The 288358-nt window shown below is 46.2% G+C and overlaps 7 protein-coding genes and 5 non-coding genes across 15 annotated transcripts; 8 read left to right on the forward strand and 4 right to left on the reverse strand.

Annotated features, from left to right (window-relative positions):
• Window positions 1-298: 298 nt before the first annotated feature.
• Window positions 299-24714, reverse strand: me31B (ATP-dependent RNA helicase me31b). 2 transcript variants are annotated; one of them, XM_037423366.2, is made up of 12 exons: window positions 24575-24714; window positions 23247-23357; window positions 22898-22967; window positions 20466-20700; window positions 20149-20292; window positions 19224-19318; window positions 17883-18005; window positions 17005-17133; window positions 16183-16363; window positions 1970-2181; window positions 921-1031; window positions 299-570 (listed from the first exon to the last, which is right to left on the reverse strand). In XM_037423366.2, the coding sequence occupies exons 2-11, from the start codon at window positions 23315-23317 to the stop codon at window positions 963-965; spliced, it is 1329 nt and encodes a 442-aa protein (XP_037279263.1). In that variant the 5' UTR covers window positions 23318-23357; window positions 24575-24714; the 3' UTR covers window positions 299-570; window positions 921-962. The 2 variants fall into 2 exon arrangements, with proteins under 2 accessions (XP_037279263.1, XP_037279264.2); XM_037423367.2 differs by lacking the exons at window positions 299-570; window positions 921-1031; window positions 1970-2181 and adding an exon at window positions 11964-12226.
• A 31704-nt stretch (window positions 24715-56418) lies between these two features.
• On the forward strand, window positions 56419-73668 carry LOC119171449 (all trans-polyprenyl-diphosphate synthase PDSS2). The gene is made up of 5 exons (XM_037422266.2): window positions 56419-57814; window positions 67610-67937; window positions 68784-69014; window positions 69490-69645; window positions 71653-73668. The coding sequence occupies exons 1-5, from the start codon at window positions 57537-57539 to the stop codon at window positions 71806-71808; spliced, it is 1149 nt and encodes a 382-aa protein (XP_037278163.2). The 5' UTR covers window positions 56419-57536; the 3' UTR covers window positions 71809-73668.
• A 13060-nt stretch (window positions 73669-86728) lies between these two features.
• On the reverse strand, window positions 86729-149906 carry LOC119172314 (uncharacterized). Of its 3 annotated transcripts, XR_012894951.1 has the most exons (21): window positions 149363-149906; window positions 145860-145939; window positions 143885-143955; window positions 138882-139139; window positions 135029-135168; window positions 132229-132243; window positions 129414-129531; window positions 126772-126871; window positions 124039-124144; window positions 122187-122504; window positions 119679-121770; window positions 116632-116999; window positions 114420-114616; window positions 112163-112301; window positions 111218-111259; window positions 109486-109678; window positions 108991-109018; window positions 105226-105296; window positions 95905-96272; window positions 92959-93016; window positions 86729-87671 (listed from the first exon to the last, which is right to left on the reverse strand). XR_012894951.1 is itself a non-coding variant. In XM_075893581.1 (20 exons), the coding sequence occupies exons 1-20, from the start codon at window positions 149402-149404 to the stop codon at window positions 87576-87578; spliced, it is 4842 nt and encodes a 1613-aa protein (XP_075749696.1). In that variant the 5' UTR covers window positions 149405-149809; the 3' UTR covers window positions 86729-87575. The 3 variants fall into 3 exon arrangements, 2 of the variants coding, with proteins under 2 accessions (XP_075749696.1, XP_037279266.2); XM_075893581.1 differs by lacking the exon at window positions 92959-93016 and having other exon boundaries at window positions 149363-149809; XM_037423369.2 differs by lacking the exons at window positions 92959-93016; window positions 132229-132243 and having other exon boundaries at window positions 149363-149806.
• A 380-nt stretch (window positions 149907-150286) lies between these two features.
• On the reverse strand, window positions 150287-150912 carry LOC142814584 (complex III assembly factor LYRM7). The gene has a single exon (XM_075893583.1). The coding sequence runs from the start codon at window positions 150707-150709 to the stop codon at window positions 150386-150388; it is 324 nt and encodes a 107-aa protein (XP_075749698.1). The 5' UTR covers window positions 150710-150912; the 3' UTR covers window positions 150287-150385.
• A 267-nt stretch (window positions 150913-151179) lies between these two features.
• On the forward strand, window positions 151180-182731 carry emei (transmembrane protein 161-like emei). Its single transcript, XM_037423370.2, has 11 exons — window positions 151180-151457; window positions 151623-151723; window positions 152618-152716; window positions 154387-154653; window positions 157035-157189; window positions 158594-158654; window positions 159073-159216; window positions 160136-160249; window positions 160803-160977; window positions 174172-174268; window positions 180439-182731. Exons 1-11 carry the CDS (start codon window positions 151455-151457, stop codon window positions 180708-180710), a joined length of 1488 nt encoding a protein of 495 aa, XP_037279267.2. The 5' UTR covers window positions 151180-151454; the 3' UTR covers window positions 180711-182731.
• Window positions 182732-191289: 8558 nt separating this feature from the next.
• Window positions 191290-191431, reverse strand: LOC119173035 (U4 spliceosomal RNA). The gene has a single exon (XR_005109990.2). It is a non-coding gene; the product is annotated as a U4 spliceosomal RNA (small nuclear RNA).
• Window positions 191432-202932: 11501 nt separating this feature from the next.
• On the forward strand, window positions 202933-203074 carry LOC119173032 (U4 spliceosomal RNA). Its single transcript, XR_005109987.2, has one exon. It is a non-coding gene; the product is annotated as a U4 spliceosomal RNA (small nuclear RNA).
• An 8226-nt stretch (window positions 203075-211300) lies between these two features.
• Window positions 211301-211440, forward strand: LOC119173036 (U4 spliceosomal RNA). The gene has a single exon (XR_005109991.2). It is a non-coding gene; the product is annotated as a U4 spliceosomal RNA (small nuclear RNA).
• Window positions 211441-216741: 5301 nt separating this feature from the next.
• Window positions 216742-216883, forward strand: LOC119173033 (U4 spliceosomal RNA). The gene has a single exon (XR_005109988.2). It is a non-coding gene; the product is annotated as a U4 spliceosomal RNA (small nuclear RNA).
• An 8484-nt stretch (window positions 216884-225367) lies between these two features.
• LOC119173037 (U4 spliceosomal RNA) lies at window positions 225368-225509 on the forward strand. Its single transcript, XR_005109992.2, has one exon. It is a non-coding gene; the product is annotated as a U4 spliceosomal RNA (small nuclear RNA).
• Window positions 225510-243554: 18045 nt separating this feature from the next.
• On the forward strand, window positions 243555-262454 carry LOC119172316 (isoamyl acetate-hydrolyzing esterase 1 homolog). The gene is made up of 5 exons (XM_075893584.1): window positions 243555-243665; window positions 251512-251731; window positions 258010-258097; window positions 259531-259649; window positions 261626-262454. Exons 2-5 carry the CDS (start codon window positions 251627-251629, stop codon window positions 261827-261829), a joined length of 516 nt encoding a protein of 171 aa, XP_075749699.1. The 5' UTR covers window positions 243555-243665; window positions 251512-251626; the 3' UTR covers window positions 261830-262454.
• A 9088-nt stretch (window positions 262455-271542) lies between these two features.
• LOC119172837 (serine protease 33) lies at window positions 271543-284774 on the forward strand. The gene is made up of 6 exons (XM_075893585.1): window positions 271543-271582; window positions 271680-271753; window positions 280156-280259; window positions 280780-281036; window positions 282385-282530; window positions 284439-284774. The coding sequence occupies exons 1-6, from the start codon at window positions 271552-271554 to the stop codon at window positions 284601-284603; spliced, it is 777 nt and encodes a 258-aa protein (XP_075749700.1). The 5' UTR covers window positions 271543-271551; the 3' UTR covers window positions 284604-284774.
• Window positions 284775-288358: the final 3584 nt, after the last annotated feature.

The following is a 288358-nucleotide window of genomic DNA, read 5'->3' on the forward strand; positions in this document are numbered from 1 at the left end:
TTCTCAGCACACTGTCCTCGTCTCGGGTCTTGTCTCGCTGGACCAGGCGTAGGAGGGACCGAGGCCTTCACCATTGCATCGTTGGCTCTGGCCAGCATCATGTCGAAACCTGAAGAGGTCTTGACAGTCTCAGGCGTGGCGATCATCGTTGTGCCATTGTAATGCGCTTCAAAGCCACAATATAGTCCTGTACATTGTCACGTGCAAAGCTGCACCACATGGCAGACTGTAGGGGGGGGGGGGGGGGGGGGACTTGTTCTGGCAGACAAATTTACATACTTGAAAAAAAAAAAAAAGCTTTCCTACTAAAATTTCTTGCTGGCTTTCCGTGTAGAATCATCTTCCAGCAAACCACTCGATGGGTGAAAAAAAAAAAAAAAATTATGACTTGACGTTCCACTTCCAGGAGCAATAAATACTTGTTCACTTGCAGGCATTCAATGAACTTCCATTTGCAGTAGTCCACATTTTTTTAGTTTTTTCTTGCAGCACACACAATCATACACACATCCATGCACATTCTTCCTTCTGTACAGCACACAACAGTCTTCTGGAAGTGAAGTACAAAATCTGAAAAGTGGAAAGGAATAGTTTATGGTGAGATGTTCTAGGCACTATACATGCAGCCTAACCAACTAACAATTGAGCAAATGGCAGACAGCTGCTACAGCAGGTGTGTGCAAATAGTAGATCCCTATCTGAAGACCAAGTATGGCAGATCAGGTTAAAATGCAACCTAGCATTTTATCATTTATAACCCACTCTAAAATGCCTGCTACAACTATTCAAATTTGTTTCGAAATATCGCTTCCCACTGTTTTTCCGACTGCTTTGAACCAAAATCAGCAATCGCACAGACTTAAACTTCCAGCCACGACTCCTGCTCCCAACCAAGCTGCTACAATCAACCAGAGACTTACTATGAGTTATGCTGATGACAAAAAATACACAATGATTGGCTCCTATTTGCTGGCATTTGCTTCTGCATCTTCCAGCTGCAGCTCTGCCACGTAGAGGTTCTTGTCGATGACCTACATGTTGAAGAGAAACGAAAACACTTATTACTGGTTGCGCACTTCAGGATTGTCAATGGTATTGAGCAAAGTACAACATCAGAATCAATGCATCTTCAGACTACTTTCAGTAGCAGAACTGACTTATTAGCATTCATCATTCAGCAAGATCGATAAGGCAAATGCGTACACATGAGTGGTGAGCAAGTGAGACATCGAAATCCACAACAGCACCTCAGAAAACAAATGTTACATCCCTGTTACATTTCAACAAAGAGCCATTAAGTTGAAACTGAAAGCCTTGATTGACAAATAGCTTCACTGGCTCTCATTCTTTGTACGTTAATTCTGAGCGATAGTGCAGATATTACCAACAGACTGAAGCGAACTGGGGATCTCAATGCTATTCACTAGCACATCTGGAAACCATGGGCCATTTGCGTGGTGCATTTACAGTCCTGAACAAATTGCAATTGCGCGACACAAAGCACAAGTTTTTTTTTTTCTTTGCACGCAGCTGCAATAGAACAAAATTTTATGAGAGGGGGGTGCACCATTTTGATTTGAAGTGGAGGCCTGGCACACAGGTGTGCTTGAGTGTCATTTGGGCTTTGTATGCCATGGCAAGAAAAAATTGGGAAGGGAGGAGCACAGGCCTGTGTGCCACCCCCTGGACACACCATCGCAGTTATATGAACCGAACGTTTTGCATCTGCCACATTTTCTCTTGCAAAACCCATGCCTGCGATAGGGAATAAAAAAATTGACATATTGCTGTAAAACTGCCCCCCCCCCCCCCCCCAGCAGAGCACAATTTAGCTTGTAACCCGCATCTTAACTCTTAAATTTTTGTACAATTTTGGGTCGGCCATACAGAGGACATACAGCAGCTAACATGAATGTGCAGCTGTTGCTTAGTGCAACAAAGCGACCTTAGGTGGACTGGCACAACCAACCTTGGGAATTGGCTTGATTTCAGTGCCCAGCTCTTGCTCAATGCGGTGCAGCGAGAAGCGGTCATCATAGGTGATCAGGTTGATGGCAATGCCAAGGTGGCCAAAGCGGCCGGATCGGCCAATACGGTGCAGATATGTCTCTGCCATCTTTGGGAAGTCGAAGTTGATCACCACGTTCACAGCCTGGATGTCTATGCCTCGCGTGAAAAGGTCTGCAGGGAAATGCACACAGCAAGGTTTCAGAGCAGAAATATGCACTGAAGAAATCGTTAATGTAAAAATGTGCAAATGAATGAAAATATTTTTTGCAAAATGGCACATAGTGGCTCCACCATGAATTAAACAGGAAATTGCAAGACACCCACTGGATACTAACACACAAACTATGCTTGCTGCAAAATTGCTTACCAATAGACACCGCAAGCCAGCACTACAACTGCCCAAGCAATGGTGGCTCCTGTACCCCAACCACCAACTTTGGCACGTTGCAGAAAGTGGTCTCAACCAGCAGACGACTGGCAGCCACCGACACCATAGACGCGCTGTAGCTCTCCGCCATATGTTCTCAAACATAACTTGTGTCTACGTTTATGAATGTTCCTTTTGTGCTGTGCACTGCTACGTAATGCATAGCTGCCAAGTTCAAGGATTCCGAATCCGGGAGATTGCCGCAATGAGGGAAGGGGGAAAAGCGCGGCACACAAAAAACAATGACATACTAAAAAACAAAAACAGCGAAAAACAAAAGGGGGTGGGAGGGGGGTCTCAATCACAAGCACCAACATCAGCGTTGCTGTCATAGTGGCTAGGAGTGGCAGAACACACGAGTGTAGTTCTTCACTAAGGTGAGAGGCTCAAAGGATCAACACAACTAACAGAATCTGTTTCAGTTAAAACAACTCTCGTATGTCTTCCTGGGACACACGTGAACGAACGGGACAGTGCAGCTGGCTGCCGCAAAAGCAGCAGCTCGGTCAAAGCTAACTCCAAAACGCGTCCGGCCCCTTTTTATAGCGGTAGCAATTATATGGACAGTCCAGGCTGTTTTTTTTCGCCGTCGCCACCACCACCGTCCTTCATCGTGTGTATATACATATACACTCAAAGAAAGAAAGCCGCCCGCACTCGTCGCCGAGCCCACACTCGCCGCCGGTCTCAGACGTACTTTGCCCCATGGATGGATGCCTGTGCGCACACGCTTATCCTTTGGTGGGGGAATCGTGTGCCTTCGGCTTTCAACGAAATGAAAGCGCAAATTGCCGGCCCACAACGGTCACTTAGGTCTCTGCATAGGCCCATTTTGCGAAAACTGCGCGCTTTTCATACACATCGAGGTATAACAACTGGGACACTTATCTATAGTTTGTAAGCATCTGTACCTGTAATTACGTATCGTGCATCGTTTTTGTTTAAACAGCGCATTACGTGTCGAGCAGTAAACGTTCTCACATTACATTCTAAGTTGTTGCCATCACATTTATCGCTTCGCCCTTGCGGTGAAACCGTAACTATTTAAATTTGTTACGTATTTACTGCCCTTAACCTACCGCTTCGTGCCCTCCGAGCTCGTAGAACACTATCGCGTCGCCGCGACTGCAGTTTAGTGCACGGCGGTTGCGGCAAACGGTAGTTCATTTTACAATCTCCAAGTGCTTGGCTGCGCACGCGCCTTCAAAACTAAGTCATCTTATGTCATCTACGATAGCATCTGCCGCAGGTTTGTCCGCAGAGTTTGCGGAAAGCAGCGTTTTTTTGACTGATTGAGTGCACACTTTCGGCGTTCTCAGAGTTGCGTCGTCGCCATATATGATCATGTCAAGAGCGACCGTGGTTTTGTCCTGAGCGGTTGTGGCAACGACAATCACACGCACTGTAGTGCGGCGGTCGCAGGCAAACTTCAAGTACGCTGCTCTCTGCCTTCGTTCAACGGTTTCCGTACTAAAGTTCGTATCACCCGCAGCGATTAGGAAATGTGTTCGAACATTCGAATTGAGGCCCAATGAACCTTTTAAATTGCCCAGCCAAATTTTATTAATTCGTATCTACCATGGTTTCGCATCATTGAGATTGTACTGTATGTTTACATGAACGCCTCTTGAACTCTTAATAAAATGGGGTAGGTTCGAAAAGCCTGGAGCGGATTGAGCTGCTTTTTGTCAATGTGGCCAGATCACTCTCAGAAATTTCGATTTCCGGGAGATTTTCAGGACAACCGTACACCGGAAAAAAACTATCGAAATCCGGGAGTCTCCCAGCCATGATTGATTGATGTCCCAAAACCCAAAACCACCATGATTATGAGAGATGCCGTAGTGGAGGGAGTCTCCCAGCCAATCCGGGAGACTTGGCAGGTGTGGTAATGTGAACGATGAAGCACCTCGCAGAACGCAGAATGCCCCCAACGCTGCTCTGCGCTAGGGTGTGCGAAAAGTGCCGCCGGGAGAAACAAGCCCCATCACGCCATTCAGACAGAGCTGAAGATTCGAAAGATATGGATTTACGTTGCACCCCCATGGCAGCTGAAGTGGGTGCCTTCAAAGTGTGACTTTTCGTGCTCTGAACACTCCGAGGTTAACGACTGAGACACGCTACGAGACGTTAAAGCTCTGCATGTAAGCGAAACTGCAGCACCTGAAGTCCTGTGCTGTACCCTCCATTTTCTTGTCACTCGCAGAACTGTGGTGAAAGCCAAGACACCACAATTTCCTACATGATGCAACATGCGACGCCTGATGGTCCGGCATGTGGCGCATTACAATCCGGCACACATGGGGCGAAAGAGCAATCAGCGGCAGGCTCCACCTACATACACACAGCGCCTTGGCATGCACATACTGATGACTTCATATCCTCTCAATGAAGCACAAAACTTTGCACAGCCACATTTTAATCTATACATGAATAAAGAATGAACCTATGCTTTCGTGAACGACAAGCCTGTTGCAGCACTAGCAACAAGGTCTGTCACTCGCCAGACCTATTGGTGTAGGCCTAGCAGGGCAGGCGCTGTAGTCTCGCACCGTCCGCAATCACATGCGAACTCTTTCGACAACACTATTAAGGGGGGGAAGAGGCACTTAGCTACCAGGCACCTTATTTAAGCGAGGGTAATGAAAACTCGGGAGATGGCGTATTTGCATGAGCAGATGTCAAATATGAACTGTTTCTATGAACTTCTTACCATATTGTTTTTAATTAGTCATTAATTAAAAAAAATATTGATCAACATTTCATTAATTTGGCTGTACAGATCTTGCTGACTGAAATTTCATTGCATTCTACAATTAGCAAAGAGTGCAAAAAGCAAGTTTCATGGCTCTAGCTTTCCTACAGCAAAAGTTATGAAGCTTAGAAGTTTATCCTGCGATTATCAAGGAACGATGATTGTTTATTTTTCTAAACATTTATGGTGTCCAATAGTTGCATATGTCACTTTTGTGCACTTACTAAGCATCCAGCTTCTCAGCAAGACAAAAATTATCAAATTCTAGTGTACCAAAGGTGAGAAACGCTTGTCAGAAGAATGAGAGGTGGCTAAAAAACAAACCGAGAAAATGGCAAAAACAAAGCTCTGTATATTTAAGGAATTCTACACAAAAATGCTTCTCTTTGCATATAAATACCCCAGAAAGCACCAGGGCAGTAGTGTTGGTCACACGTTTGTCGTTGCCGCCACTTAAAGGATTGTTGCAGGAACCTGGAAGACGCTGAACGCTTTCGCTTCGCACTCATGATCCGACGAGAATCCTTTTCTGCCGGTCGCTCGCTCATGGAGTTTTACTCTAGCTGAAAGTCTTGGAGGATACGTGTGGAGGCTTCTTTCATTCCTGAATTGAATCTCATCACGGCCTCAGCGACTGCAGTCTCAACAGCTACGAGTGAAGCATGCTTCTCTTTAGGCATTAGAGACCATATGACAGAATGGAGCGCCTCGTTTGCATTTTGTGTCTAGCCTCTTTGGCAGTGTTTTAGCAGCTCTTGACATGAAGCCGCTTGTACACTGGAAGTAGCGCATCATGGACATATTGTGGGAAATTGTAGGCTTGTCTTGGCAGCGGTTCTCTCCTAGCAGCAGCATTCTGCTTGCACCATGGGTCATTGCCACTTGGACACAAGGTGTGGTTGGACCTTTCAGTCGATGTCGCATGATATGTGGCCATGGCTGCCCAGTGCATTGCATCTGCGTCACAAACATTGGACTTCAGAGCCCAGCTATAGCATCTTTACAATTTCTCTGACATCACCTGTCAAGTGGCCTCTTCCACTTCGTGTTTCGCCAGAACCTTTATGCTTTTGAACATGGTTTATACAGTCCTTTGCAACAGGTATGAAACCATAAACTGTCCAGTCTTCAACAGCACGAAAGGATCTACTGTCCCCATCACACAGCATCACTGTGTACCGCAAGCTGTTACTAAATTGAGCGCTCAAAGAGAGTGACTGCTGCCTCCACTTTCACGTGCCTCGATTTGTACTGTATTTTTCTGGCAGATGTATTGACTCTTAAACCAAGTAATTTGGGTGTTCTTTTGGTGGTGCGCACTTGCAGCCGGCACAAAAATTTGACAAGACAACATACCGTATTTACTCTCATAATCCTCGCACTTTTTTTTTTTTGCCAGAAAACCGATGAAAAGTTGGGGGGGGGGGGGGGGGGGTGCAAGAATTACGCGGGAAAAACTTTCTACGAAAACGTACAGAGCGAAAAAGAAAAAGTGTCCACAAATCGGGATTCTCACACACACAACAGCAAGCTTTAAGAAGTACTAATTAAAACTAACCTCAACAATAAAAGCAGAGGTTCAACAGAAGACAAGATTTAATTGAGACAAAAGTGGAAGCAAATAGTCGAGAAGTAGAATACCATACGCAAAGCTTGCGGACGTAGCGTTCGTCGCTCAACAGGAGCCCTCAAAAGGTAAGCGTGGGACGTCAGTATTGGGCTGATGGCTATTTAACAGAATTGTCCACAGTTTCCTTCTTAAGGGGGGACGCGGCCTTTTGAACACCGAAAAATCGTGAAAAAGTCGATTTTTGGCAAACCACATATTCGGGCAGTATGTGTCATAAACTACCTTTTCTGTAAATATCAACGTCTAATTCGTCGCGAAACCATTTGAAATAAAGTTTAGAACATGCCGCGGCGGCCCTCGAGCGGCGCGCGAGCGCTCAAAATACCCCAACTTGGCGTGATCGCAGTTTCTCGACCGCTCGACGGAGCGCCGCCATTTTGGCGTTGTTTTGTTTGTGAATTCTTGCTCTTTCTTTCCCCGCCACCTGCGTCGCCGGCGGCAGCGCAGGAGAGGAGCAAGCCACTCATGATTGGAGGGCTCGCGAGAGCTTTCAAGTTTCCCGCGGCTGAGGCGCGCAGCTGGGAATGGGCGAAGCGCTCGCTCCCCAAAGACGCGGGGGAGCCCGCGACTGCCATTGGCTGCTGCGCGCGATGACGTAGCGCTCTTGCGCATAATGCGGCAGATGCGGCCGCTCGTCTGCTGCTCCTCCGTCCGGCGTCTGTGTTCCGCTCGCTTCCGTGTATCGTTGCAGCCGTTCGCATACTCTCCACGTTTCAACAGTCTTCGAAACGATTTTCAACCGTCTATACGAGACCGTTGTGTTCGCTCACGATGCGCCCAACGAAAAAGAAGACTACAATCGTTCGGTGCAAGGAAGCGAGCTATGAAGCTTGTCCGCGCGGCGAGGCTCTCCGCTCGCACGTGCGCCGACGGTGATCGCGCCTGACGGTAAACTACGCAAGAGAGTGGTCGCATCGACGCGCCTAGCAACGGGACTCCTGCTCCGCCGGTGCAAGAATTTTGTCGTTAGAAGTGCGCCTGGTGTCTCGTGCTCATTGACAGTGGCTTCCGCATCTTCTCTTTCATCGGCCTCGAGTGCGATCGCGTCGTCAACTGTGCATTTGCGAACAAGTTTCCTGACGTGCGAGGAGAAAGAGGCGGCGGATCAACAACGCCAGTTACGCTGCAGGTTCATTTTAGAACTGCCTATGTGCTCAAAACTTTCAAACGTCGTTTTCTCAAAATTACTTTTTTGGCTAGTGAGGCTGCTTATTCCAGCCATATCTCTGGAACCACTCATTGGATTTCCATAAGTCTTTTTTTATTATGTACATGAATAAATTTCCGAGGGGGTGACAAGCCCATTTTTTCAATATATTGTGTGTGTTATTTATTATATTTAATCAAAATTTGATAATATCCTAATCACGAACACAAAGTTTGATGGTCTGCTAAAACTTTTCAGCAAGGAAATTCAAAAAAAGGGCTCTGTTACCCCCTGGAGTATCAATCTGGGAATCATAGTTAATTTCACAGTTCCAGCACCTTCTGAAAGTTCTCCAGGCCTGGAATAAGAGAACCATGTGCACTACCCTGATATTCTGCTGTAACTTGAAAACCAGTGAACATAACTTGATGAAATTTTGTAGTTCTAATGCTTTTGCTATAAGTCTATCCTGAAAATTTCATTAAGATATCTCAATAAACAAAAAAGTTGGTATCCGATGGTAGCCTCCCCCCTTAAGAAATAAAGTTTACCATCAACCCCAAGGGCCAACCGGCGGCCCTGTTGCCGTTGTTTAGTGCATTATCTATCACTTGCAACTTGAAAGCAGCCGTGCAGCTTCAGTATCGCCTCATAACTTGACAAGGTTACCGACGCAACATACAAAACACGCCGCAACGCGCACTGGCCACTTTGGCCTGGCCCGAGTAGGATTTAATCTGTGCAATAGTACGCTTGATGCTTAAGAGATGGCGCCAGATGACGTGCACAATCAGTGGCTGGAAAGAGCAGACGACATTATTGCAGCAGTTTTCGGGGGTGCGATAATTACTTGAGGAAAAAAAAAAGTCGTATTTTTGTTGGGCGATGTGTGGGGAGCAGGAATTGTGCGAGGATAACGCGAGTAAATACGGTAGTCTAAAACAGCCAGAAAACCCACACCAATGTGCTACAGGTGGCCTCTCGTCATCCATGTGCCATCATTACAGATGGCCACATTACTTGGGTTGTCAAAGCACAGATCTTGGTATAATGTTTTCACTGACATGGCACAATCAGAGAGGACCTTGTCTGCAGCTTTTGTTGCCGCAGAATTCAATTCATTTTCCACAGTTTGCAGCACTGCAATCTGCTTCATCGATTGATTGATATGTGGGGTTTAACATCCCAAAACCACCACATGATTATGAGAGACTTGGTGGAGGGCTCCGCAAATTTCGACCACCTGGGGTTCTTTAACGTGCACCCAAATCTGATCACCCGGGCCTACATTTCCGCCTCCATCGGAAATGCAGCCGCCAAAGCGGGGATCAAAATCGGCTTCATCGCAAGTCCATATTTACGCTCACCTTTTTCAATAGAAAAGATCCCACTGCATGTCCGGCATTTAGCAGTTCTTTCAAGGAGCTTGATTATCCCAGATAAGTTCTTAGCCGCCGTTGGTAGCCGCCGTTGGTAGCCGCCGTTGGTAGCCGCCGTTGGTAGCCGCCGTTGGTAGCCGCCGACAAGTCCGAGTCCTCGCCTGCTATCGCGAGCGTTCGCAGCATGCGCTCGCTCGCCGAAGTTGCCGATAAGCTGGCAATCTTTCGGCACTCACTTTGTGCTGTTGCGCACGATCGGCGCTGGTCAAAAAGGTTGTGTTTTTCCTTATGTGCTGCCTATCACCGACATCATCGGAGGCGACCGGGGTAACAGGCGGAGATGGCGTTGCATCCGATGGATCGCGTTCCGTCGCCGCGCGGTCCTGTACTAGGTGCGCGCGGATATACCTGCGCCATTACCTCTTTTTGCTGTAGATTTCTTGCGCTTTTTTCCAAACTTGTGAGCAGTGCAAAACTTGCGATACGGCTTCGGCATGATGAAAGGTTCAAGCCAGCTTCAAAACATGGCCGAGAGCGTAGGCCTAATGCACTGGCCCGGTGGCTGCGGCGCGCTTTGTTGGGGCGGTTCAGCGGCGTGCCTGAATGTTCAGACTTGAGAAACGCTTGCTCTATTTTTCACTAGCTCGCGCGGGTTCAGGAGCCGACGAGAACAATGACGTGTAAGAGATACACTCGCCGCTTCGCGTGCGCTCCGCTGCCGCACGCAGCAGACAGCTCAGGAGTCTCGGCGAATCTGAAGGCGCAGTTTAGTCACGTGTGCTCACCGCATCAGTAGGCTCACGCAAGGGGGCTTTTTTACGCGGATTCGCAGCATGCATACCGAGTGGACGAAAACAAGCGCGGCAGGATATGAAAGAAAAGGGCAGCTCTTTCGAATGCGACCAAGACAAGCAAGCTTAGAACGGCAACACTGCAACACTGAAAAAGCCCATTTCTCACGCGTCTATCGCCAAAAATTCAGCTCGCCGACTATTCTCATGAATAAATGAAACTATTCTCATGGATAAATTACCGATATAGGACTCGTGAAAATTGGCGAGATTATGCAGCGATAGTTGGAGAATCCAAATATAGCATTTTCAAAAAAAAATTGAAAATTTTTAGCATGGTATTTTTTAGCAATTTTCGGTCTCAAAGACCTGCTTCTCCCCTTTGTAAAATCGTAAGCGCGATCGAAATTCGTACATTTTACGAGAAAATCTGAAGAGTGCACGTATGTAGCAAGCATTATCGAAGAATCAAACAAACCACCGATAACAAGATTAACGACAAAGTACGGCCGCCGCCTCATTGTCCACATGAGAAGCAACTGTAAAGGGGTAGCCTACATCTTTCATTCCATGAAGCATGCACGGATAACATGAAGAGCCAATTGCAACCAAAGCCAGAATCGAGGTGCTATCATGTTGCGTAAATAGTCACTATTTTCTGGGCAACAAGCGATTTTCTCTGGTTTTCCAAGAACCTGCGACGAGATGGCGACAAATAGCCCTTCGCAACAGCAAATCTAGTCTTCACTCCAATATCGCATGTGGTTGGGCCTTGAAAGTTCCCTGAAATGTTTCACATTCTGTTTTTGATTAGACCACTACTGGAGCAAATCATTGGCACCAGAGTCCTATCGAAACACTTATTAATGGAGCTACGAGTACTAAAAAAAAAGTACCTTCCTCATCTGCTCTACCTCTCCCCCGTGACTGCCCACAACTGTTCCTTTGAGAGTTCAGGGGCTACGCTCCGCCTTCACGGCGCTGGCGTCATGATGCGGCATCAGACTACATACATGTAAATCCCGCCGCCGATCGATACCGGCAGTGTGCTGTGCGTTCCACAGTCAACAAGATTAGCTGGAAACTATGATGTCAGTGGGGCAGGGAATGTCGCTTGTTGTACGGGAGGTTGAAAATGCGTTTGGCAGAGTCTCTGCGATCTGGAGCGATTCGCAGCTTTAGAGCTTTGTAATAAATTGCACAGTTCACACAGATAGTGCAAATCGGTCACTTAATTACTCTTGGGACTTGTCTACAGGCCTAATGTGTTTGTAAAAAATAGCCAAAACCATTTCACTGTCCCTTTAAAGTTTCGTATTTGCAGGAAGTGACTATTGCATTGGAGCAGGCAGTTTCGCGATTTTTGCTCGGTGGGTGCTTGTCCGCTGCAACGTCTAGTCTCGCAGCGGCTTGTGAACACTGCAGTGAAGCACTAATAAAAACAAAACGGCACGCAGGAGCGACCGTAGGAGGAAGCAGGTTGAAGTGGCTGACTGGGTTCGAAGAATAAACGAAAAGATCTAATAGGCAAGGAGGTGCCAGGTGTCCGTTAGCGGATGAATGTAGGGTGTGTGTGGTGCTTTCCTCGGCACCAGTTGTGGTGCTGAGGAAAGCTGTAACTCAAAGACCGCTTATCTGACTTGTGCACCTTTTATTAATTCTGTTTCTAAACAACTGCAACAGTACAACAAGCTTCTGCGTCTTTTTGAAGCTTTGTGTAGTCAATTTATTATAAAAAGTAAGTTGATGAATCTGGTAATTACTTGCTGCATCAAATCACAAGTTGCGTGAACATTTTTTGGAAAAGAAATTTTTGGAAACGGCTTTGCAGTAACCCGAGATATTTATCAAAGGATGACCACAATGACTGCTTTCTACTCTGGAAAAACACAGCCTCATGAAACTTTGCAGTTTCTTTAGTTTTAGTTTTGTGAACATGCCCCGAAAGTATCATCCAGACCTCCTGAATAAAAAATGTCGAGTTTCCAGGGTAGCCTCCCCTGTTAACCAAAAGGTGTCATCAACTTGGTTGCGGCGAGTGTCATCGTTATCACATTCCATCATTTAGTTTTCCAATTCGCAGAGTTCTAAAAACAAGACAATGAAAAAATTATTAACCACAATTGCGCAGGTGTATTTAGGATAGTTCAGACAGCTTTTTCAATTTCCTATTCAATTTTGTCATAATTTGCAGCAAAATTTGTCCTTTTTAAGGGGAGACGTGGGTCCTCAAATGAAGTTTGTTAATTTTGGAGGGAATTAAATGATATTTAACAGTGTTGTTCAGTTTTTTCTGCTGATTTCAAATATGTAACTATATTTTGTATAGCTGCATTAGAACAAAAGATACAAAGATTTTAATACAGAAATTAGGTCGATTTCTTACGAGGCTTTTCAAAAACTTCGCTTGGTGAAAATCAAAAACTAAGTATATGACGAGAATGCCAGAGAGTTCCTCTAACCGGTGATGCTAATTTTATTGTTCTCAGCCCAATTATAATGCAAGAAAAACATATGTATAGTTGATTGCTAAATTTGCACTAATTTTCATTTATAATCGGTGGCAACTAGAATTTAACACACAACTTTAGAAATAAATGAATAGCATCACCGGCTAGATCCATTCAGCATGAACATTTCGATATCAAACTTTTTGCTTGTACTCAGGAAAAACATGCGAAAATGTTCCGTAAGGACGTGTGCGATGGTCAAAAAAACAAAGCCGAGAAAAATGGATCTGAAATTTCGGTTCACCATAACTTTTATTAGCTTAGAAATCTGGCAATATAAATTGCATCACCATGTAGCCCTGTTCTTTAGCATCAAGTTCATGGTAAATATGTGGTCACTGTGCAGAAATAACACTGAGATATTTTATGTAACATCAGGCACAGTCATTGAAAGTGATGCAAGAAAGCCAGCACCACCCACTTCACTTGTGGTTCCTAGTTGAACAGAAGGCACACAAAAGATCTCCCTGTGCAAATAAAGCAGTTCAATGTTCATGGTGACAACAAAATATGCCTTTTGCACAGTTATGGCAGCAAGGAAACAAATCTAGATCAAATCCCAGTGGTGGCATCCACATTTAGATGGGGAGAAAAGCAAAAAAGTTGTGTTGTACTTGTGCTACAGTGCATCCCAGCTGGTCAAAAAGAGTAGAATCATCATGGTTTTGGCACACAAAATTCCAGAATTCAAAATAACAAAAAAAAATTCTTTGCACACCGGGCCCGTCCCCCCCCCCCCCCCCCGGAATTTTTTTTTTGCCATGGCATACACAGCACAAAATGACACTCGACCACATCTGCCTGCCCCCCTTCCCCGCCCTCCCCCCCCGCCCGAAAAAAATTTCTGCCTACGCCCCTGCACAGCACTGGTCACACCTAGACCTATAGTAGCCCAGGGCTGTAGGCAGAGTCTGCTGCTGGCTTGTGCCTTTTTGCAAGCCTGCTTGTGGCAGCATTCCTGCTTGTGTGGTCCTTGTTGGACATGCGAATTCGTCGACGATCCTTTTCGAGGCTTCGGCGCACTGCATGGCTACCAGCACTGTAGCCCAGTTTCTCTGCTATGACAGTGTTACTTTTCGTCACACCTTGATTGAATCGGCTGATGGCTTCGGCCACTGCCCTCTGGACACTGTGAAGCGAGGCATGCTTAGTCTTTGGTGCTTGCTCCCAAATAACAGAATGCAGGCACTCGCTAGCATTCCGAGTCATGCCATCGTTGCACCGCTCCAAGAGGGTTTCTTCACTCAGCCGCTTGAAGATTGGCTCCAAAGCTTCACACACGAAGCTGGGCAAGCTGTTTTTGTGTGGTGGGAGTTCCTCGTTCTTTGCCACAGCACGATTATAAAAGCACCAAGATTCTAGCCCTTCGGGGCAAAGATCGTGCTTCGGGGCGTCGTCAGTCGACGACATGTGGAGCAGGGTTGCCTCAACTGCCCTCTTCATTCCTGGCACGTCATTCTTATGACTCCTCAAAGCCCAGCCGTAGTAATTCATAATTTTCTTGATTCTCTCCTGGGTGAGCCGTCCCTTTCCTCCAAGTGGCTCACCTTGGGCCTTCTTGTCAACCAGCGCACGCAAGGCTGCTCCCATACGCTTGTGTACGTGATTCACACAATCTTTCTTTTCTACCTTGATGAAGCCGTACACAGCCTGCTCGGTCAAGGCATGGAAAGTCCTGCTGTCACCGTCAGAAAGCATCGTGGTGTAACGCAGCTTGTACTTTTCTAGAGATCTCTGGAACATAATGAGTGCAACTTGCACCTCCATTTGCCCGGCTTTACAATCAATGTTTTTCTGGCAGTCTGGCACATGTGTTGTGTGCCAAGCTGTGTAGCCTTGCTCACTGGGTTTTGGACCTAGTGAGCAGCCCAAGCAAAAGTTGGACAAGACAATGTGGTCCACAACAAGCCCGGTGTACATTTCAATGATGCACCCGACCGCAATGTGTGAACTGTGGCCACGCGTCAGCCAAGTTCCATCGAAGATCACGTCGATGTTGCCTGGTGGGTTGCCAAAGTCCCTGTAGAGTTCCTTGATTTGAACCACACTTGCGGCCTCACAGTCTGTTGCAGCCCTGGTGCATGCCTGAACCATCATGTTCATGTGGCCCTGGAAAGTTTTGTGGTGTAAGCCGCGATGAGAAATGTTCATTACAGCAAAGAAATCGGAGAGGGCTGTTGCTCCCTTGCCGATGCTCTGAATGGCCTTCATCGCTCTGACGTTCACTTCGAACGGCGTTATCCTGGCGTCACCGGCGACTCTCGGGGAAGAAAATCGCTCTAAGCGCATCTCACAAGTGGAGCACTCCACCACAAGCTTGACACAAAGCCCATAATCTTTGGTGGGGTCCTTCGAAAGTGCCACAGTTTTCTTGCCGCACCCGGGACACAGCATAAGTCCAAGAATCTCTTGCACCACGGTCAAAGCCATTACTGCAAATTCAGTTCCGCTGTCGTTGACGTCCTCTTTCATTTCGACACCCAGAAGCTCGAACTTTCGCTCTGTTGCAGACTTCGATGCCAGGCGCGTTTTTATGTTACCGGCGGTCGCTGTGCGCTCCCTGCTTTCTTCAGGTGTGAAGAAAGTGGTGTTTATACGATCTGCGGCAACACGCGAAGTTGAGGCAGACGAAGCGTCGACGCCTGATGTGTTGGGTTGCAGCTCGGAACTCGATCCGGCAGAGCCTCCAGGCAGAGCAGCAACCAGCAACTCGGGCAGCATGACAGGCCTCGCCGCCTTCCGTCGCGCATTCCAGGGCCGCTTTCGAGTCTTGCCGAACGCCTCACGCGTCGTAACCTTCAGACGACGATCTCCTTTAGCCATTCGGGCAGGGAAGGTGACACCTCACCACACGCTGTCGAGCGAGCGGCCGAACAAGCGTAAACAGCGGCGCGATAAAACCACAGAGATATACAAACACAGCGAAACGCGAGAGAGGCAACCGGCGACGGCTCCGAGGCAGAGCGCGCGAAAAACAACCCGCTCGCTGCTAGACCAATAGGAGCGAAGCGCGCGGGGGGTGTGCGCGCTTTGGCCAATCAGCGGCGCGAACGCGTCCTCCAGGAATGACACGATAGCGTCAGTTCCAGCCCACCGACGCCATTTTGAAAGGGCGCAAAATGCGCACAAAGAAAACAGCTTTCAAACAAATCTAAGATGGCGGCTCCCGGCCACCGCGTTCGCACGTGGTGACGGCGCGAATTTCGAACATTTTGGGCCGATTTTTTCCAATTTCACGTCCACCTTGGGTCACATAAGCGCACTTTTTTATTATTTCCCAATAAAATTGAACTTTTAGACTTCGCGGAGGGATTCTTGAATGTTTAAACATCGCGAAAATGCACTTTTCCAAAAATCGACTTTTTTGCTATTTTTTGCCGTTTTAAGACCCGCGTCTCCCCTTAAGAACTTAGGGCGGGAAGGGTTAACAATAGACTGACCAGTGACCCACCACAACACACTTGTCTACTGTTTTCACATAGCTTTTAGACGGTTTACTGGAAGTCTTTACAGGACTGCAAAGCGCTACTCACCAGAGCAGACAAGGTTCCTGCAGAGGCCAGCACGAAAGTCGTGGAACACACGATTACGATGTTGCTGGGACATCTTGGCGTGGATGTAGTAGCACGAGTAGCCAAGTTCCGTTATCTTCTTCGCCAAAAGCTCCACCCGCTGAGTGGAGTTGCAGAAGATAATTGACTGATTGATTTGCAGCTGCAATGAAAAATGGAGGTAATGAAGATATGTGGAAAAACCAATGTGTTACTTTACACACTGCAGGATTGACAGCTGCGCAACGAAAGTGCCACACGACTCGAATAGCCCAAAAAGTGGTATAAATGAATCGATCAAGCAACACAACACAAAACCAGTCCGGCAAAATTCCACATTGTACCGTAAGGGTTCATGCAAAAGCCCGTCCCCTTCTTGGATGTTTCCAACATCCACAAAATAAAATAAGCAAGCGCCCTTTCTTAGCGGATTTTCCACAGTTACCTTGAATTTTGCTACATGACAAATCCACGACCAGTGCTAGGCAGAACTAAAGCATTGAAACCTCATTGCCAACACCGTTCAGCAACAGTAGCAACTTGGGTGTAGCTTCTTCAGAAAGTGGAGAAGAGTAATGCAAATTGTCAGCAGCAGAGGTATGCTGTGTTTGCACTTTTCATCATTGAAACAAACCCAAGGTTACCCTTCAATGCGTCCGAACGGAATGTTGAACATTGCTCTGCATAAATGCTAAATCATCTTTCTAGTCGTAATCAGCCTATGCAACATGAAGAAAGGCTTAAACTGAAATTTGAAAAAGTGATCGCAATGGACACTTGGCACTGTGCGAGAGGGAAGCTCACCTTTGAGAAGAGCGTGTTGAGGCAGTGGACCTTTTGCCTTTCTTGCACAAAAGCGTAGTACTGGGTCACACCTTTCAGGGTCAGCTCATCCATCAGGTTAATCTCGTATGGGCTGTGCAAGTGCTTCTTCTGCACAAGAGGGTGAAAGCACTACAGGCTCAGAGGCACCAACATAGCTGCAACACTGTGGCAACCCTAACACAGTCTTCTAGTGCCAAACAGCACCTTAATTCTGCAAAAACTCGGCCAGAAATGCTTAACTATGTGTATAGTTTTATATTAGGCAGGCAAGACTACAAAAACTATGCTAATAGAAGTATGAATCCATGTCCTCAACTTATGGGTAGATGGTATTCGAACAGCTTTGCACTTCTATTGAGAGAGCTTTTTCGTGGCAGCAAATGCAAGCACCAAACCGGAACCACTACAAGAATCTTCATGAGCTTGCGCCTTATTTGTCGATGACAACAGCAGTGTAAAATACTGAAACATACCACTTATGACCAGCTCCAGTTATACACCAGAAATTGTTTCTGCACACCAAATTCTATAAACAGAAATTTGAGACTACACATCTTGAAATGAAAATTGCATGTAATTTACATTTAACTTGGAAGTATAGAGTTTCGCAAATACACAGGCAAGTTCAAGCCTAGAGGCAAATCTCACTTTTAACTTGGGTATTGCTTCTTCAGAAAGTGGAGAAGAGTAATGCAAAAAGTCAGCAGCAGAGGTATGACCCTTTTGCACAATCATCATTGAAACAAACCCAAGGACACTGGACGTATACAAGCAGCTAGTCTAAACTTTTCACCCACATCTTTGTCTGCCACGTTTTAACTTCAACTTTCTTGAGCCTATTGTGAAATGGCACTCACCATGAACTGCTCCACTGTGAGTGGGAAAGTGGCAGAGTAGAGAAGAATCTGCCTGTCCGAGGGCAGGTAACTGATCACTTTGTCCAGCAAGCCCTTGAAGTCCTGGGAGAGCAGCTTGTCGGCCTGCAAAGAGGAAATGACCGCTACAGTCGCAAAGGCGCACACATGCAAACTTTGCCAAAGTGCAGTCTTCTCAATGTCTTCGAGTGCTAGAACAGCAGCACTTTTGGACAAGACGACCCATTAACCACTTAAAGTAGCAATGGTTGATCGTAAAAACTTGGTAGTGCTCTGTGCAGCTCTTGGAAGACCAAAGCGTCTAACCTTAGCAATAAGCGAGGATTAAAAAGCTAGAAAAATGGAGACATTCTCATGAAGTTTTTGCCCTAACCACACTCAAACCTCAATATAACATACCCGGATATAACGAATTACCGGTTATAAAAATAAATGAAAAATAGCTTTGTCGTAGCTAGAGTGCTACAAATATATGTTTATAACGAATTTTCGGATATAACCAAGTATTTTTTGTGGCACGTGGGACTTTGTTATAATGAGGTTTGAGTGTATAGCAGACTCAACTTAAAATTGCTCAAAAAGATTAATTTCTATAGCAACGAATATGCCAAGTACTAATGAGATCACAAACAGCTGCTTTGAAATTTTAATTGGACGAATTTGAGATAAAGGCGCACAAAGTCAAATGAAGTACCCCTTGAGGTGAATGGCAGGCAGGTAATGAAGGCAGTGCAGGAATCTGCTATAGCTTAGCGGCCAACCCTAACGCTAAAATGTACCATGGTGCTAATGATGTGCAAATGCACAGGCTTGATGAACAACGTTCGGAAAGCCGTACAAGCACAACGTCAAACAGTGACAACCCTTTTGATTCGGTAGAAGATCAGACAAATGGCATTTCCAGCTTGAAGGCAGATGCATATGACGCTGCATTTAATAGAGCACACTCTACAACAACGTTGCAAGCCCCGCAAGTTTTGCGATTCAGCCGTTTGAGGACGCCAGTAATTATATCAGCAAAACATGCAGCCGTGGAGTCAATAGGCGGCCACGTTTCAGTTTTAAAATTTTTACCGAAATAGCAAAATATTTTAGCCGTATAGGCACACTGCATTACAGCCTATACTTAGCGTGCTGCTGGAAATTCAGATGCCCTATGGGAACCAGTAGAGGAGCAAGTCCGGCAATTTAACGCGAAACGAAAGAACCTCGCACTTTAAGTGCACTATTTGCAAGCAAGAACTTCCGATGCTGCAAGATTTGCCAACAAGGGCAGTATTGCAAATGAACACCATTGCTCACACCAGATATTGCCAAGCTCACCTCATCCAGAATGAGCATGTTGCACTTGTCCATCTGCGCTACTCTCTTCTCCATGAGATCCAATATGCGGCCAGGTGTTGCGATGATCACGTGAACTGCAAGGAGTTACGGAAGCGTTGTCACTACGCAACACAGGGCCTGAAAAGTACGCATTATGCATGGCATTGAGCACTGACAAGCCTACACAATTGCAGTTTCACAAGTAGACGAAGCGAGTGAAAGCAAAAATCTGCCTCCGGTAGACAATCTTTCTTCCGGAAGAAGAGTTCACTTCTGGAACACGAGTTCACAGTAAGAGCATGCTTCAGTGGCTTACAAGAGTGGCTGCATATCAGTGCTTTGGTATAATGTCGTCACATTGTGTTCTGAAGCAGAACTGAGTGCTCATCATCTACGCAGCCACTAATTGAGTTTTTTTTACATTCTGAAGCCATCACGTAGCAGAAGCGCAGGTCAAGCGCTAAATTCTGGATAGTGCGAATTCGACAGGACAAGTGCTACTCTGAAAGTAGCACTTGTCCAGTGTATAGAATTTCCCCTTTTAAGTACTTAAAAGGGCCCTGAAACACTTGGTTTAATGCTTAGATGTGCATTCACAGGAGCCTTGACTATCGGTCAACAGTGCTTTCCGAATGAGGAGAAAGTGCTGCACCCTCAGCAAGATTACAAAACAACCAGCCTAAAAACTATTTTTAAAGTGCCGAATTTCGGCCCCAAGAAGCCACAAGAACAGCCCCAAGAAGCCACAAGAACAGTCGCACGCAAACTGCACTGAAAGACTCAACGCCCCATGAAAATTCAGTCACCTTAGTCGCACCTAGATCCAACTGCCAGTTATAAACTCCCCCTGCCAAACTGCAGTCAGAGACTTGACTGTTAAAGCATATGCCCCATCATTGCACTAAAATGGGAATCCCAGCCATACCATTCTCGTAGATGCGCATGATGTCATCCTTCAGATTGGTGCCACCAGTTGTAACCATGACTCTGGCCTTTAGGTGCTTCGACAGCTCGATGCAAATTTGACTGGTTTGGAGGGCGAGCTCTCGAGTTGGGACAATGGCCATAGCTGCAACAAGAGAGCAAAGACGGCGTCGCTCAGAACTGCCTTTGTCAGTTTGAAGAAGCCTCAAGACAGCAGGAGCTCAGTAAGTGGTATAGCGTCGTCACACAGGCTCTGTAGCAGAACTGGTGATCATCACAATGAGAGAGTGCATTCCCATTTTTCAAACAAGCACCTACCTTGGATGTGGTCCTTTGTGACGTCTATTCGTTGGAGCATGGGGATGATGTAAGCACCCGTCTTGCCAGTGCCGTTTTTGGCCCGAGCCAGAATGTCGCGCCCCAGCAGCGCTATGGGGATGCTGGCTTCCTGGATAGGAGAGGGCTTCTCCCAACCCTTCTCAAAGATGCCCATGAGAAGCTCTCGCTTTAGACAAAAGTCCTCAAATTCATTGCCCTTCGTATCTGTGACATCCTGGAAAGAGCAAAAACCCGCTTGAATAAGTGAACAGTATATGCACTGCTTGCACCTCGCAGGACATTTCCCAGGTTGCACAGTCAGAGAGTGGTATAATGTCGTCAACTGAACTCTGAAGCAGAACTGGTGATCATCATTTGTGCAACTGGAATGCGCCGAGTACAGTCTGCATCAAAAGCTTATAGACCACTGCGACTACCTTGAATTTTCCAGCAGTTGGTGGCTATTTGGTCAATCTGCACAATAGATGTTTGTGCATTTTAAAACAGGCTGTGATGCAATTCAAAACTCATCCAGAGCAGCAGGAATATTCAGCTTTTTGGGTCTAACGGTCGAAACTTAACGCACTGTACACTTTCTTATACAAGTGCGATGCATGTGAAGGATTTTTAAGGTCAGCCCAGTGGGGACATGAAGAAAAAAGCCACCCAATGACAAAGATCGTTTTATCAAAATAGTTACAGCAGCAGATTGAAGGCCATCTATAACATTCTATTGAGACTTCCATCTAAAGGATTTTCACTCCAATGTTGCAAGAGTACAATACAGTCGCCAACGGATTTTTCGGACTTGTTGGATATTTCGGACTTTAAAAGTGCACCGTCAGGGTTTCCACGGGGAAAATGCATTTCTTTTCGACCGATTTTTCGGACAAATTCGCCCCCTAAGGTTACATTTTTCGGACTAAATTGCTTGTTTTGAGCAGCGCCACGAACCTGTATGGACGCCGCCATGTTGGATTTTCTGCCGGCTTGACTAAGCTTAGTAGCTTAATTTTAAAATGGCTTTCCTGCCTCCAAGATTGGATTGATTGATTTGTGGGGTTTAACGTCCCAAAACCACCATATGATTATGAGAGACGCGTAGTGGAGGGCTCCGGAAATTTCGACCACCTGGGGTTCTTTAACGGCCTCCAAGATTGGAAAACAAATGTCACATTTCAAGTTTCGGAGCCAGTGTCTGCTTTAGAAAATGCAGCACGGGACCATTTTCTCGTCTTCGGTTAGCTTTAGAAGTCAGCACTGTCGTCATCCCATCGTACAGGGGGGAGGCGGATTTGCGCCGTAGCGGAGTGAATGTGCCTGCCACAATGACATTAGGGAGTTCTAAAATAGAGCACCGCGAGCCCTTGCGGTGGAGTCGCTGCTACTGCGAATGCGTCGCTATGCGAATCACCGTTCGCGGCCTGCCGGCAAAGTGTGTGCACCTTCCATGCATTTGAGTCTGCAGTCGGGCTGAATGTCCTTAGACCTTTCCCTAGGGGGAGCAAACGCTATTCTAGAACTCTTAATGTGTCCGCTATACCCGCAAACGTTATTCTAAAGCTCCCTATTTAAAGACTTCGCTCGTGTGGATGACAATTTCGTGCGTGGAGCTCACAGGCAAAAAAATTCGTCGCCAGGTTGTGCCACGGCCACAGTGGTTCGGATGATGATCGCCCCCAGCTGTCAGCAGCGGAGATCACCACTGCGGTGACACTTGTGTCGAGCATTTACGGTGACGATGTCACCTTGGCGCAAATACAGGCGAACCAAATTGCTTCCAAGCGTAGTACGAGGCAAGGCAGAATCATGGGATTTTTTTTTTAGCCTGCCTGATGCAATAAAGTTCATATTTCTGACAAAAATGAATTTTTCAGACTGTTCGATTTTTTCGGACTTTTTTTTCGGTCCCCGCCAGGTCGAAAAATCGGTCAGTGACTGTAGTCCCCCCTTCATAGAACGAAGACTGCTCATACAATACCTAGAGAAGAATCTGGAGCTGTGATCCTATACAGGAACTACAGGCTTCCAATAAATAGTGTTAGCTAGCAAATCGTTAACCTATCTTTTTCTACAGTTTGTTTCGTCCTTCGTGCTACGCAGGTAGTGGGGTGCATTTAAAAGTGCTTCTGCAGTGCCTTTGTTGTTCGAAGCGACTGAAGAACACTAGGTCTCGATTTCCTGCGACAATGGAGCTTTATAAGAGTTGCATTTGGCAGTTTTAAACGAAGAGTCATCCACTCACCGCTGCACATAAATGTAGCATCTCATGCTGGTGCAGGAGACTGTACATCTTGCATAAAATGTTTTTTTCAAGAACACGTCTTGCCTAAACACAAACTACTGCAAAACGACTGCGAAGCTAAGCAGACACACTACATGAACTCTGTAAAAGAGGCTCATTATAGAGGCATGGGCAGGGCATAACTTACCGATGTTCTCTTCCTTAAATCACGTGGAGGTATGACAAGTTTAGATTTCCAACCACCTTCATCAACATCCCTAAAAGAAAGGAATAAAACAGGTCACTCAAAAGAAGGCACAGTTTTAAGTAGTACTGTTACACAGGGCCGCTCAAGGTCAACCAATTACTGCACAACTGTCATGACAAGAGTTTAAAAGCACACAGCAAGCATAGCTGATATAACAATTACGATATGGAAAAGTTTACATTATTCGCACAATACCAGCTAAGCTGTGACATACCTTGCTGCCAGTTCAGATAATTCAGATAACTCTCAGACACACAGGCCTGCCAAGAAATGGAACAAATGCACAAACCTAATGTTGTTGGTGTGGATTACAGATTTCTCAGGGGAATGGTTCCCCGAGTTTTCCACGATAGTGGTCATTGTGGTAGCCTTCGGTGCGCCGCAACTATGGTAGGAGGCTCTGAAAAAAAAATGCACGAAAAAAAAAAATCAGTCGTTGCAGCGGGCGCTGGCTTCAGGTTGTTCCAACGATGCTTAATGCACTAAACTACAGTTCGACGGAACCTTTAAGGCATTCAAAGCACATATTGGAGCTTGGCAAGGAAGGCATGAAAAGCATTAAACATGTTCGCTTCACAGTGACATATGTAAAGGTTTTTCCTCACGTACCTGCTAGCAGTTACCAGTGTCAAGTTAAAATGCTCAAGTAAGGGAGCTGGAAGCTTACACACTACGCCACTCAACTTTGCAGCCTCGGCGAACTTTGCAGTAAAGCGTTGTGAACAGGAGAGACAACGGGCACTAGAACGTCGAGGTTAGAGAATCTTAACTCGCTATCCAAAGTTCAATGATGCGGAATGATAATGGATAGGCCACACTGTATCGCACCTCGGTGACCAGACTGCATGCAGGTAGGCGCGAGTTAAGGCTTTTGTTGAAAGCCCTCGAGAGCTGAATACGAGGAAATAGACGAGAAAAAAAAAAAAAAAAAGTAGCAGCCACGATGACACCGGCCAAACCGGAGTACCTTACACCCTTTCCACTCGCAGTGTACGGCTCGCACAGACGGCTTCATACGACCCGAACCTTGAAAGAAACCAGAATGAACCTCGGTTTCCCGCCCGGGGCGCACGCCCCGACTCGAGCATCATGAATGCGCGTTTAAAATGAAGTTACAAAAAAAAAAACTAAAAAGCTGGGCGTCCCGAGACATCCCAGAACGGCAACACAACACAATGACCCGCACGGCCCTAGACGAAACGAGCAGAGGGGTGGTGAATGTAACGACTGCATACCTCTTAGTACGTCGCAGCCTTTCAGGAAACCTTAACGCTGAAGTGCTTCGCCAGATACGCCAGCAGTTTAGAGATACATACTAAAAAGCAGCGCCACTACTGAGAACGGGTGCGAGTTGTTTACTCGGTTTAGGCTTACGCGACAACTTTCCGATGCCCGGGCGACGCCGACGGTCGCGCTTCCGCCGTGTGCGTTACACAAAAGCGTGCTAACTAGAATGCGGTTGCTTAACAGGGCAAACCGGAATTGCGCGATAAACAATGGCTCGCTTTAACGATGCGGATACGTATTACGGGGCTGTCCCTTCCCCGACTTCATCCGCCCCGTAAATATGGCGAAAGTTACCCGTCGTTAGAACGCGAAGGAATGAAATGCACTTACGGTATTGAAGTGCATGTACCGTAGACTCAAGTGAGCACCATTCACCGTACTCGCAGCAAGCGCACTTCCCGATGCACAACGATTCAACATCAGCAAACACAGACTGACGTATCTCAAGATGGCTGACCACTTATTTAAAAAAAATGAGCCTGCACAAAGGAATCATGGGTATGAAGGCACGAACATCAGCAGAAAAAAAAAACCCTCTTCATGCAATATTTTTAAACAGCACAAATTTAAAACAAAATAAAAACTATTTCAAAATAAATTTAGTAATTAAATAGAGGTTGAACTTACTTTGCTCAGCCAAAAAAAAGACAAACATAAACTTTGAGAATATGGTAGCGCCATCAACAATCTTTATATAAAAATTTATCAACAAAGAAGCCTAGTGTCACTTTCTTAAACGCGCGGCACATTCGAACTTACGCAAGTCGGCAAGTTTCATCAAGGTAAATCGGAACCATTTCGCGATACGCGTGAAACACAGAACGTCGCACAAGATACAGTTGCTGCATACATGAGGTACTTTCTTTTTATACATTTGTCGTGATACCCAAACGACTAACTCGAGTTCACTATCTCTTTCCCTCTGAAGGGGGCGAAGAGTTGGAGGAAGATTGAAGTGACATTTGTCTACAATCGGTACGTCCACCTCGGTGGAACTGTGGATGCGGGGTTCGCCCGCTGACCTGAAGGTCGCGGGTGCGATCCCAGCCATGGCGGTCGCATTTCGATGGAGTTGAAATGGTGGAGACACGTGTACTGTGTGATGTCAGTGCACGGTAATGAACACCAGAGTTTCCGGAACTCTCCACCACTGCGTCTCATAATCATCCCTTGGTTTTGGGACGTAACACTCTAGATACCATTATCCAAAAGAAAGAGAAGAAGGGGATGATGGAAACTTGAGATGAGAAGTTCGAAAAGCGGGGATAGGGGCTAGAGCCGACATGTCGGCTTGTCGAAATTCCAGGCGTTCGAAACTTCCGGAGCCCTTCGCTACGGCGTCTCTCATAATCATATGGTGATTTCCGGACGCTAAACCCCACATATCGATCAATCAAAAGTTACCAGGCATGCAGATGGGGAAAAAGATATAAACCACCCCGAAACAGTACTGAAGTGCAACTTATGCTTTATTTTGGAAGAGCAAGCATATTGCCCTTTCTCAAGTTTCCTTAATCGCCGTATTACACGGGTATGCGCTGCCTTGCTCAACCACGCCCATTGACTAAAGAACCATCGAGATAATCGTAGAACATTCCGATGCGATTACGCCCACAACAGGACAATACAGATTCTTCTGGAACTTAATTATACGTCACTGCTAGCGATAGCGCTGGAATATTCGACGACGCATGTGTACATTCCGACCAGCGTCACCGCTTGTCAGTTGATCGACGGCCGACGCTCTGTCTTCCGCTATCAATTCCAGTGTCTTGCTGCTATCTGACTTTCCTTCTACGTGGCCACAAGTTCGGCCCGACAAACAGTTTAACCTGAACATTCGGTATGTTGCCTTCGTCCGCGTCGCGACCCCGTGACAACATACAGATATATTACGCTTAATTGATCATTGATTGATATGTGGGGTTTAACGTCCCAAAACCACCATATGATTATGAGAGACGCCGTAGTGGAGGGCTCCGGAAATTTCGACCACCTGGGGTTCTTTAACGTGCACCCAAGATATATACGCTTAACAAGCCACTGAACGCTCGAGCCGATTACTAACAAAAATCAACGAAAATGTTTTGCGCTCTGCCTGTTGTAGGCATGTCAGTGTCCAAATAACCTTTTTTTTTTCTTTTATGGGCAAAGCTCTCTAAGATCGATCGGGGCTTGTCCGTTGACCTTGTGTGCCGTATAGAGACCACTGACGATGATGATGATGGAGAACAAGCGTGTTCCAGGCTACACGCTCTCTTTCTGCCATCACGGCACAGCACATGCAAGGCACCCACTATATGCCATGACGATGACGCTGATGGCAATGAAAATGATGACGATGGTGATCACAAACAACGAAGGGCTTGTGCAGGCGATGTCGTCTCGATATGCTCTACGATGCATTTGTTATGGCTGGAAATAATAAACAACCAGAGGGGAACGTTGAGCAGACCTCGTCTTTGCTAGCTTCAGGCTAGATCCGATAGCACAAACCAGCAATAATAACGACAAAACGAAATTCACGGCTAAGCACAACAGTACCAGTTATATGACCAATAAACATTGTATGCAACCGTATACCGCTTGGTACTCATTTACGTGCGTGAGTTGTCAACGTCACGGGTAATTTACGGTGACACCGAACGATCCCACTACATCGCTCTCTCATCATCATTCATTTCGTGGATATGCCTTTCATTTTTTTTTTTTGAAGATCCATGGTAGGAGCACTCAAGTAATTGTCTTTGCCGCGATCGATTTATGTGGACCTTCTCTTGTGGCTCATGTCCACTGTGGGAGATTGACCAACAATTGAGTGGTCTTATAAAATCTCACTTCTAAAGTCACCTTACTCTTCTCTTTCTTGATCCCGAAAAGCGGCTTCTCTACAATGTAACGACAAGTAGCCTGAAAGGACTGTCTTTCGAGCAAGATTCCTGTGCTCTCCTTTGCATAGGTGAAGTGGGGAAATGACATAAACTGCTCTCTGAGCTTCTTTTTCTTTTCATTTATTTTTGAGCATCCTGCTTTTTTTCTGCGACATTAAAATTCATACGCCAACAGAGTAGTGACTGACATATTCTTAGTTTGTTGGGTGCGTGATAAATACGTATGTATGAAAGCTAAAGTAGTGACCAACTGGAAACGAACGTAGCCACAGCTTTTGGTCTCATTAGGGAGTTTTAGAATACCGTTTGCAAGCGCTGCGGACGCCATATGAGCTTTAGAATAGCGTTTGCCCTGGTCCGATCCGCCACCACGGTGGCTAGTCACCCTACCGCAACGCACGATCGCAGCGACACTAGGGAGTTTTAGTCTAGCCACCCTAGTTTTAGTAGAGTGTACTAGAAGCTTTTGAGTGGCGCGAGCAGCTGCCTGGGAGCGGCCGTTTCGGCGTGGAATGATGCGATGGCGCTGGCGTCGACCAATCTACCCGGGCGGATGGCTGGCAGGCGCTCCGCGTACGTGTTGGTACCTCTCTGTCGCGCCTAGTGTGAAGATGATCGTTCTATTTTTTTTCTTATTCACATACCTCCCCTTTTTCGCGCAAATAAAGGTTATTTGACATTATTGTTATTGAAGTTGCTGCTGCCCGCACTGCAGCCCGAAGCAGCATAGCACATTGTACAATATAACGAGCGCGTTTTTTTTTTAATTTTTAAAGTGTACACATTTTAGACGAGAAACCAGCTGGCCGGTACACACCGGAAGCACCCCCCCCCCCCAAAAAAAAGGAATATGGTGCACACAAAACGAAGAACTCTTGGTCCATTCCACGTAAAACACCAAAGCTGGACTCAAATAAAAGGCTCATTGCTTGTGGCTGCGTGCACACACGACAAAAAAGTAGGCTTTATTGATATTATTTGAAGAACAGCAGAGTTTGTCCAAACCTTTCTTTGGTTTTGAAATATGGAAATAGATTCATTGTTGTAGGACCCAGAGAAATGCAAATACGTAATACTGCAAAAGAATGTCTTAGGTGAAACATAGTAGTGGAAGATTTTGAGAGTTCAAAAAACGGAACAACACTGCAAAGCAGAGTCGTAACTAATGTTAATCATAATTGATAACATAAAATGCAAGGTTTACATATTTATAAAACAATACATTTGCAATTAGGTAAATTGTAAAAAACGTAAAATATAGAGCCAGGATACAAAAGATAACATAAAGCAAAGCAAACAGAACGGCAGAGTTAAAGTTGTCTTTCCGAAATGCATTTTAAAAAAAAGATGTTATGGTCGAAATATCGTTTGAAGGAACACTGAAGTGCAACAATGAATTGGATTAGATCGATGAATTATGCACCGAGATCCCTAATGCTGCTAAATTTACCATCACAGGTTTAATACAAAAAGATTCAAAATCAAAGATTTATTTTGAGATTTCGCGTCATTATTTGCACGTTCTCTCGCTTACAAGCCTCTTCTAGGAAAAATTGTTTTTCTTCTTGGTGTACCGTCAAAAAAATTAAGAGTGTAAGAAAATATGCACGAAAAATGACATCCTTTTTACGCCACTGTAGCAATTTATAGCCTACTCAGTTTTAGGTGCTTCTGTGCGCTTTTGACACTGTAGAAGATTTCTCATCTTGACTTCATTTGCGCGTGTAGACCGTGGGTAAGGTCCGATGGTGACAAAAATGAAGTTTCTGCTGCTCCACAACAGAGTGGGACGCTTGCAACAAGCTGCAGAGCATCTGAGGCTTCTCGAACAGTTACTAAACTGGACTTGTAGAATAGTTTCTCTTGCACGAATGCTTCACATTGCACGATTCCATTGTCTGCACAGGTGAAGTATACGTCTCGTTGAATGCAAAGTTCACGAGTGCTAGGATTCAGTGAGCACGCTACGTACGACACGCCGGCAAATCCAGGAAACTCGTGCAGCGCCCATGACTTTGATGGTAGGACAAGACCACGAAGGTCACCGAGAGTGACAACCGCGTCAGACGAGGGACTTGAGCTTGCCTCGTCAGCTTCGTCGCCATCTGCAGAAGTTGCACCGTTGGTATCCACAAGGAGCTGTGCAGCAGTGCTAATGCGTCGCCGTTTTCTGTTGTCATTCTCAGCCGGCACACACTGATGACGCCGCTTTGTTTGGGTCCGCGGAGCCGGAGTTTTGAGCGTCAAATATGCAGGCAGGTTGGGCAAGATCGTCGAGACTGCATCAGGGGCAAGTGTCGGCGTTCCCCTAGGAATTCGGACTTGAACACCATTGATAACGTGTACGTAGTCTCCAACAATGAAATGCGGTTCGAAATGTAACTCGCACACAGCACAATCGGCGTCAAGCGGCTTGTCAAGCCGATGGATGTTCCGCTCCCAAAGAAGTCGTCGTTCTTCGTCTTTCGGGGCCTTAAAAAGCGATAACTTCCGACTTTGTTGCACACGCGGATATCCAGTTGTGCAACCTGGCGCGTAACAAAGGTTTAGACGCTGCTTCTTCGTCATTTCGCGACTAAAACCGAGATGCCGGCCATGCCGCCGAGCCAGCCGAGTAAACCAAGTGGGAAGATTGGGTGATGGCAGCGCCGCCGCTACTTTCGCCACAAGTTGGGGTCTTGGGGATGGAGAAAGCAAGTGGAAAGCGTTTCGGTCGCGCCACTCAAAAGTTCTAGTATACTCTAGTTTAGTGCTGGGTACCCAAGTGGCTTGCGTACGCAGGACGTTGGGGCGGCGGTATTGCGCATGCGCGAAACCCCAAACAGATGCGTCGCAAGATCGCTGGGGCCATGCGTCCGCGCGGTCCACCTTCGCAAGAATTAGGTAACCGCACTGCGGATACTCTAGCCGTCGAATTAAAATAAGCCAAAGTGCGAGCACTTATAACGATTACACGGTTTCAGCCAGATTTCCAAAGCTAGAATGGCCTGGAACATGGAAACTTTAAAAGCATATGCCAGCACCCGACCAGCTGAATAGGTGGCGCCATCTAGCGCGGTTATAGTGAAACAGACAACCACAACTTTGTTATTGCAGAAACATTGTGCATTGTACATCTGGTGCAAAAACTGCGCAGCGACAATACTACAAATGAGTAACCTTTTTATTCATTTTCACCTCAAAAACATTACGCGTAAGCTAACATGTTCATGACTGCGGTTGCACGAAGGGTCACAAGATGTCGACACTATCATTACAATAACCTTGTATTTCACTTTTTTGTGTATACCAGATTACTGTACACAATAAAAAAAGTGTCCTGATCACTATGTATGTTTAATTTAACATTTTAAATCATAAAAAAGACTTAAATATTAATTATATTAGCTATGGCTCTGCGAGCGCGTGTGAACTTCGTGGGGCTTGCGTTTGCATGCGTGCCACCGTGGCGCCAACTAAAAGGCATTCCGGTTGGGTATGGGTTGGGCACGCAACGCCGCGCGCTTTCAAGCCCGCAAGGCCCCAAAAGAATGCGTACCCAGCACTAAAGCTCCCTACTGTAGCCTCGAAACCAGCGCTTGCGGGCCATATGCGGGCCGCCATTACAGTGGCTAGAATTCTAGCCCTATTCTAGCCACTGTACCGCCATCACCACCCGTAGCCTCGAAACCAGCGCTAGTGGGCCACATGCGGGCTGCCATCAGCGCACGCAATTTCGATTTTTTTTTTTGCGTGCGGTCCGCGATAGCGAACGCCGACTTGCGTACGACGCATGCGCAGTGGCAGCGACCGCACCGCAAGGGCTCGCGGTGTGCTATTCTAAAGCTTCATATTGCCAGTGGTACCATATGCTCAAACGATAACGAAACCACTGCGTCTAAAATTATTCGTTACATCAGTAGAATACAATTCCGAGGCCAAAAAGGCCAAAGCAATGGTCTAGCATATGAAAACAGGTCACTTATCTCAAGAGCAAACAATAGAAATTAACGTCAAGTTTCCATGCATTATAAGTTGATATAAGCCATGGTTTATGTCGGCGTCTAATGCATGCCTACTTAGAGCCGATAATATAGCTCCATGTAGTTATCTCAAGTACAGATATGCCGTTCTTTTTACACGCATCAACAGCAAGTAGTATATTCATGCGCAGCATATGGTACATTTAGTAAAAATTAATCCAAATAAACAGTATATATGAACAGTCAGTTCTAGATCTGGACCAGATCGAGGCATCCGCGTGCTTCCTTCGACGTATTCCTGGGACAATTGAATGCCTCTGCAAAGTCTTGAACGTACTTCAGGGGCACCGTGATTTCCATATCGGTATACACATACGGGTTGTTCAGGCACCGGTAGTGGCTATTGAATATGTAAAAGAATTGCGCGTGAGAGAGGCTCCAAAGGCTCCACGCGCTGTGTACGATGTGCCAGTCGGACCAGTTCAACGCTCTCACAACCGTGGACATGCCGAGCGACGTGATGAACACCTGTTGTTTGTAACTGGCGTTGGCGTTGTCGAGATACCTCTCAAAGAAGCAGTTACTGAAATTGATAATGTTCGTTGCCGTCTTTGGCCTCCAGTTGCCGTGATACAGAGCCATGGCCCAGAGGCTTTCCGCGAGCAGCTGACCGAGGATAGCCATGTTGGGAAGTGTCGAACTGGGTGAAGCCACGCGGATGAAGTCGTACACACCTGGCGACAACAAGATGTAGCGACCTCCCAGAAGAAATATGTCTCGGTACCTGGCCGCTTTTGGGACCACCAGTTTGGACCATCGTGCAGCGTACACAGCAATGTTGAAACGGCGGCCTCTGAGCAAGTTTTGGGCGAAGTCTTGGGTGGCGTTCGGCACTGGCACGGAAGCCCGGCTTTGCACCAATGGCGTGAGAAGCTTCGCGTTCTTGAAGAACCTGTCGCGCTCGTCGAAGTCCTCAGCTTCGACGAGCGGCATCTCCTTGAGCTGTTTGAGTACCGTTTCTGCGATCACCGCGAAAACGTTCTTGGCCACGTCGTCTTTCTCAGGCGTGGTGAAAATCTCGCCCTTGAACAGTTCCCATAGCTCGCGAAGTTTGAAGGCGCTTTGCGAGCACATTTCGTAAGCTTGGGGCGAGAACTGGCCTTCCGTGACGCTGAACTCTTCGGTGCCTTCTGCGACGCAGTGCCAAAGGAGGTAGGCTGCCTTAATGTCTCGATGCGTGCCATTCAAGAAGATGTCGTAAAGTAGGCGAATTTCCCTGACACCTCGTACGAGTAGCAGTGTTGAGTTCTTGAGAAAAAAACCCAGTGCCTTGATCGCGTCCACGACGTCGTTAAGGCTCCAAACCTCTTGACTGAACTCACTGCTGTCGAGGGATAGATCGTAGGCTATCTCTTGCCCCTGTTCATCCTGAAATCGTTCGCACAGCCACCCAGCCAACGAAAGGGTGGCTTCCGTTGTCGCCGTAGAATTCGTGACTCGTTTCAGTGCGTCCACTGTAGCGTTCAAATCGTCCAGATAGTGGGTGTCCGGACCACAATTGGCCCCAATTTCCAAAATGACTGCCCGATTCACACGGTAGCTCACCCTGATAACCGAATGGATAGCATACACCATGGATGCCTCCGCATTGAACGCCATCGCCTTTCGAGGGTCCACATTCTTCAAGAGGTATCCCGCTTCCCCCAAGAACGCTTTCGCAAGTGAGCCAGCGAATGACTCGCGCCCAGAGATGGTTTCCAGGCACGTCTTGTAGAACGAGTTGAGGAAGTGGCCCGCGGCGAACGTTCTCGCGTTGTTCGGGATCGTGCCTGTTACCGCGGCGCTCTGGATTCTGAAGTCCAGGCTGGCGTCAGTTTCGGAGCGTCTCGAGTTCATTGTAGTTGAGCAGACGTAAGCGAAGAAATTAACGCATGGTGCTGCGTTAGTGTTGAGATACCTGGCCATCTCTTCGACGTCTTCGGGGCAGCAAAAAGGACGTCTCTTAGTGTCGGAAGGCTGCTTGTCCCAAGCCTGGGCTGCGTAAACACCGAACAACACGAAAGCCGCGATTAGGGCCACAGACACCGCAGCGGCAAAGCGGGGGAAGAACGCGTGCTTGCAGGTGTCCTGTGGTGCGTTGCCGAGGCGGTTGGCTTCGAGGTTTCTAGAAGCGGGTCGATCAGCACCGGCCGCCATGGTGTCTTTCGTCTTCTTCTGCTCCTCGCGAACCCTTGCACGTGCCCCCACAGTGACGAATGCGAAGTTCTAGCGTTGGAAAACAAATCTGGCAGATAGACATTGCCTGCTTGGGGCCAAGAGTTTATTTATGAGATGAGATTGACGTCTTTATGTAGTTTTAGCAGTTTTGAGCATATCTTGGACTTGCCAGGCACGTTGGCCTGGCAAGCCCAAGGACTGGCCTGTCCTGACGACACAAGCGTCACCATGCACAACTAATCTGGGGCAGCGAGCTGAGTTTGTTCGTCTAAATGAAAGTGGCGGTGTGCATTTCGATAGCATCCGAATTCACAGGTGCGACAGGACCAGCAACTTCCCGAATAGTCCTGGACTTGATGTGAGCAATTTTTCCTTTACGCTGAAGGCTTCAGAGTAAAGTGGGGTCAGAGACGTTTTGGAATGCCCCCTTCATCCAACTTAATGTGCTTCAGTGAATCCATTCCTCCATTGATCAAGCCAACAGACATGTCTGTGTTTAGGGAAAGTATCTGGATGGCTTGTCCGGACGAAGTACATGCTTGGTTCAATAACGTTTCTTTTAAGTTCATTGACAGTAAGCCAGTGGTACACGGTGTATATAGCTTGTCGTCGGTGACAGCGACAGCTATGAGTGGCGTGGCCTACTTAGTTGATCCAGCACGCCGAGGAGTGAGGTGTCGCTGGTTCGAATGCCCGGTGAGTTGTTTGGAATTTTTTTTCGTGATTTATTTATGTCTGCTGTGCCGTATACCCCACGCGCCCGAGCCCCAGCGTCTTTCATGGTCACGACACCCGGCAATGATTGCTAAGCGTGCGGAGAGGCCGTCACTGCTTCTGATGGCCGACACTGGCTGAATCGCAGTGGTCGGTCCCGGCCCCGCAGCGCCTCCACGTGAAGAACTTCGATCCTCTGTGTTTTCCAGAGGTCGGAATTGGCTCGGTCGCTGCGGTTGGTCTTTTTCATAGTGTGACCTCTTCTGAAAACTTGCCAACAATGTCTCTGGCGGGCGTACCCGACTGTTTCCAGATCGCCGCAGGTCTAGTTGATCTCCGTTTCGCCGTTGTTGTACAAACAGGGCAAGGCACTGCACATTCGCAATCGTTGAATGTCGCAATGGGTTCAGTTTGCCGCGCTGTTCGTGAAGGGTCGAGGTGCGGCAGTGGGATCTCCCATCCGTTGCTGAAGAAGTGGCGACGAGCGCCTGTGCTGACGATCGGTGCATTCTATGCCCTTGCGGTAGCTTTGTCACCCTGTGGTGTTGTGGCGCCATCCTTGAGAAGGATGCACACTGTTTGTCGTGTTGTTGTGTGCTTTTTATATACATGTCATTGCAGAGCGGCACAAGTGATTGTCAGCAGCCAATTACGTATGTACGCTTCGCTTCGTGGGGTGGTTTTAATAAACGGCTGCTGGTCAGCCGAGTCATTATTGGGCTTCCGTGGAGTTCGGTTGACATTCACTCGTGTCGGTGGGCCGATTGCCGGCGCGCGCCGAGTTCCACGTCTAGTCGTCGGGCCCGTCGTTCGGACGCCGCCCACCCACCGACACAACAACCGATGACAAACAGTGCGCATCCTTCTCAAGGATGGCGCCACAACACGACATCATTCCCTGATCATGCAAGACAACACGCACTACAATGCCACAGTCAATCTCCATGATGTCCGCGCTTAAGTCACGAAATCTTTAAACCACTCTGGGCGCTTTGTCTCACGGCGCGGACGCAAAGAGGCCACAGAAGAGCTTGGTGGATTGCGACCATTTTTGGTCGGCTTCAAAAACACCGTCACCCCTTCATTTTACCCCTCACCAGGATTGATATGATTTTGAACAGTTATCGAGGGTTGCCCAACAGGGTCCTCTTGACATCCCAACGTTCCCTGAGGAACCACTGATTCAGACCTTTCATTAACCGAGAGCTCTGAAAATTGAGAGTCTGTCTGAAGATTTGAGGGGGGGGGGCGGAGCCAACTAGAGCAGGTCAACTAAACTAGGGGGCTGACTATCACAACTGTCTATGTTAGAATAAGAGTAAATTAATTCTTCAGGTGGCATAGGATGAGCCCCCTTCTCAAAGGAACCCTCAGGAATTACTGTCAGTTTGGAAGCGTCCCACTTCTTGCCATCACTTAGCAGAAAAGTGAAAGGCGCAACCTGAGCCTGCACCCTACGAGGCTTGATATACTTATAATTTCCTTTCCTATGGAACCTTAATTATTTTAACCAAGCCTTCTACCTTTATGCGGTGCCTCTGCGCACCTTTCCTTCTATGAAAATATTCTTACTCTTTCGCTGTTTTTCCGAGGCTCTATTATGGACCTGAGGCAAATCAGCTTGTAACCCTGATACCTGAGGACGGATCCTAAAATTGCTAATGTCAATTTTAGAGCGAGGTTAATGGCCATGCAGCAAAAAAGCTGGCGAAAGACCTGTCATCGCATGTGGAGTGACTCTGTATGAACTCAGGAATTCTGTGATGCTTTTTTGTTGGATCTTTCCCTTCCAGTCTAGCTACCTGTAAATGTTTCTTCAGGGCCCTATTCAGGCGTTCTATTTGACCGTTGGACTGAACATAACAATTTGGCGAGAACACGTGGCGAATGCCTTTTTCCTTAAGATAGTTCTCAAACTGCTGTGAGACAAACTGTGGACCATTATCGGTAACTGATACCTCTGGTAGCCCATCGCGGCTAAATGACCAGTCCAACAGCTTAATGACGTCCTCTGCTGATATTGTATTCGTTCCAAGAACCGCGGGCCACTTAGAATAGTATTCCACCAATGTTACGAGATACCTTGGAAAAGACACATCTAATGGGCCGACAATATCCATACCCAATTTTTTCCATGGCCCGTCTAGCTATTCGACTGGCTGCAGAGGTGCCACACGAGGCTTGGCAGACTTATCTGCCACCTGACAGACATGACAATGCTTTACATATTCCTCTACAGAACGATCCATTTGCGGCCACCAATATCTCTCACGGAAAAGTTTAGTGCGCACTATTCCTTGATTATTTTCATGTGCTAACTGCATGAAAGTAGGTATTAAGACATTCGCAATGACTACACGGTCACCACGCATAAGTAACCCGTCTACAAAGGAGAGATAATTTTTAGGAGCGAAGCTAAGGCGTGGGCTGTGCGTCCCCTGTATGTAGCCACCTCTCGTTCAGTTCTAAGTATAACGCTAGCCACCGCCCGATCTAAAGGGTACAGCCATATCCATCCGTCCATCCGTCCGTCCGTCCATCCATCCATCCATCCATCCATCCATCCATCCATCCATCCATCCATCCATCCATCCATCCATCCATCCATCCATCCATCCATCCATCCATCTGTCCGTCCATCCGTCCGCCCGTCCGTCCGTTCGTCCGTCCGTCCATCCATCCGTCCGTCCGTCCATCCATCCATCCGTCCGTCCGTCCGTCCGTCCGTCCGTCCAAAAGATGCAAGATGTTATAAACTAGACGGCGGTACGTGTAGTTGATTATGAAAGATGCGAGGTGTTATAAAATAGGAATGATGCCACATATGGCGCGTGTCATCGTTCGATATAGTGCGGCGACGTACGCTAGGGGGAGCGTTGCAATAAAATCGAGTGGGCAAAATGTACGGAGGATTCATGGTTTACCAGGTTTACCTCCGGAGCTTCGCCCACTCATCATCATTCACTTCGTGGATATGGCGGCATTTTTAATATGAAAATATGCCGTTAAGTCATCATTTGCTTTCTTTGATGGCCAACCCTTGGATACATACTCACACACTTTCTGTAATGTCTCATCCGTGCTCGTTGCAAGCTGCACAGTTTCTTTATCGACTACTGATGTCACTAATGATACTATTTCTTTCTCCTGACTAAGTTCCGGACTGTTCTGTAAGGGCAGTTTAGACAAGGCATCGGCCACCACGTTTTCCGAGCCCTTATAATACTCTACATCAAAATTTTAGTATAACAGGCCGACCACCTTGAAATTCTTAACGGTCAACGACCGGCATCTCCTGCTGCTAACGAAGCAACTACAGCTTGATGGTCAGTTCTAAGAGTGAAACGCCTACTCCAAAGGTAAATGTGCCACTTTTCACATGCGAACAGGCACGCAAGCGCTTCGTGTTCACCCACAGAGTATTTCCTTTCAGTTTCTGACAGGGTTCTCGACGCGAATGCTATACGCGGTTTCAAGCTTAGGACCATACCGCTGCTGTAACACTGGTACGATACCGACGTCAGATGCATCGGTTGTAACTACCACAGGCAGATACGGATTAAACACTTTAATTAAAGGCGAGCAAGTAAGACGTGTTTTCAATTGCATGAAACTGCGCTGAGCACTCTCCGACCAACAAAATTTTTGGCCCTGTCTGAGCGTGAGACGAAGTGGTTCGACTAGATCTGCATAGTGATCTATGAACTTGGCAAATTATCCTGCCAGCCCCAAAAATGAGCGCAATGACTTAATGTTTGTAGGAGTTGGAGCACTCATGGTTGCATTCACGTTACTGTCTAAAGGTGAAAGGCCCTCAGCTGAAATCTTGTAGCCCCCGTTTTACCTCTGCAGGCTTGCATACCTGTTTTTCCCACTTTATAACTGCCTAGTTACCTTTATAGATATCTTTTAAAAGATTAGTGACTCCATCTTCTACACCTAGTGTGTCCAGTATTCCCCACAAGCCCTCTTGAATCGCGCAATCGTACGCTCCCTTGATCTCCAAAATGCTAGCCACAGGGGCCTGTGTTCCTTTTCTGCTATTTCGATGCACTGCGTCAGTGAGAACAGATTGTCTTCCAACCTCCCGTGTTTTCGAAACCAATTCTGCAGTTCCCCCAGCACCCCCTCATCCTCTATCCATGCCTGCAGTCTTTCCTTTATAATCTGCATCGTCAGCCTGTAGACCACTGATGGCACTGTTATAGGACGGCAGTTGTTTATGTCAGCTTTGTCCCCCTTTCCTTTATAGACCATGCTCATCCTTCTAAGTTTCCATCCATCGGGGACTTCACCATCGATTATTATTTTGCTCACTGCCTCTCTCAAAGCCTGCTGAGACTTGGGACCTAATGTCTTTACCAGCATAACTGGAATGTCATCTGGGCCTGTTGCTGTACTGCTATAGGAACCCTCTTCTCAACTTTTTCCCACTCTCGTTGGGAAAATGGAGCCATTGCGCCACTTGATTCATCCTTGTCTATTGTGGTGCATAAAGCACTTCTTTGTTGAAATTTTTCTGTCACCTAAGTTCTTATATATTCAATAGCTTCGTCTCCTTCTAGCCTAGCACCTTGTATTAGAACTTCAGAAAGACTTATCGCTCATTTATAGCTGGTGTACCAAATGGAAAATGAATTTGAATATAACAAAGTGTGTACATATTTCATTTACCAAAAAGATGAAACCATTTCAGCCACAGTACCATCTGAACAATGTACAGTTGAAACAAGAGAGTACATATAAGTACCTAGGTATAATACTATCATCTGAATGTTCATGGAGGCCTCAGGTTGACACTCTCATAGCCAAAGCTGGTAAGGCTTTAAATTTCATTCAAAGAAACCTGCGATGTTCGCATGTGAATTTAAAACGTATGGCATACACTACTTGTATCAGGCCTATCTTAGAATACGGTTGTCGTGTGGGACCCCGCCGAGGTAACCTTCATTGCTGCTCTGGAACAATTACAAAATCGTGCTGCCAGGTTCGTCTTGGGACGGTACGGAAGGGGGGAGAGCTGCACTGCAATGAAGGCTGAGCTAGGATGGGAGTGTCTTTCTGACCGCCGCCAGAAGCAGAGATTAAAATTTCTTTACTGCATTTACTACAATAAAACTGGAATTAATAGAGAAATATACCTACACAACCCTCATTACACTTCAAAACGTTTTGATCATAGTTGCGAAATTCGGGAATACCCAGCTAAAACGAACATGTATGCCAATTCATTTTTTCTTAGAACGATTAAACAGTGGAACAGGCTAACTGAAATGCAAGTACATAGTGGGAACGAAGATATATTTTATTCACTGCTGTAAACCCATGCTGTAACCTAACGAAGATATATTATGTGTGAACAAAATTCTGCTATGTGTGTGAACGAAAATGTATTTCAGTTATTTATGTGTGAACAAAGTTGTATTGTGTCGGTGAACGGAGATGTACGTCATTTATTGATGTAACCCCCCTGCTATAACGCCTTCGGGTGCTGCGGGGTATCTGATAAATAAAGAATAAAGAATAAAGAATAAAGCTGTAGTTATAAACCTCTGCTCTAGGCTCGTCTCATTTCTTAGGGAGTTTAGATGGTTCCAAAATTTCGCAGCTGCCTTTCTATCGTTTTTATGTACTTCTTCAATCCACTGAGCTCCTTTTATTCTAATATTTTCATTGATCAGAAGGGATGCATCCCTTCTACAGCTTAGAAATATTTCCCATTTTCTTTCAACATCATCTGTCGCTTCACTCCGCTGCTTAGCATGTCTGTGTTCCCTAAAGGCTTCCTGACGTTTTTCTATGGCTTTTTTAACTTCCTAATCCCACCAACTTTTGGGCTTGTGTCTTCTTTTCCGGGGTGACTTGTCACGTGCCCTAGCAAGCTCTAGCCTAAACAGTCTAATTAGATTTGTGTATGTCCACACAGTTTTATTATCCTCAGTGATTACTTTCTCAATTTGTTTAGTAGCAATTTCTATTTGCCTTTCTGAATGAAAATTTTCCTGTAGTTGCTCATCTTGTCTCCTTCCCACTTTCGCTGCTCTTCCAAAACTTTGCTTGATACGTTTGTGATCACTACCCAGACTTCTGGAGCCACATTAATCTATGTGCATTCACCTGAGCCTACCATACATCCTATGTGACATCATTGCACAATCTATCGTCGACTGCAGCCTTCCTACCTCCCATATTATTTGCCCTTCACACTTCTCAGTACTGTTGCAAATGATCAAATCATGCCTTTCACACATATCCATGATCATTTTGCCTGTTGGATCAGTATACCCATCTATATCTTCTATGTGCGCATTCATATCTCCTAGTATAATTATCTCGCACTCTCCTCCTAAATCTTCAATGTCTTTTGATATACACTCCATCATTGCCTGGTTTTCCTCCCTGCCCTTTGCTCCCGTCCACAAGTACACCAAACCAAGGAGTGTCATCTGCCCAGCTACTTTCCCTCTTAACCATAAATGTTCCGTGCATCCCTGCGTGACTCTTTGCCAACCCATACCCATAGACGGACACATGGATGGACGCATGGACGTATATCGTATGACCATATGAAAAAGAACCCACATTAAACGCGCCCTCTAGTGGTAGCCGGACACATGAGGCAAGACTCGCTGGTTTTGCTGGGGAGCACGGTGATTGGGACAGGCCGTAGAAAACAACACAGCGCGCCCGCAATCTCGAAGGACATGGTATCAGTCGTTCGTCAGTGTCACAAACGACTCCAATTTTCAGATCGTCCGCGGGCCCCATCTTCCAAGGAAGGACGTTTTTTAGTTGGGAGGACGACATCCGGCGACTAATGACCCAGCGTGGCGCCGGATCGGAATAGGCAGTTGACGTACAGCCAGCAAGAAGTGCGGTCGTCGGTGTCGTGAGTCGCGCGTAGGCGGCGAGCATGGAGTGACCCGTGCAACGTATTGAGACGGCTGCAATTCCAGGCACCCTCGTCGTCTACCAAGCCGGCGAGATCTTCAGCGGCACCCGTCAACTCCCCTACGTGTACCAAGAGCTGGCCTGGTCCGTATGGAACTTTTTATTGTGATTTTTTAAACTGTTAAATTATTATAACCAGCCTTTTTTATTATTTGTAGTTGTGTGCGCTGTGTCGCACGTCAAAATTGAAAAGCGTGACCGTAATCTTTTTCATGTAATTATTTTCTTGTATCCCTCTTTTATGATTTCCATCTTGTTGTGAATTTACTAACATTCCGCGTGTTTGTCTTTAGTCTGTATCTTTTGTAGTGTTTCTTTTAGCATATCTTGTTATATAGCTGTTCTTTCCGTCGCGCGTATCAGTTTTCCTCCTCTGTTATTTTTGTAATCTCTTGCCTTGGTCACTGTTTTAATTAAATGCTTGTTTGTGTGTAATCAAATCTCTTTGTCTGCTCAATGAGTGCGTCGGTCAGGCCCACACATCACCACACGTGCAAACCCGCACGGGTCGACCAACCTACGAATAAATTTGAAATGCACCACTTCGAGGCCTTTCAGGCGTCGCAGGCCGAAGCGTAAAGTGGAAGCCTGCGAGTCTGCCGCACGTCGATGTTGGATCGGCGGGGCCTCACCTGAAGTGTGTGACAGTCAGGTGCGCGATCAAAGACCGTTGAAAAATCAGTAAAGGTTCCAGAATGAGACAGGTGCACTGAGGTACAAATGTCTGTTACCATCTAATAAAAGTTGCGTTTAGCATCTTTTCCCCTTTCTTTCTCTCTCTATTTAACGCTAGTTTTTTTTTTTGTAAAACTTCTATATGTGCTTTCACCTGTGTTACGATGAGCGACCACAGCGTACGACCGCATACGACATCCCAGACTCCGCAAGTGTTCCCGCACATAATGCATGCATTTTTGTCATTACACCCGAATTGCAATGTGAAAACGTGAACGAATGAAAATTCGTTCATAGCCTAAAGAGGCCACGGTGAAGATCCACCGATTCACGAGCTCTTGTAGCTTCACGCTCAGACTGCCTCGTGAAACAGTACGGCTGTGTCAAGAAGCTTAGTCGAACAGGGTGGTGTCCCGTTGTATGGGCTTTGCCTCGGAAATTACGTTAACAGTATGGCGATACGTATGCTGTTGTTCTGTTTTACTGACGCTCCGTCGGCTAAATAATCGCGAGTAGGCTAAATGATCATTCGGAAATTTGGAGAGAGGAATAACAGCAGTCCCGCACAAAACCAGGGGTGGCAGAAGGATTATTTTACGGGGGGGGGGGGGGCAGGAAGGCGGGGAAATAACCATTGTGTTATGACTACGTTCCCTCTAGAGGGGGCAACAAGGGGGGCAGGGGAGAAATTATAGATAAGCTCCAGTCCCCCCCCCCCCTGGTGACACACCTGCACGAAGCACTACTGTCGGTAAAATCAACATCAGCGCTCATAAAATGGGCGTTGCAGCGGTACGCAGTTTCAAGCTGTGGTTTAAGCGTACAGAGAAAGACACAACGCAACGTTCTTTTCGAAAAACTACTTCACTATGGCATTCGTAGTGTCGTCCTTCGTAAAAAGTTATCTAAGGGCAACAACACAGTACACTATGATCAATGGCGCTACTTCTGAAATTAAGCCTATCAAATATGGCGTACCCTAATGCTCGGTTTTAGGGGCGAAGCTCCTTAGGGCGTGGGTCTATACATCCCATGGGGTTCGCTCTTGGTGACGTACGTAGCCACCGGTGGCACATACCCACTCTGGAGCGGGTATGTGCCACCGTTCTAGTGCGGGTATACACATACCCGAGCCCATACCCGCTCTAAAGCGGGTATGTGCCAATATGGACGCGCGGACGGATGGACAGACAGACGAGCAGACGGATGGACGAACGCTCGGACGTACGGACGAATGGATGCACAAACGACCGGACAGATGGATGGACGGACTCATAAATGGACTCACGGATGGACGCACGGACAGACGGACGGACGCATGGATGTATATCGTATGAGCATATGAAACCAACCATATATAAGTGGTTATAACAGAAGAAAAGAAAGGTGCCGACCCATAACTGTCTCTCCTTACAAGGACACCTCAACAGGTCAGCACAGGAATGGGATATGGGGAATAAAAGATATAGGGAGGGAAAGATTGGAAAAGAGATAAAAAAAAAAGAAAGGCGAGGGTCATTCATTCTGCTTTCCGCAACGGACTCACAAGCCCCCACGCGCCATGCACAGCTGACTAGGAAAGCTCCCAAGAGCCGGAGAGGTATCGTCATCGAGAGGAGGACAACGGTTTGATTGGCGCGCCGTACAAAGCGCGTGAAGCACTCGCCGAAGCGCGTAATCTCTGTACGGAAAACACTGTACGGAAAACCGTAGCACTCACTAATACGAGTCCAGTAGACATCGATGGGGAGGCACTAATGTTCCTTCAGTTCACAAGCGCTCAAATAGCGCAGACGTCTTGAGGAAGGTGATGAGGGCAGCTTGCGCGCGCTTCACCAGGCATGCGTGCGCATGGGGAAAAAGAATCACATCAACAGTGCTGGTGCATAGTCCCAGTTTGCTGTAAGCATCGAAGAGTGATCTGCGCGCGTCCGAATACTCCTCACACTGGAAGATAATGTGATGGAGTGTTTCGGGCTGTGGGCAATGACGGCAGTTTGGGTCTCCACGTCCCGACTGTCTGTGAACCCGTTCCGCCGTGCGGTAGCAGCCGATGCGCAGGCGGAGAAGGAGGGCACGCTCCTCTCTCGAAAATCCTGTTTTCGGGAGTGGGCGCGGTGGCTGCCCTGCCGCAACTCGTGGGTCCGGGTGGCGAGCGGTGACAGAGCACCGTGTGCGAAGCCTTGCTACGTCGAATGTGCTCACCGCTGTAGTCACAGGGGTTCCCGGAGAGTGTGCTTCTTTGGCCAGCTCGTCGGCCGCTCCGTTGCCGGATATTCCAACGTGCGCTGGTATCCATTGCAGCACAAGATCACACCCTAGGTCCTGCACTGCTTCGAGCTTTCGCGCGATGCGCGTGGCAACCGGAGGTCTGCGGGCGTCCTGCGCGAGTAGTTGGAGAGCAGCACGTGAGTCCGAGAGAACGGCAGCCGACGGAACTCAGTTGAATGAGGGCAACGGCGACGAGGTCAAGCGCGGCGAGTTCGGCTATCGTCGACAATGCCTCGCAGGCGAGGCGGCACTGATTGTGAAGCTCCAGCGAAGGCACCACACACGCAGCCGCGGCACACCCGTCGTTCAACACTGAACCGTCAGTAAAGACGAGGAGTCGTCCCGCGAGAAGTTCGTCAAAAGTGGCAGCAGTTTCGTGCCGAAGTGCACACACTGGCGTCGTCCGCTTGCTTGCCACTCCCGGTAACCGTGTCCGAATCTTGAGAGGGCGATGGTGGCAGGGCGGGGCACTATAGTCATTCACATCCGGTGAGCTCGGGATGAGGGCGTAGAACGCCGCAGCGCATTGCCCCATCCGTGAGTGCGGAAGTGAGGAGAGCCAGAATACCAGCTGCTGTCCGTGGCGCGAGCGTTTCATACGCTCTATGTGATTTAGCGCTCAAAGATCGGCCCGGAGTGACAGTGGCATGTCTCCTGCCTCAGCAAGTGTTCGGCCGATTTGAGATGATCTGGGCAAGCTGAAAAACTGGCGAATCGCGATACGATGCGCTGCGTCCAGTGTCTCCCAGTTGGAACGCGTAAGCGCTGCGAGAGGAAGGCCGTACAAAATGCGCGCCGCAGCCATTCCGTTGTAGATGCGGAGAGCTAGGGACGGTGTGCATCCATTTCCGCGAGCAAGGAGCGCTCGAGCGGCGGAGGCGACCCTTCGCGCGTTTCGAAGCTGGTCGCTGACCGCTGGTGACCAGTTGAGGCGTTGGTCCAGCTGCACTCCGAGGTAGGTCACTCGCCTCTTCCAAGGGATGGGGATCGTTTGGAGAGTGAACTTCGGTGTGGGGCGCTGGGCGCCATAACTGGGGTGCAGCAGCATCGCCTCCGTCTTCGCCGGTGAAAGCATCATCCCCCTGCCCGTGATGAACGCGTCAATAGAATCCAGGACGGTTTGGACACTGGTGCGAATACACCAGCCACTGGGCACAGGTCCCGTCGCGAACACCGCAATGTCGTCCGCGTAGACCACCACGCGCACATCACAGGGAAGAGCACGGGGAATGTAATCGTCGATGTCAGCCAGGGCGAGATTGAACAAGAAGGGGCTGAGTACACTGCCCTGCGGAACACCGACACTCACGGGACGTGGCTCACTAAGGACTCCACCGACGCGCACAGGCATGGTTCTGCCGCCGAGGAAGGAAGCGATGTACGTGAAGAGGAGACCGGTCACTCCGAGATCGCGCACCGCGTTCAAGATGGTGGGGTGTGGCAGGGAGTCGAATGCCGCCTTGATGTCTAACAGGATGAGGTACCCGGCCTCTCCTTTGTGCTGTGCCTCCTCTAGCGTTGCGATGGCGTCGGCAAGGGCGTCGGCAGTAGCACGCGAACGGCGGAAGCCACACTGCGAAGGCGAGAAAACATCCAGTGCCTCGGCAATCCATTCAAGTCTCCTCAGTGCCATGGCCTCGAAGAGCTTGCCCGCTGCGGAGGTAAGGGAAACAGGGCGATAGGACGCTGGCTCCGAGGCGGGTTTGCCCTTCTTGAGCACGGGGATGACGATAGCTTCGCGCCACTCTTGCGGCACTATCCCCGTGCGCCACACGTCGTTGTAGGCGGCCAAGAGCACTGGGAGCTGGGACTGATCGATGTTGCGAAGCATCTGGTATGTCACGCCGTCAACGCCTGGCGCTGAGCGCCGTTTGCGCGACGCCAAAGCCAGGCGCAACTCCCCGAGAGTGAAATCCTCAGTGCATAAAGCACGTACTTGATTGCGCATGCTGGTGGTGAGGAAAAAGCGGCGAGGTTTGTACCACTCTCGGCGATGGTGCAGCGGGAGTTGGGGAACCTCGGGCAAGCTTTCAGGAGCGCTGAGGCAGAGGGTGTCAGCCAGTAGCTCGGCCAGTTGCTGGTAAGTGAGACAATGTGCAACAGCAATGGCGAGAGCTAGGAAACGTAACTCAACGGGGCAGAGGACGGCACTGAATATCCTCCACGCACGCGCGGAGCGTCGCGGGTCGTCCAGCGTGACGCATAGACTGCCCCAGGAGCGGTCGCGTCTTTGCCGTGCGTGTCGGCGACACACGGCGTCAAGGCGATTATACAGTGTCCAGTGCTCCTTGCGGTCACTTTTAGTCGCACGGCGCTGGAGCCTCCGGCGAGCCGCGCGTAAATTAAGAAGTTTTATGTCCGGAGCTGGTGTTCCCACTGGCACTGTGCACTTGCGCGAGGCCGCTTCGACGCAGCGGGCGACGTGCGAGAAGCAAGCGACACCGGAAGGTGGGGAGGCAGCCGAGAGTTGCCGAAAACGTGGCCAGTCAGTGACAGTGTATGTGCGCGTGCCCGCGCGGCGCCGATCAAGTGGCTCTAGGTGGAGGGGGTAATGATCTGAGCCCCACGTGTCTGCCTCCCTCTTCCATTCGTACCGGCAATGGTCACTCACAAGTGAGAGGTCTATGGAACTGCTTTTTACGCCGCGACGGACGAAAGTCGGACAGCCCGTATTTATAATAAGCAAGCCTGTCGCAGCAATGGCATCCAACAGGTCTCTGCCTCTGCAGTCTATGTTGTCACTCCCCCAAGCCGTATGGTGCGAGTTGAAGTCTCCACAGATCACACAGTCACCTTGTAGGCGTCGCACCAAACGGGTCACAAATGTCGTGTCCCACCTGTGGACAGGATGGACATCCTGTCCAACACACGCCACTGCCGTGTCGCACTGCCCGAGGCGCACTTTAACCGCCACACATTCAACCTCACTGCACAAGGTGTCAGAAACATCAACAGTGCAATGTGAGAGTCCATTGCGCACGTAGATGGAGGCGTAAGAGCGGGCGGGAGGATGTGTGGGGTCGCAGCACACATCTAAGTCGCAATCACGCACTTGACACCTCGCTGTACAGTGGTAGCTCGAGTAACCAGTGAGTCTACATTCGCTTCCGTGTACATAAGCCTCCTGTAGTGCGACGATGTCGTACTCGTTGAGCAGCAAGTACTCAGCGAGCTCACTGTGATGGCGGCGCAAGGAACGACAGTTCCACTGAAGGATGCGCGGCCGCCGTGCACAGTTTTTACTCGCCATGCTGGGTCAGAGCTTGTTGCGTAGCCAGCGCTGCTATGCAGAGAGGGCGAACCGGACAGTCGCGAGGGAGGAAGTCCAACGCGGCACGAACTGCGGCCGCGAGCACCGAGATCGCCGAGGAGTTCTCTGGAGCGGTGGTGGTGTTCGTTGATGCATCAGCAGTAGAGCCACCAGCGGCCGCCGCATATGAAAACCCTTCTCGAGTGGCAGAATTGTGTGCCATGGGGTTGTTCTTGCGAACAACTGCAAAGGCCTCGCGGCGTGTCTTGGGGCGGGCCGATTGCGCGCGGACCTCTAGTAGCTGACGCTCTTGTTGCCAGCGAGGACAGCGGGGTTCTGTGGCCAGATGGGTGGCGCCACAGAATATGCAACGCGGGCGCTGCGCGGTGCAATCGGCACGCGGATGTGGCCCGCCACAACGCACACAACGTTCATGTGCTGTGCAGGTGATGTCCGTGTGGCCGTAGCGACGCACCGTTCGCACTGCACAGGACGAGGGCGGCGAGCACGAACCGGGCGTCGTTGTTTGTAAAGTTCGATGTCCTGTGGAGGTTTCCGTCCAGAGAACATGATCACGACATTGCGTCCGGATCGCGTGCATTGCAGTACAGGGAGCTGCGATGCGATGTTGTCGCGTAGTTCCTCCTCCGTGAGTGCTGGGTCGACATTGTGGATTATTCCACTGCAGGTGTTGGTTGACGCCTGTCTGGCAAGCACGGGAATCTCTCAGATGTCGGAAACTGCGAGGAGGGGCGCGAGCGGTGCTCCGGCGGCAACGTCAACAGCGATAACATTGCGGCCGAAGTTAATTCGCACGCGGTGTGCCCCCTCAACTGCCGCTAGTTGTGCGGAGATTGCCTCTTGTGTCGCAGACTGAAAGGAGGTTTTCCTGGCGGTTGGCCTGTAGAGGACGGTCTCCAGCTGGGAAGTATACCCAGGTCTCGCAGGTAGCTGAGTGGGTGGGGTACATTTTTGGGTTGAAACCGCAGGTTTTTGTACCCCCTGGTTCTCCTGCCGTGTGTTGGTAGTAGGAACCTGTGGTTCGCAGAGTTTGGTGCCGTTTGGAGCCCCTGTGGATGGCAGTGAGGGAAATGGTTCCTCGGGCGGCCCCAGCACACAGCTGTTGCGAGCAAGGGGGCGTGGCTGCGTTTCTCGAGATGCGCTGGATTTGTTTACCTCCCGGCGGAGTGGTTCTTAGAGACAGGAAGAGAAAAGTGAGCCCCGTTATTGTCTGCTTCAGTGAGCGACACCGCCACAGGGCTCACAAGGGATGGGGGTGAGGAGGGATAGAAGGGGTAGAAGTAAAGGTATAGGAAAGAGGAAGAAGCAACAACAAACTGAGGGGATAGGAGAGACAGGAAAGATGGAAGAACGGTCACTGGAGTCCGAGGACGGGGTACACTTGCGAGAGATGTTGTCGGCGTCTGTAGATGGCGTAGAGCAGGTCCAGTAGGTCAGAGCTGCGCTGTCACCGAAGACCGTCGGCGACAGGAGGTGACGTAGGGCCAGCCCAGTCGGCCAGAGCTACGATGGCGCCGAAGGTCGCGAGCGCGCGGAGCGCGCGGGCGCACAACCGGTCGGCACGAAATCCAGGGAGCGTCCTACCTCCCGGCGTAGCTGATTAGGCGGTCTTGAAAGAGGTGTACTCGGGACCGAGAGGAAAACTTGTTTTTCTCCCTCGGCTTGTGGGGTAGAGAGGGCTGCCTTTCCAGGTGTCCCTGTGTCGTCAGTCACCAAATGGGAGGAGGAGCCCTGCTCCTTGTGTTCCGGGCTGCTCTCTTCTACAGAGGTGTTGGGAGAGGAGGCCGGCGTGTTGTGTGACCACGACGAGGAAGAGGTGGGGGACGACGTTTCAGTGATGGGGGAAGAACCACTGCTGGCTGCGTCGCTCTTCTGAGGAGAGAGAGACAGCTCACATTCTGTCTTTTCTGGGTAGCCAACCTCATTACTGCTGCTGGCTTGAATTCCTGTCTCCTGGCACGGAGACCGGTTCTGCAGGATGGCGGGCGTCCCTAAAATGGCGGCGGCTGCTGTCTGCCTTCTTGTGACTGCGCGCTTTTTCGGTAGGAAGTTTTTAGTCCTTCGTGCGCGGAGCCTAGGACCAGCGTTGCTCGCGGTCTGCTGCGGAGGTTTGGACAGCAGGCTTGTGGTTGCCTTGAGTCTCCCTGCCCTGGTACGTGCGCTGGAGGTAGGTGAGGGACGCGGCGGGCTTGGTCGGCCGGCCGTTCCTGTGTGCAAAACCTGTGCCGCGGTTTTGAGCAGTAGGTCGCAGGCCTTGGCTCTTTCTGCCAAGCCGAGAGCATAACCTGATGGGAAGCCTTCAGGCAGGCCGTCCGCCATTAGCGATGGGATTGAGGGACCATTCAGGGTGGTGCCATAGAAATTAAAGTAAACAATAATAAAAAAAGAAGAAAAAGGGGGCATTGAGAAATCACGTGCTAAACCTTAGAGCCCTAAAAAGGGCTGCACTCGAGAGTGCTATTTAAGGTTTAGACGAGAAATAAATACGCCCACGGGAGTGAGCAAAAACTGCCAAAATCAAAGGACTGGGGACGGGGAAAAAACACGTCTGCTCCGTGCGAGGCTCTCCGCGACTGTCTGAAACCAACCACGATCCGAGGAACACGATCCGAGGAACATGCATTGACCTAGTATTTGCAAATTTTCCACTGCAACCTATATAGGAACCACTCACCCTTGATTTCATGGACCATAAAGCCGTCATAATGAAGGGACATTGCAAGCATGCATCCATCGTCTCTAAGAACAAGTAAAAGTTGATTTCTATATATAGACATACAGCGTTTCTCATGATGTTTTTACACGCAATGATCGACTGGGCGAATTACACACGGAAGATTCACGGTTTTACCGATAATTCTCTCCGAAGCTTCGCCCACTCGTCAGCATTCACTCAGTGGATATGCTGTGTTTTTTTGTTTTTTTGACCTGTTCTCTTTTTTTATTCAGATACCCTAAAAACCCAGAAGGCATTACATAGGAGGGGGGGGGGGTAACATTGATTGGGGCAAATAATATACAAAACACAAAACAATAAATAGAAATACACGAACAAAAGCTAAAAAACATTTGAAGGTTAAAATTGCTAAAGAAAAGAAATCATAACAGAAAAGCAACCAGAATTCAAACACTTAGCAATAAATATTATCTTCATTGGAGGTGGAACACAAGTTTTCATAAAGATTAGCTTAGAGTTTTATGAATTACTTTACATGTTTAACAAATAATTCATGATCGAAAATGTGGACGATGTCAGTAGGCATGCAGAACGTTCCATGCACGAATGGCGATGATAAGGGGCGAGTGGTAGAACAGATTAGTGCGAGCTAGAATGGGTTTAATTTTATACTGGTGATCTAGTCGAGAAGATATATGACGAGCTAGCCTGATATTGAAAGTACCGTGGTATTACCGATTGTAGTGCAGCTGATGAAAGAAGGACAACAGTGTCAGCATCCTGCGCTTTTCTAACAGTGCTAAGTTGAGTCAAAATTTGCTTTCAGTTATGCTTGACTTGCGCAAGTAGTTTTTTTTTTTTAGATGAAACAAGCATCCTTAGTTTGAACAGACTCCAGCTTCTGTATGAGGTATGCCTGATGCGAATTCTCGATCGAGGATGCGTATTCAATTTGTGAGCGTGCTGGGTGGGGTCTTAAGTTTAGTCTCGGAGTTCGCCGGATACAAGTTTCGCTTATCGAAGCCAGAGATCTGGATGCTTTACTAACAAACGCGTCTATATGAGCGTTCCATGACAGGTCTGATGATAAATGAACACCAAGGTACTTTATAGTGGATACAGACTCTATGGTTGACTTTTTGTTGTGTATAAATTATATTGTACAGGCACAGGGATACTCTAACATTATACTATATGCCAATCACACTAACGTGTTCTTATCAGGAAGGAAATAGCACAACATTTTTGGGAAAGCTAACACCTGACTACAAAGATTATATATGTGGTTTAGTGCACATAAATTTCAATTAAACATAAGTAAGACAAAGTACTTGTTCTTTAAATCAAAAGAAATCAACACGGGTTGTCATCCTCAGCCGCAGTTTCAAAAAGTAAACACACACGCACACACAAACAATCGAAAATTTTTAGGTGGGAGGCGGATTCACACATCTCCCTCCTAACCTACCTACGCCAGCGTCTAGGCAAGAAGCCGGCGGTTAAACTAAATGAAACATCAAGACAAACGCAGAGCAATGGGGTAACTGAGACATTTTGAGACGAAAAGCCGTAGTTTTAGTCACACGCAAAGAAGGAATAAATGTATAAATTTTAGGAAATGAAAAAAAGTTCGCCCAGTGCATGAAATCTGTCACATCCTTTTTTTTTTCTTCTTCAAAGCGTTGGAAAAGCCGGGTGCACACAGAACGAGGTCAAAACACGAACGATGTTGAATTTCGTGTTGTGTTCGTGCTTTCTGCGTGGCGCTTTTTTTTGTTTTTCGAACTCCTTAAACCTGTTTGAAAATAAGCAGTGGTTGTGCGTTAAGCCGTAGTTGCAGGTTTAAACAGTGCGAGGAGAAAAAAAAGTGAAAAAAAGAAAGAGCGGTGTGAGGTGAGGGGGTCTACCTAACCGTGATGGGAAAACCACCCAGGCGTGTACAGCACGGTGCCGAGAGTTCGCGCTGCCACCAGAATGGAGAAATCTTCGTTTGACCGAAGCGGTGGAAAGTGCCCGCAATTTCGCGCTTTCGTCTCGTTTCCCTGCAGCCACCGAAGCTGTCTTTCGGCAGAGCGTGTCAGCGGTGTACACTTTGCAAAATAAAGCTGTAATTCTTTTCGGCGATGTTAGCAGGGACGAAATGACGTATTTACGCAACATAAAAAAATAGGCGTTTCTTGCAAATCACTCTGAAACACGCATTTTGATTTCTTCGTATAAATGGTCTTTGCTTTGTTTCTATTTGCCAGGCTGCGCAAGTTCATGACACTGTACGTACAATCTTGTCGGGCGCGTTGGCGTAGCGCAGGTCACGTGTTCGACCCTGCCTCGATGGTCGCATTTAATAATAATATCTGGTGTATTACGTGTCGAAACCATCATTCATCATTATGAGAGACGGCGCAGAGGAGGGCTCCGGAAATCTTGACCACCTGTTAACGTGCAGCCACATCTGAGCACACGGACATACTGCTTTTTCGCCTCCACTGAAAAAAGCAGCTGCCGCAGCCGGGATTCGATCCCGCGACCTGCGGGTCAGCAGCCTACCACCGTGGCGGGTTGGCGGTCACATTTCGATGGAGGCGAAATGGTTGAATCTCATGGATGTACTGTATGACTTCAGCGCACATCAAAGAACACCCGGTCGTCGAAATTACCGGAGCCCTCCACTATACGGCGCCTTTCATATCATATCGTGGTTTCGGGGCTGTTATGCCGCAGACATTTTTCTAGTTCGGGAGCACGTCTCACGAGCGCTGTTCCGACGAACTGGCTCCCCTCTCAGCGCCGCCTTCCGTGCAGAAGAACCGTGCAGTCCCGGGGATAACGTCGCTTCCTCCGTCGAACCACCTTGCAGTTCCGGGTATGGCTGCGTCTCCTCCTCCGAGCCCGAGAACTGGTCTAAGCGAATGGACCACAGACATTATTTAAGGCCGTGCCGGCCCCATGTTTGAGAGGATTTTGCCCCAGCCGAAGTTGTCGTGCTGGCCGGCTCTGTACAAACGACAACCTGCTACAGTAAACGCTCCTTTTTGTTGCTGTTTTCAAAACGGATTGCCTCCCTGCTTCACCTTCGGGCTAAGGCTTCGGCGAAGTCCGCTCGACTGCTCGCCGCTCTTCGCCACCGCTACCATCGAGACACAGCAAATTCATAACAGGGCGTAAAATATCAGACATTATTATTATTATATTTCTAATTTAAGGATGGCTATTTAATTAGGTAACTTTTTCTTGCTAGTAGTTTTATTCTTGGTGCAATCACCTACGGCGTTATAAACTCAACATTTACAAACCACGTCCAGAAATTCAGCGTCCTCTCATCGATGCATGGCCCCGCCGCGGTGGTCTAGTGGCTAAGGTACTCGGCTTCTGGCCCGCAAGTCGCGGGATCAAATTCCGGCAGCGGCGGCTGCATTTCTGGTGCAGGCGGAAATGTTGTAGGCACGTGTGCTTAGATTTATGTGCACGTTAAAAAAACCACAGGTGGTCTAAATTTTCGGAGCCCTCCACTACATCGTCTCTCTTAATCATATGGTGGTTTAGGAACGTTAAACCCCACATATCAATCAATCACTCATCGATGCGTGCGATCTGATCTGCTTAGATTCGTATTCATCACAGACGAGCTTAAACGCTTGCGATGACGGCGTACAGCGTTGTCGAGAAATATAGCAACGACGAATTGAGCAGCACAGAAGATTGCGCGCCAAGTGGTCGCCCACGACGTTGCATACATAGTCAATACCGGGAACATGGCTTATTCATTCGGGCCTACAGGAAAAAAATTAGGATGTGCGCCGAGAATTCGCCGCGTGTATAGCTTATTAGTTCATGCGTAAGCACGGACGCGTGCCGATTTGTTGACTTGCACGCACTGCCCGTCACTCACGTGCGCTGTCAATCGTTCATTGGTTACTTCGCTTTTTTCATTCGTATTCTTTTTTTTCTTCGGTTGATGCGTGCTTCCATCTGCTGCAAGGCCCTGTCGAAGCTACTTTTAGCCAGTTGTATGAAGAAGCGTCAAGCAGCTGCGACAAAACTACCTGGATGCCACCGTAATCCTATCTGGGGTGTGGTAAGTATACGTGACCCACCCAAAATGCGCTGCCGAAGCAGTGACGTCAGCAGGCCTCGACCTTTGCATTCCCCTGCCAAGGTCATAAAAGCAGGTGAACAATATGACCCTTTGTGTCGCCTTCAACGTCAACGACCTTGTGAAAAACATGTCGAGGGAAAAAAAATATCTGAAAACGCTGGATGCCAGGCAAGTTAAGCTGGAAAAAGTCATTCAAAATCGAAAAGCAAAGCGAGCATTGTATTTGTAAGCGAGATAATTCTAAAAAAAAAAAAAACGCTGCTTGCTTCGTATTGAGGACGGTTTCATGCCCGAGTTTCTTGAACATGCATCACATTATTAGGTGCACTGCTTTAATTATTTCAACCTCTTTAAAATACAGGTCAAGTACGTAGCTGTGATGAGCAGATTAAACTTGTCGGTCGCTCCTGATAAAGCAATATCACACCTCCGTTATCATCATATTCACGGCTGGGACGTAAGCTCTCCGAAGCGAATAATTTCAATATTTATCAGCGAATATTCTTACAGTCGGTATGCCCAAACTCCGCTTCTTCTCAAAACAATGCTATAGCAATGCAGCTGATATGTGCTCTCTATCATGAGTGGCTCGGTGATTGCCGATTACCAAAAGAAAGAACAGGGCTCCATAAACAAATACGAAATGCGCTACTGTTGATGTTGTCAGCGACATATTTAGTCCCACGAATTTGCTCATTCAGCTCTATTTTTCGTCGCCAGTACGTGGCTTAAGCCCAATATAAAGTGCAATTATCAGCTTTATTATGTAATACTTTGTCCTTGTCGGACTGTATTTCTCGTTATCCCGTCGTACTGTACCGTACGCAGGCGAGTGCACAAGGGGCTGCCAAGTCAGTCCGGCTCAGTAGGGCCTGGACAGTTGCAGGATGATGGCCACGCAGATTATTTACCATGATGGAAACCGGCGATCCCTGATGATGTTTCCTTTACACTTCTACTCTCGAAAATCCGACGTGAAAAAGAAAGCCGTCGTAAGAAGCAAACCACTCCTTCATTTTCATATTCACATTCACTGACAGGCCTCTTTTTTTTAACACCTGAACATCTGAGGAGAGAAAGTACAAGGAGGGTAGTAATGCTGCATTAAAACTTTTCAAAAGTGAACATATTCGACAGAGATCTTTACGGCAGGGTAAAAATATTAATACGAATAAAATAAACCCTCCAGCCACTTTCAGTTCAAACTTGCTTTGGCCTGAAAGTAGCTGAACGGTTTACTTTATTTGTATGCAGTAAAAAACTTGGCTTGCACGCCTGTTACTGCGTCGGTTGACAATTTTCAAAAGAATGTTACTGCGCACGTGCAAGCGAATGTACCTTGCACCCGAACCTAGGCCACAGACAAGCATAATGGACTATTCCTACAATAGACCTTGAAAGTTTCGCCGTGTTCTGCGAACCTCGCCAGGCTCAGCGGCAAAAGAATTATTTCCGTTCGACAATCGTGCCTGCCATTCTTTTCTCGTTTTCTCTCTCTACTCTGGAGAATTTTCACGACGCGTTGCGTTCAAGCAGTGAAGCCACTGAAAATCTTCTGCGCAGCTCGTTTCACTTTTGTCGGAATGTGGAGGGGTGAACGTACGGGGACCGAGAAAGGCATGCTGACATAAGTGCTCGACTTGAGTTGGTCCAAACTTGCAAAAATGCACAAGGCGGCTTTCCTGCGAACTTGTCTTCCAACCAAAAACTCTCGTGCGCAGGCTGCTTTTTTGGCTCAGTGTGCGTTTACCGCTCCTATTCCAGTGAAGGCACGCGAGGACAACAAAAGTATTTTCCGCCCAAATGATTACTACGTGGTTGTCCCGTCTTGTATGAATCCTCAGATCGCGTGGCGGGTGAGGAGCCTGTCGTTCGAAAAGGGTTGGGGCGTGGGTACAGTGTACTAGAACTCTGGGGTGACAGCGAAAACAGAATGAGTGCGAAAAGCTACCTGTGAACGAGAGCTTTCGGTTGGAAAACAACCTTGTAGGAAAGCCGCTTGCAGATGTTTGCAAATGGTCAATTCAGTTTTTGTTTCTTAACGTAGACATATTTGATACCACATACAAGCAGCCGAATCACTTGTTTATTATACCTTAAAAAAAGCAATTCTTCATTCGTATTTTCTCACAGAATTGCAATCTTCGGGGTTATTATGAATGACCCATTTGATTTAGGCCTCCGGAGGTCTCGGCGCTCTGGTCTTCTATCTGAGAAGATTGCGGAGGCGGCACGTTGTATCGATAGGAAGAAAAAAATAAACAAACGAGACAAATATCCTGCAACGTCGTTAACATTCACGATATGCTAAAATGGGAGCTTGATAAAACCGGGTTTATTGAGTCTGCAGATCTGCATCCGTATCAGTGACGCCCCTCCCCCAAGACTTCCGCAGTGAACACGCCCCCCCCCCCCCCTCGCCATTGCTTTGCGTGAATGCGCGCCAGGAAAAGGACACCCGGTAACGATGCCGGTTGAACACGCGCCGCTTCTCACCGGCAGCAGGACAACGGGACCTGGCGGACCACTTTCTCCGGGCCGACTCTGCGAAAGCGGCAGCAGCAGGTCCTAAGAAGCCGCTCAGTAGGGTTATCACCCCCTTCCTCGCTTGCATCCACGCGGCCAGCCGCCGTACGTAGCAGCGTGGCCCACTTTTTTTCGGCCAGCTGGGCCGGGCCTTCTCCGCATCTCGTTCTTTCTTCGGCGTGTACGGCAGTGGCGAGGAGATGAGCTCTCAGAAGCCCCTTCCCTTCCTCCCCGCCATCCCTTTCCTCTTCTACGAGGCGGTGTAGCCTTCCTCGAAGACTAGTACGCGCTCTGCTCCCCGCGAGTCATACCAGAGCGAACGCGCGCCGGCGTCATCGGGGGTTCATTTACTTCTGCCCCTTCGCGACGTTCCTTCCCTGCGGGCCGACGCCGCCGAAAGTGACCAGGACCGTGACGGCCGCCAGTCGTCCTCAGCGCCGCTCCTCCTCGTCGCTTCGGCTTCCACCGGTGTTTCCGACTCGTTCGCAGCTCCGGGGCATCGTATCGTTCGGTAGTAGCACGCCGATCGGGTTCCGCGCCGCAGTTCCAGTAGACGTCGTCGCAATTCCTGGCGGTCAAACAATGCGGATTGGACTTCGCTCTCGCTGAGGTTTTACGGATACTCCGGCCCCTGACTTCACACTTTGCCGCTGCTGGAACCACAGCTGAACTATCCCGCGTTCCCTTCAACGGCGCCTGACAACGCAGGAAAAGCACTCGTGGATAACGTCGTTCTTGGAAAGCGTTTGCCAAAAGTGACTGTGCACTACCGATGCAGTGCTCGTATAAATGTTAGCGAAGTGAACGGTGCAGACACCACAGTTATCTGCCGAAGATCATTGATTAATCACGCTTAATCTGGCAACAAACGACGTTTCCAGGCTGTGGAAAGATACTGTCCTCGCGATTGCTCGCCCAGAGGCAAGGCGTTCGATCGGCTGCTCCAGTAGTGTATGGTGTGATCTACTGGCCCTGACGAAATATAGCCTATCTGCGAAAAGTCGTAATTATCGTCCGGCTCCGTGAAAGTGCGGGAACATTATGGCTTCCGGAAGGACTCGGCTTCTGTGCTCCAAGATGCGCCACGCCGCCTCGGTAGGCCGCGAGCAGCAGTGGAGGTGCGTGTGGTCTTCGTCGCAGCGATCAGCGGTGCCCAGCTCGCTGCGGCTCAACCACGCCATCCAGTGCGCCGAGAAGCTGACGGGCCACGACACGAGCCGTTTCTCGGAGAAGCTCATGAAAATGGGCGAGCTGCACACATTCCTGGGCACCGTGGCCAAGATGATGGGAAGCCAGCACCCGATCGTGGATTCCGTGAAGTGAGTCCGCCATGCACCTCTAGGTCATGCTTGGTGTTTGTGTTAGTTAACATCCGAGGCTTTCGCTCTTGTACAACGCATCTAACCAGCGCTCTGAGGTAAGTTACTATCCTGTTCCGTGAACTATAATGGCACCGGCATAGTGCATTTGCCGCAGCAAAATGACTAGCTTTGCATAACGAATAGTTGGAAGCTTAGTTATCGCTCGTATTCTTCTTGTCCCTTTGTCGTCGTTCTGTTCTTGCGCTATAACAATCGTTTGCCCTGTCGACGTCGGGCTAGGTTGGCTTCGGATGAGACACTGCTGAAACTTTAACTGGCAAAGCGTTTGTCACCGAAATCTTCGTAGTCCAGCGCGGCGATATGATGCGTTATTGCGCTTTCTTTCTAAGAGGAACCTGAATGATTACCCACGAATTGAAATTAGTAAAAACTGAAACACTATGCTTTCCTCCCATTCCAGTTATCCACACGATGGATGGCTAAAATTGTGACATTGTTCAGTGCTAAATCTCCTTTTGCAAACTTCCCCAAAGAAAATAAGATAAAATAACAAAACTGCAATCATCCAGAAGCATGTCTACTCAAGCAAGCTAGAATCCAACACTTTTTTTTTCCATTTCTTTTCATGCACCCCTGCCACATGGTATCTGGCACGGCCTTACAGATAGGAAAAGTTTGATCTACACAATTACAAAAGAAACAAAAGCAGATCTTCGACGAGCGAAATACACACTGCCACGCATGCATCAACATTTGAGACCTTGACGTCCGGAAACCGTTTGCGCGCATCCCTGATGGGCGGTGGTTCAAGCTGTGAAGCGCGTGCTGCGTGCCTCGATCTGCACCTGCGGCATGCATCACAAGGGAAGCGGCGAGCTGCCGATTCGCATTTCCCGCTGCCGCGACCACGCATCGAGCGCATGTGGGTCAGCCGGCACCGCGGGGCAAGACGTCGAGGAAAGGGAGCAAGACGCCGCCCCGGCACACACGCCTTCCGCGTGCCTCGCCCCCCTCCCCCCTTTTTTTTATCCGAACGACAAAAACAATTTCCGATGGTTTGCGTAGTTTGCAGTGACGTCCTCGTGGTCGCCATCTTAGGGCCCCCAGCTGGTTGACATGCTGCGTGAGCTCAAATGGTAACATCATGGTGCCGGAGCCCCTCGCGTAGCTTTATGTTCCCTCTTGGTGCGGCTCATGAACGGAAGCAAGTGGGGAAGCACGGAAAAACGCGGGGACTGAACGACTGTGTGTCCTCTGCACTGACTCTTTAATGAGATGAGGCCCCGCCGCTGTGGTCTAGTGGCACTTTACTCGACTGCTAACCCGCAGGTCGCGGGTTCGAATCCCGGCTGCATTTCTGATGGAGGCGGAAATTCTGTAGGCTCGTGTGCTCAGATTTGGGTATACACGTCAAAGAACCCCAGGTGGTCGAAATTTCCGGAGCCCTCCACTACGGCTTCTCTCATAATCATAGGGTGGTTCTGGGACGTTAAACTCCGCATATCAATCAATGAGATAAGAAGTCATGCCTGCCGCCTTCATAGAGCCCCCAACGCAAAGAACGTGTTCATGACGTCACGCGTGAAAATTATGTGGACGTGATGGGGAGGCTCTAAACCTGGCGTGACGTGAACACTAGAGATAACTTGAAGGTGCGAGGCTAATGCCAGCTAATGCCCTCGCGTTGGATGAACTGCGAAGAAGAGGAAGGGCACGTGCTTTACCTAGCGAAGCCGCGTGTGTGTAAATGGAGGCGCCATGCTAGCCACCCTAAACATGCACGCACTCGCATATTGGTGTTCCCGTAAGTGTGCTGCTGTGGCCCTGCACTTGGGTAATTTAGAGCCCTGTTGGCTTCCAGATGTATTTTGATGGCCTCGCACACAGGATCACCGGATCTTAGCTTTCTAGGACACAGCACATCATATTGTACCATATTGTGTATCCCCCACTTCCCCCGTTCAGAAAGAGGGACCTCTTTTCTGAAAATTTGAACACCGTTTTGCACAGATCACCAGAAAATCTAGAAGTCGTCATCAGAACGGCAGTTCACCATACAGTCTGAGGTCGTCGTGCATGTGTTTTGACTAAATGGACAACGAGAGCCAAGTGCCGACTTTCCATATCGAGTTTCAAGAAAAGTGGCGCTGTATTCCGTTCTAGGAAATCCGAAACACCTAAAGTTCACATCTACAGATGGTCGGGATAAGGAACACTAAATGTTGCAGCCTTCACGTGAAACAGTTTTTCGATCCATCCTTCTTTCAGCTAGCGCTGGTTTCTGACAATGTTTACTCCACCGGTGGAGCCTTCTTCGGGGAACCGTGAACCGATTTCTTAATTTGTATGCGCACATATTTTCTCGCGTCAATTTCCCTATTTGATGGGTCCCGTACGCGTAAACGAAAACCTGAACATCGTACGAGGAAGACACAGATGAGATGCACGTGTTCCCTCGTTGGGTTCTTTCCTTTAGGTGGAACCGTCAAATTATTCGTGGCCACCCTTCACCGGTGGCTGGTGTGAGGCGACTCTTGTACTCGCATGACGATAGTTATAGCGCGAGAACAAAACGACGACACAAAGACACGAAGGACACGAGTGCTCGTGTCCTTCTTGTCTCTGTGTCGTCGTTTTGTTCTCGCGCTATAACTATCATCATGCCATACGAACTAGCCCAAAGCCACACTTGTACTCGCATTGCAATGGTTAAACTTGTTTAGTACTTCAATGCAAGTCTTGCTTCCGTCCTAGCAATATGTCGTGTCTGATTCGCCAAGTATTTTATAACGCTGAGCCGGCGTCGACGGACACGGAGATCCAGCGTTGCAGCGGAAAAGGACGTCAGCATTGTTGAGCGGCCAGGAGCTCGGGCGGGCGGGTGATGTTTGCGACATTCGTTTGATTTGGAAGTGTGGCAGCTTGGGCTAGTTGGTATGACATGAAGATAGTTGTCTCTTTGTTGTCGTTCTGTTCTCGCGCTATAACTATCGTCATTCGTTTGACACCACGATAATCGGATGGGGAGATTTTCGAGAAGAGATTGTGATGATTGCCAGAAGTGTTCCTAAAGCGTTTTCATATACTCTTACAGCTTTTAAAAATTGCTTATAGCTGCGCGCTACGGTTTGACGGTTTAGGTATTGAAGAATATTTGGCAGGCAGCCTTAACTTTATATTTGTAGACATTTTTTCCCGTGACGTCATTTCCGGCTGGCAAATTGAGCGACCGCCATGTTTGTCGACATCGAGTCGGGCTGCGCGTGCAGTTTACCGCCGCGACGAAAGCTTGTCGGCGCCATTCGAGCGATATGGCGAAAGAAAACGCGCATGCGCTTTGTCCGTCGTGCCTATAGAAGATATCGTGGGATTGACTCGTGTGCGATACCAAGCAAACATTGAAATGTGCGGTGGCATCGACCCGTACGAACTGCGCATCGACCAGGATGCTACGCCGAAGGTCGATCTGCTGCCTCCCGTGACACGCGGCGCAATGAACTATTTGGTGCTTTCGGCAAGACGTGTCACGCTGCAATAAATGGTGTACAAGTCGCTTGACGGCCACAGCTACTTCACCAGCGGTATGGGTGAAGGGCATAGCAGCAAAGCGGCTCGTCGTTCTATCATCATCATCAGCCTGACTACGTACACTGCAGGACAAAGGCCTCTCCCATGTTCCGCCAGTTAACCCGGTCCTGTGCTTGCTGCTGCCAATTTATACCCGCAAACTTCTTAATCTCATCTGCCCACCTAACCTTCTGTCTCCCCCTGACCCGCTTCCCTTCTCTGGGAATCCAGTTAGTTACCCTTAATGACCAGCGGTTATCCTGTCTACGCGCTACATGCCCGGCCCATGTCCATTTCTTCTTCTTTATTTCAACTGTGATATCCTTAACCCCCGTTTGTCCCCTAATCCACTCTGCCCTCTTCTTGTCTCTTAAGGTTACACCTACAATTTTTCTTTCCATTGCTCGCTGCGTCGTCCTCAATTTAAGCTGAACCCTCTTTGTAAGTCTCCAGGTTTCTGCTCCGTAGCTAAGTACCGGCAAGATACAGCTGTTATATACCTTCCTCTTGAGGGATAGTGGCAAACTACCTGTCATAATTTCGTTCTATAGGTCAGGTTATAAGTTAGGATGCTATTCCACGTAACGGTCGAAGTAAAGCATCGTCTTACTCAAGACGCATGATCTTCGGCAGGATCTACTGCTGATGGTTCATCACCATCTGGTTCTGCGCCTGTAGCAGGCAGTTCGAGCTATGTTCCCGACTCAGTGGGTGGCGGGTTCGCTGCGACTGCATCTAGCGTGTTCGTCCGTCGCTTTTTAGAGCGGTGAAAACACGCACCTGTGGCGGCGGTGGCCCAGCTGTAGCCTCGGTGCCCAGTCGGCGTTCGCGTAGTCCATTAAGTTCGCGCAGTGTCCAATTAAAGAAAACATCTTCACATATGTTACGCCGTTAGACCTCATATATAACAACACGAGACGTGGTTATTAGAAAAGATGGTCTGTAGATTGCTGAGAATTTAGATATCATTTCGGAGAAGCAACGTGTTCACGTCAGTAAACGTGCAGTAAAGCTGGACGTAACTCTGAAATACCCTTATTTGTGGTGAAGTGACGACTGCATACACGGACGTATTTCTCTTCCTTCAGGTTTTCCCGTTTTATGCGCGCCAGTCAAGCAATATACGGCGCTTTTCCCTCAACATGCATCTGTAGTTCACGCGCGCCAACTTGTAATAACCGCGGGAAAACTCAACATTATAATGCGTGGTTATGCCTTATGCATACAATCATGGTGAACCCGGCAGCACGAATGAAAACCAGATCTCGCCGCTGCAAAGCTCCCGACTATGCTTCCAGGCAGCTGCACATGTTGACCAACATTGCTGTTCAGTCTTCTCGTTCTGGTGTGACGTGTACGTGCAGCCCACGTATACTGGGCAATGACGAATGGCTGGTAGGTTCGTTGTTCAGTAATTTCAGCCTCCTCGCACCGACTTTACGGCAGCACGCAACCTTTGGAGATAAATACGGGCAGTTTTGTGCCAAGGCTTCGTGCGACGTCATCTGGCTTTGCGCGACCTTTCGGTATATAGCTCAGGTCAGCTATCACATCTTAGACGTATCCAGCGGCGCAAGTAAGTGAGCTATCGGAATGACGTCGGACTCTGAAGCACACAACTGATGTTCCCCTGCTCCGCTAATTTTTAAGCGGCAATCAAACTTGTCAAAATGGCTGATTTGACGAGTTGGTGATTCATGACTGCTTCAAATGCGTGCGCGTGACGTAGACAAGGACTAACAAAGACACGGACGAGCGCGTACTAACAACTGAAAGTTTAATCGGAAAATTGATGCATATACTCGCAGATATGAGTTTCGTAAGCCACTACGATAAGAGCACACCACAAGCCAAGCAAAAAAAAAACCGATAAAAAATATATCGGCCACCAAAACCTACTTTCCCACTGTCAAAAAATGCAAACACCACATCTGACACGGTCTAGCGTGCAGTGGCGAGGGCTTGACGGAACACATGACCGACAGGAAAAGCCGTAAGCAGGGGTAGTAATTTAGGCAGTTCTTCTTTTCCTTTCGGTGCTGAATTCGATTGTCTGTTATAAACAGTAAAGTTACTTTACACAATGCACGCTTTTGATGTGTCAATACGAGCGGGCTCCATATGCACCCATTTTCTACATAACAGACCAATTTGAAATATATCACATTTTTGCTGGGTAACGCTCAAGAGAGCGCAGCAGAAAGCTTATGTGCTCGCGAGACGCTGGTTAAATCATTTCGACGTTCTCAATCTGGTTGTACTTGTCTCCCACTCCTTCGAACCTGTACACCTCACGTGGCTTTGTACTGCCTCAGGGATCGGTGCCGTTTTGACCAAGCGACAGTTGCCATGCGATATTATGTCGTCAGATGATGACACGACGTCGCATAGCGTAATTTCAGCACCGTTAGTGTTTTCAACGTCGGCAGCCTTCGTTTCCGACTTGTGAAACATACTTTCCATTTAACGAACGACTTTCCATCTAACAACCGCGCGGCGCTTTAAGTGTTCCGTAAACAGGCTCGGATGTGGCCGCTCGGTCGCCCGCTGTGAAGCTCTGCGGACAGGCCGTCGCGAACGCTTAACGCCGGCATACAACGAATTCTCAACAAAATGCTCCCTTGCTGTGCTGCTTCCAGATGCTTAAACGCGCGTCGCGGGTTCGCTTGTTCGAGATACCGAATCGTCTAGCATAGAGAGGGAGAGCCACTTGGGCTACATGCGTGAGGAAATCGCGGAATACGGCACTCGCTTAGGTATGCACGACGTGTGTATGCACGTTTACACTGGCGTACTGTCCCTGCCGCTGCAGCCGAAAGTGTCCCATATCGAGACACGACCCTTGCCGCTCGCGAGATCCCGTTTTGTGCCGCGTGCGCAGCCACGGCGTCTCGCCAGATGAGAGAGAGGGAGAGGAAGGGCAAGCGTGATCTCTGACACCACTGAGCGACTCGGCACGATGTGTAGCTTGTATGTGCGCCGCTATTTCTGGAAAGAAAAGAGACCCGGACAACAGAGAGAGCGAGCAAGAAAAGGATTGCTGCCGGAGTGTAGGCCCGCCGAGCTCGTTGAACGAGTTCGCATGCACGCAGATCCGAGCGAGATGTTCCTACGGGACGGGGAGGAGGAATAACGGGCGCCGATCACTTCCTCTTTCTTCCGAGCGTCTCGAAGATCGGCGACGCGCATGGTCGCCGGGTTCGATGACCGGCGGCGACTGCTTGAGTGAGGTGCACGTCCTGCCGAGAGTGAAAGTGGGCCACGGCGGCGCCCGTCGCCGAAGAAACCTTTGTCGGTCGGCCCTCGGCGTAGCCCTGATTCGCATCTCTCGTGTTGCGCGCCGGCAGCGGGGAAGTCGTCGGCACCCACCCACCGCTGATCGACGCGGAAATGACCATCGCTCTCTCCCTTCAATCACTGCCGCGTCGACGCGAAAGCGGCTTCTGTAAGCCGGTGGACGGAAAATGTACGCTCTTCCTCACTCTCTCGTTGTTTTCTTGCTTGCCTCACAACGTCGTTGAGTTAGCCTCATTTGTGGCGACTTGCGCACGAAGAAAGGCCCAGCGTGTTGAATATACTGCGTAGATTAACTGAGAGACACTTCGAAGCGGGTTGTTCGGCTGCTCGTACATAAAAATCGTAAAAGAAAGGAAGAATATGTGAGTCCTATTTTCTTACACAGTGCACAACACAGCGGCCTTTACAAGAATGCAGCTTTTGAGCGGCGCACTGAATAAATGCGAAGCATCATCCTCGTAACCGGAATTAATGCTTTCGGGAAAGTCAATCGCGAGTTATATTGAAATTAAAATTAATCTCGCGTGCTGTTATCGCTCAGGGGAGCCGTCATGATTTTTATAGCATCACGTATAGTTTTCGAATGAATTGGCGAAACAAAAATATTGTTCTGTCTCAATTATTCCCCTCGAAATTCCGGCTCGGGTTCGCTTTGACACCTTGATTCCAAGCAATTCTGTACCCCAGTTTAATGAGTCTAAATAGTGATAGTCTTTTTCAACTGCTCCTAACTATACAGATCATCATCATCTTCACAAGTACTGTCACGGCGTACTGCCTATGCGAAGAGCACGTGTGCAAGCTGGCGGTTATCTGAATCCAAAATGCTGAATGGTATCGTTGGCCGATTTGCCCACCAGAACGGCAAGCAGCACTCATATCACACCGATTGTGATGGTCACAGAGTGATTGGTGGTTCAATATTTTTGCTTCTTGGTGAATTTTTTTTATTCACGCATGAAAAAAAAAGTAGGATACGTTAGAACATGCTATCCAGTTAACAAGATAGCAGTATCGAACAAGCACACGCGCACGCACACGCACGCACGCGCACGCACACGCACACACGCACACGCACACACGCACACACGCACACACACACACACACACACACACACACACACACACACACAGGAAAACTAGAACAAACCAAACAACAAAAAAGAGAACAATTACAAGAAGTAATACGTACATACGTGATATCTACGATCTATCTATATATCTATAGATTATACTGCCTTACTTTCCATTCAGCACAGATACGAATATCTCCTCACTCAGAATGGACGACAACGTTAAGAAACTTTGGGACCGCTAACCGTAACTGCAGCCATATACAGCACGAAAATCTCCGGGAATATGGAAAGTCGCCGCTGAAAAAACGCAAAACGGAGAACGCGTTGCGAGATCGTCCTTGGTTCAAAGCGCATATGCGTGCACGCGCTTATGCAAATGCATGTGCTGCACCCTATCGCGAAAATATAAAGGCTGGGAATGCGAGCTCGGCGAAGAAAGCAGCAAAGATCGGCGGGCAGAGGGACTGGAGGAGAATCCTTTCCCTCGCCGAGCCTTGGGCAAGAGGCTCCGTCTCGGGTCAAGTGCGCGTATCGATGACCTCCGCTACGAGAGGGCGTTGCGCCGCCGATCTCGTCTGGCTGCTATTTGGATCGTGCACGTGGCGAAACGTGCGCATACGGCACAGAAATGCAAAACGCCGGCCCTGATAACCGGTGTTTTCTTTTTTCGCGATAGGTGAGCGGATATATAGTGCACGCTTTAAAAAGAATTTCGAGCTGCTCGGCGTAGACGTCGTTGGTTCGAATCGTGGTCTGGGCGGCCTGTATGTCTTGCGCGGGATGCAAACACGCCCTTCGTGCACTTGCATTTCGGTCCCCGTTGCACAATCGCGTGTGTGAACGGAATCCTCGTATTTGATACCTCTTTGACACGTCAGAAGATTACTTACGGTTGTCACTCCTTTTGACACGTGGCACAATCGAAGTGGCTGTTATATAACATCGCATGGATTGATTGCGATGTTATTATTTGCTAAAGTGCGTGTTCTTTGTGAGCGAGGGGTGAAGTAAAGTTTCTCAAAACAGTCGTGTTGGCGTTGCATGTTGAATATATTACAGCCCTATTGCGTTTACAAAGCAATATCCTACGTTTACTTAAATAATAGGATGTCGCCCTGGAAACAATGCAGAAACAGCAAACGAGCACGGACATATGAAGAGTAAGAATAATAGTTAAGTAAGTTGAATGCCTATAAAAAGATATTGGCACATAGCATAATGGTAACTTGCATTACCGGAGCTGGAAGACTGAAGGCGTTTTCGAAGTGTTGATATTTTGGAGCACGAGTTGAAGAACAAGCACAACGATAATTAAAGTTAATTTTTGGATCACTACGATACGCTGCTGGTCATGTTGCTAAGTGAAGTTTTCTGAGTGTAACACAACATTACCAGTACATTTCCATCTATGTAAGAATCAGCCTTATCAAGCCCATGGAATACAGCTCTGAAGTCAACTGAATACTGCAGGCTCGACAATGACCGCCACATATTCCCATCACTGCTTTCAATTTTTTTTTCTCAACCTCGACTACTTTTCTTCTATCTTTGTACCGATTATACAACATTGCTACGAAGCAGTCTAAGACGTTTGTTGGCATCGCTCATGCTCTCGAGATTGGATTGGATAAACCTTTATTACTGCTGAAACGTATAAATTATACTTCTTCAAACATAAGTCCAGTAGACGGCTGGCTAACGTAACTTTAATGAAAACGGTTACGTAACCCCTCCTAGCCCCATCCGTAGCCAGAACACTTCATATTGCCTTTTGTGCTCACATTCGGCGCTGTTTCACCACCATTCAGTGACGTACATATCTATATGTATACCTCCGCCGTCTTCCACGCAGGCAGCTGCTGTTCCAGCAGAGCACCAACATCCAGACGCGGGGTCTCCTCGTCTCGCTGTTCATCAAGGCGTGCGCCGTGGTCGAGCGCAGGGCCGATCAACGTGAAAAGGTGCCCCGCCGCCAGCAGCTGGTCGTCAGCGCCACCGAGGAGTTCCACGCGGCGCAGATCATCCACGCGTCGGCGCTCAACGTGGCCGCGGCCGAGAGGGACAGGCTGGACCCGCTCGTGCTGGACGACGTCCAGACGGGCAACAAGATGACCGTGCTCGCCGGGGACTTCTTCTTCGCCAAGGCCTTTCAGACCACCACGGCCATAGGCATTCCCGTGGTGCGCAGACCGTGTGCGGAATCCACACAGTATAGCTCGATGATTGCATGCCTGCGCACTGCCATTAGGGGCTGCGATGAAGCTCATGACCCCTAGTGGCTAACCTTGCGCATACTTACGTCAACAACGCCATTTCTGCCTACAGCCCGGGCCGTAGGCAGAAATGTCTTCAGGAGGGGAGGGGTGGGGGCACCACTGTGATTCGAATTGGGGCCCGAGCAGGCAGATGTAGTCGTGCCTCATTTAGTGCTGTGTATGCTATGGCGGAAGAAATTTCGGGTGCAGGAAGGCACGGACCCACTTTGCCCCCTCCCCCTCGGCTATGTAACTGGCTGCAACTAACGTCACTCTTTTTTTTGCGACCGCCCATATTCGAGTATTTTAAAGGGCCCCTAAACCAACTCCGGTCATTTTTTTTTTAATATTTCAAGCAGACGTGCACATCCAGTTCAGAATGCCGTCACGATCGACAATGTCATACGCGGCAGCGCCATAAGCCGCGGACGCGCTACAAATTGCAAGAAGCCCTTCTCCTCAAACGTAACGCGTTTTTTCTCAGGTTTTTGCTACCTAGAGTCAACCCTCGCGTTACAATCGCATCGAAATCCTATATATTGACGCGTGTGTATATTATATTACAATATATATATTTTCTCTCTGGACGCAATGAAGTCACCCCACGTGTTATAGTCGGGCAAATACGGTAGTTGATTGATGGAAAGGTTGCAGAACACAGGCCTTATCACTGTCTAGGTTCTACAATGCTTCATCAGTATTGTGATGTAAGCCTAACGACATCGTGGCCGTCAGTGTGGTTAAGCTGACCCTTCCGTTGTTGCACTGCAGATGTTGGACGTGTTCGGTAAGGTGGTCGAGGACTACGTGCGGTCGTACTTCGAGAGCGACCTGAAGGAGGCGCCCTTCGTGGACGCCATGTGGTGGGAAAAGAAGACCCACCTGAAGACCGCCAGTCTGCTGGCTTCCGCCTACAGGGCCGCAGCCATGGTCGCTGGCCAAGAGAAGGAGGTCCAGGACCAGGTCTACCAGCTCGGCAAGCATATCGCCCTTGCCCTGCAGGTAAGTCTGTCGTTGAAACCTCGTCGGCTGGTTTAGTGAGTGGACACGATTTTTTTTTGTTGTTGTTGACTTGTTCGTTTTTACTTATTTCAACAGACGTTTTCTGTTTATATATTGCTGTATACCACGATTAATTTTTCGTAGCTAGAGATACTGAAGCGATAACTCAACTGCGCCGTAATTCATGATTCGTCTCGCTAAAACAACATATTGTGTCTAGACTGTCAGCCATGTACCATAAGGCACATGGTGTTAATGCAAGGAAGGAGGGTTCAGGTCCGATTGCCGTTCGCTGCGGTCACACTCTTATAAAGGCGAAATGCTAAAACACACATCTACTTAGATTTAAGCCCACACTCAAGAACCCAATGTGATAAAATTGTTCTGCAGCCAACGTGCATTAGTATAACATATCTGTTTGCGGTAGTATAAAGCCCCTAATTTAAGATTTCATAACTTCTTCCAACATGCGCAGACGTACCACGAAACCAGGCAGTTCTTGGAGGCGCCATACTCAACGGGCCTTGACTACGACATCACTAGTCTTCCGATAGTTTTGCACATGGAAACGCATCCACACGTGCTGGGCCGCCTCAAGGAGACCGGAATGAAGGATCTGGAGTTTTCAAAGGTTGGTGCACGTGAAAACTGCAACGATGCATTAAGTTGCGTGCAGACTTGCATATGACAACAGAACTTGGTCACACCGCACGTCAAACATCTGACATCCAGTTCGGAAACGTGCCCTGCCATTGTCCCGACGTGACCTGGGTGTCATTTATCGGATGCGCCGATTCTCTGCTAAGAACGAACGCGCAAGGAGGTTTAATTTCAATATTATGATGTGGGAAAAATACTCGTGCAGTCACCCGTGGCAGCAAGTGGAACCCGCTTTTAAAAAAGAAGTGTTATTCCTTTAGGTAAATCTCTGATAAGCCACGTGTGGGTAACTCTCTTTTGGGTGTCCCAAGACTCTCCCACAAAAGTATAATGACCCCCAAAGAGAGTACACGCACCTCCTGAAAGAAATTTTTATATATATATGGGGAAAGTGAGGACTCGCAAAAAAAAAAAAAAGAATCAAAGCACTTTTTTGGAATGCCCTCCAGGTGGACAAAAGTAAGCAGGACTCTTCTGCTAAGCTGTGCTACGTAAGAATATTGTGGTTTTGGCACGGATGTGAATAAACTTTTACGTCACAATAGCTATAAATCTAGTACAGCTCCAGAAGAATCGGAAATGTGCAAAAGAAATACGAGAAGAAGGCGTACGTTCAGCGCGCAGCCGTCGAAAGAGCTTTCGGCCGATTATGTAACGGTTTCCTTCAGTCCTACCAACGGCGGCAATGTGGATCGACGTCGTGACCCGGCGGCGCTGCTCGGCGTACGATGAGCACGCGCCGGTAAAATACGAGAGCCGTCGCACCATCCGTCTCCGCAAGAGCCGCGCAATGCGAATCTATGCGCGTGTCACAGTGACAGACGACGTAGCCCGATTCCGCGCATGTCCATGTTGTCAAACGTTTCCGACACCCATTTCACGCTGCGCCGCCCATGTGACACGGAGAAGGAAATGTTGTAACCTCTTTCCAGATAGCGCGTGGGTTATGCGACGCCTCTAGCAGGGGCGTTGCGAGTGAATGGTGGGGAAGTGGTAGAGCGTCCACCTTCACTGAGAGACTTGATGATTCCCAGTGCCGCCATGCACTCAACTGCATTTCTAAAGGGTGAAGAGACACCCGGTGACGAGGCGCTCAGTGCTGTGGGTGTTCGTATCAGGAAAATGGACGTTGCGCCATGCTCCCTGAAGTGTTGCACAAGTAAGCATCTTTGCAAACTTCAAGCTACAATCAGGGTGTACGCCTCAATGTGCGTGTTTGAGACAGAGAAGGCTGCTGGACTGAATAATATTAACCAGCTAAAGGCTGGATCAGTGAGTGAGTGAATAGGGTGCGTTAACTGTGCGAACTTTGTTGGGCGAAGGTGTGTCGATAAGTGAGCAAGACAAAAGTTGTCGGGTTCGTGCGAGTGGTTGTGCAGATGGAGGCCAAGTATAGACACACACCACAAGGTCTGGCGCGTGAATAGTCTTGCTTACAGCCACATTCAACAATATTTGAAAGGGGGTTCAAAATTGCGGGAACTTTCCACAAGGTCTTCCATAAGCAAAATGGTAACCTTTAAGAGGCACCAAATGTGATGCCCTGCGGGACATCCCATCTTACCCTGCGTTTCCGGCATTAGACATTCAGATTGAATGATGCCAGCGTGTATTAGAGTATGTGTATATGTGAAAAAAAGTGTATGTGAAAGCTAGTATATTCTGGTCTGCTTCTCTGCATAGGTGAAACAGTCAAAAGCATTAAATTAGCGATAATAGTGATTAGTGCAAGAAGTGACACGTTATAAAAAGGTCGTCTTAATCTTCTAAAACTCCAAAATTGCCCTTGTGGACGTTGTTGCTGTCTGGTGCGGCGCTGTACCAATTGACGAGTTCTTTTTTAATAAAGCAAGTGACGACTAGTGGCTGCCGCATGCACACCGTACCGTGATGCAAAAATGAGACACCTCTGATTACACCTGTTCTGTTTGGATCTTTTCATTTCTTTTCTCTTCGCATGTCGTTGCTCTCTCGGAAGCTCCAGTCCGAAGTGCTGTCGGGCGACGCGCTGGAACGGGCGCAGGTCATGCTGGGATACTACATCCAAGAGGCTCGGCTACTGGCCAGGGATCTCGGGTCTTCGGATGCTGCCAAATCCCTCGTCACAATCGTCAGCAGTCTCAAGGAGTTGTGAGGACCCCCTCGTCTTAGAGCCATAGCTTTGCCCCTGACTTATTTGCTTTTTTTTTTCTCGATTTGTTTAAGTTTATTTTAATTTCACGAGCGGAATTCAAAGAATCACGCGGACCCCTCGATTGTCCTGGTGTAACGCCCAACACGAAATTATGGCGAACGCTGGGCTATCATAACTTGGGACGACGTTGTGGGACATGCTCGTTGTCGGGTTCACACGCCTCGTTCGCGAATACACATGGAAGAAATAACGCGAAAGCTGGCGTGCATGTGCCCGTAAGAATTTACGCATCGGCGGTGGTGGTCTTCGAGTCATCTTGTTGCGTCTTCAGATGTGCGTGGCCAGTGTTCCAAACCAAGGCCGCTTGATACAACAAAACGCCTTTATTTTATCGAGCGCCCGTGCCCAAACAGAGCGTCTCCTCTATACAGTATAATATGTACGAGTATATAGTTCGCTTTCCAAGCGTACAGGGGCTTTCGACGAGCGCGTCACTGGTGTTCAGGGTAAGACATGGCAAGATTGACATAAGTGAACACACATTTTATACACGTACTGCTGTGGATACAGACTGTATACATAGTGCCTCCCGAAGCTTTCAACGTCTTTCAGACTCACACGTGCGGTATTTTTCTTTCAGCTTGTTTTCGCTGCCGTGTTTTGAAAGAAAGCTCCGTCGGGAATGAGTACTCGATGCAACAGACAAAGCGTACTGTTCCTAAGGTAGGGTTCGTAAGGCGGTACAACAGATCAGCATGCAGAATCGGCGCTTGCCGGCTTTCCGTGGTCTGTCGGACAGACCTATTGCATATTTGTAAACAGGAGTAAGCACCGGTGACATAATGAGGCGCTTGTAGCGACGTCACGGGCTCTGCCCTGCTCAAAGCTGGCTACCACCCACCATGATCACGTGACAACTGGCACAGCAGCGGCAAAGCTGCCTCGGAGCACAGCACGTCAGTATATAGCCTCCCGCGCGTAGTTGCAGCATCTGTGCCAGATGTCACGTCATTATCTATGGTGGTGGCGAGCTTTTGACTGAGCGGCGCCTATTGTAACGCGCCGCTGCGTCGCCACAAGCGTCTCAGTATGTCGAAGGCACCCTCTACTGTTCTTCACAAACATTGATCCCTCCACTTTTTTTTTTCTGAGAACGTGAACCTCAAATGGGACCAAGCAACGACCGTTTACTCAGCAGGCCTCGGGTGAATTGAAGACTGGACGTTATTAATGCATGCATATATAACACTCGGCATGACACAGGTCTGCATCTCCACGTGTTTGCTGCTACCCGCTGGGTCTGCTTGGTACAGCGACAGCATGCGTTCAGGCTCAGCACGACCACTGTACATGCGCGCCACCTATTTTCGCCGAGCGTGAAGGCTGCGCAACACGTTGTCGCGCTGTACGACGCCACGTATTTTCGTGGTGGTGGTGGTGTATAGGAATGCTCACGCATGTAACAGTAAGCCAGCTTTCCGGGTTGAGCCGTGTTTCTTAATAGTGGTGTGTCTTCTGCGGTAAGCGTTGCTTCCCGCACGTTTTCAGCTCATCGCAACGCTTGCAAACGGCCCGTGGGATGCTCGCAAAAGCTGAATTAGCATATATTTTTTTATTCAATGATTCTTAGTACCACTCAACATGGCGAAATGACCCTTGTGATCTGAAAAATTAGACGAGCGCGTCACGCTTACTACGAACTCCGTCGTTTTCCTTTAGCGCTTCTGTGATGAAAGGCCATTGTTTTTATGTTCAAATTGTTTAATATATGTATAAGCAGTCTGTGCACACATCAATGAAGTGTTAGGCACGTGAGTGTGTGATATATTTTTATGGAAAATAAAACGTTTATATAGTCTACTCTCCGAGTGTGCTGCTCGATCTCGTTGCCAGATTCTTGGATTTACGAGCTTAATGTTTACGCAGTGATGTCGTAATGAAACGTGTTTTCTTTCTTTTAAATACAATAGTCTTTGTTGGGATACATAAACGCAGAAATTTTGGTCTGTCTGTCACACGGTTCAGCGACCCGGCCAAAGCACTTGGTAAACGCCCAGCCATATTGAACTGGTCGGCTGCGTTCATACTTGCGAACATCGTCGATAAAAAGCAAATATTACGCATATCGGAGGCTTAACATCAATACGTAAGTATTTGGTGTGTTCCTTTACTACGAAATAAAGAGATACAAAAATCTAAAGACGTATATGCTGTGCTGAAAATGTGACGCTATGCACGAAAAATTCCTCAGCCGATGATCTGATGCTGCCACCTTGCATGGTACAAATGGAACTATAGAACAGTATCAAAAGTGGCTGCGAAAGAGACCAGGACTCGTGTAGCACGACCGGCAGTTTCGACGACATTTGCCGCAAACTCATAGGTACGCGGCTATTTTTTCTTTTTTTTTTCATTACTTCACTCTTCAATTCGGCTGCGCTCACCAGCTTAAAGGGGCACTGACACAAACATTTCGTATCTTGTTTCGGTTGTGGTAGATAGCTAACGAACCACTTATCACGGTTGCAAAGCTCATTTGCGTCACGGCGCCACGGTTGATTGTTTAGAGATGATTTTATGCCACATTGTAGCGCTTTCTGTTTTAGAGAGTGCTCGACAAGATGCGATGCGGTTTCCGCGTTAAGATAGCTAGCGAAGTGAACACAAAACGCTGCATGCTCAAGAGCACCGCCTAGACAATTCTTTTCAACGAAGGCTCCCTTCGAGATGTTGTAAATATTGCCACAATCCTTCTTCAAGCTTTGTTACCACTCCATTGCACTGTCATCGCAATTCTGAGCGCGAACCACGCCTGCAGTGTTCGAGATGTGATCAGGACTGTAGTAGATCGTTCTGTTAATATCACGCTCACTTCGCGAACATTACAGATTATCCTGGAACCTACGTGGCCACTAGCGATAACGCTAGAATATGGCGACGTGCTTCACCGCTTGTCAGTTGATCGACGGCTGACGCTCTGTTCACCGCTGGCAGTACCAGTGTATCGCTGCACTCTGAATTTCCGTTCACCGGACACAAGTTTGGCCCAAGTAAACAGTTTCATTTTAGACAAGTCGTCTCTTTCTTCGTCAGCATCCCGACCCCGTGACATCCCCTAAAAATGCGCTGCCAAGGCAAGAACATCAGTCCATATCAGTCTTTGTACTCCCGCGCAACCCTGTCCCCGCTTTCCGTTGAAATGGTCAGTACAGCGCTCGCAAGGACCGCAACAGCTAACTCGAACTCATGGCGCAGCTGGTGGTTGGTTGTTTACACGGAAACCAAAGGCGCATTTGCCACGACATGCACTCGACGCTAGATCATTCATTTGATATTTCGTAAACGATGTGTGTGTCCCCACAAATCAATCCCACTGGCGAGTAGGAACAGCGGATCATTACCCGCGGAGCTCTTCTCTTATGAGATGGACTGATAGCTGCAAGCCCTGCAGCTGTCGCCCTGGCGCGTACCATGCAGTATATGGCACGGGGAGGAGTCCTTCTCCGGGAAAGCTTACGGTGCCTGAGTGTGCGTCGAGGCATGCACCCTATAGGAAAGCTAAGCCATTCACTGGTATACGTCAATTGTGGTTGGTATGTCTGTCGTGAAGAGGTAACAGGCACGACGAGCTTGCAGCAGGACTCACCTATCTGGGGTCTGGTTCAGATAAATGACGTGATGGGGCGCTTGCTTGAGCACCAGGAGTGATAAGGCCAGGTCGGGATGAGGGTCCACAATATGAAGCGCCACCTTTTGGTACCTCAATCCCTGTTAGAAAAACTGCTGGGTGCCCTGCACGATTGGGAATCGAATCCAGTAAAACCTGCAATGGAGGCGGATGCTCTTGCTCTTTGACCGCTGCCTTTTCAAAGGCGTAGTGGCCATGTCTTCGTGTTTCGGCACCTGACCATAAGTTGAAGTGAAACTGCATGCCCAGGCGCATACAAATAAAAATGAGGATTCAAATTGCTTACATAACCTCGCAGCTTTCTAATGCTGATCAACCGGTATACTCGTCCCAATTATTGCTGGTCAATGTCAGCTTTCGATGCCGGAGTATCTGTCTTCGGTTCAAATTGACACTGGATACTCACCGGTTTTTCCAACGGGGAGAGATGTACCACGACCTGGCGCTGGGCGATGCCCGTATCTCTTCCCCTCCCACTCTCTTCTATTTTTCATTCTCTTGCCCCTCCTTTTTATCAATGGCGTGATGCGTGCTTCCATATAGTATATAGAAGTAAGCATCCTTTCCAACCTATAGAATCACTGTCGGTCCTTGAAGCAAGAGCTCAAAAAATAAAATAAGCGAATACAAACAGATTTTAAATACGAATGAGACGTTCAGATAAATTGTACAGCCGCTGCTTCTTGTAAGGTGGTTTTCATATCCATGGCCGCGATTTTTTATCCACGTTTTATTTATTTGCTAACTAACACTTTCTGATAGGTTAGTTGGTTCATTGCTGAAAAAGAACGTCTTAAACTGCGCGAGAAGATGAAGACAAGTAACGAACCATTAGGAAACCAACGAGGGTGATTGTATTTTTGTCGGCACATGCGCGATGCAAAGATTGGTCACGTGTCCAGGTTCCTGCTTGAAATATTTGTTCCTTGCTTTCCGGAAAATAAAAGGTTGCTCGCCGTGTTCCGAATGCTTTCTTATTCGTGTTTTCGTCTTTTATCGCAGTTTGAAAAAATTGCTATGGAACTTCTTGTCGTGCCGCCACCGTCTTCACCCCACTTCTTAGAGCAGGGTGAACCGCTCACTCGACCAAATGTAGTAATGTATCTCCCCAAATTCACTGCACACAGTGCACATCAGAGGAGGAGTCATCATAATCATCAGCCTGACTACGTCCACTGCAGGACAAAGGCCTCTCCCATGTTCCGCCAGTTAACCCGGTCCTTTGCTTGCTGCTGCCAATTTATACCCGCAAACTTCTTAATCTCATCTGCCCACCTAACCTTCTGTCTCCCCCAAACCCGCTTCCCTTCTCTGAAAATCCAGTTAGTTACCCTTAATGACCAGCGGTTATCCTGTCTACGCGCTACATGCCCTGCCCATGTCCATTTCTTCTTCTTGATTTCAGCTATGATATCCTTAACCCCCGTTTGTTCCCTAATCCACTCTGCTTTCTTCTTGTCTCTTAAGGTTACACCTACCATTTTTCTTTCCATTGGTCGCTGCGTCGTCCTCAATTTAAGCTGAACCCTCTTTGTAAGTCTCCAGGTTTCTGCTCCGTAGCTAAGTACCGGCAAGATACAGCTGTTATATACCTTCCTCTTGAGGGATAGTGGCAATCTACCCGTCATAATTTGAGAGTGCTTGCCGAATGTGCTCCACCCCATTCTTATTCTTCTAGTTACTTCAATCTCGTGGTTCGGCTCTGCGGTTATTACCTGCCCTAAGTAGACATAGTCTTTTACAACTTCAAGTGCACTATTACCTATCTCGAAGCGCTGCTCCTTGCCGAGGTTGTTGTACATTACTTTCGTTTTCTGCAGATTAATTTTAAGACCCACCTTTCTGCTCTCCTTGTCTAACTCCGTAATCATGAGTTGTAATTCGTCCCCTGAGTTACTCAGCAATGCAATGTCATCGGCGAAGCGCAGGTTCCTAAGGTATTCTCCATTGACTCTTATCCCTAACTGTTCCCATTCTAGGCTTCTGAAAACCTCCTGTAAGCACGCGGTAAATAGCATTGGGGAAATTGTGTCCCCCTGCCTTACACCCTTCTTGATTGGTATTCTGTTGCTTTCTTTATGAAGCACTATGGTACCAGTTGATCCCCTGCAGATTTCTTCCAGAATGTTTATATATACTTCATCTATGCCCTGATTCCGCAGTGTCTGCATGACGGCTGATATTTCTACTTAATCAAACGCCTTCTCGTAATCTATGAAGGCTATGTATAGTGGTTGGTTATACTCAGAGAATTTCTCTATTACCTGATTGATAGTATGGATGTGGTCAATTGTTGAGTAGCCTGTTCGAAATCCTGCTTGTTCCTTTGGTTGATTGAATTTTAATGTTTTCTTTACTCTGTTAGCAATTACCTTTGTAAATAGCTTGTACACTACAGAGAGCAAGCTGATCGGCCTGTAATTCTTCAAGTCCTTGTCATCTCCTTTCTTATGTATTAAGATGATGTTAGCGTTCTTCCAAGACTCTGGTACCCTTCCCGCCAGGAGACACCTCGTAAACAGGGTGGATAGTTTTTCTAACACAATCTGTCCTCCATCTTTCAGCAGATCTGATGTTACCTGATCCTCACCAGCAGCTTTGCCTCTTTGCATGCTCTCCAAAGCTTTTCTGACTTCTTCTATCATTACTGGTGGGGTGTCGTCTGGGTTACTGCTAGTTCTTATAGTATTAAGGTCGTGATTGTCTCGGCTACTGTACAGATCTCTGTAAAACTCCTCCACTATTTTAACTATCCTATCCATATTGGTAGTTATTTTGCCTTCTTTGTCCCTTAGTGCATACATCCGCCTTTTGCCTATCCCAAGTTTCCTCTTCAATGCTTTGACACTTCCTCCGTTTTTCAGAGCGTGTTCAATTCTCTCCATGTTAAAGGAGGAGTGCCCATTGCTTAATTAACCATGAATGAGGCGGATCGTGTTCTTAAACCATACAGCAGGGTTGACTCGGCGTGGTTGAGTCCTCTTGTGACACAGGGCTGACGTGGCGAATTCCATAAAGAGCGAAAATGGCATCGAATAGCCTCTTCTGGATATAGTTGCTGCATGGTTCACAGGAGCTCTGACTGTACGTTGTTTCGAATGGGCACCGCTGGATAGGCTTCGTTGAAAGTAGTTCATTTACGCTGACACGAACACTGCGAAGGTATCAACTGGAATATTATCAACGTTAATGCTGCAGCGGCTGTGGCACCTTGTCGAAGTCCAGTTCTCCCTGGTGTCCAAGACAGGCGCGGATATTGAGGTAGAGCGCACGCGATAGATCAAGTCGCAAGGTGAGGACAACGCAGCCACCGTGCGCCGCATGTTCGTAGAAGTGGGCAACGACCAAAACTTCCCGCTCCTCTTGATGCTTCTGCCCGACGCAGAGTAATCTGCATTTCTTGCGAGGATCTTTCTGGGCGGCTCTTCTGGGGTGCCGCTCTATCCTTGCATGCATTCACGTTCACCCCTGAACTGCCATCGCCCAGTCACTGCGAGCCGACCGTACCGTTGCACTTCACGGGCCTCGCCGCCGTATGCGCAAACGTTATCCACCGGAAGTCGATCCCATCGTGGAGCAGCGTTCGACTCCGTGACCTCTCATACGGTTGCCATCAAGTGTTGCTGTACCAGGTGGCCGTCATTGCCGTCGACTGCGCCGATGGTGTCGTGACAACGTGGATTCGTCGGGCCGGTCCCAGACACGTCTGGGTGGACGTGGGAAAACTTTGCCTTCCACTATTGCCCGCAGACTGCTCTAGCGTCGTTTACCCGGTGGAGCATACAGCGACAGCTTTCGCAACTTCATCACGGAGCTCAGGGACATCGTCGAGCTTTAACTGAAGCTCGTTTAATTTTGGCCCAGATATTGACGTTACCCAACTTCTTCAGGATGGGTCTCATAAGAAGCTGCGGTCGCTATCGGCATAATCTTGCGGCCTTCGCCGACATTCAGCTCTACGACGTCTAGCCCAGAGCTGCCCCGACTTTTAAGCACTAGTCGTGCGCACTGATAGCAGGGACCACAATTTACAGTGCGCTGAATGCTCCGGCGATTACTCGCTGTGACCCTGACGATTTGATAGACATAAGCAACGGTCCCGAAGCCGTGATCAACAGTGGTCTCGCGAGGATGACCATGGCCAACACGCATGGTGATATGTGCCTCTGGTTGATCAAGAGCTGCTACCCAATGGTTGCAGTACGGCTGTCCAATCGCTGCATTGTCGGCAACCTGAACTGCGCTCTTTTCGTCGCCCTTCTCGCCAACAGCATCGCGGTAGATAGTCTTGTGCTTCACGGGGACTCCCTAGATTTCACTGAAGCGTTTCTGCTGGTAAGTCTGTCTGCTTAGTCAAATCGCAATGACATTGCCATGATGAAGGTAATATCGCCGATTCCGCTTCTCTCTCTCTTTTAATCCCTCATTCCCCTCTCCCTAGTGTAGGGAAGCAAACTGGGCTTAGTCTAGTTAATCTCCCTACATTTCTGATGTTCTGTCTCTCCTCTCTCCATATTACACAAATTTCTAAACTTGTTAAAGACACCGGAAACGATTTATCTCTTCGTTGCTCTTGCTGCTGACTCGCGAGCCTTATCTATGATCGCAAAAAAAAAGAGACTGTCCTTTCTATGACGCTGTTTTGCAAAAAACATCCCGCTCTGCTGATTGTTTCATTGTTGCTATAGTTCTTTTTAAACTAGACAAACAATTAATTAACCTTGACGATTCAAATTTTCTATAGAGTATACGCCATATTCTAGTTCACATGCTTACTTGTAAGTCTTACTGGCCACGACATTGAGAGTGATTAGGTTCGTGGCATTTTTGTTTTCATATTTGCATCTTCCTTGAAGCGTAATACAGCGCGTTCACCTTTGCATAGTGTTCTACAGCAGGACAACCTCTCCCGTGCTAAAAGCCTGGCGTACTTTTACCTTCTATCGTCGGCAGACCTTTCGGACGGTGACGCCGGAAACTCCGTGCGTTCCCTGTGTATCAGCCTGCCTCGCCCAATGCTCTTGCACATCCACTATCAAAGTGCCACCGCTGACGATGCTGACAGGAGGATTACGTGGATGCGGAGAGCGGACACTCTGGAAGGCTTTTGCGTCCACGTTCCCAACGTCCCCCTGCATCCAGCGTTCTTCGAGGACTACGCTTGAGCCAAGCCGCTGAACCGTGATTTCATGCCAGTGCTGTAGGTTAAGGCTCGGCGAAGATTTTCAGTTGTTGGATGAGGCTTCTGGGCTGCGTAGGCTGTAGAAAAACAAACAGTCGTGCCCCTTTAGGCATTTTTCATTAGAGAACCAGAGCTAAAATGCCGTGGTTCATTGCATGGTTGAACAAGCTTGTGAGCTAAAGGAGCGCCCAAAGCGCCGCGAGAATACGTACCGCATTTTCCACGACGCTGCGTCGCATGCGCTGTTCCCTAGTGGAAATGTCTCGAAATGCCCCCTGGTCTCGGAGGCCTTCGGTGTAGCAATTCCAGTTGTCTCGGGCTTTAGGAAATGGAAAAGGCGAATTCCGGGTCCAGGGGCTTTCTCCCCTGCGGAAGCCGCGGGGAGAAAGCCCCTGGATGCGTTCCGACGACGGTGTAAGATACGAACACTTTTAAATGCGAAGCATTTCTTAGCGAACTTCGGCGACCTTGAGCGTATCTATCTATCTATCTATCTATCTATCTATCTATCTATCTATCTATCTATCTATCTATCTATCTATCTATCTATCTATCTATCTATCTATCTATCTATCTATCTATCTATCTATCTATCTGCCTACGACGTTTAGCTCTCCCGTTCGTTTCGATAATGGTATAAATGCGAAACTTGGTATAACATAACATGACTGTATGAAGAACATATCTGACTAGTCATAACACGAAAATGATGACATGGATGTCATGAATGTAATGGTTTCCATTTCATGGTTCTGCAGCTCTTGCGGTGGTTTCATTCACATGGCATGTTGCAAAACTGGTATGGTATGGCATGATTGCATGGCAAACACAAGTGACAGACACTAACATGAAAATCGGGACATGCGTGTCATGTAACAACATGACTTCATGCTTTCCCTTCCAACACGACCTGGCTGGACGGGATCGGCGCCGAAAGGGAAGAACAGCGTCGATTGGTCACGCAGGTAGTCGAAATTCTCGGCCTTTAGTTAGTGGCTGAAATATTAATTCGTTGTTGCTGAGTAAAAGGTAGATAGAAAAGCTTATAACAAGGACATGATGTGGGCACCTACTGTATGCACCCATTATGCTACGTAAGACACGTGCTTGCTCAGCTCTTTAGGTTTCTTTTTTATTGCGAATGCATTTCTTAGTCGGAGAATGTCAGGCGTCTGTCGGTGTCCACGTGCCGGCAGGTGTTATCCACTCCAATTCCCTCTTTCATAGCAACAGCTGCGGGCGCGCGTGCTTATCCTCGCCCCCAGCAACCGGAGCAGGTGGTGCGGGCGGAGTTTATAGCTCTGCGACGCCTGCCTTACTCAGCCCGTACACAGTTGAGAGTTTGCACCCATCCGGTTTACTCTCCTACGTCCGTGTTTTGATCACGCAACCCAAATATGTGTTCAGGAGTAGCGGAGAGTGCGTGCATAGCCCCCGAGATTGCGGGCGCGCGGCAGGTTTTTCTCGCACCTGCAATCTCGGAGGCCATGGTGCGTGGAAAGTAGGAGCGCGCTCTGGCATGAGAGGGCGCTCGCATCGCGAAAGATCGGCGGAGCTCCCGCGTGAGTGGGTGGTAGGTGCGGTGCTTCGCCACTTCTCTCGTCGTTTACTGTCTCTCCTCCCTGCACCCCACTCTCCCGCCCGCTCGCTCGTACGTATATCAGTGACGTATATATGGAGCGAAGCGCGTGCCTCACTCTTGACCATTCGCTTACTGATGAATGTGTAAATAAATGTTTACGGTTGAAGTCCTCGTCTCGTCATTAATTTACGACATTAAAATTACCATGCCATGCATTCTCGCCGCAAAAAAAAAAAAAAAAAAACGCATTCGCATTTCCTCACGGGAAGGCGATGGCATTTTTGCGCTCCGGAGAGGGCAGCTCTCGCGTCTGCAGGAGACGCTGTCGCTTTTCAGCCGGCGGGTGGTGACGCCAGAATTCTGGGCGCAGTCATTGTAGCCAACACTTATTATATATAAGAAGTATTGAATTAACCCCAAATCTGCGTCCAATATGCAAATGAATGGGTGGTTCTTGAAGAAAGTGAAAAGGAGCTAATTTCTGTCTGCCTAATCTGGAGACTCGGCTAAGACCCTTGTAGGGTATGGAAGGAGGGGATAAAAATAGTATAAATGCAAAGAAGAGTGTGTATTTACCGCACAGGAGCGACAGAAAGATTAGATAGGAACGATGGGGGTCACCGCCAAAGGAGTCCGAGGACGGGACACCGCTCGGCGAGAGCTACATGGCGCCAGGAGATCATGGACGGCGGGCTGATCAGCGAGGGCTAGGCTGGCGTCGGAGATCGCGGACGACACAACCGGTCAGCACAAATACACCAAGCGAGTCCGTGCCATATTGACGGCACTCCCATAGCACCCTCCGATATTCTCCTCTCCTTTGAAACTAGCTAGCGCCGACACGTTCGGACACGCACCCGCTTGCGATCAGGACGACGGTCAAAAACCAAGTCCTTACGGAATACGTGAATTCACACATTCCATAAGTTCACATAGGAGGTCGTCAAAGTTTGCCGAAACTAAGAAGGATCGTAAGGAATTTCCTCCCTGACCGAAACTGTTAATTTGCACTCGCGGCTGCCATCACTGGTAGGTAATCAGGACATTACAGGGGTGGCCAAACTGACGATAAGTTCACAGGCCACTATGCCACGCATTTCTGTGCCCTGGGAACGTCTGGACACCCCTATATGTCACTGAGAGGAGTCCTGGAAATCATAGCATGGCTTCATTAGAAAAGCTCATTGCCTCACAAATCAACTGCCACAAAACTTGTTATAATCCGTCCAGTACGAGTGGAGTTAGAGGTTTGTTGCACACATTGTCTTCCCTCTCTTTTCGTACTAGTGAGCGTGTTATCTCGCCTCGTACCCCCCTCTCCAGTCTAGACACATCCGCACCTTTCCTCGAAATTGCACGAGCTATGTCATCAAGTTACTATTTCTTGACCACGGTAACATGTTTTTGCATTTCTTAATGCATCTGATGACAGCAACTTTACAGGCCATTCTTTCTTCACTTAACTACCATGATGCCTTTCCTACATTTAGAAATAGCAGGAATAGAAATGCCCAGCCATTGCCGGAGTAGGAATGGCCTAAGTTTTTTCATTCCAGGGAATTAAATGGAATAGAACTGCCGCAAGTCCCCGTAATGTAATTGAAATGGGATGGGGGCACCCGTTCCACAACACTAGTTGTGAGCACCATTCAGCAATCAGCTGTAGGATATTACGAAGACATCTTGGTCGAATTTTATGTGCTGTAGTATTATTGTCGAGATAAGCTTATTTATTTTAGTATCTCTTGAGCGCTTCCTAATGTCAACTACCCTCCCCACCCTTCTGCCAATAAACATTCATCTTTCCTAAATCACTGCAAAAATTTCCTTACAAAACTGCTGATACAAGTGAGTGATTTCCTTCACTAGCTTATTTGTCATTATTATTAAATAAACCTTAGCATTGCATTCACATGGTCGATACCAGTCAAGTAAGAAAACTCCCCAAAATGCCGAGAGATAACAGAATTCCTCTGTCCCGTTACAGCTTGACGCAATTTGTTTTCGCCAGTGACAAAGTGTCATGTAGGTCATAGATGGTAGGTTCCTACCCATTTCCTTTTCGTCATAATTCCCTTCAAGTCACCAAGTGTGAGAGCTGCGTCCCACTACATAAAATAATGCAGCCACTGTTTCATTGGTATAGATTAGCATGGCAACCGCATATGGTGTGCATCGTCGCAACATTTAATAATTGGAAACCGATGTGATATCTATGGACAGAAGCAGGTCAGTGCAGTGGAAAGTGAAGAGGCACTCTATGCTCGCGAATTGTGAGGAGGCTGCTTTGTCTTTGCCACAATATAGATGGTTGCTTTACGATTTGTACTCATTTCCCCCTTCATTTTGTGTGTAATTGTAACTTACTTCAACGTGGAACACGATGCTGCGTAATCAAGGCGGCCTGGCATCAAATTTTTCAAAACAAGTTCTAAAACACGCTTCCGTGCCCTCCTACTCGCTTGCCATCCTTCCACGGACTGCCTTATTGGTTTACTTCATGTGCCACCTATATGCAGTGGACAGTGCAAATATGCCACCACTTTCAAGGGACACTAAACAGCAGAACCATTTTTCTCTTATTACTAATGTAGTTTTTCAAAATGCCAGAAACGCCCCACTTGCAGCGAGGAGACGCTCACATGGGGTAATATACTGGTTCTCGAGGAAAAGCTTCCCACAGAGTCAACACATCAAAACCTATAGACCATTTTCCACAGCTCGTTTGTTCAATCAAAACTAGATGGTGCTACAGTTAGCACATTGTGCTTTTCTTCCTTTGTTTTTGACACTGCATAACCAGCCTTTAAACTTGAATTGAAATTCTCAACTTTTTCCATCATACTTGCAAGTCATAATAAGCTCGGGTGGCATACTTCAATGCTTGACAGTATCTGAAAAAGTCGCCGATACTCCAAAGAGACAGATATGTTGCTTGCACCACTGAAAAGATGCTTAATTTAGCAACATTCTTGCTAAGTTAACACCACTGCTGCTGCTGATGAAACCACCAGCATGCTGCTGCTATCTGCGGGAGCAAATGCAAAACAATGTGGCAAGACACCTGCCAGAATTTCTTCCATGCCTCCCACTGCATGGGGATAGTTGTCCTGTCTGTCAAAAAGTTCTCGGCTCTTTGGAACAGGCACGGAGAAGTCGCACCTACTCACTAATCCATGACGGCTTTGTCACAAGATTCGCAGTCTTTTTAAGTTCGGACGAAAATTTACTGGCATTTCCAATGACCACATGAAGTATAGTTGACGTTATGTTACCCATCTTGCTTGAGGTGACGGAGCTGCGGACTTCAGTAATCAATGTTTACATCCTTGAATTCTTTAACGAAAGACTGTTACTAATTAATCTACAATGACTTCACGAATAAACAGATCTACCATATCAAACTAACAATTTACCCTTCTAGTGAGCTCACAGACACCACTAGCACTTCACTTTTAACATCATTGACTAATGCATATATAATTATTTTTGCCAAGGTTGCACTGTCTAGTTTGAAACTTGTTTGCAGAGTAACTGAAAAAAAAAAAAAAAGCAAGTTAATGTTTATAAAAACATGCAACAACATGAATGACCTCACACGACGTGCAATGCTTTACTTTCTGATAGCAAACAAATAACCAGTGTTTACTGATCCTTTCATGCAGGCTCAAGCTATGTTAGACTGAGTGGTATTGTCTGAGAGGTATGGTTTGACAGGTATGATCAAAATAGTGCGTGTGAACTATACAAGCAATAAAGTCCTTTAGCAAGTTACGGAAATTCAGTACGCAAATATGGTAAGGAAGTATAGTAGCGTTCTGCCTTTCCACTGAAAGTGTCAACAATGCGTAGATTGACAGGCCACTCGTGTTGTCTTCGCATGAGAGACAGTTACTGCGTCGTTCAACCCCATTCTTCACCCTCTTTCTTTCCAAGAATCTCTATCCTTGACAGGCCACAACAAGCCATCATAACAACACAGTAATTCACTGTTAAAAGGTCAGCAACCGGAAAAGAAGGATCGGCATGGTAATACTGAGCCATATTTGCATGCTGTATTTTCCTAACTTGCTAGAAGACCCTAATATTGGCCAGCCTGAAGTTAGCCAAAAGTTAAGTTGACAAAGAAACATGCAGTAACCTACACTAGCTGACAGCCAACATTAGCCACTACTAAGCAAAGATGCACTAGCTGACAGCAAGCCATCAAGATTCACCTTTAGAAAGCATGACCCAACATTAGGCAACACTAGCACAGTTTACACCAACACAACACATTTTACGAGAGTAACACTTCATTTCTGGTTCTTTAGTACCAAACACCAATACTCAGCATGTCCAGTTTCACGGTGAAATTAGCCAGAAATTTACTTTGGAGTGTGTGTTTATGCGTTTGTCCATGTTCATGTCAAGAGCTCGTGAACAATGACAATGTAGGACTAAGTGATGCACTTTCCTTAACACTGTATACAAGTAAAAAATTAAAAGCTTTATTAAACATGCAAAAGATCGCTTTATACAAGTAGCAAGTTACATCTCAAGGCAAGCAGCACACTGAAAAACTGTCAGCATAATAAAGTATTTACACAAATCTGACATTTGCGAAGAGTGATTGACATGTGGGGTTTAATGTCCCAGCACCGCCATGTGATTATGAGAGACGCCGTAGTGGAGGGCTCCGGAAATTTTGACCACCTGGGATTCTCAAACGTGCACCCAAATCTGAGCACACGGGCCTACAGCATTTTCTCCTCCATTGAAAATGCAGCGACTGCAGTCGGGATCCGATCTCGCAACCTGTGGGTCAGCAGCCGAGTACCTTAGCCACTAGACAACCGCAGTGAGGCCGTTTGCGAAGACTATGCTTGAGTAAGCAATGATGCTCAAATTTGTCACGGTTAAGTAACTGGCAGGCTGTAAGGCTATGAAAGACTGCACAATAAAAATAATTAAAACAATATAAACTAGAGCCATAATGCCTAAACTACCATTTGTGTCACACAAATCTTCGAGCCTCATAACATCATTTTAGTTGAGGATAATGTAAAAACTAATCACTAAATAATTATGCCACTGTATACGTTTCCACTCATGTTGAATAGAAATAAGGGGACAAGTTTCAGTTTTCCAGTGTTTAGGCTTTACAGGTGAGTATGCTTAAAATGTCTTGCTGTGTCATGCAGTAGACTTATTTTTGCATGGCCGTTAAAAATCTCACGATTGTACAGCGCCCTTTGTCAGAAAGGCAGGGCAGCTTGAAAACAATGGCACGGACCATAGACTGCGGCCTTCCAAATTATTTACACACTGCAACACTACCGGTTAAATCTGCTTCTTAGGAACTTCTTGACACTTGATGGCGTCCGGGTGGATCTGGGCTTTGTTCCTTTTGATGGAGTTCCCATGCTTGTCTGAAAAAAATGAAACGCAAAACACATCCTAAACAAGACCTCCACTGAGAAGCGAAAAGACAAGAAAAGAAATTTTTTGTAGAGCATCGATGAAATTAGTAAGTAGCAATGAAAAAGTAAACACATGGCTGCATCATTAGTCATGAAAGCTATCTACGCTGTGCAATAAACTGTTTGCTAAAAGACAACAACAACAGCATAAACATCGGCCCTATCTCCAAAAGGCGTTCAAAAAGAACGATGCATATTGATTGGTGGCTGCTAGATACATGCAAAACAGCAAAGCTAAGTGACGACTTGCAGGAAACAGTTTGTACAAGTATGCAATATTTTACAAAGTCCCCTTAACAAAGGGCAATACAACCAAACCTCGATATAACAAACCCGGATATAAAGAAATACCGGTTAGAATGAAGTAAATGTAAATAGTGTTAGGAATAAACCTTTGTAACGAATTTTCCGGATATAACAAAGTTATTTTCGTGTAAGATGCAACTTCATTATATTGAGGTTTGCGTGTAGACGTGGAATTCCTGGAGCTTGGTAGTACTTTTGAGAAAATTGCATAAGTTCCAAGAAGATGGAAGGTGAGGCTTCAAGAAAAGATCAGCAAATTCTTATGCACAAAACGGTAGCCGACTATGTTTGAAGTTTAACCAGAATTCTCATCGCTTATGTAGAACTTGTAGATTGTTTTGTGTGCATGTAAACGTATCTACAAGTGCTGCAGAGCCCGTGGCAATTGCAGTGTGGTTGGACATGAGCCTTTTATTTTTTTGTTAAAAGCTCAGTAAGTCGGCTCGGAATTATTTTAAACCTCCTGAACAAGCATGAATACAAGCACACCAATTCGTGCAGATCGCCACAGTGATCCCATTTGGGGAATATGGCAGTGTTGCAGGCCACACAGACACCACATTTCAAAACGATTCCCGCGCCTATCCTCCACATGCCAGTCTATTTCACCTGCACAGTGACATAATCTTGAACACCGGCTAAATTTCATATAACCTACATCGAGTGGTCCTTTGCACTATGAAATGGTGCCTTGGCCCTCCAGTGGTGTAGTTCTTACCACACAACCCACATTTTCATATTCCTGTGCTGCCCACTAACCACCTTGGAAAAACCCGGACGTCTAGAACAATTGGTATCGCCAGAAAAAAAAAATTGCCTTTGAGAACATTGAGTGTTTCACGACTTTACTGCTAAGGCAAGGTTGAATGCCCTAGCTCTAGCAGTAAAGGCATTGACGAGGTGCCAATGCCTCGCACTGTGCTTCGTCACACGCCTTGCTCATGCGAACGACGTCTAGAAGCCTCACTCGATCATTGGCAGCACACTGATGACTTAATTGCAGACGTGTTATGTGTTGAAGTGGGCATAGTCATGACAGAGGTCGACCAATATTTTCTGCCAAGGAGGACAGGAAAGCAGAGGGAAACAAAGAAGCCGAAATGGTTGTCCAAAACCCTGTAACTATATTATAGCACTTATTTGCAATTTCTATTTTCACTTTTGCAACGTACAAGTGCACGCCATTTCTTCATCACAAATATCGGACCACGAGGTTATTCACTGACCCTTTAAGACAACGTGCAACATTACTCCACATTGTATAGACATGCAACAGTATACCACACGACATGTAGATAATGTAACAATGAATGTGATGCACACACAATCATACAATCGGACATGCGGACAAGCACTTGGACACACATACACAAATACACGCAGCCACCATTGCACAGACATGGATAGTACTGGAGTCTTTGAACGCTAAAATGTGTTCTTTAACAGAACCTGAGTGGTGATCCCTATATTAGCTAAAACAGTTTGGTCTTGTTTAATATACCTAGGGGAAAAATATGAGGGAAAAGCTGACTAATAACAAATTATTCCTAGGGGTTCCAAATTTTTAGAACAAATAAAAAAATTTCCTCTTTATGGGGTTCATTTCTCGTAAATCCCAAATAAACCGAATATCAAAGTTAAATTTTCCTTTATAAGTTGTTGCAATGTCTTCTTTTTCTTTGGTATGAAAATGTGTCACATTGTTGCTGATAAACCTTCTCTTCCATCTTTTTTTTTTTTCACTTCCTGTTCATTTACCCTGTTAATAAGGCTGTTGATGTGCACTACTCTAAACTCACAAACGTACTTTCGTGGGAGCCGGAGCTTGTTCTTGTTCATAGACACGGCGTGAAAAATTAGCCAAGAATTGAGCCTGTCAAACTGCTTCTAAGCCTTTTAGTGCATTAGCGTTAGCAGAAATTCCAGTTTCGGTGTCGCTTATTGTCAGCGAAAAAACATCATCTTATGCATGACCGAAAAATCGATAAATATGTGAATAAAATAAATAATAAAAATTTCCGGGTCTGAGTGAGGATCGAACCCAGTTCGTCTGGCAAGCAGTTGTTCTATGACACAAGAAGTACTCTGGTTTGGACTAGCTGGATCACAGTACTCATTTTGAAAAGGGCAGAGCAACGAGACGAGGAAAGAAAGATAGACAAAGAGCTCTTTGTCTCTCTTTATTTCCTCGTGTCATTGCACTGCCCTTTCCAAAACGAGTTCTACAACAAAGCCACGCGTGTGCTTGGAAATGCAGTGAACATAGCAAACTTTTATGCTTATCAAACACACGCGTACTGTCTACAGGCTTCACAATACCGCATGTAATATTGCCTGGTACAAGCGTACCTTTCCATCGGGCGTAAGAACATGTAATTATCATAACGAATTCGAGGTTTGATGCCAGCCACCTATTACAAAAGGCACACTGATTACTGCGCATATTCACTTGAGGCCATACATGAACAGCACTGCCTATATATTTATAAACATACACCTTTTACAGCGAATGCTGTTATGAGATCCCAACTCAGGTCACGCGCAGTTGTCCGTTGCCGCCGCGGGTTTCTATAACCACATCATGCAAAAATAAAAAAACAAAAAAAAAAAACCCCAGCATTATTGACACAGCGGGGCTCGAACCCGGTTCCGCTGGGTGCCAGCCCGGTATTTCACCATTGAGTTACGCCGGTGTTTGTAACCTGTTGTCAAACTTGTCTTAGACAGGCTTGATGTCGGGAAATAGTACGATTTATAAAGTGTTTTAAAACACCGAAAGAACAACCAGTTGTCGCACAATGTGAATAGCGTAACGAGTGGGCCGTCCGATGCTCCAACCCATCACAAAAGCTTGTTCTCGTACACTATTAGGTGTGGCACATACCCACTTCAGCCATATTTCCTCATCATCTTCGTTACTGCATGAACAATTGGCAAAAAATTCCTCGCAAGTGCTTAGCGTATACCACGTTTCTCAGAATAATGACGAGAAATAGCATAACGAATGCCAGCCTACTACCCTAATAAATTTATTAATAATGACGTAGTGGGTATCAAGCAAGTGTGCTTGCGGTAGTTACTCAATGAGTGTTTCTAAAAGGCTCTGAAAGGAGGCCGCTATTCTAGCTTTCGCTGTGCCTGTGCTGTGCCTTCCGCACAGGCTTGGCGTTTTTTTTTTAACATTTTTCTTGCTTGGCATAAGCTAGCACACTGAGAAAACGTGAAAATTTTTTCATGCGCCAGTGTTTTTTTTTCTTACTTAGGCACCCAAGCGTGTTCATGATTTGGCTTGTTTGAAGCATTCATCTTTTTCGATCATTTTTATTGCTTGGGCATGTGCTGCCGAGCTTCAAGAAATCTTAAAATTTTTTTTAATAAGCTGATGTCTCTCCGTAATTTTTTTATGCTTTGCAAAGTGGTGCTCTGAAGTTGCGTGTGCATTTGATAGCACGATGCAGCTGGTTTAAAACGCGTACTTTATAGATCATTTTTCTTGCTTAGAATGTGCTACCATGCTTGGGGAAGACGTGCAATTTTTTTTTTTTCAGGTGCTGACATCTCTCTCTTTCTCTTTATTTTAGCTTTATTTTCCAAGGCAGAGTGGCGGCTTTTACTTGCACACATGGTGCGACTGGTTTCGGTTTCGACCTTTGCATGGCTATCACTTCTCTCGCCCACAAAGCTGATTCCTATGCGACTTCCAATGTCTCAAAGGGCGACCATTTGCGATTCTCCCGTTTGTTGCTCCTCGGGGCATGACTACATGTTTCCATGCAGTGCTAATTTACACAAACGGCGCCACTGTGGTTCCGCTTTCTCTTTTGGAGAATTGGAAAAATTAACTCTGTCTCTTAAGCAATAAGACGTATCGGAGCTTTTTCACTGATTTTGCTGCCCGGACGGGCTCACAACCATGGCGATTTCTTCTGCGTGCTCACTTGTGCAGTTTGCTTATGCTACGGAAGGTAACGCCATTTTCTCTGCTGCTAGTGAGTGGAGCGGTGATTCTTCCGATGCAGACTATTCTCCAAGCGCCGAATCTGATTCATTAGATTTCAATTGATGAGACGAGGATTCACCAAACTAGGTTGATGAAGCGCTACTGAGCTGGTGTTTCATAGCTGTCTCGTCAAGAATGAGACAATGCAGAGGCTCAAGTGTATTTGTCTACATGATTTGATGCAACCAAAGTGTTGCCTACGACAGGTTACACGTGAAAGGCAACAATGCTACTTCCTCGGCCTCTCCTTCTCTTTCAACCTCTGTGGAAGTTCAACTGATGTGGTGGACAGAGGTGTGCTCCCTGTAAGTCTCGAGTTTCAAACCTGCCTCGTAGGCATCAATATATGTAAGGACGTCTGAACTTTTGGGTGCTAAAACTCTTTGGCAAACGTTTCCAAACTTCCTGCCATGACTTCAGGTCCCCACCTGTGCCACATTTATCATATTCATGTTGGAAATAGAGTGTTCTCGAGTCCATACATTTGCGACCACAGCAAAGCTTGAAAGGCAGCTATGTCGCAATACGTGTGTAATGGGGTGAAGCATGTTAATCTGCAGGGGCCACTGTTAATTGGACATTAAGTGTGTTTGTCTTCAGGAAGCCTGAATAGTAAAATTTAGGTGCAAATTGAATCTAATAGTAAACAGTACCTAAAAGAACATTTGAAATTTTGTACATTCAACGACCACTAATTTAAACCGAAAGCGTTATCAGGACTGCAGCTGTACTGAACGTCCTAGAGCAGCTGTGCTGCACAACATGCCTCTTCTGCTTGAAAAACAGCCTCCCTTACCCCTCCCTTTCTCACACCAAGAGACAGAGATGACACTTACTTGACTGTCACATGACTTCGCATGATTATTAATTGGCTACAGAGAAAGGTTAGTACACAGACAACGAGAACACCTACCAGGAGAAAATACTTACTCAGAATGTAATCTATGACCAGGAAAAGAAAGAGTGCAGTTGGGGCTGAGAATCACATCTACGATGAGCAAAGGCAAGAGTGTGGAACATTCAGAACAACACCCTTTAACCCAAGAAACTATACAAGCATGTCCAGCACTATGCTGCACACGCTGTGCGACCCTAGTCAAATAAGTGAATCGATTAAATGTTGTGGTTTTGGCACGTTCCAATTCCAACACGGTCACAAGGCACACCATTAGGGGGAAGGGTGTAGTTAAATTTGGCCTTGAGGAGCTCACTAACGTGCACGTAAACCTAAGCTCGCGGTTCTTAAATTTTTGTACTGTTTAAATAATGCTACAGTGACCTCGGTTCAAGCCAATGTCCCTGCGCATAGTAGTACTGTGACACCTTACCTTACTTGACACCTTATCAACACAAAAAAATTCAGTGGTTTTTACCAAGCATTTAATGCTGATCAAGCGACCAAAAGTAGACTTACGCCATATATATTTATATATATATAAAATACCTCACAACATTAAAGTTGAAAGCACAGCAACTCAGACGAATAAAAATATTTAATGTTAAAATGTCACAATGTTCAAAATGTGATTGAGACGCCGCATATAACATGAACAGCAACTCAAGACTAGAGATGAACTAATATAATAAAAGTTATCCTCTCACTAAACCAATGATTGATTTGATTGATATGTGGGGTTTAACGTCCCAAAACCACCATATGATTATGAGAGACGCCGTAGTGGAGGGCTCCGGAAATTTCGACCACCTGGGGTTCTTTAACGTGCACCCAAATCTGAGCACACGGGCCTACAGCATTTCCGCCTCCATCGAAAATGCAGCCGGGATTCGAACCCGCGACCAGCGGATCAGCAGCCGAGTACCCTAGCCACTAGACCACCGCGGCGGGGCTACTAAACCGGTAGGGCTCTATAAAAAAATAAATGTAAAAACGTATGTTCCAGTCATCGAAGTGCCCCAGCCGACATGAGAACCATGAAGAAATTCAGATGGGCTCGCCTCGCCACTGCTAGGCAATTGAGTGATTTTTTTATTATTAGGATAGGAACCACAAAGGCACTTGATGGGTTTTCACCGTCGCCGCCATGTTCCGCGTAAACTACAGGTTGGTAACATTCCCCGCGAATACGTTCTACCCGCGCCTAAAATTGCCCAAGCTGGGGTGAGATGAGCGCTGGGCAAGCAGAGATTAAACGAGGCGGTTGATCTCCATCGCGTCGCTTGGAGAGCGCACGCGATACTATCCCACCGCGTGTTAGACCTGCCGTCGAATGCTTAAGCAGAGAGGAAACACACTGCCAGTCTTGAACAAGCATGAAAAAATGCGCGACGGAAAGTGGGGGGGGGGGGGGGGAGCAGCAGCGGTGAACTTTGATTCTAAGGGCGTGGTTGTGATAAGCTGGCACGCGTGCTATATCGGCAAGCATCAGCGCGCGGCTCGTAAACTGTTCTACGTGGCGCGCTCTCAACGGAAGGAGATTGTGCGATAAGAGCACTTTCTCTCTGGAGCGGCCGTAAGTCCTTTCTTACACCGGCGTTTTGCCGAGTGTCGCGATGTCGGATTCTAAAGCGTTAGCTTTCATCTTTCGTATTGTCACGGGGTCGAGAGGTTGCCAAAGGCAGCAGCAGCTGCTGTTTTCATGAGTGCACCTTATTTGGGCGAACCTGTGCCCGGGAAAACAAAACGTCACTCTACAAGGAATACAAGCGGTACACTGATAGCTGCAAACCAGAGCGTCGGCCATCGATAATCTGCCAAGCAGCGAAGTGCATAGGCATTTACACACGTGACATCGAAGATTCCCGCGTTATCGCTAGCGGCTGCAGCGTAAGTTACAGAACAAACTCTAATGTACGCGTTGTGCGCTTAATCTGATCGGAAGGTTGATCTAGATTGTTCCCAGTCATTCGGAAACGGATCACGCAAGGCAGCGTTACACGCGTAATGGTGCGGTAGGAAAAACTGAAAACGCGTGCGGCATTACCATTACAATTGCAAGTTTTTGCTATTGCAATCATCACTCCACCGGTGAAACTGATTATTTTCTTCAGTTTATATGGTTTGGCTAACAGCTTTGCTGTTAAAACATATATTGAGTCGCATAATGAGGTACGCACACAAACACATCCTTAACAAAATTCATGCACGAACCTAAATAGGACGCCACCGAACTAATTTGATATGGACGCGGTTGCGCCCTTTGTATAGCCCACGCGTGTTGCTCGGTTGATGATAAACCTCGACTAAATTTGGCGTTGCACATGCAGATTGCCTTTTAGAAGCAGCTTGGCGTAGCAGGTCATATTGACGCAGAATGGCGCAAATGGCGCAGCACTTCCACCCCTGGTCACTGATTCAGTTGCATAAGTTGCACTACTGCACTTGCCTATGAATGCATGAAAATTATAGGAGATTGGAAAGCATGGTTTGTGGCAGTAGTTCATTATTGTGGTATGCACCTACAAGCCTTTGGGGCACCGGTCTTGTGAGAGTGCCATTCAGTTTGAGCCCACAGTGCCTACATAAACGAAAAGCTGGTTGCTGTGCACAGCAACGCATAAAGATTTTTTGAATTCGAGGCTACATGATTTTGACTATTGTGCCCTGTAAATTTTCGAGCCAATGCAACTGTAAGAAAAAAACCATCATTACATAGAAAGAAGTGCTATTCCCTGCTTAGAGCACAGGCTGACTAATTAAAACAAATTTTATGCACAATGGTAATCTTTCAAAATATTGAACCTAGACAACGTAGATAACAAAAACTTTTTTTTGGTAATGTGGATGACTTCAAAACTCGAGGCTGTCGCTAGCAAGTAGAAACTTCCCTGCAGGCACCACTGCAGTTTTGTAGAATCTAGAGCAAGCCAGACCTCTAGCCATCGCCATAGGGGGTTAGAAGGCCTGCCAGAACTCACCCAGAATGACGATTTGCTGCTGCTGTCATCACTGCTGGTGGAGCGCGTGTCCCTCTTTCGCTTGCTGGCATCTTCCGTCGTGTTGGACTGCTGAGAAGCGCGGCTCTGCGCAGTGGCAGTGGAGGCAACTGCGGAAGAGCCGGAGGCTTTCGAAAAAGGTGGCGTGGAGTCTCCCCTCAACGGTGTTGCGGGGATTGGGAACTGCTGAGTCTCGACGGGGTACACAGACTTCAGGTGCAGAGGTACCATTGAATTTCGCCGGTACAGCTCGCTGTACCTCCCTGTTGGATCACCTGGCAATTTGCTAAGGTCTACCAATGTAGTCTCCGAGCACATGTCCTGCTCTTCGTCGCAGGAAAAGCGGCTCTCTGCGCATATTCAAGAAGGACTGGCGCTCAAGACAGCAGCAATCACTATTTATGGGCATTTGAATAGTGAACTTCAGAAACGATTCAAACACAAACAGAATATTATTGGAATAGTCCTTTATTAGCAAGTAAAGCATTTTAAAAATGGCCCTAGAATTGCACAACATTTCAAACAATTATTTAAAACATTTACTCTGAGACGTGATGTACACAATTACGCACACCGCTTGTATTTGTTATTTGTATAGACTAGAGCCGGGGTATCAAGGACGTCACGGGCCGCATGCAGCTTGACTGGATTAGCGATTAATTTCTAAGAAGAATGCATTGAACACCGCATGCTGCTACCATATTAACCACGACTGTTCCTTCCTTTTGCAACCAAGCGTTTGCAACAACAGAAAATGGTGCTTGCATTATTTTCTTCTCTATGGCAATTATTTAATAATGCTTGGTACGGATAACGTACACAGACAAGGGTGGTCTTGAGCATTTTTTATCTTACGTGGACCATCCTTATGAAGCCACGTTTGTGTCAAAACATAACTGCTGAAGAAGAATTGGCATCCAGATTTCAGAGGATGCCATTCAGTCTTTTTGGAAATAGGTGTAGATATCCATCATAAATCCTGACACCCAATTCCCTTCAGAAATAACCCAGATACGAGATATGGACAGGCCTTTTCTTCAAGTGATGGTATTGTCAGCCGCAATGATGAGGCGGTTGTGGTGCTCGCCTGCTGATCCAAAAGTCGCGGCTTCGATCCCCGTCACGGAGGTCGTATTTCAAGGGAGACGAAATTAGAGGCCTGTCTATTGTACTATGTCAGTGCACAATAAAACGCACCAGATAATCGAAATGTCCGGCGCCCTCCACTATGGCGTGTCAAATAATTATATCGTGATTTTGGCACGTAGAAACCTAGATATTATTGTTCAATGACAATGTTAGCTGATGTTTTGTTGAAAAACACGCTGCCCCAACAGATAGATCTCGGCAGCCTGGGAGCAACACAAGCGCGAAATTTCGACTTGTATGCCTAGCACATTCACAGGCACCTGTGCATCGTAAGCAGTATAACCCATTCCTCCTGGTCAAGCAGGTTTTTGCCCGCATCATCGTCGATGTGCTCACGTCTGCCTTTCTGGCAGCCTTGTCTACCACTTTGGGAACATTCGTGCGTGCAGCCAACAAAAGCGAACCATGCATTTGCCTTCTCCCTGTCGCCCATGCTTCAGGACGTTTGGCAGTGCCTTTACCCCTACAGTGGATCATCGAAACCACCCCAGATGCCCTATCAACGTCGACAACATCGTATGCGCAGCCTATAAAGCAGCAACCACCATTTTCCGCACCCTGTGGGCTTCGCGACTGTGCCACTACGCAGACCGCTAACCCTTTCCTCCTGATCATGCATGTTGATAGTTCGTATCAAGGTCATGCTAAAAAATCGGCCGAATATTTTTTGGTGCAGCTGCCAAGCCCACAGTGCTGCCTTTTACTTATTTCTGAATGTATTGAAGTCGTGCACCCTTTGCTACTACTATCAGGGGATGTTGAGGAAAAACCCCGGTCCAGAGAAGGTCACCCTCAAAGAACTATGCAAGTTATCTGCCGGCCAGGCTACTTTAGTATTTGAGATGCAGAGTCTCAAAACCCCTGGTAGTGAGCACGAACAACACATTCGCTGATCTAAGCACTCGCCTCGCAGATTTAGAAAGTCATTGCCAAAATCTTTTAGCTCTTCGAACAGAAGTAGACACCCTTAACCCCAAGACAGGTCAACTAACCCATCGTATGTGTGACATTGAAGGCCAGATTGAAGGCCTCGAACACCATTCCTGGCTAAACAACTTAATATTCTTTGGCTTTGCTGACAACAACCCAAAGGAAACATATGCCCAATCAGAAGAAATAATTGTGAAACACTGCCTTAAAGGATTTGGTCTTACAGTCGAATCTAGAGCTATAGAGCATGTGCATCGACTAGGGCGCTACAACGCTAGCCGTAAACGACCCATCATAGTCAAGCTTTCATCCTTCAAAACTAAAGAATCTATCCTTTTGAATGGCCCTAAGCTAAAAGGCCCAAATTTTAGCATTGGTGAAGACTTCATGCGTCCTGTCTGAACTGCACGAAAGCACATTGTTGCCTTTGCTAGAAGCAAATCTACACCTTTTTCATTACGTTTCAAAACGTTGCATATTGGAGCCTAGCGATATATTTTTGACAGTGTGGCAGGAATCGTTCAGGCCGCATTATAGGGATCATGTCACTGTCAGCAAGCACGCCATCAGCCCCGTAAAAGCGCAAAAGCAAGCGTTTCATCTTCAGTACTTTATACTGACATACATAGTTTTCTTCCTAAACTCGTGCTCCTGTCTAATCTAACACAATCATCCGGCAGTAGTATTCTGATACTAACGAAAACATGGCTCACTGATGACGTTGCAGATACTGGGGCAATGGCTGACTTGCCAAACTTCAATATTTTTCGTCATGACCGCAAAAACACGTGTGGCGGGGGCGTACTCATCGCCACTAAAAAAGGACTGTCATGCTCTCTCACCAGCACATCTTCGAAACTAGAATCATTATGGTTAATGTGCTGTGCTCCCCCTGAAGCAGTAATACTCGCGTACAGGCCCCTTCGATCTGATTCTGATTTGGCCCACGAATTCAATGAAATATTATCCGAGCTTACTCACAAACACCCTACCGCACATATTCTCACCTATGGTGACTTCAACTTTCTTAGCATTAATTGGCTAAATCAGGTTTCCCCGATTGCTGGAAACAGTGATGCAAGGGAGTTTATCGATGTCTGCCTAAACTTTAATCTTATGCAAGAGGTATTTGGAACCAATACGTGTCACTCATCAATCATCAAGCATTTTAGACCTGATACTAAAGCCCCGAAATTAAAATCTATCACATAATTACGTGAAATAAGCGATCACAAATTAATCCATACCACATTTAAATTCGTCCCCAAAACACACCCCATTTTTTGCAAAACAATTACTTTGTATGATAAGGGCAATTATTAAAAAATAAATTTTGAATTGCTTGATTTCCTGCTCTACTTCGAATACAATCTCCATTCCCATTCTCTCAATGATAGCTGGTTAACGCTCCAGCACAAGCTAACTGAACTGACCAAGAAATTCATCCCCACAATCAGTTTCCTCGCCAATAAAAATAAACCACAGTTTTCCAAAAGACTAAAAACTCTTGAAAATAAAAAAAGCGCCTATTTTGTACCGCAAAACTCAATAGAACTACATATGCATGGGAAAAGTATTATGCTGCAGAATACTCTTGTTACTCGAAAATTAAAACAGCTGAACAGTCATTCTATTATAAGGACTTGTCTAAAATTTTAAAAACTAACCACGAAAAATCTTGGGCAGTTATAAACCCACAACTAGCACAGGACATCCTGCTCACAAAGGCTAAAGATGAAGCTGTAAGCGACGCTGATAAGTGCCAATACCTTTAACAACGTGTTCTCATCCTTGTTCACTAAAAAAGGTGACACACCCCTTCCTAACTTTCCTTCTGTAATGTTTGAAACGATGGCCCCTGTTGCATTTATTATCACTGGCATTTCATTACTTATTGTTAAAATGAAACTTTCATCATCGGCTGGTGTTGATTATATTAATCTCGAACTGTTAAAAAATACTGAAGACATTATTTCAGCGCATTTTGCGATGCTTTTCTCACTGTAACTTGAAACAGGAATCTTACCAGCCAACTGGAAGTAGGGAAAGGTAATTCCAGTTCACAAATCAAGTAAATAATCTCCCCTAAATTATTGACCCATTTCTCTGACAAGCGTCCCATGCAAAATCATGGAACATGTCATATACGTAATCTCACACCATGCACTTTCTTGACAGTAATAACTTCTATTTCTTTCTTTTTTTTTCAGCACGGATTTCGCAAATACTTATCCTGTAAAACCCAACTCGCTATATTCGTTCATGACCTGCACTATAACCATGACCATCACTTTCAGACAGATGCAATCTTTCTCGACTTCGCAAAAGCCTTCAATAATGTAACTCCTAAACGCCTATTACTAAATCTCGCCCAGATGAAACTGCACCCCAAAATTCTCACATGGATCACAGAATTTATTGCAGACCACTCCCAGTTAGTCTCAATGAATAATAACTGCTCTACATCCCCCCCAGTAACATTTGGCGTCCCCCAAGGCTCTGTACTCGCACCCCTCTTGTTTCTAATATATATTAACGACCTTCCCATCTATGTGTCATCTCATATTCGTTTCTTTGCCGATGACTGCGTCATGTATCACACTATTTCTAACACCTCCGATCAAACTGCCCTTCAATAGGACCTTAATCTGGTGCAAGAGTGGTGTAATCTTTGGCTCATGAAGCTTAACCCCACTAAATGTAAACTCGTTTCATTTCATTGCCAGCATCACTCTTTATCATCCTCATACATAATCTCCAATTCCACTGTCGAGCATGAAGAATCGTATAAATACCTAGGTGTCACTTTATCATCTGACCTCTCCTGGAATGCTCACATAAACAATATCATACCATCTGCGAACAAATCCCTCGGTTATCTAAAACGTCGTCTGCATCACGCACCGCTACACTTAAAACTTCTCGCGTACAAATCCCTTATTTGATCCAAACTAGAATATACAGCGCCCATCTGGAACCCGCACCAGCCATACTTAATTAACAGGCTAGAATCCGTTCAAAATCGTGCCACTAGGTTCATTTATTCTTGTACTCATATGATATAAGTGTATCATCCTTAAAACGTGTAATTAATGTTACTAATATTCGCGTGCACCGCTGCATCACCAGTCTCTGTCTCTTCCACAAATTCTTGCACAGTTCCCTCAATCAAGCTCCTTACATCATCCCACCATTGCGCATATCTCATCGCACGACCCATTCTTTATCAGTCGCACGCACACGTGCTCGCACTAGTGCCTTTGTCGCATCATTTTTTCTTCGTGCAGCAGCGGACTGGAATGGCCTCCCCCGTGACATTGCAAACATCATGTGTCCATCATCTTTTGCGGACAACATAACTGCATATTGTTCGTAGTGAAGATCCCTCTATGTGACCCACATTTGTTAACCCACCCATTATGTAATAACCCCTAACCGGAGTCTTTAAGGTGTTAAAATAAAGCGAACAAGTGAAAGAAAAATTCTCTCTGAAAGCAAAAATGATTGTCTGGTGTCAGCTGGTGTTGTGACTGGCGCCAGAACTGACAAAGGAGCAGCGCTCTTTGGATCCTCAAACAAGTAGCTGACTGACCGGCTGCCTATGACCGCCAGGTATTGTCCCTCCTAGTCGGAGGGTGAGACGTGACGCCACGAGGCCGTAAGCCGTCCAAGAGAGGACAACAAATACAGCATCTTCCTTGAAAGAGACCGCGGCGGCCGCCGCAAATTGCCCCACTAATTAAGCGAGCAGTTCGGCGGACCCTTTGATGTATGCTGTCATGAGCTTGGGACCCCTCGACCAGTGGCACACACACGACAAGGAAGAGCCCCGCTGGTGCCACCTTGGAAAACAGTGATCACGCCTCAATACTGAACGTTCACGTGGGCCGTGCATGCTCGTCCCCCTTGCCAGTTGAGTGTGATCTGTGATTGGACAGTACCATTTGTATGTGTTCCGTGATCTAGGAATCTGGGGAAAACATACCCTTTATAATGAGCCACCCGGCTCATTCGAAGGAGCGCCATGTAGAGGAATGCCAGATTCGAGAGCTCGCTATGTAAGAAAGAGCTCGTCATGTACGAGACCTCACCGTGTATATAATGTAAATAAACCCTCTTGAAGTCTCTCTTTCTCCTGCCTCGACACCTTCGTCCCGGACCTCCGGTGCCTGCAAACCCCGGTCGTAACACTAGATATAACTATTGGATTATTCAGCTAAGGCAATCTGGACATGCTTTGTGCGTTTTTATTCCCATTTGTACATAGCATGTACTATGTTTGAACAATTAGCTCCTAGCATTATTACGCATCTATAGAAAATCGACTACTATCATAGTGCTTTATAAAGAAAGCAACAGAATACCAATCAAGAAGGGTGTAAGGCAGGCGGACACAATCTCCCCAGTGCTGTTTACCGCGTGCTTACAGGAGGTTTTCAGAAGTCTAGAATGGGAACAGTTAGGGATAAGAGTTAATGGAGAGTACCTTAATAATCTGCGCTTCGCCGATGACACTGCGTTGCTGAGTAACACAGGGGACGAATTGCAACTGATGATTACGGAGTTAGACGAGGAGAGCAGAAAGTTAGGTCTTAAAATTAATCTGCAGGAAACGATAGTGATGTACAACAACCTCAGAAGAGAACAGTGCTTCGAGATAAGTAATAGTGCACTAGAAGTTGTAAAAGACTATGTCTACTAAGGGCAGGTAATAACCGCGGAGCCAAAGCACGGGACTGAAGTAACTAGAAGAATAAGATTGGGGTAGAGCACATTTGGCAAGCACTCTCAAATCTTGGCAGGTAGATTGCCACTATCCCTCAAAAGGAAGGTATATAACAGCTGCATCTTGCCAGTACTTAGCTACGGAGCAGAGACCTGGAGACTGACAAAGAGGGTTCAGCTTAAATTGAGGACCACACAGCGAGCAACGGAAAGGAAAATGGTAGGTGTAACCTTAACAGACAAGAAAAGAGCAGAGTGGATTAGGGAACAAACCAGGGTTAAGAATATCATAGTTGAAATCAAGAAGACGAAATGGACATTGGCCGGGCATGTAGCATGTATACAAGATAACCGCTGGTCATTAAGGGTAACTAACTGGATTCCCAAAGAAGGCAAGTGGGGGTTAGGGGGAGACAGAAAGTTAGATGGGCAGATGAGATTAAGGAGTCTGTGGGTATAAAATGGCAGCAGCAAGCACAGCACCAAATTGACTGGCGGAACATAAGAGAGGCCTTTGTCCTGCAGTGGACGTAGTCAGGTGGACGACGATGATGATGATCATTACGCTTTGCACCTGTTGCGCCTGTCAATGAGTTGAGATGCAGAGGCCTTCCCCCATGTGTAAGTTTTGCAACAACGAATGCAGTTCTCCTGTAAATGCAAGTACTAAATGCCAGCGACATAAAGAGAGGCTAAAAATTTTCAACATCCTTCGAAGAGAATTGCATGCAAGTTGACTACGGGCATGTTCTAATGGACGTAAATGTTACTGGTGGCGTCATTAGACATAACTGCGTGCTAGATGAGCTGAGCTTATCGGGATGGCATTGCAGTCTCTGCTATATTTGTTTGGTCTTCAGAGTCTTACGGATTGTGCCCGGTGATGCTGTTTTTTTGTTTGACGATGGCAGTATCGCTTGTGCCAAAACAACCAATCTATTGAAAGAAAATGACCTCACTCGATTATGTTTTAGGAGTGGAGTGGCACAACAACTCACAAAAGAATTAAGACCAGCAAGACGACAGGCTCAAAAGTAAAAAAAAAAAATCACTTTGAAAATGATATCCACACTCATAGCAACTAAATTAAATATTTGAATGGAATTTGTCACAAAATACATTTGCTTTTCAGTCAATTTTTTATTTAAAACTCCATTAACTCAAAACCGTGTCTTCAATTAATACTTGGTTACTATAATTTTTTCTTCTATTCTGCATAAGTGAATATAATCGAATTGTAATTATGGACTCCATTGTTTTCATGTTACACATTTTATTAATAAGATGTGAATCAAGTTATAATACTAATATGTGCAGTTTTACGTACCAAACATACAATATGATTACGAGGGACGCCATAGTGGAGGGCTCCGGAAATTTCGACCACGAGGTGTTCTCAACGTGCACTGACATCACACAGTACACGGGCCTGTATTGTTCGCCTCCGTCAAACCGAGACTTCCGCGACTAGAACGGAACCCGCGACCTTCCGGTCAGCCGCTGAACACCCTTGCCACTGATCCACCGTAGTGGACAATGCAAATTAGAAGTTAAAAGGTATGTCCAAGTGGTAAAGAAATTCACCAAATCAGTAACAGTCAGACATAAGTTAATATGGTTCAGTCACAAAGCCCAGGAAGGAAGGAAGGAAGAACAGGGAGGTTATAAAAAAAAAGCCCCAGTTTACAAAATGATATCTGCGTTATGTGGATGTTCCTTTAGTTACTGAAAAAACTGTTCACAAACTCAAAATAGAGAGGTTGTACAGTGCCTATCCAGTGTGCCCTTGAAAATTTTTGAACATTTACAAACCCTTCCCTTTAAGGGGCACTGAAGAGAATGGTTGGGGTTTAGCATTCCAAAACCATGAGGTGCTCGAGAGTAAAATGATTTCGTATCAGTAAACCACTCTTTTGCGATACCAAATACACCACGCTTGCTACGAGAATACGCTTAGAAAGAGACAAAATGAGCAAAAGAAAACGTGGTAATGCCTTATTCAGCATTCTGTGCCAACTTGCTGGGACTCCTCATACTCAGACAGCATCTTCTAGGATACTTATAATTATTCATCAGTAAAAATGAATTATGTACAGATACAAAGTGCATACATGTCACTACTGCCTAACGAAATGACTTTTTAATACAACACTTCTATAAAGGGTTAAGTGTGAGAATTCTCACCACATTTGCGATACCACATAATAAGACTGTAGCCAGTAGAGCCCAAGCAAATTAATTTTTACTTGTGAATCCTTTCATTACTTTTTGCATAAGCAAACCTACCATGGCAATAAACTACAAATTTTTTCTTTACGACATAGCATTGTGTTTGGCCTGTTTAGGGTTTGAAGGTGCTGTATGTAGAAACCCGTGACTTTCATTGTGAAGCACAAAACTGCATCACAGCAAGTGACCAGTAGTGAAGACAATGTCGACAAAAGAACCTTACAATCATAGCAATCAAATAGAGAGCAGACAATGTTAAAAGCAACTTGCCAGAAAATATACTCGAATCAAGAGCCGCTGCTTGTGTCATTTTGCCGGACTTCGATGAAATATTGCTCTCCCTGCAAAGATCAGTGAGAGAAAAAGAAATGCAGGTAAATTGTTTTTGTTAAAGGAACACAGAAAAATATGAAAAAATTAAAATAAAGCATAGAACAATATTGGTTAAACCAGAATAACAATAGTTACTTTGCTGGTTACAATAGTTACTAGTTACTTTGTTGCTGGTTTGACAAGAATGAATAGACGTAGACTCTTTCAAGCTGTGGGGGTGCTATCACTCCCTGTAAAGTCGTTTGCACCTCGTAGTGCACACATATGAACGAATGAATGATCTTTATTGCACTCATATCTTATACAAAATAAGCACAAACTGTATGGTCCCATAGCCAAAAGCTAGTGTGGGTCCTATTGAAAGTATACATAACTGAAACTGTAATAGTTCTAATTAAAAATAAACAGAAGTAAACAATTCAAATTTGATATCATCATACAAGAAGTAATGTTTATCTGCTAACAACAGTCACTTGAATGCGATTGAACATAGAAAAAAGGAAAAGTGCATAACTTGTAGTAAACACAAATATTTCTTGATTAGTGGCATACAGAACTTAAGAATGATACTTGTAGTTGCAAGTATCAATAGTAGTTCTCTTATATGGCTTAATAAAGAGAACAAGGGTATTGAAACATCTTTCAAAGAAAACACTAAACACATAAAGGGCAATATATATACATAATGAAAAAATTACAACCTAAAGTATCAGACAACTCAAGCAAAGAAAATTGCTTCAAAGTAGTATTTTTTCAATGATCTGGAAAAGTTCTGGGTATTCTTTATATAACGTGGTATGCCATTCTAAACTTTCACTCCCGTATATTGTAGTAGACGTTTGCTATAGGCGTTTTTTGTGGGCGGTATATTGAAGTTGTTAAAAGTTTGGTTCCTCGTTTGGCGTCGGGGAATACACAGTAATGAAATTGGGAATGGTTCATTGTTCCTAACGACACCGTTAATACATGTAGCTAATTTTAGTTCCTGCACAAAATCAAATGGTAAGATCTTTAACCTAGACAAAAGTGGTTTGCTATGTTTGTAGTACGGTGAGAAAACTATCGTACGTAGCCCGTTTTTGCAGCCGTCGTATTGGCTCAAGATGAGAGTCATACGTCGAACCCCAGGACTCTACGCAGTACAGAAGGTGGCAGTTAACTAAAGCAAAATACAAGGTGCGCAAAATTGTAGTGTCATGTGAAACAGGATTTGTACGGGAGTGGAATAACATATATTTTGTTTTTTTTTTTTTTGGCATTGATGGTAAGCCTGTTAGCTGTAAACCAATCGACAAGCTTAGCTAGTTTAGTATTCATCTGTTCTTCTATGTCTGACAGATTTTTGCCGGTAATAATTAGGGCAGTGTCGCCAGCACACATAAGCATCTCGGCAGTTGTTAGTACTAGAGGCAAGTCATTTATGTATAGCAAGTAAATTAACGGACCTAATACGGAACCTTGTGGCACACTTGTTTGAATGGACTGGAGAGAAGAAGTAATGTTACTGATAATTACCATTTGTTGTCGACCTTGAAGGTAACACTGGAAAAAATTCGACATATTGTTGCAAAAACCATATCTACTTAATTTGTAAAGTAAGATGTGATGGTTTACTGTGTCGAACGCTTTTCTGAGGTCCAGAAAAAACACTGCGGCGAATTTGTTATCTTGGAGGGCAGTGTTTAAAACTTGGCTTAGTGTGAGCACTGCTTTACTTGTAGAGCGCATTGGCCGGAAGCCGTGTTGGCGCGGACATAACACATGATATTTGCTCAAAAAGGAAAGCATACGTTTCGAAATTATTTTTCCGAAGATATTGTTAAGTACACTCAGAACAGAGATCGGGCGGTAGCAAGAAAGATCGGACCTATCTCCCTCTTTGTAAACAGGGGTGACTTTGGCTATCTTGAGTATTGATGGGTATTGACCGGCATATAATGAGTGGTTGAATCTCGCGGACAAGCCGCATTCGGGTAAACAGCCACTGCGCAGTAGGAGATGCAGCGCTTGCATGCGATCATCATCATCATTATCATTTGTGCGGTAGCGCCAGCAGTGACGAGTGACGCCTAGGAGCGAGGTTAGGTGGGCAGCCAGAAAAAATTGGAGAGTCTCTTCGGCGCGCGCCAACTGGCGCGAACAGTGGCCTGCCGCGGTGGATCCATAGGGATGGCCTTGTGGATTGTCTGCCGTGGGCCCTCGCGGTGAGTCGAGCGTTGGTAATCGCGCCTTAGCCCTACTTTGTGTTTGTTCTTACGTTTGAGTGAATTAGAATATTGCGTAAACGTTTTCAGCGCGATGATCACTAATGATGCATTCATACAGCTGACAGTATCGCCGTTGTAAAAGCAGTTAAATAAACGTGTTGTTTTAGTTCGAACCGACAGCATCTGCTGCCTCTGTGTGTTCCTAGACTCCACAGAGCACAACAGACCTCACTGTTTCTATAGTAGCTTGATGTTCTCTAAATTCACTGAACGATTGTGTTTGATTTTCTATCTCCGACTTGACAATTACAGACTGAGCATTGAAACTGCTGTGTTCTCTGGACACTGGAAGGAGTGACTGCTTGGGTTTTTCCATGAGTGAACACAGTTGAAAGAAGTTATTGCTCAATCGAGACATTCCTTTTGTGGGAATTGAGGCTAGCCTGCTGCCTTTTCTGCCGTTCTCATGTCCCGACATGTCTGCCCTCCTTTGCTGTCTGTCGCGCTGAGAGAGCGGAGTGACGTTTAACTCCCTCACCCGGTAGCGGATGTTGACGGTGGCGCTGCGCGCGGGGACTCCCAAGAGAGGTTTTCGCGCGCTGCGTCGGGAGCGGGAGACAGATACACTCCGGGACAGAAAACGGTGAGCCACGCAATATTTTCCGTTCGTCGACTCCCGTCGCTCGGGGCTCGTCGGACTTCGCTAACGGCGCCTCGCGCCTGAGGCGAATGCTCACCTTTTGTTGCCCCGCTGCGTACGCACGGCCGAGGGGTGGTACGGTGTCCTAGTGCGTGGCCTAGCTACGCCGACCCATCTCCCTCCGAAGCCAACGCGAGCGCCTTTGCCCTCGCTCGAGCAACCGGGCCTTGGTTCCGGTGTCTCCGTGGATCACCTTTACCGCGGAGACGTGCTCGTGGCACCCTGTGTAGTACTTTGTGCCCGTGGCGTGGATAAGCCTATTTGCTTTCCCGCCGCGCCTTTTGCAACGGGCTGTACTGCGTTTGGTGTTGCCACAATAAAGTGTTGCGACTTTGAGCAGTATCGTGTTCTCGCCACGGCGACGGTTAACGCGTGCCCTGCGGCTCGCTAAGACCGGACCCACGCTGGTGGCCGTACTCCTTCGGGATACGTCTACACCACACTTTGCATCCAAAACTTTCAAATGTGATCATTATTATTTCAATTGAGCTGCGTGCACAACACAAACAGTGGTATACTTTCTATGCCTCGATGATATGAACCGTGCGAGTCCTATCTTAGTACCAATAAGGAGATCAGCTAGGCTTGAGCTCGTAAAATTTTTAGGGCACAATCACCATCCACATTGAACTTTTGCGCCTCACGATTTACCAAGGTTTGTGCAAAGAGTTTTATGGTGTTGCTGAATTGTACTTTACCAACACAGCTGACCTTACTTTTCCATTTGGAATTTACTTAAGAGAAAACAAGGGCTTCACAAAGTAACCCCAGCAATGAAAAATATGTCGAGCTTACCGTCTACGGTTGCTTTTGCAGAGAGGGACTGGAAAAGGAAAATGGAGACATGTGCTATCAGCAGTCGATTCTCTTGCAACATCAACGAAACATAATACAACATGTAGTGGCTAACAAACAAAAACAGAAAAATGTTTAGATGGGCTGGGTGTTCGGGAGAGTGTACATTATTTCGCTTCAGCTGGTTGATGCCTTTACAGTACTAAATTGTCTTGCTAAGCTGAACACAGCTTATACAGCAGAACTCAAATAAAGTGTAGGGATTTCTATACTGAGAAGCAACACAGGCAAAGCTGGAACATGCAATGTGGGGGTCTCCAAGAAAACTTTGGGTATAAGAGCTCGAGTACTTTGTAGTATTACCATTGCGTCTGGTATCTTGAATCGGAAAGGGATCACAAAAATTTCTATATATGGGTACTCAGCACAGCTTGAAATCGAATAGAGCCGAGTACTTGCACAACGCCACATACAACAACAGATCAGGACAAGCACCTTTGAAGTCCTCAGAAGTGACGGAGCTTTGAGAGTTCCTTTCCGAGAGTCGGCGTTGAGACCAGACAGTCTCCAGGCTCGGCGTCAAATAGAGCGACTGATTCGCCAATTTGTCCTGTGCCTTCTCAGCTTGCTTTGCGTTCTCCCGGAGTTTGGCATCACAGTAACTGAGCTGCGCGTTGAGTGACCGCTTCTGCAGCACAAGAAAGTGGTGTTGGGTATAGGCTAGACTAAAGAACATCTTGTCGGGATGAAACGTGGCAAGAAGCATGTGCACAGTTATGCACACATATCGCTGAGTGCAGAATTGGAGAACTGATGCAAAGAAGTTGTGGACATCATCCTTGCGGGCAGCCATGAGCACTGTCGCTTCAGAAGTGACTTCGCAGCCTTGATAAGCTAACTGTCTAGGCCACCGGCTTTACTTCCATCTTAGTTTCATGGCATGCCAGTACAAATCCGTATTTATTGTCAGCAAAAAAAAAAAAAAAAAAAAAAAAAAAGCCACGGAGATACCAAAGCAACAGAATTCAGGCCGACACTTAGTACTCGGCAGCTGCTGTGCTTTCCATCATTCATTTTCTATGCCTTTCAGCAGTCGAGTGTTTCGGACAGAGGTGTGGACGACAGCACAACAGGTTTCTCTGAATTTCCACATGCAGAAAGCGTGACTTAGATAGAAGCAGAAACATATTCTAGGTTTGTTCCCAATGAAAATTCTCTTCAGCTTCCATAAAAAAAAAAAGTGCAGTGAGCCAACCACTAGGGCTTACAAGCAGTCAGCTTGGCTGTGCACAGAGCGTCAACAGGCCTGAAGCTGCTATGAGCACACCTCTTTTTACATTGCAGGCGATGTGTGTCGACCAAGGCACCAAATATGAATGTGCCAGGAGAATTACAAACGGCAGTTCTGAATTTGCAGCATTTGCCTAATTTTAATGTCCCCCTTCACCCCCACCCCCCGAATGAAATTTGTTTAAGAACTGCTCATGTTGTACATTTGGATACAAAATTATGATCGTGGCCACAATGATCTGTCATGCTGTTCATCCCTTCATTGTGAAAGCCCATTCAATTGTGATGATTAACAGTAATGACAATTGGCTGAAGATTATGCTGCACCGGTAGAAGCCTTCTGCATTGCTCACTATTGCACTCTGCCTACTTGAAATGACTCAAGTATGAGAGAACACCAAAATACGTGCCATTGCAAACATTGCCAAAGTTTTAGAAGTCCTAGCTTAGGGTTTAATTAGCCCCATAACCATCTGACTGCAAACATTTAGCACACTGTGGGAGTTTACAGTCATGGGTTTTTCCGAAGAACATCACAAATATTCCCTGCAAATATTTACATGCAATATATGTGAAATGCTTGGTGGGCCGAGGTTTTTCCCCCTGGCCCAATAGGTGCAGACCAGTTTTCGCAGCAGTGGATGAAACATTAAATTTTAAAGGCTTCTAGGCTTTAAAAAAAAAAAAACTGCAATGTTGCTCTGCAGTGAGAAATGTAGCTTCCAATGACTTTGTCACTTAAACCTAACTGGCCAACGTGCTGCAATAGCCAGTGGGGCCCTGCACGAGGGGCTCCACCAACAGTAACCGGGGAGGCTTATTTTTAATAAAGTATTTCTCACATCTCTCCCTGAGGCTGTAAGTATATTGAACAACACCTATTAAAGGGTTGGAAGGGAACACCTTAGCGAATAGACAAGTGTAGTCAAAGACTTACCTCTTGCGCCAGCCTATCTCGCTCCTGTTTTGTGGCAGCAAGCTGCACAGGTGAACAGTTGAGAAGCACTTGTAAGATTTCTTAAATTTTACATAATCAGTTCTTATAAAGCAAGGAATTTACAAGCACTCAAGGTAGGTTAGCCTGCTGACATCATTGTGTTTTGGTGGCAACTAGTTTTTGCTACATACGTTAATAAATTGGATCACAAAGCCTTCGGAACAGCAGTTTAGTGGCTTAATGCAGTTCTGAACCAGAAACAGCCCTTCGTGCAAATTTTTCGTTTGTCTTCATGCTGTGTGCGCAAAATATTCACTACGCAGCTGAATCAACTAGCCCGCCTTTCTGTATTATTCCAAAAACAATGTTGGCAAGAGCTCTTACTCTTGCTCGATGCATGCATTAGAATAAGTCATCACACTCTCACATAACAGCGTATCTCAGAGCAGCCAGAATGTGTGCAATCTTCATTCTGAATGTGTCAACTGCACGTTGCCGGCTTAAATGAGTCATTCTTTGTCATCGAGATGCCACAAGTGCACTGAAGCCACGCATATTTTCGGTTAAACAAGGGCAGTCTTAAAAGTCAACACTCATGTCCAGCAGGACGTGCATGTCTATTAGGCTGCACACGCTCCAGGGCACACCACGCGAGACCTTGCACTCGGCGCACGGTGTGGTCTTACAGAGCAAGGCTGGGTGCTTTACACAGATGTAGACAGGGCTGCACAGTAGACTTGATAAATGGAACTCCTGTTAAATGGAACATACTTCCCTTAAGCTTCCAATTAATGAGAGTATATTGTTGTTTTGAAGGTCATAACACTTTAATGCCTCTCAGGATCAGAAAAAAAAAAGATGCTTAATGAACTCCACAAACTCTAGTGCCTCTACAGTGTAGAGTACTGTACTAAGGTGAAAGAGTGGGCTTCGCCAGAACCTTACCTCACTCTCCAGCCTGTCTCTCTCCTGTGTGGTAGCAGCGAGCTGCACGGACTGCTCCTCTGTCTGAGCCTTGAGTGCCTCCACGTTCTCAGTGGACTGCTTAATCATCTCCTTCATCTCGGAAATGTGTTGCTTCAAGCTGGAAAGAGGGGAACCAAAGACGACGTTGCTCACGATGACTCCACAAGAATTATGACTAGAGCAATCGGCAAAAAAATATATACAAATACTGCATTTGAAATGGGGACTTTACAATAAAATTAGAGTCGCAATCAAGTTTTAACAACTTTTAGCACATTCAAAACAAAGTTTGAGGAGGCTCTTGCAAGAAAACGTTTAGAGCACCGGTACCATCAGAGGAAAATTGCTTTCCAAGGGCAAAGATTTCAGGAGGTGTAAATCATTGTCAAACAGCAGTGACAAATATCAGTAGAATAGTAAGGCCAAGTTTTTTACTGTGTAGAAGAAGTAGAAAACAAACAGTACAGAGCCTTTTATACTATTGTGGGAAATGTGTCTTTGAGATCTGTGGCCAGATGTAATGTAACTTGTCAATCTTACCAAACTCGCCAGGAGACATTGATAATGTCGTGCTCGTGTACAGAGTAAGAAGTGATTTATGCTGCTTTTCACTCGCTACACCATCCATCTTATTTCAATGCACATGTGCTGTGAACAGCTTCACAATATTTTGCAGACACGCAACGCACGGCAAGAAGAATGTACCAGGGAATCGAGAATTGGCCACTTTCTCAAGCAACCGCTCAATACAGAGGCCCGTCCTCACATTCCTTAGAGCTGCTGGCACTAGCTTTATTTTGTCGTATGGCAGTTTGATGCTATTGGCTGATAGCTGGCATGACTCAAAATCTGCGTTTAGATGACATACACGTCTTAGCATGAGGTTTGGCACTCCATAGCAAGCTAAAATTACTCAGTAGCAGTGCTAGCATGTGTTAGAATCACCCAAAAGAGAGTAAACTTGTCTCATGATGTGCGCTTATAATTGTGACATGCACAGATGCAGCGTCCCTCCCCTATGTCATCCCTCTTAGTGTATATCCAGCACGTCCTGATCAAAGAGAAAAAGTGTGCAACAGATTTATGCGACATCTTTAATAACGTATTTATTCAAAATATTTTTTTAAAATTCCCGAGGCAAAAACTAAAACATTGAAGACATTTTGTGTCCTTGAAAAAGTACTCCAGGAACCCTCTATTAAAAAGTGCACCTAATAAGACAGGGACTTCTTTAACTAGTCATGGAGTTTGCATGTGAGGACATTGCAGAATATGTGTACTAACAAAGTTTCCACAGGATTGCAGCCTCCCTGAAAGAACTTGCACACAATTCCCTTTCGGAGACGCACGCAAAATGTTTTCGAATAACCCTTCTAATTATTAGGGATCGGCAAATAGTAAGTTCATGGTTTGAAGCAGACAGTGATTTTGTTGAATAATTTCCATTCAAATAGTACACATCACATATTAAGAAAAATTAGCATTTTTTCGTGGCCCAACTTATCTGCAGAAAATTTTTAAGAATTCAAACTTCAAAGAGCAGGAAGATTTGCATAGCAGCAGTGTGTAAGTTGTAACTGGTACGTTCATTTTTAGGAATTACTATACACAACGCAAATGGGTTCATATAACATGCTTTTAAACTTAAAAATAATTAAGGTGACGGTATTTTGTACATTTAACCTTGAAGCGTTGCTTCGAGGCGATGTGAATTTCCTCTGGATGGCAGTTCCACAGCATGGCACCCCCAGGCTGCAGCGAAACCACCTTTACAAAAAACTTTCATATATACATTTAGACTATTCATTCATTTCGGACACTGTAATATTCGTTTGAATAAATCAAGCACTTGAATATTCACCCATCCCTATGATTGCAGTATTTGTGGTTTATACTTTACATCCGCTTATTACAATTTTTAGCTTATGCCATGCTTTGCCAGCAGAAACATTATAAATGAATGCCATAGACTTAGAAAATTATTTGCTTCTTCCAGTGTCAACACCAGCATTTTCCAACGACAAGTGCACACCGTTCAAATTGATTTGTATTCATTGAACAACTTTACAGGGGCATCACCACATTACAGAAGCATAATTTCATGTCTGGCACAAAACTGACAGTTTGGGCAATAGCCCCAGGACAATACGCATCAATTAAATAAGAATCGTCCATAGAAGGACGACAGTTACTCAGAATGAAGTACTTAAAACCCCCACAGTGTAGCCATGCTTACAGCTGCTCTCGACGCTCTCGAAGAGCTTGCTGGTGGTGGAATTTATCTTTCCACATATCAGCCTCCTTCTTTGCGACCAAGCTGGACTTGCCCATCTCTTCAATCTTCTTTTTCATCTCTTCATTCTTCTTGCCTGTCGCAGCCGCGATGGATGCAAACGCAGCCTGCATCTTCCTGGTACACTCTTCGTTTTCAGACTACAAAAGATGCAAAGAAAGTACCGTAATTCACACCTTGAAAGGCATTTACACAGGATATAATGTTTCTTTCTCGAAGAAATTTCAACAGATATTGTGGTTCTGTTGTAGAACACCTGATTGCCACGCAAGACGGTCTGGATTTAATCCTAACCTGGACAAGAAATTTTTTCCTTTATTTTATATGCATCTTGCTAAATTTTTCGGTGATGGACAAGACGATTTTTCGCACACAACTAATGATGCCAACACCAGCATTTCTGCAAAATGAGCTCTTTTATGCTGTCATGTTCCTAACCTCACAATACATTGATATATAGCAATTAGATAAATATCTAATTGCTATTAGAACTAGAATTTCATTACATTACGATAGATAATCCTAATGTTTTTGAATAAGCCAAATCAAATCTTAGGATAGAAATATAGTCAAATTGCACTATCCACTATAGTCATTAGGAGCAAATAAAAATTATGCTCTTGATATGGCTTGTGGAAAGTGGCAAATAAAGTGACTCATCGAACATGGTTCCTTCGGCAAACTGATCATATGCAACAGTACGCTGCAAAACTAATGTGAATTAAGACATTCATTTTGAGAGAGGTTCATCTAAATCTCCATGTGTTTTGCCCCATTCTCATGCCTGGTTGACACAACTATCAAAAACACATTTGCACACATTTGTGTACTTATGAACTGCGAAAGGGTCTTGTAGGTTTTTGCAAGCGACAAAACAACAGGGTGCCGTGGAGGGGGGGTTTTGTTTTGAGACAGCATACACTCTGTTGACTACACTCGGCAACAACTTATCTTGACAGTGGAGCAAATGTTATGGAGGTGGGGTCTCCACACATTCGTGTTGCTCAGAAACTCGTTTGGCAGCTTGTGGCTTATTCTAGCTTTGCTCGCTCGTATCGTTAACGTGTTTAGAAAATTAATAATAATATACACAGTTTTAAGTGCCAAAACCACCACATGATAGACATCGAAGTGGACGGCTCCGGAAATTGTGGCCATCTGGTGTTCTCTAACGTGCACTGACATCGCATAGCACACGGGCCTCGATCATTTCACCCATTTGAAATGCGACCGCCGCGGCCGAGATCGAACCTGCAACCTTCGGGCTAGCAGCAGAGCACCGTAGTCACTGATCCCCTACGACAGACATTTAAAAAGCTATACACACGAAAACGTTAATGGGAGAAACATTTCCATTGTTGAGAGTACGCTTTAGTGTCATGTTACTAGTACATTTTTCCTAAAGAACTAAACAGCGCACTTGTGGCCACCCAGTGACCCACTTCGTCATGGACGCTACGCTTACATTGGAAAACAAAAATGCTGAAAAGGTGCTGAAAAGGGTCTAAGAAATGGAAAGAAAACGACCGCATTCCCGCAAAGTGAACAGAAACTGTTTCGGATACGACTTCCCACAACTTTTTGAACATCATAATGAATAAAGTGGCACTTGTTCAAGAAAAACGCAGGAGAAAATTATTAGGGAAATCAAGTAGTATTTTTGACGCGGCAGAAAGCATGCGCTTCAGGTTCTGTGGCTTCCACAAACTGTCAAGAAAAGTCATTGCCGAGTATGGCTCCATCGATTTCAGATACAGGCGCTACTCCCGGTTTCCTTCCTGTGAACTAAAATGCGGAAGGTGCAGATAAGCGACTCAATGAGAGAAAATTCTTGACGCCTAAAACACGAGAAGAACGAAGAATCGCAGAAAAAGAGGGTCCTTCTTCATTCTTCTTATGTTTTAGGAGTCTAGAATTTTCTCTCCCTATGATGTACCAACTACACTCAAACCTCAATATAACAAAGTTGCATCTTACACGAAAATAGGTTACTTATATCCGAAAACTTGCTATAAAGGTTATCCCTTACAGTGCATCTATTGCAAGACTATTCTTCATTTACTTTGTCATAACCGGTATTTCGTTATATCTGGGTTCGTTATGACAACGTTCGAGTGTAGTTCTTGTCGAGTATAGCCCTAGGTAAATAACTCACCTTGAGCTCGAGCTTGAGAGCTTCGTTCTCTTTCTCCAGCATCTCGACTTTGCGGTACAACTCGTCACGTTCCTCAGTCACGCTTCGGAGCTCCCTCTGACCACTAGCAAGCTCGAGCTCGAGATGTTCTCTCTCCTCGGACAGCACGTCGTTTGCGGCAGCCGAGGTTTTGCATTCCTCAAGCTCGCTCTGCAGCTCTTCTAACTGGGCTTGTAGCTTCGCCTTTCCCGCCAACTCCGCGGTGAGCTCTTCTATTCGTTGCTTCAGGGCTTCCTTGTGGCTGTCCCGGTCGTTGACGCACTTGTAATAATCTTCCTCTGTTTTCTTATGAAGTTCTTGCTGGCTGGTGAGCTTGACCTCCAGGTCGCCTGCGCATAGTGTTGGGTTCTTTCAACGAGAAGTGGATTCGATTACGTTCAGGTTATTCATTCAACATCGCAGTGCAATCTGGGATCGCAGGTGGTGCAAGTTATTGTGCACATCGATTTGGGATATGCAAGATAAGTGCGGACTCGTCGTTTATTTCAATTAAAAAGAAAATATTAAGTCCTGTGGACACACAGTTCACACGGGGAAGGTGACCAATATGGTGAATACACTTGGAAAAACAGAACAAAATTATGTAAATACAATATGACGATGTCAACTCGATGATACATTTGCATTAATTTACAACGAGAGAGAAAAAACATGACGCTTGTCCTAGCGAAAAAAAAAAAAAAAATGTTAGTGCACCATGTCTATGGTGGCGTGTAGTTCTGGTTATTAGCTTCATTAAATATTCAAATGTGTCTGAGGATTAACTACTAGTCTAAAGCAGTTTAGATAAATCTAGTTTCTGCTGCGGTCTTCTACACTTGAGTGGTTAATGTTAGTTTTCAGGAGTTTGGTGGGGGGAGGCATCTGAGATTGAAGACTTGGTTCACAAATATGAATGCTTTTTACTGCACTCTGCACTTTCTCAAGACGGTCGACATTATTTTTTGTGTTCAGATCCCAAACTATGCATGTATATTCCAGCTTAGGCATTATTAGGGTGTAGTAGCATAACAAAGGGGCTCCATAGTAACTGGCAAGGGACACTAAAGTAGAAAAACACGGTAGAAAGTGCGCATGCAAGAGCAGACAAACGACACTGTAGAGGCCAATACACAAAAAAGGCACTCTCGTTGATATAAAGATAAGATTCTAGTATCAGATGTGCATTATCTTTCAACTTCTACCTATAATGCTTATCTTGCCACGTTCGAATTCGCTGCTGCACATGTTGTAATTCCCTTCAAAATTGCCCTTATCATTTTAAATGTTTGGCAGACATTCTTCTGCTCTACAAACGCACCAATACCACCTTAGAATTATGGAATATTTACACTGTGTCTGTGGTACAGACAGAAAAGCGATTTCGGTAAACAATTGAGCGATTTTAATGTTGCAAAGCAACACAAAACAACACAAAGCAATGAGATTTCGACATAGAGGTTTCTGGATCAGTTTTCACCTGCTGGCCCTCAAACTTTTTAGAGAGATTTTTTTTTTTATTTAGTTGAAGTTACTTAGATTTAGTTGGATTTGGTTGAACCCAGGTAGTGGTTATTTGTAAAACAGTCCACTACAGCAACAATCGTGCTATTAGCACATGACATTACCTAAATATGTTATTGCATGAGATTCGCAACATTAAACTGGTTATTAGAATGAGAGGTTTTAACGCACCATTCGGAAAATTTAAAATTAAGGAGGCGGATATTGAAGGAATAGTTTTCTCAATGTGAATATATTTTGTGCCATTAAGTAACACCTGCACCTCTCAACAAATGCTGCTCAGTTAAAGGACCAGTTAACAGGCTTTGACTTTTTTTAAACCACCCGAACAAGCTCGCCAATTTCTGCTGTAGACCGCAGCGATCACAATTCCCAAATATAGTGCTGCGTGCAGTGCGGATCCTTCATTTCAAAAAACGATTCCCGTGCCAGACAAGTCACCTTTGTATGCGCAGTTATGCAAGCATTCCCATGGGCAACTTAGATTACTGAGCTCGTCCATTGGTCTTTTGCCCTAAAAAGCGGCACGGGACCGCGGCGATTCTGTTTCGGCCGCGCAGTCTGCATTTTCATTTTCCTGTGCTGCCCTCTGCTGTTTTGTAGAGTCCGAGACTACCAGGAGGAGTGGCATGCCAGAGCCATAGCCTTAGAGGTAAAGACGAGTCTCGCTACTTTACCACTAGCGGGAAGGTGCTTTTTGCACCACGCTTCCTTCTCACACTGCTCTGACACGTGCACATGTGGGGGAAGCCCTGGTCGGTCGTTGGCTGCGTGCTGACAACGTATCACTAACATTGTGTCACATAGTTGAAGTGGGCCGGGAGGTGCGCGAAAATTTGAAACTACCCCAAATGGATGTCCTAAACCTTGCCACTTCCTCATTATAGCACATATTTGCGGCACCATGTTCATACGGTAAAAGTGCACACATCTCTTCATTACCATTTCTGAACCTCGAGGATGTTTACGAACCCTTTAAATGTAGCACCTTAAAAATTGACATTTTTCGTTCACGTGTACAACCAATGCTCTCTGAACACCACAGCCAGACAAGTATAAAATATTTTACTTTGATTTTAAAGTTTATGTCAGCCAGCATCTGCAGGCCAGTCCCACTACAATAGATATTTTCATAACAAGGCAACACAGTTTACTGAGTTTGCTCAATCTGTGTCCTGCATTCAGCCTAAATCACAGAAATTACTGCCAAAACATCTTGATGACAATTCACTCGAGTAGACCACACACTACTGACAGCAAAATGACAGCTGTCGTTAGTACGTTGCGAGTTGCGGAGTTCCTGTGACGTCAGACGTGTTGACATGTCCCTGTGAATCTGCCCCCTTGATACCGAAACCAAAATTGCAGTTTTATGTTAGTGGTGTTAAAAAAACATTCAATGCATTCGTAAGCACATTTGCACTTCTTAGAGTTCTTGACACCCATATTTTTTTTTTCAGAGAAACAACCAGAAAATATTTAAAAACTGATAATTTTCCCCTCACCTATGTGATCTTCCAGAGCTTGGTTTTCATGCCTGAGACGAGCGTGCTCATCCTCAAGCTCCTTTATTTGCGAGGCCATGTTGCCCCTCACGACAGCTGCTGATGCTAGCTCCTCCTCGCGGCACGATAGCTTCTCACTCATGTCGGCAAGAACCATCTTAAGGCTTTTGCATTCCTCCTGATGCTGCTGAACAAGCGAGGAGAGCTGCTTCTGCTGGTGCAGGCTTTCTTGAAGCTTCAATCTCGTTTCCTCGACGGAACTGGTGGAGGCCCGGTATGTGGTCTCGAGCGAGCGCAAGGCTGTTTCTGCGCTCGCGAGGGACGAGTGCAAGCATTCTTTCTCGAGGTTGACCCTCATGACGGCCTGTTGGAAGAAGGACACCTGCTCTTGCAGAGAACATATCCTTTTGCTAGCCTCTCCAAGCCGTGACTCACTGGCCTGCAATTTATGCTTGCACTCGGTGACGAACGAGTCCAGGCTGGCATTGGCGCGCTCAAGAGTTTCTTCTTGCTTCTTAGAATCACGTAGCTTCGCTTCGACCTCCGAAACCTGCTCCTGAAGAGCGCTGCAGAAAGCATTTTTCTCATACAGCTTCGTTTCCAGCATTTTCTTCTCGTTTAGGGATGCGTCAAGCTTCTGCCGAGTCTCTTTGAGGTCCTTCCGTAGTGTAAGGGTCTCATTGTTCGCCTCTTCAAGGCTAGCTTTGAGTTGCTCAGTTTTAGTCTCTTCTTCTTCGCGAGTAGCCTTCAGCACCGCATTTTCACTTTCCAGGTTTTTGTTCGTAGCAGCTTGCTCGGCACATTCTTTTTCCAGCAAAAGTATACGCTCAGCTTGCAGCGCCAAGTGAGCCTCGCGTGTAGCTTTTTCAGACATGCTCTGGTCGAAGCACTCTTGAAGCCTTCTACATTCTGCGGTGACCTTCTCGAGTTGTCCATTTTGTGAAAGGAGGCGGTCGTTAAGCTCCTCACGAGAACGAGCAAGCTCCAACAGCTCGTTCGAAAGTGTGGTGTTTTTTTCACGCAACTTCGAGAGTTCCGACTGAAGTAGCTCCACCTCGGATTTGAGCTTCGTCGAACTCTCAGCAAGAGCCTTCTTTTCTTCCTGCAGTCTGGCAGCCAGGACCTTTGACTCTTCTACCTGGCTCTGCAGCAAAGACTCAAGTTCGGCATGCTGCTTTCTTTCCTCATTTAACTGAGAACTCAAGGCAGAGTGTGCCACTTCAAGTTGTTCCTTTATCTTCAACAGTGCTCTATTTTCTTCAGCAGCCACACTAACCTGACACTCCTTTTCACTGAGGCTGTGCTGAAGCTCGGAGCAGAGCACGTCTAGCTGTTGCTTAGAAGCTTCAAGCTCTTGAACTCTGACTCGAAGGCAGTCAGTCGTGCTCATGACGTCCTCGAGCTCTTTTTGCAGGTCTAGGAGCTTAGTAGACTGGGCCTCCTTCTCATGCTTAGCTTTATTTAACTGCTGTTCCAGCTCTGCGCATTGAGACCGAGTCGTTTCCAATTGGGAGTGCAGCGTGGTAACAACTTGCTGCAATTTTGATTTTTCTTCCTTACTGGCCAGCAGTTGGCATGTCACTTCTGCAAGCTTGGCCTCCAGATTAGCGAGCGTTGCTTCCAGAGCGAGAACCTTCGAGTTCTGTCGAGTGAGGGATTCTTGCTGCTTTTGTTTCTCTGAAATCACTTCGCGCATTCTCTCAGCCTGTGCACTTTTCTCAAACTCCGACAATCGTAAGGCAGTGTTAAGTTCGGTGTTGGACTTGAGCAGCTCTTGGTTTATGGAATCTGAAGCGGTGGCTTTCTCTTCGAGTGCAGTGATCTGCTGGTCCCTGTCGGCGAGCTGCTGACGGAGCGTTTCGGACTGGCTCACCTGAATGGAAAGCCGAGACTCAAGCGTGGCCGCCGTGGTCTTCGACAGCTGTAGCTCGTTCTCCAAACCAGAAATGCGAACGTTGAGTTGCGTGCAGCGGTTCTTAAGCTGAGAAACATCTGCCGTAAGGGTGGCGTTTGTCTCCTCCAGCTGCACTGCCGAGGCCCTCATCGCATTGCCTTCCGTTTGGAGCCTGGCCGTCAACTCTTCCAGTTCATTCTGTAAACAAAAACGTTAAATAACATGGCAGACACGCCAAACTGATGATTTTAAGAAGCAGCAGTTTTGTTTTAAATGGGCGAAGAACTGAAAAACTTGGTTTCAATGTACTATGAGAAAGAACAAGATAGCCAAGAAAGATGGCAGGTGTTTTTGCGCTTTCGCACTGATAGCATGAAGCATGCGATGCTTCAGAAGGCATTAACATTGCTAGTTGGCCATTGTTTTTAGCACTGATGAAACAAATGTTGCCTGCTAGAGACCCACTACTAAACTATTCATTTCGTTAGCGCAAAATTTCAGGGCAGTTTTTTAAAAGTTGCATGGAAATAGTATGTATAATTGGGGACATTAGGCATACATGGCGACTTTGAGGAAGAAAACATATTTGCGCTAACAAAGCAACGTGAACTCGCCTGTAGTCGATCCGACTCCTGGCGCAGCTTGTTGTTAGCGTCCTGCAGCTCAACCATGCGTAGCTCTGTGTAGCAGCTGACGCGGGCGCCAGGTGATGGTGCCAAGACCTTGGGACTGCCTGGTTTCTCCAAGTTTGAGTAGAAGCTGACCATGTCGTCCAGCTCTTTGTTCTTCAAGTCAATCGCAGAACGAAGCTCACCAACCAAGTCTTCAAGAGAAGCAAGCTTGGTGCAGAGGTCAGACTTCTCCGACAAGGCTTTGGACAGGTCCTCTCTCAGGTTGTTGCATTCCTCTTGGACCACAGACATTTTCTCGCACTGGGTTGGCGAGATTTCAGAGTAACTCATAAGTATGAAAATAACCTTGCAGCAATACACTAGAACCACATTGTAACGAAGTTGTATCTTGCACAAAAATAAGTTCGTTATATCTAAAAATTTGCTATAAAGGTACATTCCTAACACTATATCAACTGAAAGGGCTAATTTTCCTTTACTTTGTTATAACCAATATTTTGTTATAGCAAGGTTCGAGTGTACTGGTAAAATGAAGCTTTGGGCTATTTGGTTTTGGATGAATGGAAGCAGAGGATCTTTCTTTTTTCACCTGGGGACAAAAGTAGACGACATGGACAAGCTGTTTATGATTTCGTTCCCGCGTGAAAAAAATCACGCTGTTTGTATTCCGCGATAATTGGTTATATCAAAGTTGGTAGTACAAAAGACTTGAAAAATGATGTGCCAGCCACAATTTAATAGAAAAATTGACATCAAAAGCAGCAAAAGCAGCATCACGGAGTCTTTTAGAAAACAGTTTAATCTAGAAAGTTTAGCATTTCATATCTGTTACTTTACAATGTGCGAATATGTAATCAAAATGTGCACTAGTTTTTGAAGTTGATGAAACTTTCAATAAATTATGCAGTAGGTATGCATGCTCTATTTGAAGTCTGCCTAGTATTACTTCGGCTTAACGTATGTGATAATGGCGAGTTCCTTCACGGAGAACAAGTTTAGTCGGAAGCCATACACTGTTGTTACTGCATTTATATTGGAGGAAAAATAAACTACACTGCGTTTTGTTCTGGCTAAAGACTGTTCATAGTTCATATGCAAGCAATAAAAAAAATTCAATGACAGATAGGAAAAAAAAGAAAAAAACATGCTAAGCATTATCAAGCAAATAGATCAAAAACCTGTTTGTGCAGAAAAGTTTAACAAAATTATTAAAGGGAAAGCATTGTACATCTCAAACTTTGCAACAGCAAATGAGCAAAGCAACATTTACTTCCAGCTAGTAGCCATACCGCAGATACACTCAAACCTCATTAGAGCTAAGTTGCATCTTAAAAAAAAAAAATAAGTTTGTCATATTGGGAAAATTTGTTATGAAGGTTTTTTCCTAACGCAATGTCTATTACAAGAATATTTTTCATTTGCTTCATTATCGCTGATATTTCATTTTATCCGGGCTCGCTATATTGAGGTTTAAGGGTACTGAAATTTTACCATCTCGCTATGGCAGCTAGATATAGATGAAAAATACTCCATTCTCACAGGCGCCTTGTCACCGTGTCAAATAAACATTTTCGTCGAGACGAGTGAACAGTGAATTTTTAGACAAAAGTTAATAGGAATCCGATAGTCCCCAAAATAGAATGAATTTGACATAGAAGAAGCATTTTCAGATGACTGATAAAAAACGGTCTTCCACCATTTATGAAAAACCATGCTGGTATGAATCATGGGTATGATAGAAGAATAAGGTGAAATATAATAACCCTAGCAAACCTGGCATGTGGAACAGGACATTGCATACACAGTGGGATGAGGGGTGTTTCGAAACACTTACCTCGGCCTGTAGTGAGGCATTCTGTCTGATGACTCTGTCGTAATCATCCCTGACCTTTTCGAAGGAATGAACTTGTTCCTGGAGAAGCTTGTTCTGTGCAGACATCCTTGAAGAACAGTATGATTGAACAGTCAGTGGCAGTAGTTAATTTAGTGTTGGGTTACAAATAAACTTAGCCAATAAACACTTGCGTCGGACTAGGCCCACATCCGTTTTTGCAGAAAGCCAGAGGCAGAGATCTCCATATATACTTTAAGCAAACGTTGTCACACATTAGGTTTCTGCAAGCATGCTAGCTTTCAAGGATGCCTACATGGCCTTCAAGGAATGTGCAGTCCTTGCCAATCAAAATGCTATCAAATCAAAACGACAGACATACGCAATAGCATGACACAACAGCCTCCTGTTACCACGAAACTAGCCGCTAAAGCCAAGCTTTCATGTTATGCAAATGTCCGAGTCAAAATCACACCTACATGACACTAATTGAAGGCAGTAGAAACAAAAGCACACGCATCATTTATCTCCAATTGCCACATTCTGATATACTGAGACTTTACAACGCAGTCTGCCACTACTGATGTGCGGCTACAACTTTGCTGTTGCTCTAGTCCCAAGTGGCAGCTAAAACCAATTCACAGCACACTCAGTGATGCGATTGATTCAAACCACTTCAAGGCAGCAAATCAGCCTTTTGGAGCAATTGCCTGATACATATTTCCTAAAACATTTTATAGGTCCCTAAGTGAAAGCGCTTTTGCCGTGTTTAAAGGGCCCTGCAAGACTTTTCAAGTAGCCATGGAATGAATTCACTAAAGGAACTTATTGCCGCACGAATTCTCCACTGCAGAATTTTTTTTATAATCTGTCCAGCATGAGCAGAGTTATAAACATTTGTCGTACGTTGTAATGGATTTTCCTCTCCTCTTGTTAAGCCGAATGCACTGGAATCTAAGCAGGGAGGAATGGCACGGGAAAAAGTGTCGGAACAAAATGTTTTTCGTTTTGGTTATTGTTTCGTTTTATTGCAAAAAGTTCAATTCTGTTTATTTTCCTGAAAAAATAAAGTGTTCTGCACCAGTTCATTATTGTTATTTCACTGTATGCAAAAATTTTATGGTACTTTAATGATAAAAACATTGGATCTGTTGAACAGTTACACTTAAATAAAATATTGAGTAAAAAGAGTGTCTTTTTGTCCCGCAACAATAACCGTCATCATTCTTGAGTTCCTTTCCTACCTCTACCACTGCTTGCATGGCACTTTAAGGTCAAGAACGACATGCTCATTATCAGCGTGACATAGCTTTCTTGATAGAAAAGTGGCCAGCATAGACTTTTCAGGAAAAGAAGCGCAAGCAAGCCGGATGACAATTATTGCTGTGGGACAAAGAGACACTTTTTTTACTCGATCTTTTTACAAGAGTGTAGGTACTTGCACTTTTCTTCAGTGGGACAGAGGTAAAGGACATTATTCGCAGCCGAGGATCACAACCAGCTGTACCACAAATTTGTAAAAATGAGCGCAAACTAGTGCCGTTCTCAATATAATGTTCTGAAAAGGGAACTGGGAATATCTTGAGTGGGCTCGACGATTTGCATCAAAGGAGCGAGCACGATCTCAGATGCAGTCAGTCATCTAGCGCACCTATTGTACGCAAGACCGCTGAAACTAACTTTCATGCAGAAAATGCCGTCTCCACGCTGGCATGTGGCAGAGGCACACGAAGGTCCGCGCGCATTAATACGATCTCTGGTTGCCACTGTTAGTACGTAGAAATCACAAGCACGTTAAAGTGGGTGTACACTTTCTAACTTTTTCTTTTTGGTCAAGGAGAATGGGTGCATGTTAGAATTGGGTAATATGGCACCAGCTAATCACCATTAGCTCGCTTGAATAATGTCATCAGATAAGCATGAAGTTGATGGCCTTGAGCGATTTCTTTAAACATTACTTCTCTCACCCTCCAGCTCGAACAACCACCAAAAATTTAGAGCGGTAATTTGAGTACGTATTTTGAGAACCTCCCATCTTTTTATTTTCTTCTCTGAGAGATTGTAAAACTGCTGCCTGGCACATGCTCAGAGAAAATTAAGAGATGTTTGCCATAGTGTATTGGGATGAAGCAGGTATCACCTCCTTTTGCAGGGTAGCCTAATCAGTGCAGCAATCGCATTACTGTACACTGAATGCGAAATCAAACACAAATAATTGGTGCAAAGGCAGTTACACACAAACCTCGATATAATTAACTCCGATATAAGAAAATATCTATTATAATGAAGTGAATTAAGAATAGGCTTGCATTGGATAGAGTGTTATGAATACACCTTTATAACAAATTTCCGGTTACCACGAAGTTATTTTCATGTCTGACGCAACTTTGTTACAATGAGGTTCGAGTGCAACTGTAAGCCATCTCTTGCAAAGTGGAGCCGTTGTAATTGTCAGGGTAGAAAATCTGCACAAACTTTGCATTCGTTATTGCCTTCAATGGCAAGCTGCACTGTATGAGCACTCACTAAACATAGAAGCACGGAAGCTTGGGCCAGTTTGTAAGGCATTGGGAAACAACTTTGCAGCATCAACAAACAAAGACCGAAAGGAAGAGTGGACAGGACGAGCGCTGATCGTGTCTTTCTTTTCAGTCCTTGTTTGTTGTTTACTAATGAGCAAAGTTGTTTCCTAATGAGCACATAAAACAAAACTCAAAGAGTAAGAAGATGCCTTACTCTTCCACATTTTTGTGTAATGCAGCAAGGGATGTAGCATCACTGGACGACATCTCCTGAAGAGCTTTGAGCCTCTCCTTGAGGCTGGCGATCTCTCGATCTAGAGGTAGGGAAAAAAAAATGTATCAAAAAGAGTCTGTGCATGTCGAAGTAGCAGAGTAGTATTGATTCAGGGCTTCAGAACTTGAACTTTGTGGCCTTTAATGTTCTGTGCATTTATGCACCTTCCACACATTGCAAGAAGACCTGTTATAAAGTTGTGAAGAATATGCAGTAAAAGCATGGTGACTAGCCAGGATGATGTACGCCACAAACAAAAAACAATCCTGGTATTTCAGTTAACTGCTTCAATGAAGTGCTAGGTTATGATGCATTAAGACAACATCAAAATTACATTCGAACAACAAGAGAAACTGGGATTAAAATCTCACTCAGAGAAATACGTTAGCAAACCCAACATTCCTTGCAAACAAGCATTTTGAACACACAATTGAAGTAAATAAAAAGCATAAGCCATACCATAGGATTGTGGTTCAGTAAACCTCACAGCTGAGCGAGTTGGTTCATGCTTCAAAGTAAACTGGTGTGCGCAAATAAAGACAAGGACACAGATAAGACAGGACAGAGACATGTGCAAACGGCACACAAGTTCAACATGTACTGGGGTCGGTAACGCCGTACCAAACAGCCCTAAAACTTCTGAGGGCACAAGTCCACACATACACCAGTGGTACTTGCAGAAGTTCTGGGGCTGTTCGGTACGGCGTTACCGACCCAAGGACATGCTAAACGTGTGTGTAGTTTGCACTTGTCCCTGTCCCGTCTTATCAGTGTTCTTGTCTTTATCTGCCCACACCAATTTATTTTGACATACCATAGGAAATTGAATACTGCTTTCAAGACACTTCACAGGCGTCACAGAATGAAGTTTCGGATGCGCTCCATCCTGTGACAAAGAATTTACGGAGGAAACAGTAGCACAATGTTATACAGGATATGACAACAAAACACCAGGAGACAAAAACAAAGCTTAAAGGAACACTAAAATAAACTATTAAGTCGACGTTGATTGTTGAAATGGTGGTCCAGAAACATTGTAGTGTTAATTTCGTGCCGAGGAATGGACTATTTTGAAATAAAATCACGTTTTAGTGGTCCGCATTAAGTTAGCGCACTTCAAATTACCCGCCCCAAGAAGCGGACCGACCGGTTCGTCTCACGTCACTATTGTCGTGCACAACGTTGTCCGGCTTTACTGCGCTAGTAGCAGCAGACCGAAAGCACTCACGTCACTATTGCCGTGCACAACGTTGTCCGGCTTTACTGCGCTAGTAGCAGCAGATCGAAAGCAGTAGAAGCCACAGCAGCAACAACGGTCGTTAATCGAATTTCCCTCCATTGGCTCGGAGATTGTAGACACTTTTGTTTCAACTGCGCCCTGCTAGATGGCCCCACCCGTCCCGTGTAACCACGTGAACATTGAATTTTTGAACCACTCGCGCAATTCGCCATAGTAACGTCTGACGGTTCTTTTTTTTATATGAATCAAACAGAAATGAACAAGCAGCATTTTATTGCATCTCTTGATGCATGAAAAGTTCTTTGTTTAGTGCAGTTAGATCGATTACTAGTGATTAATTTTTGCCAGTCCGCCTGATGTCATTGGGACCATTTTAAAAATTCCCTACCGAGGCGCTTGTGTTCTTGTGCATTTACCTTAATTTCTCGGTAAGTAGGGCACTGTTGTTGATAATATTGTCGTTTTAGGTGTTGTCATACATTGATCTTTCACTCTGAAGTAAATTGTAATTTGACTTTCGTGTCCCTTTAATATATAGTACTCAATACAGAAAAAAAATGCAGTTAAAACTTGATCTAACAAGCTCCAAATTTAGGAAGTTCACAATATAATGAAAAAAATTTCAGTTACGCAGCAAATATGCATATTTTGCAGTGCTATCAAATCAAACTAACAAACTAGCTAGACCCCAAAACCTGAACTAACGAAGCTTCCAGAAACAGCCCTGTAAAAAAGCGGCCATTGCCTTCAGATTTTGCAGAGACTGGTGTTTCTTTCAGTGTGCACTCTAATGTTATCGTATGAAAATGTTTAGGCAACCTAATCACGGTTCCTAGCTTTAGCTGGATGAGGCTGGGTGCTGCAGCCATGCATAGAACGAGAAGGGACTCTCCAGTCTACAGCCCTTCTGCATACCAGATGGTACAACTGGCGATTGGTGGTTGGTTTAAAAATATCAAGGCAGTAGGTTGTTTATACGTGAGCCCCAATTGAAGTCTTAAATGTTTCCAGGTTACAATGCAGAGGCCATATGAAAGATTGGTTGCATTGCTCAATGGCTCGCGGCATCGCAGAAAACATTGAGAACAAAAAAGAAAAGAAGCGGTATGCTAAAAAATTAATAACTTGAGGTGTAAAAAGGTCAAAGAAGGTCGAGAGTGGTCGCATAATAGCTGGAAGATGCTTTCTAAAGCCACAGGTTAAGCATTTCACACTGTCGTGAGGGACCTTTTTGAAGACATGAAAACTTCCGTTGTGGCTGAAAGATGAACCGAAGAAATGCTTTTGCTGAATCAGCCAAGTATTGAACACTGTACACTAACAGGAAAATTTTTTACCATACCTTTCCGCTTGACAACTTCTTTGAGCCTAGAGCCCTCGTGGCGCAGCTCGGAGTTTTCTTCTTCCTCGTCGTTGATGTGCTCCCACAGCTTGCGTATCTCCTTCACCTGTTGGGCAGGCTGCACAGGGATATCCAAGAACAACTGAACACTTAACACATCTGCAGTGTTTTTTTTTTTTCCATCCCAAAGCAATGCTGTGTTATTGTGAAAGATATGCAATGGACGATTTGCAAAAATCTGCAAGGCGGTCTTTTCTGCAAGGTTGTTTTTTTAACTAAGAACTCTCGTTCACAGACTGCTTTTCTCGCTGGTTGTGCTTTTATGGCTCATAATTATAGCGAAGGCACGCCAGTACCACAAACCGACTTTTTTCTCCACTAACTACTATGAGGCTGTCCCGCCTCGTACGAACCGTCAGCCATTGCGTAGTGGACGAAGCACCTGTCGTTCCTGTCAGTGAGCGAGAAAAGTGAGAAAAAAAAAACAAAACAACCTTGCAAGAAAGCCGCCTTGCAGATTCTCGCAAATGGTCCATTGTGACAGACATTGCCTTTCTCAACCACCAGATTCCTCAACATATACACGGTACACAAGCGTACACGGTTGCTTTTGCCTCAATCAAAATCGGGAAAACTGTAAGCAGGAATAAAGTGCACAACTTTGCGATGAATTCCACTGTAGAAGAAACAAAGAGTGATGCCTTTATATATCTTCACTTTTTTTTAGTGCGCACAGAAGACAAGGACAAGATAAAGACACATGAAAACTCTTGTGTGTGTCTCATTTTTTAGGGGCGAAGCTCCTTATGGCGTGGCTTGTGCATCCCTCGTAGTACGTAACCACCAGTGGCACATACCCGAAATAGCGGTCCTTACAATGTCTGCTGGATGGGGGCACTTGTATATGATGAATACATGATGAAAAGATGTGAGATGGCTGTGCTTGGAGTTTTCATTAGACATATGAACGGACGAACAGACTGACACACGCACAGACGGACAGACAGAGGGATGGCCGCAAAAAGAGATGGACGGACAGACAGACGAATAAACACACGGACGGATGCACCAAGGATCACACAGATAGGCGCACGCAAGAACAAATGAACAGACAGACTGACGAACGCTGCGCCCCACCAATCATCATTCACTCCGTGGATATGCCGTGATTTTTTGTCCTTGTCTTCTGTGTACGATAAAAAGAAAGCGAAAATATGAATACATACCAACTCAGCCAAATATCAGTTTCATTGAAGCCTTTCTGCCTACTTCAAGTATAATTGTAACAGGCAATGTTATGAAGGCATTCAGGATCAAGAATTGTATATTTAAAAAGGACATTGTAGGCTGTGCTGTGAATTCAACAGTATTAGGAAGCATTCTACCCGTAGTGTTTTGAAGTTGTCTCTGAGTCTGAAAAAATTTCTCTACATTTTTGGATAAAAAAAGGGTATTCAAAAATCAAGAGTGCCACTCCTAATCTTGTGTATAGCTTTGAGGAATATTTAAGACATTCGGCCAAACACATGAAAAAAAAATGTTGGAAGTCTGTGGACCACTTGCCAAGACTTTTCTTCCATACCAGCGCTTGTATGCATTGTTAGTGGAAAAAACTGGAAGGCATCCTGGGTATGCACTTGTACACACTGAAACCATCAACCATGCAGTCCACACATTTACAGCTCAATGAGAGAGAAACATATCTGCAACCAGCAACTGTAGTGGAACTACTCATACTTACCAACAGAACATAACAGTGCATTGCGTACAAGCACAAGAAAGCTTAGAGCGCCTTAATGACACACTTACAGACAAGCCACAGTTTTAACGTGTAAAGTTATCCAGGGGGGGAGACCAAGACTGAGCTACAGCTTGACAGCTTTAATATTGTTGCTTCACAGGTATAGTGTGTGATGGAATGGACAAAACTTTATTTAAAACCTGCAGATTAGCGGCCGGCCCTAGGCCACCCGGGTGGTCGCGGTATGGTTTAGCCTTTTCGCCGCTTCTCAAGTCTGCTGGATGGCCTAAACTTGGTCTTCAAACTCTGAGCTAGCCAGAGCGTCGAGCCAAGGTGTCTCAAAGAGATCCGGGTTTCGGTGATCGAAAAGCCGTGTAGTGTGTGGGCATTTCCAAAGAATGTGTTCTATGTCTGCGTATTCGTGTTTCCTTAGGACACAGCCAGCGTCGGGGAACTGCCTGGGGTATAATATGTGGTTGAGATGCACTGGGTTTTGAAATGTTCTCATTTGTAAGCGTCTCCAGTCTACTTCTGTGACCTATCTCCACATCTACAATCCCACACTAGTTTGTGATACTATAATAGTCCTCTTACTCAAGGCTCACACGATTAAGCCATGCAGATTCAAGCACACATATACCAAGCTTTAGAAGTAGGAACGAATGATCTGGTGCACAATGGCTTGCAGGAACGTGGGCAATTCATTACCTTAAAAGTTTATTTAAGTGTGCCTATCTAAAATTGAACATGCTTTTGAAGACTGCTATTACACACCCACAAACAAATAAATGAATCAATGAAGTCGCTTTTTCATTCCATCGTACAAATGGAAGTCAGGGTGTACTAACGTACGTCTGCACACTTCAAATGAATGTACTAACATACTTCAGCGCAAAGGTGTTCGCAGCTCATAATAAGCCTGCATTGTTGCGATTAAACTATATTCCTAAGCCACAGTGAAAGCTAGTAGTACTGGAATTTGTGTTTGCAAGCCTTTGTCAAACACCGAGTACATGCCAGTGAAATATTTTGCATAATTTTACAGTGAATAAAATATATTGATAAATTTCTTACGGTAAGCGGTAAAATCTGGAAAAAAAATTGAACTTGTTAGTATGCACTTAGATCAAAGCACACCCGTGTTTTTGCATTCTGTCCCATTAGAATTCAGCTTCATAAAGTGGAATAATAATAATTAAAAAAAGCATTTGCTTAGTCTGGCTTCAGACTGAAAAAGAGCCAAGGCATGTGATAACTGTGGACATTTGGTAGCCACAACCATAATGTGTTTGCAAGGCATACTGTAAGAGCGACACAGATATAAGACAATTTGGGCTTCTTTAGCATGCCTTTAAATCTTTGTACAAGGCAGGTCAAAAGTTCTTGGGCGACTATACCCCGCGTTCCCACGGCAGCGTTGCCTGGGGACTTTTGACCCCGCCCCCCCCCCACCGATGTACAAGATTCTTTTTAATGTGACAACATTAAAGAGCCTGACTTGCAAAAGTTTGAGATAAATGCAAAAATAAAAATAAAATGTTCTCGGTTCGAGTGGCAATCAAAGCCAGGACCACTGTGTAGCAAGCAGATGTTCCGCCACGGAGCCATGCCCGTGCTTGAAATTTCTTCAGGAAAAGCTGCACAAATGTTATGCGGTGCAAAGAGTGTCGTTAACTCGAGTAAGATATACGGCAAAAGTGTAGAATCGCACCAGGCTTCGAAACATGTGAACTGTGCTGCGAGTAGTTGGTCTAAGAGCACTCACCAGCTCAAAAGCAACTCTGAAATGAAATTTGTTTTGTACACAGATGTCAGCACTTACACACTACAAAAAGGAGGGATCTTGGGGTTCACTCTAGGTGTGCAGATCTCAATAGAACACGAAAGTGTTAGGCATTCCGCGTACATAAAGTAGTGCTCCTTGAAACTTGCCAACGGACACCTAAAGATGCGGTGAACGCTTTGTCTTCTCTGTAGTGTAGCAAGGCCCCCTTTTTGCCTCATCACGCCCCTAATCCAAACAACGGGTAGCGACTACCACCTTCCTCAGTACTTAGTGTGAGGCTTTCAGAACCATCTAATATTGTGCGCATTGCATCTTTCTCCCTTCCTTCTTTCACTTCTAGATAGAGAGCTGCACTAACTAGCCCAAAGTGCCAGTATACCCTGCAATGAAGAGCGCGTGCAGCAACACCAGGGTAGGGTGTGGGTGTTTAAGTTTGAACATACTTAAGGTTGTTTTATTTTTGCATTGTAAGTGTGACCGCCACGACCCGTGGTCAGGTCAAACTCACCACCTCATGCTCGGCAGCGGCAGTGTATTGCTGTAACACCAATGCAACTTTTCCAATGCAAAACCAAACAGGTAGGCTTTAAAGGGGCCCTCTAACACTTTTCACGACTTCAAAGTTTTACATGTTTTTCTAGCTGGTTGCGTACACTGACAGCTTAAGAGACAAATGCCGCAAGAACGGCAGCGATAGGGGCACGCTGCGCAAAGTTATTCAGCGTAGAGAGATCAAAATACAAATAAATGGATGCTTACCCTCACCTCTATTTTTGCTGGCACCCCTTACCACGTTTCCCTCGCCCTCTGATGTCCGGAGGCTGCCCAATGAAATTAACTGAAAGCCCTGCCATACAGGAAGCTCGCATGACATATTGCCTGTTACGTCCAGCGTATTAAGGATGCTGTTGCGATGGTAACAAGCAATGTGGTACTTGAAGAGGGAACGACACGTGCGGAACGAGCCAGCTCGTGAACGCTTTTATAATGTTTTGTAGCTTTACTTATCTTTCGTTTTGCAGTGACGTTTGTATATCAACGCTCTTACATTTTTTCTTTTGGTTTCGTCAAACAACGCACCCGGAGCGTCTCCAGCGCGTTTTCTCCAGCACACGGTGTTTGGCGCATTTTTAGACCAGCTTTGCAGTTTTCAAGCTGGAAAAGTCGGAGAGCTTTATTCTCTCTCGCTTTGAGTGAAAAATTATGCTAATGAAAAAAGAAATCCAACAGTAATCCTTGTTTTAATGCAATACTGTGATCACATTTAACGTTACGTTTATCCAATCATATGGCGGCAACCTTCCAGTGTCATTCCCGCTCACAGTAGTTCTGGCGAGCACCACTACGAGTTATGAAGTCGGCACCGATGCTTTCAAGCGTTAGAGGGCCCCTTTAAAAAAACACTAAAGAAAAAAATGATTTTTTGCGTATTAGTAATGTACAATATGACAATTCCAAAAACACTATTCTTACTGTGCGACAAAGCTTGGTAAGCGAGAAGACTTGCGGGAAAAAAAAATGCAGGTGGCGCTGCCAGCTTGAGATTGCCACACTGAACACCGTGACGTATAAGATTTCGATGACGTCTACTGAGTCCTACGTAGCTTACAATTGATAAAAATGAAGCACATTGTCACCCGTGGGCGCCACAGACCTTAGCATACGAAGTTTCTGAAAATCTCACCACGCCAGTGCTGCGCAAATACGAAATATACATTTTGAAATTGGTGACGTCACGTGCGGCAATTTCGGCGCAAGAGCTAGAGATTGAACTTCAACATTGATTTTTTCTCGCCAATAAGGAACTTATGATATTGAAACTTATAGTATTAGAGTTCTCATAATGTAGTTTATGCAGTTTGCCAAGCCATTGTTGCTCTTTAGTGCCCATTTAAAGTGGTGCAATGCTTCTCTTTAATGGCCTTTCAGCATAAACAACCTAGTTAGAACAGTTTTTTTTAACACAAGGAGTGCCAATATGCCTTTGACTGCATTTTCTGTGGACTAAAAGTGAGCCAGTGCAGGCTGTGTACACAATGGCGGATAACAATCAGACAGACCACCGAAGCATGCATTGAAGAAGCTCACCACAAGGGCGCGCTGCTGTGGAGACATGCTGCTACGCTTGGCTGGAGTCTGCGCTCCCGTTGGAGAGGACGTGAAACTCTCACTCTTCCTGCGCTTCAACATAGGGACGCAGAGGAAGCTCTCCTCTTCCATGTTGGATGCTGCAAAGCAAGAATTCAAAAAAAGGGGAAAGTTTACGCAGGAAAAATGTTGAATAGTGGATAAGCATAATACCGAATTTAGTAGTTTCGAGGCTTATAGTTCACACATTGAAACAGACTGCACGATGTTTGGCCTCCAAAACCCTCAGTGGTTGGCTTCACTAGTCAAAATTTCTTCACGCTGCACATTCACCACTGTTATAGCACATCGCTTGTTCAGATGCACTGGGAGTAGCTCAACAAGCTATGCTGTTCTGGCACGCAGCTAAACGTTCCTGTGAATGAGTGCCTGAATATCTTTGGTGCAAAGCACACACGATGAAGCACAATGTTACCATTGTTAGATGAGCCGTATTGGGCGGCCATGAAAAAAAAGAAAAAAAAGATACCATATATGAGAAGACATTAGAAAAATGGTACGAGAATTCCAAGTTAGTAAACATTACGTAAGTTTTAGGCAGGTAGGCCAGTGTACATAACTTTTTTTTTTTACTAACTCTTCCTAAATCAATGACATCTTTTACTGTCATTAATTACTGTCATTGGTTACTGAGCGATCCAGTTCACCGTAGTGCAATTCATCACTCAAACGTATGAAAAATAAACACCGCAAATTCCGTCAGGCAAGATCACTGAATACGCTTCTTGCCTGGCAGAAATACCACGACATTGAGAAGAAGTTTGAGTGTCTTGCTGTTAAAACAAAGCGTACTTGTTTTTCTTCTACCCTTCCAAACATGCTGAAAAATAATCCAAAGGTTACTGGAAAATAGTAAGCCCACAACCCGCCAAATCGGTATTGCTACATGATCAGTACAATTCCGTGATACCCGATTGTAGTGTGCCAGATGTTCTGAACGCAGTATTTTGTTCTATTTTCACTATAGAGCCTGACTACATCTTGCCTCATATTCCATTTCTTGATCATCCGCCCATGTCAGAACTCATTATCAGTGCTGCAGTAATTGAAAAGGCCATTGAGTCTCTTAAATTATCTTCATCTGCAGGAGTTGATAACATAAGCTCAAAAATACTCAAAAGTACGAAACATGTATGCAGTGTCATCCTTCAGAGCATTTTGCAGCAGTCATTGTCAACTCGAGTGGTGCCATAAGACAGAAAAGTAGAAAAAATCATTCCTGCCCCCCAAAAAGCTATTTCTTCCTCCCTTAACAGCTATCGACCCATATAATTGATGTGTGTTTGTTGCAAACTAATGGATTACATTATTTACTCACACATAGCTGATTTTCTTCTTTCTATTGATTATTTCTACCAAAACCAGCATGGTTTCCAAAAAGGACTTCATTGTGAAATGCAGTTACCATTATTTATAAATGACATTAGCTCCGCCATAGATATTACCATACCAGTAGATGCTTTATTTCTGGATTTTGAGAAGGCCTTTGACAAGGTTCCACATAAAAGACTTTTTTTTAAGCTGTCACGCCTGAACGTCCACCTACTTGTACTACATTGGATCCAAGATTTTTTTGACTAACAAAAAAAAAATTGTCTTTGTAAACGCTCATTATTCTCAATCATCATTCGTTAGGTCAGGGGTTCCTCAGGGGTCTGTATTTGGTCCTCTACTCTTTCTAATATATATCAATAACCTACCTATCAACATTTCATACAACATCAGATTATTCATAGACGATTGCGTCATCTATCGGCCAATTCACAACAATAATGACATCCCAGCGCTTCAATCTGACCTAAACCACGTAAATGACTAGTGCTCAAAATGGCTTATGTCCCTAAACCTCAGTAATACATTTTTCCTCTCTTTTCACCGCAGGAAAGACTATCATGCACCTCAATACCTTCATAGTAACTCCTTTATTCAATCTTTTGTTACTTCCTATACATACCACGGCATAGAACTCACCGCTGATCTCTCTTGGATGCCCAACATCACCAATATAACTAACAAAGCTAACCGTGTACTTGGATACCTACCCCGGAACATACGCCTAGCCCCATCTTCAGTAAAACTATTAGCATATAACACTCTACTGAGACCAAAGCGAGAATATGCATGTGCCATATGGGATCCCCACCAATGTAACATAATTAAAACACTAGAATCTTTTCAGAATCGTGCGACCAGGTTTATCCTCTCCGATTACTCATATAACAGCAGCATTACAGAGCCAGAACCTCGTATTAACCTTCCCAATTCTGCTGTTTGTCCCAAAATCGCCCGACTTTGTCTATTTCATAAATTTTATCATGCTACCCCTCGTACATCTGTGATCATCCCAGCTCATCACCATTCTAGCAGACTCAAACACACCAAGGCCGTTCACTCGCCTCATGCTCAGACCGTAGCTGACTCATCGTCCTTTTTCGTGCTGACTTCCAAAGACTGGAATGCTTTTCCTGCTGGCACCGTGCACCACTACAGCTTAGTACTCTTCAAAGAAGTTATCAAACGTTTGTTATGTTAATTTTTTATTTTTATTTTGACCACTCCTCATGTAAAACCCCTAAACTGGGGCCTTTGAGGTAACAGAATAAAATAAATAGATAGAAAATCTTCAGGTAAGAAGACAAAATCTATTCCAAAGATCCATGCATGATCAATGTACATTTCAGTAGTGAAAAAATGCAAGAAGTTTGCACTAAGTCGCGCGAAGCTTGGCGCTGTGAAGTACAAGCCCATTGCCAATTGCACTTTGCTTTCATCACTTCAAGGTCTTTGTGAAACAATTGCTCTCTTGCTGCATTCGGGGCATTGTCTTGTCCAGTGTAGTGAGGATCAGCTCGGTGCCACCTCTTTGCGGTGGCTTCCTCAGCCAAGCAGGCTTGATCAACCAGTCGTTGCCTTCAACCAACACATGCAAGCATCAATAATGCATGTTGCTGGGCGAGCCGAAAAAGTGGAAAACAAACATCAACCAAATGCGCCCGTGTATAAATGAGCGACTAAGGGAACACCAACTTTTGACCAAGCACATAAAAGGATCTGATCTGTCTCTTCACTGCAGCACATGCCCTTAGACTGCCCGTGGCAGACCGTGCGAGCCTTTGCTGGAGACAACGAAAATCTTGAGGGGCAATCAAGACCAGTTAGCAAGTGAACTTGCCGAGGCTTACTTCATCACAAGGAAAAGAAATATTTGCATCAGTAAAACCTCGATAAGATTGAAAAATAATGAGAGTAGGTTTCTCGCATACACATAGATGAATGTGTGGCTTGTGTCATATCAATAATCATTTCCTTTTCAATAAAATCCAGTCGAGAGCCTGCACCTGTCCTTGCTCACTTCCTTGTCCTTACATATTTCCTTTGCGCAGAACCTTGTTTAATTAACATGCAAGTTTCAAAATGCGCAGCTCGCTTCTCAGGAGTATGGACTTTCTTAAGACGCCCCATGACAGTCTCAGCATGACTGTGTGCAGACAAGCTATGCAGTGCCGAGTGAAGGTCGAGTGTGATGTCCCCTATGGTGGGCATGGCTTAGCTACTGCATATCTACAGCTTAGCAGCGTGGTGTGGTATGTGGTTGCTTGAAGATGTGATGCACATGTTATGTCCGTTACGTGGCTTTGCAGCATCTGCTATCATGTGCAACTTGGCGAGCTTATGGTAGGTGTTGTCCAGATGTGGCATAGCTGTTTGCTAAGCAACCTTAGAAGAGGTTTTTGGGACACGAACATTTAACGCCTTGCTAGAACAGCTTCTCTAAAAAGGTGCTTCTACCAACCTTTCAAATAGGCCATCAAGTTTTCGATGACATCGTCGCCTGCGCTCACAATCTGCATCAGGTCTCTGATACAGCACTGTGTTGCCTCGTCCAGCTTGAGAAGCGGAGCCATTTCACTGGCTGGGTTGCAACTTATGGCCCGCAATGCTAGAGCCGAGAGTGCCAGGACCGAAGCGGTGGCCAACTGAACGTCGCTGTACCGCTGTCGCCTAGCGGGTCCTGATGAAAGGAAGCGAGCTGGGAGACACGAGTGGTACTCTGAAACAGAGAACAAATAATAATTGTCGGGGTTTAATGTTCCAAAACCACCGTACGGTTATGAGAGATGCTGTAGTGGAGGGCTCTAGAAATTAACTTTCTGTGACGTGTACCTCAATCTAAGCACAGGGGCCTCACGCGTTCTCTCCTGCATCGTAAATGCAGTGGCAGAAGCAGAGATTTGATCCCGCGACCTTCTGGTCAGCAGGAGAGCACCATGACCCCCGTGGCAGGTCGGCAGAGAACAAAGCTTTTGGGACAACGGCACGGAGCACCTTAAAGGTGCCCTGAAACACTTTTTCAAGTAACCATAGAATGAATTTACTGGAAGAGCTTACTGCCTCACGAATTTAACGCCGCTAAAGTTTCAAGAATCCATCCAGTGCAAGTGGAGTTACAAAGATTTGTCGCATTCTGCAATTGCATTCTCTCCTCTCTCGTGCCGACGAAAGTGCTGGAAGCTAAGCAGGGAGGGATGGCAGGGCCACAGAAAAACGTCACGCACGCCTCGTGACCCTGAGCTCTTTTTTCTTTTTGCTTCGAATGCGTGGCTTTTTTAGTGTGATCGCGAGCGCTCGCGTAGACAAGTAGTGGCCTTCCGCGGCGATCTCTGTAACGAGCGAGCGCGCCATATTCAAATCAGCCCAGGGCTGATAGATGGGCTTGCTACGAGTGATTTTTGGGAATATTGCACGATTTGTTGAGAGAAGAAAAGGCAATTTTCAGGTGACTTTGATAATTTATTGTGAATTCCAGGCCGCGTGCTGCGCTATAACATTTGGCTCGCGTGTTGTCAGGAGCCTCTACTACCGATCGGCAGCGTTTTCTCACAATGCTCAAAAAGTGTTGCAGGGCCCCTTTAATCATCAACAGACAATTTTTTAGTGTTCAGCATAAGTGTGCAATTTATTTATGCCCACTTCTACAGATTGCAGAGTCCTTCCACAGTGTACCTTGTGGAGGCCCTGCAACACCTTTCCAAGTAGTCATGGAACTGATTCAGTGAAGGAGCTTCTTGCCTCACCAACTGACTGCCGCATAATATTTTCAGAATCCATTCAGCACGAGCAGAGTTACAAAGATTTGTCGCACGCTGAAATTACTTTCTTTTGCCTTCCATCTCCACGAAAACATCCTTGCTGGACCTCAACTGGTGTTAAGATGAAATGTTGGCGATAAAAGCTGCAATGAGTTATTTCTGTAAATATTTTGAAGAGGGTAATAATCCTCACTCAAGCTTTCACAACATTATAAAAGCCAAGAACATTCATTTACATTGGCACAGTTAAACAGTGCAATGAAATAAAGAATGAGTAGTAAAATGTAAGCTTGTGTGAATAGTGATTGATTGATTGATATGTGGGGTTCAACGTCCCCAAAACCACCACATGATTAAGAGAGACGCCGTAGTGGAGGGCTCCGGAAATTTCGACCAGCTGGGGTTCTTTAACGTGCACCTAAATCTGAGCACACGGGCCTACAACGTTTCCGCCTCCATCGGAAATGCAGCCGCCGCAGCCGGGATTCGATTTCGTGACCTAGGGTCAGCAGCCGAGTACCTTAGCGACTAATGATTGATTGATTGATATGTGGGGTTTAACGTCCCAAAACCACCATATGATTATGAGAGACACCGTAGTGAAGGGTTCCGGAAATTTCGACCACCTGGGGTTCTTTAACGTGTACCCAAATCTGAGCACACGAGACTACAACATTTCTGCCTCCATCAGAAATGCAGCTGCCCCAGCCAGGATTCAATCCCGCGACCCGGCTGCTGCGGGTCAGCAGCCGAGTTCCTTAGCCACTAAACCACTGCGACGGGGCCTTGTGCGAATAGTGAATTTTAGGTTCGAAGCGAATAGTAATTTTGGTCAAATAATTCCAAATCGAATTCGAATAGTATATATGACATATAAAGAAAAAAATCTGCATATTTCACATGACCTAACTAACCTGCAGAATATTTTTTTAAAACTAAAATAAGGCCTCTATGCAAATATATATATTTTTTTTTCATTCCAAGGAAGTCAATAGAACTGAGTAGTAGCAGGATTTGACTATTGGTAGGATGCAAGTGATAATCTGTGAAATGCGTAACTTTTTATTATTTTTTTATATCTAGAGCATATAAACCCTTTTAACAAGCTTTTATGCTTAACAAAATGATGAATCAATTTGAGGGTAATATGTTAATTTAGAGGACACGTTTGTAAGTAGCAATGGGATGCATTCACTAAAGAAGCTTAATGCCTCACGAATTCACTGACCCAAAATTTTTACAATATGTCCAGTACGAGTAAAGTTGCCAAGATTTGTCGCCCGCTGCAATTGCATCCTCTATTCTTGTCCCGACGAAAATGCTGGAAGCTAAGCAAAGAGGGATGGCATGGGGAAACGTGCACTTTGTGACCTTGAGCACTTTTCCTCTCCCCCCTTTTTTCCCTTGGAATATGCGGCTCTTCAGTGCGACTGCACACGTACGCGTGGACAAGTGGCGGCCTCCCGTGGCAGCCCCAGTAACGACGAACACGCCATGCCCAAATCAGCCATTGGCTAATACAACAGCTGTGACGCGCTATAATGCTTGGCTCGCGCGTTCTTGGTAGGCTCGATCACACACCAGCAGTTTTTTCTGACCATGCTCAAAAAGTGTTGCAGGGCCCCTTTAAAGGGACCGACAACTGACTTTTTTCTACCCAGTTTTTTCTTGCGCGTGCCTGCGTGACAGAAAGCTTACTCTTCGTAGTGATTGTAGCTGCAGTAGTTAATCCCAAGAGCTTGTAGTCATTTTATAAGCAGTATTTTTCGATCTGTAAAGCTCTGAACACGGTAGTGCCTTTTCATTCGGTAACGCCGAGTATTGATAGCGATGCCGGTAGCCTTTTCGGTGGCTTATACATGCTGTCGTTTTTATTTCGCAGGGTTTCCTGGAACTATGCTTAACAACGTTTATTCTGCGCTTTACAACTATTTTTGAAAATAATAAGCCCTTACAATGAGACTATGTGGCTCTATAGAGCTTCCCTGCATTTTTGCAGCGTTGCCAAGCCAAGCAATAGAAAACGGAACAGCGCATATGTCACGCGAAGGCAGCGCCACTTTAATGCATACTACTAACACAAGCTTATATGTATACTTTTATAAAATACTATCTTTCGCTATAAAGAATCAAACAATATTTCAGTACTAATCAATTTATTGTTGACCGTGTACATTAACGCATGGTCACGTGACAGGGCATTCATGATAGTTTATGTTTGTGCCACCAGAGACACCACAGGCCATTTTTCGCGATTTTCAATGCAGATATAAAAAGAAAAATCCACTTCTCATGAGAAAAACAGGGTTGGTTTGAGCCACTATAAGGGACAATCTTTCCATCCGTGCAGTCATCTCATTTCATGTCCTAAGCAGTTGTCGGTCCCTTTAAAACTAAAGTGAAGCTTCGCGGCAGAGCAGATTTCTCTTACATAGGTGCTTTCACGGCTTAGCATCCGCACACTGTTGTGAAACCACTTTTACAGGCGGTTACATGCGGATTAATATACACCTATTCGTTTATTGCGAATACTTCGAAATTTTCAATAATTTAGATTTGAATAGAAGTGAATTCAAATACTCTACTATTTGTTCTAATATTTGCACAAGCCTAGAAAACTGATAAAATTTGCACATATCAAAAGCACTGTTTACAAGTACTGAGGAGAGCAGTTATGAGCGTCTTAGCCCATTTAAAGCTAAGACGCTTTTAGGGTTAAGATTTTGATAATTTGAGCCTGCACCTCGTGCTCTTCATCACATAGAGTTTGCTGGTTTGTATAGGTGCAGTGTATATGCACTCTGAACAGAAATGCTCTATGAAGAGAATGTAGCTCACGAAAAGAACATGTGGCACGAATAATGTTGGCAATTGTTTTTCACTATGTTACCCAACAAGTTACTGCACGTTTTTCTGTCTAGAAAGCAAGCGGCACTTACTGCTAGTATCTGAGAAATTTGTGCAATATACACGAACCTAGTACTCTGTGCAGATACATTTCATCCATAGAATATCGACAGCCTTTGAAAAAAAAAAAGAACATGGAGAAAGTTATCGATGTGCCGCCAAATTAACGAACGGTTGCCCACGAATATGGTACGGTCATACCTTGTCAGAGCAATGCACTTTCTTTGCTCTACTTTGTTTCAATTATTTCGCCAGCAGCTTATTAGCCCATACAATTTTTCTGCGTGCTAGGTTTTTGGCAAGGTTGATCTCCATTGCTGAAAGATCTACACTCACTGAAATTTCTTGGCAACATATGGCAAAAACATTGGCAAGAACTTTAGAAGAACATACAGAGTCTGCATGAGCACGAATAAGTATGTGTGCAAGCACGCACAAGTGCTAAAGCAATCTCATTTTCAGTGCTATAGACAAAGCTTAGCCACCTGGCACTAATTCATGCTGAAAGACAGTAAGCGCGTGAAGACAGACACAGAACAGATCAAGACAGCACAAACATATGTGTTTGTGCTGTCTGATTGACTAACACGATAGGCTGCTGAGTGGCCAATCATGCTTGTCTGCAGACTGTCTTGTAAAAATTTTGCACATAACCCTTTACACCCTCATTGCCTGAATGAAAAAATTTTTCATGTGCACCAAACCTTCACTTTATTTCCGGCTACTTTTGTAGCAGAGTGAGCACAAGGTATGCACTAATGTGTACCATTTCCTAAACTGTAGCAGGCCATCAACTTACCGCACAGCTGCTTTTCGATGGTGGGAAAGGCCTTCCCGGGCTCAACATTCTCTACAGTGGAGGTGCAGTCCCTTGGGAAAAAAAGATAGCACTGAGATCAGACTAAAAAACAGAATAATAAATTCCTTAATGCATACAGCTACAAGAGGGCACATAAACAATAGATTTCACTATTCCTACATTCCTGGACACACTTCTTCGTGGATGCCATGATGACTGGATGAAACTTCGGCGACAAAAACTAAAGCAGCTCATACTGAAAGTATTCTGTGCATAATTGGGAACAGCCAGCTCGTACAAACTTGTATTCCAACAAAGCTTTAAGAAACCGCAGTGCCAGCTGGAGAAGGCTATCATCCAGATATTAAAAAAAAAAAAAAAGAAAGAAAAAGCAACAGGTACACAAAGTAGTTTTGACCTTGCCATTTTAAAACTTCCTAGTGTTGACTTACAATGTTATACTCTTCACTATTATCCTCCCAATATAATATTGTAATTCATGCTCATTAAAAGCATTACAGGAGCAGCTTCTCAGGCATGCTAAATGCAGAATGGGCCATTTAGCATGTCTCATTTAGCATTAAAGGGGCCCTGCAACACTATTCAACCCCTTATGTTGTATTCTTGGGTTGTGTAGACTGAAGTACAGACAGACTAATGCAGCAGAAATGGCAGTGATAACGGCACACAGTCAGGAGTTATTCGACTTTGAAATTTCAAAACACAAAAAAAAAATGCCGACCCTCAACTCAACTTTTGCGGGGTCACTAGGCCACATTTCACTCGCCCAACATCAGAAGGCAGCCCCAATTAAATAAGCTGGAAGCGCCCACGTAGGGGAAGCTCGCATCCAATAGTTTTTTTGTGTTTGTTTTTAAAGTAATGTTGATCTTGTTGCCATACTAACAAGCATGGTGCCTGACTCCTGGCTTGCTAAAAAAATGTGAGTAGGAGCTACTGTGTCGAAGCGAGGTATTTTCTGCGATTTTTCACAACATTTCGAGTCATTCCCTCCTCTTATTCTGAGATAGGAACTTGTGGAACGACCAGGACAGTGAACTAGTGTTGACACTTCGCGTGTTGCTCGGTGAGCAGCCCGACAAACAACAATGATGCACTGCACCCCTTCAACAGCGCACGTGCGGAAAGAGACAGCTCGCAAACTCCCAAAAGCAAGAAGAGGGAGGAAAGAGAGAGAGGTCTTTCGTATAGACATCCAACCCGCGCAAGCCAGAAATCCAGTGGCGAAATAACAGCTAGCGCCTCTGTCCTGGTTTGTAGTCGTAGTGATCTTTTTTTGTTGTGGCCGCGTCTGTTCAGGGTTCGGTAAAAAAGCACAGAGAATAAAATTGAAACAGATAAGTAACCTCAGTTCTGATCACACACCACGATTGCTTCTAAAGTTACCTTTATCTAATGATATGGCGGCAACTTTTCTGCATCATTTCTGCCCGTGACTTTCTGGAGAGTGCCACAAGGTGGTAATACAGTCGGAAGCGATGTAGTGACATATTCATGATTAAAATACTAAATCATTTGATACCAGCGCTTAGACCAATGCTAAATTTATCTCCAGCTATCGGTCTACGCAAACCACAGACAAAAAAAAATATGTGCTTCAATATTGCTGGATGGCCCCTTTAAGGGCCATTTAGCACACACATCGCCTCGTCTCTTGCATGTCTGTGAGTCTGTTGTTCTCGTTTTTCGTGCCGTTACCCCGAGATATGCTAAATGTGTTTAAAACAAGAAGATCGTGCATTCGGCAAATGTTTGCTTAACAGAATTTTTCAAACACTGGCTCCCGAATTTATGATTTGTAAGACTACTTTAATTAATTGATATAGCATATGTACACCTTTTTTGCTCGAGTGGTACAGTTAACAGCTCAAATAAGTGCCCTGGCAATCTTTTCGTGGTGCATTCAGTAAACATGTTCTCAGGAGCGTTGGCCTTGTGCGCAAGCAAAACTCACATGGTGGAGAGCAGCTTGAGTAGCTGCAAGCCATCCTGAAGGTCAGAGATGGCCCGAACTTTTACGTTGTAGCAGGAGAGCTGCGCAACAAAAATACAAAGCATTAGCAGGGCACCTGTTCTCTTATCCTTCATCAAAATAAAGCTCAAGTATTAGCGATTACCACAAAATAAGAAAGAAAAGAAAGCGCTCGTCGGAAAATTAATAAACTACATGAATCTTCAATAAAAAAAAAAAAAGAAACAAGACACTTCAAAATTGATAGCAATAGTCAGAAAAGCCTGAAAGGCAAGGACAACTTATTTGTGGAGTATAATGCAATCACCTGAGGATAAATTAGCATGTGCCAGGGCTGGGCAGTATCTCTGATGATTGATTGATTGATATGTGGGGTTTAACGTCCCAAAACCACTATATGATTATGAGAGACGCCGTAGTGGAGGACTCCGGAAATTTAGACCACCTGGGGTTCTTTAACGTGCACCCAAATCTGAGCACACGGGCCTACAACATTTCCGCCTCCATCGGAAATGCAGCCGCCGCAGCCGGGATTCGAGGCAGTATCTCTGAGATACTTTCTAGTACCTGTATTTCTGTATTGATATACATTTGAAACATGTATTTATATCTCAGTAACGAAATACTTCTGCAATCTATAGACTGTAATGCGATACTGTGCACTACATGCTTATCTCGTTATGTTTTTGATGGAAATAACCTGACGTGTTTGCAAAAAAAAAGAGAAGAGCCTTTTTTTTTCCCACTAAGCTAAGCAAATGCCCAGGAAAGGAGGGCAAGGATTTCCCACACGCATAGAATGGCCGATGTGGTATAGAATTTAACTCCTTTGATGGCAGAAGCACTTTAGTCTGTCTTGTCAACAATGTCACTACCTTTCAAGATTGACACAGCAGCCCTTTTTTTTTTTCTGAAGGCCAGCTATTTAGAGAGTTCACAACTCTTGTGGTGAAGCACAACCGATGCTGTCTAGCTGATAGCATATTGGAGAAATGGCTGACGCCTTAATGCAGTTCAAGAAACAACATTTTCAGCAAGGCAGATTTTATGGGTAAATTAATTATACTCTTTATCATCCCTGGTGTTTATCAGCAAATCAGGCAATATGCTTTACTTGTAAGTTTCAAAGTGCAGCTACATTATTCGCAATATTTGGCTGTACTTTCATGAAGATAGTTGCAGAGTATAAGCATCCCTGAAATGAGAAAAAAAAAGTATTCCAGAATACCTTTCTTGTCTGTTTGCGAATGTGTATCCGAAATATGCTGTTAGGTCAAAAACAAATGTACCTCAGTATCTATTTCAGACTTCTACTTCATGTATTTTAACATCTCTATTCTGGAATACTTTTCTGGGTATCTCTGCCCAGCCCTGGTATATGCCAGTACGATTACATGAGGAAAGAAGTGTACATTTATGGGCTCCTATTCTTTGTTAGACACAATATTTATGAGATCTAACAGACAATTATGCCAAGGAAAGTATATGCACTTATTAGAAGTAATTGTAATGTAAATGTGAAGTGCGGTGCATGCTGTTTATTTTATATCCCATACAACAGTGCCAAGTTAGAACAGTTTTAGCTAAATGCATATTGAAATGGAACAATTCCCAGTAGAGACCTCACACATAGAACCACAGTAATAGAACACCTTAAGCATGCTTGTTGCCGAGCACAAATCTAGTTTATTGAAACGTGGACAGATCTGAACATTTTCCTCCTCCATTAAAAAACCATAAAGCCTCCAGTTCGATTACAGCAACCTTTTACTGCACCTTAAGTTTGCACAATGTTTCAATAAATGACCATCTAAAAGAAATTTCGGTCAAGCTGCTTGTATGCATTTTTGCACTAACCCAACATTAGTTTTGAAAAATGTGTTGCTGCTCATTAAGTGCAACTATTCCCGAAAAATCCATGTCACACCCTGCATGCAGTGACACAGGTAAGTCTTACCAATAAGCAATGCCTATCTGAATGTGACAAAATGTGAAAACTTTTTTACATTCTGCTGCACATCATCCCGATAGTGTAGATTCCAAAAATATATTGTCATTTCTGAATACTCTTCAATAGGCAACAAAACATTGCTATTTTGAGCAGATGCAACAGCGCGCTTCTATTGCCGAGAAATTTCCTTCGAAAGTCAAGACAGTGACTTCTTGGAAAGCGACGATGAACCCCGGGTGTGAATTTGTTGTATTTATTTCACAATACTGCAGGCCCTTCTCGAGGGCATGCAGTAGTGGGTTGAACTTGAATTCAGTTCACACACACACAAAGAACCAAAAAAGACTATATGTACATAAAAAAGAGTATGGGCACATACAAAATTAACAAGAAAATATGCACTTTATACAGTAAACAAGGCGTTCATACAAACAGGGACACGGCAGTATAATAACTATGCAGGCTTAAGAGGTTGCATATAAAATACTAATGACACTATTTTTCACCATTTGAATTCAAAGTTCTGAATGCTGCTAATGAATTTGACCAATGAGCAGTTTACAACATCATCAGCCAGTATATTCCAAGGGGAAATGGTGTACAGAAGCAAAAAATATTTTTATTATGACAGGGTTGTTGAAGTATTGTTTTATTAAGATTCACTAGAGTTGAATGTCTGAGTAGTGCACGAATGTATGCATAGCACTATTCAAATTTAAATCCATTTCGATTTAACGTATGTGCAGCATGTTTGAAGGTTGTATGCCCATACTCAAGTTTAAGGCATTCACACACTACTCTCTTTCTTCATCACAAGTGTAATCCTTATGTTTGTGCTCCTGATATATTGATTTATATGTGGGTTTTAACGTCCCCAAACCACCATATAATTATGAGAGACACCGTAGTGGGGGGGGGGGGGGGGGGGGCTCCGGAAATTTTGACCACCTGGGGTTCTTAACGTGCACCCAAATCTGAGCACACTGGCGTACAGCATTTTCACCTCCATCGAAAATGCAGCCGCCGCAGCCGGGATTCGATCCCGCGACCTGCGGCTCATTAGTCGAGTACCTTAGCCACAACGGCGGGCCGTGTTTATGCTCCTGCGCTTTAAGTTTCGGGCCATACCATTAAGAGACTGCATGGTCATTTTATTCAGCTCTGTCTCCAGTTCCAGGCCCAGTGTGCCACTCCTTAGCTACGGCACTGACCGCGGATACTGGTAAAACAGCGAGAGCTGAAGGAACGACATACTGGACCTAATCTCGGCAAGGTTCTGCTTGGAATCTCCAGCAACAGCTGCCGGCTGCGAAGGGTAAAATGCCGGCACAATACCAACGGCCCTATCTTTCAGCACGCTCGCCTATGGCCTCACGTATTAATTACCGCCCAAAATACGCGATATTACGGTTTTTGCAGCAAAATATCGCTCACAGTGATGAAAAGCCGTTAAAACGTCACAGCGGAAGTATGTAGCTTTGTAGGGTCGAGTGAAAGAAGCCGTTCGGTAACGAACGGGTGGTGCTGGACGTACCCATTGCAGGACTGCTGCCTCCTTGTCTCTGTTGATAGCCATTCGGAGAGACCAGCTGAAGCTAACGTAAAAAAATATACGAGGGATGACTTTTCATCCTAACCGTGCCAGCTCGTGTAGCGCGACGGTTACCAGGCCATTTAAATGATCGCGGAGTTGGAGAGGGCGGCGCGCGCATCCAGGGCTATGCGATTACAGCATTACGAGCAACCACGAGAGAAAGAGAGAGTGATACTGTCGACGGCGATGGCAGTTTCTCGACCTGTCGAGTCATCAGGTTTCAGTTTCGGACTTATGTATACATATATACTACATGACTTTTTACGAGTTACTGGGAACATCCCGTATATATCAGACAACTATGAAAAACGTCTGCACTTTTCAACCTCGATTATGATAGAGAGAGAGTGAGACATTTCTCCCACATTGGTTTGCAAGCACTTATTCCCATGGTAGGGTATAGGTGTTCTGTGCTTCTTCAGAGATCGAATTTCTCCACCGCAGTCGTGGCTTACGCACGGCGTCCAAGACAATTGCGATCGAGAACATAATAATTTGTAAGGTTTTATGCGCGAAAACCACTATATGACTATAAGGCACGCCGTAGTAAAGGGGCTCTGGGTAAATTAGTAACGTAGCTGGGGTTCGTTTACTTGCAATAAAACATTGCATAGCACACGCGATTTCGTCTCCATCGAAATGCGACCGCATCAGCCGACATCGAAACCGAGTTGGAGTAGTGTACCCGAGTCTTTCGGGGCAGCAGTTAAGCGATTTAGAAACGTTGTCCGCCGGTCTAGAACTCTAGTCGAGTTCAGCTAGTCGCGATCAAAATTGCATCTAGCGACTCTTGTATTGTTCGGTTTCATAACAAACACACACAATGACCAGTGTATAACCAAATAAAATCTCATTCGTACAAAGTGAGCATTAGCAACAGCTGTATTTCCTACAGTGAAAATAGATCGCGCACATCACGTCCAACACGCGACAGAAGATGCGCATCACCGCATCCGTTAGTCGTTAGCGTGGTTCGTTAGCATCGTGTGGCTTGCACGTAGCATTGTCCTGCAGGTGATGGGGCTTCAGCTGAACTTCGTAGTTTCCCTTCTCATTTCGAACTGCCTTGATCAGGTCCGTCTGAAGCACTTTTTCCACGTCCTTGGCCGTCTTCAGGAGCTCCTCAATTTTACGCGAGTCCGTTTCGTGCAGGTTCTTGACATATTCTTCTTTCACTCTAACCTTGGCCGCTCGTATGGTCTCCGGGTCACCTTCAAACACCTGCAGAATCACACGGTGAAGGCTTTTATACGAGTTCAGTACGAGCGACCTCGCCGACCCGCTCATGTCGAAACGTGAGTAGAGCAGTGCAATGCGCACAAACTTACACACGCGCAAAGTCCGGGCGTAGCAACTGCAGTGATGGAAACACGGCGTGGGGCCTTAATTTTGCTTCATTAATACGACGCAAATACGCCGCTGATTTCGATGTGACGCGTACTTCACATGCGCACTGCGTCGGCTGCTCAAACATGGGCTATTTAATCAGCTGGCCTTGGCTGATTTGTCCACGTTGTGGCTTGTATATGCTTTAAAAACATGGAAACTATGACGTCAAAGCTTTCTTTTCAGCATTTGCAACGTAAGTAAAGCGTTGCCTCCGAAACTTGTAACAAAAACTTAGAGATTACCTAAGGTGTCAATTTATTGACAACGCAGCTACTAATATTATGACTGCCTAACGCGCTTACACCTAATTGTAATTTTCTAAATGAAAATAAAAAAATTGTGTATTTGATGCTTCATCTTGCTTCCACCCTGAAAAAGGCCGGTGTCGGTAACCTCTCCGAAGCGGTCTGCTGCCAAAAGAGGATGGAAGGTGTTTTGCCGGGCGTACGGGACCATGCTGTTACGATCGTCTAACTAGCATGTGAGTGCGTCCTGAAGAAGAGGTCCTCGCTACAGCAAACCAAACTTCGATCGCGCCAACAAAGTAGAGTGTCATCCACCCCGTGTTTCGTGCAGCAGCTCGAGCGAGCCATGATCGTGTGAAGGGCGGTTTTCGAGCTGCCCTCGTCGTCGGACAAAAAGCATGGTACGTAGTTTCATTTTTGCCAAATACCAATCACTCAATGAGTCTCTTTTATGACAAAGTGTAATGCAATAGTGTTATGCGACTGGATCTCGCGTTGAGCATCTCGAGAGAGGCGCAGCAGGACTCGCGGCTCACGAGTACAAAGCAAAAAAAATTTGTTTTCAGGCGCTCTTCGGCGTCCAGATCGTGATTACGATGATAATGGCCAGCGTTCTACAGAAGCTGTCGCCGCAGTATTCGATATCTCGCTGGATCATCTGCAAAAGGTGAGAGACAAGATGTTCTGTTCAACGTGGGGGCCTTGCATTGCGGATGCTTGCCTCGAGACAAGTGAAACCTGGAAGTCGTGCCGCTCCGAAAGTACGGTCATCCACATGAAGGTACAGCACTTAGTACGTGTCGCTTATTATTCTTATCATAGCCGTTTGCCCACACAGACCTGCTTAATAGGTTTGTAAGGTGCCGCCGAGGATAAGTACACACATGACCTTCTACACTCTGCAGGGCTTCTCCGCTTGATACTGCTTCAACTCCGGAAATTCTTAGGCAACTACCGCTCCTCAACGAAGCTCTCGGTTCTCTGAAATGTTGCTTCTTAGTAATTAAAATTATAGTTGTCTTTATTTTTCCCTTACAAGAAAAGAGAAGGGACCACAGTCCTAAAGCTACAAATCTGTAGCTTCAGTGCGCCCATGTTGAACACAGTACATACATGCAACATGTGTAACAGGAAAAAAATAATTATAATGGCAGTGAACAATCAAAATTCATTACACGATACACAACACACAGGTGTGATGAATACACATCATTCTTGAGATAAAACTTCCGTAAGCAAGTGTAGTCGGAACAAAAGTTTTAATATCAGGAGGTTATTTTTTCAACCAACTCTTTCATGCTGAAAATGTCAAAATATTAACTAAACCTAAAAACTGCATTGACCGTACCAAAATGGAGTGAAGGCCTGTTTATGAATGGAAAAGCACATCATATCGCAGTTTGTGCTGGCAAGTTATACTGTGTACTGCACGAATGGGCTTGCTAAGTCCATTCCTTGGTTCTGGGTCTTGCGTTCGTGTTGGCAAAAATTTCGAAACTCTGTCTAGTTTTGTGTTTTGCAGAAACGTTTTTCGGTGGCACGAAATTTCACTCTGGTGCAGACTGATACGGTATCTTCACCCATCGGACGAAGAACTGAAGTCGCTTGCTGGAATTTCGGGAAAGTCTTTCAAGGGAAAAGGCAGGAGAGAGAAATGGAGGTATGCAGCCCTGTTTTTTTTTATTTATGCAATTTTTTGTTCTCTTTGCTAAATTGACACGTAGAATAATGTTTTATAGCCGTATTGCCAGCATGCAAGTTTTAAAAGGCAACGCCGTCATTCGCACAATTTATGCGAACAAATGCTAGCACAAGCATGAGAAATATGAGTGCTCAGTAACCGACCGACAATGGAGGACATGAACGTATTAGCGCACGGAGACAAAATCTGTGAAGATAACTTGTACACTGAAAAATGCAATTAAGAGATGTAAGACAGAGCACATAATGTTACACTATACAGCTACCTTAAAATTCTGAGCAAGCACTCCCACCACTACAGAGAAGAATAATAATATTTTAATTATTGGGGTCTTACGACCCAAAACCACCGTATGATTATGAGCAACACTGTAATGGAGGGCTCCTGAAATTAAAGAACCACCCGGGGTTCTTTAACATGCACCTAAGTCTAAGCACACACGCCTATATCACTTTCGCCTCCCTCGAAAATGCAGCCGTCGCAGCCGGGATTCAATCCTGCGACCTGCCGCTATGGAGAAGAATATTACCACCAGATTTGAGAGATGGGGAGGGGGGGGGGGGGGGCGTTCTCGTAATTTTAAAGTATTCTTTATTTTATTACTGAGTAGAGCAGTGTTATCTGCTTCACATTTGAATGTTAGCTTGTTTAGTCTGAAAGTGCAAAAGAGAATCGCCAATTTTTTGTGGTTTGGCTTCCTGCCACCTCAAGCGCGTTTGAGGTCAGGTTTTCAGTTTTGCTGTTTGTGACCACATCTACATTCGGTGTCACGAAGAAATTGATAGAGCAGCGCTATGCTAATGAGTGCATTCCACTTTCTGACACTGAAGTAAATGATATCCTATATATTTTATAAGTCTGTCTTCGTTACATGTTGCTGTCAGTGTTAATGTTCTATAATTATCTTGTTATAACCAATAAGTTGTAATATCCATGTACCTCATAGCCAAGTTTAACGGTATGTATATTTAGAGATGACGAGTCAGCCTTCACGTAACATTGTGACAATGTAAGCAGCCCATTAAAGTACTTTTTCAACATGCTGCACTTAGCCCATGTGCAAACCATTCACCTGGTGGCGGCATACAGTGCTCTACATAGCACTTTGCGTTTTCTTGCATAGGAGGGCATGAACGAAATGTCAGAAAATGCTGCCATTTGAAAAAAAAGTCTACTATGACTATCATTTCCGTAGGGCATTTGTCGTCAAGATAGAAAACTATATCGTTGTTGACATCCACAATGACGAAATTCTCGACACCAGTTAGAAGTTGTAGAGGTTTTGTTCTACCACTATTTTGCTACACAAGCTGACCGCATAGGATGCCTTATGGAAAAAAAAAAAAACCCTAAGATCAGTCACATTTATGTAGTAGCTTGCAAGAAAAAAGCTAGAAAATAATGCGAATGCCCTTTAGCAATGTGACAAACAGTCACAAAATCGTGAAGAAAAGAGGGATAAAGACTATCATGTGCGAGCCAGCTGTGGCCATGTGTTTGAGACCTTTTTCAACAGTGCAAATACTAGGTTTTCATTGTGGGGACTCTTGAAATCGTTGTTGCAAGTGTCATGAAAGCTATTCTGAAAGTCACTGACATTGTGCCTGCTCTGCTGCCGTATGTCGCAGAAACCGCAATGGCTCCATGGATGATGGCAAGGACTACGAGGAGTTTCTGGTGCCTAAAAGTGTACCCGTGGTGCTGCAAGCGGCCCCCATCACGGCTGATGAGGCACTGCAGCTCCGCTTCTACACTGACTATCAGTGGCTAATGGATTTCGCCCTGCATGCAGTCTTAGTCTATGCTGTCACAGAGGCCTACCGCTACTACTTTCCCGGCCGTGACGAGATCAACCTCAGCCTGGTGTGGTGCCTGTTGGTGCTCGGCTTTGCCGTGTATCCTTGCTGTGTTGTCAAGATTTGTGTTGTACATTGACTCCTCTGGGTGTGAGTTATGAAGAACCATTATTGATAAACTATTTTGAGCTGCTAGACACTTTCTTCTGAAAAAGATAGTGTGGCAGGATGTTTCTATGTACAGTACACATGGAGTGAAATGCGACATTTTATTTAGCAGAATGACCGCTATGAGCAATCGCTCGTGATAACTGAATCAGATTGGTGCTAATCTTTTTGCTAAAGGCAATGTCTGTTCAGATGTAAGTGTTTGAGTCAAAATTGTGCTGATATGACACTAACTGTAGATGCTAAAAAATAAGAGTATGTGAGTTACTTAGCCAATAATTTTCGCATTTCTATCTGTGACTACTGTACGTATCGTGGGAAACCATGCTAATAACATAGTTATCTACACATTGAACTTGTTATGCATTTGCATATGTATTGCATTCTTGCTTAAGATAAGCTCAGTTTGAGAAGTTACAGCAGCAGGTCTTATGAGAAATTATGGTCTTGTTCTATAGTCAATGTTGTCGGTAGCGGCGCATCAAACGTTTTGCGAACTATGTGCCAGCACCTTCGGAGAAGAAGTATGTCTAACAATGCACAACATGCTGCTCATTAATTGAATTCAAATTGAGCACTGAGGGGGCTGAATCCACCCAAAGTTAAATGTCTGTAACTTTTCCACAGTTTTCTCTAGCCATAACTTGCAAACATTGAAGTGTATACATAAATGTGCATGTGGCACCCTAAAAGCTTGCGAATCACATTAGGGCTGAGAAAAATTCTAGGGTGGGGTTGATAGTGGTCTGAGCTAGCTGGCGACTTAGCTCTTGACATTCTGCCATGATTGCTTCTTGTGAGTCTCTCTTTTAAACACATCTTGCCAGAAACAGAAATGGCTCAGTGATTGCAGCATTCTGTGTTTATTCATTCTACAACTGGGTTGATTCATAGGCCATAGTAGCCACGTTTGTATGAGGCGAGTACGAGCATCTATGTACTTATGTTGTAGTGTGCACCGAAAAACACGAAAATGCTGAAATTAGTCTATAGCACCACATGTTTTTTTTTTTTTTCATAGCCTTTGTGTTGACTATGGACATTGAATGCCTGTGGAGGTGCTGACGCCCCCCCTGTAAAGTTGTCTGCGCCGCGTGGCACACGTGTCTCGCCCCCAGGCTTTATTTTGGTGGTGACCACCGCCAGGCGATAGATGGCGTTGTGTTCGCTTTGAGTACCACTGTTGGTAGAGTAATAGCGCCGGCGGTGGCCCCTGGCGGAAGGCAGGCCTTGGTGGTGGGCGAGCGTTGAGCGAGCCTCTTCTGCGCGTGGCGGCTGCCGCGAACGGTTGTCTGTAGCGTGGGTCCCCGGTGCACGGCACCGCGGGCTTCGCGCCGGGGTCCCACATGGAAAGTCGGGCGTTGGCGCCGCCGCCTTGGGTATGTGTTAGTGTGTTGGGTGTGTTAGTGTGTGTTTATCATGTTATTGTGTGTTTAGTGTGTCACTGCATTATGTTGTTTGTATGGTAGCGTGTTAATTGAAATTGGTGTATCATTCGGCGGACGATATCGTCGTCTAAATTAGTTAATAAATGTATGTATGTTGTGCGCTTTGTACCGACCGCGTTTCCTGTGTCCGTTCACTTCAAGAGCGTGGCGTGGCGATGCGCTCATTCGCTCGCCGAGACCCCACATGCCTTATGCTAGCATGTCATTCTACACTCAACTTTAACCCAAGAATGTGGATAGCCATGACACCTTTGCACAGACGTGGTCTCTTTCGTTAGACATTTCAAATACTGTAGCGTACCTGTTAAGTCCCTGGATTTTTTGGGAGACTACCGGATTTCGACCAGTTCTTACGTTTTGAAGGTTGTCATGAATATCTCCCGGAAATCGAAATTTCTGTGCGTGATCTGGCTGCATTGACAAAAATGAAGCCCAATTCTATCCATGCTTTCTGCAAACCCATTGCATTTTATTGTAAATTAATTTAGGAGGCGTTTATCTAAATGTATGATAGAATCTCAATGATGCGAAACTGGCGAACACGAATTCGTGAAATCCCCGTCAAATTCCAAAACATCCATTGGGCCAAAATTCAGATGTTTCAAACACTTTTCCTCATCGTGGCTGGTTGAAGGAACTTTAGTACTGAAACCAGCGAACGAAGGCCAATATCAGCATGCTCAAAGCTTCAGAAGGACGCGTGCGGCCAGTGCAGGCACTGTCAGTATTGTGGTTATTGTCAGTACTTTGGTTAACTTTAATACTGAAGTCATTCCGTGATTACTTGGAAAAGTGGCTCAGGACCCCTCTAACCCGCCCTCGTTGCTGTGACTGTAGCATCCTTGACGTGTGGTTCTACTTCAGCAAAGTGCTGTTCTCGCTGACAGCCCTGTATTTCCATGGCGAAGAGCCCGTCGGCGAACGCTCGCTCTGCCTCGTCTCGGGGTTCACCTTTTTTGTCCTCGCCATGGTGGCACTGATTGCTGACGAAGACTTTCTAGAGTTTGGTCTCCGTGATGGTTTGTAACTATTGCTCTCTCTGTCTTATGCTTTTTCTTTTTGCTTGTTTTCTAAGATCAATATAGCCTTTGCATTGTGGAACAGTTGCAGAAACTCACAAGACTGTTGTGAAATATAACTTGAGTTTATTAAATGTAGACTATTTTCTGTTCGTTAAGAAGAAAAAGAAGTGAACTGCACTGTCGCATTTTTTTATGTTCTAGTTTCCTGGTAGTTATTTGTAAGTATGTGGTGGCAGCACTTGTTGTATGTGTCACATTCTGTATGTGAGCAAAAAAAAAGAGCACTTTTGTGACATACCAGACTTCTTCTTTGCAGTAAGGTAAGGCCATATGTGTGGAGAAAGAAAAAAACTATTCGTGCAATTCAAGTGTGCCTTTGATTGCACAGTGCAGGTAATTTTACATATTATTAGCCATATCCCAATAAGAAAAAGCATGCTAAATTTGCTTTTAAGCATGATTGGAACGTGTACACAATTTGGAGGGCTACATTTAACGAAAAGTGCTGATTGGAATCGTGCAAATACTGTAGTTCCAAGTACCAGAGTGCCCTAGCTGTCTTATCTTATTACGAGTGATTCTACGAACCTGTTTCACACGTTGCTTGCTAGATCAGATGTGTGTGGTAAACTTTTTTTTTTTTATGAGCAGCACCTTAGCTACAGAATGTCTGCAAACATGGTCATGTGGCAATGATGTAACTGTAATGTTTCTCGATGGTGCCAGTTCAGCTAGGGATGAAGAATGCTCCATTATCTTCTTAATTATTGAGGATTAATTATTCATTGCTGCTTTAGGAATATAAGTGAGATTTCTTGATTTATTGAGGCCTGCCTTGAAGATTGAAGTCGCGGTAATACAGTCAGTGGTGACTCTTGCTCACTATATCCACTCAGCTGGTTTTCGTGCTCCGCTGTTTTAATTTGATTTGAATGTTTTCATCATCTGTGTCAACATGTGGAAAGTGATTTAATGTGATATGCATCTTTTTAATAAATGAAAGGCAGATGATAATGATTCATCATTTTGTGGGGGACATTTTCCATGTAGTTATCAACTCGTGTGATCAATATTACTATCTCCAGATCCGGCATTTCAGGACCAGCTGTAGTGTCAAATCCAATATACTATTGCAATTCTTTCCCAGCCTCTTTAATTTCCATGTTGTCATATTCAATAAGCGAGAAACATGTTAAAGAGGTTATACATTCCAAAAATATAAATGTGCTCTAATACAGCACAACCAGCCATGAAGCAGAAGGTTTTGTTCAATACATACCAGCTATTCTTTGCCGTGTTGTTTCTGCACTCTTTTGTTGCCCATTTAATTGGACAAATAAGCAATCTTCAGGCCAACTACAGAATCTAATGTTGTTTGCTTCTTTTTTTCTCCCTCTACAGCATATAGAAGTTTCAACGAGAGCTCACACCAGTTTCTTCAAACACAAGGCTTGAGTTCAAGGTGAGTTAGCCTTCACTCAATTTTAATTGAGTAGCTTTTGCAGTTGAAGTTCAGTTCTTTTCAGTCTACATTCCCTGAACATTAGTTTGTGTTTGGGGACTGGTTGCAGCCAAAGTTTCAACGCTGGTGTCGCATTTATACTGAATTGAGGTTTGGTTTTATGCCCTGCTTTGGACTGTTTCTTACATGCCCGAAGGTGACAGCAGGACAGTGACAGTTCATTTCAAAATTCATTTCCTTATCACTAGTCAACCTATTGTCAGTGATAGAGCCTGGAGCCAGTCTGTTGTGAAATCGGGACAACCATTTTGAGAAGGTTACTTGCGTCCACTATGAGTGCATGCAAGGGAAGATACTGTTGTAGCCTACGGGTCTCCGTAGTTCGTGCACTAAAGAGGTGTTTGCTCCTGCTTCCCAGTGGTCCCACATCCCAGCTGATGTTCAAGTTCTTTCTGGCTGTGTGGTGTGGCCTAGTGGGGGCTTTCTTCACCTTCCCTGGTCTTCGTTATGCCCGGATGCATTGGGATGCCTTTAAGTACTGCGAGGGACAGCATTTTCTCAGGTAAGCTTGGCAATCTGGCAACATGAGCATGCTCAGGGACAAGCTCTGTGGCATAGTGCATAAGCGCGGTACACGTAATAAAGGCTATTTAGCCTCTGCACAACACACTGTGATTGAGAGTATCTTTATCTCTTCCCCTTTGCCACGAATATGCATATCTGGGCTCAAAGAGTATCGCTGTAAACATCTTGAATGACGTGCTACACTAAAGAGTGAAAAAGAGGAATAAACATTAATTGATATGAGTACCAAAATGGACAAGATAGTTTATTTCACTTTGAAAGGGCCAAAACAAAAACTATAATTTTTATTATACTTGATTAGCAGCTTGCATTGATATATTTGATAAGCAGACATTATTTAAAATATACTACCTGTCTTTTTTTCCAGCTTGCACAATGTAAGTGTGGCTTCACTGGAGCCAATTGCAAAGATTTCTCTTTCTCTTTAGTTCCTTTCTTTTTTAAACAGCAAAGAACCAAGTAGTGTGTTTGCTACGTCCCTCTGTCCATACTGCTAGGTGAACAACAACCATTAGGTCATTGTTTCTTGGGAACAACTTCACTCTGAACTACTCGCACTGCAATTCGAGTCGTGTCTCACTAACAGTGTGCAACATTGAGCTTGACATGATGTAATGTTTTGTGCAAAAGTCACTAGGGAAAACTCTGGTATTTCACTTGTTCTGCTGCCATGGGAATTGTGGCTACTAGTGGGGAATTCGTGCAGTCGTGCTTCTCTCTTGAACGTTCTGGTGAGGTTGTTTTCTGTCACCCTTATGGATTCCTAAGGATTCTTGATTATGCCAGTGCACAAAGGGAATTAGTCTTGGCTTATGTGCGTAATCACTACAAGTTGGTAGCCCAAGAAAATGTTGCCAATTATGCCAATTTTTGTGTTTTCTTTTTTCTGATTGTAGGCTGCTGCTTCACATGAGCTTCGTTTCACCCCTCTTTGTGGTGCTGCTGTGGGTGAAGCCTCTTGCCCGGGAATATTTCACCGAGAGGTCTTTCCCTGGCATGAAAGGCAATTTGTAAGTGGCTTGCATTAATACTAGCGACATCTTCATTTCCAAGTTTTTAAAATTTAGTTAATTCAGTGCTAGACATTGATTGTGCTAGACATTGGTTGCGCTAGGCATTGATTTGTAGAACTATGTTGCTGTTCGTGTAAAGACATCCTGAATATTATAATTATGGACAAAAAACAAAAGGACATAGATCTATTCGCATATTAGTGTGCATAGTCTGTCGTTAGATCATCGGTGATGACAAGAGTCTTTTCTGGGGCAAGATAGGAAGTTTTCTGCACTCATTAGCAATATCAGCAGTAACCATGCATTTGAAATTATGTAATTTTGCATTGTGTTAGCAAACTTGTAATGGTACTGCTTCATACGTTGAAGTAGGTATGGCTAGAGATTCATATCACAGATGTGACATATCGAAATCACATTCGTGAAACTGTACGTCTGTGCTGAGTTCACAACGAACACTTCACAGGTAAGCTCCAATAAAAAAGCAATGGCACCAAGATTGTGTTCTGCTGGCACAGCTCTAGCCTTATTGAAGACTTCATTGACGCAGAATGAGCAGCGAGGCATTTGAGACAAGCCGCATCCTGCTAGTGCTGGCCGTGGCTGTACTGAGGCTCTGCCTGATGCCACAGTACCTGCAGTCCTACTTGAATCTGGCCCCCGAAAAGATGGCCGAGCTTCGCAAGGAAGCGGGAAACATCAGCAACATTGACCTTCAGCGCAAGGTAAATAGGACGTACAGCCAGCAGGGTTTCCTGCGCCTGTCGGCTTAGTAGCGGTGCAACTTGAGATCTACAACGGGTGACTCTAAAAATTGTGACAGTTTGCATCCGCACATGCCTTATTTTGGACCCCCATATGACGGAATCTGTAAGGCAGGTCGACATCTGCCATCACATATAGGTAAAACAAAGCATGCGTGGGTGTGCACTTTTGGAATTTTGCGCGCGAAAATAAGCCCTCCCTGAAAGCACCTATACAGTATGTAGCGAGGTCCAATAGGTTCTTGCCAAATCTCACCGTGCAAGACAGAAGTTTAGGGGAGGAAGGAGGCTGGAAGTAACAAAATATCCTTAAATGGGTGCTCCTGCCGCATTCCCTGTTCACCGACTCCTGTTTACATCTCTCCATGTCTCTCCATGTCTCGCCTGGTCTTTCCACCTCTCACAAAGCCTTGCCAGGCTTTCGGTACAGCTTAAAGAAACCTCGTCAATCTAACACTCTAAATGGCTCAGACATATGTAGCGGCATCTAAGGCACCTCCATGGGTGTGCTGATTGCTCATGCTGCAAGCTGGACTGCTTTGTAGTAAAGCTACAAAGCTTAGATGGGTCCTGTAACACTTTTGAACATAGTGGTCAGAAAATGCTGCTGAGCCATTGTCAATGCTTCTGTAAATGTGTGAACAAAATTATATAGCACTGTATGCAGCAAGGAACAAACAATTTAATTTCAAAGATGGCTAGACATCGCTCATTCTCCTTTTGGCAAGCTAATATGAAGGAGCTGACAATGTAGGTTAATGGAAGGATACAGTCATTGGCTGATTCCATGATCATGAAAATATCTTCAGTAATATTCGTATTCTTCATTTTGTGTTCCATGAATAGAAAGTAAACATGTTTCTCTCTTCACTAAAACAGCAAAAGTAACTCCTGTTCAATAGCGTCCCGCTTACTGTTTTGCTTTTTCCTGCTCTCATGTTAGACAACACTGGGTGGCAAGCAGCATACTACGCCTATGTTATTTCAAACAGTTAAGGCCCGTGTCTAATGTGAGTAATTGTTTGCAAAAGAAATCTATGTCTGTGCATTACAATCTGGTCATAAAGGAGCACTGACATCAAATTTACCCTTGTCAAGATTTTTGCATCAACGGGTAACTATCAACCCCCTAGTAGCGATTCGCGACCTAAAACGCATCTGAAGTATGAATGAATATCTGTAATATCGATTAATATATCCACAATGACTGTGCTTCAAAATGGGTCGAAAGCTCACCAAATTGTAGGGCTGTCAGCGCTACCTCGCGGCCACGTCGAGGCCACTGCACAGCTGATGCTGCTTCCACAAAAAATGGTGACGTCACGCACACTGGCATTTCATCTGCTAGGAGCGCACGTGCAGTCAGTCCAGCTGGGTCTCTGATGATGTAGACTAAATCCCCTCCATACATTTTCTGCCAACTAGGTTAAGTAGCGCCTACTTGTTCTTCCCCTCTCCCTTTAGCCCCGGCCTTGAGAAGGGGCCTTGTACTGCCAGTAAAACCCAACATGTTTGCCAACACAGCATTTACCCTGCAGCAGCTCTGCGCAAAGTGGAGCGAGCAAATGCGGCTGTTCTTCACATGTGCCTAGTCCCTCTGTCCATTGGCGCGTACGAAGTTAACCAACTGGCTGCGTTGAGGTTCGTGGCTTGGAAAGGCATGAAACGCCACGCAATTTCCGCTTTTTCCCTGCCTCGACGTGCAGGTTCTCGCTGCACAGCAGTTCTCCGACATTCTGGCATGTATTGTCACTCTGAATGATCGTACACACGCTGTGAAGCACACGTCAAATCAGTCGATGTGATGCGATGAATCGCACGCCCGCGTCAACACAGCAAGGAGAGCCATTAGTGAGAGCATGGCCGGGAGTCGGCTTCAAACACACTCATATCGTCGATGTCATTATTACTAGCGTATTGTCACTCAGGATGGTATTTGTGGAATGTATCACACCGAACACGTCGCACTAGTGTCTATGTCACAGGGCTGTCTATTTTCCATTTTTTCTCCTTAGCTTTTCCACCCTGTTTGACATCGAATTAAAATAACATCCACGCGACGGATGCCCTTCAAATTTGGACGAGAAGACCTATGCATACTATGCGATTGAATGATGGGCTCATCTAGATTTTGAAATTTGATTTCAGTGCTTCTTTAAACCAAAGCTGCTTTACAAACAGCTGTCGCTGTTGGAGGCAACGTAATCACCACCATGATGAAATACTTTGGCAGAAAAAGCTTTCATGTGGGACGGTGACAACTGCGCAAAACTTTCGGTCTGTTACTCTCTGTAGTTCAATATGTGAATGTTCTGTGACTGTTAAAATAGCAAAAGGTTTTAATAATTATAAGCAGCTCTTACAAGAAGTATTTAACTATGTTATGGTATGGTCGGGAATCTGCCTCTAAAGTTGAACCACAACAATACTAACAAAGTGCCCATCACTGCGTTAATGTTTGCTTCTTTTTTAAGGGGGTACGCGGCTTTGGTATCGCGAGAAATTGAAAAAAAATTGATTTTTTTTAAAATCAAGTTTTCAGTTTCTGGAACCCTTTTTCTATCTGATTCCAAAATGTCTACGCTGAAAACCTTGCAGAAGTGCTTGAAAAACTTTGTTTCACCCTCTTACTGTAATTACTCGAATCTAACGCGCACCTTTTTTCCGGTTAAGCGAGTTCATAAATCGCATGCGCGTTAGAATCGAGTACGAACAAAAAAATTACGGCCAATCTATTGCCATCGGCAAATCTAAAATGGCCGCCCCCTACGTGCGTCGGCATGGCGCGTCGTCCATTTCTGCCTATGTGTTTCTCATGTGCGGCACTACGTACGTGTGCTGAGGAGTTCGTCATTTAGTAGTGCATTAGCATCGACCGCGTGGAATGGCCGACCCCAAAAGCTCGAGTGCACCATGATGCCGCTTTTAAAAGAAAAGTCATTGCGTGTGCAGAAACGGACGGAAATCGGGCCGCATCGCGGTCGTTCGGAGTTCCCGAAACGTGCGTGCGGGACCGGCGGAAACAAAAGCAGAAGATTTTCGACAGCAAAGCTTTACGCAAAGGCTTCAGTGGACCACAGCAGGGTCGGTTTCCGCAAATTAAAGAGCTGCTCGGCGAGTATGTGCTTTAGCAGCGAGCAGCACAGCGGCCCGTGACGGCAGAACTGCTCCAAGTGCGGGCTATGCAATTAGTCTTAGAAAAATGTCTAATGCGGAGCCAGTTTTAAGCGAGCAGGTGCTGGCAAACTAACTTTATGAAGAGGAAAGGCTTTTCCCTCCGAAGGGGAACATGCATATGCGAAACGTTTTGCGGAGGAGTACGATGAAAAGCTTCACATATTCAAAGGTTCGTCCTAAACTTGCGGCGCAACAACGACTACCTGCTTGGGCAAATCGGGAATGCCGATCAGACGCCTCTTTACTTTGACATGCCTGGCACCACAACCGTCGAGAAGAAGGGGGCGAAGCAAGTTCGCGTGCTGACATCGGTCCACGGTAAAACTACAGTGACGGCAATGCTCTGTTACACGTCAGATGGGCACAAGCTTCGCCCGTACCTCATATTTAAATGGAAGACGCTCCCGAAAGGAGTCGTTTTTTCGAGTGGTGTGATCATGCGGGCCAGTGAGAAAAAATGGGTGCGCGTTGCAATCGATGTCTTACTTTTTTTTTTTTCGCGGTGGAAATCGGGTGCGCGTTACAATCGAGGGCGCGGTAGAATCGAGTAAATACTGTAGTTAGCGAAAGTTTTTCTGTAAATGGCAAGAAAACATCGATTTTTAAAAAATTATAGCTTTGCGAGGGCACGGTCGGGAGCTGTCTTCTTGGGCTTATTGAATAGAGCGTTTCTCTGTGTTAAAGTTTCGTGCCTCAGCTGGCTCCTTCCTTTAAAAACAAGCGCGGAAAAAGCAAATATTTGAAGATCGTTTCGAGGCCCCTGTTTGGCTGTGGCCGCCATGTTGCCCCAGCTCGCTTCGCCATTGGCCCGATGCTCGCTCCGGGAGATCATCTGCTGCTTGTGCGTTGCGAGGACATGGCTGTCGAAAATCGCTACTCCGGGACGTGTTTACGGCTCGATGATCACTTACGATATAATTACCCTTTAGTTAGGATCTGTTAGCGGATGCACGATCAGATTACTAAAAGTGGGTGTTTGGTCTGAGCGCGCCCACTTTTACGAGCGCGGCGCGTCATCGGAGTCCTCTTTAGGCCAATACTTCGCTGACGGCGAGACCGCAGGCAAGAACGACGCTCTAGCGCACTCGTGGCAACGTGCTTCTTTGAAGCAATGAAGCTGTGAGCGGATTCACGATCAGGTTACTACGAGTGGGCGTGCGGTCTTTGAGCGCAGCGCGTCATCAGTGTTGTCTTTGGGCCTAACTCCGCTGACAACTAGATGAAATTTGTGGGCAAGAACGCCGCACTAGAGCACTCGTGGCAATGTGCTTCTTCGCAATCAACGAAGCACATCACTCGCTAGCTCCTCGGAACTGCGGATGGGCATTTTACGCATCGGCAGCAGACCCCAATGTCAAGCTCGTTCCCCCCCCCCCTCTCCCCTCCACTGCCAAGGATTGCTCGGAACCATGGCTTACTCTACACCTGACCTGCCCAGAGAGCGCCTCTCCAGCGCCCACGTTCTAGTTCATAGCTTCTGCCGCTAGGGCTGTAACCTAGGAGTAGAGCGTGGCCCTAGTCAGCACCTGTTCGCTGACTTCGCCTTCAGCGTTTGTGGTCATATTTTGGCCAACAGAGCACTTATACAACATAATTATTATACACAAATAAAAAATAATTCAGGAATAAATATACTAAAGTTCATTCAAAATTTTTTAGCAATTGAGAGGACGCGACACCACATAGGCTGTCCTACATCATGTAACTACGGGTTCCCACGTTTGTCAACCACTGTGCAATAAATAGTTAAGTGCACAGAACAGCTTACTTGACCAGCCATTTAAGGGAAGAAATTGTTACATGATGAACGAGCCACTGTGGCTCATACTCGTTATGGGCTGCGAAGAAGAAGAGAACATTTTTCGTTGCTCTGGATCAGGTGAACTCCTGGCTGTAGGTCTTGTTTTGTTCGTGACATTACTGGTGGAGACGCTGGGTACGTGTACTTTGGCTATGTCGGCCATCTTGGAAACAGCTACATCTCCCAGAGCAAGAAGCAGCCGCCGCCTGCGTGGGTTACCCCCTGAATTTGGTCCCTTGGCATCGACACCCAGAAAAATGGTAACTCCAATGACAAGCCAGGTGGTCCAAACCAGCGATGCCCATGGGCCTCTGCTCCCGCATGTTTTTCATGCGCCACAGACAACAAAGCCGTTCCATGGAGACATCTTCGAGGATGTTGATGACTGGCTCGACCACTTTGATCGGGTTGCCAGTATCAACGAATGGGACGATGTTCGCAAGCTACGCCGAGTTTACTTCTACTCGGAGGATTCTGCGAAGACGTGGTACGAGAACCACGAGGGCTCCTTTGCAACCTGGCAGGAGTTTAGCCGACAGCTCTGTGACATCTATTGCAACACCGAGAGGAAGGAGAGTGCTGAACAAGCCATATCCTGCAGAAACCAGCGGCCGAACGAACGAGTATCCATGTTTGTCGAGGACATGCTTCGGCTCTTCAAGCGCGCGGACCCTGCTATGCCGGAGGAAAAGAAGGTGCGGCATTTGATGCGTGGAGTAAAAGAACAGCTTTTCGCTGGGATTGTGCGCAATCCACAGACGACAGTCACCCAGTTCATCAATGAGGCAACCACAATGGAACGTACTCTGCAGCAGCGGTCATCACAATACGAACGCCAGATCCCGGCCACTGCATGCTCTATCGGCTCTTACAGCGAGAGACAGGCCCTCGCAGACTTCATTCGAAGTATTGTTCGGGACGAACTGCGACAGCTTCAGGTGGTGGGATCCCATCAACCTGTGTCTGCCCTCGCGGATGTAATCAGACAAGTCCGGCAGGCCGTCACACCCTTGACCCCAATCACACCACCGATTCCCGAGGCGCCAGTCCTGACATACGCAGCGGCATTGCGATCCCCTGCGCCACCGGCTACAGATCCTGCTATGCGGCCCAGGTACCAGGCAATGCAGTCATTCCACACCACTGCTTCGAGCCCGCCTCACGGCTCAAGGTTTCCGAGCACACCCACCTATCTGCAGTCTACCTCAAGACAAAGTGGTAGCAAGGCAAGCACGTGGCGCACCTCGGATAACCGTCCGCTCTGCTATCACTGCGGCGAAGCGGGTCATGTATACAGGAACTGTCAATACCGGCCACTAGGTCTCCGCGGCTTCCATCCTGATGCTCGATGCCCGCGCTACGGTGAGCGCCCCCGCGAAATCGAAGCCTATCTCACGGGCCAGCGAACACCTTCGACTGTTCAGCACCACCAGTCGAGATCACCGTCGCCTCGCCGGTCTACGTCACCCAGTTTGCCCTCATCAACTTCCGCTCCTTTCAGGGGCCGGTCACCAAGTCCCCGCAGGGGAAACTAGGAACGGCGACTTCCGGGGGTGAAGTCGCGGCCCGGCGAACTGTAAAAGACCCTCATTCGACGCAACGACCAGACGAGGACCATTCTGGTTTTACAGTGTTCTCTGACAGCAGAAAGATCGTTTCTGCCGAAATCGTCGTCTTCGTCGACAATCATGCTGTCAATGCCCTCATCGACACCGGCGCCGACTATTCCGTAATGAGCGCCGCACTGGCATCTGAACTGAGGAAGGTTACCACACCATGGCAAGGACCCCAGTTGCGCACGGCAGGGGCCATCTGGTGATGCCTACCGGTATGTGCACGGCACGCATTCGTATACGTACGTCGACATTTGCAGGCTCTTTCCTCGTATTGCGCGTGTGCTCTCGGCCAGTCATTCTAGGAATGGACTTCCTTCGTGAATACGGCGCTGTCATCGACCTCCGTGAATTACTTGTGTCGTTCGAGGATCCTTTTTGCTCTGCAACTGACAGTACGCAATTCTGGAAAAGAGCGCTCCATGTTACCAACCATTCTCTGACTCTCCCACCTTGAAGCAGCCTCTTTGTCAAATTAGAATTGGGACAGGACGTGTCTGACGCGGTAATTGTAGAGGCCAATTTGTCTCTCCTTATTTCATGACAGATCTGTATTGCCCGAGGAATCATTCAGCCTAGCAATAGGCATGTTCACCTGCTGGTCACGAACTTCAGCGACGAATATCGCCACGTATCGAGACACACTGCCATTGCATATTGTGAAGAACTTGCCGATGCCGATGGTTCATCCACGTTTGCTTCATTTTCATCGAATGGCCACCCTGACGAGGCCTTCACGAGCACTCTCGACGTAAAGTAGAGACTATCTTCGGCTCAACGAGAAAGCCTTTTGCGTATACTCGGCTCATTTCAAGACTGCTTTGCCACTACGTCAAAGGTTAAACAGACACCACTTGCTCAGCATCGTATCATCACGGAACCTACCGAGAGACCCATCCGACAACTTGCCAATAGGGTGTCGCAAAAAGAGCAAGACGCTATACGTGACCAAGTCCAGCAGTTACTTCAGGACGACGTCATCCAGCCATCGACCAGTCCCTAGGCTTCGCCAGTTGTGCTAGTAGAGATGAAGGACAGTACGTTGCGCTTTTGCGTTGATCACCGTAAACTGAACAAGGTCACCAAAAAGGACGTTTTTCCTCAACCCCGGATAGATGACTCGTTGGACCGTATACGCAACTGTAGATATTTTTCCTCCATGGATTCGCATAGTGGCTACTGGAAAATCTCAGTGGATGAGCGCGACCGTGAAAAGACGGTGTTTATTACTCCCGACGGCCTGTACGAGGTTAAAGTGTTGCCTTTCGGTCTATGCTCAGTGCCAGCTACTTTTCAAAGAATGATGGATACGGTTCTCACGGGGCTCAAATGGCAGTCATGTCTTGTTTACCTTGATGACGTCATGGTCTTTGCAGACACGTTTGAACAACACGTACAACGCCTTCAGACAGTTCTTCAGGCAATCAGAACAGCGGGGCTTTCTCTTAAACCCGAGAACTGTCATTTTGGATATAAAGAACTGAAGTTCCTTGGTCACGTTGTGACCCATGCCGGCATTCGCCCAGATCCGGAGAAAACTCGCGCCATTGCCGCCTTTCCCGTGCCCACAAATAAGCGCAACCTACGCCGATTTCTGGGGCTCTGTGCGTATTACAGGGGCTTTGTCAAAAACTTTTCAAAGATTGCTGAACCCCTCAACAAGCTTACAAAAGACGGTGTCTCGTTTGTTTGGGGTCCCGATCAGTGCCATGCGTTCGACACGCTCTGAAACCTTCTCCAGGCTTCGCCTGTACTGGGTCATTTTGACGAAAATTACAAACTGATGCCAGCAACGTTGGACTAGGAGCGGTATTAGTTCAGTGGCATAATGGCGTAGAGCGCGTGATCGCTTATGCGAGCAGAACGTTATTCCCAGCGGAGAAAAACTATTCTGCAACCGAAAAGGAAAGCCACGCTGTTGTCTGGGCCATAACAAAGTTTCGCCCATACTTGTATGGCCGCCCATTCAGGGTAGTTAGCGACCATCATTCCTTTTGTTGGCTCGCGAATCTCAAAGATCCCTCAGGTCGTCTAGCATGATGGAGCCTTTGGCTACAAGATTTCAATCTCACCATCGTCCACAAATCTGGGCGGAAACACACCGACGCCGACTGTCTCTCACGTGCACTGGTCGAAAATACCAACACTGACCTTGAAGACGGCGACACTTTTCTTTCTGCCGTATCAGCTACCCGCTTGGCTGAGCAACAGCGTCATGACTCACAGCTCATTCCGCTCATTGACTACCTGGAAGGACTCAATCCCCACTCTTCTCGAAGCTTTGCATGCTCGCTATCCTCCTTTTCTTTCCGCGATGGAGTGCTTTATAAAAAGAACTTTCATCCTACACAAGCTTATGTATCTGCTTGTTGCGCCAACTACGCTTCGTGGTGACATTTTACGTGCGTGTCATGATGAGCCATCGTCCGGACACCTCGGCTATATGCGCACGCTGCAACGGATTCAATGCTGCTACTACTGGCCACGTCTCGCGAAGACTGTGAAGTACTACGTTCGCACATGTCGCGACTGTCAGCGACGTAAGATTCCACCTTTACGGCCAGCGGGACTGCTGCAACCAATAGGCCCACCAAAGGCGCCCTTTCATCAGATTGGCATGGACTTGCTGGGGTCATTCCCCACGTCTTCGTCTAAAAACCGGTGTATTGTGGTCGCTACTGACCACTTAACACGCTACTGTGAAACAAAGGCACTTCCAAAAGCCACCGCAGCAGACGTCGCCCAATTTATCGTTAACAGTATCATCGTCTTACGTCACAATGTGCCAGCTGTCGTTATAACTGATCGTGGGACAGCTTTCACCAGAGATGCTGCAGGAAGTCTTGTGTGGCACGGAACATCGTAAAACAACGACTTACCACCCGCAAGCAAACGGGCTGACTGAACGACTTAATAAGACAATTGCAGACATGCTGTCAATGTATGTGGACATAGATCACAAGAACTGGGACGTCATACTTCTTTACATAACTTTTGCGTATAACACTGCTGTTCAAGAAAGTACCAGTTTCACACTTTTTCGCTTAGTCCACGTTCGCGACGTCACGACGATGCTCGACGCCATGCTCCTGCCCGGCAACTTAGGAATATACCACACGGATGCCGCCAAATTCGCCCAGTGCGCAGAATTGGCCTGTAAACTTGCCCATCACCGTATTCAATATCACCAAACAGCAGACGCACGCCGCTACAATCTTCATCACCGTGAAGTTATTTTCAAGCCTGGTGATGAAGTCTGGATGTGGACCCCTATCCGACAGCGTGGCCATTTGGAAAAGCTTCTTTGCCACTACTTCTGCCCTTACAAGGTCGTACGACGTCTCAGCGACGTTACTTACGAGGTTCTCCCAGAAGGCACTTCGAGACGTTCCCGTTTCACCTCGCAAACTGAAGTCATTCACGTTTCACGGCTCAAACCATACTTTTCGCGCTGTGAATCACCAGTGAGTGAGTGACTTTATTGGTAACTTTGCGTCTTTCTTTTTGTTTCGTCTTTTCCTTACATTCTTTCCTATGCTTCTTATTTCTCATTTCACGCTTGACTCCACAACCAACTACGTTATTCGGCCTTACGCCATTAATTTTGCTTGCATGGTAATTTTCGTCTAATTTTCTTTTTTTTTTTTTTTTTGCTTTCATGTACAGCGTTGAGACGGTGCTTCTTGGGAAGAGGGGGTAATGCCACCATTGATGAACGAGCCACTGTGGCTCATGCTCGTTTTGGGCTACGAAGAAGAAGAGAACATTTTTCGTTGCTCTGGTTCAGGTGAACTCCTGGCTGTAGGTCTTGTTTTGTTCGTGACAATATATGTCAGCTGGTCACCACAAAATGCAGCCATTTTTACCCCAACATCGTAAAAAGCAACCATAAAGTGTAGCAGACTAACAGGTTATAGGTTACGCCACCAATGGTGAGCGGTTCAATGAGAGCGGGGACATGTGCTTCCATAGGAACCCTGCTATCTGGGCAGGTCAGGAGTTCAGTAGGTCGTGCTTGGAACAGCGGCTAGCAGTTTCGCGTGTCAGCATTCGAAGATTCGATACCAAGCGCAGTAGGTACACATTTTGCACGTCGTCACCGAACGCCGCCGGCAAGTGCATCATGCGCCGGCTGCGCTGTCCATGCGGCCGTGTACTTCACGGTCATATGGAGGACTGTCACTAAGCTTTTGTGATGCAATTTAGACGTGCTTGGAACCTTGCTTGGTATCGCCACAACCGCCTATGAATGTTCTGAGACAATGAAAGCCTCGTAGATTAGCGTTTCCGTGGCCGACCGTATGATGATGCGTTTGACGGCTAGAGTGGCAAAAGAGCACGTATGAAGCAGGGGCATGAGGTTTTATATGCCCGACTCGCATTATTAAATAAACTTCTAAAAAAATTTCTGTGCCACCAGTTTTCTGCCCATAACTGTCAGTCATTTGGAAAGAAGGCCTAGGCTGTCATGGTGCGAGCCGTTTTTCTCATGCATTAAACTTTTCTCTATAAAAAAATGTCGAGTGATTATTTTTAATCAAGAAGTACCTAATTATGCTAATGACAGCTTCAACACAAAAAAAAATTTAATCATTTCAGATTATGGCCTTATTCAATTACAATATATTCTGTCATTCCTATTATCACACCACTCCTTGATGCAGAGAACTTGGTTTGAAATCTATATTTGTTCTTTGTAAATAAAAAAAGAAGGTTATAAAAAAATATAGGCAACAAAGGCACACTGGGCAGAGGCCAGATGCCTGAGAAGTCAAATATCACAAGACAAACCTAAGATCTCAATATTTAGGTGTTTTAGAGACGTGAAGAGAAGGTGAAACTTCAAACACAGTTTTCTCAGTACTGTGTTTTTGGCATGCTCAACTCGTGGAGTAGATATCTCGGCAATCACTGCACAGATTTCGATTCTGTTTGTTTTGTAACGCTCCTTGAACTGTGCTTCAGAGGGCAGCGATCTTAGTTTTTCATTTCACACCCTGAAGAATTTTTCGTGGGGTTTCTTGTTTTTAGTCTAAGTGTGCTCATTGCAGTGTCGCTGGAAAAAATGTTAACTACAAAATTTAGTGTTGCAAAAAAATTATCTTGCAAACCCAGCCTCCTTCAGCATACATTTGGCTGTGAGTTCAGTAATTACCAACTATTTTTGTCATTTTATAAGTCCGCCAGCCCCTCTACGAGGTTAAATAAAGAAATAATTTGTATCTCATTAGGTTTTTGTGCTATCACCTCGAAACTCTTGTGGAAGCACTGCGAGGTCATTTTTAGTGTCTGTGCCAATTTTCATTGACATTCAACCAGAAACAAGAAAGGTCGTTTCTTGTTTGCCGGAGAGTCCAACTCTCCAGCGGAAAGACCTAATTGCCAGAGAGGCCAACTCTGGTGATTTTTCGAGGTCAGTGGATCTCAATGAAATTCACTGGGGTACGTTCATTTGCATGTTTGCGCCATTCATGCCAAATTGCAGGCTTCAGAGTTTCGCAGATTCTTTACAAATGAGTTTTCTAGCTTGCTTCGAAACGGTCACCCCGCTTGCCAGAATTATTGGCAACATTGTGTGTGTGACGTTGAGTTTTGCCTGGCGGAAGTGACGAGCTGATCTGCCACTGCAGCGTCTACTTGTCTGCTATGGATTGTGTGGCCAGCGCTTCCTTGGTTGAGCGTGGGATTTCCTTTTCCGCGTTGGTGGGCGTGCGATAGGTGCCAAGTGGTGTTGAATTGTGAGCCCCACACATGATTTGCCATATGTTCACCATAACAACGCAAACATTTTAGTTGATCGCCGCGAACAGCGTGGACAGGTAGTGCCATCTGGTGGGCATTATGTGAAATCAGGCAGGCTCCGGCAGCATGAGGCAAATCTTTACGTCACTTGTAGAAGTGCACTCGGTTAGGCTTCGGTATCGCAGTTTTCTGGTAATTAAAAATTATTTAAAAATTTTTTTAGCATTTGAGATATCGGGCGCGTAAGAAGAGTGTCTAAGGAACATGAAAGCACCATTATCCTGACATGGTGAAAAAATCGCCGGAGTTAGCTTTTAAGGGGAGGGAGGGGGTGAGATAATTGCTGTAGTGGTTGTTGGTCGTTTGATAGCAAAAGCAATTGATTTGCAAAACGTTTTTTTGTTTAAATGTGTTTCTTGCATGGAAGTTTACAAGGATCATGGTATTATGATGCAGGCAACAACTGCAACACTACAAAAATAAATGGTTTCCGCGAGTGGATAAAAATTCCTTTTGAGTAAACTGCCGCATCAAGTACTTCTTTGGCTGAGCCATTAATCAGGCAGGATTTAAAAGCATATATTGAGAGGCACTGCAGGTTTTCTTTTCCTATGCTAGGCAGTTCGTGATACTGCAGCTGGGGCTGGAAGACATAGATTGGCTGTTGCTCATGCATTTTGTTCAATTTCTGGGACACTTGTACATATACACTGTCAGATATTAATGGCTCTAACGAGATTCCAATGCAGAACAGCATGAGCAGGCTTGCACTTTGATATAACTTCCCGTTTCTTTTTCTTCCCCATTTTTGTGTTTTCTTAGGTGGTTCGTGTCTTCTACTACCTGTGTGTAGTGGCACTGCAGTACATCACACCATTGCTCACGTGCGCATTTACAGCGCTCCTGTTGAAAACTCTGGGTAAGTAGTCCGGCTTGTACCACCCACTGTAGCACCAGAGGTTCTTTTTGTAGGAAGGTTGTGAACTTGTCTACTTTTTTTTGTTGTTATACAAACTTTGTTATTTTTGCATTAGCCTACCAATGCATCATTTGTATTGTGCTTTTTACCATGTGAGGTAGTTTAATGGTGTGTGGGTGTACGGTTCAGCATATGTAAGAGCTACAGACCTCGTTAAATAATTAACTTGTGAATAGATTCTTGCTAATCTTTACACACTTCAATGTCTTTGTTTATATGTGGAGTCTCAATGCCCTTCATATACCATCTGTTTACCTTTCATTTGTTTTAGGTCATGCACATCAGTTATTGAGGGGTGGTAAAAACCTGGTCTGAAATTATATATATATATATATATATATATATATATATATATATATATATATATATATATATATATATATATATATATATATATATATATATATATATATATAGGGGGGGGGGGAAACTATGGAGGGAAGAATATAGAAAACGCTCAAGCGGTTCCCGCGACCTGTTTATATATAAAATGAACGAGAAGAGACACAACATAGGAGTTGTCATAATTTTATTTCCAACAGTTTTGACCATTCTCTTCCGAAGTACGTTTGGATGATTAGATGAACTTCCTCAGTATATATATATATATATATATGTACCGTATTTACTCGCATAATTTGTGCACATTTTTTTTGCAATTTTGGGGCTTCGAGAAGGGGGTGCGCTAATTACACGGGGATTTGGTGAACGCATACAAGATTTGTGCAATAGTCCTATCGCGTAAAGTAAGAATTTTAAAAAGTTAATAACTTGGAGCACGAACGAAGTCCACTTGTTTATCTAAAAAAATTAGCACGTATTTAAACCAGTCAGATCTGGCCAAGCACGGTCTTGTCGTAATCACTGATTAAGAGGCCGGATTGAAAATCAGTGTAGCGGCCACTGTCACTGCCCTCCCAAAGAGCATCACCCTCGGTTCTGTTCAGCGCGTTCGAATGTCCCATTTTCTTGAAGCTCTTCTCGACAATGCTGGTAGGTCCCAAGACACAGCAATACCGGAGGGCCTAAGCTTTCGCACATAACTGAGAAAGCCTTCAGTAGCCAGGAAACTTGTATTAACAAGCGCGAACTCTTCTGGTTTCTCCCGTACCAATCGCTCCGATCGTCACACGTGGAAGCACTTCACGCTGAAGTGCTCGGCAGTGGCAGGATTCTCGTTTTCTTCGCGAAATTTTATAATAGTGAGCTAGAATTTTGTCATATGTATAATTACTGTAGCCGTCACAAGGGAACAATAAAAAGGCGGTGGACTGATGGCGAAACTTAAACTTTTGAAATCAACCAAGCGTGCATTGCAGTGCCAGTGCGAATGCAGACACGAGAGGAACAGTTTGCATGGCAGGCCCTCGCAAGCCTCTGGTGCCGAAAGTTATCCATGCCATGACGCAAACGGGTATGCCCACAGTGGTATAGATTGTGAGATAGAGGTGGGGAAACCATGGAGGAAAGAATAGGGAAAACGCTCGAGTGCTTCCGGCGACCCATCAGCGTAGACCCGTCAATAGATTCGGGTTTTTGGGTATGGTATTCTGGTAACCCTAGTTCGGGGGAAGTCCTCGGAAGAAGGGACTTTGCACACGCAGCCCGTTAAACTGCGCTCGCCTGATCAGTGGGGGTGCCGTCCCGGCGCGCCCGTCCAAAGAATCGAAAGGTTCAAAGGTTTGGTCCGGGCGCAGGCGAGCTGGCTTAGACGGGTCGAGAAATCCAAAATATGCGCGTAAATATTTTTTTTGTAAAGCTGACAATAAATTATATGAGTAAATATGGCATATATATACATATATATGTGAGATCTAACAGACTATAATGCCAAGGAAAGTATAGGGGAAGTTATTAGACTGAATTGTAATGTAAATGTGAAGAAAGAAAAGTGGATGAAAAGATAACTTGTCGTGGGCAGGAACTGAACCTGAAACCTTCGAATAAGGCGTTTGATGCTCTATCACTGAGCTATCATGGAGGCTATCCTCCCGGCCACTTTATTGGGTATAAGTATACGCAAATTTAAATGTGGGAGTTTCAGTCAGCGCCCTCAGGAGCCATGGCGGTGAGTGTGGCACACTCTTTATGAGCCTGTGTGGCGTCACGTAGCACGTGAACTTATTATGTATTAAGTTTTCTTTCTTCACATTTACATTACGATTCGGTCTAATAACTCCCCTATACTTTCCTTGGCATAATTGTCTGTTCGATCTCATTAATATTGTGTCAAAACACGGAAAAACGAGCCCTGAAGTATACACGAGCCCTTTCTCTCTCTCTCTCTCTCTCTCTCACGCACACACACACACACACACACAAACAAACAAACAAACATTCTAACACCGTTACTCTGACATTTCGTACCCAGACAAATGCTGATCTGGAGATTTTGTGTGGGGCCTAGATGAAAGAGCCGAAATGTCACAGTAAATGGTGCTAAAACAATCTTTGTGTGTCAGATACCTTCTTTCCTACAGTATCAGAGTGTGCGTAATACTTCCAACAGCCTATATATATATATATATATATATATATATGTATGAATTTATGGTGATGATTAATTAGCCTAAGTGCATTGTTATGGATTGGAAGCTTTCATCCACCCACTCATTACACAGTTTAGATGGTGGTATGGCGAGCATGTTTCTATGCGTTCTTAATGCTGTAATGCTTCTATGCTTTCTTAATGCGGTATGCGTTTCCAGCTCTGGTAGCTGGCGTGCACGGCTAAAAAATATAATACCGCAAGAAACGTGGTATGTGTTTCCAGCTCTAGTAGCTAGCGCGCATAGTTAAAAATACTATGAAGTGAACAAAACAAACAGCGTTCTCGGCTCGGCATTGGCGTTTCACAGCGGCGTCTTGATCACACATTTCTGGATGTTCTGGAGAGGCTCCCAGCCAGCGAACGGTCTAGAGTGAGGCGCAAGCGGATGAGAAAGTGAAACGCATGGAGGAGAGAGCGAACGGCAAGAGAAGGAGCGGCAAAGCACTGGACCTACCCTCTCCTACGCTTTCTGGCACCACATGCTTCAGTTGCTAGGGGTGAGGATAAGCGCACGCACCGGCAGCTGCTGCTGACAGCTCTCGAGGCTGATGCGTGTAATGGTGGGGCTCCGGTTGCTAGGGACGCGTGCGCCCGCAGCTGTTGCTATAGGAGAGGGAAGTGGACGGATCCTGACGGACGCCTGACATAGCCCGACTAAGAAATGCATTCGTATTTATAACATGATGTCTAACTTCAAGAAGTTGCCCAAAGATTAATTTTGAAATAAAAGAATTTTAGAGGTATAAGTCAGAGCTCACCTATGCAATAACAATAAGTCTTGATTGCGAAGCATTTCTTAGTTGCATCATGTCCCTCGTCGTCGGCGTCCACACCTCCACTGCGCATGCTCGCGCCTCGGGTATTACGCCGCATGCTTGCGTCTCGTGCGAACTATTTGCTTCCCCCTTCTCTCACCTCGCAAAACCGACGGAGGCAGCGTCTGCTAGTAAAAACAGACTGCTCGAGCTGCACAAGCGTTCACTGGCCACTGGATCGCACATCAGCGTCCCACCACTCATTGAAGGCAATGCTTCTCCTTCATTTCGTAAATAAAAATAATAAAGACGAAACAACAATTAGGTATTCCTGAACCATCTCTTGCCTCGCAGGACTGATGCAGGCAGCATCTGCTAGTAAAACCGACTGCTCGAGCTGCACAATCGTTCACTGGCCACCCCGTATATGTAGGCACTGGATCGCACATGAGCGTCCCACCACTCGTTGCAGGCAACACTTCTCTTTCATTCAATAATTATGAATAATAACGACTAAATAGCCATTAAGCGCTCCCTAACCATACCCACTTATATAACATTTACACAATACCCCCCTCCCCCCCACCTTGCAACGCATTTACTCGAGCTCACCTTGTGAGAAGGTGCCGGTGGCATTTTTTTTCTCAAATGATTTCTTTCATCATGAGAGCTTGGCAGTCATTGTTATTTTGAGCAGGTGGCTTTAGTGAACTCTTCATTCATGCGAAATGCAATGGCAAGCCTGCCAGGTGACAATTTCTTGAGGACTCTAAGACATTGGGCTTTTTTTAGCTTTTGGTATCCACCTTCTGCTCTCTAAAAGCGATTTTAAGCTACTTTGAGTTTAATTACAATCTTCTGTTTTTTTTCTTGTTCCGAAAGTGAATGAACCAAACTTGAGAAAGCAAATAAAAATGAAAAATACTTATTTTGAAAAAACTTGTCTTTTTCGACTCGCATCTCCCTTTAAGGCCAAACCCCATAACGTCGAAACTGCACACGACAGCTATGAGTGTCGTGACGGGTAGATTGCCTTCGCACGACCAGTCACTTGCACAGGCAAACCTCATTCACGCGACAGCATCGGCGAGCAAACTCCTCTGTTGCTGGCATGAGAACGTCTATTGGTACCAAAAATGCTTTGTAGTTGGTGGTATGTTATATAAAAATAAAATGTGTTTTTGCATAATGGAACGAAAGGTGTTCATTATTGCTTTGCAGCACTTCTTTTATATATGCATGTCCATAAACATTATGCTATTTCTTCGTTGTGCACACGTGACTCAGGTGGAGAGGAGATCGTGGCTTTGCGGCACATAGAAACAACCGGCAGTACGTCAGTTATGTATATACTGTTCTGGTGCTTTGAGCACTGCACTTCTGGGGGGCGATGGTTTCCAAATCTGAAAAACCGAGCGATCGCGCAAGAACGACCAAGCAACACGTCGCGTGAATGCCCCGTTTCGTCGGTTATAGCGTCGCTCGTCACTGTCTTGGGCATTTCCGCACTCACAGCTTTTGGCCTTGAATTTGACTCTTGACACAGCATGTTGACCATATAGGGTCTTTTTTCGAAGTTGTTTGAAGCACTGGTGTTGCTTTAAAATAGAATACCTGGCTGCAGTGCGGATGCCTGCGTTTAATCTGGCTCGAACCCAGATTTGTATTCTTTGCATATATCGAGCTTTTTTGCTCGCAGCCAACAGTTGATGGATGCTGCATTTTCTGCAATACAGTATCTTTAATGCTACTGTGTCAATAATTTAATATCTTCGTATTGTCGGAGCCAGTCACCTGTAATAATCATCCCAACCATATTGGACCTATCTATGCATCTTGTCCGATTAAACTGTCAAGGCATGAACTGTCTGAAGGGGCTCTGTATGTTTGTGACACAACAGACATGGATAACTAATGAACCATTGTGTACGATAACCATGGAAAGTAAATCACTACATTGAGAAGAGCTATAAGGTGTGCTGGCTGGTGTTCATTCATCTTTAAGAGTACGCTTTGTTCACACAGATAACGTACAGAATTAATAAAATACAGGACATACGAGGCTGAGCTGCACAATGTCGAGTGTCTTGTAATTTATCTGTTCTGTACTGTAACTGTGTTAACTAACTGTATTTCTGGAAATAAATTAATATATACTGTTGCTGTATCAAATCCACTAAGATGTTGCTCTAATGATATTGTCAATTTAAATGCACATGCCTTTTAATAAAGATAACCCCGCAGGGGCGTCTGTGCAAGCAGGCGTTTGGTGTGTAGCGACACCACGGACCCGAGCTAATTGGGGGGTTTCGACTCCCTCCCACGCCTAGCCGTGCATGGCTTTGCCGTGTCCGGGGAAAAGGGGATCCTGGGGGTTGAGCTGACGCTGGGTGATTGGACCTTTAAGGCCCCCCCGGTAGAAGCAACACACCCCTTTGGCCCCGGCTTCACGTAGATGGCACCCCTGGGCTGACCCACCCAGGGGAAATCGGCAGTCGCCTTTTCCTATCTCTCTCCCCATAATCTTTGTCTTTATTTCTCACTTTTTATCTGTCCTGTCATCTTCTCTCTTCTGTTTACTTCCAAATTTCCTGGCGGCGAGGGTTAACCCTGTGCAGTTACCCAACCTTGGGTAGTTATATTCGGTTATAGTGGCGATGCATGGCTGGCATCTCCAAGTGTTCACTACTTGTAATAAAGATAAGAAATGTAATTTTTTGTCAGGTGAGATATTTTTACTATGAGGGGCTGTGCCTTGGGATATTTACTGTGATACGATTTTGCTGCTCATTTTATTAATTCAGGCGGCCACAGTTGGATGGCCTACCTGTGGTCCCCGGGCAGTCCTGCTGCTCCTCTCCAGCACAACAGGGTCCCCGGAGTGCCGCTGGGAGGGACTTCTCCAGAATCAATCCTGGCAACCACCCAACAGTTTTCGCTAACGCTGGCCGGACTCCGAGCAATCTTCACGCCGGTGTTATTTCGCGGAGTCCTCAGCTTCATGACCTGGTGGTTGTGTGCCACATCTTTTGCCACCAGTGTTGTTGGACTTGTGTACCACTCGTACACCTCCTAGGTTTAAGGCATTGAACAGTAGCGCTATTACGCGCAGGATTTTTTTTTTATGACAATACTGTGTGCGTTCGAGGCACTTCATGAGGCATGATATGTCTATGTGGTAGTAGGTTGAATGGCAGCTTCTCTTTCGAATCCATTTAGACTACTAATACTACCACTTGGTTTCGAGCGCTTGTGGGAGCTGGAGACGGGTTTACCTGGGTGACACTCTGCTTCTGCTTACATCTCATATGCAAAAGGTTGATTGGGCAGCTGACCCGTTGCCGCCATAATTGCCAGGAAATTAACATTATCCCAAGTGTACCTCTCTCATTAGATAGTATTTCATTTGCGAGCGCATCAACAAACGCTGATTTTCTGTGCTAGAAGTGAAGCTCATGCATGCCGATGAGAAGGAAGTCTTTGAATGGAAACCCTTGGTGAAGCGGGGTATGCTGTATTGAAAGGAGCTTTGTCCCTATTTTACATTTATATATCGTGTAGACGTGAATTATCATTCTCCACTGTGTACAGAGAAACACAGAGCGGGCATTTTATAACACAGCGTTTCTACGGTCTGCACACGTTATCAATGGGATTAGCAGGGCTCTCATAGGGGTATTGAGCTAGTTTATGAAGTGTATATGTTGTGGTACTCAGAAGCCCTCTGCCTAGCACTTTTGGGCTCCTTTCTCACATGGAATCTTTGTTTAGCTCCGTTACAGAGAGTGTGTTGATATCTCACTAACAATCCCTCATCATAGCACTAATACTTTTCCTGTTAATGTCAGTTATCGCGCTGCCTCCACTCTTTTTTTAGTTGACTAGGTTTACGTTCTGCAGGCAGTGACATGATGAAAAGAGCAAGGGCCAAGCACAGCTCAAAGCTGCCAACATAACATCGCCACACTGACAGCTAACGTACAACGGCATTTTTCTTGTTCGGTGTCCCAGTTAACTGTTCAGTTATATTGGGTGCTTCTCAGCAAATTAAGTTAGTGTCAACCACAAGTGGTTCTATGGCTCACCACGAAGCGTCCACAAGGCATGCTGATTGTTTAACAAAGATACTTGGCCATACTGTATCATTCATCGTCTTGCCTTTGCTCAAGCATATTGTTAGTGTTGATATCACCTAATCATAATCAATTGATTTCTCATCAGCATACTGTTGTGTTTTATGTGCTTTTAAAAGGACAACTTTCAGTGGATGACATGATCTAACGGGGGTAAATTTGGGAACTAAGAATGTGGTTGAACTCTATAGAAGCTAGAACGTGGCCAGGCAAATGTGTGTTGCATTATTGATATTTGTGTTAAGGCTGTTTCAGCTATGCGAACATAAGTTTTAGATGCATCTTGTTCAGAAAGCATACTTCATACTTTGGAGGAGGTTGAAACAACATGACACGCAAAACGTTGTTTTGCAACTAGCATAAAAGTGACAATTATGCAGCCAGTGCCGTAAACGTATGCTTGGATGAACGAAGGCATAGCTGTCTATATGGATCACTAAGGCTTCATTTTGATACAGGCCAACAAACTCTGTGTGAACTTATGGAGAGTTTTTACAAAGCTTATCAACTCCTTTTGCGTGTGTGCATGGTGAATGTACACTGGTAAGCACCACACAAATTTTTTTTCAGGTTTGTTGATTTTGTATACATTTAACGTCACCAGTATTCTAAATGTAGGTACTATAGACACTGGTTCTTGTTTGCTCACCGTATCATTCATAGGCCACCATAGTAACTTATTAGTTTGTAGACAAGCTCCTTCAGGCAGTTGGTGAAAATCACAAGATTAAGCCTATGCAACTGCTAGTCTATTATTATATAGCCTTTGTAAGTGTCAAAATGGGGTCTCACTTCACCAAACAGTACTTACAAAACTACATGTGATAGGCATCATCTTCCACAATCAACGTAGTCACTTGTGTGCCTTTATCCTAAGCTGACGGATATGTGCAGCATGTTGTGAAATGGTGCAAGTGTTGTTTGCCAGTGTATGAAATGTTTTCCATAAACAAAGCACTTCGCATTTGGGTTTTGTCTACTTGGATGCGTGAGCATTGTAGCTTTGTCATCAATGTAGCCAGCACTGATGACTTACCAGTAGCTGTACAAACAAGGTATGCACGGACACTAAACAAAGCGCATCACGACGCTTGTGCAGACTTCATATGGAGTGGTGGCTGCAAGAAAATTTTCGAAAACGTAGACAATCTTTGAAATGACGAGTTACCTCCATATTGGGAAGATTCTGGTATGTACATATACATTGAGTTTAAGTTGTTATAGTAAAGTCTCACCCATGATGGAATAATTTTCATTAGATTCATTGTTCATCATAAGCACATATATTCATATCAGCAAGAAATACTTAAGATTGACATTGTTACAACTCATACCGTAATTACTCTAATCTAACGCGCACCTTTTTTCTGGTTAAGCGAGTTCATAAATCGCATGCGCGTTAGAATCGAGTACGAAAAAAAACAAATGAATACGGTCGTTCTATTGCCATCGGCATTTCGAAATGGCCGCCCCCTACGTGCGTCGGCCATTTCTGCCTATGTGTTTCCCATGTGCGGTACTTCGTACATGTGCTGAGGAGTTCGTCATCTTGGTGTGCATTAGCATCGACGGCATGGAAGGGCCGACTCCAAAAACTCGACGAGTGCACCACGGTGCCGCTTTTAAAAGAAAAGTCATCGCGTGTGCCGAAACGGACGTAAATCGGGCTGCATCGCGGTCGTTCGAAGTTCCCGAAACGTGCGTGCGGAACTGGTGGAAACAAAAGCAGAAGATTGTCGACAGCAAAGCTTCACGAAAAGGCTTCAGTGGACCACAGCAAGGTCGGTTTCCGCAAATTAAAGAGCTGCTCGGCGAGTATGTGCTTGAGCAGCACGGCGGCCCGTGACGACAGAACTGCTCCAAGTGCGGGCTATGCAATTAGCCTTAGAAAAAGGTCTAATGCGGAGCCAGTTTAAAGCGAGCAGGTGCTGGCTAACTAACTTTATGAAGAGGAAAGGCTTTTCCCTCCGAAGGGGAACGGGCATATGCGAAAAGTTTTGCGGAGGAGTACGATGAAAAGCTTCACAGTTTTCAGAGGTTCGTCCTAAACTTGCGGCACAACAACGGCTACCTGCTTGGGCAAATCAGGAATGCCGATCAGACGCCTCTTTACTTCGACATGCCTGGCACCACAACTGTCAAGAAGAAGGGGACGAAGCAAGTTCGCGTGCTGACATCGGTCCACGGTAAAACTACAGTGACGGCAATGCTCTGTTACACGTCAGATGGGCACAAGCTTCGCCGTACCTCATATTTAAATGGAAGACGCTCCCGAAAGGAGTCGTTTTTTCGAGTGGTGTGATCGTGCGGGCCAGCGAGAAAAATGAGTGCGCGTTGCAATCGATGTCTTACGTTTTTTTTTTTTCGTCGTGGAAATCGGGTGCGCGTTACAATCGACGGCGCGGTAGAATCGAGTAAATACGGTAATCAGTAATTTCATACATCTGTTTGTTATAAAGTTGATCCGACATTGAAACGTATCAGTAAAACAGAATAACCACATGGTAGGCCATTTTAGTAGGCCATTGAATGCTTTTCGATTAATATGTGATCTGCGAACTAGTAAAAGCACATATATTAAGCTGTTGCCAATGTCGAAATGCGTAGTAAGCGTGTAGCTGAGAAAAAATCAGGCATCTGAAAAATAAATCGGTAACCAAATTTTAGTAGTACTTTGTTTCGACCCGAATAGAGTAGCACATATATGTAAAGTTGTGTGCTAAAAAGGTTTGTTTTGTTTTGCTACAGGTAATAACACAAGATTGCTACAGTTAATGACATGAGTTGAATCTGGCATTCTTATTATTGCTAAAATAAACTGGAAATTCAATTTATTAAAGTACGACCGACGAAAATACATGCATTCTAGTTGTTATATCCAGTAATTGGGTTTATCGCTACTTACAAGCATCTACAAGTACATAATAAATTGGTGTCTTCATTCTGATTGTGCTGGAGAAAGAGTAAGACAAAAGTAAGTTTATATTATGAGCATGCTTCTGTTTTATGGGTAGTCATAAGCCACGTCAAGAGGAGTCTTCATGTGTCAAATCCGCATTTTTGGAGATCTCGGGTAGTGCGAAGTGCCTGATGTCACATGCAATGCTCCAGCGCACCAGGTGTAGCGTGGAGGAGTACCTAGTTGGTCAATAAAATCATGAAATAAACACCGCAGAAAACAGTACAAAGACAAGATGCACTGTCTCTCCTCCTACGTTGTCTTGTCGGCTGCAGCCGCAGTAGACTGCTGTGCATCCTACACTGTCCAGCTGGGGGCTCTGCTTCATCTCTGCTAGTGAAAGTTTGGGCTGCAGAAACCGAAGCAAAGTAATTTTGTTGAAAATCACATCTCCACATAGTGAATGACGATGAGTGGGCAAAGCAGCGGAATCGTTCGGTTTCACCGCAAATCGCCAATGACATACTCATGCCTCTCATTAACATACTCCCGCATGTTAATGAGTGACAAAGCGGTGTACGGTCATATGTGTTTATTGGTCACAAATTGTATATATGTTCCGTTGAGTGTCGCATCTCGTTTTGCCTTCATATTATTACTGCTTCGTTGTCCCTGAAATGTATTCAGTGGTAATTCTATCCGCTCGAGCCTGAGGTTGGCAAAGATGAGGTCTATGCACATTTCCTTGGAGGTAGTAGGTTGTTTCCAGTCATACGAAATGCATCGTGCAGTGTATTGAGATGCCGTATACTGCTAAAGCCAGTCGTCAATGATGTCAACGTTGATGTCTCCGAGAAGTACGAAGGGGTTGTTCTTGCTTCGTTTCATAATCGCACATGATCAGGTCAATGTGCTTTTCTACATTGCCTCGGTACAGATTTGGGGCCAAATACACTGTCGTGGCGACAATTCCATCAAATAGGTTTATTGCAGTGTGTTCGCCATTGTTGGATTGGTCATCTTTGGTCTGGTAATTTACTGTATATGCTAACACCTGGACGAAGATCCATTTTTTTTTAGTCTTCGTGCATGCCAGGTTTCGGTAAAGCAAAGGACATCTGCTTTATTTAGTATGGGTGCTCGATGTCGTCTGAATGGGTATCAAAGGAGGAAGTGTTTAGCGACGTCAACGTAAACTGTGTCGTTGGGTCTTGTTGAAAGGCTCTTAGGTACCGTTGTGTCAGTGTCGGCAATATGTGTTGCTCAAGACGTTTAAACTCATCCGCCATGTTTTTGCCCGCGTTGCTATCTCTGTGGTAGAAATGAGTATTTCCCTCGGAATCGGTAAGGTAAAGGTTGTTTACAGTAATGCAACAACTGAGAGCTATGTGCAGCAACTTTCGCAGGTGATTTTTATTATACTTATAGGCAATAGACGAGTACGCCCCTCCTTGTGATTTGTGCACGGTTACTACACTCACTTGATCCAATGGAAATTGCTGTTGTCTGCCCGCAGCATCTGTCTTGTAATCTAACATTTCGCTGGCCACACGAGATTCAGTGGGGATCCACGTGGAGTCCACATCATTTCCATTTAGTTTAGCCTCGCTTGTCATTCATCATCAATCTTGAACAAGTGGTGTAGCCCTTTATCCCGAATTTCAATTTTTTTTTGCCACGGTATATAGACAAAATGGCACTCGACTACATCCAGCAGCCTGCTCGGCGCTCACTCTAAATAAATGCCCTCAATAAAAATTTCTCCCTGCGCCCCTGTCTTGAACGAAGAAGAGTGAGCTTTCCCGTTGTTGGTACATCAAATTGCAACCACGGCCGTTTCTGGAACTCGTGACCAATCCCTCGCTCGCACATTTTGATGATTCCCACCCTCTTAACTGCAAGTCCGCTTGGCATTTTTGCTGTTTTAGCGCCACTTCCCACGCTTTACGTTCGTTCTCAACCATGGCAGAATGAGAATGTTCCATGGTCGTCATCGTGTACCTCGCGTTATGATGATGCCTCAAACATAGCTCATTCACACACAGGAGGTTGGTTGGTTGACCCTTATATGCCTGGCGAAACCTACTACGGTGGATTGGCTGTGAAGCGGACGATACCTTATCTTAGAAATAAAGTTGTTTTACCAGCTGAATATGTTTAGATGGGGATGTTTTTTTTTTTTTTTTCAAGCAAAGAAGGAATAGGTAAAACATGAGTTAAAAATAGAATAAATAAAGGGAAGAAAGAAAGCCCAATAAGCTAATAGGGTTGAAAATAGAGTGAATTTAGGCCTAAGCTTAACATTCTATTTGTCTTGTTTCTCTCGGAAAATCGCATACAGCTTCGCAAACGTTCCTGTGGCTAAATACCTTTTCAGTTGCTCCGAAGGAAAGGACCACCGGAAGGGATTAGTTTAAAGCCAACATACAGAGAGGTTCTTCTAGCAGTCTTTTTAATTTTATTGGCAAATAACTTGCATGTTAAGAGGAAATGATGCAGAGATTCATTCTCGTTGCAGTGAAGGCGTAAGGGTGAATGTAACAGACCAGGCCTGTGTAAGCAAAGATTCAGTGGGTGGACTCGGCATCGTAGTCTCGATATTTCCGCCCTTCTAAATGTCTTCTGTGTATGTATGACTTTTTCAGAAATGAAATTCTGTTAAACAAGGAGCAACATCGATTCCAAGGGTACTTGAGAAAACTCAAGGGGGATGCCAAGTGAGACTTTTCAAAGCTATCGAATTTGGCGAATTTTTCAAATCATGTCAAGGCGATAAATGCTAGCATCGGCAATAAAGAAATTATGGTACAATTTTGTGAGGCCACTGCAAGTGCATTTGCATATTCTTTGACGGTTATTATACCAATTGAATGAGCCGTAAATGTCTTGGGGCAAGGGCATGAAACACTTCTAAAGAATTCGCCATATTCGGTGTAGTTAATAAAGAACAGACATACAAGCAGTCCAGTCCCAGTTGAAAAAATTTCCCCAGACCAATTGGAAGTTTTCAGATGAATCCAATTGGAACCAATTAAAAATTTCCAATTGTGTTTTGGGACACCAATCGGGCAATTCCAATGGGTCATCCCATTGCGTTTGAATGGGCTTCACCAACAAAGCTCATTTGTGACACAATATCCAAATGGATTGACCAATTAGGCTAGCAGGTCAACCCAATTTGGCCATTGGAAAGAACATAAAGTTTCAATTGGATTTATCACTTGTTTCGATGGGTCTCCGAATTAAAGGTCTCACCTGTTAATCTTATTGGAGATGCATCAAAATTAAAAAACCATGTTGTTGGATTGCACTTAGCATTATTGAAGGCTACCGTAAAATGTGTGTTTAGAAAAAGTTTATTCTATCATGGGATGCAAGATCTTAAGGAACCAGCGTCTGTACAACAAGCGCAATAACAAAAAAATGACAAAGCACAACATACATGACACATTTAAACAAAAGTGTACAAATCCGTATGGTGTCCATAGTCTATGGTACTAATAACTACATACACTACATATATACACTAATCACAATATGGACAGTGTACATGATATATGTACAGAATTTACAAGACATGGTGCTGATGTTAGAAAATATGTAGAAGAGGTATCATTAATTGTAAAAATTACATAACTTACAGCGTTAGAATGAAGTGCATATATACAAGAACTCACACCCATACGGGGCTTCCTCCCCAAGGAGTTGAAAAAATTCACCGTGAAATGAAAAATTTCTCCACATTTATATGTCAGGCTCATATCTCTAAACATAACCTTGCTCAGCATGTCAGTAATTTCAGCCTAGAAAAATGTGCCAGGTACCAAAAACCATTCGGTAATTTTTGTGGCCGACTGTAGTCAACAGATGAAATAAATGACGATCCTCGGAGACCATATTAAAATACAAGGATATTTTATTTCAGGAGTAATTGTGTAAGGTGTAATATCAAACATGTTTATACGAACTATTTTCTTGTTTTTCATTTTTGTGATGTCCAGTAGAAACCAATCAGTAAAGTCCAATTGAAATCGTTTACTAGAACGTCTGTAAGAATGACAACAACTGTTATAAATAGAGGTGATTTCCGTAATGCTAAGACAAGTAATTGCAAGTAATTGTACTTGATAATTAAAAGTAAAATCAGGCAAACGAATTGAAAAAGACCAATCCAATGCTGAAGCTGCAATTCCCACTCCTGCCTTTTCGTCACAAACTGAAGCACCAGTTGCTTTTACAAGTTCATTTTTCATTTGTCTTCGACACACTTTTCTTTCTTCTATTTTCGTTTCACTGCATAGGTATACATGCGTGGTTCGACGAATAAAATTTTTGTGGTGAGTCAGCACTCTGAATGTGTCCTTCTTTGTCTGGTTTCTCGTTTTTTTTTTTTGCGTCGTTTTCTTTCAATATTTCCTTAGTACCAGTACTGCACGAAGGTTTACTAGCAATGTTTCCAAGAGCTTTTGTACGATGATGATTCTTGGGCTCCTTAATCTATACCACTGATGGTTAGAAAAGGCCATCTGCTCCTTAATGAAGATAAACCGCGACGTCCTAGATCTGTGTGGATGCGTATATTTTAGAAAAGTGTGAACTGTTAGTATTTGGAACCCTGTAAGAAGAGAGGGCAGATGCGCTCCTTTATATAAAATATTATATGCAACAAACACAGGAGGATTGGTCAAGAGTTTGCTGACGTGCTTCTTTTTCATCGCCATCACCGCAGCCAGACAATGAAAAACGAACAAGCCTAGACCCAAATGTGTCTCGTGCCTAATACAAGTCATGGGGTAAATGTGGGCCTCGCGGGTTCCACGCCCTTAACGACTCAGTGGTTTAAACTGAAGATAGCCACAATTTGGTGGCTTCAAGCACTACGCTTCTTCGACCGCTGTCGTATATGTGGATGCCGTAGAATATATTCACACCGTCTGGCCTTTGCGATCAGATAATGCCCACATACTACTTTGTTGCGCCATTTTAGACAGGGTGCCTCAACTAATCAAAGCGGAAGAAGCTGCAATTGCTCAATATAGCTCACACCCATACTCAAAAACGACCATTCATAATTTCACTCTGCGTCGAATTTATACACCCACCCACCGTCTCCTACAATTCCTCCCAAATCCTGAACGAATAATCACCGTTTCGTGGATAACCGCGCGCGCGTTGTGACCATCACGGAATTACAGCCGTCTATAAACAAGTCGAATCACTGGCACTGAACGACCTGCCTTCATTTCACAGCGCGCGCGAATGCCTACTCACCAACCATGAAAGTACATTACTCTATCGTAGTTCCCTCGTGATCCATTCACCCACCAGCGCATAAATTGCTGCTTCACCGGGCTGGGCAAATGGTTTGGCCCCGACTCCAAACTAGCATTGATCTCCCACTTTATCAATTCCCGAATTTACCAAGGTGACGCCTTACTCGACCCTGCTCAAGCCCGCGAGCCGATTTTACTCATATTGTTGCGTGGAGACGACTAAAGCTTGGTGTACTTACAATTGTACACAAACTGTCCAAACAAGCCCAAACCTCCATTTACGCGGGCAGCGCCAGGAGCGTTGGGAAGCGACGATTCCTGGGTGCATTCATCATCAGCCGTGACCCCATCTGAAGGAAAGATACATGCGCCCTGGCGGGTGCCATTTTGCTGCGTTGCGTCTACACGCTATAGGCTGCGCGTTCTGGTGGCACCAGATCTCGTAAACAGCGTTGCCGGCAATGCCGGGAGCCTATGTCATATACGCGATGTAAAGGCCGTTTATGATCCCAATGTTTCTTGCCGATGGCAAACCGCTGTTTGCGAAGCATAGATCGACCTGCAGCATATTACAGTATCGCCCGCGAAAGTTTCTAAATTTGATGGCGTATATATACCCGCACACATTTGAACGTATGCACAAACAGAGTGTTAGACACCGCACACCCCCCCCCCCCCCCCCCAAAAAAAAAAAAGTCTGGCTATGCCTCGATGCCTCCGCAATGGCGCCCCACTAGTAAAGTTTCAAGGTGGGCTTGCTGGTACGACATATATGAATAACAATGGCAGCGCAAGGTAACAAGAACACGCAGCCACGCACATAGGGCTGGTAGTGCATGTGTCAGCAGTCCGTGAATTGCGCTCTCAGAAACACACACACACACACAAACAAAGAAAATTACAATACCTGAGCATGGGCTGAATAATGCGACAAATGAGCGATATTTATTGCGCGATATGGTTCACTTGCATGATTATGCAAGCTGAAAAAGAAATGTTGATAATTGCTAGTGCTCTCACTCGTGACGTGTCAGTTACAGCATTGTCCCATAAAATGTATACGAACCACGTTGTGGCCGGAAATAACTACTTGTTGGAAGTGTCACGTAGCGCTGTGTGTGTGCGCGTGTGTGTGTCTCCGTCTTCTTGGGTCATCTTGCGCCGCTATTCAAATGGTCCCTACAAAATCCTACTAATCCTTTTCAAGTATCACACGCACTTACGTGCGTAAACCGTAACTCTCCATGCGCAAACTGTGCTACCGCACGACGCTGCTCTGGATTACCAGCAGAGTCACATTGCGATTAACCTTGAGTGCCTCTTCCATCTGTTTTTGCATTTCAAAATAAGGCCCGTTTAGGCCGTCCAAAAATTGCCACGGCCGACGGTATTTCACGTCGTCCAGGCGGGGCATTGGGAAAAGTTTTCAACTAGCAATAGTCGCCCCTCAGTTATCACTTCATTGGGTACGACACTGCCTCTGCGCAAAGCTGATGGGCAGGTGGGTCTCTTTTCCAGGCCATCTTGCTCGCTTTTAACAATGGCAGTGGTGCACGATGAACTTCTGTTGCTCGTAACTTTTAAACCATGTGGAATGTATACATAATTTTTTTTACTTAGTTTCATGTGCTTTCCACCCAAAAGATTTTTATGCTAATTGCAAATAAAGTGAGAAGGCTGGCGAGGAACACGCTATTTTTTACCGTAGTTTGAGAATCCAGAAGTGTGAGTTGCGATAAACACCGCGGTTTTCTCATATTAACCAATGTCTTCATTTTCTTTCAGGCAACGCTTTTAGATACTTACAGGCAAAGCCTTTATTAAACATATTTAGATCGGCTCTGGGCTGTCCACTAAGCCCGCGAGGCGGCTGAGGAGCTCGGCATCTCAGTCCCCACGTGGGAGCTGCCAGCAACACAGTGATCTGTGTTTTGGAGGACCAAATAAAAGTTTATCTAATCCAATCCAGTAGCGCTATGCGCGTCCACAGCAGCCGTATGGACGCAGCCTGGCAGCTATTCGCAATGGGAGGCTGTGTCCGTACGGCTACTGCGAACGCGTAACTATATCTGTATTGTCTCATGACCGTCCGTGCCCTGGCAGGTCGCCAAGTGGTCATCGGGGCGCGCCACCAGACACTGGTCATATCGGGCAGCGTTCGTGCTTTGCTCATACTATGTTTCTCTATGTTTTGCTTGCGTAGCACCACTGTGCCCAGCATGTCCAATCACGCAAGAAATATAGTGGCCAGGTCCAGCCTCTACACAAGAGAGACGCGCGCATCGCGTTCCATTCTGACTGACCAGGTCTCAACAGGACGGTCTCCAGAAGGGGAGGTGGCTGCTTGCCGCGTGCCTCCCACGTGTCATGGCAACACCTCCTAAAATTTGGGAGGTATCGGTCAGGGTGGGCCGTAGGTATAGAAGCAGCCCCAGTCGTTGCCGGGAGTCAGACTCGGCCTTGGTTGCTGGCGTGTCACCTTGGTGTGTTGCCTGTCCAAGCAGCACACCAGCACACATGATAACTTCGTGGCCGTTAATCCACGTTTCCGTGAGACAGAGTGCGTCTGCTTTGGTTATCACAGGATTTCGATGCCTGGCGTGTGCGTTGAGGGACCGGCTGTTTAGCAGTCACCGGCAGCGGTCATCGACATTAAGGGATCGTCACCGCCCGTGTTAGTCAGGCAGAGGTTCTGAATGTTGGTGCGTCTGCTTAAGGTGTCGTAGACGAGTTTTTGTCGGTACCGTTCACCCCCTCCCCACTGCTTCGCATCCACACATTGTTCCCCGTAGGCCGTAACGTGAGATCGTATAATTTTTTTTATTATGCGAATGCGTTTCTTAGTCGGGCTATGTCATGCATCCGGCGTTATCCGCGACGGTGTCCACGCGCCGGCAGGTGTTATCTATCCGCTCTTACTCCCTCTACCATAGCAACAGCTGGGCCGTGGGATCGAATCCCGGCTGCATTTTCGGTCGAGGTGAAAATTTTGTAGACCCGTGTGATCAGATTTGGGTCACGTAAACGAACACCAGGTGGTCGAAATTTCCGGAGCCCTCCACTACGGTGTCTCTCATAATCATATGGTGGTTTTGGGACGTTAAACCCCACATATCAATCAATCGTAGCAACAACTGTGGGCGCACGCGCTTATCCTCGCCCCTAGAAACCGGAACATCTTGTGCGAGAAACAGTAGGAGAGGGTAGGTGCAGTACCTCACCGCTCCTTCGCTCACCGTTCACTCTCTCTTCTCCCTGTGCCCCTTTCCCGTCCACTCGCGCCTCTCTCTCGATCGCTCGCTGGCCGGGCGCCTCTCAAGATCATCCGGAAATGTGTGCTCGAAACGGCGCTGTGAAACGCCAACGCCGAGCCGAGAACGCTGTTTGTTCACTTCATAGTATTTTAGATGCGGAGCATCTAATACTCGAGGCTTGTAGTGCGGCGCCGTCCGCAAGCTTCCTCCTCCTTCTTCCACCATCTGTGCATCCCTTCCTCCTCTACACACCGCGCGCGCTTCACTCCTCCACCATCTGTGCACCCTTCCTCCTCTACACACCGCGTGCGCTTCTCCTCTTCACGAACATTCGCTAGCTGTATAATGTAGCGCGCATGCGCCGTCACGCTTCGAGAACATCGGCAGCTGACGCGCGCGCATGCGCCGTTGCGCTTCTTTCCCTTCTCGAATATTCGACAGCTGACAGTGCATGCGCCGTCGCGCTGTATATATACTCAAGGTCGGCGCTCGCTCGCTCAGTTGCCGCTCGTCGGTTGGTTTGTACGGCGCGTCGACGTCCAAGGTCGCGGTGAAATGAATTCCAACGAATCCACAAACACAATGATCGACGTCCCTTCGACCAGCGCCGCCCTTTCGCATACGTGTGTACGTGTTCACTCATTTAACACCCCCTCCTACAACCACGTTAACCAATTTAGCCATCGACCCAAGTAAGTCGCAATTTAACACCCCATTTCACAACCACGTTAACCAATTTAGCCATCGACCCAAGTAAGTCGCACTTTAACACCCCGTTAACCAATTATATGCTCCGCATCCTCCTCAGTGTTCCCCCGAGGGAAGCGGCGGGCAATTTTTTAACCGTGCGCCCTAGCTTCTGGAGCTGGAAACGCATACCGCGTTTCTTGCGACAGAAAAACGCCGCGTGAGGCGAACGGCGCTATTTAATGCATGGCGTAAGAAAAAAAAAAAAAGACAGATCCCACGTACAGTGGGACTCGATGATATGCGAAGCACGAATAAGAAAGCTTGATATGTCACTTTAAAAACAGCACAATGTTACCAGGTGGAGGTAAATGATGCCGTACATGACTTCCATATCATGATTATCATGCTTGGATGTGTCGTTTACCTTCGTCATGTATTCACGTCACTCGATACCAAATTTAGTAAATGTAGAGATAGCGAAACGGCCGCGAGCACACTATTAGCGTGGTATGGTTTCATGTTCTTACATGACACGCGTGTCAGGATTATCATGTTTGCATCAGTCATATATTCGTCATCCATTGACGTCACGTAACACCTTATTTGGTATACGCGGAGCTAGAAAAACGGTCGCGAGCACATTATGAAGGGCCCAATATACTTCAACGTAGCGTTGACCAACACCACCTAGACTATTCACAAGGCCCGTTCGTACCCCTCTCTCCAGACGGCATACGTCACGCTAGTTTCCCGATGTTATGACCGGCACAGCAAGGAGGTGGCTTGCAAGGGACGCTCATCGGCGTAACGGTCAAACGCTGTCCGCGTCCTGCAGGAACGCGGGAGGCGTCTGTGTGCGCCGCAGGAAATGCACATCAGCGTCGCTGGGACACACAGCAACACCACCTAGACTATTTGTCAATAGTCTAGGTGGTGTTGCGTTGACGCGAGCGCACGCTGGGCAGAGCGACGCTACGTTAACAAAACGCGAGCACTCTATGATGTAGTCTGACGCCAGGCGTGACCGACGCGACCAGCGTCCATCGGCGCGGCCCGATGGCAGTGGACGCGAAATGCGACATGCTGCATTACGTGCCGATGCGTTACCCAGACAGCACTGCGTCTCCCTCTTTTCGGGACGCATGGACGCTGGACGCACTGAAACGCGCATGCGTCAAAGCAACGAAGCGCAGCGCGCGCCTGCGAGTATATGTCAGGACCGGTACCTGGCGTGGCAACGCCGACATGACGTGACAAAATAAACGCCGGCGAGCACGCGCACCACGTCACGTCGAAATTTATTGGCACCTTGACTGTGGCATGTAGTCATGTTCTCGTATGACACGCATCTCATGATTATCATGTTTACACCAGTCGCATACCTTGTCCTCCATTGACGTCACATAATACCAAATTTGACATATGTGAAGATAGCAAAACGGCCACGAGCGCATCATGAGTGTGGCATGTGGTCATGTTGTTACATGACACGCATGTCGTGATTATCATGTTTGAATGTATCATTTACCTATGTCACCCGTTCGCATCGCGTAATACCGAGTTTAGTACATGTGAAGCTAGCGAAACGGCCGCGAGCGCATCACTAGCGTAGCATGTAGTCATGTTGTTACATGACACGCATCTTATTTTTATCATGTTTGTACCAGTATAATACCTTCGTCATATATTCACGTCATGTAATACCAAATTTGGCATATGCGAAGCTAGCGAAACAGCCGCGAGCGCATCATGAGCGTGACATGTAGTCATGTTGTTACATGACACGCATGCCATGATTTTCCTGTTAGGGTCTGTCGCTTGTGTTCGCCATGTAATCATGTCATACCATACCAGTTTTGCAACATGCCATGTGAACGAAACCACCGCAACAGCTGCAGGACCATTCATTCAATGTAAATCAATCATTTTGCGTAGTCCAATCTGTTATCTTGTGAGTATTCTCGGACAGCCTTCCACTGTCCATAAGCAGATAATTATCCCCGCTTCATTCATGAAATTGGCGCTTATCTGTTTTTTCTTCTTTTCTCGCATTCATTGTTCCGAGAATCGCACCACAGGACAGGACAGGACAAACAACTTTATTTGGTCCTGAGAGGCAAGGCAGCGGGCCAACTATGTAGGTCCCCACCCAGCCGTTGGCTAGTCCCATGTCGGAACAGAGAGGCCATGCCTCTCCGCTCGTTCACGGGCCCTCTGGACAGCCTGAAGCTGGACGTCTTGTCTGGGGTCTGTGATTGCCGTCGTCCAGTCTTCTTCTGTTTTAAAATCCTGTAACGCAGGGCACTGCCAGAGCATGTGACTCAAAGAGCAAAATTCACCACAATCTGGGCAAAGTGGATCAATATCCGGATGAAGCATGCTCAGAAAGCCCCTAGAGGGGTAAGACCCCATCTGGAGCATGCGGAGCGTGCTTGCTTGTGATCTGTGGAGCTTATGATGGGGAAAGGGAAAAGTCTGTCGCTCTCCTCTGTAATGAGATGTTATCTCGTGAAAAGTAACGAGAGGATCACTGTGGACGAGCCCTCCCGAACCCACCCGAGAGACCACCCCGTCGCGGCTTGTGAAACCTCGCGCACAGTCGTGGGCTATCTCGTTTGGGTTCAGGTGACCCGGCAGTACGTCTGGTCCCATGTGAGCGGGAAACCAGACTATGTGATGAATAACGTCTGAGGGGGGTTTGCTGTGGAGAATTCTGGCTGCCTCTGTGGCTATCAATCCCGATGCGAACGCCCTAACGGCCGCTCGGGAATCGGTGTACACCGTGGTGCGTTTCGTGTCCAGTAATGCCAGCGCTACAGCAGCCTGTTCTGCTACATCGACCAAGGAGGTCTTCACTGAAGCTGCCGAGACAAGTTCTCCCCTGTCATTGACTACTGCCACGGAAAACTCGCTGCCGCCGGCGTGGCGCGCCGCGTCCACAAATGTCTCTGTTCCGGAGAGGTTCTTTATGAAAGCCCTAGCCCTCGCCAACCTACGACCTTTATTGTGTTGGGGATGGATGTTTCGTGGAAGAGGGTCAACAATAAAGGAATTCCTTGTTTGATATTCAAGCTGCGTAGTTTCTCCCTGATTGAAGATAGGACGGAGGCCTGCCGCATCGAGCAGTTTTCTTCCTGTTTTGAAACTCGATAACCGAGTTATTTGTGCTGACCTTTGCGCTTCAATTAATTCCGAAGTGGTGTTGTGCACTCCCAACTTCATGAGTTTTTCTGTGCTAGTCGTGATTGGGACGCCGAGCACCTTTTTGACACTTTTGCGCATGAGCGTGTCCAATTTATCCCTTTCCGTTTTGGTCCAATTGAGAGCCGCCACTATGTATATGATATGGCTCATGAGGAAAGCGTGGTGGGCCCTAAGGAGGATATCCTCGCCTATGCCGCCCTTCTTGTTGGACACCCGCATAATTAATCTCAGAATGTTCTCTGTTTTTGTGGTGAGATGGGCTATAGTCTTTGCGTTGCATCCCTTAGAGTCTAATAAAAGCCCCAGAATTTTCATAGAATTGACTCTAGGAATTGTGCGACCATCCTTGGTGCAAACGCTAATGGGCACCTGATCGAGAGGGGTGAGTCCCCTAACACCTCGTCTAGCCTGTCTGTACAGCAGGAGTTCCGACTTTTCCGGCGAAAGCGCCAGTCCCGTACCTTCCAGGAAAGACTCTGTAACGTCCAGAGCCTCCTGTAGAGCTTGTTCAACCGCCGCCTCCGATCCTCCGGGACACCAGATTGTAATGTCGTCAGCATATAAAGCGTGTCCGACATTAGGAACTTTAGAAAGGCTTGCCGACAGCTTGCGCATGGCTATGTTAAATAGAAGGGGGGAGATAACTGCCCCTTGGGGAGTACCCCTTCGTCCGAGTTTGAAAGGCTCCGAGACTGATTGTCCCAGTTTTATTGCCGCCGTCCGACTCTCGAGGAAAGATTCAACGAAGGAGAAGAATTTAACTCCCAGGTTCAAAGCCGATATCTCCTTAAGAATATAGTCGTGTTTGACAGTATCGAATGCTTTAGTGAGGTCCAGTGCGAGGACCCCTTTTACATCTTTGCTTGGAAAGTCAATTATTTGTGTTTTGAGGAGGAGCATGACATCTTGCGTGGAAAGTGAGGGCCTGAAACCTACCATATTATATGGAAATAGGTCATTCCTCTCGATGTAGCGCGATATCCTGTTGTGTACTGCATGTTCTGCTACTTTGCTAAGGCAAGAAGTAAGGGAGATCGGGCGGAGGTGATCTAAGCTGGGTGATTTACCTGGCTTGGGGATTAAGACCACTGTGGCCCTCTTCCAAGTTTCTGGTACGACGCCCTCCTCCCATACCCTGTTTATCTCCTTCACTAAGGCCTGAATGGCTTTATCATCCAAATTTCTTAAGAGCCGATTCGTAACTCCATCGGGACCTGGGGCAGACCTTCCGTTTAGGCTATGGAGCACTTCCCTGATCTCAGCTTCCGAGAAGGCAGCGTCCAACTCTGGGGAAGGCACACCCTCATACCGGTGGGGGACAGAAGTGGAGCTCTGGCTAAGCGGGAGGTACTTGTTGGCAAGTATCTGAAATTGGGAAGCTTCTGAGATGCCTGCCATTTTCTCCTTATTAATAAGTCGGTCTATGGCTAGTTTCTGATTGCCTTTGGATTGTCCATCATCTAGGAGGTGTTTGAAGAGGGTCCATTTGCCTCCTTTGCGCATTTTCCCGTCCGCAGCCGAGCAGGCGTCCCTCCATTGTTGCTTATGGAGTTTGAAGCAGTGCTCCTCAACATGCCGATTGAGCTCCGCAATCTTTTTCCGTAGCCTGCGATTTAGCCTTTGTTTTTTCCATCTCGCGATGAGAGAGCGTTTGGCGTCCAGGAGGTGCGCTAACCTTGCATCCATCCCCGGAGCATCAAATTCTGTTACTATTTCTTTGGTGGCCTTCTCGACATCCTTCTGGATTTGTACAAGAAGTTCACTGAAGGTGTCATGTACTGACTCATCTTCACCTCTGATTTGCCTAAAAGGTCCCAGTCTGTATATTTATAGGTTCTTGGGGGTGGTGCTCTTATTTCCATCCGGAGTTCTATGATGCTGTGGTCGCTTCCCAAGTTCTCCTGTAAGTTGGACCACTCGACCACCGCATTTCTAGTGAAGCTGAGATCCGGCATCGTGTCTCTGGCGACCGAGTTTCCCAGCCTCGTGGGAAAACGCGGGTCGGAGATAAGCGTTAGGTTTAAGTCTATACTGGCTGCAACTAGATTGGCCCCTTTCTTTGTCCTCGTAACATAGCCCCAAGACGGATGGGGAGCGTTGAAATCCCCAGCTACTATTAAAGGGTGCGATCTGGCGGCAGTTGCGACCCTATGAAGGAGTGAGCGGATATTATGTTTATAAGCCGAAGGAGGGCTATACAGGTTAAAAACGAATATGTTGCTTCGGATTTTGCCGTTGGGGATGATTTCAATTAATTGTGCCTCGAGCCCGGATCTCTTATCCGAGTCGCAAATTTTGACTTCGTGCTGCTCAAAGGAGGTATCTTTCCTGACCAACGTGGCAATACCTCTGCCATTTGCGCCTTTTTGGCTAATCGAACGGTAGCCCGAGAGAACTACCTTCTCGCTAAGTGTTTCCTGCAAGAGCAGGACGTGCGGCATTGACGCCTGTGCTTTGATGAGCTGCAGTAGAGCAGCTTTACGCCTTAAGAAACTTGCGCAATTCCACTGCCAGATAGCTATGTTTCCGGTTTGGCCCGCCATTTTGAATATCATTGAAGGAACATAGCCTGCGGCGAACTCGTAGCGTCCAAATCCTGCTGCACTATCTTGGCTTTTGCAATCGTACCAGTGTTGGTCGTCTTGAGTTTGCTAGAGTCAATCATTTTCATTTTAGATTCGAGGATTCCAACTCGACGTGTCAGGTGGGAGACGCTCCCGTCCATACGTTCGATTGTGCTAGATTGAATGGCTAAGGCCTCTCTCACCTGCTTGAGCGATTCCTCAATCGCCGTTAAAGACGCGAGTACAATTTTCTCAGGGACCTGAGCGGGGGACTCGTCACTTTGCATTGCCACGCTTTCCGCGATTGCGGGGGGCGAAACGGCCTTGCGCTTATTCGACCCTCCTGCTTGAACCGGTATGGGTGTGGCTACTTCACGGGGTTCACGCGAGTTGCGGAAGAGCTCGAACTCGGCCCTCAGCGTTCGTAGTGCTTCTTTAAGTTCTGAATTTTCTTTTTTAAGCATTAAAATCTCTGATTGTTCTCTTTTTTGCTCTGGTAAAATGCCCTGCGTTACCTTTTGGCCGCTTGGGATGTTCATCCTGGCCTTGTCCACCCAAGACATTTGCTTCTGAACGCGGCCCTTGGAACCCGATCGTCCTCTCGAACGGGAGCGACTGCTGCCCTTGTCACGCCCTCTGGAGCGTGAGCGCGATTTGCTGCCGGAGCGTCCTCTGGAGCGGGAGCGTCCTCTAGATGCCGATCTGCTGCGATGAGCGCTGGAGAATGATTCTTCTTCCGCCAGTCCTTCTTCGCCTCCAGCTGTGTCGGAGCCACGCCGCGCGCGCCTACGGCGGCGCCGCCGTCTTTGGCGCACGATGTAGGGCACCTGGAAGCGCTTTCTGCACTTGCGGTCCGCCGTTGGGTGCGCTCCGCCACAGATGGCACACGTGGGATCACACTGATAATCCGGTGATGGTGACTGCATGCCGCATCCGCGGCATTTCTTCTGTTCATCGCCCTTGGGGCAAACATCGGACCTGTGGCCAAAATCACCACATGCATAGCACACGTCCACTTGCCTGCGATACAAGGAACAAGGGTATCGAACACCATCACACACGACTTGCTGGGGGACCTTTTGTCCGTCAAACAACACGATCACTGTTGGTGTCTTCTTGATTCTTCGAACCCCCAGAGCGTCAGGGTTCCTCCGGTTGACGATCATCTCTGTCAGTTCTGCGTCACTGAGATCCACATTGATTCCACGGATCACTCCTTTACATGTGTTGTCAGACGCAGCCACGTAAGCCGCCAAGCCTATGACAGTCGAGCCCATACTTATCTCTTGGACCCTGGCGTAGGCGCGCGCATTCGTCTCGAACGGCGTGGCAACGACGAAAATGTTCTGGAAGGGGTTCGTGCACAGCGTGTCGTCGAACACCTGCTCTGCTGTTAGGGAAGCTGCCTTTGCGAGCGAGCGCTTGAAGATAAGAAGGTCTGTCTTCTTGACATCCATCCCTCCACGTGGCCGTATAATGGTCTTAAAGTGATCCCTGGGAAGGTTTGGGATCCTGGAAGCTTTCACAACACGCCTCAACACGTTCTGTGAGGCGGCAGTGCGGGAGCCGCCTTTACCGCTTCCTGTCGCTGACGTGGGCGCATTACCAGCGTTACAATCCGCCCGCTCGGCAAGTTTCTTCTTCTTGGTAATAAGGGCTCTTTTGCCTTCCGTACCTCGACTTTGTCTGTTTCTTCTAGCACATTCGTGCTCGCGCTGCAGCCCTTATTACTATGAATTCAAACCAACTAGCCCAAATCGCCATTCTTCTTCTTCTTGCTGGCTACTTCAATCCATCCCGCGCACTCCGCTTCTTCCGGATTGATGTCCATGCCTTCTACAACCGACACATTGGGGTTGGAGGCCATTATTCAGCTCGACGACGCGTTAGGCGTCGTCGCGACGCTGTTGCAGCGCCCGAGAAACGCGTCGACGCGCGAGGCGTCTGCGTGGCGTGGGTAAAAGTCCTGGGGATGTCCAAAAATTTCACCCACCGGTAAGATGTTGGTATCTGCTGGTTCACTACAACAAACGGCGTCGAATGATGCACAGTTCTTGCTAGTTGAGGCAAAAACTCCGTGCCAGAACACTTGAACAATCGGGAGCCGACGTGTTCGCACATCCGCACTGGACGAGCGCCCCTGGCTTTTTCTCGCACCACAAATAGCATGTTCAGCAAACTTACGAACCAACTCGCCCAGGAAAAAGTTCTTCTGGAATTCATTTTCACGCACAGCCGAGTTTATTTTGACAGTGGTAGTACGGACGCATGCAAATGCTCCAAAAAAGGGATTCGTTCATGCACACATTATGGCATATCAGACTGTGCCATAGTTATTTCGGATGCCGCACCCTGCGTACATGTGTCAAAGATTCGCGAGACCAAGTTCAGATTTCTCCTGCAGGTGGCGAAGGCCCCGCCGCGGTGGTCTAGTGGCTAAGGTACACGGCAGCTGACCCGCAGGTCGCGGGTTCAAATCCCGGCTGCGGCGGCTGCATTTCCGATGGAGGCGGAAATGTTGTAGGCCCGTGTACTCATATTTGGGTGCACGTTAAAGAACCCCAGGTGGTCGAAATTTCCGTATCCCTCCACTACGGCGTCTCTCATAATCATATGGCGGTTTTGGGACGTTAAACCCCACATATCAATCAATCAGCAGGTGGCGAAGCCAACGTGTAGGGCCGCAATCAATGCACACCTTGGAGCGCCCATAAAGTAGGCTTTGCCGCAACTCCAAAAAGAAATTGCGTGAAACACGCCTGTACAAGGGCGTCAACGTTGTTAACACGGAAATTAAAGAACATTTTACATCTAAATGAACAACCATGCTACACTATTCTGATGCTATATGCTTTTTTTTTATGGCGACGTAGACTTGTTTTTAAGGCATAATAATAGACTCCGTGTTGACACCGACGCCGCGGGACGCAGTGACTTTCGTGGTTGTGTTTGATGAGGCAGTTCGAGCTTTCGCCTTAAAGAAGCAAAAACAAACAAACAAACAAAACAAGCGAAAACATGAGCATGAGGAACCGAGGCGTAACTTGTAAGCCGAACTTCTTGATTCAACATAAAAAATAGTCTGTTCCTCGCTAGCCATCTCACTTTATTCGCAATTAGCATAAAAATATTTTGAGTAGACAGAACATGAAAATACCTATATAAAATTATGTATATTTTCTACATGGTCCAAAAGTTACGAACAAAAGAAGTTCATCGTGCACCACTGCCATTGATAAAGGCGAGCAAGATGACCTGGAAAACAGGCCCACCTGCCTATCAGCTTTGCGCAGAGGCGGTGTCGTACCCAATGAAGTGATAACTGAGGGGCGACTATTGCTAGTTGAAAACTTTTCCCAATGCCCCGCCCGGACGACGTGAAATACCGTCGTCCGTGGCAATTTTTGGATGGCCCTAACGGGCCTTATTTCAAAGTTCAAAAACAGATGGATGAGGCACTACCGGTTAATCGCAATGTGACGCTTTTTACAATCTAGAGCAGCGTCCAAAGCTGGCGTAGCTCACGGGGCGCTGTTGCTGGAGCGTTGACAGACCTGTTTTTTTTTTTTTTGCAGGGGCGAAATTTCTTACGGCGTCGTGGGTCGTACGTACGTACGTACGTGGGTCGTACGGCGTCGTGGGTAGTGAGTCGTAGTAGCCAGTTTTTAAGGTCATAAAATTGCATTGCATGTCCACAAAACGGTGTCGCAGCATATCCACGGAGTGAGTTATGACGACTGGGAGAAGCATCCGTCCATCCGCGCGTGCGTCCGTGCGTTCGGGCGGACGCTTCGCCCAACTCATAATCATTCACTCCGCGGATATGCTGTCATTTTTAGGAGGGCAGAGGGGCGTTTTGACTACGCTTTATGTATGTTCGTTATATGTGCGTGTATTATACACAAACAATGAGATATTTGGGGTGGGTGTTAAGCAGTACTCAAGCTGCGCATGGTGGTACTGCCTGATGTTGTGAAAACTGAAACCACGCGCGGCTTTCAGACGTCTTCGTCATTCAAAGCCACGGAGTAATACGACGAAACCACTTCATACCTTTATGAAGAAATGGCTGAGAACTAAAAAAAGTACTGCGGCGAAAAAGCGTATCAGGTGGGATTGTAATCGTATCAACGAGATTTCAATGTCTTATTTGTCAGATATGACTCTTCCATTGATTGGTCGATATGTGGGGTTGAACGTCCCAAAACCATTTTATGATTATGAGAGACGCCGTAGTGGAGGGCTGCGAAAATTTTGAGCGCCCGGGGCTCTTTACCATGCACCGAAATCTGAGCATACGGTGCTGCAACATTTTCGCCTCCATCGGAAATGCAGCCACCGCAGCCGGGATTCGATCGCGCGACGTGCGGGTCAGCAGCCGAGTACCTTAGCCATTGGACCACCTCTGCGGGGCAGATGCGACTTCTCTTCGTTCGGTGAAAGACGACACCCCCGAATCCCAGCCATCTGGACTGAAGTCGTACCCAGGGGACCACAACTCTAGCAGACCAGTTTACGTTCAATTGTTCTCCGTTATGATCTCTTCCACTACTCCCGTGAAGGAGCTCTATCGCCTGCCTGACTCCGCCATTGCCGTTGCCAATTGGTATCAATAATGTCTACTCTTCTTACTGGCGCATATAGCAGAAAATTTTTTTGGGGGGGGGGGGGGTAGGAAGGGGAGCTCGACCATCCTTAATGTATGCTCGTACGTGGGATTGTGTATCTGCGTGTAGGTACGGGCATAAAAATAGGATAATTTCCGAAGGGGGGGGGGCGAAGGAAGAGGGATGGACCTTTCTGTCTACGCCAGTCATGTGGGCACTAAATAGGGTGATTGTGATGAATCCGGATCTTGATGGAACGGAATTTCCCATAAAAATCATCAAGAGGACGCCCCACCTACGTCGAATACCCCGAAACGCCTGCTCCGGACGACAACTACAGTGATAACGAGAGGCGGATAACTCGAAACACGACCCGTTTTATGTATTGAATATCGGTTGCCTCTTATCGCGGTAATGTGCCTGCTATCGTGGTTGCCTGTTATCGCGGTTTGTGATCCCTGCATGAAGAGCAGTGCACTGTACACGAGGAATAAGACAGCGCTAAAGACGGGACGAATGAAAGTCACATACTTTGCGAGCGCCTTCTCCTCGTTTCATCTTCAACGCTGCTTTAATCTTCGTCTACCGTGCAGTACCAATGAGCCCAAACAAGCACTTATGTCGCTACACCTAACATTGAGGGACACAATGGAGGACGCTGACTGCAGCCAATAAGCTTGAAGACCTTACCATAGCAGTACTATTTATGTAAAGATAAGCTTATCGCAAGGCCAAACTCTAGTCCTCATCTGTATAAGAAATGTGTTCTTTGCATAATTGAATATACGAACAGCGTTACAGAAAAGGACAGAGGAATGTAACAGCACGCAGCGCTGGCTTTCAACAAGTGAGCACTGTATTGAAAGTCAACACAGCGCTGACTTGTATTGTCTGTTGTGCTATCCGTATATGCCCTACTGACTTGCCCAAGTTTCCACACTTCGTGTTCTTTGCCTCGGTAAATTTCTGTGCATTAGATGGCCCTATTCTCTGACACCTCAGCATGTCCCGCAGTGAAGCAAGAAGTACTGTCCTTTTTATATGATTGTCAACGAAAGCTTTCGGATGTCTATCAGAAATTACTTCCACGCCTTCTGCCGGCGCTTGAGAGGGTAGGACTTATATTTACGAATACTATGTATCATGAGATCGCAGATAACCTCTTCTTTGTCATAAAGCACAGGTCCGTTATTATCTCGGCCCATAAGGTCAAATAAAATAACCTATTGTCCTGTAGCGTACAAATGTGAGTAGCTAAAGTAATATTGACCGATATGTCCCGCGTTATATAGCTATCTAAACGTCTCTGCTACGTCGCAACGTGCTGAAATTCGTGCGTAATAATCGTTCGATAACGCTCACCCCGTGAAATGCTGACATTTTCCTTTGTTGTCGAGGTGCTTTGTATGCGCATGTATATAAGTAACTGTATGCTCAATCACCAGAAATTTGGTGAAGAGGGGATGCTGCGGCCCCTCTGCATGTATGTTAGTGCGTTTAAGTCTAAATGTATGTGCTTGTATACGCGCTAAAACAAGAACTAGGAAAGGGGATGTCACGACACTCCCCCCCCCCCCCCGCAATTGTCTCTCTGGGTAACCTGTAGGTTTCTAGGATTTGATAACATGTCACGTAAATAAGTCCAAATGAATAATTAATTTCCCTGCACTGCACAGTCATCAAAACAACTTCTGTTATTAGTGAAATACCAAATTGTCACCGCGCTGTAGGATGAACCGATGTTTCGAGCTCATCGTTTTGTCAACAAATAATCAACAATCAAGAGAGGGCACTTAATATTGTAACAAGCATTCAGAGATGGCATCGTTCGTTATTATTGGTCACTGCATGGTCATCGACGTTGCTGATTGCAGCGAAAGCGCGGGCATTGTCCTAGACAGACAGCGATACCCGAATTTGGAAATCAAGAAAAAAAAGAAACGGCTGTATCTAAATCGTTGAGTGATAAGCGTTATAATCTATATCCCCGTGAACACGATAGCAATTAGTTCGATAAAACATTTTCACGAAGCTTCCGGCAATTGTAATGCCAGATAGAGCCATCCATGGACAACGCTGCCTCCCCCCCCCTCCGTCCCCCGCATAGGGCGTGCGTCTCAGTGGAATTAGTTGCGTTGCGGACGAATCGCCGAGGATGTCGAACGGAGTGGCATCTTCTCGCGTCGCATGGCCTCGGATCTACCTGTTCGGTGACACCCTGGCGCAGGTGGGAAAGCGCGGAACCGTCTTCTCGAATCACGTGTGTCGAGTTATACGCTCTCAAACTTCCCTTTTGTATAGAGAAATGAAAGTTGGTCGAATTGGGGGTACTTCGCATTAGGCACCGTGAACTGAAGGAATAAGCGCTGGATTTCAACTCTTGTATAGAGAGTACAGAGAGAGAGAGCGAAGGGAGGAAAATGTTTAGCGGGCGAGCGAGTTCGGGCCGGGTTCTGGATCCTGGGCCACCACACGATCCTCCCTTCGGGGTGCGTCCGTACCATGCAGGGCCAGGGAACTGGTACAACATTCACACAATGAAGTAGGGTGTGAAATATTGAGTAAAGTATTGACGGGCCAGTCTCGATAAGGTGTGATGCTACAATCAGTGGCGTAGCCAGGGGATGCCCTATTTTATTTGCAACAGGTTCGAAGTTAGAAAAGAAACAACATAACAGAGCATGATTCATCTTTGTTGTTGAGTTCTGAGTAGAACACTTGACATTTTATGAGTTTATGCTTCGACGTTTGACACGTTGAACCGGCGCCACGGCACCCAGTGACTTTCAGTTGTCGTGTTTGATGAGGCAATTCGGGCTTTCGCCTTAAAAAAACAAACAAACAAAAACAAACAAACAAACAAATGAATGAAACCAAGGGTATGAGAAAACCGAGGCGTAAATTGGAAGTCGAACTTCTTGATTCAACATAAAAAATAGCCTGTTCCTCGCCAGCCTTCTCACTTTGTTCGCAATTAGCATAAAATATTTTGGGTAGACAGCACATGATAACAAGTAAATAAAAATTATGTATACATTCTACATGGTTTAAAAGTTACGAACAACAGAAGTTCATCGTGCACCACTGCCATTGCTAAAGGCGAGCAAGATGGCCTGGAAAAGAGACCCATCTGCCTATCAGCTTTGCGCAGAGGCGATGTCGTACCCAATGAAGTTTTAACTGAATGAAGTTTTAACGAAAAACACGACCAGGTCAGTCACACATCTTTTTTCAATATGACTGACACCCTGAAAATTCTTTCTTTAAATGTTCAAGGGTTCCGTAACCCAGTAAAACAAGCCGAGGTTATCAGCATAGCCCGCGCAGAACATTGTGATATTCTGTGTTTACAAGAAACAAATTTTTTCACCATTGGCCACGTTCATGCATTCAAACGCGCTTTTAATTTAGACTGTTATTTTTCCTTCGCGACATCTCGCTTCTCTGGAGTTGGAATTATTATTTTTAACCGCGCTCTTCTGCGAAATCATCATGTTTTCTATGACGCGTTCGGACGGGTATTGGCTTTTGACTGCGTCCTATCATCCTTCAAGCTGCGTGTTTTGTGTATTTATGGGCCAGCTCAAGCAGCGATGTCTAACAATTTTTTCCGTGACCTGGACGTGTATTTTCTAGACGGTCGTCATGTAATACTCACTGGAGACTTTAATTGTGTATTAGACACGCGAGCTGACGTGCAAGGTCCAGGATGGGGTCGCTCTGATTGGAACGCGCGAGAGCTGCGTCGCCTAGTGCAACATTTCTCTTTGATAGATACGTACAGACTAGTGCATGGACCACAGTATGCCTGGACTTGGCGGCGTAGCACGTCGTCTAGTCGTTTGGATCGTTTCTATGTGCCGAGCGCGCTAGCTTCTTACGTATCGCACTCTGATGCAGTAACATTACCATCATCGCCTGTTTATATATCAGACCACCGACCAGTGACGCTCGAGGCTCACTTTCCCTTTTCATCATCAGTGAAACCTTGGCGTCTTGACATCCGCATTCTGCACGACGCGCCTACACGCTCCAGTTTATCTAGAAGCTTGCGGGCCTCTCTCTTGGGATGCGGTCCGGAGGTGTGGGACGCGCTCAAGACACAGTGGCGTTTACACTGCTCAGTAGCAGGGCGGGCCCTCAGACGCCGTACGTCCGAAGAACTAGCGGACACTGCCACAAAGCTGCGTATTGCTCTTCGGGTTGATCGACTAACTCCCTTGATGCGCGCATGGCAGCGAGAGTTAAGAAGTCGTTTTCAACGACTCATTGCAGCTTCGTCATTGACGGCGGCTGCTTGGCGTTGCAGACGTAATCCATGTGCTCACCCTGAGGTTCTACGCTTTGCGAAAAGCTCGCTTCTCAACCCGTCGAGTCGACTAGGAACTCCGGCGGCCAGATTCTTACACACTGCGTTGCCGCCGACACGTGATCAATCAATTTTCCTAGCTTACTTTGCCAACATGGCTCGTACGACAATGTCATCACATCGCGGTACCACCGAGACAGCCACAATGTTAAGTAGGCTACCTCGAATTTCATCTGAAGTCGCTGAACAACTGTGCATAAGTCCGTCAGCTGACGAAGTGAAAGAGGCACTGTCTTCCATGAAGCGTGGCTCGGCCCCCGGGCCCGATGGGTTGCCTGTTTAGTTTTATTTAACGTTTTGGGACGACATTGGTGCTCTTTTCACCTCTGTTATTTGCCGCTGTTTCGAGAACTTTGATTTTCTTGATAGCTTTCGCGATGGTCGAATTGTTTTAATACCCAAACATGACCCATCGTCAGTTCGCCCAGAGGAGTGGCGACCAATAACGCTCCTCAACGTTGATTAAAAAACTTTCGCGGCAATTATCACTCGGCGTTTGAGAAGCTTGATGCCCTCCTTAATAGGTCATCATCAGGCGTGCTCTATTCCTGGAAGAGAAATCCACAGTCTTTCCTTTGTTACGCGCGATATAGTTGCGTACACGTTAACAAGATCAGCTCAGGGACTCTTAGTTTCACTTGACCAAGAAAAGGCATTCGATCGCCTCGAACATAGCTTTATATTTAGCGTAATGGAAGCATTTGGCTTCTCACAAAACTTCGTTGAGCTTCTCAGAAACGCATACCGAAATATACGCAGCACGTTGTTTCTTGATGGTTTAGAGAGTGCGCCATTTCCGGTTAACCGTGGTGTTCGCCAGGGGTGTCCTTTATCCCCTGCACTTTTTGTATTCAGCCTCGAACCATTCCTTCAATCGCTAATCGCTGACCCTTACGTTAGAGGCCTTCCTCTTCCAGGTAGGGGTACCGTGACAGTGACAGCATTTGCTGATGACATCACGTTGTATTTGAAGAATGAGGACAGTTTATCCCGTAGCCTACGACTTTTTACGACGTAAGGCATGATTTCAGGTGCCGCTTTAAATTTTTCCAAATGTCGATATTTATTCATTGGTTCCCCAGACGCATGTCTAAGTTCCTTTTTCGGTCTTCAGAAAAGTGACTCTATTCGTATTCTGGGGCTTGATTATACTTCCTACGGCATATCAGGCTCCTTGTGGAATTCAGTAGTCGAAGATGTAAAACGACACGTCCGGGAAGCACAAGAGTATGATTTACCGATGCTCGAAAGAAGGTATTTAGCACAGACGGTGTTTTGCGGCCGTGCATGGTACATATCTCACGTCTTACAGCCCCCATTACGAATCACCAGGTCGTTGCAATCCCTCATTGGCTCCTTTTTCTGGTCGGGTGGAACAGAGCTGGTTTGCCGAGCAGCTCTTGGGCAACCGAGAAACTGCGGTGGATTCGCATTCCTATCCGTCTCTGTTCGCTGCCGGCTGCTTGCCCTACGATTCTTACTTCGGTTGTTGCATGGTGATCAGTGCCCCGCGCGTGATCTTGCCTGTTATTTCTTGGGCACCAAACTACGCTATTTACTACCTGATGCACGGCTTAATTCTGCACCGCAAACACTTAACGTGCCTGCATTTTACTCAACGGCAGTAGCATTTTATCGACACGCGCAGCAGGTTTGTCCCGATGTGGACATTCTTGAAAGCCGCATCGTAGATACAACGGCGGCTCTTCTGCTTCCTCTGGTTCCTCCAGCCCGTCTAGCACGATCGAGACATGTCTCGTGGAGCGCGATAACGGCACCGTTTTTGCCTGGTCACCTCCGTGACTTTATGTGGCGTCTTGGATGGGGAGTACTCCCAACACGGGACAGATTGGAGAGGTGGCGCATGGTCCCATCTTCCACTTGTCCTAACTGCCCGTTACAGGAGTCTAACCAGCATATGCTGAAGCAATGTGTCATCGCAAAGGTGTTTTGGAGGTCAGTTAACGCTATTTTTCGTGGCCTAGGTGTTAATCGCTTTGTAACATCTGGTCGCTGCTCGCGTAGTCGCTTTGCACGCCTTCTAATAGCTGCGGGAGCCTTTTGTTTATGGCGTAATAGGTGCGAAGCTGTTGCGGCAGGTCATCGTCGTGGTGCTCTTTTTCCGATTCTAGAACGCCTCTACTGTGAACTCTTATTGTTTCTGTCGGAGGAATTGTTCTTCCTTGGGGAGGAAGAATTTCTGCGACAATGGTCGTGCCGCTTTCTGTCCGTAGTTGACAGACGCGTTCGATTAGTCTTCCACTTGGCCTGGTTCCTATAGCCAGGTCACCTGTTAATGTCTGATTGGTGCATGTAGTCAGTATGTGTTTACTATTTTATGTGTTTGTGTATGTCCCATATTGGTGTGAGCTCTTGTATATATGCACTTCATTCTAACGCTGTAAGTAATGTAACCTTTATGAATATTGATACCTGTTGTACATATTTTATAACATCTTCACCAAGTCTTGTAAATTCTGCACATATATCATCATGCACATTGTCCATATTGTGATTAGTGTATTTATGTAGTGTATGTATAGTTATTAGTACTATGAACGATGGACATCCTACGGACTTGGACACTTGTTTAAATGTGTAATGTATGTTGTGCTTTGTCTTTTGTTTGTTATTGTGCCTGTTATACAGACGCTTGTCCCTTAGCTTTGTTGCGTCCCAGGAGAGAATAAACTTTTTCTAAACAAGTTTTAACTGAGGGGCGACTATTGCTAGTTGAAAACTTTTCCCAATACCCCGCCTGGACGACGAGAAATACCGTTGGCCGTGGCAATTTTTGGACGGCCTTAACGGGCCTTATTTTGAAATTCAAAAACAGATGGATGAGGTACTCACGGTTAATCGCAGTGTGACGCTGTTGGTAATACTGAGCAGCGTCCAAAGCTGGCATGGCTCACGGGGCGCTCTTGCTGGAGCTTGGACGGATTCTTTTTTTTTTTCTGTAGCGGCGAAGTTTCTTACGCCATGTGTCGTACGTCCCGTGTCGTCATCGTAGTAGCCAGTTTTAGGGGCGAAGCGACACCCATTCGTCCCTCGAAGTCGTTGTAGTATGTAACAACTATAACATTTTGACCTCCAAGGTGGTGCTGGTGAGAAGTTTCTTCTGTGCGTTGTTGAACAATAAAAAATATAGTGCTCAATGTACATGCCAATGGCTGCTAATGGGAAATGAGAAACAGGAGCATTCGGCTTTTAGTTAACGCGCATGGTGCGATCCCCATTAGCAGCCATATGCATGTATATTGAGCACTATCTGACAAGAAAGGTTTGCTACATTATACTCGCTGGGTGTTACCTCCTTAGTTTTAGATAGGTTTAGCGAGCGTTGACCCGCAGTGCCATGAATACAATGAACTATCATATACCTAGAACTCGAGGTGGTTAAAGGTGGAAAGTAGATACGAAGCGCAAGCTGTTAGAAAGTAAAAGCCGAATTCTCCTGTCTCTGATTTCCCATTAGCAGCCATTGGCATGTACATTGAGCACTATCTGACAGGAAAAGATTGCTATGGTGTACTCGCTGGGCGTAACCTCCTTGGTTCTAGAAAAGTTTAGCGAGCGTTGGGCCGCAGTGCCATGAATACAGTGAACTAGTATATACCATGAACTCGAGGTGGTTAGAGATGGGTAGTAGTCCCGAAGCGCAAGCCGTAAGAAAGTGTGCGTGTGCCACCTCTGGTTTAGTCCTTGGAATGTCCGCTGGATGGCGGTGCTTGTTTATGGCTAGAAACAGTGCCCTGTATAGCTGCATCATTGACCTTATCGATGTGCCCCAAGATTTTCCGCAGAGGAACCGCATTATATGGACGATGGAAGTTAGCCTTTTCTTCAGGTAACTGCAGGGGGCACTCCACGAAAGGTCCCTGTCAATAATCACACCCAGGAAGCGATGGTTTTTCTGGTATGGAATATTTTGTCCATTGATGGTAAGGGGGTATTGTGTCATGGCTCTGCGAGTAAATGCAACCAATGCACATTTCTCCGTTGAGACGGAAAGACCTTGCTTGCGGAGATATGAGCATGTCAGGGTGGTAGCCTGCTGGACTCTTGCACGTACTTGTAGACGAGTTACAGCCGATGTTCATAGACAAATATCGTCAGCATATATGGGTATGAGAATGGTACATGGCAAAATTTCACGAAGCTTAAGCTTAGGCCTGCCATCACGAGGTTAAATAAAGTGGGACTTAATACGGCGCCCCGAGGGACGCCACGGGAGGTATAATAATTGGTAGTAGGTCCATCTGAGGTTCGTACAAAAAGAACCTTCTCGTCCAATAATCTTGGATCCATTGGAACATCCGACCACCAATCCCAACAGCTTCCAACGAGTCTAGAATGGCTTTATGTGTTACGTTATCATAAGCCCCTTTGACGTCGAGGAAGAGTGGCAGTGGTATGCGCTTGAGGCTCTTCTGTTGCTGGATAAATGTTGTGAGATCAATAACGTTGTCAAGAGATGACCTACCTCGCCGAAAACCCGTCATGCAGTTTGGGTATACGTTGTAGCGCTCGAGGTACCATTCTAGGCATGTATCATCCTTTCCATGGCTTTTTCTACGCAACTTGAGAGGGCAATAGGGCGAAATGATGTAAATCAAATGGTGACTTTCCTGCTTTGAGTAGTGGCACAAGTCGACTTATCTTTTAATCCTGGGGAACAATGCCCGCCTCCCATGAGTGGTTGTAATAGCTTAACAACTGTCCCCTTGCCTGCTGTTAAGGTTGGCTAGAGCAGCGTAGGTGATGCCATCGGGTCCTGGTGAACATGATCGTCGGGAAGCCGCCAAAGATGCGTCAAGTTCTTCTATAGTGAAAGGATTGTCCATTTCGGAGATTCGTGGTTCAGGGATAACACTCCTAATGGTGCCAGCGGACAAGGTGGACACACCAGCGATTCGCGTACAAAACTCATTTGCCACTTCAAGCTGGGTGTGGCCTAAATGTAGGGCTAAAGCCATGAAAGGATGTCTTTGTTGGGGAGTCGAGCGCAGGCCACGAATAGCGCTCCAGATGCGTGACAACGGCTTTCGGGGATCCAATGATTCGCAGAATGATTTCCAGCGTTCCTGTTCAAGTTTGTCTAAACGTCGTTGGACTTTTTTTTGTATGCGTCGTGCCAGTCTCAAGTCGCATATTGCTTTCGTCCGCCTGTATCTCCTTTCTGCCCTTCGGCGAAGCGCGCGCAATTTTTCCAGTTCAACGTCGAAATCTGAACGCTTGCCGGTGAACGGGAGGAGACGGGAAGCTTCCCTCATTGCCTCTTTGATGACATCTTCCAAGTTCTGGTCAGGGTCTTCACGGCATGTATTTTCCATGAGTCGCTGAAATTTGGACCAATCAATTCTTCACGTTGTGGTCCTAGAAGAGGAGTTAGTAAGACCCCTTATTCGCATATAAGTTAGAATGTGGTCACTCCCATGCGTTTCGATGCCTGAAAATCAGTGCACTTGCGACCGGAAGTTTCTGGATACCAGAGTCAAGTCGAGGCAGCTGCAGTACGTAAGGCCCCGCAGGTATGCAGGACTGCCATCATTTAGAAAACATAGGTCATGCTTGGAGGCGAATGACACGAGGTTTCTTCCTTTAACGTTGATCGTCGAACTACCCCAGATTAAGTGATGTGCGTTGAAGTTTCCAGTTATAACCCACGGGACCGTAGTTGTTGTCAGTATGTCTCGTAGTCGGTCTTGTTCAAACCGTATGGATGGTGATATGTAGACACCAATGTGTGTGAATGACACTTTTTCCTTTTTAACACGTAAGCAGACATATTGATTGTCATCATGTGGCTGAACGGCGTGATGCATATGTGTGAAATCTGTGCGAATGTAAACAACCACCTTGCTGCGTTCCTCGCACGTTGAAGAAACGAAAGATTCATACCCTGATAGTTTAGGAGGTTGCTGCACGTTTGGTTCACATAGGAATACGATTATAGGAATACTATTCATGAATACACACTGACGGAATGAAGAGATGCGGGATCTCAGGCCTCTCGCGTTCCACTGCAGTGTCGACGCTTGTCGGATCTCATTGCGGAAGGAGAAAATTGGTCGAGCCATGGTTGCTACTGGAGACTTGCAAATACTCGACTTAGAGCATCCAGTACTTGTAGTGCACTCTGAGTGAGTGGAGACTTCAGGCTGCTGCACAGCTTTCGCATGGCATCCAGGAGTGTTCGGAACATTCTGATGACTTCTGTGTTCTCCTCAGGCAGCTTGTCAGTGGCTGGCTGGGGGGATGTGATTGTCGATGTGCGCTTGGAATTTGCAGGTGGCTGTGATTTCGGCAATGAAGGCCAAACTGATTCATCTGCAACATTGCTGTTCGTTGGTTTGTTGAACGCGCTGGCCGCCTTCGGTCTGGGAGGCAAGGGCGGTGGAAGAGAAGGGTGGTGGAGTGGCGCTGTCGATGCAGCGTCTGGGGCATTCTTTGATGAACTGTGGCGACGATGACGCCTCTTTCGGACGGTCCTGGCAGCCTCTCGATGCGACGAATTGTCTCTGACCATTTGTTTCAGTACCGTTATTTCTCTTTGGATTTGGGGGCATTCTTTTGGCGAAGCTTCATGTGCCCCATGACAATTCGAGCATTTGAGGGTAGTTACTTCGCAGTCATCCGAAGAATGGGCTTCGCGCAACGAGGACACACAGTCTTATTTTCGCATACGCTTCTCACGTGGCCCAGCGTCATGCACTTATGACACTGTAAGGGCTTAGGTACGAAAGGTCGCACAGAATGCCGAAAATGGCCCACCTTTACGTGTGAAGGAAGAGAGTCGCCCTTGAACATGATATTCAAGCAGCGTGAGTTTCCCAAACGGAGAACTTTCACGATGATGCTGGTTTCATTTGCCGGTTTGACCAGAACATCGTAGTCGGAACAGGGAATGGCGGTATCCACATCGTAGATGACTTCAGTGACGATGTTAGAGCTCACAGGAATGTAGGAGCGAACTTTCATTCCCCCAGCTCGTTGACGTTGCGCAGTATATTAAGTGCCGCAGCATGTGAAATGTCGATGGCCAATACGTTCTTACGCTTGTTCACTCTGATATCTGTGATCTCGTTTTGCACGAGTCCTTCCAGCATCATCGAAACAGATTGCCTGTTGAGGCGCTTCATGTTACCATCCGGTACCTCAGGGACAAAAAGGAACGTGTTTGTCACGGGTCTCCTTGGCACTCTGTCGCTCAACGTACTCGATGACGAAGATGTTCTCACGTTCCGCCTCTTCGCTTTACGGCTCAGCACCAGCTTAAAATCGTCGTAGTCAGAAGGCTCTTCGCTGCTCATTGAGTAAACAAGAGTGCCCTCGCTGTCGTAGTCGCTGTAGTGTCCCGTACGCTTCCTGGATGCGGCCACCGCCGATGCCGCCGTATCTGGCGGACGTCCGTGGGGGTCCACGTCCATCACCGACGGGCACGGATGGGATATTCGCGAAGTTCACTTATAATTAGGTGAAAAAAGAGGGCACCTGCTGAAACAGCGATCTGCTAAGCAACCACTTGGTCGTCGTCCTACGAAATATTGAGTAAAGGATTGACGGGCCAGTCTCGCAAAGGTGTGATGCCATAATCAGTGGCGTAGCCAGGGGATGCCCTATTTCATTTACAACAGGTTCGAACTTAAAAAAGAAACAACATAACAGAGCGTGATATAACTTTGTCGTTGAATTGTTAGTAGAACACTTGTCATTTTATGAGTTCATGCTTCGACGTTTGACACGTTGAACCGACGCCGCGGCACCCAGTGACTTTCAGTTGTCTTGTTTGATAAAGCAGATCAGGCTTTCGCCTTAAAAAAACAACAGCAGCAAAATCGATAAGATTAGTATAAGAAAACGGAGGCGTAAATTGTAAGTCAAACTTCTTTGATTCAACATAAAAATAGTCTGTTCATCGCCAGCCTTCTCACTTCATTTGCAATTAGCATAAAAATATTTTGGGTAGACAGCACATGAAAGTAAGTAAATAAAAATTATGTATTTATTCTACATGGTTCAAAAGTTACGAACAACAAAAGTTCATCGTGCACCACTGCCATTTCTAAAGGCGAGCAAGATGGCCTGGAAAAGAGACCCACCTGCCCATCAGCTTTGCGCAGAGGCGTTGTCGTATCCAATGAAGTGATAACTGAGGGGCGACTATTGCTAGTTGAAAACTTTTCCCAATACCCCGCCTGGACGACGTGAATTACCGTCGTCCGTGGCAATTTTTGGACGGCCCTAACGGGCCTTATATTAAAATTCGAAAACAGACGGATGAGGTACTCACGGTTAATCGCAGTGTGACGTTGCTGGTAATCAGGAGAAGCGTCCAAAGGTGGCGTGGCTCACGGGGCGCCGTTGCTGAAGTGTCGACAGACTTGTTTTTTTTTGTTTTTTAAATGCGAAGCATTTATTAGCGAACTTTGGCGGCTTTGAGCGTATCTATCTATCTATCTATCTATCTATCTATCTATCTATCTATCTATCTATCTATCTATCTATCTATCTATCTATCTATCTATCTATCTATCTATCTATCTATCTATCTATCTATCTATCTATCTATCTATCTATCTATCTATCTATCTATCTATCTATCTAGCCACCCACGACTTTAAGCTCTCCTGGCCATTTCGCTAAGGATATCGATACCGAACTTTGTATGACATCACATGACTCTATGAAGAACACATTTCACTAGTCATAACATGAAAATCATGACATGTATGTCAATAATGTCATGATTTACATATATTTGTTCTGCAGATCTTGCGGTGGCTTCGTTCACATGACATGTTGCAAAACTGGTATGGTATGACATGATTGCATGGTGAACACAAGCAACAGAGCCTAACATGAAAATCATGGCATGCGTGTCATGTAACATGACTACATGCCACGCTCATGATGCGCTCGCGGCCGCTTCGCTAGCGTCATGTATACCAAATTTGGTATAAGAGTACATGAATGGATTACGAAGGTAAGTAACTGGTTCCAACATGATAATCATGAGATGCGTGTTATGTAACAACATGATTACATGCCACGCTCATGAGACACTGTAGGCCGTTTCGCTAGCTTCACTTATACCAAATTTGGTATTACGGGACGTGAATGAATGAAGAAGGTATTATACTGGTGCAAACATGATAAACATGACATGCGTCTCATGTAACAACATGACTACATGCCACACTCATGATGCGCTCGCGGCCGTTTCGACAGCTTCACATATGCCAAATTTGGTATTACGTGACGTCAATGAGTGACGAAGGTATGTGACTGGTGCAAACACGATAATCATGAGATGCGTCTCATGTAACAACATGACTACATGCCACAGTCAAGGCGCCAATACATTTCGACGTGACGCGGTGCTCACCGGCGTTCATGTTGTCGCGTTTTACCGAGGTTTGCCTCGGTAAATTTCCGTACATTAGATGGCCCGCGGCAACCCGTGTCTGTCCCTATGCTCTGACACCTCAGCATGTCCCGCCGTAACGCAAGAAGTACTGTGCTTTGTAAATGGTTGTCAACCTATAGGCTTTGGGATGTCTATCAGAAATTACTTCCACGCCTTCTGCCGGCGTTTGAAAGGGTGTGACTCATATTTGCGAATACTATGCATGATAAGATCGCAGATAACCTCTTCTTTGTCATAGTGCACAGGTCCGTTATTATCTTGGCCCACAAGTTCAAATAAAATAACCAATTATCTTGTAGCATAAAACTGCGAGCAGCTGAAGTAATATTGACCTATATGTCCAGCGCTATTGCTGTCTAAACGACTCTGCTATATCGCAGCATGCTGATATTCGTGAGTAATATTTGGGCGATAACGCTCACCCCGTGAAATGCTGACATTTGCCTTTGTTCTCGTGGTGCTTTGTGTGCGCTTGTACATTAGTAACTGTATGCTCGGTCACCAGAAATTTGGTGAAGAGGGGATGCTCCGGCACCTCTTTATGTATGTTTGTGCATTTGAGTTTAAATGTATGTGCGTGTATATGCACTAAACAAGAAGAACTAGGAGAAAGGACGTCACGACACTCTCACCCCCCCCCCTTTCGTAATTATCTCACTGGCTAAGCTGTAGGTTTCCAGAATTTGATAAGTTGTCACGTAAATAAGTAAGAATGAATAATTAATTGCCTTGAGCTGCACAGTTGTCGAAACGACTTCTGTTATCAGTGAAATACCAAATTGTCAGCGGGGTGTCGGATGAACCGACATTTCGAGCTTATCCTTTTGTCAACAAATAATCAACAATGAAGAGAGGGCACTTAATACAGTAACAAGCATTCAGAGATGGCATTGTTCGTTATCATTGGTGACTGCATGGTGTCACAGAACGAGCGCTCAGAAAGGGCGCGCCGCCAAATTCTCGCGACGAAACGCGGGAAAGACGCCGCGAGGTCAACGAAAAAAAAGAGAAAACAAGCATCCAATGGCTCCCCTGGCGCGCGACCCTCCCCTCTCGGAAGCGTAGGTTCGCCCACAAACCTCATCACCCCACAACGGCGGCCGAGCAAGCACTCGAATGTTCTAGATGGAAAGGGGCGTGGTTTATGCCGGGTAGAGTCATCCGTCGCGGACGGCATTCGAACCGTCTCGCACTCTCCCCAGCCTTCGCTGCGTATCGCGCCGACGAAACGACGAGAACTTTCTGGAATCTCGCGCGGAATGTATTTAATGGAGCAGCCGAGGTGAGAGATCAGGAGAAGACGGAAGTTAGCGCCAGAGCGCGTAGGGATTCCGCCGTGTACTCGGCGAAGGTTTTGTCCGTAGAGACAAAGCAGGAGAAGAAGATGATTTCCACCTGAGGGGTGACGACGCGAGCTACAGGCAAGAGTGTGTGTGTTTACCACTATCGAGCGAAGACGCGTGGCAACAGCTGCGTGTGTGAAGCCGACGTGTTTCCGGCAAAGAAGTTGAAGCTTGGCGAGCGGCCTATTGAAGACGCGAGGTTTCCTGGAAGAGAAACCTCGGGGGCAAAGACGCCAGGTTTCCTGGAAGAGAAACTTCGTGGGCAGGGGAACGACAACAACGCTGGAATTTGAGTGATTCTCGGAAGAGTATCATCCAGACTTTTGTTCCAAGAACTTCGGACTGAAAAGGTTTTCTATCTCTTTAGTCTTTAAGTGTCTTGGTTGTTCAATGCATGCAACTGCATTGTAGTGCGTTTTGTTGTCTGTGTCCGTTGTTTCGAGTGTGGCTGATTGTACTGTGTAGTACGTTGTTTGATTGGTGACATATTGTATGCAACTATTGTGGAGTGTACATTCTTGTGTATTGTTTTCGATCTGCCATTATTGAGAATATAATTTTGTTCTGTTGATCAACTCTCAGCTCTGACTTGTTCTTTGGGCCACAGCTGGCGTCCGCTGGCGCGCCAAAAAGGGCCACTTCTAAATTGTCCACGCTTTCGTGGTGCGGTTTGGGGGGCCGATACTTCGGCCCTTGGAATTAGCCCGGCGATCACCTCCCGAATTAACGGGACCTGTGTGACAATTAATCTGGCGTCCGCGATAGGACCTTTTGGTGCACAGTTTGTCCAAAGTAGTGAGAAAGAGCCTCGAGTGTTGATAGTGCTATCGGAACGATTTTGTGTGTTGCTCAGTGTTCTCGTTAACGAGTGCAGGAGAGTGTTCCGATATACTGATTTAGGCAGATACTTTTTTGCACGCGGCAAGACTTCATTTGCGAGACACAATGGATCTCGAAAAGTTAGTAGCTCTTGGTGAGAAGATGGGTCTTTCTGGCACCGACCTACGGAAGTGGGTAAGCCAGAAAGAGAAAGAGGCGGTGGAGAGAGAGAGGTTGACAGCTGAGAGGGCCAAGGAAGAAAAAGCAGCTGAGTTGGAGAGAGAAAGGCTGGCCGCCGAGATGGCGAAAGAAGAAAGAGAGCAGCAATTGAAGTTGGAGCTGGAGAGAGAAAAGTTGGCAGCCGAAAGGGCGAGAGAAGAAAGAGAAGAAAAGGAGCGACAGATGAAAGTAGAAAGAGAGGCAAAGGAGCGACCGCTGAAAGAAGAAAGAGAAGCGGAGATGGCTGAAAGAGAACGGCAGCGACAGCACGAGATGGAACTCGAGCGCCTCCGTTTGCAACAGCGAAGTGAAACTCCCGTCCAAGCTAGAGTTGAAAGCAGTGAACAGGAAAATCATGGCTTCCGCTTGAACCCAAGCAAGCTGCTCGTAGCGTTTGATGAAAGGAAGGACGACCTTGACGCGTACCTTCACAGATTTGAGACGATTGCAAGGAGCCAAAATTGGCCGGAACATCAATGGGCAACTGCTTTGAGTACTTGCTTGAGTGGTGAAGCGCTCAGTGTGTACGGTAGGCTGACGCCGACTGATGCAGCCAACTATGCAAAGGTGAAAGCTGCTTTGCTGAAGCGATTTTGATTTACTGTGGAAGGATACCGAGACAGATTTCGGACAGGAAAGCCAGCTGATGGTGAGACGGCTACGCAGTATGCCGCCCGACTTTGCCATTATTTCGACAGATGGATTGAACTTTCAGAGACAGCGCAGGAGTACGATGAGCTTAGAGAGCTCCTAATTAGAGAACAATTTCTTACTAGTTGCCACCCAAGCCTGTCAGATGGATTGAACTTTCAGGGACAGCGCAGGAGTACGATGAGCTTAGAGAGCTCCTAATTAGAGCACAATTTCTTACTAGTTGCCACCCAAGCCTGTCGCTGTACTTGAAAGAGAGGAAGGCTGAGTCACTTGAAGGCATGCTCGAATTGGCTGATCAATGCTTGGAAGCGCAAGGTGGAACTAATTTGGCCAGGGTCAAGAAGGAGTGTCCGGAAGATTCGAAGAAATCGGCTCCCGAAGAAAAGAAGCGTGCACCGGAGAGCATTCCGCGATGTTTTCTGTGTAACCGAGTGGGTCACCGTGCTAAAGACTGCCGAACTAACTTCACGAGCCCCACGGTTGTAAAATGTTTCAAGTGTGGTCAGCCTGGGCACAAAGCAGACGCATGCCGAAACGGAGCGAGTCAAACTCACCAGGTGTCCTGTGTGCTAGCAGCACCGAAATTCGATGATAATGCCGTCACCGACGGATTTGTAGAGTTGAAAACTGGGGAGAAAATCCCTATTGTGGGTGCTGTAATGACAAAACAGCCAACCGGTGTTTCGAAGGGAATGCCAACGCTGCCTGGAAAAGTTGCGGACTAAAAGATTACGGTGTTAAGAGATACCGGCAGCTCCACTGTTATCGTGCGGAGAAATTTGGTACGGGAAAGTGAGTTAACAGGCAAAACGAAACCGGTTTGCCTAATTGACCGTATGGTTCGGATGCTTCCCGAAGCAGAAATTGAGGTTGAAACCCCGTATTTCAGCGGGAAGGTTACTGCTTTATGCATGACTACCCCCCTGTACGACCTTGTCATCGGAAACATCGACGGGCGCGAGGACCGAATGATCCGGAATGTTTGGGAGAAGACACTAAGATAGAGCCCTCGCCAACCCAGCGACCGCGAGATACAGTGGAGGAGCATCCCATGACGGATCTCACTCGAGCCCAAGGTGAAGCCGCGGTGCAAGAGACAATGAATGATAAGATGATCGTGTTGAATGAGTTCACGGGCCGGGCAGCTGGACTTACGTCGGTACGACCTCAACCGAGCGACAGTGTAAAGGTGACGGAGTCGGCCAGCCAGGCCAAATGTTGGGACGTGAACAAGCGGGTGAATAACCGGGCAGGATCGGTTGAGCGTCATGACTCGTTAGCAGTGTCGGAAGTGACAACGATGGCTGAGACGCCGCCTCAGATACCGTCGTTGGAAGGGGCTTGCCGGAACAAAACGATCAAAAACAATAAGAAGAGATCGAGAGAGCACCGCAAGAAAGGGCGCAAGCGCCGCTCGAAATGCACAGGATAGGTGCTGAGGTCAAATCGGAATGTGTTTGGCAGGGCTGAGTGCCATCTGTTGTGTTAATGTTCGTGTTATCTTGTGTCACAGCTGTATGTCGAGCGAATCAAAATGTTTGTTGTGGTGATGTGATGTATAGTATTGTACAATTGTGGTAATGAGAGCTTTGTATATTTGTATTGTTTGAATTATGTGATGAAGCATTGTATTCATGTACCTGTGGCTATACTCTATGTGTTGTGAGATTGAGTTGCAATGAACAGTTGTATTGAGTGATCCATTGTGAATGTGACGTGTCATCAGCGACGGACTATGTTACAGTCTTTGAGAGTGTGGGGACTGTTCGCGCTCGTTTGTGTGTTTTTGAATATTATGAGATAATATTCTTAAAGTGGGGGGCAGTGTCACAGAACGAGCGCTCAAAAAGGGCGCGCCGCCAAATTCTCGTGACGAAACGCGGGAAAGACGCCGCGAGGTCAACGAAAAAAAAAGAGAAAACAAGCATCCAAGGGCTCCCCTGGCGCGCGACCCTCCCCTCTCGGAAGCGTAGGTTCGCCCACGAACCTCCTCACCCCACAACGGCGGCCGAGCAAGCACTCGAATGTTCTAGATGGAAAGGGGCGTGGTTTATGCCGGGTTGAGTCATCCGTCGCGGACGGCATTCGAACTGTCTCGCCCTCTCCCCAGCTTTTGCTGCGTATCGCGCCGAGGAAACGACGAGAACTTTCTGGAATCTCGCGCGGAATGTATTTAATGGAGCAGCTGAGGTGAGAGATCAGGAGAAGACGGAAATTAGCGCCAGAGCGCGTAGGGATTCCGCCGTGTGCTCGGCGAAAGTTTTGTCCGTAGAGACAAAGCAGGAGAAGAAGATGATTTCCACCTGAGGGGTGACGACTCGAGCTACAGGTAAGAGTGTGTGTGTTTACCGCTATCGAGCTAAGACGCGTGGAAACAGCTGCGTGTGTGAAGCCGACGTGTTTCCGGCGAAGAAGTTGAAGCTTGGCGAGCGGCCAATTGAAGACGCGAGGTTTCCTGGAAGAGAAACTTCGGGGGCGAAGACGCCAGGTTTCCTGGAAGAGAAACTTCGGGGGGCAGCGGAACGACAACAACGCTGGACTTTGAGTGATTCTCGGAAGAGTATCATCCAGACTTTTGTTCCAAGAACTTCGGACTGAATATGTTTTCCATCTCTTTAGTCTTTAAGTGTCTTGGTTGTTCAATGCATGCGACTGCATTGTAGTGCGTATTGTTGTCTGTGTCCGTTGTTTCGAGTGTGGCTGATTGTACTGTGTAGTACGTTGTTTGATTGGTGACATATTGTATGCAACTATTGTGGAGTGTGCATTCTTGTGTATTGTTTTCGATCTGCCATTATTGAGAATATAATTTTGTTTTGTTGATCAACTCTCATCTCTGACTTGTTCTTTGGGCCATAGCCGGCGTCCGCTGGCGCGCCAAAGAAGGACCACTTCTGAATTGTCCACGCTTTCGTGGTGCGGTTCGGGGGGCCGATACTTCGGCCCTTGGAATTAGCCCGGCGATAGCCTCCTGAATTAACGGGACCTGTGACACATGGTCATCGATGTTGCTGACTGCAGCGAAAGCGCGGGCATTGTCCTTGACAGAGATACTCGAATTTGATACTCGAATTTGGCAATGAAAAAAGGAAAAAAAACGCTGCATCTGGATTGTTGAGTGATAAACGTTATAATGTATATCCCCGTGAACACGGTAGTAATTATTTCGATAAAACATTTTCACGCCGCTTCCGGCAATTGTAATGCCAGATTGCGCTATCCATGGACGGCCCTGCCTCCTCCCCTCCATCCCCCGCATAGGGCGTGCGTCTCAGTGGAATTAGTCGCATTGCGGACGAACTGCCGAGGATGTCGAACGGAGTGGCATCTTCTCGCGTCGCATGGCCTCGAATCTACCTGTTCGGTGACACCCTGACGCAGGTGAGAAAGCGCGGAACCGTTTTCTCGAATCACGAGTTATACGCTCTCAAACTTCCCTTTTGTATAGAGAAATGAAAGTTGGTCGAGTTGCGGATACTTCGCATTAGGCACCGTAAACTGAAGAAATAAGCGCTGGATTTCAACTCTTGTATAGAGAGTAGAGAGAGAGAGTGAAGTGAGGAAAAAGTTTAGTCGGCGAGTGAGTTCTGGCCCTGTTTTGAATCCTGGGCCACCACACGATCGTCCCTTCGGGGTGTGCCCGTACCACGCAGGGCCAGGGCACTGGCACACCAGTTCACAGAATGAAGTAGAGAGTGAAATATTGAGTAAAGTATTGACGGGCCAGTCTCAATAAGGTGTGATGCCACAATCAAGGGCGTAGCCAGGGGATGCCCTATTTTATTTGCAACAGGCTCGAAGTTGAAAAGAAGCAACATAACAGAGCATGATTCAACTTTGTTGTTGAGTTGTGAGTGGAACACTCAGTGGCATTTTATGAGTTCATGCTTCCACGTTTGACACGTTGAACCGACGCCGCGGCACCCAGTGACTTTCGGTTGTCCTGTTTGATAAAGCAGATCAGGCATTCACCTTAAAAAAAAAAACAGCAACAGGAAAATCGATAAGATGAGTATAAGACAACCGAGGCGTAAATTGTAAGTCAAACTTCTTGATTCAACATAAAAATAGCCTGTTCATCGCCAGCCTTCTCACTTCATTTGCAATTAGCATAAAAATATTTTGGGTAGACACCACATGAAAATAAGTAAATAAAAATTATGTATACATTCTACATGGTTCAAAAGTTACGAACAACAGAAGTTCATCGTGCACCACTGCCATTGCTAAAGGCGAGCAAGATGGCCTGGAAAAGAGACCCGTCTGCCCATCAGCTTTGCGCAGAGGCGGTGTCGTACCCAATGAAGTGATAACTGAGGGGCGACTATTGCTAGTTGAAAACTTTTCCCAATACCCCGCCTGGGCGACGTGAAATACCGTCGGCCGTGGCAATTTTTGGACGGCCTTAACGGGCCTTACATTAAAATTCAAAAACAGATGGATGAGGTACTCACGGTTAATCGCAGTGTGGCGCTGTTGGTAATCCCGAGCAGCGTCCAATGCTGGCGTGGCTCACGGGGCGCTCTAGCTGAAGCGTCGACAGACTTGTTTTTTTTTTTTAGTAGGGGTGAAACGTGTTACGTTATGGGTCGTATCCGTCCTGTGTCGTCGGAGTAGTAGCCAGTTTTTAAAGGGCCACTCACCAGGTTTGACAATATTCAGCTGACAAGCGCAATGCGTAGACGAGGCGTTCATGATCACGTCTGCAAAATTTTGCAACGCTACACGCCGCGAAAATGGGCCAAATTTCAAGATGAACGCTCCTCCCTTTCCTTCTGCCGGCGCGTGCCCAGAGAATGAGGGCATGACGTGGGCGTAGGAATGACCCTACGTACACGGCAATGCAGTGACGTTGGTCCTCTACGTAGACGACTCTTCTCTGACGTTGCAAACAGTGGCACGTGACAAGGCGAAAATATTTAGCAGTACATGCGTAGTTCATGTAATTTATTGCTTGAAGATATCAATAAAGCTTTAGATAAATAAGGAGACACAATAGGCTAATGTGAGCGTCTTTTTTCCATTTTTCTCCCGTGAATTGCAACGAGATGCGGGGCTTAAATCAAGTCACGGTTCGTTATCCCAATGCACAACTCATACTAATGAGGGACTTGAACTACCCGAATATTGATTGGTTGCACGCATGCCCACTTACCAACCCACCGACAACTGAGGCCAACCAGTTTATCACCACCTTTATGGATTTTGGTTTAACACAAATCGTCACCTCACCCACACGTGTCACTCAAACTTCTTCTTCCCTTATAGACCTAGTACTAACGTCATCAGAGACTGTCACGTCACCCGTATTGCACATGCCTGGCCTGAGCGACCATAATATTTTGCATTTCACATTCGATTTGTCGCATGCACCATCAGTAAAACAGTCCAAGAACATCAGAGACTACAACAAGGGTAACTATCTAGCCATTAATAATGAACTGTGCTCCTTTTTAGACATTTTCTTACCAGGTTATCTTGGGCGCTCAGTAGAAACTAATTGGTGTTTGTTTCGTAATAAAGTGTCTGAACTAATTCATCTCCATATCCCTCTTCGCCGGGTGTACTCCAATAACCAAGCTCCATGGTATAACAGATACTTAAACCGACTTTCCAACAGGAAAAAAAGAATTTTTAGAATCGCTAAGTATTCACTTAAACCGGCCAACTGGACAAAGTACAAGACAGCCTCTTTAGCATATTCGCGAGCGCTAAAGGCTACTAAATTCTCGTTCTTCAATGTAACCTTGCCGAACATCCTGAAGACTAACCCTAAACGTTTCTTGAGTATAATGAAACCACTTAGCACCAGTAAAGTATCATGGCTTACACCCACCGGCGATCCCGTCCCCGACCATCTTTGTTCTACTTTGCTAAATGATACATTCATTAAGTCGTTTTCTTCTGATTATACCCAACGTCCTGAGCTTCAGTCGTACAATCATTTTGCGATGGATCCCACCACGTTTGACTCGCATGGCATCGTCACAATTATGACAACCTGAAACTAACGTCTTCTCACGGTATTGATAGAATTATCAGTAAATTTTTAAAGAATACTAAAGAATACAGTTCTATCATCCTGAAATGCATATTTTCACAATCTTATCATGATGGTGTGCTACCTGGAGACGGGAGAACTGCTGCGATTATTTCAGTACATAAAGGCGGTGATAAACATTGTCCTTCTAACTATCGTCCTATATCTCTCACATGTGTACCATGCAAAATAATGGAACATATAATATTTTCTCACCTCTTTAATTTTCTAGAGGATAGTAGCTTCTTTTCTTCAACTCAGCATGGCTTTCGAAAGATTTTTTTTTGTGATACTCAACTAATTTCTTTTACTAATGATTTGCATTTATCTTTGGGCTCTGCTTCTTTACCTGACTGTATATGTCTTGAGTTTGCTAAAGCGTTTGATAAAGTTAACCATTCCCTGCTCTTATATAAACTAAGTGTTCTAAAAATTGACCCTGCAGTTTTTAACTGGATTCGTGCATTCCTTACTTCTCGTGTTCAATTTGACAGCACTAACGATGTTAATTTTTCCACTGCACCGGTTGATTCTGTGGTTCCTCAAGGATCAGTACTTGGCCCCCTGCTATTCCTAAACTATGTAAATGAATTACCTTCTACTGTTACTTACAAAATTTGTTTGTTCGCTGACGACTGTGTTATTTACTGTAAAATATTGTTACGGGGACTAAAGTATACACTGGCGAGCAAATGCGTAATGGCGAATATACTGGCGAGCTAATGCGTACAACGCTGCTGCAGTCCGAGCACGTTCACGCTCAGCACTTCGTCGTCGTCATCCTCAGGCATCTACTTAGCCCGTGACATTACCCGCCGGCGGCAGAAGCACCGTCCCGGTGCGATCAATTCTCGGGGCGTGAGTAGTATGGTTTAAGCCGTGAGACGTGCACTATATCGGTCGGGACTGAAGCTTGTACTGACGTGGTATGGAGTGGAGCTATCTCATAGGTCACGCTGGTGACCTTGCGTATGACGCGGTAGGGGCCATCGTAACGGGACATCAGTTTTTCGCAGAGACCAACACGACGTGATGGTAACCACAGCAAGACGAGTGACCCCGGAAAGTACTGTACGTCGCGGTGCCGGCGATCGTAAGCACTCTTTTGGTTAAGCTGCGAGGCACATAAACGATCCTGGGCGACTTGGCGGGCGATGTCAGCTCGAGCCAGGGCATCACGAGCATAAGCAGTCGATGAGGGGGCGTCAGATTGGAGCATGGTGTCCATGGGCAAAGGCGGGTCATAACCAAACAGTAGGTAAAAAGGGGAAAATCCGGCTGTATCATGGCGTGAACTGTTGTATGCGAAGGTAACGAAAGGTAAGTGGATGTCCCAATCTTTGTGATCCTTGGAGACGTACATCGCTAACATATCCGTCAGGGTGCGGTTGAGGCGTTCCGTGAGGCCGTTGGTTTGCGGATGGTACGCTGTAGTGAACTTGTGGTGAGTAGAGCAGGATCGCAGGAGCTCGTCGACTACTTTAGATAGAAAACAGCTGACGCGGTCGGTGATCAACTGACGAGGAGCACCATGACGCATAATGATGTCATGAAGAAGGAAATCGACTACATCAGTAGCGCAGCTGGTGGGGAGGGCGCGTGTAACGGCATACCGCGTTGCGTAGTCGGTAGCAATAGCAATCCACTTATTACCGGTGGCCGACACGGGAAAGGGTCCTAGAAGATCGAGGCCGACTCGGAAAAATGGCTCATCTGGTACTTCAATGGGCTGGAGGGTACCAGCAGGTCTCAGAGCAGGTGTCTTGCGGCGCTGGCAGAGGTCGCATGCCGCAACGTACTGTCGCAGAGAATGGTAGAGGCCAGGCCAAAAGAATCGGCGGTGAATGCGGTCATACGTGCGTGACACCCCTAGGTGTCCAGCGGAGGGGGCATCTTGCAGCTGGACCAAAACGTCTGAGCGAAGATGCACAGGAACAACGAGTAAAAGCTCAGCACCATCAGGGCGGGCGTTGTAGCGGTGCAAGATGTCGTTGTGAAGAACGAACAGTTGTAAGGAGTGGTCAGGGTGGGGAGAGTGCAGACCTTTGATAATAGCACGCAAAGAGGGGTCGCGGCGTTGTTCAGCAGCTATGTCGGTGAAGTTGGTAATTGAAAGAACGAGGGCCTCTTGCTCATCTTCCCTCGTGTCAGGGGGATCGACTGGGTAACGGGACAAGCAGTCAGCATCCTTGTGAAGTTGTCCGGATTTATAGGATACGGAAAAAGTGTACTCTTGTAAGCGCAGCGCCCAGCGACCAAGGCGTCCCGTAGGGTCCTTCAGTGAGGAGAGCCAGCAAAGGGCATGGTGGTCCGTAATAACTGAGAATGGTCGGCCATACAGGTACGGTCGGAATTTCGCAATGGCCCAGACGACAGCTAAGCACTCGCGTTCTGTAATGGAATAATTTTGTTCCGAGCGCGACAACAGTCGGCTTGCATACGCGATGACGCGGTGCATGCCTTGTTGCCGCTGCGCCAACACTGCGCCTATGCCGTGGCCACTGGCGTCAGTACGAAGCTCCGTGGCGGCAGATGGGTCGAAGTGTGCTAGGACTGGTAGATTGGTGAGAATGTCAACGAGCGACGAGAAGGCGTTTGCTTGCTGTTGGCCCCAGGTGAATGTGACATCCGTTTTGAGGAGGCAGGTTAGAGGACGGGCTACTTCAGCAAACTTCTCGACAAAACGACGGAAATAGGAGCACAGTCCCAGAAAACTTCGGACATCCTTGGCTGAGCGGGGTGTCGGGAAGTCGCGAACTGCTCGGACTTTCGCAGGGTCTGGTTGAACGCCCGCAGCGTTAACAAGATGGCCGAGTACGCAGATCTGGCGTTGCCCAAAGCGGCATTTGGACGAGTTAAGTTGCAAGTTGGCACGTCGGAAAACATCAAGCACTGTGGACAGACGGGTAAGATGGTCGTCGAGAGTAGTCGAAAAAACAATAACGTCGTCAAGATAGCAGAGGCAGATGGTCCACTTCATGCCTTGAAGGGGAGAGTCCATCATGCGCTCAAATGTCGCGGGGGCATTGCATAATCCAAAAGGCATCATCTTGAACTGATAAAGTCCATCAGGAGTCACGAAGGCCGTCTTCTCTCTGTCTTTGTCGTTCACAGCGATCTGCCAGTAGCCTGAGCGAAGGTCTATTGAAGAGAAATATTTGGCACCGTGCAAGCAATCGAGTGCATCATCAATGCGCGGTAGGGGATAGACATCTTTCTTGGTAATATGGTTGAGATGGCGGTAATCAACACAGAATCTCCAGCTATTGTCCTTCTATTTAACAAGTACAACGGGTGTGGACCAGGGACTAGATGAGGGTTCGATTATGCCCTTATCAAGCATTTTATCGACTTCTCGCTGTATAATAGCACGCTCCGGGGCTGACACACGGTAGGGTCGTCGGCGAATGGGTCGAGCGTCACCGGTGTCGATGCGATGGGTTACCACGGATGTCTGGCCCAAATTACGGTCGCCGAAGTCAAAGATGTCCTGATAAGAAGCAAGCAAACGGCAGAAAGCAGAGACTTGTTCAGAGGTGAGCTTGTCAGATAGCATTGGCTTAAAAAGGTCGGAACAGGAACGTGACGAGAACGACGTTGATGAAAAATCGGGTGGCGAATCGGTGGTTAGGGCGGAAACTGTGTGGTCGACCAGTGGTGTCAGATGCGCAAGTGACATGCCGCGAGGAATAACTTGCGCTGAGAGGCCGAAATTGAGGACGGGAAATGAAGTTCGGTTGTCCTTAACGGTAACCACCGTGTTGGGGAGTGCAACATTGCGTGTCATGGCGACGTCAGAAATTGGGGCAGCAGCATAATCACCATCGGGTACTGCAGGATATGGCGAGAGGTGGACTTGGACTGCGGCTTGCGGCGGAAGTCTGAGGAAATCGACAGAGCGTAGACGAGGTGGGCTGGTAGAGATGGTCTCCGAAAAGGATGGTAGTTCGAGCCGAAGAAGACCTTTGGAACAGTCAATGAGCGCAGCGTGTGAAGTCAGAAAGTCGAGTCCAAGGATGAGGTCATGAGGGCAATTTTCCAGTACAGCGAACAGAACTGAAGTTTGATGCTCAGAAATTGTTAATCGCGCAGTGCACATTCCAAGCACATCAGGAGTACTCCCATCCGCTGTACGAACGGTAGGTGTAATCGCAGGCGTCAGAACTTTTTGGAGGCGGCGGCGGAGGTCTAAGCTCATCACAGATATTTGTGCACCGGTATCAATAAGAGCAGTTATAGGTAAACCATCAACGAGAATCGTAAGAAGGTTGCACCGCTGGTCGGGAGTAATCAGAGGATTTGCAGTCCGAGTCGTGTATGCAGCGTCACCTCCAGGGGCTGCACCGGCTAGTTTTCCGAGCGACGGTCATAGGGAGACCGAGAACGGCGGGGTTGTGGCGAGCGGGACTGACGACGCACGGGCGATGGCGAGCGGCTGGTCCGACGTTCTGGATTATGCTCTGCACCTGTCTCTGCACGGTAGGACGGGGCATAAGGTGCACGTTCTTAGCGAGGCCGCCAATCATAGAAGCTCGGTCGAGGTGATGAGGTCCAACGGCTGCGGCAATGGCGAGCGATGTGTCCTATCCGATGGCACGTGAAACATATGGGCCGATCATCATGAGTGCGCCATTCAGCTGGGTTTCGTCGTGGCGCGAACGTGCGCTTCGGAGTGGCAGCCGCAACGACTGGAGCCGAGCTGGAAGTAGCAGGGGCATTTTGATGAGGTGGCGAAATGCCCATATTCGCGATCTCTTGGCGAACCACGGCCTGTATCATTGAAACAGCATCGGGGTTGTGTCCTGGCGCGTTGAAGTTAGATATAGCGGGAGCCATAGCCTCGAGTTCCCGACGGACTATTCTGGTGACGTTTTCTGGCGCTGGTGGTTGGTGTAGTGTGGGCAAATCTTCGCAAGAGGACGTAGCCGCCGTGTTGGGAAGGCGGTCAAATCGGTGAACTATGCGCCTACTTTTTGCCTGTTCGAAGCGACGACATGCTTCGATGACCGACTCCACCGTCGAGCAGTCCTTGCACAGGAGAAAATTGAAGGCGTCATCCGCAATTTCTTTCAGGATGTGTCCGACTTTGTCCTCGTCGAGCATGTCCTTGTCGACCTTGCGGCACAAAGCCGACACGTCCTGGATGTACGCGATGTACGGCTCTGTGGATGTCTGAGCACGAGTCGCAAGCTCTTTCTTTGTGGCCACTTGACGTCCGATGGGTTTCCCAAATAGATAGCGAAATTTCTGCTTACAGACGTCCCAGCTAGTCAACTCTTCTTGATGTGTCTCGTACCAGAGTTTTGCCGTGCCATGCAAGTAGAAAATGATGTTCGCCAGCATAAGCGTCGGATCCCAATGGTTGCTGCTGCTGACGCGCTCATATTGAACCAGCCAGTCATCGATGTCTATGCCACTTGTGCCGTTGAATGGGCCTGGGTCACGAGGTTGCAGCACAACGATCGGCTGCGGGGCTGACGGATCTTGTTGACATTGAGTAGCCTGGTCAGTCATCGTGGTAGCTGCAATGCGCCGTCCGCTGCGAAGATCCAGCTCATTGGGCTGTATAGCGAGTGGTACCCCGCACCTCCACCAATGATGTTACGGGGAATAACGTATACACTGGCGAGCAAATGAGTACTGGCGAATATACTGGCGAGCTAATGCGTACAACGCTGCTGCAGCCCGAGCACGTTCACGCTCAGCACTTCGTCGTCATCATCCTCAGGCATCTACTTAGCCCGTGGCAATATCTAATGACAATGATATTCATTCTCTGCTGGCTGATCTCAATAACATGCTTCATTTGTGTTCTATTTGGAAATTGGAACTAAACATTCAAAAATGAAAGTACATGAGGATTTCTCGGTCGAGTACAACTTGTCCTACTTACTTTCTTCACAGTCACCCCCTTGAAACTGTAACATCTTACCGGTACCTCGGCGTCCACATAACTGACACTTTGTCCGGGAAATTACATACAGAACATATAGCGTCCAAAGCTAATAATATACTGGGTTACCTTCAAAGAAACTTCTTTCTTGCTCTATCGTCACTAAAGTTATTATTATTACCACATACGTCCGTCCTCAAATGGAATACGCTTCGTCTGTTTGGCACTCCGGTCAGGTAACGTTATCACACATGTTGGAATCCGTTCAAAATCGTTCAGCTCGTTTCATTTTGGCTAACTACCATCGTTCAGCTAGTGTCACTGAAATGAAGGCATCTCCAAACCTCATCCCACTAGTTACCCGCTGAAAGCGCACTCGCATTTGCCTGTTTCAGAAATATTCTATAATAATCCTACACTCCGTTCCCGTTTAATCCAAGCTGCTCCCTTCATTTCTCTTCGCCGTAATCACCAACAAAAAGTCACAGTCCCCCATTGCAACACAGTAACATATGCCCAATCATATCTCCCAAGAACTTGTAATGAATGGAATTCCCTGCCTGCATCAATAACAAGCATCAATGAATCGATTCAATTTAAGAATGTCCTTAAAACAATGATTACCTAATTACCCCCTGTATGTTTGTTGAACAGTTTATTTGTATTGCTTTGTGCCTTCACCATGTAATAAAAATAAAGTTAGTGTTATCATTTGCTTTATTATGATGTGAGTTGTTGGGAGTAATAATCTTTGTACCCCAATTAGTGACAACATTTTTATGCCATTTGCTTTGTAGTCCTTGTTTTTTTCATTGTTGTGCATGCCATTCCCCTTTGAAATGTACTGTGTACCCTGAGGGTAAAATAAATAAATAAATAAATAAATAAATAAATAAATAAATAAATAAATAAATAAATAATGTGTTGGCATTTCGCATGCGTTCGTGTACCCACGGTCAGCGCATCGAGCAGACGACCGCTGAGGAACGCTCCTACGCGATCGCGCACTCATTGTGCCCATCTATTCTACCGCGTCTAAGCCAGCGCTTCAAATCTATCCAGCAGAAATGGGCAGAAGACCACAAAATAACGCTGGTCAACACAGCAACGCCGCTCGCGTGCTCGGGGGTTGGACTTGTTTGGGCACGTCATGCTCTAGTGGGCTCTTGGTCGGATGTCTGAGAGGGTTGGGAAGAGATTTGGCTTGCGAAGGCCACGCGGAAGAGCAGCAAGGGTTTCAAGCTAGCCTACTCTCATCCTCGTTTGGCGCCGCTTCAAAAAACCCGTTTTCTCCGCTCGTGATGAACCGATTCAAAAATGTTTTCGTGGCAAAATGTTCCTCATTGGTCACCCAACAACTTCCACTGTCTAACTAAAATTTGGTATGGGGCCTGGTGAGTGGCCCTTTAAGGTCACCAAATTGCAATGCATGTCCATAAAACGGTGTCACGGTATATCTACGGAGTGAATTATGACGAGTAGGTGAAGCGTCCGTCCATCCGTGCGTACTTACTTGCGTTCGGGCGGGCGCTTCGCCCAACTCATAATCATTCACTCCGTGAATATGCTGTGATTTTTAGGAGGGTAGAGGGGCGTTTTGACTACGCTTTATGTATGTTCGTTATATGTGCGTGTATTATACGCAAACAATGAGATATTTGGGGTGGGGGTTAAGCAGTACACAAGCTGCGAGTGGTAGTACTGCCTGATGTTGTGAAAACTGAAGCCACGCGCGGCTTTTATACGTCTTCGTCATTCAAAGCCACGAAAAAATACGATGAAACCGCTTTATACCTTTATGGAGCAATGTCTGGGAACTAGAAAAAAAAATGACTACGGCGAAAAAACGTGTTAGGTGGGTAGTAATTGTACCAACGATATTTCAAAGTCTTATTTGTCCGATATTACTTCGCGATTGATTGGTTGATATGTGGAGTTTAACGTCCCAAAACCACCATATGATTTTGAGAGACGCCGTAGTGAAGGGCGTCTGGAATATGGAGAACCTGGGGTTCATTAACGTGAACCAAAATCTGAGCACACGGGGCTGCGGCATTTTCGCCTCCATCGAAAATGCAACCTCCGCAGTAGGGATTCAATTGCGCGACCTGCGGTTCTGCACCCGAGTACCTTATCCACTGGACCACCATGGCGGGACAGATATGTGTTCTCTTAGATCGGTGAAAGATGACACCCCAAACTCCAGCCATCTGGACCAAATTGGTACCCAGGGGAACACAACACTAGCAGACCAGTTTACGCTCATTTGTTCTCCGTTATGACCTCTTCCACTCCTCTCGTGAAAGAGCTCAATAACCAGCCTTACTCCGCCATTGCTGTAGCCAATTCGTATCAATAATGTCTACTATTCTTACTGGTGCATATAGCAGAAATTACTGGGTGAGGGTAGGGAGGGGGAGCTTGACTATCTTTAATGTATGCTTGTACGTGTGTTTGTGTATCTGCGTGTAGGTATGGGCATAAAAAATGTCGTCGAAAGACGATAATCTTGCATGTGGCAAGAGTGAACAAAACATTTATTTGATGTTCTGTGCAAGAAATCAGTGAATGGTATTCTGGAGGCGCTGCGTTAGAGTGCCTCGAGCGTGCAGCGGAGGAGAACGAGCGCATCAAGTCATGTCACACGGGAGAAGCGCTATCTGGCAGTTCTTTTTGGAAAACAAAGCGCGTGGCCTTGAGAAGGGCGTGCGCGCCCGTTTCAAAGGTGATAAGGTGTAGAACGCAAGGCGACGGGTAGGTGCCACCACCGTGTCGTGTTAGCAAAGCGTTGGAAACACTCACTTCTTCGTGCAAGCGTTGCATGGTCAGCGCAGCGTGATAACTGCCACGTTCCTTAGAATTACTTATGTATGTATTTTCTAGTAAAAGACGAACATGCAGAATATACATGTGTTGTTATGATGCCTCAAATATGTGCAATAATTGCTTTTTAATTGACAATAACACACGTATGAACGCTGATTCTTGAGTAACATGGGTGGGTGCTGCGGATGGGGTCGGTCGTTCGGCGTAACGGCTGGTGGTGCTTAGAGTACTCGGTTTGCGCTCGCGGTAAACAAACAAACAAACAAAGAAAGAAACAAAGAAACAAACAAAGAAACAAAGAAACAAAGAAACAAAGAAACAAACAAACAAACAAACTGAAAAAGGGTTTATTGGCGACTGTTGCGACGGTGGTCCTAGGAAGAAACACGATCGTGCAAGAGCAACGGTCAAGCAGATGCCGGCGATGATCAGCACGAGCCGAGCGAGCGAAGCCCAGCACCCAGTACCCAAGCGGTGGCGATGTTGCTTGCCAACGATGCTCTTTCTTCTTCACAATTTGCCCCCGCCGGAAAAGAGCCATCCTGGCGACCTAAGAGTCTGGAGGCAGAGGGCTATGATACGGCTTAAGGCGGGCGACGTGAACGATGTCACGTCCACGCCGGCGCATGTCGTCAGATGGGGAAAGTGGCTCGATGAGAAAATTCACCGGCGAGGTTTGCTCCAAAACGCGGTATGGGCCCTCGTACTTTGGAACAAGTTTTGAGGAAATGCCGGGGGTTTGGTAACGAACAGCCAGCCATACAAGTGATCCCGGGGAATAGCTGGGGCTTTGTGAAGAGTCGGCGTTGTTTTCTTTCTGGCGCTGTTGTTCTTGTGACGTAAAGGTGCGTGCGAGTTCACGGCACTCTTCCGCATTTCTGGCAGCTTCGGACACAGATGGGCATTCGGATGCGTCAGGACGGTATGGAAGGAGAGTATCGATGGTGTGGGATGGTTCGCGTCCATAAAGAAGAAAGAAAGGTGAAAATCCAGTGGTAGACCGAGCTGCGGTGTTATAGGCGAACGTGATGAATGGAAGAATGCGATCCCAGTTAGTATGATCGGATGTCACATACATGGCGAGCATATCGCCAAGGGTTCGGTTAAATCTTTCCGTGAGCCCGTTAGTCTGCGGGTGGTATGCCGTGGTCTTGCGATGAACAACATGGCATTCAGAAAGCAGAGACGTGACGACTTCTGATAGGAAGGCTCGACCTCGGTCGCTTAGTAGTTCTCGAGGTGCACCATGTCGTAGTATGAAGCGATGAAGGATGAAGGATGCTACGTCCCGCGCAGTGGCACTTGGAAGGACGGCGGTCTCAGCGTAGCGTGTTAAATGGTCCACAGCGACTATGATCCACCGATTTTCATCTGATGTTGTCGGTAGAGGGCCATAGAGATCAATTCCGATCCGATCGAAAGGTTTGGCAGGGCACGGAAGTGGTTGAAGCGCACCGGACGAGTGGAAAGGCGGTGATTTGCGGCGTTGACAGTCAGGACAGCCCATAACGAATTTTCGAACGAAATTATACATTCCGCGCCAGTAGAAGCGATGGCGAATGCGTTCGTAAGTTTTGAAAACTCCGGCAAGACCACATTGGGGATCGTCGTGAAAGGAGGCGCAGATTTGTGATCGCAAGCTGCGCGGGACAACCAAGAGCCACTTACGACCTTCGGGGGCGTAGTTGCGTCGGTGTAGCAGCCGATCACGAATGGCGAAATGAGCAGCTTGACGTCGGAGAGATCGTGGTACCGCAGTGGTTGACGATCCAGAGAGACAGTTAAAAAGGGAAGCGATCCACGGGTCCTTGTGTTGTTCACTGGTAAAGGAGTCGAGGTCGAGAGATGTGACGGAGTCGGTACCAGTGGTTCCGCAGGCCGAGTCGGGACGTAAAGGCAAACGCGACAGGGCGTCGGCGTCAGAATGCTTGCGTCCGCTGCGATAGATGACACGAATGTCGTACTCCTGGATTTGCAGTGCCCACCGAGCTAGGCGGCCAGAAGGATCTTTCAATGTGGCGAGCCAACAAAGTGCATGGTGGTCCGTTACCAGGTCGAATGGGCGACCGTACAAATAAGGGCGGAACTTGCGAAGCGCCCACACTAGCGCCAAGCACTCTTTTTCAGGGACGCTGTAATTGGCCTCAGCTTTAGTAAGTGTGCGACTCGGCGACGACGTATTCGGAGTAGCCCGGCTTGCGTTGGGCGAGGACGGCGCCTAGACCAACCCCACTAGCGTCTGTGTGAACTTCCGTTGCAGCTGTTGGGTCGAAATGCCGAAGAATTGGAGGAGATGTTAGCAGACTACGGAGCGTGGCAAACGCGACGTCGCAGTCAGAAGACCAAGATGAAAGGTCTGCATCACCGCGTAGGAGGTTGGTCAGTGGTGACATGATCGATGCAAAATTTCGCACGAAGCGCCGGAAGGACGAGCATAGTCCGACAAAACTGCGTAATTCTTTCAGTGTAGTAGGTTTCGGGAACTCAGCGACTGCTCGCAGTTTTGCAGGGTCGGGTCGAACACCATGCTTGGAGACGATGTGCCCTAAGATGGACAGCTCTCGCGCGGCGAAGCGGCACTTTTTAAGGTTCAGTTGGAGCCCAGCGTTGGTTAAACACGTCAGAACCAGTTGGAGCCAAAGCAGATGCGTAGGAAAATCGGGAGAGAAAACGACAATGTCGTCGAGGTAGCATAGACACACAGACCACTTCAGTCCACGCAGTGTGTTGTCCATGAGTCGTTCAAACGTGGCAGGAGCATTACAAAGACCAAATGGCATTACGTTAAATTCGTACAGGCCATCTGGTGTAATGAACGCAGTTTTCTGGCGATCAGCTTCTGCCATAGGAACCTGCCAGTATCCAGATCGTAAGTCTAAGGAGGAGAAGAATTCGGCTCCTTGGAGGCTGTCAAGGGCGTCGTCTATGCGCGGTAATGGATAGACGTCTTTCCGCGTCACCTTGTTTAATCGCCGGTAGTCGACGCAAAATCGAATCGATCCATCTTTCTTTCGAACTAGAACGACAGGAGATGCCCAAGGACTGTGCGATGGTTGAATAACGCGACGGCGTAGCATCTCTTCGACCTGGTCGTTGATGACGTGACGTTCTGCAGCAGAGACACGGTACGGTCTTTGACGCAATGGCTGGTGCGAACCGGTGTCAATGTAGTGGTGCACTGCGGAAGTCCGACCCAATTGCGGCTGAGAAACGTCGAATGAATTCGCGAAGTGCTGGAGGAGATTAAGAAGCTCGGCGCGTTCATGGGCACTTAAGGTGTCGGCGATGGAACTCGAGAAGGTGTCACTCGATGAGCATTCCAGTGGGGAAAGGGCATGAAGTTCGGTCGAGGCGCTACTGCACGATTCGTCTGGCATGTTAAGGAATAAAGAGGAATCGAGGTACTCCACTCGACCGAGACATTCGCCGGCAAGTAGCGTAAGCGGTGCAGAAAGGGGGTTGTGGACGAAAATATTGCTTCGGCCCGCAGTGACGTCGAGTGTAGCGAAAGGCAAGGAAACGGCTCTGCGGCTCATGAAAATGTCGGAAGGTGTAAACATTACTGTGGCGTCGTTATGGTCATCGCAGCAAACCGGGACAACGGCAAGAGAGGCTGGCGGAATTTCAGTGTCCTCACGCACGACAAGTTTTGGCGACCGCTCAAGGGTTTCGTGCAAAGGTTCGTCACACAGGTGCGAAAATTGAACTTCAGCGCGTGCGCAGTCGATGATGGCATGATGATTTGACAGAAAGTCCCACCCGAGGATAACGTCATGCGAGCACACCGAAAGGACGATGAACTCGACAACGTACATAGAGCCTTGGATGAATATGCGGGCCGTACAGGTGCCGAGAGGTCGAACTTGTGCGCTAGCTGTACGAAGCGATAGTCCGGAGAGCGGCGTGGTCACTTTGCGTAGGGAGCGGCAGAGCTGGGCGGCTATAACAGAAACGGCAGCACCTGTGTCGACGAGGGCAAAGGTAGAAACACCATCGACAGATATAGCGACGACGTTAGCTGGTGAAGTGCGAGGACTTGAGCATTTCGACGACGGCGCAGTTCTTGCCTCTGGAACTGCGGCGTTCAGTTTTCCCGGTTGGAGGAAGCGGGTCTAGGACGCATTGGGGACAGTGATCGCCTGCGAGGAGATGGGGAGCGGGGAGAGTGAGTTTGAGGCTGGGGTGACCGAGACTCAGGAAGGTTAGTGTATCTATACTGCGGTGAGGGATAGGGAGCAGGTATGTGTATGGGCTGTGGGTCATACGGTAACGGCCGAGTAGCATCGTGGAGTGGTTGGAAGCGACGGCGACAATATCGTGCCACGTGTCCTGGAGTACCGCAGGCGTAGCAGATCGGTCGATTGTCAGGAGTGCGCCAGGAATTGCTGACTCGTGGTGCGGCCCAAGGTGTCGAAAAAGGGGCGGAGTGGGGAGCGACTGAAGACATGAGTGGCAAATGCTGCTGGCGGGGTCTGCTACGTACCACCTGGGCATACGTAAGAGGCGCTGCCACGGGCTGCATAGCCGGCGCATGGGCAACAGGCATGGCCACAGGCTGCTGGTGGGCAGCGATGGGAACAGCCTGAGCTACCTCTTCGGCAATAACGTCGCGGAGTGGTGAGGGCAGACGAGAGGACGGCGGCTGCTGCGTGAAGGGAATCAACGACAGTTGCCGAGCTACTTCTTCACGCACGAAGTCTTTATTCTCTTGCAGGGTTGGTGAGTGGTCGGGAACAGAAGTGAGACTGGAGAGCGAGTCGGCGTGTGAGGAAAATGGCCGAGTCAGGGCGCGCTGCTTGCTCAACTCGTCGAAACTTTGACACAGAGTGACAAGTTCCGCAACGGTGGCAGGATTACGGGCCAGGAGCAGCTGATATGCACCGTCATTTATCCCTTTGAGGATGTGTTGAATCTTCTCCGACTCGGGCATGGTGGTGTTCACACGGTTGCAAAGACCAATAATGTCTTCGATGTAGCTAGTGAAAGATTCCGTTGGCTTTTGTGCGCGAGTCCGCAAGCGTTGTTTGGCTCTGGACTTGCGGACTGCGGGTCGGCCAAAAACGTCAGCAAACAAGGTTTTAAAGATGGACCACGTCGTAATGTCGTTTTTGTGGTTGTTATACCACATTTCGGCCACGTCAGTGAGGTAAAAGATGACGTTAGTCAATTTGTCCGCGTCATCCCACTTGTTGTTTACGCTCACCAGTTCGTAGTTAGCGAACCAGTCTTCCACGTCGGTCTCATCAGCTCCGCTAAAGACCTTGGGCTCTCGCAAACGAAGAAGGCCGGGGTTGCTGGGGGATGGAGTGGCAGAGCCAGGTTGCGCGTTGTTGGTAGCCATGATGGGAGGTAGCGTTCGGTTGCGCAGCTCCAGGTTCAGGCGACGGCGAATGGCAGCACCCAGGTTCAGGCGACGGGGAATGTCAGCACCCTCCACCAATTGAAAAAGGGTTTATTGGCGACTGTTGCGACGGTGGTCCTACGAAGAAACACGATCGTGCAAGAGCAACGGTCAAGCAGATGCCGGCGATGATCAGCACGAGCCGAGCGAGCGGAGCCCAGCACCCAGTACCCAAGCGGTGGCGATGTTGCTTGCCAACGATGCTCTTTCTTCTTCACAACAAACAAACAAACAAACAAACAAACAAACAAACAAACAAACAAACCAAACGTTTTGCAGTGAACGTCCCCAAGAAAGACATATCGTCTTTTAAAGAGGATCAATTCTCAAGGAGGAGGGAGGACGGGGTTCGGAACAGGGATGGACCTTTCTGTCAACACCAGTCATGTGGACACTAGATAGGTTGATGGTTATGAATGCAGAACTTGACGGAATGGAACCCCATACAATCCACCAAGAGGACGCCCCACCTACGTCGAATACCCCGAAACGCCTGCTCCGCACGGCATCTATAGCGATAACGAGAGGCGGATAACTCGAATCACGACCCGTTTTATGTATTGATTATCGGTCGCTTCTTATCGCGGTAATGTGCCTGCTATCTCGGTTGCCTGTTATCGTGGTTTGTGATCCCTGCATGAAGAGCAGTGCACAGTACACGAAGAATAACACAGCGCTAAAGACGGGACGAATGAAAGTCATATACTTTGCAAGCGTCTTCTTCTCGTTTCATCTTCAACGTTGCTTTAATCTTCGTGTACCGTCAAACACGTTGCACTTATATCGCTACACCTAACTTTGAGGAGCACACGGGAGGACGCTGACTGCAGCCAATAAGCTTAAACATACTTTATCTCAATATAGCAGTTCTATTTCTGTAAAGATAAGTATATCGTAAGGCCAAACTCTAGTCCTCATTTGTGTAAGAAATGTGTTCTTTGAATAATTAAATATACGAACAGCGTCAAAGACAAGGACAGAGCAAGGCAACAACACGCAGCGCTGACTTGCAACAAGTCAGCACTGTGTTGAAAGACAACACAGCGCTGACTTGTTTTGTCTGTTGCGCTATCCGTATATGCCCTACTAATTTGCCCAAGTTTCCCCACTTCGTGTTCTTTGCCTCGGTAAATTTCCGTGCATTAGATGGCCCGTGGCAACCCGTGTCTGGCCCTATGCTCTGACACCTCAGCATGTCCCGCAGTAACGCAAGAAGTACTGTGCTTTGTATACGGTTGTCAACCTATAAGCTTTGGGATGTCTATCAGAAATTACTTCCACGGCTTCTGCCGGCGCTTGGGAGGGCGTGACTCATACTTGCGAATACTATGTATGATAAGATGGCAGATAACCTCTTCTTTGACATAGTGTACATGTCCGTTATCATCTTGGCCTACAAGTTCAAATAAAATAACCAATTATCTTGTAGCATACAAATGCGAGCGGCTGAAGTAATATTGACCTATATGTCCAGCGCCATAGCTGTCTGAACGACTCTGCTATATCGCAGCATGCTGATATTCGTGAGTAATATTCGTTCGATAACGCTCACCCCGTGAAGTGCTGACATTTTCCTTTGTTCTCGAGGTGCTTTGTGTGCGCTTGTACATAAGTAACTCTATGCTCGGTCACCAGAAATTTGGTGAAGAGGGGACGCCCCGTCTCCTCTGCATGTATGTTGGTGCGTTTGAGCCTAAATGTGTGTGCGTGTATACGCTTTAAGAACTAGGAGAGAAGATGTCACGGCGCCTCATCCCCACCCCCTTCCACAATTATCTCACTGGCTAAGCTGTAGGTTTCCAGGATTTGATAACTTGTCACGTAAATAAGTCGGTATCAATAATTAATTGCCCTGAGTGGCACAGTTGTCGAAATGACATCTCTTATCAGTGAAATACCGAATTGTCAGTGGGGTGTCGGATCAACCGATATATCGAGCTTATCCTTTTGTCAACAAATAAACAACAATCAAGAGAGGTCACTGATTACGGTAACAAGCGTTCAGAGATGGCATCGTTCGTTATCATTGGTCACTGCAAGGTCATCGACGTTGCTGATTGCAGCGAAAGCGCGGGCATTGTAATGGACAGAGAGCGATACTCGAATTTGACAATTTAAAAATAAGAAACGCTGCAACTCGATTGTTGAGTGATAAGCGTTATAATCTATATCCCCGTGAACACGATAGTAATTAGTTCGATAAAACATTTTCACGCCGCTTCCGGCAATTGTAATGCCAGATAGCGCCATCCATAGACGGCCCTGCCTCCCCCCTCCATCCCCCGCATAGGGTGTGCGTCTCAGTGGAATTAGTTGCACTGCGGACGAATTGCCGAGGATGTCGAACGGAGTGGCATCTTCTCGCGTCGCATGGCCTCAGATCTACCTGTTTGGTGACACCCTTACGCAGGTGAGAAAGCATGGAACCGTCTTCTCGAATCACGAGTTATACGCTCTCAAACTTCCCTTTTGTGTAGAGAAATGAAAGTTGGTCGAGTTGGGGGTACTTCGCATTAGGCACCGTGAACTGAAAGAATAAGCGCTGGATTTCAACTCTTGCATAGAGAGTAGAGAGAGAGAGAGAGAGCGAAGGGAGGAAAATGTTTACTGGGCGAGCGAGTTCGGGCCTTGTTGTGAATCCTGGTCCACCACACGATCCTCCCTTCGGGGTGCGCCCGGACCACGCCGGGGCAGTGCACTGGCACACCAATCACACAATGCAGTAGAGAGTGAAATATTGAGTAAAGTATTGACGGGTGAGTCTCGCTAAGGTGTGATGCCACAATCAGTGGCGTAGCCAAGGGATGCCCTATTTTATTTGCAACAGATTCGATGTTAAAAAAAGAAACTACATAACAGAGCATGAGTAATCTTTTTTGTTGAGTCCTGAGTGGAAAACGTGGCATTTTATGAGTTTATGCTTCGACGTTTCAAGATAATTTGTGAAGATGGGTCAAGCTGAAGAAAAATATAAAAAAGCTCTTCTCAGATCGCATGATGCCAGTGGAAGCCTCGTTCCTTACAAAAGCGACAGGAAAGTTCATAATGAATATAAATTTTTAAAATTGTAATTATGTGTTTGCTCTATAACTAGACAAAGCGGTTTCAAATTTGATAATAACGTAATTGTCAATATCGTATCCGCTTTCTAAATTTTGTAATTTGTAGAGGATTCGGTTTGTCAAACTAATTTAAAAAAAATGAACATTTCTTGCTTCTCTCCTTATTAGGATAATCAAAAAGCCAAGATTTTTTGCGTTATACCTAATAAATAAATAAATAAATAAATAAATAAATAAATAAATATATAAATAAATAAATAAATAAATAAATAAATAAACGCCATCCACTACAAGAATAAGCTTTCATCCGGAGACTGACTGCCTGTGTTGCTAGTGTGGCCCTGTCATACTCACTGCATCTTGCATCTGACAATGTCAGTTTTATATTAGGTGCCTACATTTTTACGTCCCGGCCTATCTGACCAGCTGTTAGAAAGCCATCGTTTGGAAGTGGTATGCTTACCGGGTGTTTTATGTTTTCAGTCATCTTTCGTCTTCGGTGGTTGGGGATCTGTCATCGCGTAGTACTTTTCGAGGTGAGGTCGTTCTCTATTTCGATTTCAAAAGATTATATATATATATATATATATATATATATATATATATATATATATATATATATATATATATATATATATATATATATATATATATATATATATATATATATATATATATATATATATATATATATATATATATATATATATATATATATATATATTACGGACCCCGGAACTGCCAACGAACACGTTCGCCGGGAGCCCAACGCCGAAATTCTCCCCACAACCACGAAGGCCTGCCGGACATAACTACAACCTGCGCACCTCATCAGTGCCATCCCCGCACCCAAAAGAAGATTGACTTCTGAAATGTAAGTCCAGCTTATCACTTCCCAGTTGCAGTGCCACTTTCCTTAAAGTACGAAAACTTGCTGACAAACGAATTAGACATGAAATGCATAAATCAACATTGCAAGTGTATCTTCGTGCTAGAATAACCCCCAAGGGTATGACACTCTCCCTCACACCAGCCGCTACAAATCGAGATAAACACGACCAAATAACATGGAAAAACGTCCTCCTTGAGGCATCTCTTAAATTAACAGAAATTGTTCTTAATCATAGTGACAAGCAGGTAAAGAAACTGGTCGCTATGACCAACACCATTCTCCGCCACAACACTTTATCGAACGAAGAAATCACGCGATTAACAGAATTTGAGCAGAATAAATACCAAGCCATCAGGATCACAAAAATTCATAAACTCGAAAGAGACCATGTGCCCAAACCCGCGTTCCCTGATACAGTGCCTTATCATTACAACACCACCACCCAGGAAAACACTAATGGTACAAACGAGCACCCATCTAGACACACCGTGTGACACTGTGGTTGTAAACTTATCGGACACGATCTTGTCACCTGACGAAGTAAAACTGCTATCTAAGGGACTAAGCTTCTGCCCGACCACAAAATTTTTCGATGAATTCCACTTACTCCGAGACCTCGACAACTTCGCTCGAAGCTTAAGGTTGCGCGAATATTTCTTGGATAGGCCTTCTAACCACGAAACATATCACCGTCGTAAATCAAATGATTGGACACCGAACTGTAATCGAGACAAGTGCTTGGACCTTTATATCACCGCAGTACAGAAAGATATAGTACACGAATACCACAGACAGAAAGGAAACCGAGAAAACTTGACCAAATCTGAAAAAATAAGTATGAAAAATTAGGCATCTAGGACAGACATAACAATAAAACCCGCTGACAAAGGAGGAGCAATTGTAGTCCTTAATACAACCAACTACCTACAAGAAGCATACCGCCAACTAGACGACTCAAGATTTTACGAACGCCTCCCAGGTGATCCGACAGACGAATACAAATGTATCGTATCAACAGAACTAAAGAAACTGTTGGACGCAGAAAAGATAACCAACACTGACCACAAACTGATGCAAGCAGCATACCCTCGTCCAGGTCGCTTCTACATCCTCCCAAAAATTCATAAACCCGGTAACCCAGGTCGACCAATCATATCAGGCATCGGTACAATAACTGAACCCATATCAGGGTACGTGGACAAACTAATAAGCCACATTCCATGCACCCTCGTGTCGTACATAAAAGACACCACACATTTTCTTCGAGACATTGCGGGTATCTGTGTGCCGAAAAACTCGTACTTGGTTACTCTTGATGTCTCTTCATTCCTCACGATGACGGCATAGCTGCATTACAAAACATGTACACAAACCATAGACAATCTAACACGCCAGATTTCTCTGCCATTGCAACATTGACGAGGATGGTCCTCGAATTAAATTCATTCGAGTTTAACCAAGAGTATTTTCGACAAATCAGCGGGACCGCTATGGGCACCAAAATGGCACCTAATTATGCCAACATATTTATGGGAAAGCTAGAATCTGAATTTCTCGCACAAAGTTCCTTGAAACCAATGTTATACAGAAGATACATAGACGACATCTTTCTTATTTGGACCCACAGCGAGGACGAACTTCTCAGCTTTATAGACACTTACAATGCTGTACATCCGAACATACACTTCACACACACATACTCGCAAGTTACCGTAAATTTTCTTGATGTTACCATAACGATAGAAGAAGAGAAGCTCTCTACAACCCTATATCGCAAACCAACGGATCGACAACAATACCTTCATTACCAAAGCGATCACACACGCCACTGTAAAAACAGTATTCCATACAGCCAGGCTCACCGGTTTAAGCGAATCTGCTCTAGAGACGCTGACTTTGACACGAGCTCACAGAGGCTAAAACTTATGCTCGAGCAACAAAAATACCCCCCACATTTAATTAATGACGCTGTTCAAAAAGCGAGAAAACTAAAGCGTGAAGACTTACTTATGAAGCGACCACCACGAGAAGACCCACAACGAACAAACCTCTGCTTGACTTACAGCACAAACTTCCCCAATGTAAACAATATCCTTAAACGACATTACAACATTCTGGAACAAAGTGAACGTCTGAAACGCGCATTCCCATCCGCTCCAGGCGTCGTTGACCTAGTAACCTCAAAGACACCCTTGTCCACTCCCAAATTAACACATCACCCCCCAATAATTCATGCCGCCCTTGCTTAAAGCCACGATGTCTTGTATGTAAGGCGATGCGAGAAACACACAAAGCAACCAGCACACAATCCAAGTTTTCGATTAACATACGAGGAAACCTAACATGCGATTCCTCTATTGTGGTATACCTATTCGAATGCAACGTATGTTGTAGGCAGTACATCGGACAAACAGAAACACCATTTAGGATTCGCTTCAATAATCACAGAGCCCATGCGAAATCAGCCCCAAGTCTACCTCTATCAAAACATCTCAATCTTCCCGACCATGCATTCGACAAACTATCAGTAACGCTCTTAGAGACGGGATTTAAATCAAATCGAGAACGTGAACAACGAGAGTCATACCTTATCCACCGATTTAACACCCTCGATAGAGGAATAAATGAGAATCCTGGTACACTTGCAGCAATTAAAGCATTAGAAAACAATAACGGCAACAATGAAAATAGTAACTGAGTTCACGGCACTGCAGCTGCGAAGGGCACTGGACAACCTAAAACAATTCCAAGTGTAACTACTCTTCCTAAGTGCAGCTGTCGTCTGTTTTCTGTTTTATTTTACTACCCAATCAATTGTGCCATGCACGACATGCCCAACAGCAACCATGTGCACAGCCGGGAGGCCCCCACGACACGCGTAATTTAGAAGCGGGCCAGGAATTCGCATTGCACGCGCTTGCACAGCCTACCGCAATACGGGGCACCCCTATTTTTACGACGAAATGTTGACAGGGCGCGGAGTAGTTAAAGGCTTAGAACTTCCTAAAATGCCCGCTGACCAGCCTCTGCCACAATACGCGGCCCCCGTCCTTCTACGACGAATTGTTTACGGGACCCCGAGTAGTTAAAGGCTTAGGACTTCCTGAAAAGCTCTTTTTTGCCCCACACCGAACCGCCAGTGCCAGGAGGGGCCGTCTGATCGGGAGGAATGCATTAGTGAACGGAAACATACACAGACCGCTGACATCAGAAAGGTGAAGGGGAGAGGGGGGAGAGAGATGAGGGGGGAAGTGGAAGGAAAAGTGGAAGGGGGGCACCCGAGGGGCGTCCACCGTATATTATTTTTCTCTTTTTTCCTTTTTTTCTTTCCTTTTCTTTTCTTTTTTCTTTCCTTTTTTTCTTTTTTTTCCCCTCTTTCCTTGCCCTCTGATTTGAGATTGTATAAAGCTGAGCACCGACAAACTGTATCTTTATTCCTGATGAAGGCCAGACTCTAGGCCGAAACGTCGAAATAAACCACGTTGTGACCGCTCACGGAGGATCTACTAGACTCTATATATATATATATATATATATATATATATATATATATATATATATATATATATATATATATATATATATATATATATATATATATATATATATATATATATATATATATATATATATATATATATATATATATATTTGATAGCTCAGTGGTTAGAGCATCGAACGCGTTATTCGAAGGTCGTAGGTTCGATTCCTCTCACGGCGGGTTACTTTTTAACCCACTTTTCTTTCTTCTTATTTACATTCCATTTGTTCTATATAACTTCCCCTATACATTCCTTGGCATTATTGTCTGTTAGATCTCATCAATATTGTGTAAAAACACGGAAAAACGAGCCCTTAGGTATACACTTCTTTCCCTTATATATATATATATATATATATATATATATATATATATATATATATATATATATATATATATATATATATATATATATATATATATATATATATATATATATATATATATATATATATATATATATATATATATATATATATATATATATATATATATATATATATATATATATATATTTACGGAAAGAGTGCTCTTTTCGTTTACGCTTCTTTGCTTCCTGTGATCGTCCGATTGTATGCGCAAAATTACATACCACAGACATGCGCCAAACTCGCCAAGCAACAAGTTCTTAAATGCATGGTGTACACGATGATGTATGTACAAAATTAACAGTACTTGATGAAAAGTTTAGCAAATATATACAACAGGTATCAAGATGCGTGCAATTTACATAATTTAGAGTGTTATAATGAAGTGCATATGTCTGCGGACCCACACGCACACGGGGCATACACAAATACATAGAAATAGTAAACACATAGAGATTACATGCACTAATCAGTCACTGACAGGTGACCTACCTATAGGAACCAGGCCAGGTGGAAAACTAACCGGACACGTCCATCAACTGCGCGACAGGAAGTGGCACGACCATTGTCGTAGGAATTCTTCCTCCCCAAGAAAGAACAATTCCTCCGACATAAACGATAGACGTTCACGGTATATAAGCGCTCTAGAATCGAAAAAAAAAGCACGACTACGATGACCTATACCACAACAGCTTCGCACCTATTACGCTACAAACAAAAAGTTCCCGCAGCTATCAGAAGGCGTGCAAAGAGACTATGCGAGCAGCGAGTAGATGTGACAAAGCGATTAACACCTAGGCCACAGAAACCAATGTTAACGGCCTTCCAAAACACTTTTGCAATGGCACATTGCTGCAGAATATGCTGGTTGGACTTCTGTAAAGGGCAGTTAGGGCAAGTGGAAGATGGAACCATGCCCCACTTCTCCAGTCTGTCCTGTGTTTGGAGTACTCTCTATCCAAGACGTCACACGAAGTCACGGAGATGACCAAGCAAAAACGATGTCATTATCGCGCTCCACGAGACATGTCTCGATCGTGCTAGACGAACTGGAGGAACTATAGAAAGCAGAAGAGCCGCCGTCGTATCTACAATACGGCTTTCTAGAATGTCCACATCGGGACAAACTTGCTGCGCGTGTCAATAAAAAGCTACTGCCGTGTAGTATACCGCAGTCACGTTAAGTGCTTGCGGTGCAGAATTAAGCATGGTATTTCTAGCTCAAAAGTCACGGTTTCGTCGAAAAGTTGGCCTGAAGGACAAGGTGTGACTGCATGCTCTCAAACGATGTTGGTGCGTCATATTTGGACAGTGCTATAGTCATGGCATTGTAGTTTCGTCCCAGAATATTTTCCTGTTGAGTGTTATTGACGTTTGTGAAAATAACTTTTTTCTAAGCAGAATATCCTTCTCTTTCATTATTTACACCTCTATGCATTCCAAGCTTTGTTTACTTCTCTCTATGTCTTCTATCTTCTAGTCCAATTAATTAGCCGAAGCGTCCAGGTAGCCACATGCGCTACATGCGAAACATTTGGAGGATGCTCACGTTTTGCTTGTTTTCAGGGTGGACTGCATTATCTGAGTAACAATCGCGATGATGCGTGTCGACGTAGTTGTGCTGATAAGGACACGGTCAGACTAAAGGTATTCAAATAACACATCTAAGGCTTGCGCAACAACTGACACGATTGATGCGCGAAACTCGACACCAAGTCGGACGATTCATGTTGGCTAGACAAGAGATAGAACACAGTGGGCCAATTCATTTTCCATGCAAGCAATTAATCATGTGTAGAGTTTATGTTAGAACCATTGATCAATGTCGATCGAACGATCAATCGATGAATAAATGACGATGGTAGGCCGCTTGCTCCTTTTTCCATATCATATAACAAGTGACTACGCTGCATTAAGTAATGGAAAGCCAAAATGCCGTCGTTCTGCAGTGTCTGATAGCTCGTGTGTCTCTTGACTCGCACTCAATACTGAACTGAGAACAAAAGATGAATTGCACCTTTTGATTTCGCAATATATGCTTTTTTATGGGTGTTATGTCGACTGTTTTAGGACAACTAACCCGTCAATTCTACAGAACTACCATGATGCTTCGCGTCATAGAAATTAACGAGCTGCTTTAGTTCCCATCGGGAAACCATGACAAGATGTTCAAATCGCACTTGCCATGAGCAATATCATGCAGAGATTTTTTTTTTTGACTACGCTTGCTTTTTGAGGACGCCGGCATATATGGTCCCTTAATAGTCTCAAGTCTGCATAAGAATGGTCTTGATTTAGTTGAAACATCCGCGACACCGTTCTGATGTTCACTCTTGACGTATACATCACCGTTTACCCTTCAGTTACAGCCGTATATGCATTGCTTCGTGCAGGCGCTGCGATGTGCTGTGCCGCGGCCTGCGCGGCTACAACACGCGGGCGTGGAGGCAAGCGTTGCCCCTCGTGTTGGGTCCCGAGGACGCTCGCAGCGTGGCCGCGCTTGTCCTGATGATGGGCACCAGCGACAGCGCCGACCCACGTGATCCCGAGGCAACCCACGTGCCGCTAGACGAGTACGCCGACAACGTGGCCTACATGCTGGGCTACGTCAAGGTAGAGACTGTTTTACTGACGGGTTTCCGTGCCGCCATGCATGGGCTGTATAGCCTCGCCGTTTCGTATCTTCAGCAACTCAACGAAACGGTGGGCACGCATGAAAATGGTTGGGTTGGCGCATTCTACGCTTCATATCAATTTACGTCGCAATGAGCAAAAAGAAAAAAAAAAGAGAGCGAGAGAGAGACCATAGTAGCGGCGCCCAGGTGTCTTGCGTAAGATCGTCGGGTGCGGTGTACCAGTGCTTAGCATAGAGTTTCCCACAATACTTACTAGAGGGAACTCTGGCGCTAGTGTCTACGGGAGCTGCAACGCATGGGGCTTCAGCGAGCATGGGAATGATGGGTAGTAAACACATTTGTCTAATATTCGTACTTCTGGCCTCCCTTTGGCTCCTTGAGTGTTCGTGTGGTTTGGAGCTGTTTTCTTACGAAACAAGTATTAACAAATGTTCAGCGGTTGCGCTTCACCATTTTATTTTTTTAGACTTACTTTCCAAATTGGCTTACGAAGTTCAAAAGCATTCAATCTTTCTTTCAAAACAAAACCGAAACACAGCAATAAACGAAGCCGCAAGTACGATTCGCCGCGCGCAAGTACGAAGACTAGGCAAATGTGTGTACTACCCATCATTCCCATGGTCGCTGAACGATCGCAGCGCCAGAGTGCCCTCTAGTTAATATTGAGAAACTCTATGGTGCTGGGATCGCTGTGGTCGATTACAGCACTGGTCACTACAGATACTATGACGTCACACTGACATACATATGGGACCCTAGTTTCCATTATTCCCCCAGAATTTTCTCTATCCTGCCACAACAACCCGTTGTCAATGAAGGGCAGAATACAGGATCGCTCGATTAACAAGTTTTAATGAGTACCGGCTAAAATTTAAAGACCCTACGTAGCCGAACTAGCTTTGCTGTAGCGTGCCCCGCAAGTTAATGCTCTCTTTGGTACAAATAACTGATTGATATGTGGGGTTAACGTCCCGAAACCACCATATGATTATGAGAGACGCCGTAGAGGAGGACTCAGGAAATTACACAGTTTACGCAGAGAGCTCAAATCGGTCTCTAAATCACCCTTGGGACTTGGCCTACCGGCCCAATGTGTTAGTAAGAAATCGCCAAAACCGTTTCAGGGTCCCTTTAACGAACACCCAAATCTGAGCCCACGGGCCTAAGGCATTTTCGCCTTCATCAAAAATGCAGCCACCACAGCCGGGATTCAATACCGTGACCTGCGGGCCAGCAGCCGAGTTCCCAAATAGCTACTAGGCCCCGGCGGTGGGGCTGGTCCTTAAAAAAACTACCATGATCCTATAGCTTACATGCATGCATTCGCCTAAGACGACTCGATGGCAAAGTTATCCGGCGTACGCAATAATTCACCATCATGTCGCAAAGCAGGAGGATACCCACTATGCACATGTAGGGAAGGAAGGAAGGAAAATAGCAGGAAAAGAACGGCAGGGAGGTTAACCAGCCTATAGGCAGCCGGTTTGCTTCCCACATGTAAGGCAATGGACGGGCACCTACGTCGCTGCACGCTGCCTTGCTAATGATGATGAACGATTGCTCAGCCCTTTGTAATGTGTGGGAAGCCCTCGCTCGTCATGCAATTCCCATGGTGTGAATTCTAGCGCAGTTCCACGCAATGTTATGTCTTTGAACGGGTTCCTGCAGCATTTTTTGAGCATGATAAGAAAACGCTGTTGATCAGTAGTCTGTATAGTCTCCTGTGAACATGTCAGCTAAACATCGAAACGCAGCGTGCGGCCTGAAAATTTCCAACAATTCTAACTAGAGGTCGCTCCCTCTGTCGTCGTAAAATGAGGCCATAAATCCAAATGATCGTGCCATAAACCCAACCTCAGCGGCCATTAGCTGTCTTGAGCATTGTGAGATGCGTAATTACGGCGGCCGCCGCGGAATGGCGCCACGTGCCCACGAGCTTCAGCCGCGTTATGAAAAAATGAATATCGAAGGAGATAGTCAATCCAAGTAGGCGGCTTTAATGGCTGATGCTATAGGCCGCTTGGCTAAGGCTAAGTTTCAAGCTTGCTTTAAGCAAAGCTATTCTTCAACATTTTATGGCCCTTGGATCTAACATATTTTGCACTGTTATCAAGTCTTGCGCGGACGAGTGCAAGTTTCATCATTTCTTTAAAAACTATGTGGTTATAATTGGTAATGCCGGTAGCTTCAACGCGGCTTCTCCGCATCTGTTGCAGTGGCGTATGCGCGGCTTGGCATGGCGTCACATCAGCTCTCACGGTAGCTAGGCGCGGGCGTTCCATTGCCGAGAGCGACTTGGCGGTGGCTTATCTGTTGCTGCAGCTTTGGAACATGCGCGGCTTCGTATGAGGTCCCGCGAGCTGGCATGGTGTCGAGGCTAGGTAGCTAGGCAAGGCGAGGTCAGGTGGTGCGCAGCTGTGGCGCCGGTGGTTGCTTGGCAGCGGCGCGGCGAGGTTTTTTTGCAAGGAACAGCCGTTTTTACGCCGTGCCAAGGAAATTTAAAAATGTTTAAACCTCTTTGTGCTTAATAACGGGAAGAAAAAAAGGGCTCCAGGACATCCCGCGCACGTGGCGCAACTTATTTTCTCCATGTCATCCCACCCTGTATAGCTTCCTACGCGCTCGTTGGGACGAGAGAAGAGACAAGGCGCTTACAGCGCGTGACGACTACCTGTAACTTCGCTCGTGTAGTCGAAACATCAAAACAGTTTTGCAGCAGTTGATTCGTGAGGCTATAAAGTTTTTTTTAAATGAAGCTATTCAATAATTACTGGGAAAACTGTTCCAGGTCCTTGCCCCGCCGCGGTGGTCTAGTGGCTAAGGTACTCGGCTGCTGACCCGCAGGTCGCGGGTTCGATTCCCGGCTGCGGCGGCTGCATTTCCGATGGAGGCGGAAATGTTGTAGGCCCGTGTGCTCAGATTTGGGCGCACGTTAAAGAACCCCAGGTGGTCGGAATTTCCGGAGCCCTCCACTACGGCGTCTCTCATAATCATATGGTGGTTTTGGGACGTTAAACCCCACAAATCATGTTCCAGGTCCTTTTTAATGTTACCCCTCGACCATAGTCATGGCACTTGTATAGCATCTTCTGCCGAATAAGTTTTAAGAGCTACGGTGGTTCTGTGGAGGAACGTTTTTTATTCAAACACTGTTTCTTATTGTGGGTGAGTTCACGTATGTTTTTGTACCACATGCTTTGCTTCAAGTCTGACGAGACGTTGGAAAGGCCCCTAAACCAACAGGACATCGAAATTTGGTTGTGGTGTTGTAGTTAGCGCAAGTCTTCAACAAACCACAGCGACATTTTTTTTTCGAAACCGTGCCGTAATAGCGGCGTTACACGCGTTTGATGACCCAAAAGAGGCCCTTGCTCGTCTCGCTCTTTCCTTCCCTATGCGCCGTCCATCAGTCGCTCTCTCTCTCTCTCTACCTAGCTGAGTGCTCCTCCTTACCGCGCGAAGAGCATAAAGCGGCGAAGGTGCATAGCTGCTAGAAAACAGGCTTGTCTTTCCACGGTGTTCGTTGGCTATCACGGGGAGTGAGGCGCGTATGTCAAATGAGAGAATTCTATTTTTTCATGCAGAGAACCCACCGAAGCTTTGAGATGCCAAAAAAAAAAGTCGGTCTCTATAGTAATTATTCTGGCTCAACGAAATTCAACTAAGTTCAGCAGGGAATACGAAACCGAACCACCAGTTGAGCGCAACAAGGAGACGACCATAAGGACGTCACTATTGAAGACACCGATTGCAGAGGTGCAGTTATTTTGCCTACGTTGAAGTATGTGTGCCATGCGTGTTGCGATTGCATGCGCAGTCCAAACACCCACATGATGAAGTTGCTTGATTTGTGATTTGACGATCACTCACTGCAGATGTTTCTGAAGGATCTGGTGATTACGCTCTTCTACGTTTCTGTTTTGGTTTCACCGGCGAATTCAACTAGAATTTATTCCTTCGGCATTATTACTAGAGGCCGCTTTGTCGAAATTTCAAAGCTGTAATTGGTTCTTCGCAGGAAGAGAGAGAGAGAGAGATAAATATGCAAGGAAATGCAGGGACGTTAACCAGACGCACATCCGCTTTGCTACCCTGCACTGGGGAAGGGATAAAAGGGAGAAAAGAGGTTGAAGAGAGATGAGAAGGTACACACAATCACGAGCACACTCGGGGAGCACACACAGTCTACAGGCGGTCGCTCAGGTTTGTTGACTTTAGGTAAAGTAGCAGTGCTTTAGTTTCTTTCTGCGCAACTGAAGCAGATTCAGGAAAGGCTTCAATAATTCTATTTGGCATAACCACCTCACTCCACTAAGTAAAAAAAGTTAAGTCTTTAGCTTGCTTTATTACTGTTTCTAGTCATACTAGATGCCTGTGTTTACCGGAGAGGTAATTGGGAAGAATCGAAGAAGTATCGCATTTTTTCGATTTTTTATAGCACTGTCACACGCGTACACAGACTTTTGTACGTAAGCGGTCTTTTACAAGTTTGAGATTTTTAATTAAAAAGCATTGCCTCGTAAACACTCAGTACGTACCAGACCGGCTTTGTTGGGTTTTCTTCCTAACGCACAACCGAAATCACAGCGTTAGCTTTCAAAACAAAACCAGTGAAAATGAAATGGTTTATCTCCTTGATGTATAAAATACGAATGCCCTCTCCGACGACTGTAGCCGGTGCTGTGATTGGGCGTCCAGGGTCTTAACAGTCAACTTTCGCTGCTGGCTAATACACCATGGTTTTCGGGTGCCAGACTCGAACAGTTGTAGATGCTGGCATTGACCTTGATTTTTGTCAACGCCGCCTCAAGTGTGAGGCCTACAGAACAGTTTTATGCTCTTGCACAGTAGAGTACCAAGTACTCTAAATTGTTAGCCACTTATTCTGTAGAGAAACGAGCCTCTTCACGGCCCACCAAGATAGGCTCTGACCAACCGCTAGAGGGCGCGCCCATGCTCGCTTCCACTTTTCAAAGTTTTTCCACTTTTCGAGTTTTTCAAAGCACTGAGGTTTAGGGACAAGGAGGGCAAAATAGACTTTAGGTGGGTAGAATTAACTAGAAGGAGGTTACCTGATTGGTGGCTAAAGTCAAGGCACGAGTGAAAAATACACCCTTCACTGCAAAGTACGAGTCATCAGCCTCACTATTTAAAGGAAAAAAGAAGAAACAAGTCTAGTTTTTGGTTCACTGAGTATTACGGCTTGGTGGCGCTAGCCACCGCCCGATCTAAAGGGAACAGCCATATCTATCCATACATCCTTCTACTCTTCTGTCACGGCATATAGTAGCCGCCTCAGGAGCTCAATGAAAACATAAGTTTGGCATCAAATGTTTGCAAAGAAGAAACTTTATTGATTTGTGCAATTTTCCACATCTGCTTTACAACGTGTCCCACTGAGGACGCTTATCGCTTTACCACAAAAACCAGTGAAGTTTCGCGAGAAAGTATTGTTTTTCTGTATTTATTTTGCACAAAGGGTACAGATTCATGTGGTTTAGATGTGCTGCAGATGTATTAATTTGTGCACGGATGGGCGTGTAGCCTAGCGGTAAAGACACTCTTTTCGGAGCATGAGGGTACGGGTTCAAATGTCAGCATAAAAAAGAGAAAGTTTTTTTTTTATTTATGCAAAAGACATTATCAGGTCTGACCAGCCACTCGTGGCGCTAAAAGCAGCGCAGTAGCTGGGCCGCAGGGCCCTACGGGAGGCTCCGCTCTTTATGTAAGTAGGTTTCTCTTTGCTTATTCTAAACAAATGAACCGTCAGGTCGAAGAAGTTAATGTGTTTGTCTTCTTGCCATTTTGACCTGCGTTTACCACTTTGATATCTAATGTCCCGGGGAATCTACCAACAAGTGGATGTACACGGGGGATAAGTAAGTGCGCCTACCCATTTATCCGATTCACTGTTCGGTCAATTGTGAGTTATGTGCAGTTGTTATGTTGATGAGAGCTCGGCTGTTCGCTCTATGCAAAAATGTTTCACTTTGCGATGTACAATTGTCAAGATGTGAATGTAGTCCTGAGCAGTGATTTGTCACGCATAATTTATGCTTTGTACATAGTATAAATAATTCTTTTCTAAACAAATTCAAGGCCTGTGTTCTGTTACTGCTGTTTCTCTAACCCATTAGACGAATCCTCTTATTACATATAATAGTGACATTTGTCATATTATAGAGGGGTAATCGACCGAGCCAGCGCAAGTAAACATTGGTGGCCTGGTAAAACCTCCGTCCCTCTCTGTTGCAGGCGTGCGGAATTTCCTACGGCAAGATCATCCTCGTCACTCCTCCCCCAATTGACGAGCAACTGTGGTTGGCGCATTGCAGGAGACGAGGTATTGCTCTCGGATAGTTTATTTAGCGGATTCTCTTGAAAAACTGGTCGGGCTGTTTTCTGCAAATATTTTCAGCTTGTGGGTTTTCGGGGATTTGTTCGGAAGTTGACAATAATCACAGATTCGAAGGTGGCAAGTAGAAATTACGATAAAGGTAGAATATGTATGAAGGCCTTCCAAATTCTAACCAAAGCTCATAAGGACTTCCCCATTGAATACACTCAAACCATTATCTGGGCGCCAGGGCACGAGGGCGTCACCGGGAACCAGTTTGCGGATGAGGCGGCTCGAGGCTTCACAAATCACCGAGCTTCCTTGCACACTGCAATAGAGGATCCAACGCCCCTAGACCCTAATTTTGGTACAAGTCTTCAGGGACAATACAGGGACAATAGAAAACTGTATCCAGCACCGCATAAGAACCTCACAGCAATGGAATCGGTGGCATTACGCAGAATCCAAACAAACACATACACGAACTTACACAGGCTGCATGTATTCTACCCCACAGCATACAAAGATATATGTCCGTGGTGTGGGGCCACACCAACTCTGTTTCACATCACGTGGGAATGTACGCATCACAATGAAGAACACCACAACATGAACAACACAGAGGAACAATGGGAGGCACTGCTGTCCAGCTCGGCCATTGTTGATCGGCGCTGGCTGGTCCAACGGGTAGAGATGATGGCTAGGGCCAGCGGAGCCCTGGAATGGGGGCCCGATCATTTGGAATGCTCCACGTTATGCGCAAATAAAGTTTTCTTTCTTCTTCCTTCTTTATTCTTTGTTCGGAAGTTTATTGAGGTGATGATTTAACTGATGAAAAGCCTTAGATAGTTGATAAAGCGCGGCAATTGACCATCGGCGGCGTCAACACGCTCAAGCGATTAAAAAGAAAGAATGACGTACCGCTATGACGTTACAATAACGTAATGTGATGACGTTAGGTTATTTGACGTCATAGGGACGTCATAGCGAAGCCATGATGATTAAAAATTTTAGTGCTTTGTGGCATGGATTTTATAATACATCACTAGCTGTAGTCCAATCAGACACTCCGAATAGTTACGTGGAATACGGGAGTAGGGTGGAAAGTGCAGCGCGGTGGAAATAACCTAATGTGTTAGGGCCTATTATTTGGTGATTGATTGATTGATTTATATGTGGGGTTTGATGTCCCAAAACCACCATATGATTATGAGAGACGCCGTAGTGGAGAGCGACCACCTGGGGTTCTTCAATGTGCACCCAAATCTGAGGCCTGTGAATTGGGGATGTCCCGAATCTATCACGAAAAAAATACAAGGGGACATGTAGGCGGCGACAGTCATCAAACCATCGAACTAGAAACTTCGCCTACTGCGATGATCTTTTTCAAAGTCTTGCGGTGCACCTCTCCTTTGTCCTGACTCTGTTTTACCTTGCAGGCAGAAACACAGTCCGCACGTCGTCGTCCATCACCAAGTACGCGAAGGCTTGCGCCATGGTTGGTTTGGGAAAAGGCGTCAAGGTGGTCGACGCACATTCGAACTTTCTGAACGATGCGGTAAGTATATGAAGCCATCTCTTTTGTCGTCTGGCGATATGCAAACATGTCGGTCCCATAATTGGGCTAGTTGGTATTGGTTCACGTTCAAACTGGATAAGGCGCGCACACAGATACGGACGGATAAACGCAAACAGCACGGGTGCCTACACGCAAGTACAATTTATTGGAAAGAAAAGCGTGGGCACATATGTCACTTCTGTCACATGACCTGGCTAGTGAAATAGAAAAGAAAAGAGAGAGAAGAAAACGATACGCATGCCGGGGCTAAAAGAACGCTTGCTTCAAGATAAGACCCACAGAGGGCAATGAGATATGGAAATTCGTTGTCCATTAGTGTGATGGAGGGTGTGCTTACGATCTCCCCCTCCCCCCCCCCCCCCCCCCTTAGCTTCTGCTGCTTAATGCCTCTGTCTGCTCTCTGGTGGTCTGATCTGGGTGTTTCGAGAGAATAATAACACGACAAAATGGTGTTGCATCCGCACAAGCTTCAACGTTGGCGCATGCGTAAGCTGTGCTTTGTATTTGATTGATTGATATATAGGGTGTAACGTCCCAAAACCACCATATGATTATGAGAGACGCCGTAGTGGAGGGCTACGGAAATTTCGACCACCTGGGGTTCTTTAACGTGCCCCCAAATCTGAGCACACGGGCCTACAACATTTCCTCCTCCATTGGAATTAACTGCAACCGCCGCAGCCGGGATTCGATCTTGCGACCTACGGGTCAGCAGCCAAATACATTAGCCATTAGACCACCATGGCGGGGCTTTCTTGTGTATCCAACGATTTTCCGTGTTCCTGCAACCTGGTATTGACACATCTTCGTGTTTGATTGATATGTGGGGTTTAACGTACCAGAACCACCGTGTGATTATGAAAGACGCCGTAGTGGAGGGCTCCACAGTTTCAATTCTAATATGTGGGGTTTTACGTCCCAAAACCAAAGTATGACCATGAGAGACGACGTAGTGGAGGCCTCCGGAAGCTTCGATCATCTGGGGTTCTAAGGTGCACTGACATCACACATACATTACACGGGCCTACCATACCGCCTCCATTGAAATGCGACCGCCGGGATCGAACTCGCGACCTTCGGGTAAGCAGCCGAGCACCCTAGCCACTGATCCACCGAGGCAGACAAGGGCTCCGGAAATTTCGACCAGCTGGGGTCCTTTAACGTGCACACAAATCTGAGCACACGGGCCTCTGCAGCATTTTCGCCACCATCGAAAATGCAGCCGCCGCAGCCGGGATTCGATCCCGGAGACATCTTTCTGAATGGCCTATGTAAATGTGGCCACAGGACAGTGAAACCAAATAAACATATTTTACGCGTTATAAGCGACTGCCTGGGATTCACGCCCATAGTGTTTGCACTTTCAGTGTCCTTGTCTGTCTGCGCACCTTACGCAGTCTGAACAAGAACATGCGCTTTTTCTGCACGAAGGGACTGCGAATGACCAGTTTATTCCCACGTTCTGACAATGTGTCTATAGAAATCTTCGGGTAGCCGGCAGCTGACCAAAAATGTTTGCTGTACGAAATTTTGTAACGACATGGTTAGATGACGGTAAGGAAGCGTAAAGAACTATGCACACTTTGCCTTGTGTGAACGATTTCGATTTAAATCTTTTGGATTTCAACGCAATAACCAGCCTTATCTGAGTGAACTGCAAAGTGACAAGTGCGGTAACTTTACTGTGCAACTGAAAACTGTGTGTTGGTGGTACCAGTTACCTTCTATTAAGTATCACGATACCAAATGTTGCGACAATTTTGTTGAACGTGTATTCAGGTAGCACCCTGCTGCATCATAACATCAGGGCGTCCGCGGGCTAGTCCCGTGCATGTATTTAAGAAATATTTTTCAAAAAAAAAGAAGTGCCATCAAGATACAGTGTATCCCGTGATTGTTCAACTTCTACACTTACCTGTGTATATTCATATGTTTCAAAACTTTGCGCATGTCAGCACTGGAGTAGGCTGTTGTCCGACGGCATCAATCTGTCCCCGGCCGGGTCGCACAAGCTCGCCTCCGTCCTCATACCTGTGCTCAAGGAAGTGGTCGGCGAAGCACCTCGGCTGTTCCCGGAGTTCTCGGAACTCGATCCCGACAAACCGGAGGACGCGATCTCGGCCTGGGCGTCGGAAGCCTGCGACTGCGCTCGTTTGTAGCTCGCTCGCTTACAGACCTTCTGTTCAGAGTTAACTGATATTGTTATTAGGACGAAACCCTCAAACGGCTCCTGAGAAGGATTACTCGGTGGAGAACAGGCGTGTGATATAAAAGCTCACGTGACCACAAGAGTTCCTTGTTGATCGAGAGACGTGCCAACTATCCCTCCACCTCATCATTGTGGCGTTCTAGGAGATTGAAAGAAACACAAGCGAAGATAGATGAATATGTGATGTTTAACGTCCCACAACTCCCATGTGATAAACACAAGCAAAGACACTTACTGAGCCCTTTAGTGGGGGCATGCGGCTTGAGGATCAGCAAGCCCTAAAGCGGATGCTAAGACAACCTGTGAGTTTTCGTGGATAATTTATTAATATTATTCAACCGCGCATATTTGTCAGTAAACACACTTTTGTAGTTACCAAACAGTGCAAGCCTTGTCATAACTGCGTGGCTTTTTCGTCGCGTTGGTGTATCATTTCTTTCGGTGGTATTCCCATTTGATAACAGAGATGCACTAAAATGTTCAAAGGTCAGCACTATACAGCACGCAAGCGTAGCATCTCGTGAAAGCGTAGCTGCGCCAAACGTGAAACTGCATTAAAACTTGTTTTTTTTTAATGGGAAGTATTTTCCTGCGATCAAACCAGAGCTGCTTTCACCGTATCTGTCTACCTATACACAGGGAAGCGAAGCTGAAGTGTGGGCGCGACACCCACGCTGCCGACCCGTGCGTTGGACAGACGCTGCCGGCTGAGACTGTGTTGTCACCCGATTCGGCTGCGGCCGCGGCAAGGATACGTGCGCACGGGCGCAGCACGTTCAGACCGGAACAGTGTTAGTCAGCAATGATTGCATTCTGACGCACCATGGATGCAATGCAAAAGCTCCGCGCTTGCGGGGAACAGAGGGCGCAGCGCTGCGGTGAAAGGTGACGCCCCGTCGATATTCCCAGTTACGACGAGAGCAGTGGCGCCGCTCGACGCTGCTTCGGAAGCCTATGGCTGCCTGCGTATTTGTTCTCTCGTGGTCGTTTAGTTAACATTATTTCCCACTAACCACGTTTTGCGTACCATGACATAGGTGTATTAAGTACAGCCATAGCCGTCAGCACTTTTAACACGAACACTTCGATGCGTGGCCAGGGCTAGTTTAATAGATGCCAGCGGCGAAGTGCTGGGTGCTTTTGCCGAGATAATACCTCGATAGGTTTGAATAGTATGTCGGCGTGTATGTTTACCATCTCGGCCACAGAACCCAAACGTACGCGGTGTCAGCGTCAATCAAACTGCTGCAGGACACGTGGGAGATCATACGTGTTAAAGGTGATGACGGCTGTACTTGAGTGACATATTTAAAGGCAACGACCAGTGATTTTTCTCGACCCATTTCTTTACCGCGTGACAGAAAGCTTGCCTTGCGTATAGTGTTTATAAATGCAGTAAGTTTGAAAAGCACCGTTATTTGACAAGCAGTAGTTTTTTTATGTGAAAGGCTTTAAACACAGATGTACCTTTCCTCAAACAACACTGATCATTTAGAGCGATGCCGCCAGCCCTTCCCACGATTTTTGAAAGCTGTCATTCTGCCTTCCTAGGAATTCCTGTAACTATGCTTAAGCACCTTTATTTTGAGGTTTTTCAATTATCTTCGAAAATAACAAGCTGTTACAGTCAGATGATGTGGCATTATACATTTTCCTTGTATTTGTACCGCGTTGTGTGCGCCTGCGGCCAAAGTTGCCTGCATCTGTGTTGTGGGTGGCTTGTCCCGGCTTCCCTAGTCTTTAGATACGCAAGCCAAGCCAAGTAATGGAAAATATCACTACGAATACACACGGCCGTGCTACACTGTACTGGAAGGGTTGGTACACTCGAGCTGTGCCGAGCAGCAGTGCGCGTTATTTATGTGGTAGTGACATATGAAGACGTATAAATCCATATATAACTCATAATTTATATATTTGTAATGTAAGACATTTTCGTAAGGAAGACGAAGTGTTGGTAGAAAACTATGTCACTCCAACATCTAAGCGGCCTCGAAACTGCGTGCAAGGCTGCATGAGCACGCTTAAAAATTGCTCAAGACGGGCCGACGAGCATGAGATCATTACGTCACGCGACAGCAGCGCCGCTTTTATGTATACTAGTTATTCAGGCCAACAGGTACATCTTTATGGAGTAACAACCTGAAACGTAAAGTAACTAATAATGTTTCATGCTAACAAAAATGATCGTCGATCGCATACATCAATAAATGGTCACGTGGCCAGGCATATCGGTCATTCACGCTTTTGCCGCCAGAGGCACCGCAGATACATTTTTCGCAACTTTCAATGAAGAAATAAAAATACACATTCTTTGGTTGATTGTGGGGTTTAACGTTCCAAAACCACCAAATGATTATGAGAGACGTCGTAGTGGAGGGCTCCAGACATTTCGACCACCTGGGGTGCTTTAACGTGCACCCGAATCTGAGCACACGGGCCTTCAGTATTTTCGCCTCCATCGAAAACGCAGTCGCCGCAGCCTGGATTCGAACCCGCGACTTGCGGGTCGGCAGCCGAGTATCTTAGCCACTAGGCCACCGCGGCGGGGCAAATATAAATCCACCTCTGACGAAAAAAAAAAATAACACGGTTGGTTTGAGTGAATGTGACGGACAATCGTTTCATCAGTAGAGTCATGCCATTTCATATTCTGGGCAGTCGTTGGCGCCTTTAAGAACCTTTGAGCGCGAGCTAAGAAAGGGACAAAGAGGGAGAGAACGAAACCAGGGCTGCTCTCAACCGAAAGCTCTATTAGGCAAGACCGAACGTATATACCCGGGCCTGTCACCCGTTGCACATATATACGCACCGTCCTATAGAGGCAATACCAGGCACTATCACACCATATTTTCTAGGAGCGACTCTGCTGGAAATTGTTAATGACAGGTGACTGATACAAGATGACCCCCTACCTTGAATGCGAAATGCCTCGGCAAGTTCTCGTGTGGTACGATTCTGGCGCTTAAGCGGTGTTACTACGTCAGAAAAGCTCGCTTGCAGCCACACTGCGCACAATGCAAGGGTTAATGCGTGAGCAGGCTCTCTTTCTGAAACGAGAGGTGTTTCCTGTAAGGGTATGTTAATAATAATAATAATAATAATAATAATAATAATAATAATAATAATAATAATAATAATAATAATAATAATAATAATAATAAATGTCATGGCATATCTTATCAAAAAATGGGCATGGACAGCGTCAGCGATGTGTCGATTTGCTTGTGTGTCACATCTTTCCTAGTTTTTTTTGCGTGAAGAAAAAGTGTGCATTTTTCAAACGTTTTCTCGTTTTTTTTTCTTTCTGGGAAGACACAACAAACCCGTTGTGATAGCTATACCACATGTTGAACCTTATTGTACTTCAAACTCGTGGTGAGTTAGCGCTCGTGTTGTATTGTTTTTCTCCTAACCGGGTTGTTTCTCGCTAAAGCAACTTCTGTACGTGTAAGCCAACACGATTAGGAAGTTTTACTCACTCACCAGTTTTCCCGAGTACGGAAGGATAATCTGGCGTATGAACTTGACTTCTTTCGTTCTACGAACTTATTGTCCTGTCTATGAACTTGGCCTATAGTAGTCAACCGAACTCTAACGGCAACAACAAAAAAAAAAACATCGCTGCTGTCCTTATGTGATGATAGGCTGAAACTGGCTTTGACGCGCTGATCTTACTTCAAGAACCCGTTGCGTCACCCATGTCTAGTTTGGCCGTGGAAACAGCTACTTTTTGCGCCAAGTGCAGTGAGTCTAATGACACACTTTGCTTCGGCGCGGACCACTCTTGGTAACGATTCCCCACTGTGGGACACTCATGCTTCTCTCTCGAAACGTAAAGAATGGGCAGACTTTCGATAGGTACGCTAAGATAGCGTTCGTTTCGTTCGTCACTTCCCCGCTTAACGTTTAACTTAATCTTTGCCACTGAACGTATAGGTACACAAGAGTATAGCGTATGACACATGCACAGTGGCGACAAACGCTCACGCACAGCTTTGCGTACGCTATTCTCAAACGGCCTAAAGTTTAGGTATGTTTAATAATAAGTGTGACGTGTGTCGCTGTTAAGAGTGTGCGTATCCGTTCCAGTGGCTTCATATAACTTCTTTGACTCACCCGGAGTGTTGCATCAAACAAGCCAATATAGGTATGTCTTCATGGCTTTTGCAAGCTTTTATGTTTAGAGAATTACTATGGACGCGGACTTGTAAGCAGCTGGTCCCGGTTTTGATGAAAGTAACAGCTGTTTTCTCCTTTCCTCAGAACAAAAAGTGACGATGCAGTCTGGCTTCGTGCCACACTCGCTCTAGCGCTTCCAGTGGAGCCTTGCACAGATGACCCAGCTTTGCTTAGAAGGGACTGACCCACACGCCGGAATAGGCATCATACGTATGACGTAGCGATAATTTTCTCACTCGTAGGATGCGAAGCACAGCATTTCAATTTGTTGACCCAGTGCCCATGCGCAAACTATTATGTGGACGTGGCGTAGTTTTGATCATTTTGTTGGGTGAAATGGGGAACGTCAGTTCGGTGAGTGATTGTACATTTGCTTATTGTTTTTTGCTTGCGACGAACCACTGAAAACACCCTTGAGAAGAATGAACGACGCTATTTTTCGCATTTATACTTAGTCACTTTGTCACATGCTCGAAGATATGCAGTACTTCAAGCAAGACATCAAATTTTCTTAGCTTAGCGACTGGTATGCGGAATCACTAAAGATAACCACGTCATAATGCGCTGAACCTAGTCTCTAAAGATAATGATGACTCTTATCTATGCGTTCCAGTAAAGATTCGCCAATATGACCCAAACTGAAAACGGTGAAAACCAACGTATATGTGAGCTGGTAGCGTAAGCCAATGTGTCCAGTATAGTAAGTGGTTTGTTGCCACCGTCACCATCTACGTATGAAGGGGACCACTAACAAACGAAAAATAAGAAATAAATACGACGCCACAACAGGAAGCGGTAGAGACGTCGTGCATTTGACCTACATTACACGAAATTGAAATTTTTTGCTTGATTGATGACCTTCTACGTGCCGTTACATATACGCAATTTTATGGCACCTTATGGCTCACAAATTGCGTGCGCGGGTAAAAAGGAAGACCAACAGAAAATATTGAAGGAGCAAGGTTACTTTATTAGCGAAATAGTGTACTTGTTATATATGACGAAATCTTTGCAGACGAAATTGTGACACAGCTCTCCACGAGCTCAATAGTATAGTAATTCGAAAACTCACGTTGCCCAATAGCGAAAAACCACTGCAGCGAGAGAGCTGTTATAATAATATCACTTTGGCAATCATATAGTACGGCGTATTTTTGTTTAGCGTGTCGCATTCACCGTCACCAAAGGTGAGGGCACGCCGGCCGTGAGCCAGAGAAGGTGGCCGGCAGTCACAAGAGCGGCTATCTACACATTCTGCGAGCCAGTTCAGCTCTCACGCTTTTGAATATTCCGCAATGCACCGAAAAACATAAGCTCTGAAAGCATTTTGCCTGGATACGCCCCCCCCCCCCCCCCGTTTATGGCACTTGACCGAACATTGCGACAATCAATCATTTAGCCAGGTGTCAGATAAACCGTAAAGTAAATTTATTGTTTACTTTGACATATATAATGCTACGACCGTTTAAAATTTATATCGAGTTTTCAGTTTTGGTTGTTTGTCCGCCTCCTCACCTAGTGGCGCTTCAATCGTCACTGGGCGTTGATGCCAGTAGCAATAAGTTTTCGACACGTAGTTCCGAGTTTCACGACCTATGTAGTTTAAACACGGTGGAAACGACAGAATGTGCATTACTTCACCTTTATTGCCCCGTTATAATACGTGATGCCTGTATTAACATATTCTTGCGATTGGGCAGTTATCTTTGTTTGATGTAACAGATGAGAACAAGTGGTGCCGACACCTATTTCGGAAGCTGAGTTTATTCTGCCATAGAAATTCATTGTGTTCAGAGACAGCTCTGAGAAAGTGCCAAGCCCAGGAAACTATGATAGGTTATTGTATTTTGACATCAGTCAGTTTTACATAGCGCTCATGACATCAACACTAGTTCCACGTCAATATCGATTCCGGTGACTTCACGTGCCACTATGGATAGGTATACTAATACGCCTAAAATATCCGTCTGGGTGTCACCAGAAGAGCCATGGAGTGTTGCAGCCGTGGAAACGTCATGATTGTTCGCGCGAGCATGCGATGAGAGGTCCATACCACGTCGTAACGTCAGGGTACAGTTGGGGCACGAACAAGCCTTTAGAAAAGCGCTGTATCTTTACGGAAGCACTCACGCTTACCAGTACATTTTCAAGGCTCTTGAAGGTTTGGTCTCATTTTATAAAATAAAAAAAATTGGGTCATCTCCCGAAATGGAACCCTGACGGAATGCGAAGCAGCAGCGTTGCGCATGGGAGTCGTCATGGGTTGAATGACATTAACGCGGGTGCTTCGGTGAGCGCTGGAAGGTTCGTTTGAAGTGATGGCTGGCGTACGTCTTGTATAGTGACACGTACACACATGTTTCAACGCGTACGTCAGGCGCGCATCAGGTTTATTGCGCGTGAACCGACAAGTCGGCGGTGTAGTGAGCGGCGGTTCCGGCAGGTGTTGTGGGCAAACAAACGAGGGTCACGAAGCGGCAGCTGCCGGTGCCACGGTGAGCGCACGGAAGGTGAGAGAGAGAGTGACGTCAGCTCGCACTGAGAGGGGAGCGTGACGTCAACGCGCAGCAGCGGCGGGACCTACTTGGCACCGTGCCAACAATTGCGGCGCGTTCGTACGGAGGGACAGCGTTACACAGGCTTGTCAAATAGCTGCTTCGCATGTAATAAAAAGCGACAACTGAAACTTTTCATCTGTGTCCCTTAAGGAATAATAGTATCTAGGGTGTTACCTTCCCGAAGCGACAATATGATTGTGAGAGACGGCTTAACGGAGGGTTCCTGAAATTTCGACCACAGAAATCGCATGATACACATGCCTCCACCATGTCGCCTTGATCGAAATGTGACCGCCGTGGTCGGGATCGAACCCACGGCCTTTGAGTCAGCAGCCGAACACCATAACCACTTCTCCGCCGCGGTGGACATCCGTTTAAGTGAGATTAAACCGGAACACTCCTTCGAAGCACAGTTTCTGAAGACCACCATTTCAGCTCAGTTAAGCGCAAAGAGGCGTTTGTGTAAGGTTTGGTAGAAATGGAGTCGGTAGTTGATGAAATGGTTAGGTGGGAATCTTCCGACCACAGGCAAGCGCCTCTGCTATTGGTTTAGCATATGTGTCACTAGAATGGGAGATTGTGCTTGTTGATGGCAGGGCTGCTGCCGGGTAGATTCGAAAGGGATTCTGAACTCCAGCTCAGAGTTTCCAAAAGTAGACCTGACATTTAACCTTATCACCTAAGGTAGAGCCAAATAGAACAGCAGCGGTATTGTCATTAAAAGTTTTAGTACTGAGCTATAAAGATTTTGGTTAAGCCGAAACAGAAATAACAACACCCCCTTTTTTGTAGCTTTGTCATCAGGCCACACGTAAGTTACGCATAAATTGAGGGATTTTAATGATTTCAGTGCGCATGCATGTATTTTAAGCCGAATTTGAATAGTTTTCTTAGAGAAACAAATTTCAGTACATTCCAGCCAGCGAATAAAAAGAAACATTCGACGCCCTTCAAACTATTATATAAATCTTCAAGGTATGCTTTTTGAGTAGACTACTGTGGATTTGTTCTGTAGAGAATTTGGTAGCGTCCGTACAAGCTGCTATAAGTCGGTATGAATCAAACGAGAAGTGAAGAATTAAAAGAAAAAATAAATCACGCAATCCTTTATACATCCGCTAAAGCAAAGGCTAAAGACGACTCGAATGAGAAAGTCGCCTTTTCCTTTGCCTACTCAGTCAATTGTATTTAGGGTTCCCTCATCACTCGAAACCTTCCTGCTCCAATGTGCTCATGCACTCATAGAGTTTCCTATAAATACACTAGAGGGAGCTCTGGCGCTAGTGTCTAAGGGAGCTGCAGCGCACGGCGCTTCAGCGAGCACGGGAGTAATGGGTAGCACGCGGAACTGCCTAAGCTTCAATTTTACTGCTCCGTCTGGTTCCGTGTGGTCTGAATCCACTTTGCCGCAAGACGAAGTTCAGGAAAAGTTTAGCTGTTCCACTTCACCGCCTTGACCTAGTTAGGCTCACCGATTCAAATCCGGTCACGAAGTTCACAACGGCCGGTTCTTTCATTCGAAACACAACCAAAGATACAGAAATTACCAAAGCCTCAAGTGCGTCGGAAGCCGCCAGCATGAAGTCTGGGCAAGTTTGTGTATTACCCATGATTCCAATGGTTGCAGAATCATCGCAGCGGCAGAGACATCTCTTGTTGAATTTAGAAAACTATTGCAGCACTGCCTCCGGGATCGGAGACATTTAAAGTTTCCCGCGCCTCACGAGGTTTTTCGCTGACTCCGTGACCTGTGCATCTTTGACCAAACGACGATGTCGTGTGATGATGTCACCACATGGCGTCATCCCGCTATGCACGGATTGGTCATTCTGTTAATTTGCGACGTGACGTCACCGCTAAAACAGCGTCATGTAGGCTTTTGACAAGACCTTTGCGTTCACACATGTTCTCCGAAAGCCTCGCGCTATCCTGGCGGATGGGAACGTCAACATCGTTTAGGTATTTCGCCTTGCTGGTAAACAGACAAAATGTGGGAATGCGCCATGTTGGCTTAATAGCTAAGGGGGCCAATTTCTGAGCGTCACGAGGCAACTTCAGTTTCCGGTCGTGGAGCTTGTATGATGGTGAGGGTGAATCGAAATAAAGCTCCCGTGGCGTTCTATGAATATCTGTGCGCTTAGAGACACCAGGAGATAAGAAATTTCTGAAGTGACTCACTGCAGCGGCTATCATGATCGCATCATCGTTTCATAATTATGACACAACCAGAATTAAAAATACTCGCATAATCCCCTGTGTACACACCTAAAACGATTGGAAGGCAAAAACCATCTGTTTTTGTCTTCTCACTGGAAGAGAAAAATGTGAAGCCACACTCCAAAACATTTCTGCCCCTAATGTGGTTCTGCATTGCCTTCAGTATCGGAGGCACCTCACCTGGTTCTGCACTGCCTCCGTGGTGAGCCCACCATTGACCAAGCTAAGATGCGGCACGTTAAAGAACTACAGGTGGTCGAAATTTCCGGAGCCCTCCACTACGGCGTCTCTCATAATCATATGGTGGTTTTAGCACGTTAAACCTCACAAATCAATCAATCAATCAAAGCTAAGATGCATGTGATGAGAAATCACGTGATGTCACGAACTTTGTGATCGGTGACGTCACGATGACGTCCTAGAGTGGCGTCATCGAGTGATGGTAATTTTTTAGCATCAGTCGCTGACGGCAGTGCCGGCGCTGGATGACAGTCAACTTTCACGTTTGAAGGTGCTTTGTAGGCTTTCTTGTTTTAAGAAGAAAAATAATTGCACAAGTTCGATTGAACATGTCCACATACGATTTTAGCAGCGGGCACTGTGTGAACGACCTGAATTATTTGCTATGAACGAGATATTTAAACTTCGCTGCTGTTCGGCTCAGTCGGCCAGACATTGACTTCCCTTTTTTTTCTTCTCTCAGGCCAACACGACTATGCAGAATAGCGCACTGTGGACGAAAATGTGTAAGTGCTGCGTTCCTGGCGGATTTCCTCGTTTTTATCCACGGCTTAATCTGACGATGCCCGTCCCTCTTGTTTCTCTGCCCTTCAATCTCTTCAGCTTGCGGAACGACCCAGTTCGCTCCACGCATTATAAATGGTCTCCGCGCTCCGGAGCACAGATACCCATGGATCGTAAGTTCTGCATAGTAAGTTTTCTCCGAAGACAATGGTTTGAAGCGCTCGATCATGTCCATGACCCATCGTAATAACATATTCACGATGCAGGGAGGGAGCAGGGGTGACTAGAACGGCGCACTAGAAAAGAGGGAGACAGGGCGGCCCACTACTATTGCAACTGACTTCTCTATTGAGGAAAAACATAATTATAACGTGGCCACACCAGATAAAAGCAGACGAGTCGACATAAAAAAATTAAAAACGTACAAGCCCCCAGCACCATTACTTTACTTGTCGTTCTAGAAAAACTACCGCACCCTCATGGAAATTAATAGATAGACATATCGGGGTGGGCGGGGCAAGGTTCCAATGGACATCCATCTATGAAACCTAATGACCAAGGGCGCAGATAAAAATTTGTTTGGGGAGCTGCAGGGAAGGGGGTCTCTAACCATACCTAATGCATGTGCATGCGTGCGTTTGTACACGTTCTTCTATATTAATAGCGGGGTTATTGAAGCCCTTCATTGCACTGGTTAGTGCGAACAGCATCATTACGGCACCAGCATCATTACGAACCTCCTAGCGCACGCTTCTTCCTATACCTCTTCACCTTCTGATTCTTTCCCACAACACTGTGGAATGCAATAACTATGATGGACGAGCATGTTAAGAGACTGAAAGCCACGCAACACAACGTAATTACTAATCATGGTACTAAAATCACATCACATATAATATCAACTAGTCACGCGACATAAACCACGTGACTAAAAGCAAGCAAGATCTAGTAACGTGGCTAAAATCACTGACCACGCAACATCTAGAAGAAGAATTATAAATTTAATCACGTGAATAAAATCTGTGTATCATCACGAGATGCAGTCAAAGTAAAATTTAGTCATGTTATTAAAACCCCGTAACGGCTAGTCACGTTAATGTAGTCCCGTAACCCCTTAAAACAGCTGGTCATGTGGCATGCTTCCACCTTAAACCGTGCAATTCCTTATGCGACTAAAATAACTTGACATCGCGTAACGACCAGTCACTTGATATATGTTCCCACCAAGAATCACATGACTGCTAGCGATGCGACTTAAATGGCGTAATATTGAATCGGATGGCTAATATCTCGTCATATCACGTAACTGGTCACTTAACCAAAATATCATTGCCATCTCCTGGTAAAGGGAAGCATGTGTAGATGCGAAGCAGCGGGTGCTAACGCTTACAGTTGCGGCGGCGTTGACGCCGACGCTCACCGCGGCGTCACGCAGGAGAGTAACCCGGGCAGGCGCAAAGCACGCAGTGATGGACCAGTGTCTCCTTCTGGAACATGTCGCTGCCAACGGGCAGTTGCGCACAGAAGATTCCGATTCGACACAGAGACCCACATTGCACGTTTAGTTAACGCACTCACTGCAATTTTCCATTGTAGAACAACGTACAGGAGAAATATCCCACTGGCACTACCTTGGAGGTCAATATCCTGTGCTTATATATACGGAGTGAGCAGTGAACGGTTGTGCAGCGTCAGCATTTAGTTTTTTTCAATCCCGAAATATCGCGATAGTACTGTGGCACGAACTTCCACATTTCATTGTTAACATCCGTAATCCGGTAGTATTCAGAAGCGAACTGAGCAACTTTGTGTTCTAGGTACGTTTTATTGCCAAGTTGCAATGTCCTTTTTATTTGATACCTATGTGCATTTGTTATAATATTGTTCTACATTATTGTAAACATAGACTGCCTTACCTGCAATATCTCCGGCCTCAATTGTTCATGACATTAACTATTGTTCAAGGATGTACCTTTCTCGCGAGATCTCTACCTCTGTTGATGAATATTCTAGCCCTCCCTCACGCAATAAAATCTGTCACGGGGGTGAGAGAATGAATGAAATAAATATATTTACAAAATATACAGGGAGAGTCAGAGGCAGCTGCAGCCAAGATAGAAGAACAGCAGCAACAACAACACGAGCACGGTCGCTTTCATCGTCTTCGTCGTCTATGATGCTCTTTCGTTGCCGATGTCGTGTAACATATAACCCCCCGCCAGTGGCAGCGCCGTCTCAGCGCCTAAAAGAGAGTAGGATCATATGCTGGTATGTACGGCTTGAGGCGGGTCACGTGGACGACATCAGTAGTGGGTGCGGACGGCGATGACTGACTGTCCAACGGAGAAATCTCGTATGTGACATAGGTAAGCCGGCGTAAAACCTTGTAAGGCTTCGAGTAGCGAGACAGGAGCTTCGAAGAGAGGCCAACGTGGCAGCATGGTGCCCAGAGGAGAACCAAAGAACCTGGAGAGTAGGAAACTACTCTGTGATGGCTATCGTAGCGGGCCTTCTGATAGAGCAGCGAGCCAAGAAGACGTTCCCGTGCGATTTGGCGGGCCACTTGAGCCCGAGCAGTGGCATCCCGGGCGTACTCTGTAACCATTTGCGTAGTTGATGGAAAAAGAGCTCGAAGGGTAACACTGGATGGTGGCCGAACGATAAATAGAAGGGGGAGAAGCCAGCGGTGTCGTGGCGTTTCACGAATGTTCACGAATTGTTCACAAATGTCACATAAGGCAAAGTACTATCCCAATCAAGGTGATCTTTGGAAACGTACGTGGAGAGCATTGTTGTCAATGTTCGATTTAGGCGCTCGGTAAGACCATTTGTTTGTGGGTGATAGGCCGTAGTGAGCTTGTGACGCGTCGAACACGAGCGAAGGATGTCACTTACTACTTTTGAAAGAAATGAGCGACCACGATCAGTCAGCAGGTGTCGAGGAGCGCCATGGTGATGAATTACGTCATGAAGCAAGAAGTCCGTGACGTCAGTGGCACAGCTTGTCGGTAGCGCTCGTGTGATAGCGTATCTTGTGGCGTAATCAGTGGCTACAGCTATCCACTTGTTTCCAGTGAGAGAAGTAGGAAATGGTCCAACGAGATCAAGACCGACGCGGTAGAACAGAACGGTGGATATGTCTATTGGTTGGAGTGGACCAGCTGGTGGCAAGGTGGAATGTTTGTAGCGCTGGCAGGACTCACATGCAGCAACGTATTGGCGCACAGAACGGTAAAGGCCTGGCCAGAAGAATCTACGCCGCACGCGATCATACGTGCGCGTGACCCCGAGATGTCCCGCGGTTGGGGCGTCGTGAAGCTGTTCAAGTACAGCGGAACGGAGTGTCGCAGGAACTATGAGTAGTAGCTCTGGTCCTTCGGCGCTCGTGTTGCGTCGGTAAAGAATGCCATCGCGTAGAACGAACAAGTGTAGCGACGGGTCTACGTGGGGCAAGCGTTGACTCTGCATGATAGACCGCAAGTGGACATCGCTGAGCTGCTCCTTGTGTATGTCGGTGAAAGCCGACATGGCGAAGACACAAGGGTCAGAATCACGTGCTGAAAGGTCAGGTGGGTCCATGCGATGACGGGATAGACAGTCGGCATCCTAGTGCGTTTGGCCAGATTTGTATGTCATGTCGAAGCTGTATTCTTGTAGTTTCAAGGCCCAACGGCCAAGTCGTCCTGTTGGATCTTTAAGGGACGACAGCCAGTACAAGGCATGGTGATCTGTAATTACCGAAAAGGTGCGGCCATACAAGTATGGTCGAAATTTTCCAACTGCCCAGACTAGTGCGAGGCACTCACGCTCTGTTATGGAAAACTTGCTCTCCGAAGGAGAAAGGAGGCGACTGGCATAAGCAATGACGCGATCCTGTCCTCGTTGCCGCTGGGCGAGAACAGCACCAATTCCATGTCCGCTGGCATCGGTACGAACTTCAGTATGGGCCGACGGGTCGAAATGGGCCAAGATGGGTGGGGAAGTAAGTAATGTTGTAAGGGTGCTGAAGGCATGGTAATAAGGGCTGCAGCGCGAGCACGAAGGTGCTAGAAGGCTGCAGCCCTTATTACCATGAATTCAAACCAACTAGCCCAAATAACCGTTCTTATTCAGTGATGAAGGCAGTTGCTTGGTCAGTACCCCAATAAAAAGGCATGTTCTTCTTCAGTAGCTCCGTAAGTGGTCGGGCAATGTCAGCAAAATTCTTCACGAGACGTCGAAAGCAAGAACAAAGGCCGATAAAACTCCGTACATCTTTTGCGGAACGTGGCATGGGAAAATCTTTGACAACTCGAATTTCGTCAGGATCAGGTTGCACGCCTCGGGCACTGACAAGGTGACCCAGTACAGTGATTTCCCGACGGCCAAAGCGACATTTGGAAGAGTTAAGCGGAAGTCCTGCTTTCCGGAAAACCTAAAGAACAGCCGTTAGGCGGCTAAGGTGGCTTTCGAATGTAGGTGAAAATACGGTGACGTCATCGAGGTAGCACAGGCACGTGGTTCATTTGTATCCACGCAGGAGAGAGTCCATCATCCTTTCAAATGTAGCTGGCGCATTACACAATCCGAATGGCATAACCTTGAACTGGAAAAGTCCATTTGGTGTGATGAATGCGGTTTTTTCATGGTCTCGATGATCGACAGAAATCTGCCAGTATCCTGATCTCAAGTCGACAGATGAAAAGTAGGCAGAACCACATAGGCAGTCGAGAGCATCGTCAATCCGCGGCAGTGGATACACGTCCTTACGTGTTACTTTGTTTAAGTGACGGTAGTCTACGCAGAAGCGCCAGCTGCCATTCTTCTTCTTGAATAGCACGACCGGCGATGCCCATGGACTGCAGGAAGGTTCGATGACGTCTTTTGTGAGCATTTCTTCAACTTCGTGCTGGATAACTTGTCGCTCAGCATTAGACACGTGATAAGGACGTCGTTGGATGGGGCTGGCGTCTCCAGTGTTAATCCTATGAGTTACAAAAGACGTCTGACCCAAAGGGCGGTCATCAAAATCAAAGATGTCGTGGTAGCATTTCAGCAGGTGCCGGATGTCAGCTGTCTGTGCTGGAAGAAAGTCCGGAGCGATCACCTTGTTGATGGTGGCATCCGCTGCGCTCTGCGAGGATGAAAACGGAGCAGAGGACGAAGAAGATTCGGCAATCAACGTCAAAACGGCAGCATCTATAGAAAAAACTTTTGCCAAAGTCATACCATCTGGGATAACTTGAGCGCACCAGCTGAAGTTTAGGATCGGAAGAGATGCTGTATTTCCTGTGACTGTCAAAAGTGTGTGAAGCACGGCAACATTTTTGGCCAGCAGAACGTCAGCAATAGGTGTCAACATGTAGTCACCATCGGGAACAGGAGGGACAGATCTCAGGTTCACGTAAGTGACGGCTTGAGGTGCTAGGCGAACGTGATCTGCAGAACACAGACGGGGTTGAGCTGGTGTGGGGTCCTCATGGTAACACGGTAAATCAAGTTGAAGCATGCCTGTTCGACAATCAATAAGGGCAGAGTGGGCGGATAAAAAGTCCATGCCGAGGATAAGTTCATGGGAACATTTCTCGAGCACAGCAAATAGCACTGTCGTGGAGCGATCAGCCACACTTATACGCGCGGAGCACATTCCAAGCATGGGAAACGTGCCACCGTCGGCGACCTGGATGAGTGGCACTGTGGGTGGCGTTAAAACTTTCCTAAGGCGGCAACGAAGTTCTGAATTCATCACTGATATGTGAGCCCCTGTGTCCACAAGTGCAACAACGGGTGTGTCATCTACTTCAACGTCAATAAGGTTGCGTCGAGTCGGCAGCATGGTCAGAGGATTTGGTGGGCAAGTGGTCGATGCAGCATCACCTCCGGGAGCTGCATCCTCTAGTTTTCCCGCGGCAGGTGGTCAGTCGGCGACGTTGGTCGGCGAAATTGGGGCGAGCGAGACGATGGGCGACGGGAGAGTGGTGAACGGGACTGGTGAGCATGCGGAGATGGAGAGCGACGACGATATGGCGGCATAGAAGGAACGTCTTCACTGGTGGCCTGAGGTGACTCCCGGTAAGTTTGAAAGCGTCCATGATCCCCCTCTGGCCAAAGGGGGTACCCATAGGATGCCTGATGCCAATACCACCGAGTGTTACAATGGCGGGCCACGTGTCCGATGGTGGCAGTTGAAACAAATCGGGCGGTCGTCAGCAGTTCTCCACTCAGCTGGATTGCGAGGGCGCGCCAGAAGGTTTGGCTTTGGGCATACGAAACAGGGGGTCGATGACGGTTGATTGGCTGAGAGGGAGCTGTAGTGCACTCGGAGGCCAGTCCAGCATTGGAAAGCTCTTGTCGCACAATGGCATGTACCAGTGGCACCATCTGAGGGCTGGAGTCACAGGCATGGGAGCACGTGGACGCAGGAGACAGAGCTTCAAGTTCACGTCTGATCTTGGTCACGTGCTCTGCAGTTAATGGCGTCTGTAGCGCAGGCCTGTCTTCGCACGACCAGGTTGCTGCTGTGTTTGGTAGTCGGGTGAAATTATGGGCGATACGTCGACTTTTTGCGGCCTCAAAACGCTGGCACTCCTTGATGATGGCATCGACCGTGTTGCAGTCCTTGCATATGAGAAGGTTGAATGCATCATCTGCAATGTCTTTCAATATGTGAGCTACTTTTTCGGTTTCTTCCATACCGTTGTCCGCTTTTCGGCAAAGGGCAAGCACGTCCTGTATGTAAGTCACGTAGGACTCTGATGACGTTTGCGCACGAGATGCCAACTCCTTCTTGGCCGCTGCCTTTCTGCCCACAGACTTGCCGAAAAGGACGCGCATCTTTTCTTTGCACGTATCCCAGCTCCCAATTTCATCTTCGTGGTTCTCGAACCACACTTTTGCTGTTCCTTTCAAGTAGAACAGGATATTGTCTAACATAAGAGTTTCATCCCAGCGGTAATTCTTACTTGTACGTTCGAACAACGGCAACCATTCTTCGATGTCGACATCATCCGTGCCACAGAACGTGCCAGGATCTTTTAGCTGCGGAAGCACAACAGTTGTTGTAGTCGCCTCGGCGGGAGCCGGTCCCTGGTTTGCCATGGTGGAAAAATCCAAGCGTCGGCCACTGCGGAGCTCCGTTATATCGTGTTGTACCCCGCACCACCACCAAATGTCACGGGTGTGAGAGAATGAATGAAATAAATATATTTACAAAAATATACAGGGAGAGTCAGAGGCAGCTGCAGCCAAGATGGAAGAACAGCAGCAACAACAACACGAGCACGGTCGCTTTCATCGTCTTCGTCGTCTATGATGCTCTTTCGTTGCCGATGTCGTGTAACAATACTACTCAGGAGCCTGTGAGGTCTCTGTAAATAAATAAATAAATAAATAAATAAATAAATAAATAAATAAATTTGCTAGCACACGCTGCCTGCGTCGGCATTGTGAGGCAAGAGATAGGGAGCGTAGGAAAGGATAGAGAGGGGGAGGGATGCGCATGCGCAATGGGTGTGTTAACGCCGCTGGGAGGGTTGCCTAGAGGAGACAAGTGGAGAGAGTAACGCACAGCTGTTGGAAAGATGGAAGGAGCAGAGTTGCGCATGCGCAGTGTGAGTGCGGACACCGAAGACGCCGCGTGACATAGGGCCGAGTAAGAGACGCTTCGCATGCAAAACACGTATCACATCAGAACTAGTTACGGCACTAATAAAACGTGGCGTCGTTTAATAGCTAGTCACATGACCTCGACAAAATTACGTAGTCATGTGACGAGTTCCAGCTAATACCTTGTAACACGTATCTAGAGTACAGAATGACCGAAACAGAAAAAAAGTCATTCTAGCCATACTTATAACTATTAGCCAAAGCTTAGTATCTCTAGTGATAAATGGGCATCACCAGCTTGTTCTTCCGTTTTCGTTTACTAGCAATAACCACGCCGAACACAAGCTCTGCTGCTGGTTCTAAACTTGCTCCAGTGGTGGAAGCTGAGCACATTTTTACACGCATGAAGAATCCGAAAAAAAATCGGAGGTGAAGTTTGACGAATTGCACATCTTGCAATTCCATCTTGCTCATGGAATTCGATCCGTGGGCAAGACCACTGGCCGTATTATTTCGGTTGCGGTCAACGCATTCCAATCGCGCGATATTGAAAATTGTTGTCGGGTGCTGAAATTCCGGTACATGATAAACTGTGCTATGTTATAAATAAATAAATAATTAAATAAATAAATAAATAAATAAATAAATAAATAAATGAATACGCAGTTTTTGTCCACTACAGATTGGCCAAAATAGTGCCATAGGAGAGATTCGAGGCGCTAGTACTCTATCAATGAATCCGTCAGCCCATTTGCAGCTGATTCAAAGTTTAATGACACTGTTTTCGCTGGTGATTTACGTTGAGCGCTTCATTTTTGGTGTGGCCTTTTTTTGATGCCTTCATTTTTGGTGTCATCTGTGCCGCATCAGCACAAACGCGTATCAGATGGTAGGCAAGTTCAGCGCCCTACTGTGTCGTCTTGCACTTACACCTAGGTTTTAACTCGCCGGGTCCTGTGCTCATGACTGGCGTCATTTTATTGGCTACCAGGTTCTGGTTCAAGCAAGAGACGAACCGAAGAGGCTCACCGGGATCTGCGGTGGCAGTATAATCACCGCAAGGCACGTCCTTACCGCCGGACACTGCTTGTTCCTGTAAGTGTGAACGCCATTTTGTACTCTCATTTCCAAGATTGTGAGGTCAACGCTTCCTGGCAACGTTAACAATCTATCTTTTTCGCGATGCCATGACGGAAGCGTGCTAACCTCGGCGGAAAAGTTGCAAAATGTCACTTCATCTCGAAGGCTTTGCTTCTGGCAATACCACTTGTCCCAGCCTCTGCCGAAAACCCTGCTAAAATGGCATAGGGAGGCACAGGAAAACCAAAGAGGTGGATCAACTAATGAGATCTATAAGATCCGCCTTTTCTCGGCAGAATCTGGATGACGACAGATATTGCTATTGCTCTCTAGTGTAATTATAGGAAAGCATAACTTTTTGTGCCCAACTCTATGAACGGCAGGCCTCGCTCAGTGTTAGTGCAATCTCAGATGCTCTCTAGTCCTCTTATCTATTCTTCTTTTTCTTATCAGCTTCATGCTCCAGTTTCATTTGGTATGACTCGAAGGAGCAGTGAAATAGAACTTTGAAATTTTACTACGAGCGTCAACGCAGCCATGGGCAGCGTTCTCCGCTCTCGGTGTTGTACGGCCACACTACTCTGGCGCTGGCAAAGCGGTCCGCCGTAGTCCGGGCGAAGCTCCATCCGGCTTACGACGACCGGACCCTGATGAACGACATCGCAGTGCTGGAGCTGCCGCACGAGCTAAACTTCTCGGACACCGTGCAGCCCGTGTGCCTTCCCACCGAGGACTTTCCCCCGCTGCCCGGAACCATCGGCGTCGTGGCCGGCTGGGGATACACGTCGGACTGTGAGTATAGCCGGCTGGCCCAAAACGGAATTCAAAATAATAATACATGAAATGCAATTCAAAATAATAATACATACATACATACGTTGCAAAAACGGAATTCGATAATAATACATGATTGATCCCTGCGTCATCGGAATAAGTATAGCGCGAAAGTAAACTGTGCCTTTACTGAAGTACTAGACGAATGCTTTACTGTTTATTGATATAAGAGAGCTTGCCAATTGTCTATAGGTAATTGGCAGCTATAGCACCATACAACCTGGGTGCACCCACGTTGACGCTTGGTGGCAGCAAAGACATGGTGTTACTGCCAGGTTATGACTATTCCAGCGCGTCACAGAGCTCTATTTTTAACATGGATGGATGCTATGAGTGAAGCCAAGGTACAGCTGAGGCTCAGGCTAAGGTCGCTACCTTGCGGTGTGTCAGCAGCGTTAACAAAATTGCACTGAATGGGACAGATAGTAGCGACGACATGCTGCAGGAGCTAATCGCAGAAGCCACGCTCATGATGCATTCATTGAATTAACTGCTCCCAAACGGCGACACAACATCGGTGACCACGGGCACTATGAGAGAAAAGTGCGAGATACAAAACGCACGTTTGTAAAGAAAACAAAGTGCGTAAACGTGACGCAGAGGATAGCTTGTCCGGCATTGATTGTCACGGACCGAAAGATCGTTGATTCGGCTGCCATTGATGTAACTTTTTTTCTTTGCCATCTGATCATGTGTATTTCTTTATGTCACTTAGGCGACGGAAACACGTCGCTGAAGTCTTCGAGGACCTTGGAATAAAATGCAGGTCCAATGCCAGGCATTGAGGAAGGGAAACGTTATTAGGCGACATTGCGCAATGCGATAGAAAAAAAAGAAAAGCATACCGATAAATAAATAAATTCATAAATAAAAATCATAGGTCAGACATGCACGCACTCAGCTTCACTGGCCCCCTATTTCCGATAGGTGAAGGACTCCCAATACATTGTCAACTACCCATAGTATTTTTTACCATACGAAAGTGTTTTTTAAACTGATGGCGTAATCAAAGGAGCAACAACAAGTAATCAGCACACTCACAAGCCCATTTATTTAATTGGCAGTATATTATTCATGCGGGGAACATCTTTAGGATTAATGTCGGAATGTTATTGGCGAAAGACTAAATTCTGCAGATGTCTGACTATAGTTCATTCAAGAAATGTAAGAGTACGAACAAGAGACCGTTGAGATAGCTATAATTGCGGGTGTTAAGTTGAGCTTTAGAAAGTTGGTATTTGTGTGATTTGTTTGCATTCTCTTGTGCTCGTGTCAGCATGACTTTTTCAGACGTGTGTACTTGCAGCTGGAAAGCAACACCGCAACCCGTACCTGCTCTTCGTCACGCAAGTCATCAAGCCACAGGAATACTGTGTGGCTAAAATGCAAGGCTACTTCTACAGCCCTTTGACTTCGTTCTGCGCCTACCGATACGGCTACGACGCCTGCCAGGTATAGACACGAGAGGCAGGGGGAGAGTAGCCGAGATAGGGCTACGGTAATATCTGGCGCAGTCGATTGCTTTTTTGGCTGTGGCCTGTTTCACACCGTGTTTACCACCAAAGAGCACAGCTGTAATCGCGGCAGTGTGTGTGATTGGTTGGCGAGATCACGTGACATCGTTAGATCTGACGCTATATATAGGTATAAAATACGCGCGTCAACACATGATTGGTCTTCGCGAGATCACGTGGTCTACAGGCTCAGGCCGCCGTGTTACAGAGAACGCCACGCGTGACGTGATTTCTGGCCAGGTCACGTAGTGCAAATCTGGCCGCCAGACTTGAAATACTTCACCTCACACGGCTTCACTCCACGCTTCGTTCCGTCGACTTGTTTTCGTATGCACCGCCGAACGAAACAACCACATACACCTCAAATCATCTCAGGTCCAGAACGTCTTTTCACGGCCGAAAATTACGTTTGCATGGGATCCTAATGAGGTGGAAGAATTTAGGAGATGATCGTCGTCATTCAACAAAGGAACAACCACGGCCGCGTCATCGTGCAAATTACGCAGACTAAACAGGAAGGAAGTTCCTACATGAGCAAGCCGTCTGTGCGCGAAATAATTGTTTTTAGAAGGCACTGCTGTGCGCATGCGGTGGCTACCATGACATAGCGACTGAGTCTAATCTTGCTCTTCTCTTAATATTCATTCCAACTTGTCAGTGTCAATCATTGCACGTCTTAACCCTTCCTTTTTATGCACGAAGCTTCTTATGGCGTGGCTTGTTCGTGCCCCGCTGTCGTAGTGCCTAACCTGTGGCTCATACCCGCATACCAGTGGCACATACCTGACCTCGGGCACATTTACGCATGTCCCCATGTTACGAAAAACGTAGCACGGCGTCGTTATCCCGCTCTCTGTGTTAACAGAGTGGTGACAGCAGAAATGGGGTACATATACTCTCTTATAGACCTCGGATTGGCCTCTGAATGGTGGTACTTGTATATGATGAATATATGATAAAAAGAAGCGAAATGGCGGTACTTGAAGTGTTCGCTAGATGGACGGATGGACGCACGGACGGATTTACAGACGCTTCGCCCCACTAATCATCATTCATTCCGTGGATATGCTGTGATTTTTCATGGGGGGGGGGGTGATGAGTTCTCATTGTAAGTCATTGCACATGTTGATCCTGGCAACCATCACGATTCCCCTGTTTTGTATATTCACTGCATGTTTTCGCAATAAACATCAGTTACAAGTAAGCACCTGTTCTTTCCGTTCTTGTCCACGTCGTTCATCTATAGCACTTCTCTCCACGTCGGTAATGAATGAAGCAAGTATCACTGTGCTTGTATGTCTGTGCCCAATGCACGAAGGCTGAGAATCGGATAGGTGCTGTGAGAATCAATATATATTAGGGCACACTTTTTTACTATAAAAATGTGAACAGCGTGCTTGCACACACCACAAGCAACAAGCAACGTAAGAAACGAGTAAACGAGAGTTTATTTCGGGTGACCCTAATGAGTTAATACTGCTGAACAATTCGATTCGAACAATTAGATTCGAACAATTCGAGCTGCGAGCAATTCGATTGTGGGTAACACTTCGCCACCTTCATGAAACTTTTATTTTGTTAGTACCCTTCACTATCCTTTTTGTAATGGTCAGTCGGCTTCTCTATTTGCATATATGTCGAACATGAGGATCGGCCGAGATATTTTCTAATGAATAATTAGCGCAAGATGTTTTTTTTTTTTGCGGATACAGTATCTTATGTCCGGGGAATCGTTTCCGATGCACACGTGCTACCAATTTACCGATGTTTTCGCTCCATAAGTTACAACTAGAGCAGTCAGTCACTCTATCTCTACAAACTAATACATGTTGCTTATTCATCTCAGGGTGACTCCGGCGGTGGCCTGATGGTTCTGCATGACGACCGCTGGTACACGGTTGGTATCATCTCTTACGGCATCGGCTGTGCTACGCCGGATCTGCCGGGAATATACACTGACGTCACCAGATACGTCGGCTGGCTCCGGCACGAGTTGCGAGACGAGCTGTGACTAACAGTTTAGCGTGTGCAGTCACGCAGGCTATATAGTATACATGCAGCTTTACTGGACGTCAAGTATTTAGTTTGTGTGAACGGCACCATGTGGCGTATTGACATTATAATTCTCAAGTCGCACGGGGAAGAATGCAGTGATATGACAGTAAATAAAACGGAATCAATATGTCGCGTTTCTTTTTATAAAAATGCGAGAGCTATAAACCGAAACTGGACTAAACTTAAGTAATAATAATTGTGCTTGAACATCCCAAAAACCACGATATAGTCGTTAGGAACGCCGAATGGCTCCCGTAATTTTGACCACGTGGGCTTCCTTAACGTGCACTTAAATGTAAGTGTGTACGCGGGCTTCAAGCAATTCGAAATCCGCGACTTTCGGATTGGGCGGCCGAACACCATACACACCCGTCTGTACAGCTTTCCCTCCATTACCGACAGGGAGGCTGCGCCCTCTAGCTGACAAACACGGTCGTGGTGACTATAGACACAAGGACCAGCGTGCTCTGGAAGTCGCGGAGGCGTTTGAGATGATAAAAAAAGAAAGATACGTGCGTGAGCTGGCCATCTAACGCTTTAATTGATGAAGAAGTGGTTTTATTGGAAGGTGCGCAGTTGCCTTAGTGCACGCATAAGTTCTTTTCTTTGTTGGTCATCTTTGGGGCGCGTGCTCTTTTGTTTACCTTTTTCCTACCCACATATACCTGTGAATTTTTTCGCCATTAAACATTCAGTTGATGGACAGTGCTCGTGTCGTTTTCTTGTCTCGCCCGTGTTGTGTTTGCGCTGGTCATCATCATCACAACCACTATACTCCATAGCGGCAGACCGCGTGCGAAGCTGCCATTTTTCTTCTACGACGACTGTATATAATTTATCAATTTATGCCAATACCGCTACTGTGCTATTCGGTATTGACAGCTACGTGCCACTTCACCGACGACTTACCCCCGTATTCACAAACACTCCTCCACTCGACTTTCACCCTTCACTTGACAGAGTTGAGCACTGCGCCACAGCCCGGCTCAAAATGACACTGCGCTCCTCGAGAATCGTAGCAGATTATCGCTGATATGCAATCACTTGCCGTGCCTAGAGACGGCGCTCCCATCGGCTTTCTCAAGTGAAGGTGAAGCGTTGAGTGAAGGGACGTTCTAGAATATGGGGGTTAGTCTTCTGAGCCTCGCGCAAGTGATGGTGACTCAGCTACTGCGCTGTTTAGGTTATGGAAACGCGTCGCACCTAACGGTGGTGACAGAACACAAAAAAATCGCACTTGATAGTCTGTTCGTCACTTGTCTCGTGTCCAGGAGGGCTCAACATAATTGAGAACATAATGCACGTATTTGACTAAAGGAAACCTCCAGCGCCGTTCAAACACTCATTTCACCCTAGTTGTTTAAGTAGTGTGAAAAGTGGAAGGATTATTACTGCAAGAACGGCGGCAATAGGGACACGCGGTGCGAAGCTTAGAAAATCTAAAATATATGAAATACAAAAATGCCTACCTTCCACTCAATTTTAGCGGTGTTGCATATATAGTTACATGACCACATTTCACTCGCCAGTGTTTCTAGCAACTGATGCTGCCAGGCGCCACAAAATGAATGAGTTGAAAAGTCCTACGAAGGTATCGCACATTATTCATCATCATCATCATCATCATCATCATCATCATCATCATCATCATCATCATCATCATCATCATCATCATCATCATCATCGTCGTCGTCGTCGTCGTCGTCGTCATCATCATCATCATCATAATCATCATCATCATCTTGACTACGTCCACTGCAGACAGAGGCCTCTGCCATGTTCCGCCAGTTAACTCGGTCCTGTGCTTGCAGCTTCCACTTTATTCCCGCAAACTTCTTAATCTCATCTGCCCACCTAACCTTCTGTCACCCCCTAACTCTCATGCCTTCCCTAGGAATGCAGTTAGTTACCCTTAATGACCAGTGGTGGTCCTGTCTACGCGCTACATGCCCGGCCCATGTCCATTTCCTCTTCTTGATTTCAACTATGATATCCTTAACCCCCGTTTGTTCCCTAATCCACTCGCACGTTAGTGTTGCCTGTTAAATGCAGTGTTCCTTGTGAGCTCACTACCAATGTCCGTGTAGCTATTAAATGACATTGAGCCCGGTTATCAATATCGTTGCGTTCGCTAAACGCAGTATATTCCTGTTGTGTGTTGGCAACATTTAGAATGCTCCTTCATTCTAGCACCGTATACATATTTTTTACTTGATTAAAAAAGAGTTCTATGGTGTTCGCTGACATTAGAAGCTCAGCGTTCATGTCTTCCTGTTTAGAAAAAAATTATTTACAGCATGTCCAGAACCGGTATCTCTGCAGCACAGTACAACAAACATTGCTCTCAACTACATGGTCACGAATGGCATAAACCCACTGGGAAGCACAGCCTTCTCTACTATGCAGCTTTTTTTCTTTGAGCGTGCTTATGAGGCTACCCGATTTTGACATGCACAGTCACAATTCTGTGTCGTAAATCTCGTGTCCTGTAATTTTTTTTTTTTCGGGCAAATCCGTTGCAAAGAAAGGCGAATCGTTTTCATATTTTATCGAGGTGAAAGAAGACGTGCTTGATACGCGAGGCAGAGCCCGCGCTTTTTTTGAACAGCCAACCGAAGTGGCGGTAAGCGGAACCGTTACCGCGCCAAGCTCAAGTGCGAAAGAGTTCTTCACCTACGTCGCTTCGCCTTCCTGTCGAGACAAGCACCCTGTCCTGTGGATTCTACTTCACGGCTCGGCTTCCGCGTACTCAGGTGAGGATGCATGTCGGTGTACCGTAGTTAACGTTTTTCTAAAAGCGTGGACCGTACCGTATCATTAGTTCGGGGGAACGTGGTTGATAGCGTGCACGTGATTTCATAGATGACGTGAGTACGTATGAGTACTCCAGCGTCGCGGCTTTGACGACGTCCAAGCAACGCAGTCAAGTGTCGGTTAACCTGGTTCAACGTGATGACCGACGCCGAAGGATCGTTTTTGGACTCAACCGTGCCCGAATAGCGATACACTGATAAATTATAATATTAATGTGACTTCACAACCTTCGCGTAACACTACGTTAATAGTACATAACGATGCTTTCGTTGATGCCAATTGAAGCCACTTATAAGGAAGTTGAAAAGAATGGGATCACTTCTTACAGACGACTATGTTTTAATGCGATGCAGTAGTTGCAGCGACAAAATTAAACATACGGTTGCAGTAGTAGCAGCAGTAGCAGAAAACTTCATTTTTTTTTTGTTTTGCGTGTGAAAGCCCAAAGAATGAAGCTGTTGATTCATGTCCCCATTTATTGCTGCCATCCGGCTGGCCCGGTCAATCAGTCTTCGCTAGATAGTATAGGGCGAGGGCTACATTTGGCTACTTTTTCATAGTCAGTGGCGGTTATTTCTGCATTTGCGCACATTTACACCAAAAGACTATTGCGCTGAGTTAATTAACCAACTTAGTCCCAGCTGTTCTCACACGTGGCTACTTCTGGCTACTTTCACTGCCTTTGGCTCAAGCTGGCTATTTTCTAGGCTATCAACGCGATAGCATTAAAGAGCTCGTTTCGCAAAAATTTCGGTGTCCGCGTCGGCGTCGTTGGTTGTGAGTGAAAAATCCTTATCTCACCATGATCAACCAAAAATCATCATCACCCAAAACTGGAGAACGATGCATTAAAATAAATAAATGATGAAAAATCCTGGAGCAGAGTGGAGACCGAAC

This window comes from Rhipicephalus microplus, chromosome 4 (genome assembly GCF_043290135.1).
Source record: "Rhipicephalus microplus isolate Deutch F79 chromosome 4, USDA_Rmic, whole genome shotgun sequence".
Classification (NCBI taxonomy): Eukaryota; Metazoa; Arthropoda; class Arachnida; order Ixodida; family Ixodidae; genus Rhipicephalus; species Rhipicephalus microplus.

What these genes read in the sequence shown, in the direction of transcription:
- me31B (XM_037423366.2), bottom strand. Translation starts at nt 23,317, where the DNA reads ATGACCACTATCGTGGAAAACTCGGGGAACCATTCCCCTGAGAAATCT. An exon ending in CACAAAGGACCACATCCAAG is followed by an intron (nt 20,293 to 20,465) that starts GTAGGTGCTTGT and finishes CTCTTGTTGCAG; the next exon opens with CTATGGCCATTGTCCCAACT. An exon ending in ACATGCTCATTCTGGATGAG is followed by an intron (nt 18,006 to 19,223) that starts GTGAGCTTGGCA and finishes TCCTCTTTGCAG; the next exon opens with GCCGACAAGCTGCTCTCCCA.
- LOC142814584 (XM_075893583.1), bottom strand. Translation starts at nt 150,709, where the DNA reads ATGAGCGGGTCGGCGAGGTCGCTCGTACTGAACTCGTATAAAAGCCTT.
- LOC119172316 (XM_075893584.1), top strand. Translation starts at nt 251,627, where the DNA reads ATGATGGGCACCAGCGACAGCGCCGACCCACGTGATCCCGAGGCAACC. An exon ending in ACATGCTGGGCTACGTCAAG is followed by an intron (nt 251,732 to 258,009) that starts GTAGAGACTGTT and finishes TCTCTGTTGCAG; the next exon opens with GCGTGCGGAATTTCCTACGG. An exon ending in GGCGCATTGCAGGAGACGAG is followed by an intron (nt 258,098 to 259,530) that starts GTATTGCTCTCG and finishes TTTACCTTGCAG; the next exon opens with GCAGAAACACAGTCCGCACG.
- emei (XM_037423370.2), top strand. An exon ending in CGCTGGATCATCTGCAAAAG is followed by an intron (nt 151,724 to 152,617) that starts GTGAGAGACAAG and finishes ACTCTGGTGCAG; the next exon opens with ACTGATACGGTATCTTCACC. An exon ending in AGAGTTTGGTCTCCGTGATG is followed by an intron (nt 157,190 to 158,593) that starts GTTTGTAACTAT and finishes CTCCCTCTACAG; the next exon opens with CATATAGAAGTTTCAACGAG.
- LOC119172314 (XM_075893581.1), bottom strand. Translation starts at nt 149,404, where the DNA reads ATGGCTATCAACAGAGACAAGGAGGCAGCAGTCCTGCAATGG. An exon ending in AGGCAGCAGTCCTGCAATGG is followed by an intron (nt 145,940 to 149,362) that starts GTACGTCCAGCA and finishes TTTGTTGCGCAG; the next exon opens with CTCTCCTGCTACAACGTAAA. An exon ending in CATCGAAAAGCAGCTGTGCG is followed by an intron (nt 139,140 to 143,884) that starts GTAAGTTGATGG and finishes TCTCTGTTTCAG; the next exon opens with AGTACCACTCGTGTCTCCCA.
- LOC119172837 (XM_075893585.1), top strand. Translation starts at nt 271,552, where the DNA reads ATGCAGAATAGCGCACTGTGGACGAAAATGT. An exon ending in GCCGGACACTGCTTGTTCCT is followed by an intron (nt 280,260 to 280,779) that starts GTAAGTGTGAAC and finishes GCGTCAACGCAG; the next exon opens with CCATGGGCAGCGTTCTCCGC. An exon ending in ACGGCTACGACGCCTGCCAG is followed by an intron (nt 282,531 to 284,438) that starts GTATAGACACGA and finishes TATTCATCTCAG; the next exon opens with GGTGACTCCGGCGGTGGCCT.
- LOC119171449 (XM_037422266.2), top strand. Translation starts at nt 57,537, where the DNA reads ATGGCTTCCGGAAGGACTCGGCTTCTGTGCTCCAAGATGCGCCACGCC. An exon ending in CGGCCATAGGCATTCCCGTG is followed by an intron (nt 67,938 to 68,783) that starts GTGCGCAGACCG and finishes GTTGCACTGCAG; the next exon opens with ATGTTGGACGTGTTCGGTAA. An exon ending in AGGATCTGGAGTTTTCAAAG is followed by an intron (nt 69,646 to 71,652) that starts GTTGGTGCACGT and finishes CTCTCTCGGAAG; the next exon opens with CTCCAGTCCGAAGTGCTGTC.